At 56.0% G+C, this 238103-nt stretch overlaps 5 protein-coding genes across 11 annotated transcripts; 4 read left to right on the top strand and 1 right to left on the bottom strand.

Moving 5' to 3' along the window:
* The first annotated feature begins 23611 nt into the window (after positions 1-23611).
* On the top strand, positions 23612-59865 carry MTMR11 (myotubularin related protein 11). 5 transcript variants are annotated; one of them, XM_075906986.1, is made up of 18 exons: positions 27882-28226; positions 30119-30206; positions 34417-34489; positions 39248-39390; positions 40670-40742; positions 41194-41336; positions 42407-42479; positions 42606-42741; positions 44369-44456; positions 44940-45028; positions 46378-46502; positions 48622-48694; positions 48851-48921; positions 50407-50579; positions 52846-53016; positions 53559-53798; positions 54227-54505; positions 56810-59865. In XM_075906986.1, exons 2-18 carry the CDS (start codon positions 30201-30203, stop codon positions 56882-56884), a joined length of 2031 nt encoding a protein of 676 aa, XP_075763101.1. In that variant the 5' UTR covers positions 27882-28226; positions 30119-30200; the 3' UTR covers positions 56885-59865. The 5 variants fall into 5 exon arrangements, with proteins under 5 accessions (XP_075763099.1, XP_075763101.1, XP_075763103.1 ...); XM_075906984.1 differs by lacking the exons at positions 27882-28226; positions 30119-30206 and adding an exon at positions 23612-23755; XM_075906988.1 differs by lacking the exon at positions 40670-40742.
* Positions 59866-62859: 2994 nt separating this feature from the next.
* Positions 62860-72538, top strand: SF3B4 (splicing factor 3b subunit 4). The gene is made up of 6 exons (XM_075907129.1): positions 62860-63019; positions 64309-64437; positions 66091-66633; positions 68706-68900; positions 70391-70564; positions 72057-72538. Exons 1-6 carry the CDS (start codon positions 62986-62988, stop codon positions 72236-72238), a joined length of 1257 nt encoding a protein of 418 aa, XP_075763244.1. The 5' UTR covers positions 62860-62985; the 3' UTR covers positions 72239-72538.
* A 14571-nt stretch (positions 72539-87109) lies between these two features.
* On the top strand, positions 87110-146786 carry SV2A (synaptic vesicle glycoprotein 2A). Its single transcript, XM_075907579.1, has 13 exons — positions 87110-88149; positions 103360-104289; positions 117192-117372; positions 119803-119954; positions 124600-124733; positions 125581-125670; positions 127855-127965; positions 128295-128383; positions 133247-133411; positions 134286-134419; positions 137255-137458; positions 138440-138599; positions 142022-146786. The coding sequence occupies exons 2-13, from the start codon at positions 103701-103703 to the stop codon at positions 142203-142205; spliced, it is 2193 nt and encodes a 730-aa protein (XP_075763694.1). The 5' UTR covers positions 87110-88149; positions 103360-103700; the 3' UTR covers positions 142206-146786.
* Positions 146787-153229: 6443 nt separating this feature from the next.
* Positions 153230-155638, bottom strand: BOLA1 (bolA family member 1). Its single transcript, XM_075907035.1, has 2 exons — positions 155509-155638; positions 153230-154448 (listed from the first exon to the last, which is right to left on the bottom strand). Exons 1-2 carry the CDS (start codon positions 155575-155577, stop codon positions 153990-153992), a joined length of 528 nt encoding a protein of 175 aa, XP_075763150.1. The 5' UTR covers positions 155578-155638; the 3' UTR covers positions 153230-153989.
* Positions 155639-193504: 37866 nt separating this feature from the next.
* On the top strand, positions 193505-237710 carry LOC102455595 (nuclear receptor subfamily 2 group F member 5). 3 transcript variants are annotated; one of them, XM_075907032.1, is made up of 4 exons: positions 193507-193851; positions 194706-195688; positions 224228-224752; positions 237304-237710. In XM_075907032.1, exons 2-4 carry the CDS (start codon positions 195316-195318, stop codon positions 237576-237578), a joined length of 1173 nt encoding a protein of 390 aa, XP_075763147.1. In that variant the 5' UTR covers positions 193507-193851; positions 194706-195315; the 3' UTR covers positions 237579-237710. The 3 variants fall into 3 exon arrangements, with proteins under 3 accessions (XP_075763148.1, XP_075763149.1, XP_075763147.1); XM_075907033.1 differs by lacking the exon at positions 194706-195688 and having other exon boundaries at positions 193505-193851; XM_075907034.1 differs by lacking the exon at positions 194706-195688 and having other exon boundaries at positions 193505-193856.
* The last annotated feature ends 393 nt before the right edge of the window (positions 237711-238103 follow it).

The following is a 238103-nucleotide window of genomic DNA, read 5'->3' as shown; positions in this document are numbered from 1 at the left end:
CCAACAGTGGCCGCTGCCAGATGTCAGAGGGAATGAACAGGGCAGTGATCGAGGATCCCGCTACTATCTTCTGGCAGTCGGAAGTTTAGGGACGCCAAAGAATGGGATTAAAACTCTGGCTGTCTTGGCTAATAGCTATTTCTGGATCTAGCCTCAATCAATGCTTGGGGGCTTTACAACATCTACCAGCAACAAATGCCACTGGCTGGCTGGCGTGTGTGTGTGTGAAACCTGCTGCCTATTAATTTCAGTGGGTGATCCGTTGTTCTTGCGTTATAGGAAGGGGTAAATACCATTTCCCTATTCACTTTGCCCATCATTTGTTTGCTAGACCTCTGTCATCTCCCATGGTAGTTGTCTCTAGTCCAAATTGAACAGTCCATCTTTTTAATGCCTCCCCTGGAAGCTGTTCTAAACCCATAATCATTTCTGTGGAAATTCACTGGGCCTGTTGCAATCCGATCTCTATTGAAATAGGGCGAGCAGAATTGGAACGAGGATTCAAGGGGAATGTACCACGGACCGGGTGAACCTTCCACCTCTGGGACTTTCTGGCGCAGCAGGGCCACAGATGTTACCGGACCAGGGAGCCCCAGAGGCCAGGAGCAGGAGCCAGCAGGGGAGACCCACGGGAGCAGGGAAGCCCCCGCATAAGTGGGACCAGACGGTGGCCAAGGCACCCCCACTCTGGCCAGGAAACTACTAAATGGGGCTTACGGCAGCAGAATGGCTTAGGCCGGGGAATGCCAAGACCCCTGCCAGCTGGGGATTCCTATGGCAGCACCGTGCTGATGGCGGCTAGGTAGCCCTGGCTGCGGCGTTTCAGGGAACCCCCCAGGACAGCAGGGCAAAAGTGGCAAGGAGCCCCAGCCCTGGCCGGGCATAGGGGAACCAGCAGCAGCAGCAGAGCAGGGCTGAGGGTGGTTTCAGCTGAGGAACCCCAGCAGCAATGGGGCCAGCAGCTGCCAGAAGGAATTGGCGGCAGCTTGGGCTGGAACTCCTGGCTGCAGCAGGGTGGGGAGCCCCAGCCTTGGGAGTTCGGGAGCCAGAGAGGCACCCAGGAGCGAGGCAGCAGCCCAAGAGAACATTGACTTCCCCTGGTCTGGCAAACTCCTCGGTTCGGGATTGCTCAAGTCCCGAGGTGCCGGACCAAGGAGGTCCAACCTGTAGTGGCATTCTGGTTCCGGTCTGATCATTGATCCTTTTCCTAATGGCTCCAAACATTGTTAGCTTCTTTTGGCTGCTGCCGCGCACGGAGCAGATGTGTTCAGAGAACGACCCACGGTGACTCCAGCCAAGGTCTTTCATTCTGCAATCGTAGGGAATTCTCTTATTAGACACTTGGACCATAGAAATGTAGGGCAGGAAGGGCCCTTGCAAGTCCAGCTCCCCCTGTAGTGAGGCAGGGACAAGTCCAAGTGATGCTTAATCTCCAGTGATGGAGAGAAACCCCGTCTCTCTTGGAGCTGAACTACCCTTAATTAGAAAGCTTTTCCCAACATCGAACTTGAATCAGCCCTGCTTTAGATTAAGCCCCGTTACTGCTTGTCCTGCCTTCGGTGGACAGGAAGAGCAAGCGATCACTCCTCTTTATAACCAGCCCTGAATGTATTTGAAGACTGTTTTCAGGTCTCCCCTCAGTCGTCTTTCTCCGAGATTAAACATGTCCAGTTTCATTTCGCTTCCAAGGTTTCTCAACCTCCTGTCACTTCTGTTCCTCTGTTTTGGACTCTCTCCAGTTTGTCCATCTTTCCTAAAGCATAGTGCCCAGTGGACAAAGCGCATGGAATTTTCTCCGGAACATGTGTTTGGGGCACTCATTTCTGTGAACGGAAGACATGGTGGATTTAGAAGTGCATCAGGATCCTTGCACTTCCCCCTGGCATTTTCAGACTTGCATCTTAACCTGTACTGCTGTCTCCATTTCCTTCACTTGACTTTTTGGCTTTCTTTACGTATGTAACACGGCTTCCTATTTCGCACTAGCAGACAGTGCTACTGCAGTATTATTACACACCGTTTCCCTTTATTTGGGTAACACATTTTGCTTTTTTTCCTACTTAAAAACAAAAAGGGGGAAGGCTTCCGATTGCCCATCTCCTATCTATTTGAGAGTTTGTGCGTCCGTGTGTCCAACCGTCTGAGTCCATTTGTCCAAGAACTCCTAAACAGTAAGAGCTGGGACCACCCAATTCGTTGTGCAGGTTCCTCTTATCGTAACTTAAAGCCAGGTCAGGGTTTGGTTGTGCCAGGACAATGTGCTTGGAATGGGATTGGTTTTAATCAGATGGAAAAGGAGGGGTGTGAGGGCAGGGATGGTTATACTCACACATCACCCCAGTTGGGCAGCCAGCCCTGGGGAACAGCCGGCAACCAAGCCACGCAGACCCCCACTGCTCCCAGCCCAAAAACCAGCCGCAGGGTCTCTGCCGCTCCAGGGAGAAGCTGTCCTCCTGCGCTGCCCCCGAAGAGAAGCACCTCCACCCAGGGTGTGTGCAGCCCCCAGTCCCCCCCTCCTGTGCCAAAGCTACCCTGGGCAGAAGCCAGCAGGCTGGCTTCATGGCACCTGCCATCCCAGGGCATAGCTGCTGGCCACCTAAACCCCCTATCCTGTGCACCCCTGCCCTGAACCTCTCCTTACCCCCATCCTGACTCCCGGCCCTGAGCCCCTCCTCATCACCTAACCTGTACTCCTGCCCCCTGCTCTGAAATGCCCATTTCCAAGTCCCTGTCCTGATTCCTGCATGTGCCACACTTCCATCCCTCTGTCCTGAGGACCAGAGCAACACCAGGTAAGTCTGCTAGAACAGAAACGTTTTTGTGTCGTGGTTTGAACGAAAGGGGTTTTGTGACTGTAAACTCTCGCTTGAAGTGTAGGTAACCACACCAGCGCTGGCCCAACACACAAGCACAAGTAGGAGAAACAGACTTCTCCGCCCAAGCAGAGACGGATACAGAAAGGAAACCATAGAAATCTGGGAAAGGAGTGGATTGGTTTGAAGATCCCGCATTGACGATCCCAGAATGGCGTCGGTCACAAGAGAAAGATTTAAGGCGTCAAAAACGCCCTTAAGCACAGGCTTGATGTTATGTGCTTTGAATTGGGCACAACAGTAATTCCTTGAAGCTCTGCCCGGTGTGTTCCAAAGCCCACTAAAACAAATGGATTTGAACCGGCTTTGAGTCAGGCCTTGGGTTTTCGATGAGTTCCTTTTGCAAATGCTTTCAGATAACTGTCTGAAAAGTACACCCGTGATCCTATTTTAGCTTTATTATTCACTGCAGAGGATTGTCGACAATTGGGCTGGAATCGGCTACCAAGCTGGAATGGTACCTGCTCTTCTTAGCTGTATTAAATTAGAAACCCAGAGCATGGGTAATGGAATGTCCTCAAGGAATGCCAAGAGGGCCTGCCCAAATCCTCCCGACGTTTTTGGATGCTGATGTTGCTTGCACAGAGCATGCTGAGATGCATTTGCTTAGCAGCACCTCTTGCTCTTCGCCTGGGTCTCCAAATTGCCTCCCTACCTGCCATTGCTTTTATGTTGTTCGAATGAGCCATTTAGCAAATCAATGGAGTAGATTGGCTTTCCAGTTGGTGCATCAAAGGAGTCCTGGCTTTCCAGCATGCGTTTAATCGCTCACCCAGCATTAGCACCTTGGGATTATCCCTTGAGGTGTATCTCTAGATCAGTGGTCCCCAATGCGGTGCCCGTGGGCGCCATGGCGCCTGCCAGGGCACTTATGTGCACCCGCTGAGTGACCAGGGCCGGCCCAAGCCACTCAAAAGGTTGGGGACTGCTGCTCTAGATGCTCACTTTCTCGCCTGCCTCTCAGAAAGGAGAGGGACTGGTCTTACCTGTGGCCACCATGAGAGCAAACTTCCTAAGCGCGCCACAGGGTACGCGATGCTGCAAATCAAACCCTGTGGAAGCAAGTCTCAGGGCCCAGCTCAGCTGGTTTGGGCTTGCGCTGCTAAAAACTGAAGGGAAGTTCGGAGATCTGAGGGAGGGAAGTGTCTCAGACTGTGGTCTCCACGTGGGAATGTCGACATTGCTATTTTGTTGACCTGGTCTCTGAGGCTACGTCTAGACTGCAGGCCTCTTTCGGAAGAGATCTTCCGGGAAAACTGCTTCTGAAAGAGCATCCACCCACAAGTGCATAGAAAAAGCCATCTGCTTTTTCAAAAGATGGTGTCCACACTGGATGGCATGTCAGCTGTGATTACTATGGGCGGAATGGCCACCAGGGCACCTGTGCTTTTTCCTCTTCTTCCGAAAACTCCCTCTTCCCAGCCCACACACGCCTTTTTGCAAAAGAATTCTTTCCCAAAAAGGCTTCTTCCTCGTAGAATGAGGGTTACCAATGCTGGGAAAGCCCCCTGTGTTCTTTTGATTTACTTTTGGAAAAACGCAATTGCCATGTGGACATAACTCAGCTCCACGTGACGGCTCCACCCAACTCTTGGCACTCCTCTCTGTACTGCATAGTGTGGATATTCCTGCTGGCATAACAGCTTTCGGCTAAATCTTTCCCCAACTGAACACCCTCTGCTCAGAGTCTGCTTGTTAGCCTCCAAAAGCAGCAGAGTCTGTTTTTTTCCAACAGAACTCTCTAGTGTAGACAAACCCTGAGACTCTCCAAAAACCAGTTGTGTGGGGTTTTTTCCTCTCCGTTCCGTTCAGTTCGTCCCCGCAACCTGCCGTGCATCAAAGCAGCATCCTCTCTGCCGTGTACTGTCAATTGCTCTGTCCTGATTGGCTGCTGCTTCAGAAGACCTTATGTACACGTGTGGTTGTCAGGCGGCCGGAGAGGAGTCTGGCCCGAACAGAGCCTGGTGTGATCATCAATAACTCCTGGCTGTTGTATACTTTTGACTCCATTGCTCAAGGCCCACAATGTTTTTTCCACCCAGCCTGTCCCCTGGACTGCTCCACCCAGCTCTTGGCACTCTTCTCTGCGCTGCTTAGCGTGGATATTTCTGATGGCATAACAGCTTTCAGCTAAATCTTGCTGCCACTAAATACCCTCGGCTCTGCCTGTTAACCTCCAAAAGCAGGAAATCCTGCAGACCGAGGATCTGGATTCTCTCTAGTCCTTGCTTCCCAGGGAGGTTGTGGAATCCCCATCTCTGGAGATATTTAAGAGTAGGTTAGATAAATGTCTATCAGGGATGGTCTAGACAGTATTGGGTCCTGCTATGGGGACAGGGGACTGGACTCAATGACCTCTCAAGGTCCCTTCCAGTCCTAGTATTCTATCATTCTATGACTCAGGGGGCTACCTTCCTGCTGTCTTGACAGGCAAAAGTTCTAGCCTGTGCGGAGTCATCCTCCCCGATTCGCTGCACCCGTGTATCGTGGCTGCTAGTGACTGGGAGAGACCAGAGTTTTCCGAGCCTGAAAGCAAAGAGGCTGAAACAGTCTTCTGCATCTCGATGCTGAAACGCAGCATTTCAACAGCTTCCAAGAGCCACATGAAGACATCTTACAGCCACTTCTCTTCCTCCGCCCTGTGATGGAAAAATAACCTTCTGAACTGATCCTTTTTCCTGAGGATTGGACAGGGTTTAATTTTCTGGAATGCAGCGTGGGTTTCTTTCCATAGCTGGGAATGGCGTATGCCTAAAAAAAACCACCCCCACACAATCATACCGTTATAGTTACAGAAATTCAGAGTCTGTAAAAGTCTTGTGGGGGGAGGCGGGTGTATAAATACAACCTTGCTTTTTCATTACACGTTGCACTGTGCTGATCTGGGTGTAAAATACACTTAAACTTCAGCAGCGGAACTTAGGATACAATTAAGTCCCAATCGTGAGATTCCAGTTTTTTACTCAGTGGGCAATTCATGGGAACAGTGGAACTCTTTCCCACAAGATGCTACTGAAGCCAAGAACTTAGCTGGATTTAAAAGAAGCCTGGATATTAATATGGCTAACAAGAATATTCAGATTTGACACAGGTAAATATACTAGTAAGGGTATATTTGGAAGGGATAATAAACTCTTTTGTTAGACCGTATGCCCCTGGCTAACTATTGGGGGGCAAGGAAAAAGCTTTCCTTGGGGGTAGGTCCTCCTATAATTGCAGGCTGCAGCTGTTTTCCCTGTTCCTCGGAGGCAGCTACTGTTGGACTGTGCCACTGCACTAGAGGAGGCAGTGTGGTCTAATGGTTAGGGCACTGGATTTGACAAGCAGGACACAGGTTCTGTTCATGGTCCTACCATTCTGCAGCTGAGACACCATGGATGGGGCATCCCTTTTCTCTGCCTTCGTCTCCTCCCACCCTTTATTGACCCACTCCTTGGCTAGCTTGTCTAGTTCAACTCTGCTGGGGGCAGAAATGGTGGATCTGGGCACAATGGGGCCCTGATCTCCTATGGGGCCTGTAGGTGCTACTATGAAACATGTGATGCAGCAGAACGGTGGCTCTTGAGTCTCAACCATTCCAGACAGCTGTCCCCCTGGAAGGAGTCTGATTTACCTTGTGTACCCCCCCCCCCCCCGCGCAGTTTCACGTCTCTTAAATACGGCTTGCTTACAAAATCAGAGGTTACCCATACAGAAGTGCCCCACCCGTGTCATTACTGAGGAATTGCCATGTAATCGTAAAATGAATCAGTTACAGTATAAATACTGTCCAGGGTCAACCCCTCCACTCTGGGACGCCTTAGTCTGACAATGGATCTCGCCGGGCCAAAGAGCCCGGTCTGGGGATCCCGGCCAGGCCAGCCGCAGAGGAGCACAAAGGCCTCCACGAGTCGGCTCCAGCCCTCCACGTGAATCGATCCGGCCTGCGGAGACCCTGCCGGTCCCCCACCCCCAGGCCAATCAGGACTTAGGGGCTGGGAAGCGTGCAACATCTTTTCCCACCCTGCAAGGAACACATGGCGCTTAGAAGCACTGTGCACTCCTTGCAGGGCGGGAGGAGATTTTGCACACTCCCCCCCCCCCCCCCCCCCCCCAGCCCTGATTGGCCTGGGGGAAGTAGGGAGACACACAGGAAGCCGCCTCCTACCGCCAGGGGCAAGGGTACCTAGCGGGAACTGCCCACTATTCAGAACTGGCAGTTCTCATGGGGGGGGGACACTTTGAACCCTCCCCCATCCCCAGGCCAATCAGGGGCTGTGGGTGGGGATGCACAGAGGGGTCCTGGCCCCGCCCTTTCCAGGGCAGCCTTGTCAAAGTTATTGCCCACCTGTGGGCTGGCGGGTGGGGACCTGCTCAGAGGACCCTGGCTAGCTGGCGCTGGTGACCAGTGGTGGTAGGGGTCCAGTGGCAGCTGGGGAGCCCTGTACTGGGTACCCCCATCCAGCTGGCAGCAGCAGCTGCAGAGCCCCAGCTCCAGGGATCTTCATCTGCGCTGGCAGCAGCCTCGGGATTGGTCAGAGTAATAGGATCTAAGGCTGGAAGGGAGTCACTGAGTGAATCATTTCGTCTGACCGGCCACTAACCCGAACTCCATTAGCCGGACGTTGGGCGGCATTCGTGGCCGTGAACCTTTGCCGGGAAGAGGGGCTGGATTTCTCCGGCTAGCGTTGCAGAGAGCGCGATTGTGTAAAACCCTGCAGGGGACATTTCTCTGCTGCGAGGTGTCGATGCAGAGCTGGGCTCAGCCAGCGGCCAAGTTCTCCCGTAGCAAAAACTGGAACGGAGCGAAGATTTCATAGTTGGCTGCAGTAATTGGACTGTCAGTTTCCTTTTTTTTAAGCGGGACTATGCTTCAGTCCCGTGCCTTGACTTAATGATCTACTGCTTGGATGCAATTCAAAGCAAGGCAGCTGGGAGCACAAGCCGAAATAAAGCCAATATGTGGAATGGACAAGCCATTTGTGAACTAACCTTCAATCCCAAAGAAAGCTGGGGAAAGGGGGCAAAGATCTCCAATCGTCCCCCCCTTAGGAGCTTTTCCCTTGCCCCAGATCAGTCTCCTCCTGCCCTAGTTTACAATCCTTGCACCACCTCCCTGCCCTACGTCACAATCCACCCCCCTGCAACCTGGTCCAGTGCCCCAGGTCACAACCACCTCCTTCATAAGAACGGCCACACTGGGTCAGACCAACCGTCCACCCAGCCCAGTATCCCGTCTGCTGACAGTGGCCAATGCCAGATGCCCCAGAGGAAGGGAACCCAACAGGGAATCCTCACGTGCTCCCTCCCCCTATCTCCCATCTCCAGAGAAAGAGGCGAGGGACACCATTCCTACCCATCCTGGTGTGATGACGCGTTGGGGTTCCCCCGTCTCCTGCACCCCCGCTGTGGCACGAACAGACTCCACCAGCCAGTAGAAGAGAGGGAGTTTATTGCTTCTCCAGGATACAGCACAGATGTTATCTGGTTACAGGAACTGGGGCTAAGAGGCCTCGGTGCCCCCCCTTGAGGTGGGGGGTGACTGGCCCCTACAATCCCAGCCCCCCTCCCCAGCTCCTTCCCCCCTGCTTTCCAGACAGAAACTAACTCACTCCCTTCCAGCCCTGCCCCCCCAGCCAGGGGCCACATTCCACCTTCCTTTGTTTCTCTCCATGGGGGGTAGCTGGTCAGACACCTTGAGAGATCCCTTTGCATAATGACTCATCCCCTGCCCTACTGGGTCGTGGTACTGACAGCAGCCAATGGGGGTTACCACACAGCCAGCATAGAACCAGCCAGATACCCCCACTACCTCACACCTGGCTAATAGCCATCGATGGACCCAACCTCCATGAATCTATCTAGCTCTTTTTTGAACTGTTCTACCCTTCACCACATCCTCTGGCAAGGAGTTCCGGAAGTTGACTGTGGGCTGAGTGAAGAAAAACTTCCTTTTGTTTCTTTTAAACCTGCTGCCTATTAATTTCATTTAGTGACCCCTAGTTCTTATGGGAAGAAGTAAATAACTTATTCGCCTTATTCACTTTTTCCACACCAGTCATGATTGTATGGACCTCTCTCCTATCCCCCCTTAGTCTCCTCTTTTCTAAACTGAAAAGTCCAAGTCTTTTTAATCTCTCTTCATATGAGACCCATTGCAAACCTCTAATAATTTTGTTGCCCTTTTCCAATGCCAAGATATCTTTTTTTTAAGATGAGGTGACCACATCTGTACGCCGTATTCAAGATATGGGAGTACCATGGTTTTATATAGAGGCAATACGATATTCTCTGTCTTATTCTCTATCCCTTTTTAAATGATTCCCAACATTATTTGATTTTTTGACTGCCGCTGCCCAGTGAGTGGATGTTTTCAGAGAACTGTCCATAATGACTCCAAGATCTCTCTTGAGTAGTTGTAGACAAATTAGTCCCCATCGTATTGTATGTATTGCTGGGATTATTTTTTCCCATGTGCATGACTTTACATTTATCCTCATTAAATTTCATTTGCCATTTTGTTGCCCAATCACTTAGTTTGGTGAGATCTTATTGAAGCTCTTTACAGTCTGCTTTGGTCTTAACTGTCTTGAGCAGTTTGGTATCATCTGTAAAATTTGCCACCTCACTGTTTACCCCTTTCTTTATATCATTTATAAATAAGTTGAATAGCATTGGTCCCAGGACAGACCCTTGAGGGACCCCACCAGTTACCTCTCTTTCCGTGTGTTGGAAAATAAAATGATGGGGGTGGGGGGGTTCAGGACTGAGGCTGCCTTCATTTTCCTTCTTGCTGAAAACGCATTGCTGTGGACAGCGGCGTTGTCTGACTGGAGCCAGCCCAGACCCCTGTCCAAATACGGGCGTGCCTGAGGGGACATTTCGGAAATAAAGCTCGAATTTTCAGCAGGGAATTCCAGGGGCAAGACCCAATCCACGTTGGTTCAGGCAGCTTTCACCGTCTGAAATAGAACTCTTCCTCCCCACAGTGAGCGAAGTTTTTAAAGCTTGCTCATCATTGACTGAAAAGGGGGAGGGAAAAGAATAGGATTGTTAACATTAAAACAATACAGGTCCAACCTCCCTGGGCTGGCACCCTGGAGACTGGGCCAGTCCTGGCTGAGGGACGTTCTAGGACCAGGGGAGGTCATTTCTGTCTCTCCTGCAGCCGGCCCCCAATCTCCCCTGATTTCCCCCCCCCCCCCCCTCCCATCCCCGACAGCCCAGCTGGACAGCATGCTGGGCTCTCCCCCCCCGCCCTCCCATCCCCTGTGCTGGGACTTTCCGATCCTGGAACATCCGTGGTCCAGAGCATCCTGATTTATGGAGGTGCAACCTGTAGTTCTGGAAGTACCTGGTTCTCCCTAGAACTCTGGGCACTGTCTGGGCTGAAGTGACACATCTCAACCTCAAGCTGGCTTGGTGTCGTTATTCAGGGAGTGGCTGGGATTTACTGCGGAGGTGTCCGACGGAGCCAGAGAGCTGTGAGATGAGGATAACCGCCAGGCTGCTTGCGTGTGAGTGTTCAGTGATGTGGGCCGTGTCGACTTGTGCACTTGGTCTCCACAGCAGACCTGAGAGAGCCCCCAAAGACCACACACCAGATAAGGCTCGAAGGTGGCAGGCCAGGTTTATTGCTAAGCGAAGTACAGTCATAGTTGCCAATAGACTGAGTCATTGTGCTCATGTATGTGCCACAGTGGAATGACTCAATCAGTGACAAATTTCCTCCGCCCCCTAGGTCATCCCGAGACTGACCCCCAAGACACCACCTTATGTACAAGTCACACCTCGCTGCTGAGGTATCGGGTTACCACTAACACTACGTATATATCCCCTATATCTCCCGGTTTGATTAGAGCAGTGATCCCCAACCTTTTGGGGCTGCCGTGTGCCCGGGGGCGAGGCTGTGCCTGTGCCACGTGCCTGGGGCAGGTGCCACGCATGCGCCGCCCAAGAATAGCTTGGGCCAGCCCTGGTCATGCGGTGGCCGCGGCCACCATGGCACCCGTGGCCACCGCGTTGGGGACCACTGGATTAGATCATCTCGATCCATCGTGCTGCCATTCTAGACCCTTTTCTGAACCTGACTCTCTGTGGGGAGTGTATAACGAGGTCTTTTTTTTAATTAGCTAGTGCTATCATGTGCTTTCCACTGACGACCGGAACCAATTATTGTTCTGCAGTCGGTACCTAGCACCAATTAGTGTTTTGCACGCTCAGCCCTGTTCATGCCAAGTTCTGTGGGCGGGGGCCTGCCTCTTGCTCACAATTTAGCTTTGCTTTGTGGTCGCCATGTTTTGTCCATTGTTAGCTAGGCCTCAGACCAGGCCTGTGCTGCATGGGCTTCTGTTTTAGGCCTTCATCTTACTACACCTGCCCTCCTCCCACCCCAGCTGAGTTACTACCCTCTCACTAGCACGGCGCTTTCCCCATGTGTGTCACTGGGCTGCAGCTCTTAGTGCTCAACTGAATGAGACGCTCTGAGTCTCTCCCAGAGAATTGGAGGAGAATTTCTGTCGTCCTGGGCCTAGCAGAGGGGGGAACTGGGAAGTTGATGGGGGACTGACCCGTAGCCCCACCGGCTCCAGCTGGCCTGGGCTAAAAGCACCATCCACAGTGGCGGAGAAGGTTTGAGGTGGGGGGAGGAGGAACCCCTAGCATGAGGCCACCCCTGCCCTGTGGCGTTCCCAGTCTAAACAGACACGCCAAAGGGCGCAGCGCGAGGAAGGGCTATTCCCATGTTTTACGTGGGCGTCTCAGGTCAAGGGTTTCCATAGCGACCAGTACTCCCAGGTGTCCTGCCTGTGGCACGGCACCTGGTCTCAGACTTTGAGGGCCCCGGATAGCGTGTCAAATGGAGTATCCAAAAATTCAGGGGCTCAAAATCGCTCTTGAAAAATCTTGGGCTGAAGCTTGATGGGATGTGACCAAGGTCCCAAGGAGAGTGTGTGGCAGAGAAACCAGATCACACTTCCCCTCTGGGCCAATACTTCAATTTCCAGTTCAGGGTCACAGAACCTCGCAATCTGAGCACCCGAGGGAAGGGTTCTTGTGTAAACCGGAACGTAGCTCTTGTCCCCGGCCCCTGCAGGCAGCTGGGGAAGGGGAACGCGGCCAGAGCAAATCCTTTGCCCTCACCCTGCTGAAGAGTCCAGTCTCTTGCTGGCCACTGTAGTCTCCCCTTGACGCTCAGCCCTGCCGCATTGTGGGCTGCAGTTGCAATCCAGTGATGGTCTAACTGGCTACGTGGGTCGTGACTGAACAGGGCACAGTCTGGACTGTCCTGCCAGCAAGGCCCATCGGAGCCAGAGGTGCAGAGAGATGCCAGCTGCCATTCCCTCTGCGGGCTGTAATGTGCATGCCTGCGCCTCACGGTCCTTTTTTGCAAAAAGAGGACAGCTTTCCAGGCAGTGCGGTCTAGTGGTTAGAGCAGCTTCAAGGCCATCTGGACGTCTGGGTTCTCTTTCTGTCTTGGGGAGGAGTGTGAGCTATGTACTGGTTAGGGCAAGGGCTGCCAGGAATTTGGGGTTCTAGTCCCCATTTTGGGGGGGGAGTGCATAATCTAGTGCAGCAGTTCCCAACCTGTGGTCTGCGGACAGCACTGCAAGGAGGCCGTAGAAGGTTTAAAAATAAGGATCAGGCCCACCACTTACTCTTTTTTTTTTCTTTTTTCTTTTTTTTCCCCCGTAGGAAGGGGGAGGCTGCATGAAATGTTAATAGATTGAAAAGGGGTCCGTATGCTCGAAAAGGTTGGGACCCACTGGTCTAGTGGTTAGAGCGGGCTGCAAACAAGGCTGGGGGGCTCTATTCCTAACTCAGGGAAGGAAATGGGACAGGTAGACCTGGGGACTGGGGTTGAAACTCCTGGTGATGTTCCCTGGGGGCGAGACGGGTGTTGCTAAGTTTTTGCTTTTATTTTATTTTTTGTTGTATTTGGCCTTGAAAGGGTTAATCCCTTTTGCATTCTTGTAATCACACAGTTGGCTGCGCGGCAAACAGCCCTCCCAGCCTTCCTCCTCTGAAAGGCCCAGCTCTCTTCTACGCTGTCCACAATAGACCCTGCTTTTACCCTTCAGCGCCGGGGGGCGCCCGGCAGAACCGTTCCCGCCGAACGGTATCTTCCTTGTAGTCCAGCTTCTTGAGCCGCGAGGGGCTGCGGGGAGGCCCCAGACAGGACGGGATGGACTCTCCCTCCGGGAGCCGTCCCCCCTCAGCGGAGACGCCCTCGACACTCAGCTTTTCCTTCCACCCTGGCTCTTGGCAGCTGGCTTTGCTGTGGGAGCTGGGCCTCAGAACTGGCTGTACCGACGCTGTCAAACAGATGGCGGCTTGCGTAACGAGCCCCTTCCCGGAAGCCACGTGTGGGATTTCCCTGGGCCCGGCGGGCGCTTGGGTGGGTGCACACTTGGGGAGTCGGGAAGGGAAGCCGCTTCGGACTCCGGCTGAGGTGGAGAGGGGCAAGCCGGGCGGGATTCCGCTAACCCCTCACTCGACTCCCCTCCTTACAACTCTGCACCCAAGGGCGCGTCCGCGATGGTGCGGCTCTGGTTCCATCCCCGCCCTCAGGCTGTAGGCCAGTGAGGGGCAACCGAGGCTAGTGAGTGGGCCACATGAAGGGGGGTGTCAGAAGAAGGAGGGAGAAAAAATTGTTCTCCTTGTCCTCTGAGGATAGAACTAGAAGCAATGGGCTTAAACCGCGGCCAGGGAGGTTTAGGTTGGACAGTAGGAAAAACTTTCTGTCAGGGTGGTTGAACGTTGGAATAAGTTGCCCAGGGAGGTTGTGGAATCTCCGTCTCTGGAGATATTTCAGAGCAGGTTAGATAAATGTCTATCAGGGATGGTCTAGACAGTCCTGGGTCCTGCTGTGAGGGCAGGGGGCTGGACTCGATGACCCCTCGAGGTTCCTTCCCGTTCTCGTGTTCTATGATTCTGTAAGAGCTGCTCTCCAGCTCAGTGGGCCGCAGGATGGTTGTAACAGAGCAGGGGTTTTCGGACTAGGGGTCGCGCCCCCGCACTGGGGGTGGGATGTCGGGCACTGGGTCTCGCTGCAGGTGGGTCAGGTGAGCAGTGGGGGGGGCTAAGGCAGCTCCCTGCCTGTCATGGCACCGCAGACCGCGCCGTGCCCCCTCAGAGATGGCCGAAAGCAGGCCCGGCTCTTAGATGGGGCAGAGGGAGCGTGCAAAGCTCTGCACGCTGCCCCCGCCCTGAGTGCTAGCTGCGCCCTCCCATGGGCGGGGAACCTGCTGCCCATGGTCTGTGGAGCCAAGAGAGGCAGGAAGCTGCCTTAGCCCTAGGGTTGCCTGGTGTCCGGTTTTGACCCTGGGCGGGAAGAGAAAGCGGGAAGCGTGGGGATTTAAAGGTGTAGTGACTCTTTTTTTTTTTTTTTTTTTTTTTTTTTTTTCCCCTGCTCAACCAATTTTTTTCCCTGCCAGGTTTGGTATTTTTTGTGAAAATATCTGGCAACCCTACTTAGCGCCCCTGCCGACCAGGAGCCGCTAAGGGAAGCCCCTCCTGCCCCAGCCCTGCCCCTCCCCCCCCCCCAAGCTGGAGCCCCCTCCTACAGCCCAAAGCTTCTTCTCAGCCCCACCCCAGAGCCCACACTCCAGTCACATTCTGGGTCATGAGAGAGAACGTTTCAAACCCGCTGACCCAGCTGGTCTCCCGGGAGCGGTGGTTTTGCTAACAGCGTTCAGGCACCAAGAGACCCCGGGGGCGCGGCTGGAACGCTCAGATCCCCAGGGGGGCAGGCTGCCCAGCCCGGGCGTAGACGCATCCCCCAAAGACTGTTCCTCTAGGTCCGCGATACTCCAGCCGAGGCTCGCGAGCTGCACGTAGGCCTCTGCATCTCCTGCGGTTCCTTGCAGGGCCTGGTCGTAAACCGGGGTGGGATTTAATTATTAACCCGCTTGCATTTTTAACCCACCAGGGTGCTTTACTAGGTGGCTTAGCCGGCGTAGACAGAGCCACCGTTCTCACTGCTGCCCTACCTGACCGGAGGCAGGGGCGGCCCGGCCACGTAGGCAAACTAAGCGGTCGCCGAAGGCGCCAAGTTAAACGGGGCGCCAAACGGTGGCGCAATATCATTGAGGGGGTTGGAGGTGGGGGCCCCAATTGCATGGCTTGCCCAGGGTGCCAGTTGCTGGCAGCTAGTCTAGGGCCACCCCTGACCGGAGGCCACCTGAGATGGCCTTGTTTGCTAGGAAAAGAAACCTCGCTGGGTCCCTAAAACAGAAGGACCAAAATGGCACATGAGGACCTGCTGCTTGGAGGTGTTGGAGGGGCTTAGAATGAGAGCTAGTGCAGCTGGCCGGGGGCACCTTGGGTAGGTTACGGCCTAACTTGGTGCCTCAGTTTCCCCTCTCTCTTCCCTTGTTTACATTGTAAGTTCATCGCGAGAACGGTTGATCCCGCTGTCTGCACAGCCCCTGGCACCAGTCTCCACTGGAGCCGCTAGGCACTACTGTTCTCGTTCTTTAACTTCCCTCGCCCTGGCTGCATCTCCCCGAACACACCAGCTCCCATCTCTTTCCCAGGGCAGAGCTGCCGCAAGAGAAAACTCCAGGCCTCTTGTTGGCCTGTCTCCTCTGGCCCTCCTTCCACGCCCCCCAGGCTTGTGTCTGGGCACTGGAGGTGTCCCACCAGCTAATGCAATGGCGAGAGGCTGAGGGAATGGCCGAGGTGCGGGTGAATCTCCCTGGGCCCTGGATTGCTGGTGTTAAAGACTGTGGGGCAGGAGGTGTGGGGCTGGGGTGTGACGGGCACCCAAGGGAGTGGGTGAATCCCACAGTTCTTGTGCTTTGGGCAGTGCAGTAGCTAGTGCTGGCTTCAGCGAGACGTGCAGCCCGGGGCCTGCTAGCCATAAATAGCTCTCGTGGGGCGCTCAGCATCAGACACGGCCGGGCTTAATTATTAACCCATCCGGCTGCTTTCACTGCGTGGGAGCCAAGTGTCGCTGATTAAAAACAATCCGCGGCCCGTCCCTGCGCAGTGAGAATTCTCCATGTGGCAGTGGGTTTGGCTGCGAGCAAGCCAGCCTGCCTGTCCTTCCGCCTGTTTGTTCTCCAAAAAACTGGGTGCTCGGGTCACCACATTTGCGTGGGGTGTTCGGGGAACGGGGATGACGCCGTCCACCTGGCTGCCTCTACGCTTAAAACGTAGGCGGCGGCGCTCGGGCATGGCTTTTCCAGACCCTGGCGCGACATCGTCCTGCAGCCTTTGCTTTTTTAAATGCAGACCGGCCCGGAATAGCTCCGCATCTCTAATGCATTTTGTCCCACGGCGGGGAGTACGATTATGCCCATTTCATAGATGGGCCGTGGAGATACTGACTTCCCCTCTAGCCTGGAGGGGCTTGGCTCCCTCCCCGCCCCACTGGTCCTCAGCTCTGCTCCTAGTCCACCCTTTCCCCCAAGCCTCCCCACTGCCTCTTCCCCTGAGTGTGCTCTGTGCCTGCCGGGGCTCCTCTCCCTCCCTCCCGGAGCTTCTGCAACACCCCGAATCAGCTGTTCGCAGTGCTCTAGAGGTGCTGGGAGCGTAGGAAGTGGTCACGAATGTGCTGACCACAGTGCTCCAGAAATGCAGTGAGGGTGGGTGGAAGGGTCTGCCAGCAAGTGCTCCACCCCCACCTATTTTGCCCTGGGAATGCACCAGCCCCAGAGCATCCAGTGAGCTAATATCCCCCCCGCCCCAGCCCAGTCGCAGCCCCTCCCCCGCCCGAACGATGACCGGTGAAATTGCAGATGCTCTTGAAAACGGGCTCTAGGTCCCGTCCGTGCTCGGTTTTCCGTTCGTGCTGCGCTCGCACCACGAGCAAGGAGTCAGGCTGGCTGCGTAACGTACCGAGAGACAGGCCGGGTGCCAAGAAACTTCCCACTTAGACAGACTACAGGACGGAGGGGAAACCGCCCTGCCCTCAGGCCAGTGGCAGGACTAGAAGGCAGGTCTCCGGCCGGCCGTCTGGTGCCATGCCCCCTCCTAAGCAGGCAGGAGTGCAGGGACGAGCAGAGAACCCTGAAGTTCGGGGTTGGTTCTGAGATGTCCCTGTGCCATGGAGAGAGCCCTGCAAATCCGCTTTGTATCCCCGGGGATCTGCGGCCACAGGGGTCTACGTGGAGATTGGTTTTGCGGCTACAGATGCGGATACAAACGTTGGCTCTTGTTTTACAAGGAAGCCTGGACTGAAACCCCCTCCCCAGCGTTCGCGACACAGTGAAACGTGTGTCGGGGGCCGGAGCCGAGGGAACTTTTTCTGCTTGGACTGTCTTGGTTCTAACCCATGTTCCCTGACAGCAGAGCGCTTGAGTGGGTGCCCAAGAGAGATTTAAATGCCTCCCAGCTGATTAGCACAGCACCCACAGTGCCCAGAGCCAGAAGCATGTGTTCCTCCTGATGGTACACATCTGCACATGCCTTGGTGCACGTGACAAAATTGATTCCACACATGGATGGAAAGGCTTAGCGGGAACGTTGGTTTTAACTTATCTTTCAGGCAGCGATGGGCCACCGAGGCTAGGGAGTGGCCTCTTTCATCGCAGCGGGCCGCACGGCTCTCAGTCAGCGCTGCATGTGCCCTAGCTTTACGTGTGTGTTACATTAGTAACACGGGTGGGGGAAAAGCTACGTGGCCGGAAACCAGCAGAATCCGGCACCCCTGCCCGTTAGCTACAGCAAACGAAATGTCGCGTGGGCGATACAGCAAGCCCCGGGTGCCCACCGCTGCTGTAAGAGCTGGGCCTAACTCACTCCTCGAGATACTTCGGTTAGTCTCGAACTGGAAACCGTGTGATTCTTAAAGCGTCAGACTAACCCGGCCCCTGCCCTTCTGCGTTGCTCCGGGAGCGCAGTCCTGCCCTTGCCCGGTCTGTGGGTGTCCCGCCCCAGCGAGTTAAAGGCCCTTCTCTGATGGCAGCTCAGGGGACAAGCAGCCTCCTGTACCTCCCGTCACACCTGCACGTGGCCTTGATTCCCGTGGCTTCCGGGAAGTGGAGCCAGGCCTCTAGGACTCCTGGATTTTGTTCCCTGCTGGAGCGAGGGAGGAACAGAGTGGGCTGGGATTCAGCACAACCCCTGCCTCCCACTGTGACCTCAGGGGAGTCCTTGGTGCCCGTGCCTCAGTTTCCCCGTCTCTATTCTCAGCATAATACCACTTTGCTCCACGTGCCTGGCCGAGGAACGCTGCAGCCGTGCCCCATTAGAGCAAAAGGTAAATAGCGCCGGTGTCTCGCTAAGGCTTGTACCGCCCTGCAGCCCCTTCCTTCTCCAGGGCCCCCTCTCTCCTTGGGGAAACGCACCTGCCTCTCTCCTTGGGGAAACGCGCTGCTACTTGTAGCTCTGTGCTCGCTGCAGAAAGCCCTGCAAACCCCTTTGCCCGCAGGCCAGGATTTTCATGCCCTGGGCGTGGGGGGGAAGGGAGGGGATCTACACTAGCACCCCAGGTCTGGCCTGGGTCACCTGACATGGGTGCAGGGCTAAAAATTGCTAGTTAGAGGTTGGGGGGCTGGGCTGAAGCTTGGGGTCTGAAGCCCTCCTCCCTCCAGGGGTCCCAGAGCGTGGGGGCTCCAGCTTGAACCTCCTCCCCACGGCTCCTTTGCAGCCCCACTCCTGCCAGCCTGAGTCAGCTGCCCGGGGCCAGCAGGGGGCGCTTAACGCCCTTCCCCTGGGGCCCCACAGAGGGGTTGAGCGCCCCAGGTGAGCTCCTGCAGTCAGCTGTGCCCAGCCAGCAGCAGGAACAGGCTGGTATGAAAATCAGGCTCATTGATTCTTTGAAACCCCATCCATCCCGCAGCCTGTGCCTCCGTCCTACCGGCTCCCCCAGGGCTGCCACCGTTCCTGCTACAGGGGGCTGGTGAAGGGCCTAGTTTCACTGGCTCCCTCCCCCCACCCTTCTCTCTTGGCGGCCAATTGAAACCTGCCGCCACCCGTCCCAGGGCTGCCCTGGCGCAAGGGACGTTGCAACGGCCGGGCAAAAATAAGGTCTAAGCCGCCGCCTGAGCCCAGGCCTCGCCGTTCTTTCCTCCACCTCGCAGCCAGCAGCACTGCTTTGCTGCCAGCGTAGGTTAGGAACCCTGCCCCGAAGGACAGGCTCCGAGTCGGTGGATGTGCAGCGCCTAGATCTCCGGTGGAGCCGCGACGCGCGACCGTAACGCACAAGAGGGGCTGCGGCTGGAGAGTTGGGACGCTAGGAGCTGGTTTTAACCCGCTGGCTGCTCTTCTGTGGTCTGGAATGCATGGGGCCGGAAGGGTGACTGCCCCCCATTGTGTGAGACTCCCACCCTGCCCCTGATGCAGCCTGCCTCTCCCCTACCCGCAGTGCAGCCTGCGAAGCGTCGTCGGTCTCACCCACGGCCCCGCGGCTGTAATAACCGGTTTCACACCATAACTGAGCAGCGTCTAAAATTTCCCTGCTGGGGCTGGCACAACAGGGGAACACGAAAGAGCAGCAGCTCCTGGCGCAGGGTTTTGTTTGGCGCCAAGTTTGTCTTTCAGGCGAACGCAGGACACCGCCGGGGGCGTGTCTCCCTCTGGCCACAGATGGAAACAAGCCCCTCTGAGCCGTTCGAATTTACGGTCGCACGCTGATTGGTAGCAGATGCTGCATATTGCAAGCGCCTGCCTGGCTTTTTCACAGCAGCGGCTCTGTCTGGAATTGGAGCGCGCCATATTTGTGTAAGCTGGGAAAACAATGTGGGTACGTTCCTCTCCAAAATGCAGAGCTAAATAAACGCGCTGTCTGAAACTTGTTTTACCCTTTACTCTGCCCCGCCCTGACCTCACCCTCAGGGACATTTTTGTGGCTGGAAATGTTCTCTATTTCCCTTTTTAACCATGGTGGGTTGTTTTTTAAATAGCCAAGACAGAGCAAAGAGGAAGAAGGCATCTAGTAAGGAACTAATACTCTGACAGGCAGGGTAGGCAGTAAGTTTGAAAGACTCAGAGTTGGGCAGGGTTGGCTAAACCCTTTTTTATGCTAACTTTAGTAGCTGCCGTTGAAAGTCTCCCGAGCTGGAAGGGAATGGAGTGCTAGCGTCCTCACGAGATAGTTACATCTTTTCCAGAACAGGAATATTTGCCTTTCCTGCATTATTACCAATAATTCCACCAGTTCCATTTAGTAATGGACCGATACCATTGTCAGAATTCTCTTTGCTTCCCTCTGCTGCCCTGCACTAGCAGCAGGGTTTCTTGTGAGCTGAGCACGTGTGCGGCCTCCCAGGCAGTCCAAGTGCTCAGCTGGTAGCCTGTGTTTCTATAGACAAGGGCTGAGACGGCCCTTCGCAGAGGTGTTGACTTGAGTCCCATGACTTGAACTCGAGTCCGACTTACGTCGCCTATGGGACTCGACTTGGGATTTCACTCAGGTTCATTGTTTGTGACTTGAGACTCAACCTGAGACGTGCTCATTTTGTTAAATCGGCTTGGTGAAAAAATTGTCCGAAAATGCCGAGATTGATGGCTTGTACAAAAGTGACTTCACATTTTTTTAAATGAAGACTTGAGACTCGACTTGGGATTTGCCTCAAAAATGTCTTTAGGGACTCGAGATTCGACTTGAGACTTGAACTGTAGTGACTTGAGACTCGACTTGGACTTGACAATGATGACTTGAAGACAATACTGGCCCTTTGGAGAAAAAAAGTGAAATCCATCTAGGCACAGCGGCTAGGGATGGTAACAGCCACGTTGTGCTACGTAAAGGGAGCTCGCATGCTACGTGCTCTGGTGCGTGAGTGGCAGGGCTGGGCAGCGGGAGCTGTGGGGTCTAGTCTTGGCCATGCCACTGCCTTGTTCTTTGGACATGGGCAAGTCCCTTGAATGCTCTAGCTGTAAAATGAGGGTACAAACGCTCTATACCTTGTGGTGCCTTCTGCTTGGGTCCCTGCTAGCCGTGCAGTACGCTCTGTGCGAGTCTGACTGCCAAACAAAATCTTTACCATTTTGCTTGCTCCCCTTGGCTAATGAACTAAGCTTTAGAACTTCTCTATTTACAGAAACCATGGCCCTCGCCCCTTAGCAGGGGTGTGTGTGTGAGAATTGGCATAGTCCATGGCTCACAATGTTCTCTCTCATCTTTTCCATATGGGGTAGATTTTTTTTCCCCATCCACGTGTGGAATAATTTTATGTGCACCCGGGCATGTGTGAATGGGCACCATCCATAGAAACACAAAACCTAGCCATGGGTGCTCTGATAATCTGCTGGGCAGCACTGGAAGCTCTCCTGAGCGGGCGCACAAGCACCCAGTTTATAGGGAACACTGCATGGCCATGGATCCACACTGGCTTACAAGAGCCTTGGACGACCTCTCTGGGCATTAACCAGCCCAGTGAGCCTGGAGGAGGTGGATGCTGCCTTTGCCAGGGGATGGAAAGTGCATGAGCCCTACTGGGCTAAAGCCAGCCAGACGTGGTACGAAATAGCCCCGTTCCATTGCAGGGGGAAATGTGGTGCCCAGAACTGGACACAATCCCCCGGCTGGGGCCTAATCAGCTCAGCGGAGCGGAAGAGTGACTTCTCGTGTCTTGCTCGCAACGCCCCTGTGAATGCAGCCCAGAATCGTGCTTGCTTTTTTTTTTTTGCAGCAGTATCACACTGTTGACTCATGCACTGGAGCTTTGAACCACAGCTACTCCGTGATTCGAGGACTAACCTCTAGGCTGATTCCCTCCCTGCAGCCTGCGCAAATGAACTTGACAAGGATGCTGCTGCTTCCGTGCAAGCAGTCTCCTCCGTCAGCCTTTCTGGGGGGTGGCCTTCGTGCGCGGGCTGGTTTCTGGGCAGTAGCTCCTGAAACGAGCAAGAGGCGTTGCTGGAATTGACTCCTTTGGGGGCAAGAGTGGACTGGAGCATGAAATAGCTACTGGGGACGTGGGAAGGGTTCAGCCTCCCAGTGAGAAGAAAGGGAATGGTTCTCACGGGAGCTATTGCGCGAAGGTCTCTGCAGCGGCTGTACTGTGCTGCTCTGGCCGCGCTGGAGCTGCTGTCAGGCCGTAACACGGTACCCAGCTGGAGCAGAACTGGGCCCCAAGCAATGGCGAAAGGCAGGCCCTGACTGCAGAGCGAATTGCTAGGGTTGCCAGATGGTTTAACAAAAAATACCGAGTCCCCCGCCCCCTCCAAAAAACAAAAACACCGGGAAAAAATTCTGTTGAGCAAAAAAAAGGGGGAGGGGAGACCAAAGTTGTTGAGGGAAAAAAAAAGGGAGACCAAAGTTCTTAAAGAAAAAAAAAAGGGGTGCTGTGCCTTTAAATAGCCCTTCACTCCTCTCTCCCCTACCCCGGCCAGATGCACTGGGGGAAAATTGTCCCCTAGTGAAACAGGAAATACTGGACATTTCACATGTCCGGTATCTTCTGTTTTTTTTTACCGGACGGGGGACCCCAATAATGGACAGTCTAGGCCGAAACCGGACACCTGGCAACCCTATGAATTGCCCGGGCCAGTCATGCCCTGGTTGTATTGCTCCTTTCCAGAGGAGCATCCCAGAGCGACCTGCTTAGCCAGCTGCAATGCCAGCTCCTGTCTCGCCCAGCCCTGGAATGCAGTCCCCCTGGGACCAGGCCTAGAGGGTGATGCCCCTTATCAGTCAGGCTCAGTGTGATAGCGCAGGGGGAGCAACCTAACCCAGGGCCCCGTGGCGCTAGGCGCTGCACGCTCACAGAGCAGGGGATCGCGCCTGGGAATGGAACAGACCGGGGACGCCTGCAGCACGTGCGTTTTGCTGCGTGGGCGTTCAGCCTGCACCCCTCCCCTCGCCATGCGTACCAGCGGCCGTTTCATCTTCATGGGCCGTCAGGCCCTTTGGCTTTCCGGCTCAGCGGGGCAGCAGCGTCTCCTAAGGGACCATAAAGGAGGGGCCAGGGGCCATGGACCTACATAAAAATCAGTCAGGGGGGCGCACACAAGTGAGGAGTCAAACAAACCCTCACTGATGTGGCCCCCGCGTGAGGAGAAAAACTCTCCCCACCTCCCCCTCGCACACCAGAGCCTGGGGGGGGGGGCAGATTTTTGTGTGCTCCGGCCCCACAGGGAGGAATGGGGGCTGGAGCACCAGAGCGGGAACCCCAATGTTAGGGGGGCAGAGCCCTGAGCCTCAGGCAAGCCAGGGGCCGCATCCAGCCCCCAGGCCTTAAGTTTCCCACTCCTGCCATAAGGGACGGTTGGGAACAGACGGGGAGAGCACACGAGGCGGGGAACCTGCCTTTTGCTTTACAATGGAATGGGCGCCATGCTCTGCTTCCCCTGGAGCCGGTTGATCTATATTGCATGAGCACGGACAAGCACCCGGCCGCATTATTTGATACGGCCACTCGGCTCCTGCCAGCCTGCATTTCTCCCTGCCCTCAAGCTTCCTGCTTGGCTGAGTTCTGATGCCAGCCCCGCCCGGCGGCAGCAGCCAATTCATTTATTTTTTGGCCGCTGCACCTGTCGCTACTGGTTCTGCTGTGCGAGGGCAGGCCCAGGTCTTCCCCGGACCCAGTCCCGCCATGGGGGTAGCTGCTAGCCGGCTGGAGGGGCTTCGGAGTGGGAGCTGGACCACTGAGCTAAAGCCGCAGCGGCTTTGGGGCCCAGGCGGGAGGGAACCCGAGGGCCGTGGGTTCGCATCCCTGCTCTGTCACCGACGTGACGGAAAATCGATACTCTTCTAAAAGGAGAGGCGTCCGTCACGCTGTCTGTCAGAGAACATTTGAGAAGTTTCTAGGGGGAGGCAGGTCTTTAGCCCCGCCTCCTCTGTTGAGGCCCCGCCCCCCCCTCAGGGCAGCAGGGAAGGGAAGAGGATGCATGGCCCGGAGCCTCTCCGGCCTGGGAGCAGCAGGAAGGGAGGAGGCCACCTGTCCCTCTGCTGTCACAACGGGACGGGTAATGCTCGTGTGTATGCAACGGACAACGTCCTGCAAATCCAGGTTAGCACCAGGCCAAGCCATGTGGGAGCCCAAGATCCTGCCCCCCCCCCCCCCACATGCCCAGGAACTGGCGGGTGTCTGCATGAGGCCTCTGCTGCTCCCTGTGCCCTGCCCGACGGCTGTTCAGTCCTTACAGCCTGTTTTCTTCCTTGGCATCTCTGCTGGGTGCTCACTGAGATGGCGGGGAGCGCTGAGTGGTGGAGCCATTGGACCACCCCCTCTGGCACCCCCCCAACCCAGGAGATGGTTTCATCCATCCGTTCTGCCCCCCTCAACCCTACAAGGGGCTGCAAAGATGCTCTGATTTCGGGCAGCCGCAATAGCCTCAGCTCGTTCCATTTTGCTCGCCCGGCCGGTGCCTTCCCCTCGCAGCTCTCTCTGCAGCTGGCGGCTGCCCCACAGTGCCCTGCCCTGCCCCGCCATCAGCTGCCCTGCCCTGCCCTGCCCCGCCCCGCCCCGCCATCAGCTGCCCTGCCCCGCCATCGGCTGCCCCGCCCCGCCATCAGCTGCCCTGCCCCGCCCCGCCATCGGCTGCCCTGCCCTGCCCCGCCATCGGCTGCCCTGCCCTGCCCCGCCATCGGCTGCCCTGCCCCGCCATCGGCTGCCCTGCCCTGCCCCGCCATCAGCTGCCCTGCCCCGCCCCGCCATCGGCTGCCCTGCCCCGCCCCACCATCGGCTGCCCTGCCCTGCCCCGCCCCGCCATCAGCTTCCCTGCCCCGCCATCGGCTGCCCTGCCCCGCCATCGGCTGCCCTGCCCTGCCCCGCCATCAGCTTCCCTGCCCCGCCATCGGCTGCCCTGCCCTGCCCCACCATCGGCTGCCCTGCCCTGCCCCGCCATCGGCTGCCCTGCCCTGCCCCGCCATCAGCTGCCCTGCCCCACCGTTGGCTGCCCTGCCCTGCCCCACCATTGGCTGCCCTGCCCCGCCATCGGCACTGACAGCCCAGCCCAAGCCCCCTCCCCCCGTACGCCCCGGAGCTGCAAAGAGGCGGCCAGTTTCACGGGCGTGAAGGGCTCTCCTCTGGGGCTGGGGGCCGGCCCCTGCCATGCCACATTGGGCATTGGTGCAGGAAGGGAACGCAGCCAGGAGCAGGTGCAGCTTTATTGCCACAATCCACCCTCCAGTGGGAGGCGGGGCAGGGAGGTGGCTGGGATAGCCCCTTGCTCTGGCTGCTTTGAGGCTTCTACAGGGGCGTGGCAGCAGGGATGCCAGTCGAGGGAAGGGGGGGGCAAGCCAGTCTCGGGCTAGGGCAGAGGCCAGCTGCTGCGTTCTCTGCCCCGCCACAGGGGTCAACCTCGCCCCAGGCGACGCAACTGTGCACTTAACCCTGGTGGTCTTGCAGGCAGGGCCCATCCACCATCCCTATCCACCCTGGAGTGGGGTCCAGGCGTTCCCGGGGCCCAGCACATCCTGGCGTCTGCACCCTGTGGCCCTCCGGCCCGGTTTGGGGAGCAGACGCCGGGTTCCAGGTCCTGCCGAGCCGGGCGCCCGGGGGCTCGGCACGTGTGCGCGATTCCCAGCTGCTCCTCCGCCTGTCTCCCGGGGAGCGGCTCGCCTGGGACTTGGTGACTCCACCCCCCCCCCAAGGGAAGCGCTGGATCGGGAAGGCTTGGGAGAACCCCACGAAGCGTCTTCGTGCCCCCGTGCGGTAAGTCGCACCCCACGGCACAGCACCAGCGCCCCACCAGCTCAGGGGTTGTCCCCGGAGCTGCCGCAGCACTAGCGTAGAGCCCCACTGAACGCAGGGGTGGGGAAATTTTCGCAGGGGGGCCACTCAGAAAATTTTGGTACTTGGTCACTGGCTGGTTCCACCCCCCCCAGAAGGGGCGGGGCTGGGGCAGAGGGGGCGGGGCTGGAGACTGGCCTCCGCCCAGAGCTGTCTCGGGCCAAAGGCTTTGAATGAAAAACTCAGCAAAGGGCTCGCGGCTCCCAGCCCCGCCGCTACGGCGTTGCCTGGCAGCCTGGGGCTGCTGCAGCTATTTAAAGGGCTGATGCCTCCAGCCCTTGTCGGGGTAGCGCAGCAACCGGGATCCTGCTGCCTGGAAATTCGGTGGCATGGGCAGCCGGCTATAAATCGAAAGCAGCTGGATGCAGCGCGGGGCAGATCCGGCCCCTGGGCCTCGCATCTTGCCTAGCCCTGACTTAACTCCCGCTAGAGATCTCGGGGGGCAGGGGAGGAGGAAGCAGGTTAGGAGCAACCATGAGCTAATTCCACAGTGAAGACAGGCCCTGAGTCCTTATCCAGCCCCGGGCCCCGCGGGATCTCAGCACCTCGCAATCACAAATGGATTTTGATCCTGGGGCAGATGGCGACACGTCAGCCCCACGGGGCGGGTGTGGAACTGCGGCACCAGCGCGGGGGAGGGCCCTGCCCCAGGGCGTCGGCCACGGAGCTGGGAATTTTGCTCAGGTGGCTTGAGCCCCAGGGCAGAGTCCTCACCTCCAAGCCGCCCTTCCTCTCTGCGAGCCGCCTGGGGGTCAAGAAACAGCAGGAACCCAAGAGACGCCCCAGGGCCTCATGGGCAACGGTTCTGGTTTACTCATGTTCTGCTACTGAGCCCCCAAGCCAGCCCCTCCCTCCCCCCCTTGGCCCGGCCCTTCCCCCCAAGCCAGCCCCTCCCTCCCCCCTCTTGGCCCGGCCCTCCCCCCTCTTGGCCCGGCCCTTCCCCCCAAGCGAGCCCCTCCCTCCCCCCTCTTGGCCCGTCCCTTCCCCCCAAGCCAGCCCCTCCCTCCCCCCTCTTGGCCCGGCCCTTCCCCCCAAGCCAGCCCCTCCTTCCCCATCTTGGCCCGGCCCTTCCCCCCAAGCCAGCCCCTCCCTCCCCCCTCTTGGCCCGGCCCTTCCCCCCAAGCCAGCCCCTCCTTCCCCATCTTGGCCCGGCCCTTCCCCCCAAGCCAGCCCTTCCCTCCCCCCTCTTGGCCCGGCCCTTCCCCCCAAGCCAGCCCCTTCCTTCCCCCTCTTGGCCCGGCCCTTCCCCCAGCCTGCTCCCAACCTCACCCAAACAGCAGCCAAGGTTCAGAGGTGGGGTGCAAGGTGGGGACAAAGGTCCCAGAGGTGGGAGATGAGGAGAGTGGTGCAGAGAGCGCTGAGCGATGCAGGATGCACTTGGCATTGGCAGCGCCCCCCCTCACCCCCCCCCCGCCCCCCCGGCTAACTGCCCTTTGCTGCTGGAGCGCTTGAGACACATTCGCTAAGGGAGCCCCTGCGCTCGGTGAAAAGGAACAGGACGTAGCTAGTGGTTGTGGTGATACAGAAAAGCGTGAAAAACGTGACCCCGAATGCACTGAGCCCAGAAGACAAATGAAAAGAATCAAAACTGTACTTTAAAAAATCCGTCCTGTGTAAGGTGGTTTTGTACTTTAAAAATATTGTAAGTGATTTTGCCTAGAAATATAGGACGGGGGAGGGTTAAGTGACTTGCCAGAGCTAACAGAGTGAGTCTGCTGCCAAGCTACCGATAGAACCCAGGAGCCCTGACCCCCATCCTCTGCTCTAGCCACTAGCCCACACTTCCTTCCAGGAACCCTGAGTCATAGGTCTCATATATAACTTCTAGATCACACTCATTCTCCTGAGCTGGGAACAGACTGGGGACTCCTAAACCCATTCCCCTCCCTCTCTAACCACTAGACTCCACAGGGAAGAGAACCCAGAGTCCTGGCTCCCTCTCCTTTGCACTAACCACTAGACATTGCTCCCTCCCCAGAGCTGGGAAGAGAACCCAGGACTCCTGGTGCCCTCTCCTTTGCTCTAACCACTAGACATTGCTCCCTCCCCAGAGCTGGGAAGAGAACTCAGGACTCCTGGCTCCCTCTCCTTTGCTCTAACCACTAGACATTGCTCCCTCCCCAGAGCTGGGAAGAGAACTCAGGACTCCTGGCTCCCTCTCCTTTGCTCTAACCACTAGACATTGCTCCCTCCCCAGAGCTGGGATGAGAACCCAGGACTCCTGGCTCCCTCTCCTTTGCTCTAACCACTAGACCTCTACCCCGGCCGGGCCTCTAGCCTGCATAGCGCAGCTTGGGCCAGCTGCGGAGCCAGCCCACGAAGACAGGATGAAATTAAACCTGCGGCTGGCGGGGTAGCCAGAAATGGGCCCGGGCTCCTTTAAGGTTGCGGCAGGTTCCGCTTGTCACTTTCCCCGGGGCGCTGGGCCAGGGGGGACCCGCCCCCGGGAAGCACCCAGCTCCCACCTGCCTCCGCCCCCTGCTGCGGCGCGTCCCTCCCATGCCGGCTCGCCGTGCCGGGCCCCCTGCAGCGGGGCTGAGCAGCGGCGGAGACCCGGGCCCCGGGGGGCTGCCCCCTGCCTGCCCATGGACTGAGCCCCCGCCTGCTCCACCCGCGGCCCCCTTTCCCCGGGGGGTTTCCACCGCCCCCTCCCCGCGGTCTGTTTCATGGAGCGCGAAGAGACTTTACCATGTTGCCGGGCTCCAAGCACTCCTTCGCCATCCCGCAGCACCCCGAGGGCCTGGCGGTGAGTGGGGAAGCGGGGGTGGGGGTGCGGAGAGCCCCTGAGCCGACTGGAAACCACTTCAAGCCACGGGGGGGTCCCTGCACCCCAGGTCCTCCCAGCGTCCGTGGCGGCACGGGGGGGGGGGTCCCTGCACCCCAGGTCCTCCCAGCGTCTATGGCGGCACGGGGGGGGGGTCCCTGCACCCCAGGTCCTCCCAGCGTCTGTGGCGGCACGGGGGGGGGGGGGGTCCCTGCACCCCAGGTCCTCCCAGCGTCTATGGCGGCACGGGGGGGGTCCCCTGCACCCCAGGTCCTCCCAGCGTCTATGGCGGCACGGGGGGGGGGGGTCCCTGCACCCCAGGTCCTCCCAGCGTCTATGGCGGCACGGGGGGGGGTCCCTGCACCCCAGGTCCTCCCAGCGTCTATGGCGGCACGGGGGGGGGGTCCCTGCACCTCAGGTCCTCCCAGCGTCTATGGCGGCACGGGGGGGTCCCTGTACCCCAGGTCCTCCCAGCGTCTACGGTGGCACGGGGCGGGGAGGAATAAGTTTGCTGCTGGCTTCCTTGTCCTCTAGAAATGCCCCCCAAGACGTGTGGGGGGGGGAGGATGGGGAGGAGACGGCGCCCCCTCCTGTTCTGTCGGGGGGGGGGGGGAGTGTTCACACTGCAGGGGGAGCCCCGGCTTTGCGCCCCGGGGGGTGTTTGGTGCGCGCTCTGGATGTGCCACCCCGCGCCCTATGCGCCCCCGCCTGGCCGGGCTCGGCGCTTTCGGACGCTTAAAGCTCGCTGGGGGGCCGCGGGGGCGCTATTGGCCGGCGAGCCCAGCCTCCGCCGCGGGAGCACTGAGCTGCGCTGCTCGGTACATTCTGTCCTGGGCTCGGGAGCCGGGGCCGGGCCGCTTTCCCCGCTCATGAGTCACCGCCCGGCCCCCCTTGTGTTTTGGAGCCTGGTTCTCGCTGTCCGCCGCGCTGGTAACCAGGCGACTGGAGCCTGGTGCGCAAAGGGGCTTTGTTCTTGCGCCCTCCCCAGAGACCTGAACCCTCCAGCGGCTCCCCCCTCCCCTGGGCTTGCTTGGGGATTTCCTTGGGGCTAGAAAGGGCCAGCTGGCGGGGCGCGCACGGCAGAGAAAGTTTGCCTTGGACGCCTGCGGCTCCCCGCATTCCTCGCATAATAAGACGATTGTTTTCCACCGCCAAGCGAAAATATGCGCGGAGGAGCCAAGAAAGCGCCCTGGCAGGAGAGCCAGCAGACTCAGGCACTCGAACAGACCTCTCTTGTTGCTTGTAGCCCGGGCGCAGGCCCGGCTCTCCCCATTCCGTGCTCGGCGCTGCACAGACAGCCCCTGCCCGCCAACAGGGGACCCCTTAAGGAGCAGACAAGTGACCACGGGTGGAGACAGACACGTGGGGGAGGCGCAAGGAAATAATGAAGGATGACTTGGAGGAGGAACAAGAAACAGGACTATGTAGCACTTTAAAGACTAACAAGATGGTTTACTAGGTGATGAGCTTTGGTGGGCCAGACCCACCTCCTCAGATCAAATAGTGGAAGAAAATTGTCACAACCATATATCCCAAAGACAAAATACAGGACTATGTAGCACTTTAAAGACTAACAAGATGGTTTATTAGATGTTTTTTTCTAATAAACCATCTTGTTAGTCTTTAAAGTGCTACATAGTCCTGTATTTTGTCTCAGCTACACCAGACTAACACGGCTCCATTTCTATCACTATATATCCCAAAGGATACAATTTTAAAAAATGAACACATATGAAAAGGACAAATCAAATTTCAGAACAGAAGGGGGATGGGGGAGGGAGGTAAATGTCTGTGAGCTAATGATATTAGAGGTGATAATTGGGGAAGCTATCTTTGTAATGGGTAAGATAATTAGAGTCTTTATTCAAACTTAGGTGTAAAGTGTCGAATTTGAGCATGAATGACAGTTCAGAGGATTCTCTTTCAAGTGCAGTCTTAAAAGGCCTTTGAAGCAGGATGCAGGTAATCAAGTCGTTGAGACAGTGTCCTTTCTAGTTGAAATGGCAAGAAACTGTTTTTTCTTTGTGATCCTGTCTAATATCTGTTTTGTGGGCAGAGTCACTCGATGAAAGCAGAGCGCTGGGAGGGGGGCGCACAGATATTGGACAAAATTTTGCTTGGAGAACAGCTGAGTTAAATCAGAGTTCAAAGTGCCAATGGGAAGCAATCTGCTGTATTAGGCAATGCACGGGATTGGGCTGCCAGAGACCCAGGTGCTGATGCTGGCTCTGCTGGGCGACCTTCAAGTCGCTTTCTTGCTCCATGCCTCAGTTTCCCCATAGGTTAAATGGGGATAATGATACTGATGTCCTTCCTAAGGGCTTTGAGATCTACTCCTGGGCAGAGCTAGGGATTATGAAATCTGTATAGGTACCTGTCAGTGAGGACTAAAGCTTTACTATCCATTGTGGCGGTATGGGAATGCTTAACTATATTAGCGTCCCAGCCGCCCTGTAATGCAGGGCAATTATCCCAGTGGTACAACTGGGGACACTGAGGCACAGAGAGGCCAAGTGACTTGCCCAGTGACGGCTGAGCCATGCTTCCTCTGACGCTTGGTGCTTTAAAGGATTTTTTTTTCTGCCCCACCTCTTAGGACTCGCTGCCCTTAGGCCTCGTGGTTAGGATGTTTAGCTCTTTGCTGCCGGCTGTTCTCTCCACCCCCGGGGAAACCTTGCAAGGAATGATCAGCTTGCTGACCCCGAACAGTTAGGTCCATGCTTGGGTGTGTCTCAGCCTGCTGTCCTGGCAAAGCTGAGGGCTGCTCTTACACGCAGGAATTTGAAGCACTTTACATAAGACCTGCCATGCTGGGCAGGCCAAAGTCCATCTAGTCCAGTGTCCTGTATTCCAACAGTGGCCGGTGCCAGGTGCCCCGGAGGGACTGAACAGAACAGGGCAATTACTGAGGGATCCATCTCCTGCTCTTTAGTTCCAGTTTGTGGCCATCAGAGATTTAGGAACACACTGAGTGCCTATCCTGGCTAATAGCTACTGAGGGGCCTGTCTTCCACAAACGTGTCTAATTCTTAGCTTTAGCTGGAGCTATTTTCAGAGGGTATAGTTAACACAGTACAACCCCTATAAGGATGCAGTTCTACTGTAAAAGTGTCGCCTACTGGTATAGTAATAGAGAGGTAGCCGTGTTAGTGTTTGCTAAAACAAAAGGAAAAACTACGGAGCACTTTAAAGGCTAACAAGATGCTTTAACAGGTGATCAAACCATCTTGTTAGTCTTTAGAGTGCTACATAGTTTTTCCTTTTGTTTTACCCTACTGGTACTAGCACTAGCTAATACAAGGACTAGCAGGTTTACCCAGCTTTCCTTGGGTCCTTAATTAAAAACCTTTTTTGGAGGGGCGGGGGGAAATAAAAGGAAAGTGTGCATGCTTTTTTGAAACGATTGTATTTTTCAAAAATAGTGTTCTTCTCATGCAGTTCACTTTTAGTTCAAATGTTTTTTAAAAAAAGGGATTGTTACATTTATCTTTTTTTTTTTTTTTGCGGGGAGAGGGTTTTTTTTAAAAATGGGAATTCCATTGAGTGCATTTTTTCCCCTTCATCCCTATAAACTCTTATCATTCGCTATGTTTTAACCAAAAAGGGCTGTAGTCAATTTGGCTTCCGATAACATTTTCTTCTGCTTTTCAAATCATAAGCTTTAACATAGCTGTGCCAAAACAGAGCACTACTCCACATGTCTCCGTTTTCTCTCTTTTCTGTAAGGCTTATTAAGAAGCCATCCTCTTTGAGATTTTAGCCTGTGTTTCTGGCTCATCTTGATTCAGCCTCTTTCAACATTCGTTCAGTGCTGACCACTTTGAGGACTCTGCCTGCTTTGGTGATTCTGACTCTTTCTGTTTGGTTCTGTGACAAGCAATCCCATTCCAGGCACGTCCCATGTTCCTGGCACAACCAAACCCTTATATTGCTTTCAGTTATAACAGGAAGCTGTATGCTGAATTTGGTGGTTCTAGCTTTTACTGTTTAGGAGAGTTTTTGATCAGACAGACAAACTCTGTGAAATATAACGAGTAGTCTTGTGTCACTTTAGAGACTTAACAAATATAGGATCTTGAGTTTTCTTGGGCTCTTCTCATCTGACGAAGCGGGTTTTGCACACTAATTCTCATGACACTGTGTGTGTGTGTGTGTGTGTGTGTGTGTGTGTGTGTGTGTGTGTGTGTGTATATATATATTTGTTCCTCTCCAAGGTGATACAGGGCTACTCCTTGTTTTTAAAGTTACAGACTAACTCGGCTACCCTCTGAGGTTTCTAAGATATATGCTAGATAACTGACAACAGGTATTTAATGTAAATAATAACACGCTGCATTGGTGAAATGCAGCCACTTCTGGGGTGGAGGATGGTAGCCAACACACAGCAGCGATGAGCGTATGTGGGGACATACACTCTCTCTCTCTCTCTCATATGGCCCCAGGACATTGCAAAAAGGAGTGTTGTTCGGCAAAGTCCCATGCGGGATCTTTTGAGGACAGGGCTGAGATGAAGGGTGTGTGTGTGTGGGGGGGGGGGGGGGGGGGGTGTTTGTGTGCCCACAAAACTTGGCAATCTTTGAGGAAACAAGACGACAAGTTATAGTGTTGCCCTCTTCACCAGCTCTAAATCCCTGGGGCCTGGGCTTATACGTTTCTGGATTATACATTTGCAGTTTGATTTGTACCGTTTGGGGCCCTTCGAGATTGTTTACAGCTTCAAGGAGGTTTCCTGCTTGCTATCTGATGGGGACAGAGGGAGGTATGCTGCCACAGCTCAACTTTGTTTGCTATTTCTCTGCTTAACGAGAATGCTAGATAACCTTTGGTTGCCGTTTAGGCTGTGATCCGGCTAATCTATGTCGTTCACTGGTAGCGTGGCACTCCGATCTTACCCTGTGCTCTTGGCTGGCGTTAGCTCTGTTTGCTCAAGTGGTCAGGAGGCTGGCTTGCGGAGGAGCTGGGGCGTAGCCAAGGCAGCATAGCAGCGTGGTTAGCCAAGAATCACAGATTCCTAGGGACCACTGGAACCATCTAATCCAGCTTCTGGCCAGAGAATTTGCCCCTAGTAATTCCTCGGCTCGCTCTGTTAGAAAAATATCTCGCCCTTGCTGTGGTGGTGTCAGGACTCCTGAGTTCTGTTCCCGGCTCTGGGAGAGAGGTAAATTGGGGGTCTGTTGATCTGTTCCCAGCTCTACCGCGACATTGCTGCGGGGCCGTGGGCAAAATCGTTTTAACTTCATTGTGCCTCAGTTTGCCTCAACTGGTAAACTGAACCAGAAAGACGATGGGAGTCTGGATTGGAGATGGGAACCCAGGTATCCTGGCTCCCAGTCCTGTGCTTTGATCACCTCTCCACCCAAAAGTATCCAGTTTTAAAAATATTATTGCCTTATCCCGTTTAAACAACCGCCACACAACAGCCTTAAGATCTGAGGCACAGGGCAGGCAAGATCGCTACACAGGGCAGGGACTAGAAAACTCAGCTTTCCTGAGCCATCGTTCGCTGCACTCTCCACTAGACCACACTGCCTCTCATGGGGGGGAGTGGTCACCATCCTGCCTTATTAATGTAAATGGAAGGGCTCTCTGGTTCCAGTTAAGAGCCACAGGTGTAGATCCCCCTGTAACTAACCCCAAGCATTGAAAAAAATCACAAGCCCTATCCCGAAATAATCACAAGGTTAGTGTAAAAATCGGGCGCGTCTAAACAACCGTTTGGGTTTCTTGTTCTTCGCCTCCTCATTTCAAATCCACGGTTTGTGGCTTTTTTTTTCTTCTGCAACCACCAGACCCAGGTGCTTCCTTTCAGTTAAAAAAAAAATATGAAAACTGGGATGTTCCTGTCATCTCAGGACTCCAGGAGTTGAGGCTTGAAGGAAACACCCTGCGTAGAATCCCAGAGACCAGCTGCTCTCAGATGGTCAGGACTGGGTGGAGGGGATGGGGGCAGAAGTCAGGAATGCAGGTGGGAATAAATCATTAACTAGAGGATAGGGTTAAATATTATCTGCCTTGCAGTGCACTAGTTAGGATCCCATTATATGGACATAGGGTAAAGAGGCAGCCTCTACCCTAGAGACAGTGAAAGTTGCCAGCTGGTTCTGTGCGTTAGCCCTGGAGTATTAGCAAGGAAAGGGTTAAATCCAGCTTGATCTGTTCTCTTTCTTTGCAGCTGAGAGGTCCGAAGTCCTCTGATGTGAAGGACAGGAGAAACGGAAACTGCCAAGCTTTTCCATGTATCCCAGGTATTGGCTGGTGTTTTGTTTTTTAACCGCCGGTTGGGTTTGCTTGAGGCTTTCGCTCTGGTTCTGAGACTCCCTTGGGCTAATGGAGCACTTTCCAGCCAGAGGCCTCACCGCGCGGTATCACAATTCCTATTCTACCCGTGGGGAAACTGAGGCACGGACTTGCTAAGGTCGCGCAGCAGAGCTGGGTACAGACCCCCAGTGTCCTGAGTTGTCCCGCAGTGTTCTAGCCACTAGACCGCCCTGCCGCCGAGCACCGGAGGGGGCCATTGGTAGGGGTGCCTCTTCCTGGCTGCTTAGCTGGGCAGGGCAAAACTCCCTACTTGCCCATGCACGTGGCACTCGGTGCCCTTGGCCTTGGACAGAGGGGAGGCCTGTGCTAGGGTGTCACCACAGAATCACAGGACTGTCCGGCTGAAGGGATCGAGCGCAGCCCCCTGCTCTGGGGCAGGACCGGCTGGGCCTAGACCGGAGCAAACTCGACCTAGTCTCTGGGATCCGGACTCTAACCCCGCCCTGTTCACAGCCCACGGAGGAACCCTCCCTGGTGCAGCCCTTTGGCAGCTGCTGCTACGGGCCAGGCCCCTGGTTCTGCAGGGTCCAACGGCTGCTGGATCTGCTGTCGCCCTGGGCTCCCCCAACTCCTCTGCAGGGGATCCCCACGCCCTGCCCTCCCCGATCTGTGCAGCGGATTCACGCTGCGTCTCCTGCTCCTTGCGGCCCCGCCGCTCCGTTTCCCAGAGAAGGGCCGGGGCCGGGGGCTGAGGTGGGCATTCAGAGATCGTTGCCGGGAGAGTCACTCTCACTTCTGTGCTGGGCGCTGGAGAGGGCCGGGGGGTCGGCTTCTGGAGCCCAGGGCCCGTACGCGGCAGGCTGGAGGAGGGCTAGAAACCTCCACTCTCCTGATATGGGGCCTTTCCCTCTCTGGAGACGCTTGGAGGGGAGTGGGCTGGCCCCGGCCGTGTGATGGGGAAGGGAGGGTGCGCCACTGGGGTCTCCAGCGTCCTGCCGGCCCAGCCCATGGGACGTTCCCCTCCCCTGCTGCCCTCTGGGGTCAGGTGCACCTGGTGAGCCAGAACCTGGCTTCTTTCCCAGAAGAATCGCTTTCTCAGCGTGGCTCAGCTGGCGGTGGGTTAAGATCTGGGAAGGCCCAGAAGAGTGTCTGGGTACCCGCCCGGCATGTCGGCCGCTGGCCTGCCCCCCTTCTGTTGATTTCTCCTTCCCCCACCCCAAAGGGAGGCTGGTGCAATGTGGGGAAGTCTGAGAGCCCCGAGGACCTCAGGGCTCCGGGGGCGTCATCCTCAGCGGGTGTAAAGCCCGGCCCTAGAAGAGTGTAAAAACAGCAGTGAGTAAAACGACATTGAGGAGAGTCTGCTCAGAGCCAGGACGCTTGCGCTGTATCCCTGGGTCTGGGAGGGAGGCAGGACTCCCGGAATATCGAGACGGATGTTCCAGGGGCTTGGATGCTAACTGAGAAATGGGTTCAAATCACCGCGCTGCCACAGATGCCCTGTGTGACCTTGGGTGAAGCCCTTAACCTTTCCCTGCCTCAGTTTCCCCCTGTGACATTGGGCATAACAACACTGCTCTGTCTCCCGGGGGTGAGGGCAAATGCATTGGAGGCTAAGTGGTCTGATGTTGGGGAGATGGGGCTTGGTGAGTCGTGGACTTGCACGACTCCTTGCCTCAATTCTTGCCTTCTTAGGATGCAAGTTATTTTTTCCCAAGCTTCAGTGACGTAGAGCTAATATACTGCGTGTGCAAAGCCTAGAATCCTAGAACCGGAAGGGACCTCGAGAGGTCACCGAGTCCAGTCCCCTGCCCTCATGGTGGGACCAAGCACTGTCTAGACCATCCCTGACAGGTGTTTGTCCAACCTGCTCTTAAATATCTCCAGAGATGGGGATTCCACAACCCCCCTAGGCAATTGATTCCAGTGTTTAACCACCCTGACAGTTAGGAAGTTTTTCCTAATGTCCAACCTCAACCTCCCTGGCTGCAATTTAAGCCCCTTGCTTCTTGTCCTGTCCTCAGAGGCCAAGAAGAACAATTTTTCTCCCTCCTCCTTGTAACACCCTTTCAGATACTTGAAAACCGCTCTCATGTCCCCTCTCAGTCTTCTCTTGTTCTAAACTAAACAAGCCCAGTTCTTTCAGCCTTCCCTCCTAGCTCATGTTCTCCAGACCTTTCATCATTTTTGTTGCTCTTCTCTGGACTCTCTCCAATTTCTCCACATCTTTCCTGAAATGTGGTGCCCAGAACTGGACACAATACTCCAGCTGAGGCCTAACCAGCGCAGAGTAGAGCGGAAGAACGACTTCTCGTGTCTTGCTCACCACACGCCTGTGAATGCCTCCCAGAATCACTTTTGCTTGTTTTGCAACAGCGTCCTACTGTTGACTCCTATTTAGTTTGTGGTCCACTCTGACCCCTAGCTCCCTTTCTGCAGGATTCCTTCCTTGACCGTCGCTTCCCATTCTGTACGTGTGAAACAGATTGTTCCTTCCAAAGTGGAGCACTTTGCATTTGTCCTTATTAAACTTCATCCTAGTTAATAGATATTTGCAAAGCGCTTTGCGATCCTGCTGAGAACCACCGTCTAGACCAGGCATGTCCCAAAGTCCGGCCCGCGGGCCAATTGTGGCCCATGTTCCGGTTTAATACAGCCCCGCAGGTAATTTGGCAATATCTATCTTTTATGGCCCCCAACGAATCCATATGTATTGAGATGAATACATTGTAAAATCTCAGTTAATGTCAGTTGGTCTAAATCAGTTATAAATATATTTGGACACAACATGTATACTTGGTGTTATGTTCCTGTTCATATTTTTTGAACTTAAAAGTTGACAGACAACCTTTATTACCAATAATATGTAATGTACTTTACAATGTTCCTGACGTATATTTCAGCTTCCTGGATTTTTTTCCATCTGGCCTTCAGATATGAAAGGCAGAGTGATTTAACACCTGTTTAGATTTGTCATCCATGTGACGAAATGAAAAGTATGCCGTTTGCAATAAACTTTGCATAAAATAGTTAATTTGCATTTAATTTTAATGGTTCAAAGAATGTCAGGCAAAATGGTCGGCCCTCACGCATGTTCACTTCATCAAATCTGGCCCTCTTTGAAAAAAGTTTGGACACCCCTGGTCTAGACGCAGAGGGTGGTGGTTCTGATGTGATAAGTTTCATCCTTTGCAGGCTCTATCTGCGGGGATCCCTGCACGTACCCCAATAGGCAGCAGCCATTCGACATTGCATGCAGTACTGTACATAGATTGATCCCTTAGCAGGGAAATGCAGCCACCTCTGGGGTGGGGTACAGCAGCGGTTAACTCCTAGAAACACTACAGCCGTTTGGGACGGGAAGTGAAGAACTTGCCTGGATCTTTCAGTCTAGCTGAGTTTTAATGCTTTAACCCTCCCTTCCTCCCCCCCCCCCCCTCACTAAGTTGAGCCCTGACCCCCTTCCTCCTTAAGAGCCTTTTACTCTCGCTCCCCGTTTAGAGGCATGCAGGGTAAAATCTGGGCTGCGAGCAGCAGCTGTCTGGAGGCATTTTCTGGCGAGGATGATGAGCTGTAGGCAGGGGCGGGAGCAGGCGCTGTGCTGAATTCGTGACTAGCAAAGAACAGCTGGTACAAAGCACCTGCTCCCAGGACGATTCCCTTTGTGGCTAGTGTGGGGGGCAGTCCCCCTTCTGCAGGCCACGCTGCCCAGGCTGGGAAGCTCGGGCTGAGCTGGGTGTTGTTGGGTTTTCCTAGCAAGGCTCCTTTGGGCTGCCCAGCTGCTCCGGGGTGCTCGGCTGTGTCGATGCTGAGGGGGAGGCAGTGTGACTTAGGGGTGTAGCCAAGAACTGGGCGCCGGGACTCCTGGCTTCTGCTCCCAGCTCGGGATGAGAGTGAGACTCAGTGGTTACAGCAGGAAAATGGGAGTCAAGATGCCTGGGTTGTTTCTACTCAAGGGCCACGCCCGTCTCAGCTTCGGCAGGCTGGCCTCATTATGCACACCCAGTGTCACTCCCTCCCCCGCTCCTGGTGTGACCCCTCTCTTCCCCCACTATTTCGGGGACTTACTGCAACCCCCACCCTCCTGTCGGGGGCCATGCATAGGGGAGGTGTTCCCGGCCCCATGCTGGGGGCCATGCATGGAGTCTACCCCCCCCACTACACACACCCCCATTCCTGGCCCCATGGCAGAGCCCTGCGTGCCCACCTTGCCCATACGCCAGGGGCTGTTGAATGATCTGAAAGGACCCTCGTTGGAGAGAAAACAGCCCCCCTCCTCCATTGCGAACCCCCGCCCCCAGAGAGCCAGCTGCTCTCAGCTCCGCCTCCGGTTTCCCCCGGGGCGAGCGCTTGGCGACACAAACCAGCGGCGGCCCCCGAGGATGGGGCCTGTAGATCTAGACACGGAACCGTACCCCGGCTCGTAGCTGTGGGCGCAAAGCCCTGCCAGCCGGGCTACGTCCCGGCTCCCTGCCTAGCCCCGAACACCCCACGGGGGGGGAATCCGCCTGGCTCCTTGGCAGCCCCGGAGCTCTGGCTAATGGTGCCAGGCGAGGATCTGGCCCCGCAGCGTTCTCGTCCCCACCTGGACGGTGTGCTGGCCCCGGTGGTGTTTCCTGCCCCTCGCCCAGGCGTCGCTCCCCAGCCAGCCTGGGGCTCCTCCTTTGCTGGTGGGACGAGGAGCCGGTTCTGCGGGTCGTTGCAGACGCGGCTCACCCAGCTGCCTTCCCCTTGCCGCCCACCTGCAGGGGAGCACGTCCTGGCAGAGGCAGCTCGCGTGAGGAAGATCGTCCCATCCAGGGGTGGCAAAGGATCCATCCTGGGCACCCTGTACTGCACCAACCTGCGGGTCGCCTTCGTACCGGAGCCGGCCCCAGGGGACGCGGCGGGGGTGAGTTGCAGGAGGCCTGGTAGGAGCTGGGTACCGGTGCAGGGAGGCCTGATGGGAGCAGGGAGCCGGTGGTAGCCCAGTGCAGGGGAGGGCCTGGTGGGAGCTGGGAGCCGGTGGCCTGGCAGAGGGGGGGACCTGGCGGGAGCCGGCGGTGGCCCGGTGCTGGGGGGGCCTGGTGGGAGCTGGGTACCGGTGCAGGGAGGCCTGATGGGAGCCGGGAGCCGGTGGTGGCCTGGTGCAGGGGGGACCTGGCGGGAGCCGGCGGTGGCCTGGTGCTGGGAGGGGCCTGGCGGGAGCTGGGAGCCGGTGGCCTGGTGCAGGGGGGACCTGGCGGGAGCTGGTGGTGGTCTGTTGCTGGGAGGGGCCTGATGGGAGCTCGGAGCCGGTGGCCCGGTGCAGGGGGGACCTGGCGGGAGCCGGTGGTGGCCCGGTGCAGGGGGGACCTGGCGGGAGCCGGTGGTGGCCTGGTGCTGGGAGGGGCCTGGCGGGAGCCGGCAGTGGCCCGGTGCTGGGAGGGGCCTGGCGGGAGCTGGAAGCCGGTGGCCCGGTGCTGGGAGGGGCCTGGCGGGAGCTGGGAGCCGGTGGCCTGGTGCAGGGGGGACCTGGCGGGAGCCGGTGGTGGCCTGGTGCTGGGAGGGGCCTGGCGGGAGCTGGGAGCCGGTGGCCTGGTGCAGGGGGGACCTGGCGGGAGCCGGTGGTGGCCTGGTGCTGGGAGGGGCCTGGCGGGAGCCGGCAGTGGTCTGGTGCTGGGAGGGGCCTGATGGGAGCTCGGAGCCGGTGGCCCGGTGCAGGGGGGACCTGGCGGGAGCCGGTGGTGGCCCGGTGCTGGGAGGGGCCTGGCGCGAGCTGGGAGCCGGTGGCCTGGTGCAGGGGGGACCTGGTGGGAGCCAGTGGTGGCCCGGTGCTGGGAGGGGCCTGGCGCGAGCTGGGAGCCGGTGGCCTGGTGCTGGGAGGGGCCTGGCGGGAGCTGGGAGCCGGTGCAGGGAGGCCTGATGGGAGCCGGGAGCCAGCGGTGGCCCGGTGCTGGGAGGGGCCTGGCGGGAGCTGGAAGCCGGTGGCCCGCTGCAGGGGAGGGCCTGCCAGGTGCTGGTGGTGGCCATCTGAGATGCAGCCCTGCCGCTGTTTGGTGGACACCATCCTCCTGGCTTGGCAGAGCCCTGGGTTGTGGTCCCGGGTGGGCCCCTGGCGCCAGCCATGGAGGAAGGGTCTGTGCGTGGGGTGGGTGAGTGGGGATGTTCCTTCCTTGTGCTGGAGCCTGATTGCTCCTTTCCTGCCACAGGCCTCTCGCTGTTCCACGGGCCTGAACAGTGAGCACGACGTGGCCCTGCCCTGCATCGGGAGGCTGGTGGCAGGTAAAGGAGGGGGGGGCAGGTGGGGCACCTAACCAAACTGCATGTGATGAGTTTGGCAGCTCTCAGCCCCTGTGGCTCATCGCCTACGGCCCAGCACCCAACCCCGTGGCAGGTGCCAGGATCCCTTCGCTGGCCTTCCCAGGGGCAGAAGGGCCACGGACGGCAGGAGCCGTGGGGTCCCGACTGCCCCCTGTTCGGGGCTGTGGCAATCGGCGGGAGGCGGCAGGGCCCTTGCTGCAGTTTGCTGGGCTGCTCTCGGGGTGAGCCACAGGTCCTCAGTGTGCCCCGTGGCCAGCTACCCCTCCCCCCACCAGAAATGACCTCGGAGCGTCACCCCCACGCTGTAGGCTGCTCCCTGCCTGCTACCCCCAGGCTCTGCTTGTTGCCTGGTCTCCTGGGTCTAATCCCCTCTCCCGGCCTGGTTTCCACACACCCCCTCCCCCCCCTGCAGTGAGCGGCTTCACCAAGGCCAAGGTGCTGACGGCCAGCTCCACCCTCAAGTTCATCCCGGAGCAGCTGGTCCTCTACTGCCGGGACTTCCGGGTGCTGCGGTTCCGCTTCCCCGACAGCGGCGTGGAGCCTGGGGCCTTTCAGGTGAGCGTCTGCCATGGCAGCCAGGGGCATGTGCCCCGCAGGCCCTCCCCGGCTGGCGGCCCCAGGGCGTGGGGACCCTGGGCTACGGCTGAGCCTAGGCCCCCCCCCAGGGCGGGTGGTTCTGTGTGTCCCCAGCGTGGGAGGGTGGGGTCGTGTTCCCCCTCAGGCAGTGGGGGCTAGCAGAGTAACACGGGGACCGGTTGCTCAATCCCTAGCTCCCGGAGGGGACTGGGGTGAGGGGAGGCGAGGTCCTATCTGGGCTCCGCCCCGGACTCCTGGCAGGGGTGTCCATGCAGCTCCATGCGAGTAGAGACTTGTGCGAGCCATGCTGGAGCGCACGTGCTAAAGATAGCAAGGAAGGCCGGCTGGCCGGGGTGGGGCTCCGAGGGGGGGCTCTGAGCTGGTGGCTGGCTGGCACGGGGGGCTCCGAGCTGCCGGTCAGCCCAGGGGCCTTGGGTTCAGGCAGCTAGCCCGGGCCACGTTGCTCCTGGCCGCACCCTCGAGTTTGTCTCCCTGGGCTGCCCAGACCTGGAGCAAAACGCTTCTTTCTGTGCCTCAGTTTCTTCCCTGTTTGCCGAGGGGCCTCTTGGCAGGAATCTCGGCAGGGAAGAACCCCGGCATGGAAACCCCTGCCCTCCCCTCTGCCCCATCCTGAGCCCCGGCAAGCGATCCTCCGGCGCCCAGGAACACCCAGGATGCCCGGCTGTGCCTCCAGCTGCTCTTCTCAGCTGCTCTTTGGCGGGGCTGAGCGTCTCCAGCTCCCCTGGGCGTCGCCGGGGGTTGTGGGCTCCGCGCCTTTGGAAACCCGGCCCCAGAGGGAAGCCTGGCGCGGTGTCGTTCAGATTCAGGGCTCAGGGGGCGGGTTCCCCTCCAGCGGGGTTGGCCGGGGTCCTGCCCCGACCCTTCCATGGAGCTGTCTGGTTCCAGCCACCCTGCCGCTGCCGTGACTCACGCCGGCCACAGCGCCAAGCCCCCTGCGCTGCCCGGGGGCCATCCCGCGTGTGCGACCTGGGCAGACGGCGGGACGATTCCCCCGGCCCCGGTGCCACCGGTTTGCTGCTGTTTCCTAGGTGACGCAGGCCATCGCGCAGGCTCAGGCGTGCGCGGGGACGTGGGGTGCCAGCGCCGCCGTCAGGAACATGGGTAAGTGGTGCCTCCCTGCGGCACGGGGCCCTGGCTGCTCGGGGGGGTGGGGAGTTGGGGGGGCAGGGGGTTGGACCCACAAGGCCCTGCGGGCCCCTGACTGGCCTCCTTCTTGTGCGGCTGCAGAGAACGCCGGGCTGCGTGCCGAGGAGCCGACGCTGCTCTTCGAGGGGCCACGCGACTGGGAGAAGGAGCTGAGGCGCCTCGGGGCTGCCGGCTGGAGGGTCAGCCCGGTCAACGAGCGCTTCGACATGGCCACCAGGTGACGGGCGGCTCGGCTGCTGGCGCCCACTGGGGTGGGGAGGCGGTGGGTGGGGGAGTTCGGCCGTCTTGGACCGCCCGGCCTATGGCCTGGGAATGGAGGTGCCCTGAAAGTGTGGGGGGAGCACAGGTGCCCGAACCATAACCCTGCCCTCAGCGTTGTCCCACCTGTTTCCCCAATATCCCACCCCTTCTTGCTCCCCTGACAGCCAGGAAAAAGTAGGAGGGTCCTAGCCTCTTACCGCCCCACCTCCCTGCTCCTCAAGGTGCATTCCAGTAATTGGGACTCTGTGCTGCCAATCTCCGTCAGACCCCTTTCCTTGGGGGGCGGGGGGCGGGGCTAGGGATGTCCAGTGTTCATCTGGGACACCTGGCGGAAAAGGGACCCGCCTCCTGAACCTCAAACCCCTCCTCCCCAGCCCCACCCCAGAGCTTCTGCCCCAGCTGGAGCCCTCACCCCGTTCAGTGCCCCAACCCGTCTGCCCCAGCCTGGAACCCCCTCCTGCGCCGTGAACCCCTCGTTTTGGGCCACACGCCGAAGTCTGCAGCCCAGTCCTAGCGGGGTGAAAGTGAGCGAGCGGGAGTGGGAGAGCGAGTGATGGTGGGGGGGGGGGGAGGTGGGGGGAGCAAAGACAAAGCCTTAAGGAAAGGGCGGGGCAGGGGGCGGGGCAAGGGTGTTCGGTGCCGTGTGATTGGCAAGTTGGCAATGCTATGCGGTGCTAGGGGCGCAGTCTCGTTTCTGTACCCCTGGCTCCCCAGCGGGATGGAATGTCACCTCCCTGGTCACACGACTGCCTCTAGTGGCCGGAGAAACGCGGGGACAAATTTCCAGATTTCGAACCGTGTTTCGGTCCCCACGGAGGGCGGGCGGGGAGGAGACGTCGAACTCTCCAGCGCTTCCGTGACCCGGAAAAAGCCACCTTGTTCCGTTTTGACGTTGACCCTTTTAGGTGTTTGTTTTGCGCCTGCGTGAGAGTTTCTAAACCCAAAGGGACTGGGAACCGGAAAACGGGAATTCCTCGGCTTGCGAATGTCAGAACGAAACCTTTCCACAGCTTTGGCGTTTTCCCCCGGAATGATTTTGATTCGTGAAAATGAGCCCAAACCAGCCCCCTTTTGCACCGGAAGCTTTGGGTTTCAACACTCGGCTGCTTTCTGGCGAAAAACCCCCTTAGCTGTCGAATTTCCGAGGGCAAAAAACCCTTTAGCGCCTTTCGGTGGGGATCTGGCAGGGTTCTCGTCTTACACACGTGGGAGGGACGCTGGCAGGGGGGGCTCACAGACTCTGAGTTCTCTGTGTGGGATGGATCCGGGGGCGTCATGTGGGTGGTGGGGGCAGTGGGCATCCTGACTCCCATCCAGGATTTCGGAGTGGCGATCTGCCTCCTTGAAGGGCCAGGGGCCATCAGACCTGGTGGGGAAGAGGAAGATGGTTCCTGTAAAGACCTGGGCATGCTCAGTCAAAAGGGGAGCTGTGGGAAGAGGGCAGGTGCCTCCGGAGAGGCCTCAGGGGTCCCCCACAACGGGGTTGCGAAATGTGTGCGCAGCGTCCGAACCGGCTGGGGGGACTGGCTGCCCTCCAGGCCCGCTCGGAACCAGTTCCCCTCCAACTCCGCTTCCTCCCGCAGCCTCCCCAAGTACCTCTGGGTCCCCAGCAGGCTCCTGGACAACGAGCTCAAACGGGCCTTCGCCCACTTCAACGCCAGGCGTGTCCCGGTGAGTGTCTCCTCATAGACTTTAAGGTCAGAAGGGACCATTATGATCATCTAGTCTGACCCCCTGCACAGTGCAGGCCACAAAATCTCACCCACCCCTCCTAGAATAACATCCCAGGGCTGTGTTGCAGTGGGGGGTGGGGAACACCAGGGGGCGCTGTGAAAGGGTTGTTTTTGACCAAGTCAGGGTGTATTTGGCCTCCAGGTGTGAGACACCCCCCCCCCCCCCCACACACACACACACACAAAGCCGTGCTCCCTGCAGTCGGTGCCTCCTGCACCCTGTAAAGCTGGCCAGCCTCCAGACGGGTGAGCCCAGCACCCCTGAACCAGCCGGGGGGGAAGGCGGAGGCTGAGGAGGGGGTGTCACAGTTAGGGGGAGGCAGGGCTGCGGGGAAGGGGGGAGGCAAGGCCCTGGTGCGCCCAGTGGAGAGCCTGCAGTCCATGGACTCTCATTTTGTTTCGTTCCCCTTTGTCTCCCCAGAGGCTGTGCTGGCATCACCCGGGGGGCAGCGACCTGCTGAGAGCCGCCGGGTTTCACGCCGACTCAGACCCCGAGAAGGAAGACATGAGGTATGGGCCTCGAAGGCCTGGGCGGGCGGCTCTGCTGCGCCAGGCTGAGAGCTCCTGGGATCTGACAGGAGTTACGCAGAGCCGGGCTGGGTGGGAGGTTCTCGAGGAAAACCCGGCGGCTGTAGGGAGTGGGGTGTGGGGCTGAGTGGGGGGGCCGCTCTCCCCTGGCAGTCAGTGCTGGCCCCAATACCCCAGGGGCCGCTGTGCTGCAGGGAGTGGGGGTGATGTGTGAGGGGGGGCTGGCCCCAGTGCCCCCTGGGTGGCACTAGGGGGCGCTGTGCTGCAGGGAGTGGGGGTGATGTGTGAGGGGGGGCTGGCCCCAGTGCCCCCTGGGTGGCACTAGGGGGCGCTGTGCTGCAGGAAGTAGGGGTGATGTGTGAGGGGGTGCTGGTCCCAGTGCCCCCCAGATGGCACTAGGGGGTGCTCTGCTGCAGGGAGTGGGGGTGATGTGTGAGGGGGTGCTGGCCCAATGTGTGAGGGGGCGCTGGCCTCCGTGTCCCCCGGGTGGCACTAGGGGGCGCTGTGCTGCAGGGAGTGGGGGTGATGTGTGAGGGGGCGCTGGCCCCCATGTTCCCTGGGTGGCACTAGGGGGCGCTGTGCTGCAGGGATTAGGGGTGATGTGTGAGGGGGGTGCTGGCCCCCATGTTCCCTGGGTGGCACTAGGGGGCGCTGTGCTGCAGGGATTAGGGGTGATGTGTGAGGGGGCGCTGGCCCCCATGTTCCCTGGGTGGCACTAGGGGGCGCTGTGCTGCAGGGAGTGGGGGTGATGTGTGAGGGGGCGCTGGCCCCCATGTTCCCCGGGTGGCACTAGGGGGCGCTGTGCTGCAGGGATTAGGGGTGATGTGTGAGGGGGGTGCTGGCCCCCATGTTCCCTGGGTGGCACTAGGGGGCGCTGTGCTGCAGGGATTAGGGGTGATGTGTGAGGGGGGCGCTGGCCCCCATGTTCCCCGGGTGGCACTAGGGGGCGCTGTGCTGCAGGGATTAGGGGTGATGTGTGAGGGGGGTGCTGGCCCCCATGTTCCCCGGGTGGCACTAGGGGGCGCTGTGCTGCAGGGATTAGGGGTGATGTGTGAGGGGGGTGCTGGCCCCCATGTTCCCCGGGTGGCACTAGGGGGCGCTGTGCTGCAGGGAGTGGGGGTGATGTGTGAGGGGGTGCTGGCTCCAGTGCCCCCCGGGTGGCACTAGGGGGCGCTGTGCTGCAGGGAGTGGGGGTGATGTATTGGGAGATGCTGGCCCCTCACAGCTGGCGCTGCCCCAGGGTGGCACTAGGGGGCACCATGCTGTGGGGCCCCACGTGCCAGACCGAAGCAGCGATTGCACGTCCCTGGGGCGGCTGCGTCTCTCCGCAGGTCCATGGAAGCGCTGATGCTGGCCGGCCACGCGCAGTGCGTGATCGTGGAGACGGCCGCCGACCTGCCCAGCCCTGCCGAGATCCAGCTCGCTGCCCTCAAGCTCCGGGCCCTCTGCCTTCCTGGTGAGCGCTGGCCTCCCCCCGGAGCAGAGATCCCGCAGGGAGTCGCTCGTCTGCGCCGGGGTCTGGGGATCCCTGAGAGTAACTGCCCAGCCCTGCAGCGGGGGGAGCCTGGGTTATTGGGGATCGGCTCCCATGTGGGATTACTAGTTTGTATCCGGTGCACCCGTGCTGCATTTCCAGTCCCGCCTCTGTCTGTCTTGCTGCTCGTCTAGCCTCAGTATCATGCTGGTGTCTCGGTGCTGTGAGTTGTCTCTTCACAACCCCGGGGTGGGGAGCTATTATTCCCCCTTTTATGGGGGAAACTGAGGCACAAGACCTTTACAGGATTTGCCTGAGGGACTCTGCGTCTCAGCCCAGGCCTGGTCTCCAACCTTTTGGAAAAAACAGCAAACAAATGGTCTGGTAGCACTGTATAGACTAACAAAACGTGTAGCTGGGATCACAAGCTTTCGTGGGCGCAGCCCGCTTCTTCAGATGACCGGAGTTATGACTCGAGGATAAGAAAACTCGAAATAAATAGGAGAAGGGACTTTTCGAAGTGAGAGATGGCTTTTTGAATAGAACATAAGAACGGCCGTATTGGGTCAGACCAAAGGTCCATGTAGCCCAGTATCCTGTCTGCCGACAGCGGCCAGCACAAATCAAGCGATTTGTTTCCTGCCATCCTTCTTCAGCCTCTGACAAACAGGCCAGGGACACCATTTCTATCCCCTGGCTAATAGCCTTGTATGGACCTAACCTCCATGAAATTATCTAGCTTCTCTTTAAACTCTGTTCTAGTCCTAGCCTTCACAGCCTCCTCTGGCAAGGAGTTCCACAGGTTGACAACATGCTGTGTGAAGAACTTTCTTTTATTAGTTTTAAACCTGCTACCCATTAACGTCATTTGCTGTCCTCTAGTTCTTCTATTATGGGAACTAATAAAAAAAATTTCTTTATTCGCCCTCTCCACACCACTTGAATTTAGGTGCAATCCAAGATCTATCTCAAACCCAAACACCCTGGCCCCGCCTCCTTTGTGCCCCTCCTCCGAGGCCCCGCCCCTGCTCACTCCATCCTCCCTCCCTTTCACCAGGCAGGGCAAGAAGGTTGGGGGGCGCAGGCTCTGCTCTTGGGTTAGGGGATATGGAGTGTGAGAGGGGCTCTGAGCTGAGCCTGTGGCAGGGAGTTGGGGTGCCGGAGGGGGTTCTGGGCACAAGTTCTATAAGGGAGTTTGGGTCCAGGGGGCTCGGGTCGAGGACAGGCGCTTGAGGCGCAGCAGGGGGGTTCGTGACTGGGGCAGGGATGCAGCGCTAGCTCTCGCCGGGCACTGCTTATCTCAGGTGGCCCCTGGGTGGCGGGGCAGTGGGGCTCAGGCAGGCTCAGCCCTGCACCACTCCCCAAAGCAGCCAGCAAACTCCATCCCAAGCCCTGCTGTGTCCCCTCTCTGCTCTATGGGGATAGGCTACAAGGTGGGAAGGGGGCACCTTGACATCCGTGTCCCTCTTCTCCCTCCCTGCCCTGCACAGCAAGCAGGCGGCTCCCAGGGGTGGGGGGGAGACAGCTCCAAGGCAGAGGGCAGTAGGGGGAAGGGGCGGCTGACGTGCCGGCACTCGACAACCTCTTGGCCAAATCAGTCAGGATCCCCCGTCAGAGGCTCCAAGATCTCCCAGTAGACCCCGATTGACGGATTGGTGACCACTGGCCTAGCCCTTCTGCGCCCTAGGCTGGGGCCGTAAACCCAGGCCAGCTCTCTCCTCCCGGAAGCAGCTGGCTGTTTGATCCAAGCAAGCCCATGCTGCATGAAACAGGCCTGGCTAAAGCCAGCACCGTTCTGCATTGGCTATGGGACTGCTGGGCCTGGACGGTCTCTTCCTTCCTCGCCCTCTGGGACGCTTCCTGACCTGCCGCAGGAAGGGCAGCCCCGAAGGAAGGACGTTCAGGCTCTTGCTGGGCCTTGGGAGATCTGGGTTCTGGTCGCCTCTCTGCCACAGACTCCCTGTCTGACCTGGGTCAAGCCACTCGGTCTCCCTTGGGCTTCGGGTCCCCCGTCTGGGCGTGACAGTTCGCTTCCTCCCCGGCGGGCGGTGCCGACGGAGGCCAGATTAACCTCACCGCAGCCACTGCGGCTTCCTTCCAGACTCCGCCGTGGCCGTGGCCGACGAGAAGTGGCTCTCTGCCCTGGAGGGGACACGCTGGCTGGACCACGTCAGGTGAGAGCCACCCCCCGGAGACACCGGTGCCTGTGGACGGGGCTGGCCCGCCGCCCTTTCTCGGGGACGAGGGGCGTATCTGGCTGGATGAATTGCATGTCACTTGGGCTGCAGGGGCTTCATCTCCGGTAACGCCCTCCCCCCCCCTCCTTGCAGGGCTTGCGTGAGGAAAGCGAGCGAGGTGGCCGTCCTGCTGGCAGAGAGGTCCTGCTCCGTTGTCCTGCAAGGTAGAGTAAGTGGCACCCTCCCTGGGCCCGGCGCGGGCTGAGCCCAGGAGCTGGGGTGAGCTGGCTCTGGTACCGTCCTGGGGGAATCACTTGTCCCCTGCCAGGGGTCGGGGTCGGCTTCCCCACTCCGCCACCCCCGGGCAACGCAGGCACGTCCCTCCCCTCGCTCAGTGGGCTGCCAAGCACGAGCCACGCCCCAGCACCGAGGGGTGGGATGTCGGGCCCTGAGGCTCTGGCTGCAGGGGGATCAGGTGAGCAGTGGGGGGCTAAGGCAGCTCCCTGCCTGGCCTGGCCCCCAGACTGCGCTGCACCCCAGAAGCAGCCGGCCCGGCTCCGAGGTGTCACAGGGCTCCACACGCTGCCCTCCCGTTGGCTCCGGTGTGGGAGGGGAATGTGGGGCGGGCCTTTCTCCTTCTGTCGGGGGCCACCTCAGTGAGGGTTTAGTTTGGGGGGGGTTGCAGCCCCTGAGCCAAAAGAGGTTCCCCGCCCCCGTTCTAGCGCTCGCCTGACTGACCAGGGGTCTCTCCTGTTTCCTGGTGCCGGGCTCACCCCAGGGTGAGCTCAGCTTGGCGCCCAGGTGAAGGATCCCGCGCTGTTTCTTTGCCCCCCTACCCCTAAATATGCCAGTCGCACCCTTTGTCTTTATTCAAAGCAGGACGCTTCCCCTCCCCCTGCCGTTTGCTTCTCTGGTAGATTTCCTTTCTTGTACGTTTCAGCCGCTCCCTTCTCTGCTAGCTCGATATGCAAATCGCTCTAGAGGGGGAGGCCTAGAACGCACAATAGCCAAACGGCCTGGCAGGGGGTAGGTCTGTTACCTCCTGGTGACCCACCTTTAATCCAAGACTTAGGAGTCTGAAAACGTATGTTCTTCACTCCCTAAATATTCTCCATCCGTTTTGCCACGGCGGCCAAGACCAGCGAGCTGCTGGCTCTTGGTAGACACGTCACCTTGGGTGAATTATTGGGCATATATCTGACCCAGGAGATCCCCGGGAAACCCTATGTACCCCTGGTTCCCGCTGCCTACGGGCACTTTGGGATGCCTGAGTCCCAAGGTCCGTGCTGGCCGGCAGGCTGGCCGGCTGGCTCCGACGTTGGGGACTCCAGGTCCATCCCAAGAGCTATGGTCATTCAGCCTCTTCCCTGGCAGCTGCAGAGGTCTGCGGCCAGCGGAGACCCAGCCCTCCCCTTGCTCTAGTCTGGTGTTTCTTAAACTGTGTTCCACGGCACACCGGTGTGTTGCGGAGAACAACAGTTCAAAATGGCCGCCCTTAAAAGGGCAAGCAACTTTTTTTTTTTTTTTTTCCCCCTCAATAACTTTCCCCCGACCCTTTTTCTCAATAACCTCCCCCCATCCCGACCTTTTTTGGGCTCAGCAAAAAACCCTTGGTGTTCCTCATAAAAACAAATTATTGCTTGGTGTTCCTCGGTCTTAAAAAGTTTACGCAACGCTGCTCTAGTCCCTCAGTGTCTGTATCCTTCCAGAGTCCGAAGACCGGGATCTGAACTGCCTGCTGGCCTCCCTGGTCCAGATCCTGTCGGATCCGCATGCCCGCACCCAGGCTGGCTTCCAGAGCCTGCTGCAGAAGGAGTGGGTGGTGGCAGGACACCCCTTCCTCCAACGCCTCAATCTCTTCCGGGACAGCGACCGCGAGGAGGTGAGGCTCGGTGCACACGTGGCTCCGGCGTGATGCTGGGCTGCGTTGGCCAGAGAGAGGCGCTTGAGTACGAGGGGGGAGTTCCACCAGCCTGGCCTATGTGATGTCAGCTGCCTCTGAGCATGGCTGATTGGAAGCCAAGAGGATTTCCTGAACGGACAGTCGCTTTCCCAAGGCTGCAGTGGGGCTCCAGGCACAGAAAGAGGCTTGGATCCAAGCTGCCCGGGCCCTGCTCCGACCCACACCCTCAGCACCCTGGGCTCCGGACTGCACTTTGCTGCCACTCCTGTGGAAAGCAGTTATGGGGGCAGAGCTGGGATTACGGGGTGAGGCAGGGCCGTCCTTGGGGTTGATGGGACCGTAGGCAGTGCTGTTAAATCACTGCCCCAATGCCCCACAGCAGCCGGGGGAAGGACGATGGTTTTTAGAGCCACGATTGCGTAATCTCCAGCAACCCGCTAGCGAGAGATTTTTGAATGCCAATTGTAAACTGAGGCTCTGGCGACTCTCGCACTCGGTTCCGAAACAGACCCTGCGTTCCGGGGGTTGGGAAAAGGCAGCTGAGTGGCTCTTTCACGTCCCCGGGTTGGCAGGTCGGATGTGCTGCCGTTCACTCTGGCAGGCTTTGTCACTTGTCGGTTAACTCGACCTTCTCCGGCGGAAGCAGAGCCGCAGGCCAGGGATAAAACGTCTCCGAGGGGGAGCCCTGTTAGTCTGTACCTGCAAAAACGAGGAGTCGTCCTTTGGCACCTTAGTCCACCAGATTCATTAGGAAGAGGCAGGAGGGTGGACATTAAGACCCAGCGGTGCCCCAAATTTTCAGGCACCCTACGCAGCAGCATGTTCTGCGTATGGGTAAGGACGGCTCTGGCTGGGTGTGGGGAGAGGCAAAGGGGGAGCAATTAGTGGGCGGCCCAGTAGCTGGGAAGGTTCGCGGGTGGCTCGGTGGGGATCGGAGTCAGAACCAAAGAAGCCCAAACCCAAGCAACCCCTCTGGGCTTTGTGCAATGGGTACGCCCACATCTCGAATACTGTGTACAGATGTGGTCTCCTCACCTCAAAAAAGATCTCGTGGCATTAGAAAAGGTTCAGAAAAGGGCAACTAAAATGATTAGGGGTTTGGAACGGGTCCCTAAAGAGACTTTCCACCTTAGAAAAGAGGAGACTGAGGGAGGGATATGATAGAGGTATTTAAAATCATGAGTGGTGTGGAGAGGGCGAATAAAGAAAAGTTCTGTATTCGTTCTCATAATAGAAGAACTAGAGGGCACCAAATGAAATGAATGGGTAGCAGGTTTACAACTAATAAAAGAAAGTTCTTCTTCACAGAGCGCACAGTCAACCTGTGGAACTCCTTGCCAGAGGGGGGCTGTGAAGGCTAGGACTAGAACAGAGTTTAAAAAGAGCTAGAGAAATTCATGGAGGTTAGGTCCCTAAAAAACTATTAGCCAGGGGGTAAGGAACGGTGCCCCTGGCCTCTGTTTATCAAAAGCTGGAGATGGATGGCAGGAGACAAATCACTTGATCATTGTCTTCGATCCACCCTTTCTAGGGCACCTGGCGCTGGCCACTGTTGGCAGACGGGATACTGGGCTAGATGGACCTTTGGTCTGACCCAGTGTGGCCGTTCTTATGTTCTTATTTGCTGGGAACAGGACCAGTGTTAGAACAGTCCCTGGACTCAGGTTCTATTGCTCGGGGGGGGCCTCTGCTGGACAGTCTGTGCATGACACTGGTCCTGACCTGCCTGGGTTACAGCTGTTGGAGCAGCTGTTTGGAGCCTTTAAATCGGATTGTTTGGCTTCTTGCTGAAAGACGCATTAGATCAGCAGCCAGACAACGGGCTGGGTGGAGGAATCGCTGGGTAACGTTCGGGGGAGATGGGCTCTGGGTAGCTGGGTCCATTTTCCCACTCTGCCATCGGCTCCTCCTCTACCGCGGTTCCTCGTGCGATAAAGGACCTACCCTGCTTCACGGAGATCCCAGAGGAAAAACGCGTTGGAGAGACAAGGTGCCTGGATGCTATAGACATGGGGGGCCCAGATGGTGTCTCCCATGTGGGGGCAGAGCCTGAGCTCAGATCTCCAGGCAGGTTGTTCAAGCTGCCCCGGTCCCTCACAGTGTTGACATTATTTCCTTTCTGGGTAAATCTCGGCAGCGTTACTGTGGGTTGTTTCAGGACCTGCTCTGTCCCACCCCAGAGTTGGCTGCATTTTGCTGTCCCCCAGGGAGGTGTGATTTTTTTTTTCCTCTCTCTCTCTTACAGTCACCAGTGTTTCTGCTTTTTCTGGATTGCACGTGGCAGCTGTTGCAACAGTTCCCAGCAGCCTTTGAGTTCACAGAGACGTACCTGGTGGCCCTTCACGACAGTAGCTACATCCCCTTCTTCAGCACTTTCCTATTTAACTGCCAGTGGGAGAGAGATCGGAGGAATCGGGTGAGTCTAGCATGGAACCTCCCAGCTACAGTGAAATGTGAGACTGCTCCTAGCACTGTCCTGCAGTGGGCGGAGGAGGGGGCAGTCTGGCACAGTGGTTAGTGCAAAGCCTGGGCGTGAGCACTCCTTGGCTCTGTTCCTAGCTGGAAGAGCAAAGCCTGGCCTACAAGAGTAGCTGCGGGGGAAGGACTCCTAGGTTCTGTTCCCAGCTCTGGGAGGAAGCACACCCTAGTGGTTAGAGCAGATGGCTGGGCAAGCAGATTCCTGCCATTCCTGGCTCACTGCCTGACCTCGGGCAAGTCAACGCGTGTGTGTGTGCCTCAGTTTCCCCCCCCATAGGACAGGGCTTACGATTCTCTCCCTCTTCTGTGAAGCACTTTGAGATCCTCCATGCATAAAATTCTCTTTAAGGGGCCTGTCCCTGGCCCAGCCTCGGCAGGGTAGGGGGTGCAGCTTCTCTGCGGGGGACGGGTGAAGGCACATGGATGTGCACTCGTTGCGTCTTTTGGAGACACCCCTCACGCTCTCCGTCTGTCCCCCAGCACCAGGCCTCCAACCAGATCTACGCGCCCGTCAACGGCTGGCGGGAACCCCCATCCCTGGAGATCCTGCAGGAGGGTGACCGCCTGGCGAAGGAGGGTGGGGGCTGCCGCTTGCCCAGCCTCTGGGACTGGGCACTGCGCTACACCCCCCAGCAGAGGGCGCGGTTCAGGAATCCCGCCTATGTCGGGCACAGCACCAGCGTTCCCAACGGCAGCTCTGCCCCACTAGGGGGCGACAAGGTGAGTGCGCCAGGCTGCAAACACCGGGGGGCCCGCTAGGAGTGAGCGGGGAGCGTCGCCTAGTGGTCACGCCATGGTGCCGCAAGAGTCAGCCCAGCTGGGTCATCGCCTTTCAGAGCCTCAGTTGACTCTTTCTGTGTCACTAGTGGAGCTGGTGATAGAACCCAGGAGTCCTGTGCCCTGCCCCGCCCCGCTCTGCCCTGGCTCTGACTGCTAGACTGCGCTCCCCTCCCAGAGCTGGCAGTAGGATCCAGGACTCCGGAAGCCCAGTCCTCCCCTCTAGCCCCCAGTCCACACTCTCCCCTCCTAGGCCGTCCAGTACCCTGCAGTGGCTAAGGCACGTTCTCCATCTCACAGCTGGGTCTTACTGTCCTCGGTCCCTCCCGCCCCCTTGCCGGCCCTCCCATCCCCCTCCTCTCTCTCTCCAGCTGGAACCTGCTTTGTCCAGGAATGGGGCCGTGTACCTGTGGACCAAGGGGGCCCTCTCGCCGCAGACCCACCTCTTCCCCTGGAAGAACGGCTCGCTTTCCAAAAAGGGCTGGCGACGGGCTCAGTCCTCAGAGAGCCTCGGTGAGCAGGAGCGGCCCTTGAGGCGCAAATCCAGCAGCTGCCCCTTTCAGCCTGAAGGGCTCCTACTCCCTGCGTCTGCGGGGCCCCTGATCCGGCTCTGGAGGAGGTGCTACCTGCGCGGGAGCCAGGAAGTGCAGGTAATGCTGGCAGACCGGGGCTGTGGGGTGAAGGCTCTGAGCTGAGTCTTTGTGTGCCTCATAATTCTCTGTAGGGCGGGGGGTAGTCTAATGGCTAGAGCACTGGCCTGCAACTCGGGAAGCCTGGGTTTTGGTCCTAGCTCTGCCACTGACTCTCTGGGTGACCTTGGGCAAGTCATCTAGTTTCTGTGTCTCTTTCGTGGAAATGGAGATCGTTTTGCCTTGCTTCACAGGAGGTTGTGAGGATGAATCCGTTAGTGGTTCTGTGGGGTTAGACACTTCGGTGCTGGTTAAATCTATAGATTCATAGCAAAAGACCTCTCTGTCGATTCTGGGCAGTGGGACGGGCCTAGGATAGTAAGGCAGAGACTGTGTATCCCTTGTAGGTGCCAGTATTAACCCCCCCCCCCCCCCCCCCCCCCCCCGCCGGGTGCAGCGGGGTAAAGTGAGTCAGCGGCAATAGATCCCAGGAGATCACATTCTCATATTTAGTACCTGGTAGGTGCTGTACAAACATAATAGAGAGAGTCCCTGTAGAACAGAGCTAGGCCCGGGGTAAAGGCTGGTGCTTAAGCTCCAGAGAGGATGGGGGCGAAACTACCCAAACATCTCTCCCTGTAAGGAGCCCTGTGTGGAAACCCCTGGCAGGAGGGACCCATTAATGAGCTTCTGCTGATGCCCTGTCACTGAGGGTACGTCTACACTACATGCCTCTGTCGGCAGAGGCATGTAGATTTGTTTATTCAGCAAAGGTAAATGAAGCCGCGATTTAAATGATTGCGGCTTCATTTACATTTACGTGGCTGCCGCGCTGAGCCGACAAACAGCTGATCAGCTGTTTGTCGGCTCGCCGCTAGTCTGGACGTTCCCCCTGTCGACATCAAAGCCCTTTGTCGGCAGCCCCGGTAAACCTCATTCCACATGCTGACAAAGGGCTTTGATGTCGACAGGGGGAACGTCCAGACTAGCGGCGAGCCGACAAACAGCTGATCAGCTGTTTGTCGGCTCAGCGCGGCAGCCATGTAAATGTAAATGAAGCCGCGATCATTTAAATCGCGGCTTCATTTACCTTTGCCTACAACCCTAATCTACATGCCTCTGCCGACAGAGGCATGTAGTGTAGACACAGCCTTAGTTTCCTTCCCCAGACTGTGATTAGAAGCAGACTTCCCCCACTCAGCCTCCGGGAAGCATGCGCTGGCCATTAGCGAACGGCTGAGTTGCTCCCTCTTCCAGCTCGTCCTGCCTCGTTCACTCCGAGCCGCAAAATTTTCCCCAGCCACAGGTGTTAGAGGGTAGCTGTAGGTTTTAGTCTGTTTGGGAAAGGCCTGCAGCTGGAGGGGCATTGGCTGAGCTGGGAGTATGTGGGGATAGTGGGGTGTTGGTGGATCTTCACCAAGTACGGACCAGGCCCCATATGAAGAGAGATTAAAAAGACTTGGACTTTTCAGTTTAGAAAAGAGGAAACTAAGGGGAGGGGGGATTAGAAGGGCAACAAAAATGTGATTAGGGATTTGGAACTGGTCCGATATGAAGAGAGATTAAAGAGACTTGGACTTTTCATCTTAGAAGAGAGGAAACTAAGGGGGGATAGGAGAGAGGTCTATACAATCATGACTGGTGTGGAAACAGTGAATAAGGAAAAGTTATTTACCTGTCCCCATAATGAGCTAGGGATCACCAAATGAAATGAATATGGAGCAGGTTGCAAACAAACAAAAGGAAGTTTTTCTTCATCCAGTGCACAGTCAACCTGTGGAACTCCTCGCCAGAGGATATGGTAAAGCCCAGGACTTGATGGGAGTCCAAAAAAGAATTCGATAACTGTATGGAGGTTTGGTCCATCGATGCTTATTAGCCAGGCTGGGTAGGAATGGGTGATGGGGCGGATCACGATGCCCTGTTCTGTTCACTCCTCCTGGGGTACCTGGCATGGGCCGCTGTCAGCAGACAGGACACTGGGCTAGATGGACTTTGGTCTGAGCCAGTGTGGCCGTTCGTACGTATACACAGGCCAGGGCCGCGAGCAGAGCTGTGTTACCCGCCCGGGTTGTTACAGCCGGGGCTGTTGGGTCAGGACGCAGAGCTGTGGGGGAAGGGAAGTTAGTCGTGTCTCCCACACCCTTGTGCTCGACTTGTGTTTCACTGGGGCGCCGAGTCTCTCCCCCGCCTGGTCGCCGGTGCTAGCGTGCGCCGCTCGTGCACAGAGCCTGCGTGTCGGCTAACGCCAGGCCCCCGGTGAGGACTCGGCCAGACCTTCCCCAGCGCCGAGCCGCCCTGACTGTCTCCGCCTCTCCCCCGCAGCACGGCCTCTTTGCCTCCACGCTCGCTGAACTCACGGAGGAGCTGGGCCGGCTACGCCAGCGGCTGGGCGACTAGCACACCCCCGGGGCGACTCATCGCGGCGACAGACCGGGGCGCTGGTGGACGTGCAGACCCTCCCTTCACTGTCCTGCTGCAGCATCATGCGGAGCTGGGAGGGAACCCCGGGCAGAACGAGATCTGTCCGCCGGGCCAGCGGATGGGCAGCCTGGGACTGGTGCGAACAGCTTCAACGGGACCCTGCTGTCTCCCCTGATACTGAAGCTGCCTCTTCTTCTGCAGCAGCAAGAGAGGGAACCGGGCAGCCCCGTTCACCTCCCGGGCTTGCACCCAGCGTGCTGGATGCTCAGCTCGCTCCCAAGGGCTACCTGTCGCACTGCTCCCGGGCCCAGAGCCCCCACGCAGCCTGCTCATGCTGGGTGTTTGGCCGGGGTGCGGCTCAGCTCTGGGTGGGAACCCAACGATCCAGCGTGCTGCTCGGCAAAGCCAATCACGTCGGGTTTTGCTACGGCCGGGCGGGGGGCGGGCACGTTTGTCTCCAGCCGTAAGGAGGGGGCGGACGTGCCGGGCCGTGGGTGTGCACTGCTGCGCATTTGGAGTCGCGTCTCTGCTCTCTGATCTTCCGCGCCCCTTCACCCGCCTTGCTTCCCTGATGCAACACCGTCCAGTGGTCCTGGCTCCTCTATGCTCTTTCAGCCAAATACTGATGCGGCGGGGACCCCTCCCACCCCCGGAAGCAGATCCTGCCATGTCAGAGGGGCAGCATGTGGGTCGGAGAGGTTCAAGAGACCACTCTCCATGCTCCCGCCCCATCCTCTGGATTATTGCTGGCCTCCCATCTCCAGTCATGCAGTTGCAGCTCTGCAAAGCTATAAACACCCTGCCTGGCTTTTCCAAGCCACCCTTTTAAATGAGGGGGAAAAAACTGGATCTCTTTCAGAAGGGGGGAGGGAAAAGGGGGAGCAGGGGGACCCCCTCCTCAGTGGGTTGCTGGGAGCAGCCAGGGTCCCCCAGCACGAGCTCCTTTCTCCGGGCCGGTCTGTAGTGCTCTCTGACGCTCCGAGCCGACGGGGGAGAGCCGTCCCGTCGGCTTAGCAAGGCCGTTTCCACGGGAGGTGATGGCCGTGCCGCAGGGAGAGGCTCTCCTGCCAGCACAGCGCTGTCTGCCCGGCGGGGTAAGGGCCAGTCCGTCGGCTGCACGTGGAATGGGGCTGGTCTTTGGCGTGGCGAGGCACGTCCCAGCGATGGGGGCGTTCTGTGCACGTGTTTTCTAAGCCTGGGCCTTCCGGTCTCCACTGGAGAGCCCCTGGAGAACGAGAGCGGGGGGGATCTGGAGCCAGGCCCCTCTCCACCAGTCCTCCAGGCAGCGGGGAAGTTGCGGGTGCACGGGCCGGCGGGCGGTAGTTGCACTTCGCTTGTGAACAAGCATTTCCCAAGTGTGGTCCCAGGAGCTTCTGTCCTGCCCCGAGCGAAGGCAAATTTCCTCTCGGCCCTTTGGGCCAAACCACTCCGCGTCTCCCAGTTTGACACAAGCTGAGGGAGTGATGGGTGGAGGGGAGGGAACCTTTAATAGCTGCCATCCTGGCAGACCGAGGTATGGTTGTCCCCCTAAATTGTTACCACCCACTGGCTGCAACTGACCCATCCTTCCCTCAGAGACAAACGCCCGTTACATGAGCATCCGGCTGCCCCAGCTACCATCACCTTTCCTGCTTCGTGGCTCCCCTCTTGGTTGGTGCAGTGAAGGATGAACAGGTCTGGGAGACTGAATTTCATTTCCACCTTTCCCCGTGCTCCTTCTAGCCCAGGGCTGAGACGCTGTGGATGTTTTGGGGGTGTGGAGCAGCTTGCTTGGGTTGCACCCATCTTGGAGACCTTCAGTGTCCATAGCTATCCCGCTAGCATCTCTCTTGAGCTTGGTGGGGAGCGAAAGCTAAAGGCCGGCCGGCCCCGTCCCAGGCTGCTGCTGGCCTTAAACTGGGGCTGCCGTTCCCTTTGTACGTTAAATCTGCATCGCAACTTTAATGCTGCGCCTTTCAGGGACCCGCGCTTGCAAGCGGAACTCCAGGCCTGAATCACAGCTCTGTCATCCGCTACGCCTTCCATATACTGCAGCCTTCTTGAGGGGAGGAGGGGGAAAGCAGGATTCAGAACCCAATCGTCTCCCTCCCCAGGCTGCAGAAGTCGTATCCAATTAGTCAATTTCACCAGCTGGGCACAAGTATTAGCATCAATCGGAGACTTTTCCCCTGGCTCCAGCAGGCATTGCATTCAGGCCCATGCCAAGGGTAGTGAAGGAAACCCTTTGATGGGAGACTTTAATCATCGTTAAGGAACCTACAGATGCCCGACGGCAGTAGCCCGATGGCCTCATGCCGCTTATTAGCGGCGTATCTGGAGATGGGTGGTGTTTACACAGTTCTTGTATGCTACTTCTTTTCTGCCCCGAGAGCCAAGTGCCTGCTTTGTATATCTGTCCAATGTGGCATAACAGATTATTTTTATTGGCGTTTATTATATACTCTCTTGGGGCAATATTGGACTTATGGGTACATATGTATGGTTTTGTTTAAAATTTTTATATATTTTTTTAAAAGCCCTGGCTATCAAATTAGGAACCCACAGGAAATGGGTTTAGTGTCTAAGCTCAAGTGTTTTATGACAAAACCGGCTGATACATCTATGTGGGAGCCTGTGTGTGTTTCTCTCTCACACCCACACCCAGAGGGACTGGAAGCCGCCAAGTTCCTGAGTGGATTAGAACAGGCGTAGGGCTGCGCTGTTATCCAAGATAGCATGGGGAGATGTGCTGGCATGGCTAAAAGTAGCAGTGGACAGGCACACTGGCTTCAGAGCAAGCTGCACAAGATCTGGGTAAGTACTTGCATTGCTAGCTCATGCCACCACATGACCTTGGAAATATTTAGCCATGCAAGTGCAGGTATGTCTAACCCATGGGCTGTGTCTAGACTGCATCCCTTTTCCGGAAAAGGGATGCAAATTAGACACATCGCAATTGCAAATGAAGCAGGGATTTAAATCCCCCCCACTTCATTTGCATAAACATGGCTGCTGCTTTTTTCCAGCTCGGAGCTTTGCTGGAAAAAAGCGCCAGTCTAGACGGGGATCTTTTGGAAAATAAAGCCTTTTCCAAAAGATCCCTTATCCCTCTTAAAATAAGGGATCTTTTGGAAAAGGCTTTATTTTCCGAAAGATCCCCGTCTAGACTGGCGCTTTTTTCCCCGCAAAGCTCCGAGCCAGAAAAAAGCGGCAGCCCTGTTTATGCAAATGAAGTGGGGGGGATTTAAATCCCCGCTTCATTTGCAATTGCGATGTGTCTAATTTTCATCCCCTTTATGGAAAAGGGATGCAGTCTAGACAGAGCCATGCAGTAATCACGCCTAGAATTGCAGTATAGACATCACCCATGCATGCAGAGAGTCCAGTCCAGCTGTGGTAAAGGAAATTGGTACAGTTGTCTGCAAAGTTTGGAATTGTTGGCATGAGAATCCTAGAACTTCAGACCTTTCAAGTGCCTGGGAAAGAACTGTCACCCCTATCTGAGGAGCATAAAGAGAGCACTTCCTTCAGAGCAGGCTCATTTCTTTTTACGCGCAAGATTTCAAGATGATGAGATTTCCTTTGCACACTCCTGTGTGGCTCCTTTTCCTGCTGGTTATTCCTTTCTAAGAATTTGGGGGTTTTGCTCATTTTTTATATGTATATCTTAGCACTAACAGCACATATACATAGTACTATTTTCAGAAGAAAATTAGGATAACTCAGCAGATCACACATTCCCTGTGACATGAGGCATGAGTTAAGTGGAAATCCAAATAAGGGCATTTTTTTTTCTATTTTGTATATTTTTGTAGTGATGTTTCTATTTAAGGATTCATTAAAGTTCAGTATTTTTTAAATGCAGAGTGGCGGTCTGTGCATTGAATTGTATGCTCTAATTAAACTCAGATACCAGAATCATGGGGTGACATTCTCTTCTCTGTCTTCTGAAGGAGGCCAGATTAGATTAAGCTAATGGCCTTTTGTGCTTTTAAAATCTATTAACCTAAGAGTTCAGATCATCTACTGCAAATTAATCAGCCCTTATAAGGTGCTTTGTAGCAGTAGATTGCCAAGCATTTCACAAAGGAGGTGACGATGATCCCTATTTTACAGATGGGGAAACTGAGGTACTATTGAGGCAGGGACTTGCCTACGGTCACCCTGCAAGCCGATTGTTGAGCCAGGAATAGAATCTAATTTTCTCCAATCATTGTTCGAGACTCTCTCACTTTACCCAAAGCAGGGTAGTCCAGCTGGGCTGAGGCAGGAGGGGGGAGGGGGCTATTTGCACCTCTACCAATCACATTGCTGTGTGCCTCGGTTTCCCCATATGCACAATGGGAATAATGATAGTGACCTTCTTAGGTAAAACAGGGGAAGCCATTACATCCCCAAAAGCAGTCAGATCCTTCCTCTAAAAGGCCAGACACCCCACAGGTGTAAGGAATTATGCCATCAAGGTGCAGGAAGTACATAACCGGCTGTGTTGGGCTCTGCAGGACAATAAAGCATCATGGCGTAGCTGACTCCAGCCCACACTCAAAGGCTATGTCTACACTGGTGCGATCTTGCACCAGAGAAATGCAAATGAGGCTAAGCGTAGAATATCACCGAGCTTCATTTGCCTATCTAATGAGCTGCCATTTTGCGGAAGAGGCTCTTGCGCCAGAAGGAGCTGTCTACACTGCCCCTTCTTGCGCAAGAAAAACCCTCTTGCTCAGTGCTTTTTTGCGCAAGAAGGGGCAGTGTAGACAGCTCTTTCTGGCACAAGAGCCTCTTCTGCAAAAATGGCAGCTCATTAGATAGGCAAATGAGGCTCGGCGATAGTCCATGCTTAGCCTCATTTGCATAGCTCTGGCGTAAGATCGTGCCAGTGTAGACATAGCCAAGGAGGCTGGGTCTGTGCGTCTCTCTCCCAGAGCCTGGGCCGAGGGGCCAGAGCCGGACTAAGGGGTGGGCGAGCCGGGCAGCTGCTCGGGCGCCAACTGATGGAGGGCGCTTGACGGCAGTTGTACAGGGCGTGTAGCGTCCCTTATAGCTGCCATCAGGCACCGTGCACCCAGCTCCCCCCCACATCCCAGTGGCGCTGGCCAGCAGCGCCCTTCCCCCCACAGCCACGGGGCCCTGCACGGCCAGGCAGCGCATGCGCCGTGGGCCCCAGGCTGCGCGCCAGTGGCCATGGCCGGACAGCGCATGCACCGTGCGCACTGGGGCGGGCCCACACAGGCGCCATGCGCTCTGGGGCGGTGCCACGCACCCGGGCCTGGGGTGCCGAAATGGCTCGGGCCGGCCCTGCGAGGGGCACAGATCTTCTACCGCTGGGTGTTTAGTTTTTCTCTCATGCGTCTCCAGCTGGGACTAGAGGCCTTGGGAAGTCCAGACAACTGCCCCAGTGCCCACAGGCCCCCAGCGTTGCCAGGTTTTTGCCTGGACTGTCTGCTATTCGGGCCCCCTGTTCAGTAAAAGCAGCAGACAGCACCGGACATGAGAAATGTCTGGTGCTTCCTTTGGATGGACGTGGGGTGGGGGTGGGGGTGGGGGCGGGGGTGGGGGTGCAGTGTGGGGCCATTTAAAGGCGCAGTACCCCCTTTTTTTCTCAACTTTGGTCAAGAGATTTTTTTCCTGGTGTTTTTTTTGGGGGGGGGGGGGGGGTATTTGTTAATTCATCTGGCACCCCTAGGCCCCGCCCCCTGTGCCTGCATTGGGAATAGGGGGCGGGGTCAAGCAGCAGGCGCCCCCCCCCAGCAAGGGGGGGTGCTCTGCGGGGAGGGGGCATCCCCTACAACGGGTGCAGAGGGCCGTGGAGCGGCTAGTGGCACTTTACGTCATGACACGTCACCACAAGGGTCCTAGCCCTGGGGGACCAGGGTGGGGATGAAGAAGAAGGGACCCAGCGAGCCACTTCCGCCCAAAGGGAACATGGCCCCCTAGGGGCCTGCCCGGCCGACTTCCGCCCTTAGCCGTCATGGCTCCCCGGCCACTTCCGGCCTCGTCCAAGATGGCCGCCACGTTCACTGCCCCGTTTCAGCCGCGGTGGCCGGAAGTGGGAGGGTGAAAGGGCGGAAGTCGGCGGGGGAGGCGGGAGCGCGTTCGAGATGGCGGCGGGGCCCATCTCCGAGAGGAACCAGGGTAAATGGCGGCGGCCTCCGACCCCCTCGCCCCCCCCCCCCCGCCACGAGGGGCTGGGCCCGATCCTGCCCCCACAGCCAGAAGGGGGGGGCTGGGTTCCAGCCGGGGGGGCGGGTCCTGCTCCCACAGCCCGGGGGGGGGGCTGATCCTCAGCCTGGGGGGGCCTGATCCTGCCCCTGGTGCTGGCTGGGTTCCAGTGGGGGGGGCCAATCTTCCCCTCCCAGCTGGAGGGGGGGCTGGGACCTCCCCCCAAAAGCGGGGGGAGGGGGCTGGGTCTGAGCCTGCAGGGGAGCCCGATCCGCCCCTCCCCCCCCACCAGAAAAGCTGGGCGGGGTGGGGCTGAGTCCCAGCTCGGGGGGGGGGGGGGTCTCGATCCTCTCCTCAAAAATGAGCGGGGATGGGGCTGTGCCCCAGCTGGGGGGAGGCGACCTCCCCCCCCAAAAGCCAGAGGGAATGGGGCGTGTCCTAGCTTGGGGGGGCCACGCATCCCACTAAAAGTGAGAGGGGTGGGGGCGCTAGATTCGGTTCCTCTGCTTTGCATGTGATTTCTGTCAGTTCGTTTTTTGTGGGGGGTGGCGGGAGCTGTGGGTTCTCACTCTGCAACCCTGGGCAGATCTTCCCTCCTCTCTCTGCCTCAGTTTCCTCCATAAAATAAATACCTTGGGGTGGGGGTGAGATTTTAGTTTGATCTGAAGTATCGACTTTGTGTTGCCTTGGCAATGGGAGGGGATCATGGTCAGCAGCGTCATTAGGTATGGTTTGAGGGTGTTACTGTACAAACGTGATTTAAGGGGAGTTGCTTCCTTGCACGCAACAAGGGGAGGCAGTGTAGCCTACCTGCTAGAGCACTGGCCTGGCCCTTGAGACACCTGAGTTCTATTCTTGGCTCTGTTGGGTGATCTTGAGCTGCTTCTTCTCACTGCCTCAGTCTCCCCATCTGTATTATGGGGCTGATGATGCTGACCTCCTTTGCAAAGTGCTGTGAGAGCTACTGAAGGACTAGCTAAAAGTTAGGGATTAGCACCTCTTTGGTGCATGTCTGCACTTCAAGCACGGGTTTTAATCCTCTGGCTTATTGGGTGTATAATACTCCAGAGGAGTGTGTTTCATTAGGGGTCAAATCTTGTGCTGTTGAAGTGGAGGCAAGTTTTGCTTTTGACTTAGTGGGCTCAAGCTTGATACAGAGCTCCTCTCTTCTGAGGGGGGAGTTCCTAACTCCTCTGAAATAGCAACGAGATTCCTCTTCAGAGCCATGTAACCCAGAACCGTCTCCTCTTCCCCCTCTCAAGATGCTACCGTGTACGTTGGTGGCCTGGACGAGAAGGTCAGCGAGCCGCTGCTATGGGAACTCTTCCTGCAGGCGGGACCAGTGGTCAATACTCACATGCCCAAAGATCGAGTCACAGGTCAACATCAAGGTAAGGCGCTGTCGGGGCCTTTCAAAGATGTGTGTCTGCAAAATAACGCATAGATCCGAATCCTCGTGGTGCCTGGTGCTGTACAAACACTGACCAGCCCGTCCCCAGGCCTGAGCTTATAATTTAAATCATTCTTCTGGGTTTCAGTTTACTCCATGCGTATGTTGCCACTGGTTCTAGGACACAGCACGGACCACATCTCATTTTCATATTGTCTCACTCCAGTTAAAAACATATGAACGGCCATACTGGGTCAGACCCCAAAGGTCCATCTAGCCCAGTGTCCTGTCTGCTGACAGTGGCCACTACCAGATGCCTCAGAGGAAGGGATTACAACAGGTAATCCTCATGTGATACCTCCCCTGTCACCCACCTCCAGAGAAACAGAGGGTAGGGATACCATTTCTACCCTTCCTGGCTAATAGCCATTGATGAACCTAACCTCCATGAATCCATCTAGCTCTTTTTTGAGCCCTGTTAAAGTCCTAGCTTTCACCACATCCTCTGGCAAGGAGTTCCACAGGTTAACTGTGTGCCGAGTGAAGAAAAACTTCCTTTTGTTTGTTTTAAACCTGCTGCCTATTCATTTCATTTGGTGATCCCTAGTTCTTATATTGTGGGAATAAGTAAATAACTTTTCCTTATTCACTTTTTCCATGGCCAGTCATAATTTTATAGAACTCTCTCATATCCCCCCTTAGTCTCCTCTCTTCTAAGATGAAAAGTCCAAGTCTTTTTAATCTCTCTTCATATCGGACCCTTTCCAAATCCCTACTCACATTCTTGTTGCCCTCCTAATCGGTTGCGTTACTTTGAAGAGTAGACGCGTGTTCTGGGCTCCGTTACTTTTTAACCCAGTTTCAGTGGAGACTTGAGGCTTGTCTACAATTGAAAGAGGCTGGAGCAGCTTTGCTGGCAAACTCTCCCAGTGGGAGAGACTGCATATAACAGAATTTTGTAGTTCCCTACATAGAATAAGTTATAGCAACTAAAGGACTTGCTGGTATCATATGTACATGTAGATCTTTGCTGACCCAGCTTTGCCATGTCGGCATGTGATTATTTCACACTCCCAGGCAACATAGCAATGCTAGAAAAACTTCCGAAGTGTAGGCCAGCCAGTAGTGAAACTGGTACAGATCCCTCTTTGGAGACTCAGAGCCGTTTAAATCTTTAGCTTGCAGCTGTGAGCTATGGGTGTTAAACCCGGTTCATCAATTGAACTTGATGAGTGTTCACGCGTGCAGCTGCACTAGTTTAAATAAATCAGTTGCAAAATGGCACCTTTAGATCGGTGCTACTTCATGGCTAGATCAGGCTTCAGAGGCCAAGGGCACGAGAAATCAATAGATGCAGGTGAGGGAGAAAGATGATCTGAATTGCAACGGAGTGGAGACGTAGACCGAGGTGGTTCCGGACACTAGATGACGCAGTGAGAGTTCTGTCTGCAGGGGGACAGTTGGCCTCCTCCGTCATTCCAGCCAGTTGTAGATGATTGAGGAGAGAGATTATTTCAGGGAGAGCTGTAGAGGAGAAGACTCTTGCGTCCACAGTGAAGAAACAAAGGAGGCCTGAGATCAAGCAAGGGGATGGAGTGGGAGGCTGGAGTGTGCCTGGCAGTAAAGGGCTCTGTTGTGGGGGGGTGTGTTTCAGGCTATGGGTTCGTGGAATTCCTCAGCGAGGAAGATGCCGATTACGCCATTAAAATCATGAACATGATCAAGCTGTATGGGAAGCCAATCCGCGTGAACAAAGCCTCCGCCCACAACAAGAACCTGGACGTGGGGGCCAACATCTTCATCGGCAACCTGGACCCGGAGATCGACGAGAAGCTGCTGTACGACACCTTCAGCGCCTTCGGGGTCATCCTGCAGACCCCCAAGATCATGCGGGACCCCGACACGGGCAACTCCAAGGGCTACGCGTTCATCAATTTCGCCAGCTTTGATGCCTCCGACGCAGCCATCGAGGCCATGAACGGACAGTACCTGTGCAACAGGCCCATCACCGTTTCTTACGCCTTCAAGAAGGATTCCAAAGGCGAGCGGCACGGCTCCGCTGCGGAGCGGCTGCTAGCCGCCCAGAACCCCCTCTCGCAGGCAGACCGGCCCCATCAGCTGTTTGCAGATGCCCCTCCTCCTCCGTCGGTGCCGACTCCTGTCGTCACGTCCTTGGGGCCCGGAGTGAACCCTGCAGGTGAGCACCTTCTGGGCAGCGCTCTTGGTGCTTGTAGGGAGCTCTGGCTGCAGGTTTCCAAAGGCAAGAGCAGGGCTGGGGAACCCTTTTTGGGTCGGGGGCCACGGACCCATAGAAAAATCAGTCGAGGGGCAGCACACAAATGAGAAGCAAAAAAACCAAGCAAACCGAGACCTTCAGCGACCTGGCCCCCAAGTGAGAAGGAGAGAAAAGCCTTCTCAGATGTGGCCCTCAACTTAGAAGCGGGGGGGGTGGGTACTCCCCAGCCCCATGGGGGAGTGAGACAAGTGGATTTCGAAGCTCGGGGTTGGGGCCAAAAATGAGGGGTTCAGTGTGGAGGCGGGAGCAGGCTGGGAATGAGGATGCAGAGCCTGGGCAGGAGGAAGAGTGTAGCAGTGGGGTGTAGCGTATGGATGGGAGGAAGGTGCAGAAGGGGGCTGGGGTGAGAGGTAGGGTTAGGGATGTGGAAGGTTAGCCGGTTAGCCAGTAAGGTAGAAGATAGGAAATCGCGCTTGCATTTGCATATCTTCTCCCGGTTCTTTTTGTGGAAGAGGCTTTGCTGATATTTGGCCCCGTGTAGACACGGCCAAATGTCAGAAATCCCCCCCCCCCTTCGCAAGACCCTGTAAACCTTGATTTGTGAGGAACAAGGGGTCTTGCAAAAGAGGGTTTTTTCCAACATTTGGCTCCGTCTACACGGGGCTACATCAGCAAAACCTCTTCCGCGAAAAGAGCTGGAAGAAGATATGCAAATGCGAGTGTGATTTGCGTGTCTTCTTCTGAAAAAACAAACCAACCCAGCAGTGTAGCCGTAGCCTAAGTATCACTCTCAACAGGTGACACTTACTGGTCCTGGTTCCCTGGTGGGGCCTGGAGCAGTTTTCCGCTTCCTACAGGCACGGGATGCTCCTGCCCCAGGGATGAAAATGGGTTTGTTGAGGTAAACGTGTAACCGCTGCAATGTTCAGCAGTTTACCCACAGCGGGGGAAGGGGTTTGCGGGTAACTCTGCAGGTTTCCTGAGGAGCCCAGGCTCAGCCGTTAACCGCCCACACCTTTACGCGGTCCTGTCCCTGGCACCTAATTGGCGCAGCTTCTGGGGGAGGGGCACAGGAGTGTGTGTGCTGTGTGCGCTTTGCAGGGAAGCGCTCCCTGCAGGCACCATCCATCCTCCCCCGGCTGCTCCCATTGGCCGCGATTCCCGGCTGCTCCCATTGGCCGCGATTCCCGGCTGCTCCCATTGGCCGCGATTCCCGGCTGCTCCCATTGGCCGCGATTCCCGCCTGTAGAAGCGACGGGGGCTGGTGCCTGCAGGGAGCATTTTCCTTCAGAGAGCGGAGCCGCTTCCTCCCCTGCCAGGCAGAGCCCAAGGCTTGCTTTGATTGATCCCTGGAGCAGCTTGACACCCACGGCCGCCCTCCGCCCACGTGTCTGGAACACCAGCTCTGGCTCGGAGCGGCTGGAGGAATCCAGCCTCGCGGGCTAGATCAAGGCAAACGGTGGGCCAGCTCCGTAGATTCCCCACCGCTGGACTAGAGGGATCCTTCATCTGACATCTAGGGGGCGCTGTGCTGCAGAGTGTGCGGGCGACTGGCAGGGGGCGCTCTAGTCTGCATTCATGACTGATCTGCACAGCTGCAAACTGCTGCCACCCCGTGAACTGTTTCCGTGGGGCGCCTGCCGGCTGGTGGCAGCTCTCCCCGGCACGGGCGAGAGGAAAGGCGGCCATGAGTCCCGGGGGCTTCCGCTCTCTGACCTACTCAGGCGGTCTGCAGGGAGCAGGCGTGCCAGCTGGAGCGGGGAGGAGCGTGGGGACTCCCTGGTCTTATCTCCCTGACTGGCTGCCTGGCCCCGTCGGGCTGCAGCTTCCCTGTCTGACGTGAGGGGCGTGACTGTCCACGCAGGGTGTGGCCGGGTTATTTAGAGACCTCGGGGCAGAAAGCTCTGGAGAACCTTGGCTTCATGTGCCGGGGGACCGTGTGGCTCCTCGTTAGGGCCGCTAGTGCGTTCTAGTCCCCCCGCCCCCGTGGCTTGTTGGTGCTGACCTCTTCCTCGCTGACTTTTCGTTTTCAGGCCTCCCGCCCCCAGGGTCGTTTCCTCCGCCGGTGCCGCCGCCTGGAGCAATGCCCCCAGGAATGCCGCCTGCCATGCCACCTCCGCCCATGCCACCCGGTGCAGGTGCCCCGGGTCCCCCTACAGGGGGCAGTCCCAGTGGCGGGCACCCTCCTCACCCACATCCTTTCGCACCTGGCGGGATGCATCATCCAGGTAAGCATTGGAGAGTCATGTGGCCTAGTGCCCGGAGCACTGGCCTGGGATTTGGGCAAACGGGGAGGGCTATTCCTGGCTCTCCTGTTGGGTGATCTTGTAATGGCCCTACTCAGTGCCTCAGTTTCTCTCTCCGTAAAATGGGCTGATCTCTGCTGTGAGCTCTAATGCTATGTACCAGGTAAGTACTAAAGATGCTTATGCGCTCTCTGCGGTCTGTTCTTCTGAATGCCGCCCTGCCTTGTTCTAGAGTGGGGACCAGACAGATATCGAAACCCGGGGGAAGCGATTTAAACCAGCGTGATTTATCATAGATCGTTGTTTCTAAATCACTTGAAAGCGACAGAGTGAAATCAGTGACTTAAACCAAGCCGAGGCGTTATCAGTTTATGCAATTGCAACTTTACATTCAAACCTATGGCCTGAATTAGAAATGCTCTTTGTTATGCCATCACCAGCACTGGTAGAAGGGGGTTTACAAAATGACCCGCCCAGATGTTAAAAATGAAGGCTCTGGTTCTGCAAGCGTTTAAGCAGGCGCCTAACTTCCTCCCTGGAATAGTTCTGTTGACTCCATTGGGGCCGCTTTAAACCTACGCGCACGCTCAAGTGTTTGCAGGATTGGGGCTAACATGGAATTTTTAATTAAAAAAAAAACCAAAACACCAAACCTGGCGTAAAATCTTTGTCCCGTCAAAGGAAAACGGCTTCGGTGTTCAGACTGAAAAGCGACCCTGGCCCGTTCCGGCACAGCCGCTAGTGTATAGAGCAGGGATCCGGCCCACGGCTGCCTTGTCGGAACCCTTAGGTAGAAAGCAGCTCACGTTTTAAAAAGCCAGCTGCTCTCTGCTCTGGACGGCTGGGGAGAGTGGCAGGAGTCTTTGCATGCTTCCCTCTGACCCCCGCCAGCAAAATCTCTGAGCTCTCCTTAGCTAGTTTCCAGCCAATAGGACCGGAGAAATTTTGCAGGGGGCAAAGGCAGCGTGGAAAGCCTCCCTCCTCTCCATGACAGAGCCCGGAGCGGAGCCAAAGGTCCATCTAGCCCTGTCTTCCAGCAGTGGCTAGTGCCACATACCCCCAGAGGGAGTGAACAGATCAGGGAATTGAGTGATCCGTCCCCGGTCACCCATTCCCAGCTTGTGGTAGAGGCTCGGGACACCGCCCTTGCCCACCCTGGCTAATAGCCATGGATAGACCTAGCCTCCATGAATAACCCTGTTCTTTTTTGAACCCTGTGAAAGTCCTGGCCTTCGCACCATCCTCTGGCGAGGAGTTCCACAGGTTGACTATGCATTGCATGGAGAAAATCTTCCTTTGGTTTGTTTTAAACCTGCTTCCTCTTCATTTCATTGGGTGAGCCCTAGTTCTGTTGTCCAAGCCCTGGCTGCCCCCAGGTCACTGAGATCCTGCTCGTGTGTCACAACTTGGCTTCTAATCTGTTGCTGTGAAAGTGGGAGCGGGTCTAAAAAACGTCTTGTGCTTTTCCCTAGGGATGTCACCCATGCAGGTGCATCACGGACCGCCCGGGATGGGCCAGCATCATCACCCGGGGCCACCAGGGGCAGGAGGCCCGCCCCCGCCCCGCCCGCCCCATGGCATGCCCCACCCCGGACCACCCCCCTTGGGCATGCCGCCCAGAGGGCCCCATTTTGGGTCCCCCATGGGTAAGTGGAAGCCTGCGAGATGGAGTGTCGTGTGCCAGAGCGGGCACCGTCTGCAGTCAAGGGGCTAATGCCAGCGCAGGCCTGGGGCAGCTTTGAGCTATAGGGGGCGGAGGAAGAGGGTGGTACTGAGGCCTGAAATGGTGCCTGGTGATGTCACAGCCTTGGGGCAGGATCAGAGGCTGGGGGTCAGGACTCCTGGCTCTGCTGCTGCCTCGTGTGTCCTTGGCAGCCGCTCACGTCGTCTGCCTGCCTTCCCTCGCGGTCGGGGGACACGTCGTCTGCCTGCCTTCCCTCGCGGTCGGGGGACGCGTCGTCTGCCTGCCTTCCCTCGCGGTCGGGGGACGCGTCGTCTGCCTGCCTTCCCTCGCGGTCGGGGGACGCGTCTTCTGCCTGCCTTCCCTCGCGGTCGGGGGACGCGTCGTCTGCCTGCCTTCCCTCGCGGTCGGGGGACGCGTCGTCTGCCTGCCTTCCCTCGCGGTCGGGGGACGCGTCGTCTGCCTGCCTTCCCTCGCGGTCGGGGGACGCGTCGTCTGCCTGCCTTCCCTCGCGGTCGGGGGACGCGTCGTCTGCCTGCCTTCCCTCGCGGTCGGGGGACGCGTCGTCCGCCTGCCTTCCCTCGCGGTCGGGGGACGCGTCGTCCGCCTGCCTTCCCTCGCGGTCGGGGGACGCGTCGTCCGCCTGCCTTCCCTCGCGGTCGGGGGACGCGTCGTCCGCCTGCCTTCCCTCGCGGTCGGGGGACGCGTCGTCTGCCTGCCTTCCCTCGCGGTCGGGGGACGCGTCGTCTGCCTGCCTTCCCTCGCGGTCGGGGGACGCGTCGTCTGCCTGCCTTCCCTCGCGGTCGGGGGACGCGTCGTCTGCCTGCCTTCCCTCGCGGTCGGGGGACGCGTCGTCTGCCTGCCTTCCCTCGCGGTCGGGGGACGCGTCGTCCGCCTGCCTTCCCTCGCGGTCGGGGGACGCGTCGTCCGCCTGCCTTCCCTCGCGGTCGGGGGACGCGTCGTCTGCCTGCCTTCCCTCGCGGTCGGGGGACGCGTCGTCTGCCTGCCTTCCCTCGCGGTCGGGGGACGCGTCGTCTGCCTGCCTTCCCTCGCGGTCGGGGGACGCGTCGTCTGCCTGCCTTCCCTCGCGGTCGGGGGACACACGTTTCCTTGGCGATTCTCCCTCAAAACGTTAACTGGTTACAGTCTGTCGGGTTGACCGGCCTGCTGGCTGTCCGGGGGCGGGGGGGGCTGTCCAGTTTGTCCAGGCTGGCACGGCGCCTGCTTTGCCCCTAGCCGCCTCCTTTCCATGACCAGTTGGCTCCCCCGACACCTGCGCCCTGCTCCGGGGGAGGGGAGGGCCCCAGTTGCTGCCCCGCCAGACTCACTGGCCGAGGATCCTGGCTCTGAGCAGCCTCTTGGCTTGAAAATCCCTTTGGGGCCCATGGGGCCTGAAATCTCTCCCGCAAGAGCCCCTCCTCAGCGGGGGCCTCATGTCGCTACGTCTGTCCCTGCAGGTCACCCGGGCCCCATGCCCCACCACGGCATGCGCGGGCCGCCTCCACTGATGCCTCCCCACGGCTACAGCGGCCCGCCCCGCCCGCCGCCCTACGGCTACCAGCGCGTGCCTCTGCCGCCTCGTCCTGCCCAGAGACCCCCGGTGCCGCCTCGTGGCCCCCTGAGGGGACCCCTCCCCTAAATGCAGCCGCACCGGGACCCGGCCAGAAGAAACACCTTCCTGCTGCGCATTCCTCTCTCTCCTACCTTGGATTTTGGTTTCTTTTTGGACTAACATTCCTGACAACAGGAAGCAGATCAGAGCCACCCCCGCCTCGCTGCCCATGTGACCGCCCCCCCGTTCCCTTCGCAGTGTTACTTTTATGTTCCCTCTCCCCACGCTTGTCTCCGTTTCAAGCAGACCAACGTGGTTTTAATGAGATTTATTTTCTATGTGAACCCGACCGAGATTGACCGTTTCCAAATAAACCTCTTGGGCGTCGCTCTCTGCGGCGGGAATGGCTTTTTTCTCCAGACACCGTGCGGCCTGCCAGCCCCTGCCCCACCCCCGGGGGAGTCGACCGGGCTGGCGTTCTTTGGCTCCCGGCAGCTTGTGCCATTGAGCCTCAGGCATGTTGAGAATCCTGCCTCTGCGGCGTCCCTGAAGGGAAGTTAAAGGGCTGGCAGCCGTGGGCCCGCCGGCGTCCTCCGTGCTGCTTGGCCAAGGCAGCTCAAAGCGGTGCCCATGTTTGGCTGTCAGGTGCGGCTCTGCAAGCGTTCCTCAGCCGGCCGGCTGCCTGGGCTGGCCCGGGCTCCTCCCGAGCCGAGCGGGTGATGGCTTCAGTCCCTACCACGGTCTCATTGGACCCTCTGGTGAGCGTAAGAGTTGGGGCAGAGCCCACAAATGCACGAGCCCCCCGTCCCCTCCCAAGGTGGGGCTGGAGTGTGAGCGCCTGCTTCTCCGCTGAGGGGGAGGCCCTGAGCCTCGTTTCCTCAGAGGTGCGTGCTGAGTTAAGTTTGAGTGGTGGCAGGGGCAGGGTTCTTCTCCCCTTGGGAGGAGCGAGGGGTTTGGGTTTTGTTTGTGTGGCTCCTGGCTGATTTTCCTGTGGGTCCGGGGCCTCTGGCTGAAGAGAGTTCTCCACCCTGGGCTAAAGAGTTGAATATTCTCGCAGCTGAGGGGAGCCAAGGTGGCACCAAAGGCAAATGTGGTTGGTGCACGTTCCTGAGAGAACTTTCCCTGCGCCGGGCTGCCTCTTCCCTTGGGGGAGCGAGGCCAACGGTCCGTCTTGCCCAGTGTCTGCTCCTTGCACGGTGGCTGGGCCAGACCTGTCAGAGTTGAACAGAGCACTGCCCTGTATCCGCTGATCCGGCCCGTCGGCCAGGCCCCACTTCTGCCTGGCGGAGGCTCGCACACCCCGAGCGTTTCTTCTCCCTTAAGCGACTCCGGCTTGGTTGAGTACAGGCAAAGGAGGAGAGAAATTGAGGGTGTTCACAAGAGCTGGTTGGGAGCTGGAGTTGCTGTTCCATGGTCGATTCTGACTTTTTGAAACAAATCAATCTGGTTGGGAAGGAAAAGCCCAAATTCCACAGAAATGAAATCCCCCCCCCCCCCCCAAAATATCATTTGGGCCCATGAAAATCTCTTGCTAGGGGGGAAGTGTGCTGGCTTGGTCTGTTATAGTAAAACATTTCAGTATCCTACTCTGAGATAGATTAAAGAGTTTAGGCACCAGAAAACTTCCAACCAGAATTAGGCAAAGTACCGTCCAAAAGAACCCGCTCCCTTTTTCCGCATCAAAAAACCGTGGTCAAAATTAGGGATGTTAGATAGCAGCCCCGTCCCAGGGAGCCCCCTGACTCCCCACGCTGCTGCCTCAGAGAGCGGGGCAGCACAGTGGGCTGGCAGCCGGAAGCCGGTCCACGGAGGGAGCCGGCTTAAAAACTGGCTCACTGTGCAAACTGGCTCCTGCCTGCTGTGTGGCTCTGCTGCCTCTGATACAGAGGCAGCAGCGTGAGGTGGCAGCAGCCCCTGTCCGTGGGGGGTCCTGATAGAGGCAGCAGTGTATGGCGGAGGTGCGGGGAGGAAGTGGCACCTACTCCTACCTCCCCCCTGTGGAGAGGGGAAGGCAGGTCCATGGAGCTGGCTTAAAAAACGCTCCCCTCGTTCTCGGTGCTGCTGCCTCAGGAGGGTGGGGGAAGGCAGGCGGGATCCGGAGCTTGTGGGGAGCCAGCTTAAAGCAGGCTCCTCGCGGACACCAGCTCCTGCTTCCCCTCGCTTACTGCCTCTGATACAGAGGCACCAAGGGGGAGGGGAGAAATGCATCTAGTGGACAGGATGTGCCCAGGCTTATCAGTTAATCGTGTAGTCGTTACACATTGACATCCCTAGTTGAAATCCGTATGTCCCTCCGAGACCATTAGGAAACGCTGGTGTTTTTCCCAAAGGAAAGCTGTTCCTTCCCCATTTTTGGCCCACTCTTGTTCTAACCAGCCAGGAAAATGTAGGCTGAGGGTTAAGATGCTAGCCCTGCTCAACGCTAGCGTGTACATGGTACCTGAGTGATTGTGCTGCGGGGATCGGTTTTCGCTCTATTCATGGGATGGACCCTGAGCCAGCTGGGATGTGCTGTGTGTTTCTGGCATTAGGGGGGCTCAGAGCTCTGCTGAGCAGAGCACTTGGGGGCAGGCCTGCGACTGCGCTCCTTTGTGAACCTCCAGCCTGTAATCTCATACCCCAACTAAGCGTGTGCGTCAATCCAAAACACGCCCAGAGAGCCCCTTCTCCCCGCACAGCTCGTGTCTTAGCAGCCGGCATCGCATTGAGCGCTTGCATGATGATGCTAGCAGTGGGCTAATTGAGGCCTTCCAAACACTGGATTCTCTGATTGGCCTCGCTCAGCTGCATCTGGCTCCTAGACCCTCAGAAATCCCCTTTTTGCTCTTGTCATTTTGCACTTTGCCACAGATGTAGACTTGTCTGCTTCCCTCTTGCTTCTGGTCCGTGTCTGATCGATTTCCCTCTCCGGCTCTCTTGCCTCACACCTGCTCTGCAGCCACGGCAGGTGCTGTTTTGTAAACCAGGGACATTTATCGCAAATGGGTTTAGTACTGCTCGCCATGTAGCGAAACCCCAAACGGAGATCAAGGCTGAGCCGGGCTGGGCCCGCATTGACACAGAGCGAGAGACAGGCCCAGCACCGAGGAACTTGCAATGTAAATGGACAAGCTTGGGGGGAAGGAGGGGGAGAAGGAGGGAGAAGCCAGTGTGGAAAACCAACTCACCAGCAGCTCTCAGTACCACGCTGCGGCAAAATGGACTGAGCTGATCCTTGGATGTATAAGTGGGAGGAGGAAGGCATGTTGCCTATGCATGCGGCACTGGTGAGGTGGATACTGGAATATTGCATCCAGATTGGGTGTCCAGATTTAAAAAAAAAAAAAAGCTGTTGGGAAATTGCCAAGGGGGGCCAGAAAGGGCCCCCCCAAACAATTTCAGGGCTGTAGATCATGCCTAACGGTGAGAAATCTAAAGAGCTCTCATGGTTTCACTAAGGGTGTTACATTTAGATGAATCAATGAATCGAATAGTCGATAAGGGCACCTCCGCCTTGGAAACGTAGCAAGGGCCCTTTCAAAGGCGGAAGCGCTGAGGGAGCATGGAGCCAGCAGGGGGCTCGAGCAGTCCCCCGCCGGCCCCGTGCTCCCTGCGTGCACTTTGCTTTTGAAATGTGTAAGAACCTCTTCTAGGGCTCTTGTACGTTTCAAAAGCAGGGAGCATGGGGCCAGCGGAGGACTGCTCGACTTGCTCGCCCCCTGCTACAGCGCTTCTGAAATGTAGCAAGAGCCCTGCTCTTGCTATATATCAAAGGTGAAAGCACCACCAGTTCCCTGCTGGGCCCCAGCCCCACCCCCCCCAGACATGGTGCTGGTGGGAACCGACTTTTAAGCTAGCTCCCCCCTTGTGGCCTCTCTCAGACAGAAGCAGCAAGGGGGCGGGGAAGCAACTAGTCGAGTCACTAATCGACTATCCAATAAGCATATGCCTATCGGATAGTCGACCTGGCGCTTACATCCCTAGGTTTCGCTGATCACAAAACAGCAGAGCCTTGGTTCTAGTGACTAAGTATCTACCTGGGGAGAAAACACTGGCCACTAAAAGACCCCTGCCTGGTGGAGAAAATCAGAATGAGAACCAAGATCTGGAAGCAGAAACCAGACGTGTTCCTAGCGATTTTCCATCCATGTGCAGAATAAATTGTATGCGCCAAGGCATGTGACTGTGCACCACCACTAGACACACAGGCTGTGGTTGCTCTGCTAATCAGCGGGGTGGTATTTAAATCTCTCCTGGTTGGCCGTCCAAGCGCTCAGCTTACAGGGAACACGATTCCCAGTCAGAATAAGGCACTAGGGGAACGATTTACCACTGAAACGCTCTGCCAGGGGTCGTGGTGGTTTTCCTCTTGCATCATCTTCCACTCCAGCCTGGAGGCCTTCAGGAAGTGACACTTGGGTCCAAGAGAGGGCTGAAATTGAGCAACCTTATGCCCCAGGTCTGACTGAATGATCGAATGGTCCAGGCTGGCTGTAAATGCTCCCACGCTACGAAGTGACTTGCCCAGTGTCTCAGGCGGTCAGTGGCAGAGCCAGGAACAGGATCTGACGCTCTCAATCCCAGAGCGGCGGCACCAGATGACCCTAAACCGGGCCTCTTTTTTAGAAGCACTTTCTGGCAATGCGGTCGTGCTAATCCCCCGCTGGAGACGCAGGGAGGAAGGAAGCCACTCTGCAATCTCTGGACGTCTGTGAGGTTAGGCAGAGACGGGCACGGCTGTATCTTTAGAATCTTCCCCGCTCTTCTGACACATTCACCGCGATCGCATGCGCCAAGCTGTTAATTGGGAAAGTATAAAAGTGGAGTCGCTGGGTGGAAAGTTTCACACCTCCCTTGACAGCTCGAAAGGGGTGGGGGGGGGGGAAGGGTTGATGGCAGCCAGAGCCTTCTCTCTGCTGAAGAAAGACCAAAAAGGCTCGGTTTGAAGATGGGAAGAGAGCTGATGTGCCGGAGGCTTTCAAGTGCCGCTGTCATTTCAAAACCCCCAACTTGAAGCAGGGCTTTGGGGGGGCTTCAGTCTGTCTCACCAATAGAAGTTGGCCCCATAAAAGAGATTCCCTCCTAGCTTGAAATCTAGTCCATTCTAAAAAAAGACCTCTCAAAGTCCTTCCGGATTCCCCTCCTGCCAGCTTTTATGGCTTTATCATCCTGTTTCCCTGTCAATAAGAATATTCCTCTCCTGTTTGCTCAGGAGAGGGGACGTGCACAAAGTGCGGAGACTGGTGGTCGCGGTGACAGCGCACGAGAAGCAGGAAACCAGAGCAGTTTTATCGTGCAGCTGGTTCGTTTATGGGGCTCGCAGGAGTTAATTAGCACGCCAATGCCGCTGCAAATCAAATCCAGATGGAAGTCTTACCAAGTTGACCTCCCCTTGAGGATCCAATTAGAGCCAGAGACGGGAGCTGGTGTTTGCAGCAGGGCGGGTTCTCACCACACGCCCAGCGCCCCCCTGTCACAAAACGAAAGATTCTCGTAACTGCTAGCCTGCCCCTGAGAAAAGGCCCCCACCGGTTCTGCTTCTCCCCTTCTCCGCGTGCCCAGATTCCGCAGGTAGAACCTGATGGTTTTGTTGAGGCACAAAGCAGGAGACAGTCCAGCTGGCTTGGCTGTAACAGCCACGACTGGTCTTTATTATCTGCGGCGCAAGGGCTCAGCACCAGTGAGAGATGGCTGGGACGTGGGGCAGGGAACTGGCCCCAAGGGGCCGTGCAAGGGAAGACCAGATGTTGGGGTCTGAGGGGGCAGAGACGTGGCCAAAGGGCCACGCTGGGACACTCTCCTGCCTGGTAGCTGTCGGGCTAAGTGACCAAGCCCGAGCAAGAACAGGGGTGTCCTGTGCCCGCCCCACAGCAGCTGCAGTGTGTGCTCTGGAAGCAGGGATGTTTCAAAAGGGGGCTAGAGCCGGGGTCGGCAACCTGCGGCTCTGGAGCCAAACGTGGCTCAGGACGGAACCAAGTCTGGCTCTTCGGTCACGCCCCAAACAGGCAACGTTTTCAGTGAAAATGAGCAATTAATTCACAATTTTAAGAAGGCGCCGTTACTCGTGGCGAGGGGCCTTTTTTGGTCTATTTCATCTTTGCCCACAGGTGGAGGGGAGGCGGTGCGCCCGGTACGGACCGGCTGTGCTGCAGCAGGGGCCGGCTGGGGGACTCTGCTTGTTTCCTGGCTGGCTGAGGGCGCGCTGTAGGGGACGGTGTGCCAAGCTGGGGTAGGGAGAGGGGCTGGCAGCAGCAGATGCCTCCACCTGGCTACAGTGGCCCGGCTCCAGCCCCCGTCTGACGGCCTCGGTCTGTCCCAGCCACTGGCTCCTGTGGCCCAGCAACTGCTGCAATAGCCCGGCTTGGCCTCCGGCTGCAGCAGCCTGACCAACAAGGCCCAGTCCCCATCTGGCCGCAGCGTCCTGTCCCTGGTCCCGATCCTGGGGCAGGCCCCATGGTCCGGCCGCAGGAAGGGCTGGTGGTTCCCCCCCCCCCCCCGCCACCTGCTGCAGCATGGGTAGGAGGGGAGGCCACAATCCAGCTGCGGGGATCCTGGCCCGGCCCCTCGTCCAGGCACTGCTGCCTGGGTGCAGCAGCCCAGCCGCAGCCAGGTAAGGTTAATCCAGCCCCAGTTTCCCCTGCCCCCCATACTCTACTTCCCACCCACAGCACCCTGCCCTGCCTCCTGCACCTCCCCCTGCCCTGAGCCCCTCATGCAACCCAACCCTGACTCCTGCACCCCCCATCTGCAAACTGCACCCCCAACAGCAGCAGAAGTCCCATTAAAGAAAGTCGGGGCTGTTAGTAATCATGTCAGTTATCACTGCTCTTAAGTCGTGTGTTTTCTGACGTGCAAATGGGCATTCTGCTACAGCTCCTTGTTGACCCCTTGTTCTGAATTTTGATGGAGTTTGGCTCTGGTTTGAAAAGGTTGCCGACCCCTGGACGAGAGGCTGTTGGTGCTGCCGCATTGATCCACGTTCTTCGCCCTCCCCCAACCTCCAAACCCCCCTTGTGAGCTGGAAGCCCCTAAGAATGGGATGTGCCCTCAGGCAGCCGAAGCTGGTACTACAAAGCCGTTCCCATGCCCCCGGCAGAAGGAGCAGAGCCTGGCAGGAAGGAAACGTGTAAGGGGATGAGGAAAGGGCCAGGGGCTGTAACAGCCCTTTGAGCCCAGGGTTGGGAGCTTGGGGGCTGGGCCCCCTCACCAGGGCTCCCATGCCTCTCTGCTGTGCCAGACCCCCGGGAGAGAGGAAGGGCCCGCGGTAGCAGCGAATGGGCTGAGTTTTGCAGTCTCGGGGGGAGGGGAAGCATTTGGTTTGCCTCCCTAGACACGGAACTCACCAGCAGCAGGACTCGCTCGCCCCTCTGACCACTAGGCATCACTGCCCGCAGTAGAACGCGGCCGAGAAGGTTTGGAGAAGAGGGTGGGAAACAAGGGCCCCGAAACGTCATGTCGGCGCGGGGCCGAGGTGTCAGACCAACACTGCTCCCTCTCGCAGAGCGGCCTTGAGCGCGGGCACGGGGCTAGCCGCCTGGCTCCATGTACCTGGCGCAGGGGCGAAGGGTGCGAGCCCCCCCCCTGCTCCTAGGAGAGTCCCCTGCGCCCTGCCTCAGCAGGACTGTGGCTGTGCTTTGCAATGCTGCGATTTACTGAAAAGGGCAGTGGGGCCTAGTGGTTAGCAGGCTGGCTTGGGCTCTGGGGACCTGGGTTATAATCCTGTCTGTTCCACTGTCCTGCTGGCTTGGCTGTTACAGCAGTTGCAGGGCCGCCATGGCCAGGCAGCAGGGTTTGCCCCAGGAGCATGGCAGCTGGGGACAGACGATGGCCATCAGACGGGGGCTGGAGCCAGGCCACTGTGGCCAGATGGAGGTATCTGCTGCCGACAGCCCCTCTCCCTACCCCAGCTTGGCGCACACGCCGTCCCCTACAGCGCGCCCTCAGCCGGCCCGGAAACGAGCAGAGTCCCCCAGCCGGCTCCTGCCGCAGCGCAGCCCGTCCGTACCGGGCGCACCACCTCCCCTCCACCTGTGGGTGAAATAGACAAAAAAGGCCCCCTCCACGAGTAACGGCGCCTTCTTCAAACAGGGAATCAATTGCTCATTTTCATTGAAAACGTGGCCTGTTTGGGGCGTGACCGAAGAGCCAGACTTGGTCCCGTACTGAGCCACGTTTGGCTCCAGAGCCGCAGGTTGCCGACCCCGGCTCTAGCCTCTGTCTGTCCGGGGCTGGAAATGGGTGACGGGTTGGGATCGCTTGATGATTCCCTGTTCTGCTCACTCCCTCTGGGGCACCTGCAAACGGGCATTGGGCTAGACAGACCTTTGGTCTGACCCAGGCGGGCCGCTCTTGTTGGACTTTGTGCAAGAGTAGCTAGTGAAATTCTCTGGCCTGCAGGTCAGGCTAGATGAATGGTCCCATCTCGATTTAGAATTCAGGACTCTATGGTACAGGTCCCTTTATCGGGTCTGGACTGGCCACCCTTTAATCCTATCTGCCGCATGTCGCTGCCGGTGCACGGGCTTTTCTTCCAAAGGCAGCATGCGCCAGCAATGCAGTCAGCATCCTCCCTGGTGTCAATGCACCGCGGAGCCCAGAAGAGAAGGCTCTCCTCATACCAGCAGATCCAGAGATGTGATTGTTCCCCTTTACTCGGCTCTGGTGAGGCCACGCCGGGAGAGTTGTGCCCAGTTCTGGGGCCCCCACTATAGAAAGGATGTGGACGGATTGGAGAGGGTCCAGTGGAGGACGACTAAAATGATTTGGGGGCTGGAGCACATGACCTGTGAGGGGAGACTGAGGGATTTGGGTTTGTTTAGTCTGCAGAAGCGAAGAGTGAGGGGGGATTTGAGAGCAGCCTTCAGCTCCCTGAAGGGGGTTCCAAAGAGGCTGGAGAGAGGCTGTTCACAGTAGTGGCCGATGGCAGAACAAGGAGCAATGGTCTCAAGTTACAGTGGGGGAGGTCTAGGTTGGATATTAGGAAAAACTATTTCCCTAGGAGGGTGGGGAAGCCCTGGGCTGGGTTCCCTAGGGAGGGGGTGGAATCTCCATCCCTAGAGGTTTTTAGCCCCGGCTTGACAAAGCCCTGGCTGGGTTGATTTAGTTGGGGTTGGTCCTGCCTTGGGCAGGGGGCTGGACTTGACCTCCTGAGGTCTCTTTCGGCCCTGGGATTCTATACAACAGTCTGGTCCCAGCAACTCACCACCTGCCAGCTAGTAAATTTCAGTCACAATAAACATAGGCTAGATGTGCGGCCTATACAGGCTCCATCTCCCTTTGATAGGGCTCCCCTCCATTCCACCCGTCTTTCGTAATTCACAGCACCAAGCTGTGCCGCCTGAATATTTAATCGGCTACTTATTTGAGAGAGTCTGTCTGTCTGTCTAAGAACTCCTCCGGAACAGTCAGAGCTAAGCCCACCCAGTTTGGTAAACAGCTTCCTCTTGTCGTCACTTAAAGCAAGGTCGGGGTTTGGTTGGGCCAGGACAATGGGCCACGCCTGGAATGGGATTGCTTCTCATCAAACCCTACGGAAAAGAGACAGAGTCATCAGGGAGGTGAAAGGGGCTGGCTCCCCTCTGTCTGGAACTGCCCCAGCCCTGAACCTCCTACCCCCAAGATGCCCTTGGGGGGGGGGGGGAGGCTGAAGCTTCCTCCCTTCCCCCTGCTGCTGCTGTTGTCGCTGGCTCTTTCCCTTTGTCAGGGAGCGAGGGGAAAGTGCACAGCTTGCTGCATTCCTCACTCTCACTGGGGAGTGCAAGGGGGATCTACCCAGCTGGGGGACATGCACCCCTCCCCTGGCTGTACCCGCTGGAGCTGCCATGGCCATGGAGAGGGGCTTCTCACCTAGCCCCAAGCTGCTGCGGTGAGAGAGGGCTGGGGTTGTCCTCTCTCCCCAGGGCAGCCTGCATCCTGAACCCCTCCCCCCAAGCCCACCCCAGAGCAACAATTCAAACGACGCCTGGACAGTGTCATTTTATTTTTCAAAACACAAAAATTAAGTGAATTTAGGATGCCGGGTCAAGCGTCTGGTGTCTCTTAGATCTCGCTGCCATGCTGGGCTCTGATCATCCTGCACCCCCCCCCCCAACAGCCCTGCTCCTTGCAGCCGTGTCTGCTGTCAGGTGGCCCATACACACGTCGGCGTCCTCTGTGTTCCTCAGTTCTGAGAAGCCGAAATAGCACACAACAAAATCTCTGAAGGGGCCCTGGCAGGAGGACAATTACAGCCTGTAATTTGGTGCCATTTACTGTACAGTTGGATTTAATTTCACAGCCTGTCACTCAGCGTGGTGGTTGTTAAGGCTACAAACAGGCTTGGCAAAATGGGTGGAAAAGGAGACTTTTCCAACGGAGCCTGGCTGAAAAAAGGTTTATTTCCCCCTTTTATCCCCACCCCGCACACGTCTCTGAAACGGCCATCCATTCCAAGGGGTCGCAGTGGGGTGAGTTGGGGGTGGGGAGCAAGGACCCCTTGAGGTGCCTTTGAAGGATCTGATGCTCTGGAAGCACAGAAGACCCAGCATCTGGAACGTGGGGCTCCTTTAAGGCATCTGGGGTTCAGGCCCACTGCAAGTTACCAGTCCCTTATTGAAACCTTGGGCTAAGTGATTTTCCCTGGGCCATGCAGCAAGCCTGTGGCAGAGCCATGAATTGAACCCAGCTCTTCTTAGAGCACTTGCTCAGGGGGATAGGGACCATTTCTTTGTACAGCCTCTAGCAGCATGGGATCTTCAGTTATGATACGCTCCTAGGCAGTGCTACCGTAATGCTCCTAGTAGAAATAGAAATATACAGTGGCTGGCACAACTGGGACCTGTTCCACAACTGGGGCGTCTAGGCGTTACTGTAATACACCTAATAGCAATACAAATATATAGCACAACTGGGACCTGATCCCTGCCTCACACTTCTAGATGCTACGGCACAACACAACCCTTAATAAACTCCCGAGTCCCATTCCAGCCTCTCCGCATCCTTTAATGGCAACAGACAGTTGCAAACAGCCTGCGATCCTTGTTTAATCTCCTGCAGGGCCGCTGGATGCGGCGGCTTGGTGTTTACACGGCCATAAATAATAACGGCAAGAAGAACAATAAAATGCTCCTTCAGTTTCTGATGATAAAAGCTTCTTAGGGGAATACCAGGATGGGTAATAAACAGCGCCTGGTTCGTGCTGGGGCAATGGTTCTGCATTTAATAGCCGTCTGCGCTGCTTAGGTGCATCTTAACAATGGGTCGTCGGAGAGAGGGCTTGCTGTGTCTTCGCTTGATGTGCTGGAGAGGAGCCCAGACGAAGGGAAGCCAGAGGCAGGGCTAGCGGGGTCTGGCCAGGGTGTTCCTCCCCCACACACTTACAGCCTTTTTCAGGGGTGGCAAAAAGGGATTGTTTGATTGTCTGACACCAGGGGGTGCCGTTTCTGTGGACTTCAAGGGGCAGGGAGCAAGATGGTTGTGTGGGAAGAAGGGGTTCTGATAGCACCACCGTGGAATTAATTCCCCATCACTCAAACCTCACGTTCTTTCAGTCAGGAATAGAACCCAGGAACCCTGTCTCCGCAGATCGAACCATTTGACTGCACCCCCTTTCAGTCAGGAATAGAACCCAGGAACCCTGTCTCCGCAACCGTGGATCGAACCATTCGACTGCACCCCCTTTCAGTCGGGAATAGAACCCAGGAACCCTGTCTCCGCAACCGTGGATCGAACCATTCGACTGCACCCCCTTTCAGTCGGGAATAGAACCCAGGAACCCTGTCTCCGCAACCGTGGATCGAACCATTTGACTGCACCCCCTTTCAGTCGGGAATAGAACCCAGGAACCCTGTCTCCGCAACCGTGGATCGAACCATTCGACTGCACCCCCTTTCAGTCAGGAATAGAACCCAGGAACCCTGTCTCCGCAACCGTGGATCGAACCATTCGACTGCACCCCCTTTCAGTCGGGAATAGAACCCAGGAACCCTGTCTCCGCAGCCGTGGATCGAACCATTCGACTGCACCCCCTTTCAGTCGGGAATAGAACCCAGGAACCCTGTCTCCGCAACCGTGGATCGAACCATTCGACTGCACCCCCTTTCAGTCAGGAATAGAACCCAGGAACCCTGTCTCCGCAGCCGTGGATCGAACCATTCGACTGCACCCCCTTTCAGTCGGGAATAGAACCCAGGAACCCTGTCTCCGCAACCGTGGATCGAACCATTTGACTGCACCCCCTTTCAGTGAGCAGTAGCACGGCGCTGATGTGGCAGGAGAGGGGGGAGCGACTATTCCTTCAAAACTCAGTTTCCTGGGCCTGTCCCTTTCCTCGCCGTCTCTTCCCTGGGCTGCTGTTCCAGAGACCGAGGGCAGCACCAGCCTATGTTCCCTGGGCTGGGAAGTCACCACCAGCTGCGCCGGGTTGCAGGACTGGGGTGCTGCCGAAGGGTCTCCAACTCTTTAAAGGCCTCATGGCCTAATCCGACCCATGGCTGTCTGGCTCTCCGCTCACTTAAACCAGCCCCACCCCACGCAAGGGGATGCTCCTTTATCCCCCGGGGGTAGGCGAGGTCGGATGCGGAGCCCTGTGAACCGAGTGGATTCCGTGCGTTACCCAGGGTTTGACCGGACCAGGGACTATTAATTGCTCGGGTGCGTGCTGCGTCCATTAGGCGGAGCAGGTGCCTCCTGTGGGATGCTGGCCGGACAGATGTACGGACAGAGGCAAGGGGTTGCAGAGGGCGGCCGTGCCTCGTGGGAAAATTCAGCAGATGGCTTGTTTGGTAGATTTAATACACGGACAGATTTTTAAGACCAGGTGTTCTCACCTCCTGCAGGGCTGGCTTTACAGGTGAGCAATCGCCCATGGTCCCAAGGCAAGAAGGGGGGCAGGTCCTGGGAGGGAACTCAGCGGAGGATCCCCAAACCCATGTCACTTGTTGTCAGAGGCTGGATTTGAACCCAGGCCGAGGAAGCCCATTGCATCAGCTGGCTACCTCCGACAGCCCACCTGCTTCACCGCAGGCCACGGCGTGTGCCCAGCTGTCGTGCTGACGGACAGCCGTGGCTCTGCAAAGGCCAGCTCAGAGCTGTCAATCATCCGCCAGGCACTGCAGAGCTGACTTGCTAAGGCTGCAGCCGCCTGCCCGGTCGGGGGTGATGGAGCCTCCCAAACTGGCCTGGGTGGATGGGACTGAGCGGCTGAGGCATTTGCCTTGCTGGTCAGTTTCATCAGCCCCGTTTCCCTGGGTTCCTGGGAAAATCGCTCAGTTCAATAGGAAGTCAGTCAGGGCTCAGCCCTGCAGGAGAACCATGGCTCCCCTGCCTGGGGGAGGGGGATTTTACAGCCTGCCTAGCTCCGCTCCTGATGGCAGCACCGTTCTTATGAATTCTGGTGTCCCACACAGCCCAGGCACCCGCACTACCCATTCCCTGCTGCAGGGGGGGGAAGGGAGAGGGCAACAGCTGTGCATGAGTGGTGCGGGAGGGGCTGTGCTCAGGACGGTGGGGGGCAGGAACAAGGCAGGGAAATTGGTGAGGGAGCAGGTGGAAGGGGGAGGCGCTAGAGGATTGGGGCTAGCGGGGCCGGGGGGAGGTCAGAACAGGGACTGGAGGATCAGGAGCTAGCAACATAGAAAGTTACTCCATGGGGGGCACACGGCGGTGCCCCAGATGTAGTGATGTCCTATGCAGCGGCATATTCTGCATATGCCAAAGGGCGCCCCTGGCTGATGGGGGCCCCCTTTTCCCTGCAGATCAAGCAAACATCTTCCTGCCCACAGGCACCACAAGAGAGTCTGGTGTATGTGCAGCTGGTTCGCCGGTGCTGCGGGCACTACTAGGCTTTGCTGGGGGACCAGACACAAAGTCCCTCCTGGCTTTGTATCCTGGGCCGGGGCCCTGTCTCAGGGAGGCCGTGACGTGTGGGCTAATCTGGAGGCATTTGCTTAAGCGCCGCAGGCTGCAAAGGGACCTGCAGAGCCCGGGGTGCTGTCCAGAATCGAGACGGTTTTGTGAGGGAGGATGGCTCAGTGGTTAGGGCTCGTCTGGGCTTAGGAGACATAGCTCAGTTCCCTGCTTTACTACTATGACTTTGGGCAAGTCACGCTCTGTGCCTCAGTGTCCCCCATCTGCCCACTGGGGATCACAGCACAGCTGTAACTCGCAAGGAGGAAGCCAGGACAAAGCGGGACTGGTACCATGGCAACGGGGGCCGGAGAAGGACCTTAGTTAAACACCCCCCCCCGAAAATGTGAGGGGACCATCCCCCGGCTGCTGCCCTTTGCGCAGAGGTGAGTAACGGCACTGGGCGGGGGCAGTGGAAGACCAGGCCCACTGCGTCGGGGCTATTCAAAGGCCCCGCTCAGCCCTCGGGATGAGGTGTCGAGCTGGGCTGGCGGAGGATCGTGCGGAGGCCGGGGAAAGAGGCGTTTCCTAGTGGAGCAGCGAGTTCATTGTTGCTTGTCTGATTATCTTGGTGGGTGAGGCCCAGTGCCATGCTCCAGGCCAATTGCCCTTGGCCCCGCCCCTTCCAACTGAGGCTCCGCCCTTCTGGTGGCATGGAGTTGGGTGTGTTCCCCCCCACACACACACCTTGCCCCCAGGTCCGTGGTGGCTGTTAGCTCTGCTGGACTAGCCCTTCCCTCCTTGACTGTGTGCTGCACCCGGCACACTGAGACCCCGTTTTTGGAGTGTGGGGGTGGGAGGCACTAGCATCATACAAACCCCAGATGTATTTAAAGGAAACTCGAGGACTGGTTTATAGATCCACCTAAACGAGATGTGTCAGCTTAGAAGCTCCACAGAGAACGCGGCTCTTAAGAGCACTTTGAGAAATGGTTTTGTTTCTTTAAGGCTGTACTAAGGAGCCGGCCTGGCCAGAGGGCTGTCTAACGTTGTATCCACACTGGCTTCTAGTCATCTGCCTCCTACAGCAACAGACATGGTTTTCCCATCGCTGTAGGAACTGCCCCTTCCCCAGGGGTGCTACTAGGGTCACTTGGCCGTGTCTTTGCCAGAGGCTGGGTTGGCCTAGCTCCAGCGCTCGGGTGTAAATTTTGTGCACAACAGAGCAATGGAGCGACCTCAGTCTAAATGGTCTGCATGGACCAGGCCTTAGACTGAGGCTGCATGACACTCATGCAGAGAGGCAGGAAGCTCTTGGGGTTAGGATGCTAATCTAGGCTCGCCAAAAACGTGCTTCCATCCCTCTTCTTCACTATAGACTCTCCGAATGACCTTGGCCAAGTCAATTAGTCTTCCCATGTCTCCCATCCCCATCCTGCCTCGCCGGAGGGTGATTTGGCTAAATACCTCCAAGACGGAGCTGCTCAGCTCTCCCAGGGAGGGGAGGCCAGCTCTTCTAGCTAGTTTAACTTTGCTGTATTGAGCTGTGAAATTCAAAGAGCCCACCTCAAGCATTTGGGGGATTTTTTTCCTCCCAAAAGCCTTGGATTCCGGTTGGAAAAGCTGCATTTAAATGCCGTGTCTCTGCGGTTGTGCTTGAGAAGGGGGGAGAAAAATTGCAATAGATGACTGCGAGTATCTCAGAGCAAAAAAAAAAAAGAGTATCTCTTTTCTGCTGCCATCCCTCCCTGCAAAGCTGTGTAGACTCTCAGCTGAAACTGACTAATAATACACCATTAGTCAGTCTCACCTCCTTCGGTGCATTTCCGTGAAGCAGGTTAACCAGAAATCTCATCCCTGACACAGGCAATCTGATCTTGCAGAAGATTCCCACATGGATGGGTAATCAGCTGGGGAAGGCTTTTTTCATTTTTTTCTGGTTCATTAAAAAAAAAATCCCGCCTCCCTCTCTGTTTTGTTTTCTACAGCAGCCAGTCCTGTCACCACCCTTCCTTTGGCTGTTATAATGGACTCTCCCACACACACGCAGTGTGTGTGTAGAAGGCTGGGATGCTAACGCTCATTCTGGTACCCAGGAGCTGTTTTCTTCCTGTATCCCTGCCGGAGCATCCTTCATAATAGCACGCAAGACAGACACATACAGGAGAACGGTGGGAGATCAGAGCTGAGCCCAGGTAAGGAGGAAAATGAATGTCTTTGTAAAACCAAGATGCTTTAATGAGTGTAATCGGATACATAGTTATTGGCGTGGAAAGGTTTTTGGGGTTTTTCCTCCCCTCTCTCTATGGTGTGGCCATTTTGTCCTGAAAAACCTTGCCTCCAGGTTTTCTCTCTCTTGTTATTTGTGCATGAGTGTTAATAATGTCCGGACTTCTCACTTGCTCTGCTTATCCTGCAGTTTGGATCTATGCAGACAGATCTTTTGTAGATTGGGTGCTGGGAATCTCCTTGGAGGGTTGGTGATTTATATCGAGGAAACCAGTGCATCTTGAAGTGGGGTGGAAATCTTTACTGGATTTGGGAGAAGGTTCTTGTGTGTGTTGGAAAATGACCTTGGAGACTGTAAATTTAAAAACTCTCCTGATCTGTTGTCGCCATGTTTTTATTGCTCTCTGAGGAGGTCTCTAGAAGAACGTGGGTTTCAAAGGAAGCCAAATCGCTTGGTAACCCGAGCCCAAACCCTTTTCAATCAAACCAAACAACTCCTGTCTGGCACATTTGGGACTGATCAGTGCATGTTGAACTAAGCCCCTATTTTAAACGAAGGAGTTAAGTACTGTATTGCTTGGCTGGAAGAACTGGCAAGAAGAAATGGGTTCAAACATAAAGAACCTTGCCTGGAAACGGACGATAGGGTTTCCTTGCTTAGACGCTCAGCCTGAATCTTGGTACGGATTTGAAAGAGCAGCAAGGCATTTATGTGCAGATGAGGGTATTTTCGGGAACACCAACTGGGACAATGAAATCGCTTGGAGACACTCTTAAAATCAAAACTAGCTCTGGGTTTAAACAGTTTTGGTCCTTCCTACAGCTGCTAAGATTCTGGATGAGAAACCATTATTTTTTTTCCCTAGAGAAGAGAACCTATGACCTTGTTCCGATAGATCTAATTACATTATTTCCCCTTCTCCCCTGCTGGGTGGATAGCTACGTCACAGTAAATAGCACTGTCTTGACATGGCTTTATTGACTCGCGAAAGGCAAAAGGACTGGTGAGGAGACCTGAGCAGCTGCCGGCTGGCTAGGAATGACCTTGTCATAAAGAAACAGGTCACATTGTTTTCGGCAAGGGCGCTCGTGTCTGTAAAACTTAACGTGAGGAGGGCCAGTTGATCCTGCATAAAGGAACTTCGGTGGGGTTGTTCAGCGAGGGGAGTGGGCGGAAGAGGCAATTTGCGTTCGTTAAAAGTGCAGTGCGGCGTTCACGCAGCCCTCCGCGGGCCCCGGCGCTGCAATTTTTTTAATTGCTCTTGTGAGGGTGTGTATGTGTGTGTGTGCGCAAATGGGAGCGACATGGGGGGGCGCGTGGCGATCTCTGATGTGCCTGTCGCTCGCATGCCGAGGAGGCAGAGTCAGCGCTAGTGATTTCCGAATCCCCAGTCTGCATTTCAATCAGGCTCCTCTCTCTCTCTCACGCACTCTCGGAAGAGGCACGATCCCACCCTGGCTGGCTGCTTCGTAAATGCCTGGCCCACGGCCGCACTGGCCCCGCGCTGCGAAATGCCACAGGAGGTGACAATTCCGTCCCTGCCCTTGGGGTGAGCGAGTTCCCGTGGGTTCTCCGGCGCCTTGTACGGGCGGGCGAGCTGTCGGCATGGCTGGGCCTGCAGCTCACGTTGCTGGGCCTCACCACCTGCTCCCCCATCGAGGGGTGGCAGGAAGTGCTGCCATTATTGTTTTAGCAGGGCTAATTTTGACTTGAAGTTATGTCCCCTTCCCTCAACACACAGGTCGGTTTCATGTTGCTTGGCTTACAGTTTATTCATGCATTTCTTTCCTCTTGCACCCCATCTCTTTCTCTCTCTCTCTCTCTCTCTCTCTCTCTCACGCACACACTCTTACACTCACATTCGCACAGTCACGTGCACACACACTCATACACACACTTACACACTCACAAGCACATGTATGCACACACATGCACACGCACACTCACACTCATGCATGCACACACACACATTCTCACACTCATACTCCCACACACTCACACATTTGCGCGCACACATTCTCACACACTTGCACACACCATCACGCACGCACACACACATGCACACACACACACTCAAGCACACACACACACACTGACACTCATGTGCGCACTCTCTCACACACGCACATGCTCACACATGCACATGCACACACACACACACACACTTGCACATGCATATGCATGCACACTCACATGCACATGCTCACACATGCATACATATGTACACATGTGTGCACATACTCGTACACACACACACACACACACACACACACACACACACACTGCTCTCAGGCATGTTTGTGCTGCCAGTGATAAAACCAGACTTTCGGAGGGAGTGGCTGGCTGCGGGATGGGCGCCTGAACATATTTTCCTGATTTGTTCCTGCTATCTTGCCCTCGATCGTGTCCCACCTCCCCCACGCCACCCCAGGAGCCTCTGCCTTCGCAGGTGGGGGCTGGAAGGATCTGCCCTGGCCTCACAGCCGGCACTCGGCCCCTCCCGCCCCCCCGGGCCAGGTGGGAAGGGCTGCAGAGCCGTTCCAGCCCACGGAGCTGCACCCGCTCTTGCTGAGCAGCCCCAGGCAGGTTTGACCATCCTGCCTTGGCTCCCGTTGGCATCAGCAAAGAGGGAGCCTGAAGCGCTGAACCGAAGGGTCGCTCAGGCCCCACGGCTCAAGGGGAGTTGGGCAGACCAGAGAGGGCAGGAGTCAGGACTCCTGGGTCCTCTTTCCAGCTTGGCCATGATGCTGGGTGAGCCCTGCCCTGCGATGCCTCAGTTTCCCCTGCTGTAAAATGAGGCCAATGAGGGTTGAATGGACTGCCTCAGTTTCCCCTTCTGTAAAATGAGGCCAATGAGGGTTGAATGGACTGCCTCAGTTTCCTCTTCTGTAAAATGAGGGTTGAATGGACTGCCTCAGTTTCCCCTTCTGTAAAATGAGGGTTGAATGGACTGCCTCAGTTTCCCCTTCTGTAAAATGAGGCCAATGAGGGTTGAATGGACTGGTGATTTGTACCGTCTCGTATGCCCCTCAGAGGGGAGGGACAAAGAACTGCTGTGTCCATTTCTGTCTCATGCCCCCTCCACTGCCCCCGAATCCCGTATTCCCTCCGATCCCTGCTCTTTCGTCACGGCGAGGGCAGAGGGAATCCAAGTGTTTCTTTGGCTGCAAGAGGGATCCTCCATGAAATCCATTTGTCGTCCCCCCTGCCAGATGCATCCCTGCATGGTGCCCCCCCTCGCGTAGGAGTCCTTCTGCACCCCTCTTTTCCCAGTAGCCTCTGCCACAGGCTGTGCTGATCCAGTACCAGCCGGCTCAGCTCCAGACCTTGGGGAGGAAAATGCAGCCTGGGCCTGGCGCTCTTCTCTGCACCCCCCCCCCCCCATCTGACCTGCCAGCACAGCCTCCTTGCCGGCGAACGAGCGGACGTTTTGCGCGGCTCTGGGCATTGGCCTCTCTTCCAGCCGGGCCCTGCCCCCACCGCCTCCTCGCGCCTCGCTCCTCGCCCGCAGCCCAGCTCGCGTCGAAATTCATGGCTCCCGCCTGGAAAGATCTCCCTGAAAGTGGCCACGTTTGCCTGTCCTCCCGGGCGGCTTTTCAGCGCAGCAGGGCGGGCTCGGGTTTCCCCGTCCTGCCGACATTTTTGGAGAGGCCTCGGGATGCAACGCCCATCTCGAAAAGTGACGCACGCTGCCGGCTTGCAACCCTCCCCCCCTACGTCTGGCTTGGGGCGCTTGCAACATTTCGTTTTGATTTTGACCATGTGACCTCCCCCTGGCGTCCTATAATTAGCTTTAATTTCAAACCAACCCCGCCGATTGTCCGGGAAACGAATTGTGCACTTAGAAACCGTTGAAATGCCCCTCCCTGCCCCGTTTTTCCAGCTGAAAATTCATCCAAGCCGGCCCTTCCCAACCCAAAGCTTTTCCGCAGGGGCATTTTCCCGATGACCAGAAACATTTCACGGAACAATTCCCAGCCTGCTGTAGTGTTTTCAGGCCTGGCAAGGCAGAGGGAGCCCTGCTGCATTTCAGATCCCGAGCCGGGGTCCTGGCTGGGCTGCCAGGCAGGCTGCTGGGCTGCAAGAACCAGATGAAGCCGCTACCCCTCTAAGCCTTGCCAAGCCAGCTCCCCCGGCTGCCGCTCTTACCCACCTGGTGAATGGCCTGTCCTTGTGCTTGGCTGGGCGCAAGTCTGATTGCCGCTCAGGGCAAAAGGCCAGGAAGGCCGGTAGCCGGGCTGGGATGCTTTTGGCTGCGTCAGCAGAACCTGGCCTGGTTGCAAAAGTCTCACCTCCTGCCCCCCCTCTGCAAACAGGTCTGCGGAGAGCTGCCGATGTGCAGGGCTCTGGGCAGCAAGGGCCAGCTTTTTAAAGACGTCCCCCCTCCCCCGTTCGTATGCAGTTTGGTTCCTTCTCTGCACCTGGCTCAGAAGCCACTGAGACCGGGTTTCGGCCCACGCCTGAGGGCAGCCTCGCCTTGCCGTGGGCTGCTTGGGAGAAAGCTCCTGGAGCGGCCGCCCCTCTTTTTCCGCCACGTTTGGGGGCAGAGCTGATCCGACCTAGGTGTTACCCCATCACCATGGTGGCGGGGCAGGGGACAGGCCCAGGTACCCCGAGGTGGAGAGGCTGAGAGCTGGGGGGAGGGGTTGCCAGCCCTCCAGGATTGTGTCATGGGGTGAAACCACCAGGAATACACCCAGCCGAACCCGGCAACCCCGGTGGGTGGGGAGCTCTCCGTGGCCCGGCTGCCGACCTGCGAGAACAGGCCCGTCTCCAGTGTCTCTTGGCGGTAGCCAGCCCTTTGTGTGCCTCAGGTACCCGCCAGAAGGTGCCCCCTCCGGCCGGCTGGCTGACCCACGCCGCGGTCACAGAACGGCGCCAGGCCAGGCCGGCTGTCGTGGGGCTGCCGGGCTCGGTGGCTCTGTGGTGGGCTGGTCCCCTGGCGGAGGCGGGCGGAAAGGGCCGTGTCACAACGGCTTGCTCACGTCATCCCGTCTCTGACAGAAAAGGCCTCGCCCTCCTGCCAGCCCAGGGGCTGCTGAGCCCTGTGGGGCAGCCCCTTCCCTAGGCCGGCGGGACTGCCCCGTGGGAGGGGGCTGTGTGAGGAGAGGTGGTTTTCTCTGCCATGAGGGCAGGGAGGTCTGGGGAAGGGCAGGGGGCTGGGCTTGTGGATACAGGGCTCCCAAGACCACGTCTCGTGGGGCTGGTCAGTCTGGTCCCCCGCAGTCTGACCCCACACGGGGATGCTGCAGGGGAGAACCCACCCGCTCCCCCACCCATTGATGGTGCAGGGTAACCGGAGGGCGGCTGCGACCCAGAACCCGTTGGGAGGCCGGGCTCACCCCACCGTGTCGCCAGGGGGGGATGGACGGGTGCCTGGCGAGGAGAAAGCCACCCCGCCTGGAGGGAAGCGCTAGGTTACTAGGTTCTCCCAGCGTGGGGGTGTCGTAGGCCCCCTCCCCCACAGCTCTGCACGCGGCTGCTCTTTCGCACGTGCCTCCACTATGTGCCTCGGAGCCGGGGTTTCCTCCTGCGCCTGAGCCGCGCCGGCTGCGGGCTGGGGGGCACGGATCCCCCATCAGGCCGCAGACTCGCTGGCCAGTCGGGCGAAGCAAGGCGGCCGTGTAGAAAGCCCCCGCCTGGGAAGGGTCGATGCAGCTGCGGGGTTTGGATTAGCTCCGTGACACGGCGCCCGGCTTGGCCCCCCGGGGCTCCCGGTGCCATTCGGCACCTGTACGTGGGTAGCCGACGGCGGGTCCCCGGAGTCCGGGAAATGGGCTTGGTGGTGATGGCAAAACGCCAGGCGTCCTCTGCTCCGACTGGGGCCCTGCTCCAGCCTCTGTCCCGGAGACTCAGGTTTGGAACCAGCCAGCGGCCGATGCCCCTTTCTGGGCACGTCCGTGGACCCTGCTCCCGTGGCACGGTCGGCAGCTTCCTCGAGGAAGCGTCGGAGTGGTGTGGCTGGGCGGGAGGACACAGCTGGGGGTGGGGGCCGGCAGGATGGGATCGAGGGGCAGAGCTGTTTGCAGGGCAGGGTTGGCTGGTGGGAGCCAGGGGCCGGGACCACCGGGCATTAGCGGAGCTGGGCGGGTGGGAGCCCCACGGTTGGGATACCGGGGGGAGGGGGGCGGCAGGTTGGGATTGAGGGGTATGCGCAGAGCTGGGGAGCGGGAGGGGGGGCCCAGAACTGGCCTGGCTGAGGGCTTGTGGGTTGGGATGGAGGGACACAAGGAGATCGGGGCAGGGAGGAGGCCAGGTGCATTAGAGGGGCTGCAGCTTGGCGTTGCAGGGCTTTGCTGCTGGGGAGGGACCCCTAGCTGCTTCCCTTCCCCCCAACCTCCGCCCTCTCTCCCCCGCTAGGCTGCAGCTGGGCCTGCGACCCTGCAGTGCCAGGAGCTGCTGCAAAGCCGGGCCCGGCCGGGTGCGGGCGGGCGGCGCCAACGCCAACCCCCCTCTGGCGTCTCGCCCCCACGTGTGAGATCAGCACCCGATCGGCGTAGCGGAGACGTCCTGGTGCTACCAACTGCCCTGTCAGCGTGGGTCCCGTGGGGCTGATCTCCCGCCGCAGAGCCCCACGCCGGCACCGACCCTGGGTCCCCCTCGCCTGGTGTCCCAGCTCTGGCAGAGGAACGGGCGAGCCACCTCTGCCACGGGGAGGTTAATCATCGCCCCTCCCCACCCTTGGGCCTCACCCCCATCTGGACGAGGCCTCAGTGGGCTCAGCCCTGAAGTGCCTGACCCCCGATGGATCCGTCCAGCACAACAGGGCCCTGGTCCCAGCGTGTGGAGACCCTCTAGGAGTGCCGCTCCTACCTCCAGGGCAGGCTCTGGTTCTGGAGAGGGATGTAACAGTGTAGCCAATGAATCCATTAACCAATAAGCAAGAGCGTATCCGTTAATGCTATAGACCAGTGTTTCCCAAATGGTGTTCGGGGGAACCCCGGGGTTCCGCAAAGTGAAAATACGGGTTCCACGAGAAAATTCCATTACAATAACGTTATTAGTAAAAAAAATAATAATTCATATTAAGCATTTATGAATGTTATTGAAAACAATTTTCATTTGTGTCGATCTCATGACCTTGTTTAGCATTTGTTTATTATTATCCTTACTTATTTGTGGTCTACTTTTTCAGCTCCATATATAATACGGTTATTAGGGGTTCCACAAAACTCTTTTGAGTTTAAATGGGTTCCGTGGCCAAATAAAATTGGGAAACACTGCTATAGACACAAGCGTATCGGTCAATGCTATAGACACAAGCGTATCGGTCAATGCTATAGACAAAAGTGTATCGGTCAATGCTATAGACACAAGCGTATCGGTCAATGCTATAGACACAAGCGTATCGGTCAATGCTATAGACAAAAGTGTATCGGTCAATGCTATAGACACAAGCGTATCGGTCAATGCTATAGACAACACACTTGCCAGTAATTTTTTTAGCAGGCTGGCCAGCAGCCCGGCTCAGTCCTGGCTTGCACCAGGTCTGGGGGCTCAGACCCACCCCCAGACAGGGGCTGCTGCCATCCCGTGCTGCTGCCTCTTAATCAGAGGGAGCAGCGCAGGGCGACAGCCAGCCAGTCCATAAAGGCAGCTGGTTTTTAGACTGGCTCCCCTGATTCAGAGGCAGCAGTGCAGGTGGCAGAGGCTTCTTGGGAGTGAGGCCGGAGCGCACTGGTTGCCGGCACCGCCCCCGGGTGCTATAGAATAGTGGAGTAACCGATAAGAATTCGTGAGGTTAATCGACTATTCAGTGAACCGATATTTAACATCCCTAGTTCTGGACGGCCCAGGGCTCAGACTGGCCCTGTCTCGGCGAGAAAAGCCCTTTCCCTTCCTGGCTAGCTGGCGTTGACATCTATGGGGCAGGCTGTGGGTTGCCTGGCTGGGATGATTGAGTTGGGTTTGTCCTGCCTTGGGCAGGGGGCTGGACTCGATGACTCCTGAGGTCTCTTCCAGCCCTGGGATTCTATGATCTTCCTCCACCAGCCGCGCTGGGGCAGCTTTCTCTGGCCTGGAAACATCCAGTTCTGAGGTGACGGCTTCCCAGTGGCAGTTTACTGGCCTGGACAGCACCCGGACCCCACTCGGCTAGGCCCGGACTGAGGCTGTGAGGGAGCACGGGGAGGGAGCAGGAATCCACAGGCAGGAAGTGGGTCGCTTGGGAGCTCTTCGCTGTTGACAGCTCCGTTATCTCCGAGTATCGAGTATAAATCTCCTGAGACCAGGTCCCCAATGCCGATTGCCTCACTTGTCACAGGTTTCCTCTGCTTTCACCCTGGAAGCGCAGCAGGGAGTGAGGGCAGCTTGGCAGCAAAGGCTTGATAGGAGGGAAATCCGGGTCCAAGATCAGGTTCCGCCACCGATGGCTTGCCTGGCACTGGGCAAGTCTCTTCATCTCCCTGCCTCTTGGTTTCCCCTCTGTACAATTCCTTCCCCACCCCGTGAGGCGGCAGAGCTGTGAGTCGAACCTAGGAGTCTGGCAACTCTTGAGCCAGCCATGGGCAAAGCAGTGACTGGGGCCAGGTCTGCACTACAGGAGAAGGTCAAATTAAGATACGCAACTACAACTACGTTAATTATGTAGCTAGCGTTGATATACCTTAATTTGAGTTTTCGCATGGTCTCCACAGCAGTTTGCTCCCATCGGCTTCCCTTACTCCTCGCAAGGACCAGGAGTACCGGCACTGATGGGGCGCCCTCTGAGTTTGATTTAGTGAGTCTTTACTAGACCCGCTAAATCAAACTCTGGAAGATAGATTGCAGCAGTGTCCTCTTCTGCCTAGTGAAGACATGGCCTGGCTCACTTTCCCCTGTAGGCATTTCAGAATGCTCCAGCAATAGCTTGCTAGAGTTTCTCTACAGGGGCTGGATCAGGGGTGCATATTTGTGGCTGGATTGAGACACACTGAGGCCCTAAAATAGGTCGAGTTTCAGAGGCCCCATAAGATTGCCAAACAATTGTGCATTATTGTAACAGAAAGGACAATGAAAATAGAAATAATAAAGATTTAGATTTGCATATATACCAGTACAGAGGTGAGGATGCAACTAAAAACTAGTCATTGTTTTGTATTTAGAGGCCCCTTATAATCTGAGGCCCTAAACTGTAGTTTACTTGGCTCGTGTGTAAACCCAGCATGTTGGTTGATCCTCACTCACCTGCTGGCCGTTCATGCGCTATCCCAGACACCTTCCCTTACAGCTGCTGGGAAAGAAGGGTCTTCAGGCCAGCCTAGAAACAAGTACGCCTGGATCTCTCTGGTCTGCCCGCTAGATCATTTTGTAATCAGCATATGCAAGTAGAAAGAGCGGCGGGTTTATTTCCCACTGGCTTTGGCTGGCACGGAGTTGCTGGCATCGCTTTATTATGGCCAATTGGCCTGTGATTTGTGTGGAACAGGCTCCTTGCGCCTCGCTGGGATGCTAGTGTCCTTTTGCCTAACTTATTGCAAGGCCCGGAATCTGGTTCAAGAGGCACTTGTCTATGGAGACCGTCCGGAAGTTCCCCCAAATGATTGGCCAAGGTTCTTGCAAACACCTAGGGTGGAACTTGAGTCAAAGGGAATTAGGGGCCTAAATACCATCGAGGCTCTGGACCCTGGAAAACCCACCCGCAAATCCTTATATAAGCTGCTGAATAAGCACCCGGATGGTTTCCACGTATGGCGCCACCTGGCAGCACCCATGGGAGTCCAATAAGGAGCGCGTAGATCCTCAGCACTTCTTACAATCAGGATCCTTATTTAGGGACTGAACTGGAAATCTGAGAGCCCAATGGTTGGCCCCAGCCCTGGTAGGCTGGCCCTCTGGAACAGCTGCTTGGGGGAAATTTCTCTGTAAAACCTTGATCTGAGCCAGGGTATTGTGTGGGGGTAACCTCGTTTATTTCCATGTCCTCAGAGCCTTGGGTCTCTGAACACCGGCACAACGAGCAGCGGGCGGTTTCCTTGCTCAGAGATTCCTTCCCGTGTCTGCCCCTCTAGAGAGCATTACGTCCAAGCGTCCCTCTTGTGGTCACGCTTCCATCTGTGTGCCCAACCCACACGGATTTCAAACCCGGGGATTTCAAAACGGATACCTTAGCCCTTTGCCTGGGCCAGCTGGGAACGCTCTCCCCCACCCTGCTCCCAAGCTCACGCAGCTTAGTTTTGACCTGCCTTGGACGGTCCCACCATTGTTTGTAGCTCTCTCAACTCTGTCTAAGGGCTGCATTGCTTCCTCCATCGATTCCGAAAGAGAGGGCTAGGCACAGCCATTGACTCAACCCATGCCTGTCGTTGCCAAAGAGTCAGCTGATGGCAGCTTTGAGAGGAATTATACATAAAATACAGCGATCTCTCATCCAAATATCGACTTGGATGAATCATGATTGGCCTGGGAGAGTCGGTGGATAGTTTGGGGGTGATGTTACCAGATTTGCCCAATACTCTGGGGTTGTGTCTACAATGGCCACTTATTCCGGAAAATCAGCCGCTTTTCCGGAATAACTTGCCAGCTGTCTACACTGGCTCCTTGAATTTCCGGAAAAGCACTGACAGTCTACTTTAAGAAATCAGCCGCTTTTCCAGAAATACTACGCTGCTCCCGTTCGGGCAAAAGTCCTTTTTCCGGAAAACTGTTCCGGAAAAGGGCCAGTGTAGACAGCCCAGTAGTGTTTTCCGCAAAAAAGCCCCGATCACAAAAATGACGATCGGGGCTTTTTTGCGGAAAAGCGCGTCTAGATTGGCCACGGATGCTTTTCTGGAAAAAGTGCTTTTCCAGAAAAGCATCCTGCCAATGTAGACGTGCTTTTTCCGGAAATACTTATAACAGAAAACTGTTCGGTTTTAAGCATTTCCGGAAAAGGGTGCCAGTGTAGACATAGCCTGGGGTATGCTCATTTATGAGGGTTATTCTTATGAGAGTGGGGGGAGGTTAACAATTCTATCCGTGTGCTGCTTTTGCTTCCTTGTGCTCTCATATGGAGCTGAATTCTTTCTGCTGCCAATTCCCCCTCCCACTGGAGCTCTCCTGCAGGAACTAGGGTCCTCAGGATGGGGTGCTTCCCACCTTAGCAACACACACAGACACTCACCCACTAACAGAGCACGTCTGAGAGGCCTGAGTATTCAGCACCCCCAAGCTGACCTTTCGTATGTCCCTGGACTCAGCAGGCTGGGTTTCACAGCAATGCCACACTGCACCCTCATGTGCCTTTCCATGGGCTGGGTTAAACAGCACTTTCAACTGACATCCTCATAAACTCCCAGGCTACCTCTATACTGGCACCCTTTTCCGGAACTGCTTAAAACGGACCAGTTTTCCGTTATAAGTATTTCTGGAAAAAGCGCGTCTACATTGACAGGATGCTTTTCCGGAAAAGCACTTTCATTGCTTTGGCTTTGATTCTAGCAGAGGCCTGGGAGAGGGGGATGGTTTTCCATGAGTGTCTCTCCCTGGCTCCCCCAGAGCACGGGGCTGGTAGGTAACAGTGACCTGAGCCAGGTTTGGGGATTCCTCTCTCTAATTACTAATAATCGATTTCCATGCTGCTCGAGGGTCATCTCCTGCTATGGCTCAGCTCTCCCACAGTTGGGCTCTGTCATGGCGTGGGGGAGAGTCACCGTAGCCCTGCCCCCCCCACCCGTAGTCAGGCAGCAGGTAGAACAGAAGGTTTATTGGTTCCCAGGGACACAGCGTAGCACAGACTTGTTAACACAGGAACCAGGAGCCGTCAGCACAGTCCAACTTGGGGATAGGGGGACCCCCAAACCAGCTAGACTCCTTTCTCCCCAAGCTAGCTGAAAACTAACCCCCCCCCCCAGCCTGGGGCAGCTCTGCCCCCTCTTTTGTTCAGATTCCTGGGTAAGGCATCCCCTGGTTGCTTCCCCCACCCAGGCTCAGGGTACAAAACAGCCAAACAAAATACAGGACTATGTAGCACTTTCAAGACTAACAAAGATGGTTTATTAGGTGATGAGCTTTCGTGAGACATCACCTAATAAACCATCTTGTTAGTCTTTAAAGTGCTACATAGTCCTGTATTTTGTTTCAGCTAGATCAGACTAACACGGCCACATCTCTATTACTGAGTTATTGTTGGTATATGCCAAGATGGAACAGCCTGGGGCAGCCTCCCTTCTGTGAGAGCCACCCGCACATTCCCATCCCCAGTTGGGTTCCTGTGCAGTGCCCAGGGAAACTGAGGCACGTGCACACACCCACACAGGGTTCCAACAGGGCAGTAGGAATTCCATCCAGCACAGCAAACAGCGAACACAATCCCCACTCCATCACCAGCTCCATCGGACTTTGGATGGGAGATCTCCAAGCAGGAGCTTGGCAGCGCAGGAAGTGACCGGGGGATTCGGTGGGAGACGCGCTTTCCCGTGAGTCAGCGGCCCAGCGTGGTGCCAGGGCAGGGGTTCACGTGACACATTTTTGGGAGCGGCCTTCAAGCGTGACCGCTAATTCTTGCTGGTGGCCACTTGGACGGGTTTGCCTTCAATACTAAACTCACCGTAGGCAAAACAGGCTCATACCCACATTCCAACTCATGGTAATTTATTTATGTACAGTGCCTCCCCCCCCCCCCGCCCCGGACTGAATAATCAAAATAACGTGCAGTTGTCTCTGTTCTTTACTGGGACCTAACCAGAATCGAATCAAGAACAAGGCCCTTTGCAAGTTTTTGTTGTTATTGTTTCTTTTGCTTTTTTTCAATGAATCCTAGAACGGGAAGGGACCTCGAGAGGTCATCGAGTCCAGTCCCCTGCCCTCACGGCAGGACCAAGCACCGTCTAGACCATCCCTGACAGATGTCTCTCCAACCTGCTCTTAAAAGCTCCCAGAATAGAGATTCCACAAGCTCCCTAGGCAATTTATTCGAATGTATTTGTTTTTCATTTTAGACTTGCTTGTGAGTCCGTCTGCTGCTGTGAAAAGTGGTATTTCCAGGTGGGTTGATATCCTTGTGCACAGAAGCAGACGAGCTAGCAAGCTGGGAGGCAGGGAACAGTGATATGAGCCAACACACCAAGGCTGTGTCTTTTCCGGAATAACTTGCCAGCTGTCTACACTGGCCGCTTGCTTTTCCGGAAAAGTAATGACGATCTACTGTAAAATTGTCAGTGCTTTTCTGGAAAAACTATGCTGCTCCCGTTCGGGCAAAAGTCCTTTTCTGGAAAAACTGTTCCGGAAAAGGGCCAGTGTAGACAGCCCAGTAGTCTTTTCCGGAAAAAAGCCCCGATCGCGAAAATGACGATCGGGGCTTTTTTGCGGAAAAGCGCGTCTACATTGGCCACGGACGCTTTTCCGGGAAAAGTGCTTTTCCGGAAAAGCATCCTGCCAATGTAGACGCGCTTTTTCCGGAAATACTTATAACGGAAAACTGTTCCGTTTTAAGCATTTCCGGAAAAGGGTGCCAGTGTAGACACAGCCCAATAGCACTTCTCCCTGCAAATTTACTCAGGCCTGGCAAGTGGGACGGGAAATTAAGCCCTGGGTAGGGTGGTAGATAGGGACGCAGCAGGGATGGGGGAGAGAGGCCAGGGGGAGGCAGTGGGAGCCAGAAAGGATGGGGCGTGGCCTCCCCCAGGGAGGGGCTGCTGTGACCCGCCCCCTCTCATCACTGCCCAGGAGGCTGTGGCCACAAGAAAAGGCCCTGGTAGTGGCCGCATGGCTAGGGTGCTGCGGGGCTGGAGGTGCCACCTGTCAGACGCAGGAGACAAAGATCCTGAAGGCTTGTGGGTGGTTAAAGACCTTGTGGGACGTTAGTGTTTGTGGCCGGGATGCAGGGCCTTTTGCCTTTGGCTGTGCAATCGCGTTCCTCAAGTCCCGTCTCAAACGTGCGCTACGCGGCTGTTACACAGCTCCGGTGTTCCACCCCAGAGGTGGCTGCATTTCTGAGGCAGACAGTTCATAGCGAAGCAACAGGGCGGAGTTACGATTGCCCAAGCTCCTCCTGTTTTGTAGGAAGACGGTGCTGGGTGAGGGCAAAATGCCAACCCTGGGCTTCTCCAAAGCACCCAAACACACTTGAAACACCTACGAGGGGCCCTTGTTTTCAGAGGGAAAAGCTCAGCGCTGTCTGAAAATCAGTGTCTCCCATGGCGTCCCAAATCGGACCTCCAGATTGACTGATGACTTGGAATCCTGGCGTGGAGGCCTGGGGGTCTCTTTAACATGGCCGAGCTATAGCAGGAGTCGGAGCCGTGGGCCAGGCGGCATGGTGCTAGGCGCTGTACACGGTCATTGCTCCTAGGTGTGTTATGGCAGAACTTAGAAGCCCCAGGCCTGGGGGAGGTCCCTGATATGTTCAGGCATGAACCCCACAACGTTAGATAAAAGCCACGAATTCTCTTGCGGGAAGGTGGTCACGGAGCACATCAACTCCAGAGCGGTGACACCCGAGGGCTCCAAACCCAAGCGAGACGAAACAGGCTGCTGCCTAAGTCACAGAGACACAACGCACCCGCCTTAGGATCGGTGGGGGAAGGGGAGCAAGGGGAGCACGTCGCTTGGGGGAGGGGCGGGACCGCCTCGCACTCCCCAGGGGGAAGCAGAGTGGTGTGGCCGGGGGGGGGGAGGCAGAGTGAGCTGGGGCTGTGTTGCTCTGCTTCCCCCACCACGGCCAGGGAGTGTGGGGGGGAGCCCCCTGCTGCCGATGCCAGCCCCCCGACTTCGCTAGTCCCCCCCGGGCTGCAGCAGTTGGGGGAAGAGGAGGGATAGGGGCAGAGCAAGGGGGGAAGAGGAGGGGAGGGGCAGAGCAGAGGGGGAAGAGGAGGGAGGGGGCAATGCAAGGGGGGAAGAGGCGGGAGGGGTGGGGGCAGAGCAAGGGGGAAGTTTTGCTTTGACAGTCCCCCTGGCGCTCAGGGTGCGACTCGCCCACCCCTGCCGTGTGGCCAGCCCCGCGTGTCTGCACCTCTCGTGAAGGTGGAGTAACCGAGGCGCCGGGAGGGCTCGGTGTCTGTGGGGAGCCGCGCCGTGGGAGCCAGGGTGGTTTTCTCTTTCCCAAATGTGGGTTTGTGGGGGGCCTTTGCGTGCCATCGAGCGCCCTGTGTGGCAAAGCACGAAGCCGGCTCTGCAATTCGGAGGTACTTCACTGGGTTCCAGGGCCTAGTGGCTCCTGAGAGAGAGAGGCCCTTTCCTACCTGATAACGCCCCCTCTGTGTTTGCTTCCCCCCCCCAGGACCGTCTCCGTCTACCGCCACCCACGGGAGACTCGCCCCATCAACCTGCCTGGCCTCTCCGGCTTCCCAAGCCTGGATTAAGCGAATGGGTCACGCCTCCGCGCCGTCGGTCAGCCGCCGTTGGAAAACCGCATCCTCCTCGCCCGCCGAAGACGCCCACCGCTGCCCCCAGGCCTGAGGAGACGGGGAGGGGCCCTGTGTGCTCACCCAACCGCCCGCCTCGCCGGGTGCTGACGCGGGAAGACCACCCCCTCCTCGCCGCTCAGCCCCAGGCGAGTCCAAGCCTCTCCTGCCTCCCGCCAGCGAGCTCTGAAGGCCGGGCGCCGGCGCGGGCGGAGCCATGGATGAGGGGTTCCGGGACCGGACGGCCTTCATCCGGGGGGCGAAGGACATCGCCAAGGAGGTGAAGAAGCATGCCACGAAGAGGGTGGGCAAGGGCGTGGACCGCGTGCAGGACGAATACACCAAGCGCGCCTACACCCGCTTCGAGGAGGACGAGGACGATGACGACTATCAGCCCCCGGACGGCTACTACCGCGGCGAGCCGGCCAACGACGAGGACGGGGCCTCCAGCGACGCCACCGAGGGGCACGACGAGGACGACGAGATCTACGAGGGCGAGTACCAGGGCATCCCCCGCAACGACTCCCTCAAGGCCGGCGACTCCCTGGCCGACAGCCAGCAGGTGGTGAGCGAGTTCAGGGACTTCGAGGCGCTGGAAGGGGACAAGAGGAAGGACAAGGAGGAGCTGGCCCAGCAGTACGAGCTGATCCTGCAGGAGTGCGGCCACGGGCGCTTCCAGTGGACGCTCTACTTCGTGCTGGGGCTGGCCCTCATGGCCGACGGCGTGGAGATCTTCGTGGTGGGCTTTGTCCTCCCCAGCGCCGAGAAGGACATGTGCCTGTCGGACTCCAACAAAGGCATGCTGGGTAAGTCCGGGGGGACACCGCGGGGGAGGGCAGGCTGGGTGCCTCTCCGACTGGGGCCCGCTGGGAGGGAAAGAGGCGTTTTCGGGGGGTGTGGTCCCCAGCGGGAGGGGTAGGCTCAAAGCGATGCATGCTGGGACGGCGGCAGGGGGGCCTGGAGCTCAGGGCGGCGTAGGGTCCTCGGGCGCGGATCGTTAATCTGACGTTCCCGGTGAGCCAACAGGCCGTGTGGGGCTCTGCAAGGGCTCAGGGCTCTGGCCGTCACCGCGGCTGGGAGCCACGGGCCCCGCTGGATCGCTGGGCCCTGGAACAGCTGCCCCCTTTGCTCCCCCCATCAGTGGACCTAGACGTCCCCGTCTGCCTCCCGTGCACCTGGAATTGCTCTGCTGTGGGCCCGGGCGCTAGGCTTGTATCATTTTGGGCGGGCACCCACAGACGTCCTGGCCATGGACAGAGCAGGGCAACTGGCCCAGCCTCGCTCGTCCGGGGGAGCAGGGTGAAGGGGGGGTGCCCTCTGCCCTCTCCCCGCCTGTCCAATGGGGATTTTCGGTTTTGGCTCGTGTTTCCCGAAGTTGCTGTGTGTATTGCCCGAGGCCTGCTGCTGCGCTCTGGCGGACGGCTCCCCATCTCCGTGTCATAGCTCCTGTACTGCTAATGGCTGATGGGGATTCCCAAGCGGCCTGGACTTGGGTTTTCAGGGCAGGAGTCCGAGTTCTGTCTGCGCTGCAATGTGGCGCGTGCACCCGGTTGAAATCCTTGGCAGAGCTGGCTTTGGCTTGTCGCAGTTCTTCAGCAGCTCTTGGTGTCTTGCGGGTTCAGTCCCCTCAGGCTGGTCGATATCCTCCCCGGGGGCAGCAGAGGCGTGACATGGCCTGGGTCATTAACAGTTCAGTTAATGAATTAAAGAGCTGGGAATAGAATCCAGGGCTCCTGATTCCCACAGGTGGCTGCTGTAACCACTAGGCCCCACATCCCTCTCAGGACTGGGATGGGAACCCAGGCGTCCCAACTCTCAGCCCCGCCCCTTGCTCTAACCACTAGACCCCACCCCCTGCTTTGAGAACGCCCAAGGGCTCTTTAACGTGTGCTCTTCGTCTCCCTGACTGTCTGGCCCAGCGGCTAGAGGCCGGCAGCCCTGGGGCTCTCTGGAGCTGGTGCCCGGCTCCATCCTGTGGCTCTGATTCCTGCCGAATCAATGCCCAGCGCCCGGCGGGACTGGCTGTCGCAGCCGGGAGACACAGGGAGCTCCCCTTAGCGCCTCAGGCCGCCTGAGTCAAGGATGAATATCGGGGGCTTGAGGATTTGATCCCGCTTGGGAGGAACCGAAACCGGCCCTTCTCCAGCTACAGGATTTGCTGGGTGAACTCGTCCCTTTCCTCCGCGCCAGGCGGGTCTGGCTTGGCCTTGCTCCCCAGGCAGGGAGGCGTGAGCAGCCCCGCCCAGACAGCGCAAACTGGGGATGTTACAGTTCAGTTAATGAACGAATCACACAGTCGATGGGGTTTCCGTGGACCATTCGCGTCGGCGAGAAGGACCGGCGCCGTGCTCCGCCTTGGGGACGGACAAGAGCCCCGGCTCGTGCCCAATTCAAAGACTGAAACGCCGCTGAGAGCCCGGGAGCAGCACGGGACTCAGAGTTCCCCGCTGGTCCCAGGCTCCGTGCGGCGCTCCCACTTTGAAACGGACAAGAGCCCCAGCAGGGACTCTTGTACATTTCAGCGGTGGAACGCCCCCGCTGCACCCCTGCCCCCTCCCCCGGAGCTGGGGGGAACCGGCTTTTAAGGGGGTGGGGGAAGCGACTAGATGACTAGTCGTTTACATCCCAGAGCAAACAGCCCACCCTGGCTAACGAGAACAGCAGCATCTGGAGGGGCTTTTGGTCCAGAGAGGGACCCACTGCAAGATCCTTGACTAGCAGCCCCCAGCTCCAAGAGCAAAGGGCACAGGCATTGGCCTGCCTTAGAGGCAGTGTCTCCTAGTGGGTAGAGATAGATTGCTCCACAAGGTGGAGGGCAGCTACTGATGCCCCTCCCTCTGAGCTGGTCGTGCAGGCGGCCTGCCTGGACTTCACTCCGAGTTGAGTCCCCTCTGCATCCGTTCCTCTGTGGGGTGAGGAGCCTGTCCCCAGTTAGCCGAGCCACCCTTGGGGCAGTCAGAGCTGCACCTGGATCACCTTCCCGGCTCAGGCAGGCAGGCTCCCGCAACAGACAAGGCTGCTGTATCCAAGGATGGAGAGGGGAAACACCGCACGCCCACGGGATGGGTTCTGGGTAGGTCCCTGGGGGACCAAACGGCACAGTGCCCGGGGCTGCTGTCCCTCCAGAGCTTCAAATGCCGAGTCAATGAACTGAGCCTCCCCGGGAGGGGGATCCATATTGTTAGCCCTGCTGCACATGGGGGGAAACTGAGGCAGAGACTGGGCTGGTGCCTTGTCCTCACATCGCCCCGCAAATTGGTACGGAGTTGGGAGTCCAAGCCAGGAGTCCTGATGCCCAGGCCTCGGTGGCAAGCCCTCACCTCTACTCCCCTTCCAGAGCTTGGAGCAGGACCCCCAAGAATCGAAGGAGCAGCGAGAACTGTGTGGGCAGGGTTCATTCTGACCCCCGTCACCACCACAGTATCACAGAACCCCTGCCAGGAAAGGACTGCTCCTCTCCGCCCCCCTGTGAGCTCAGGCAGGGCTGTTAGCCCCACATTTGCAGGTGGGGAAACTGAGGCACGGAGCAGCAAGTGACTTGCCCAAGGTGACACCAGGGGTTGCTGGCACATCAGGGACTTCAATGCGAGCCTCCAGCTGGTGCCCTAACCAGTAGGCAAGCAGTTCTGCCGTGCTGTCATCTGTGACTCGCTCTCCTTTGCTGTGTCCCCCACCCCAGCTCCTTTGCCCTGGCCCTGGCGGTAAGGAAGGCTCCGGGCTGGCTCGGGAGGTGGGGGAAGTCGGTAGCCGCTTCTCCCTAGCGAGTGGCAGAGCGCCCGCCGAAGGAGGAAACGCTGGGGGCGGGTGTGATGGCCGGGGAGTAGCCAGACAGCACAGCTTTAAATAAAGTGCTGCTTCTCCCCGGTGGTTACAGCCGGCGCTGGAGAGCGTGGGCCGCATCCCAGGGAGCGCCGGGCGCGGGCGTGCTCCTTCCTTGAAGTCTAGGTTCAATACCGGGGGAAGGATTCATTCCCCTTGTTTCCTTCGAGGGCGGGCTGCGAGAGGCAGCGCTGTCTAGTGCTGAGAGCAGGAATCCCAGGACTTCTGGGTTCTAGTCTGAGCTTTCGGGGAGCAGTGGGGTCTAGTGGGTAGCGTCAGGAGGCAGCCATCAATCCCAGCTCTGCTATTTCCAGCGTGGGGTCCCGCCCCCCATAGCTCTGCCAATGGCCCTCAGTCCCAGCCTGCAATGCCCTGCTATTCTAGCCCTGGGATCCTCCCAGGGGTGAAATTGCTATTGAAGGGCCTGGTTTTATTCTTTCCTGATGCCCTTAACTAGGATTCCTACCCAGGCCGCTGGAGGTTGCCTGACCCACGGCCCCTGTGGGCTGCTGCCCCCGGTTTACTTTTTTTTTTAATTCTGTGCTCCGCCCATGGGGTCAGCTGCCGGGGGAGGCGTGGGGGCTGTGCGACGATATTGAAAGAGCAAACCTTACATGTGATGCAGGGCTGTGTCTGGAAGCGAGGCCTGCAGGGTTGTATTCTGGGAGGGCTAGTCGGGCGAGCAGGATTCGGGGATCGGGGCTCCCGTTCCTGGCTGTGCTACGGTTTTCTTTGCACGATCTGCTCTTGGAACGACTGGCAGGCGGTTCCCTGGCCTGTGATATTCAGGCACTCAGCCGCAATGGGGGAAACTGAGGCACAAGAGCAGCAATGTCAGAGGTTGATTTCCCTGTGGGATTCGGCTGGGACAGAGACCAGCTGTCTCCTGTCACCCCACGGGCCTGTAGCCTAGGCGGGATCAGCACCCGGCTCGCTTGGCAGGCGCTCACCACTAGGCCATGCTGCTTTCCTAACCCAGCTCTGCCCCCCGGCTGGGTAATTGTGAGGCGAAGGAGAGCGAGGGGCCCAGGTGAGACGGTAGAAGGGCGCCGGAAGCGCGGGGCGGCTTTGTAGCGCGTGCGCTGCCATCTCGTTAGATGCTGCATCGGGCGAGCGTGCCCAGCCGGTCCGTGACTCACCGCCTGGGGCGCCTTCCCCCCCCCGCCGTCCTCCAATACCGGCCTAATTTAGCCAATCTGAATGGGTCCCCGGCTTATCTCCCTGCGCCACTGACAGCCCCTCCGGCCGCCGCACTGCTGCAAAGGGCTTAGCTGGAATTACATCCAAATGAAAGGAAGCAGGAAGAAATCCACCCCCCCCCCAGCCCACAGCTGCTGGGGAGTGAAGGGGTGGGGGTGGGGCTGCTATAATTGGGGGAGAGGGGGTGGGGCAGGAGTGCGGGAAGCCGGGGAAGGCCCCGGCGCATCCTGGCTTTCCAGCGAGATTTGCGCGGGAGGAAGACACCGGATTGACACCCCCGGCGCACGGCGATTTGAGCAGGTGCAGGCCGCACTGCGGCAGCGCTCGCTCCCCCTCCCACCCTGAGCGCTGCCCGCCACAGCCCCTTTGAAAGAGCCATGGAGATGGGGGAGGAGCCTGGAGTGGGAGGAACCCCCCCATTTCCCCCCCCATTTCGGTCTCCATGGGCTGTGAGCGGGGGACCCCCTGCCTGGCTACGAACGAGGCTGAGTCCCGGCAAACTCGCTGCATAGAGGCTGCACCGTCTCACAGCAGGGCTGACACTCGCCCATGCCTGTCCCAGGCCGGCGTGTGCAAGGCGCCTTCACCCCCCTTCGCCTGGCCTAGCCCCTGGGGGCTGCTGGGTCGTCGCGCGGCCTGCCACTGCCCTTGGGGGGGATCCGGGCTGCGAGAGCCGTCTGCTGCCTGGTCAGGGCTTGGATTGGCCTGGGCCTCTCTCCCTGACCCCCCCTCCCCTCCCATAGCTGGGAGGAGAACCCAGGAGTCCTGACGCCCGGCCCCTGGCTCTAGCCCCTAGGCACCGCTCCTGTAGCCGGGAGTAGAACCCGGGAGTCCAATCTCCCAGCTCTACCCCCGTCTCTCGGTGCAGCTCACCCGAGGGCTCACAACTCCAGCTCCCTCCCTGCCCGGACACGTCTGAACTGGCTGATTGTGGCCCCCGCCTGGCTGCCTGCGGCTCTGGAGGGATAATGCCTCTTAGACTTCAGGGCTCTTCCGCCCCGAACCGGAGCCTGCCCAGCTCCGGCATTTCCCCTCATTGGCTCCTGTTCTCTCCAGCCTCCTGAGCAGCAGCCTCTCCTCTGAGCACCTCCTTCCCGAGCTTTGCACAGCTGATAGCGGGGGAGGCCGGCTTCCTCCTCAGCCTGACTCTGCAGGCTTCCTGGAACAGGCCTCTGCTTGTCCTGCCGCCTCTCGGAAGCTGGGGGGGAACGTGGCGGCGGCCCGCTCAGGGTGCTCCCTGTCTTCTGAGCATGGGCGCGGGGGTTTGGGGAGAGACGGGGGGTCAGATCCCTGAGCCTGGCTCTCGGGGCGCTGGCTGACAGCTCAGCAGAGAGTAGGGGGCTGCCGACACCGTGGGAACCGCTCTGTGTCTAACGCCCGTTGGCCAGGCTTGTCCCCTGGCTGAGGTGGCTGGGGGCCGTGCAGATGAAAAAAGCAGCTAGCGGTTGGTTCTCCCGCCCAGCCGAGCCCTCCCAATTTCGGGGGGACACCTCTGAAAATGAGGCCGGTGTGGGTACCGAAGAGCGCTGCAGCGCCGTGGCCACGTGCCCGAGAAGGCCCAGGGGGCTCGCCCCGGTCTGGGCCACCCCCTCTGTGTGTGTGTGGGGGAGGGGGAGGCTGCGCTTAAGGGCTGCAGAGCCGTGGAGGGGGGAGCTGTGTGGGGGCAGGCAGACCAGAGCCTCTCTGCTCCGTCGCTGGGGGGCTGGGGGCACGGGAAGGCACAGCCTCGCCAAATCTGCCCAGCCGCCGGGGAGGGAGAGGGCCCCAACCCCAGCTGGCCAGAAAGATCTTTTTGAGGGCTGAGGTTGGGTGGGCAGTCGTTGAAGGGGTGTGGCTTCAGATGGAAGGGGCGGGGCTTGGACTCGCCTCCCTCAGTTGGGCCTTCCCCTGCCGCCCGTGGGGAGGGAGGCGCTCGAGGGAGGGGGGTGGAATATTTCCGGCCCCACTCGGGATGGCCCTGCTGGGTGCAGCCCAAAGCAGGGGGCCACCACGGGATGGAGCAGGCAGCTGCTTAGGGCACCAGGAAGGCAAGCCCGAGTCCCGCCCGTTCTGTCTGAAGCCACACCCCTTTCCTTGAGACCACACCCCTTTCCTTGAGACCACACCCCTTTCCCCGACACCACACCCCTGCAACAACCTCTGAGAAGCTGTGATAAGGCAGCTGGCAACCCTAGTGACACAGTTGGCCAGTGGCGGGGCGGGCCACACATTCGGTTCCCCAGAGGAAGCCAATGGCTACCCATAGTGCGGCGCCCTGTGGCCACGCCCCTAATCCACTGCCACGCCGGGGGGGGGGGGGTACAGGGCCCGTAGGGCAGCGCGGGAGGGCTCTGCATGGGGGGAGGCGTCTCAGAGGTGCGTTTGCAGCTGCTTTGTGCTGCCGGACTGTGACCCGGGCGACGTCTCCACTGCCGAGGCGCGAGCTTTGATGTGACCGAGGCCTGCACAGCCCCAGAGGACAGGGCCACGTGTGTGCAATGGGGGCTTACGAGCGCTCTCCACCTGCTGCCCCAAGCACGGGAAGGGAGGGACCCTCCCCCGGGCGCCCCACTTCCAAAACCGCGGCCGCCCGAGGGACACGGCCCCGAATCTCCCCGGAGTGTCCGGAAGAGCAGCGCTGGGGCGCGCCGCTCTTCCGTGCGGCCTGTCACCTTGCATCACGCTGACGCGCGGCCCTGTGACTGCAGCTCCCATCGCAAGGAAAGGCAGGATAAAAATAGCCGTGTCTCCTCCGCCCGCGCTCTGCCTCCCGGCTCTCCATGGCTTCGCTGGGGCGGCAGGCTGCCCACCCCGCCAGCCAGCCGGTGCTTCCAGGCCGGACCCCGTCTGCATGTTGTCTCTTCGCTTTGCCAGTCACGGCTGGGTTAGGATTTCTCGCCAGGCAATTTCTCCCGAGTGTGGGAGGTGGATCCAGCGCAGGCAAAAGGGCAGGATTGGCCGCCCCACAGACCAGGGCCTCCTGTGCACCCAGCTAGCACAGGCCTCGGGGTGCGGCCCACCATGCCCCAACCCTGGCCTGCTGATCAAAGCCCCTTGGGGAACAGGATTCCGGCTGGAGCCCCCAGCTGCCGCGTGGGCTAGAGAAGGGTCAAGCAACGCAGGGCTCTGTTTTAAGGCACGATCGCTAGCGCTGGGCAGGGCTGAGGAGCCTTTTTTGGGTCGGGGGCCGCTGAGCCACAGAAAAAAATCAGTCGGGGGCTGCACACAAGTGAGAAACTAAAACAGACCCCCCACATCTCCCTCACACGTCAGAGCCTGGGGAGGTGCCCAGGCTAGTAGATTTCTGTGGGCCTCCCCTACGTTCTGGGATGGGGCCAAAAAAGGAGGAGTTTAGTGTGTGGGGGGGCTTCCGGGAAGCGGGATTGGGGTCTGAGAGGATGCAGGAATGGGTTGGGGGTCTGGGAGGGTGCTGGAGCGGAGTAGGAGTTTGGGGTCTGGGTGGGGGCGGGGGAAGCCACAGGGAAGATGCTGGAGGGAGCTCTTATCCTAGGGGGCTGCATGCAGGTAAGCCAGGGGCCAGATCCGGCCCACGGGCCGTAGGTTCCCCACTCCTGGCGTAGGGCATGGAATTGCCGGGCTTTGCAAGGCGCTCTGCTCAGGTTTCCCCGGTGATTCTCGGGAGCAGGATTAGCGCGGAGGGCGCTGCGGCACAGACGGCGCGAGCGAGTGCTTATCGAGAGCGCCCGCCCCGCATCCCGGCAGCCGCTCGGTGCGAAGAGCAGCAACCCCTGAATGCACAGGGGTAAAACAGGGACCGGGGGGTCGCAGTCTTTCAGGGGTCTTCCCATCGCTGCTCTATGGCGAGAGTGATCGGTCCTGCAAGCCAATCCATGCACATGGGCACTGCGCCTGCACAGCCCCATGCCCTGCATGGATCGATTGCCGTGTCGGGGTCACAGCCTGCGTTGGCTTCCCTTCCCAGGCCAGTCTGGACCGATGTGGGTAGCTCGGAGGAGGTTCAGAGAAGAGTCCCAAAGGTGAGTTAGAAAACCTGCCTTGGCGCGTGAGAGACGCAAGGAGCTGATGCTATTTAGCTTAACAAGGAGCAGGTTAAGGGTGACTTGATCAGTCAGTAAATACTGACACGGGGAACAAATACTTGATAGCGGGCTCTTCATACCCACAGAGGAAGACTGGCCAGCAGCCAGTGGCTGGAAGGGGGATGCTAGACAAGTTCAGACAGGGAATAGAGGGTCTCTTTTTCTCAGGAAGAGCAATCGGCCCTTGGAACAACTTGTCGAGGGTCCTAGTGGCGTCTCCATCGCTGGCATTTTTTCAATCCTGACGGGATGGTTTTTGACCAGCTCTGCTCTGGGAATTCCTTGGAGGAAGTTCTCGGGCCTTCTGCTCGCCAGGGCAGACTCGGGGATCACGGTGGTCCCGTCTAGCCTTGTAACCGAGGAACAGGAAACGGAAAGCAGTTTTGAAAAAATGGGGGAAAGGGAAGTAACGTCCGGTTGCCCCCGAACGCACGTTTTTCGGGTGGGCTTGGGTTTTGGAACACAAAGGTCCGTGTGACTCGTTTTGGGCTGGGTCTCAGTTGTGGCGCGCTCTTTTAAAAAAGCCAGTTGCAGTAAAACGTGCAACGGAAAATTGTCTGGAATGGAAAAATCGAAAGGTTTGGCCTCCAAAAAGGAGACGTGAAACATTTCCAAATAGGGGAGGGATTTTCCAGGGCAGGGTTCAGTGGAAACAATGCAATGAATTTGATACACATTTGCAAAATATTTTGGGTGGCAGCAACTCTGCATTTTTCATCCGGACGCTATCTCAGATGGAAAACGTCACCCCGGGCTAGTATTTGCTGATGCTCTCACTGGTCCACCAGGGGGGTAACACGTCTCTGCGTCTGCAGGACCTTGTCCAGTGTGTCTGTCCCGGGTTTTCATTTGCTTTCATAACTGTTCTCCACTATGGTTCCTATGTTACTGACTGAGTCCTTCCTACCACCGCCTGATCCTGGGGAGCTCCGAGCGCCGCCGACACTGGGGGTGCTCTCTGGGCGTGTTGCGTGTGGTTTTGTTACAGCCGCCTGGAATCTAGATACTGAGCGATTTACTGCTAACCGTAGTCAGCTGCTGACCCATGTTCCCTTCTTGTGTTGCGTCCTCCATCTGGTGCCTTGTGCCTTCTACTTAGATTGCCAGCTCTTTGGGGCAGGGACTGCCTTTTTTCTCGGTCTGTGCAGCACCTAGCACCGTAGGGGCGTAGCCCAGGATGGAGGCTCCCGGGGCAGCCCCAGTAAAAACCCGTTAAAGCCAATCACCTGCGGGGCTTGGCGAGTGAATTCGGCAGCTGGGAAATTGGGTTTGCACTTGGAACTGTTTGGCGAGGAATCGACTTGGGGAAAGGGGCCCAGCAGGTCCGCAGCAGAGCTGGGAATAGGACACGGGCCGGAGCCCTCCCCAGGCGCCCATGCAAGTTCGTAGGTCGCCTTCGGCCACCTATCTGGGGAGCGGGCTTGCTGCACAAGAGCAGCTAGTGCATAATTTGTGTCAGGGCTTGCAACTCAGAGCCCGGCACCTCTGGGCCCGGCACGTCTGGGCCCGGCAGCTCAGAGCCCGGCACCTCTGGGCCCGGCAGCTCAGAGCCCGGCACCTCTGGGCCCGGCAGCTCAGAGCCCGGCACCTCTGGGCCCAGCAGCTCAGAGCCCGGTACCTCTGGGCCCGGCAGCTCAGAGCCCGGCACCTCTGGGCCCGGTAGCTCAGAGCCCGGCACCTCTGGGCCCGGCAGCTCAGAGCTCGGCACCTCTGGGCCCGGCAGTTCAGATCCCGGCACCTCTGGGCCCGGCACCTCTGGGCCCAGCAGCTCAGAGCCCGGCACCTCTGGGCCTGGCAGCTCAGAACCCGGCACCTCTGGGCCTGGCAGCTCAGAGCCCGGCACCTCTGGGCCCGGCAGCTCAGAGCCCCGCACCTCTGGGCCCGGCAGCTCAGAGCCCGGCACCTCTGGGCCCGGCAGCTCAGAGCCCCGCACCTCTGGGCCCGGCAGTTCAGAGCCCGGCACCTCTGGGCCCGGCAGCTCAGAGCCCGGCACCTCTGGGCCCGGCAGCTCAGAGCCCGGCACCTCTGGGCCCGGCAACTCAGAACCTGGCACCTCTGGGCCCGGCAGCTCAGAGCCCGGCACCTCTGGGCCCGGCAACTCAGAGCCCGGCACCTCTGGGCCCGGCAGCTCAGAGCCCGGCACCTCTGGGCCCGGCAGCTCAGAGCCCGGCACCTCTGGGCCCGGCAGCTCAGAGCCCGGCACCTCTGGGCCCGGCACCTCTGGGCCCGGCAGTTCAGAGCCCGGCAGCTCAGAACCCGGCACCTCTGGGCCCGGTAGCTCAGAGCCCGGCACCTCTGGGCCCGGCAGCTCAGAGCCCGGCACCTCTGGGCCCGGCAGCTCAGAGCCCGGCACCTCTGGGCCCGGCAGCTCAGAGCCCGGCACCTCTGGGCCCGGCAGCTCAGAGCCCGGCACCTCTGGGCCCGGCAGCTCAGAGCCCGGCAGCTCAGAACCCGGCACCTCTGGGCCCGGTAGCTCAGAGCCCGGCACCTCTGGGCCCGGCAGCTCAGAGCCCGGCACCTCTGGGCCCGGCAGCTCAGAGCCCGGCACCTCTGGGCCCGGCAGCTCAGAGCCCGGCACCTCTGGGCCCGGCAGCTCAGAGCCCGGCACCTCTGGGCCCGGCAGCTCAGAGCCCGGCACCTCTGGGCCCGGCAGCTCAGAGCCCGGCACCTCTGGGCCCAGTAGCTCATAGTCTGGCACCTCTGGGCCCGGCAGCTCAGAGCCCGGCACCTCTGGGCCCGGCAGCTCAGAACCCGGCACCTCTGGGCCCGGCAGCTCAGAGCCCGGCACCTCTGGGCCCGGCAGCTCAGAGCCCGGCACCTCTGGGCCCGGCAGCTCAGAGCCCGGCACCTCTCGGCCCGGCAGTTCAGAGCCCGGCACCTCTGGGCCCAGTAGCTCATAGTCTGGCACCTCTGGGCCCGGCAGCTCAGAGCCCGGCACCTCTGGGCCCGGCAGCTCAGAGCCCGGCACCTCTGGGCCCGGCAGCTCAGAGCCCGGCACCTCTGGGCCCGGCAGCTCAGATCCCGACACCTCTGGGGTGGCTGCCTCTGTTCGGAACATAAGAGAATTGCTTGAGCTCCGGCCCCTCTTCCTTTACAAGTTAGAAACTGGCGCCGCTGCCCGGAGCCGGTGGGGCTGTGAATGGTTCCAAGCCGTGAGGATTTGGGCACGTTCAGGGAGGACGATCTGGGCTCTGGCGCGCCCCGGGCAGCGGCCTGGCCAAAAGCAGCCTTGGGCTCCGGCCCAGCGTCCGCCTGGACGAACGCTGAGGACTCCGGCGGGAGCTTTCTACCCAGCTGCCCTGCCGGGGCGCAGCCGCGGCACCTCCTGAGAGTGGCGTGAAGGGCCCGGCGGCGGGCGCCTGGCCCGGGAGAGCCCGCCAGCCTGCGGGGAGGGGTGACTCATGGAGGGAGGGGGCTCCGCCCTCGTGGCAGGCTGCTCGCGGGGCCGCGGAGGAGGATCTGGCCCTGCGTGGGTGGCAGGACGGTTCTCTCCCCGGGCTAGGCTGGGCTGGGCTGCGTGAGCCCTGCCCAACGGGCCGTGTAATCTTCAGGCTCCTGCTAATCACGCAGGGCGACAGCTGGGGTGTGAACGGCCCGATTTGGAGTCTCCCCCTCCCTTGGCCGCCACGTCAAGAGCAGAGGCTCGGGGTGAAGGGATTAGTCATTTCCTCTCCCTGCCGCAGCCAGCTGATCCGCTGCTCAGAGCTGCACTGCGGCATGATTGGCCCCCGGTGCCCCCATCTCCTCTGTTCCCCCATCCCCCCCGCTCAACCCTCCCCCAGAGCATCACAGGGACACCTCCTGTTCCCCCGCCTCCCTGCACCCCCATTCCCCCTGAATCCCCATCCCCCTGCGCCCCATCCCTCCATGCCCCCTCATCCTTCCTGCTCCCTTATCCTTCCTGCTCCCCCATCCCCTCTGCGCCCCATCTCCCCTGCGTCCCCATCTCTCCCACTCACCCCACTCCTGCAGCATCACTGGGACACCCCCTGTAGCTCCATTTCCTCTGCTCACACCCCTCCTCCTGCCATATCACAGAGACACTCCTCACACCTCTGCCTCCTCCATGCCCTGCCCCCCAACTCAGCCCTGCAGGGTGACACTGTCCCTGCTGGCAGAGCAGGCTAGGGGTGGGGCAAGCCGCCCAGAGCCACCAGCTGGCAGAGGGCTGGGCTGTTATAGGAGGGAGGGATTTTCATCTCCTGCGAGCGCCTAATTTGGGGTTCAGAGACGCAGCACGACTGTTGGGTTCTAGCCCCAGCTCTGAGAGGTGCGTAGGGTCTAGTGGTTAGAGCAGCGGGGAGACGCTAGGTGTCAGGACTGCTGGGTTCCCACCCTACCTCAGGGCTGGGAGCAGTCTCTAGTGGGAGGAGTGTGTGGCCTAGTGCTTAGAGCACGGGGCAGCGTGTGGAAGCCAGGAGCCGTGGCTTTTCTTCCCCTTGGTCTAACTTCCTGCCTTCTAGACACTTGTGCTGTCTGTCTGCCATGCTCCACCCCAGCACCAGCTGCCTGGCTTTGGCATCCTCATGGTCCCCGCCCAGATGTGCTCTGCCAAGCCCCGAGGGACTGCTGCAGCCATGGGGAGTGATGTACTCCAGGGCCGGGCGCTACTGCTGAGGGGTGCAGCTCTGTTTCCTGTGTCCTTCCAGGCCTCATCGTCTACCTGGGCATGATGGTGGGAGCGTTCCTGTGGGGCGGCCTGGCGGATCGGATCGGCCGGAGACAGTGCCTCCTCATCTCCCTCTCGGTCAACAGCGTCTTCGCCTTCTTCTCCTCCTTCGTGCAAGGCTACGGCACCTTCCTCTTCTGCAGGCTGCTCTCCGGCGTGGGGTAAGAGAAGCCCCCCGGGAGCCAGCCCGCTCCTCTCCAACGCTCTGCCAGCAGGGTGGCGCGTTCGTCCCCTTGCAGGGGTCCCAGTTCCCCAGGGGCAAGGGGCCCCATGGGAAGGTCCACCTGTGGCCGCCCCATGGCTGGGGGACTGAGACTGACCCTCAGCCTTTTCCGGGCTCCGTGCACCATATTTAGAGGTGGGATGTTACCTGGAGCTATTAGAACCACTGAGGTCTCATCTGGGCCAGGCCGGAACTCAGCTGGTCAGCTGGTCAGGTTGGACCGGCGATGGGGTGCTGGGTGAGTGGGTGTCCAAAGAGATGGAGCTAGGGAGACCGGTGGCCAGAGCTGTTGCACTAGAGGAGGTCGGGAGGCCATAGCAGATGGGCCAGCGGCTGCATACATTATGGCAGAGGGTGGGAAACTGGCAAAGATGGCAGCTGGCAGGATGCCAGTGAGGTTGATCAGGAATGGCAGGAAGGTGTGGATACCAGCTTAGATGGAATAACAGTCAGATCCAGCATGGCAGGAGGTGGAGATACCAGCTTAGATGGAATAACAGTCGGATTCAGGATGGCGGGAAGTGTGGATACCAGCTTAGATGGAATAACAGTCAGATCCAGGATGGCGGGAAGTGTGGATACCAGCTTAGATGGAATAACAGTCGGATCCAGCATGGCAGGAGGTGGAGATACCAACTTAGATGGAATAACAGTCGGATCCAGGATGGTGGGAGGTGGAGATACCAGCTTAGATGGAATAACAGTCAGATCCAGGATGTTGGGAGGTGGAGATACCAGCTTAGATGGAATAACAGTCGGATCCAGGATGGTGGGAGGTGGAGATACCAGCTTAGATGGAATAACAGTCGGATCCAGGATGGCGGGAGGTGGAGATACCAGCTTAGATGGAATAACAGTCGGATCCAGGATGGTGGGAGGTGGAGATACCAGCTTAGATGGAATAACAGTCAGATCCAGGATGGTGGGAGGTGGAGATACCAGCTTAGATGGAATAACAGTCGGATCCAGGATGGTGGGAGGTGGAGATACCAGCTTAGATGGAATAACAGTCGGATCCAGGATGGTGGGAGGTGGAGATACCAGCTTAGATGGAATAACAGTCGGATCCAGGATGGTGGGAGGTGGAGATACCAGCTTAGATGGAATAACAGTCGGATCCAGGATGGCGGGAGGTGGAGATACCAGCTTAGATGGAATAACAGTCGGATCCAGGATGGCGGGAGGTGGAGATACCAGCTTAGATGGAATAACAGTCAGATCCAGGATGTTGGGAGGTGGAGATACCAGCTTAGATGGAATAACAGTCGGATCCAGGATGGCGGGAGGTGGAGATACCAGCTTAGATGGAATAACAGTCAGATCCAGGATGGCGGGAGGTGGAGATACCTGCTTAGATGGAATAACAGTCGGATCCAGGATGGCGGGAGGTGGAGATACCTGCTTAGATGGACCAGTGGTTTGATTTGGAATGGAAATGTCCTGGGAAATCCTGTACCACGTCTCCATCTGCCCCCTTCTGCCTTGGACACCCTGGCCAGATTCCCACCCCCTTCTCTTTGCCTGACAAACTTGGTACAGCTCAACTGGGGACTCCATCCCCAGTTCGGATCCCTCTACATCCCCACTGCTCATGCTGCTGGAGATGAAACGCGGCTGCGAATATGGAAGCTGTGCCTGGGCTGAGGTCACCCAGCAAAGCAGACGCAGATCCAGAAACAGGACGTTTGTCTCCCTCCTCTAGCCCCTCGTGGGTTCTCCCAGTGGGTTTATTAGCTAAGTTGCCGCTTTGCCTGGTCAAACTGGCTCCCACATCTGGGCAGGAAAGCAGGTGCCGTAATGAACTGGGATGTGCAGGCAACATGCACCTCTGACTTCCCCTTCTCTGGGAGCCCTGCCCGGCAGCTGCCCGCGGAAACCTGCTGGTGCTTCGGAGCAGGCTTCACTGTGGCTGAGAAAACGAGCGCTGGTGGGAAGGAACAGTGCCGACCCAACGCCGGCATCAGGCCGGGGGGAGCCCCCAGGAAAAGCTGGTGTCTGTGCAATGGAAGCGCCTGCAACAGAGACTCCCTCCAGTCTGGGATCTCTTCCCCCGTCCCTCTTCCCCAGCAAACACCCGATTCATCTAGCCCAGGTATCTGACCCGCTCCACCTGCCGTTCATTTCTCTTGGTCTCCACCGCCACCTGCTGCTGCATTGGCTCGGGGGTGTGTGTGTGTTTCAGGTCTGCCTTCCTGGCTTCCGAGGAAGGTGTAAAACCTCAGCATCATGGGGCGGGGTGGGGAGACGGCCTTCCTGACCCCCTAACCCGCAGCTGGCCAGGAGCTCACGTCCTGAAGCGTGAGGATCACCTGCCTTTGCAGGCTTTCGCCTACTGTTCTGATCTATGGTTTCTTCCTCCCTTTCCCAGCATCGGGGGCTCGATCCCCATTGTCTTTTCCTACTTCTCGGAGTTCCTCGCCCAGGAGAAGCGCGGTGAGCACCTCAGCTGGCTCTGCATGTTCTGGATGATCGGGGGCATTTACGCGTCCGCCATGGCCTGGGCCATCATCCCTCACTACGGTAAGAGAAAAGGCAGCCCGCTGGGGCTCCTGTTCCTCTCCCCCGGGATCTCTCCCTGCTTGCTCTGGGAAAACGGTGTCAAAGAACGGGTGGCGGGGGGAGGAGAGGGGCTGTGACATGGGATGGTGGAAAATTTCCATCCAAACTTTTTTTTAAATAATAATTAATTGTTATTGTTCTTGTTATTATGATGCAAACAAGTCTGCTTCCCTCCGAAAATCCCGTAGCACCTCCAAGCTGAACTATTTTGATTTGCAAATGCAACTGTTGCATGGGAGTTTAAGTTGGGGGGGGGGGGGGGGTCTCCTGTCTGCCATTTTCTTCTGTGGTTTGGGCTCCCTGGCTGGACTCCATCTCCCATGATGCACCAGGGCTGGGGCTTCTGAGGATGCACTGCCTCCCCTTTCCAAGCTGGGTGGGGGAGGCTGTGATGCATCATGGGACATGTAGTCCAGCCAGGCAGCCTGGCCTATAGAGAATGACAACCCCTTCCTCCTCCCCCAACTACAGCTTCTATGACCACAGCGGCATTTCCGAATAGAAACCTTTCGGTGGTCAAATTTCTGCTCAAAAGTAAAAAAAAAATTGCGAGGGTGGGGGGGGGAGAACCTCGTGTTTTTTGACCAGCTCTTCGCTCTGTAGCCCGTCACTCCAATTTACACCAGTCTGGCAGGCTGTGGGGACTGGATTTGGTGGGTCCCCGTCCAATCGGTGGAGGATACCAAACCGTCTTTGCCATTTGGACCCCGGGCTGGCAGCCTCAGAAGAGACAGTCGGTCGGGCCGCCCTTCCTGCTTGTGCCTGTCCCGGGCCATGCCGCTCAGCTTGTACAGGAGCAGAGGACGTGTGTGTAGGGGAACGCTGGCCCTGAAGCCGGCTCGGAGTCGGGCCCTCGCTAGGATGTGGATGCTCCCCGCATCTAGGGCTCCTGAGCGTGGGGCCAGGTCATGTGCACGAGGCTGAACTGACATCAAGATCTGGAGATGGGAGAGAAACACCCTTGCCGATGAGGTGTGGGCGGGTGGGGACGCATCGGGACGAGCTGGAGTGGGGAGGACGCTGTGCAGGAAGGGGGGGGCTGATGCTGCATGGGGGCAGTCAGGGAAGCCCGAAGGAGGTAGGAGAGGGTAGCAGGGGGCATGAATGGAGAGGAAGATGCAGTAGCTGCTGATGGGGTAGAAATCTCCCCCCACGCAAGAATCAAAGAAACTAAGACCGGCCCTGCTGGGCTAGACCAGTGGTCGGTCCAGCCTGGGGTCCTGTCTCTGGTCATGGCTAGCACCAGTGCTTCTGGCAACTAGCCGTTTAGGGACACCCACCCGCAGCATACGATTGTGTCCCTGACCACCCTGGCTCACCCTGCCTCTAGGAACTTTTCTCGTTCTTCTATGAACCCAGTTTGGGCTTCACAGCATCCCCGGCAACAGGTCCCACCGCTTGCCTGTGTGTGGGGTGACGTCCCTCCTTGGGTTGGTGTGCAACCCGCTGCCTGTTCATTTCCCCTGGGGACCCCTCGTTCTTGTGTCCCGCGAAGGGGTAAATAACTCTTCTCCGGTCCCTTTCTCCCGTGTCTCTCTCTAGATATAAAAAACGTTTTTCCTGCAGGACAACAGAGTGACACCATCACATCTCTCTGCGCCCACAGGCGCCAAGCCCCACCCACTCCCAGCCTGGCCCTTCCTAGGGCCCACACGGAGAGTGGGGGCTGCCTGAGGCCTCGGTCCTCCCCACCCCATTCCCAGTGGCCAAGGGCAGAGCCGTAGCTGCCCCGGCCTCGGCCCAGCTCTCCCTGGTGGCGGGATAGTGGGGGAGAAGAGACCGGGGCTGGTGTGGCCTTTGCTCTGGCGTGGCCCTGGCCCAGCCCTTCCCAGCCACTGGGGGGAGAGCTGGGTACGGCGTGGCCTCAGCCCAGCCCCACCCCCCCCGGAGCCTGGGGGCAAGGGACTGGGGGCCCAAGAACTTGGGCATCCAGGATGGCCTTGGACCCTCTCCAGTGGCTGGAGAGGGAGAGAAGAGCCGGGGCTGCCTCAGGCCCTCCCTGGTGGCCAGGGGAAGGAGGAAGAGGCAGGGCTGGGCCTGCCTCAGACTCTCCCCGGTGACCAGGGCAAGGGGGTGAAGAGCCAGGGCTGCTCCGGCCTTCCCTGGCAGCTGGGGGGGAGCCCTGGCCCTCCCTGGCCAAGAGGGGAGTAGGCAAGCGTAGTGAGAAACAACCCCAGGCTTTTCAATCTCTCCTCTTATGGAAAATCTTCCTTCCCCCTCATCCATTTTGTTGCCCTTCTCTGCCCCTTTTCCAATTCCAACACGCTCCAGCCTCCGGGCATCCGGGAACACCCCGGGCTCGGCCCCTGGCCGAGGAGGAAGCGGCTGTGGGCGTTCCTGCTCCTTCTCTCCCTCAGCGGGGGGACCAGCCAGACCGCAAAGCGCTTCGCCAGAGGCTTTTCCCTGCTGCTCCCATAGCTGTGTGTCCCAGGGGTGCCCTCCCTCCCAGACCCGCCCCCTCCATAGTCCACAAAACTTCCTTAATCCGGCATCCCCTGGTTCCCCGGCTTGCTGGATTCCCGAGGTTGAAGTGCATGTCTTTTTGAGATGGGGTGACTAGAACGGCCCCGCATCTACAAGGTGTGGGCATCCTATGGCTGTCCAGAGCGGCAGGAGGATGTTGTCTGTCCTGTTCCCTATTCCTCTTGTGAGCGGGCTTAACCCTTCACCGTCTCACTTCCCCGTCTCACTTAACCCTTCACCCCTTCACCTCCCTGGTCCTTCTCGTGAACAGAACAGAACAGCCGTGCCCCGAACCCGGAGAGGCAACAATTGGGGCTAGCTCCCAGCAAGCAGGAATCCAAGTTCCTTTCTTCCCCCGTCCTTCCTTTTCCCCACCCCCTTCGTAGAGCAGTATTTCCAGGTATTCCTTCACCCAGCGTTTCTCAAACTGTGGGTCCCGGCCCCCCAGGGGATCACGAACCACTTAGAGGGGGGCCGCAAACAAATTTGAGGGGGGTGGCGAGCCACTGAGAAGGGGGTCGCAGTATCGCAAGTTTGAGAACCCCTGCCTTAGCCAACCATCCTACTGAAAATGTCACGCACCAATCCTCACGCACTGGACCGTGATTCTCCAACCAAGCATCTCCCACCTTCTTAATTGGTTGGCACCCAGGGACAATTATTATACAGGAGACAGAAACAATCAAAGAACCAGACACAGACAATAGCGAGACGGGGCGTTGGCCCCTGCCAGACAGGACGCTATGGGCATGTTTCTCCGTTCTTCCCTTTATCTGGAGGCCAGCGGTTCCCAACCGCGGACCTCTGGCTGCCGGGCTGTGGCGGTTCTGGGGGCTGGGGTACGCCGCTGCCGCCGCGGCTGCTGGGAGAGGCGTGTCCTGCCCCGCCTCTCAGCCAACCAGCGCCGGGCAGGGGCGGGGCCTCCTCCGGAAGAGCGGTGCGCTGCGCGGCGGGAGGGCCGCGCAGAGCCTGGCACGGCAGCCTTAGAGCAGCCGCGACCTGGGCAGCAGCGCTCAGCTGGGAGGCAGCGCAGGGCTAGGTGAGGGGGGCGGGGCAGGCACTGGGGCTCCAGGGGGGGTCTGGGGGAGAAGCTGATACTGGGGGGCTCTGGGGTCGGGGCTAGTACTAGGGAGCTCTAGGAGGCAGGGGCTGACACTGGGAGGCACTGGGGCTCCAGGGGTGGGCTAGTGCTGGGGGGTTCTGGGGGAGAAGCTGATACTGGGGGGCTCTGGGGTGACCCGGGTCGGGAGCTGGCACTGGGGGTAGGGGAACCATGGGGGCAGTGCTGGCATTGGGAGGTTCTGGGGATGGGGCTAATATTGGGGGCTGGCACTGGGGAAGACTCTGGGGAGGCTCTGAGGAGGCTGGGTGCAGTGGGGCTCTGGAACAGGAGGCTGGCACTGGGGGTCTGGTGGGGGGGGGGCCTTAAGGGGCAGGGGGTTGGCCCTGAGGTATTTGAGATGTGGGGCTGGCACTTGGCTGGCATGGGGGGTTGGGTGCAGGGGACTCGGGTCAGTGGCTGGCGCTGGAGGGTAGTGGAGGGGTGGGGGGCTCTATGGGTTAGAGCTAGTACTGGGGGGCTCTGGCGGCTGGGGCTTTTGGTGGACTGGTAACATCTCATTTGCATACTTGCCTATTTATTATTTGCATAATGAATATGCAAATATGCAGATAAAATGTTACCCGGCCGCCAAATGGTTGGGAAGGGGTTTGCCAGTCCCCGGTAGACACAAGGTTGGGAACCCCTGGAGAACAGCCCCAAATTGTCAGGCTGTGCCGTCCGCAGTGCGCACGAATGTGCCCAAAGCCTTCGCGCAAGAACAGGCCTCAGACGGACGGACGGACGGATGTTGTTCTGAATTAGACCTTTTCTGACACTGCCCTGCAGGGAGCGGGTGTTTCCAGTGAACTCGGCCCCGTCCCCCCCCGCTCTCAACCCCGTCATATGGTCTGTGCCCTTGGGATGTGTTTCCCCACGGGCCTTGCAGTGTCCGCGGGGCGTTTCGCCCGCCCTGCCGTGGCCCCGCCCCCCCGGTTCAAGGCGATCCCGCGGCAGGCAGCTTTGGTGGCGCTAGGGCCGGGTGCCGCCACGTCTCACCCCTCCCCCTTCCCCTGTTTCTCGCGCCTCCTCTCTGTGCCGCAGGCTGGAGTTTCCAGATGGGCTCCGCGTACCAGTTCCACAGCTGGAGGGTCTTCGTCTTGGTCTGCGCCTTCCCCTCCGTCTTTGCCATCGGCGCGCTCACCACCATGCCTGAGAGCCCCCGCTTCTTCCTGGAGGTACCGGCTGTGCGGCTCGGGGCGGGAGGGCACCAGGCAGGAGGGGGCCATGCGCGCCCAGGGCCCTGCGCTGGGCTGCAGCAGGCCCCACGGCATGAAGGGGGCACTGGTTGGCTCTGGAGTAGGGAGCCCAAACATGGCGCTGGCTCCCAACTCCGCGCCAGCCCCGTGGGGGCAGAAACGAGAGCTGGGCCTTGGGACTATCTGCGACGGGGCTTTGGGGGTCCCAGCCCTGGGCCTAGCCACGAACCCCACAGGGGGCGCCAGGACTGAATCGTCCCCTCCCCCACTCCGCCCCACTGCTGGCCCTGAATGGGGGAGGTCCAAAAGGCCAGGGCACAGCCTCGGGGGATGGAGAGACACCTCCCGCATCTGGGACCTATCCGTCCGGCAGCACCTGTCGCCAATTCTCAGCCCGCAGCCCGGAGCCCCCTGGTGGCATGAGGTGCCCCGTGGCTCTGCCGTTTGCTGGAAGTGGGCCGTGGGTGACGCGTGGCGATGCCCCCGTGCACAGGCGGGGATGCCGGGGGTGGGAGGGGGAGGGGCACTCTGGCCATGATAATCCAGAGGGCGGCGACCCCTGGCTCAGGGCCTGGTCTAAGAGGTAGAGCAGTGGGCATAAGGCCAGGGGTGGCGGGTATAATAGGTAGGGGCGAGGCCTGGGCAGAAGGGGCTGGGCTTGGGGCGGGGTTGGGGGCTTGCTTCCCTCAGCCGTCCCTTCACCCACCACCCATGCATGGGGCGCAGGGTGCCGGGGTGGGTCTCTCGTTCTTGGCTGAGCGCCCCTCAAGCTGGGAAGCAGCGGCTGGGGCGCAGTCCGTAGCAGCCTGGGATGTTTGTCTTGCAGAACGGGAAGCACGACGAGGCCTGGATGGTGCTGAAGCAGGTTCACGACACCAACATGAGAGCCAAGGGCCACCCCGAGAGGGTCTTCTCGGTAAGCGTCGCGCGGCCGCCCAGGGCAGGGGGAGACCAGACCACGAGGCTAGAGGGGCGGGCAAAGGCTAAGTGCTGGGGGTCAGGAGACCGGGCTTTATTCCTGCTTGTGCCTCAGTTCCCCACCTGTCCCTCATGCCAGTGATCCCTAGCTCGTTCCCGCCATATCACTATCCCCATTTTACAGCTGGGGAAACTGAGGCACGGCGCAAGGGAGCGACTTGCCCCAGGTCACCCAGCAGGAAGAGAACGTGAGCCTCCTGCATCCCAGCCTGGTGCTGTCTGTGCTAGGCCGCTGCCCTTCCCCTGGGGCGGGGAGTGGTCGAGAGTCTAACATCCACTCATGGCTGCCGAGGGTGGCAGCTACCCTTGGTGGGATAGTTTTGTTTGCAATAATTGCTGTCGCCCCATGCGTATAACGAGCCCAGCACCATAGTCCAGCTGTAGGAAGAGAACCTGGCGTCCTCCACACCAAAGCACAGCCCCAGCCCCCTGTCCCCTGAGCTAAAGGGGTAACTCCCTTACTGGGTCGCAGTAATAGGCTATTATCCTCTATATGGGACAGTTGCTAGAGGGCGACATGGCACACTCGGCCAGTGCTCAACATCTAGGATGGGATTGGCTTGAATGGAGAGCGTCTAAGCCGTAGGACGGGGTGCGCTCCCTGCTCTCCACTCACAGGGCCATGGACAAATGGGATTGTGGATTCACTTCGACACAGAGTCGATTGGGGATAGTTTGGTTTATTAGTCTCACTACGTTACTACAGAGTTAATGGTGCTGAATGGTGGCTATACAGCCATTACAGCGTGCACACCAGCACGCGCTACAGAGCAATGTGTATAAGAGTAAAAGGCACTTGGAACGCTTACGTCCCTTCTACCACGGAGAGTCCCGTCCCTGATCCTCGCTTTAAGGGCTACGGCCGACATGGCTCCAGCTGGGGGAATCCAGGGCACCCTCCCAGGTCTAGGTCCCTAGTGAAACTCACCCGGGACGGGACTCCCCACACGAGTTATATCACAGTTGTTTACCGTGTGCGCGTACTGCCCCACGCCACCCTTAGCATTCTCGTGAAGCTGAAATTGAGGTTGACGTGATTCATTCCTCACTACATTCCCAGTGGCTGATAAGGGCCATCTGGGGTTTGTGTTTGCAGGGTTCAAGGCTGTATTAGGCTGTGTACGCCAAGGATGGAAACTTCCATCCCAGCCCTCTGGCCTGCAGGCCCAGCGAATGGGTTCTTATATGACACCCACTGCTAGAGTTGCCCGGCTGCAGTGGACGGGGCAAAGCAGGGGACAGCAGCTCAGGCCAGGGCAGCCCTGGGCTGTGAAGGGGAGGCTGGGAGAGCCTGCAGTGTTAGAGTTGAGGAGGGTGGGGAGAGGGAATTGAGGGGGGAATTCATTCCCAATGCAAGGCACAAAGCAGAGCATAGTCAAGGCAGAGCACAGTCAACCTGTGGAACTCCTTGCCGGAGGAGGTTGTGAAGACCAGAACTTACACAGGGTTCAAAAAAGAACTAGATGCATTCATGGAGGTTAGTTCCATCAATGGCTATTAGCCAGGATGGGTAGAAATGGTGTCCCTAGCCTGTCAGAGGCTGGGAATGGATGACGGGTTGAGGGATTGCTGGAAGATTCCCTGTTCTGTTCCCTCCCTCGGGGGCATCTGATATTGGCCCAATAGGATACGGAGCGAGATGGACCTCTGGTCCGACCCAGGCTGGCTGTTCCTGTGTTCTTATGTGGTGGGGAAGAGGAGCGGATCTGGGGAGGCAAAGACCCAAGGCATGATGTTCAGATTGGTGTGATTAGTTTCTCTAATGAGCCAGCCCGGGATGGGGGGTGGGCAACGGGAGAGGGGGCGGGGGCTGAGGGCAGATATTTGGGGACAGGAGAAGTACTGCCCGAACCCAGGAGAGGTCACCTCCCAGCAACAGTGGGGCCCTGGCTCTCTGGTCAGCACTGCTGGGGCAACCTGCCCTCGGGGGCAGAGAGGAGGGTGTTCCCGGGCCCTGAGGCCCCCGACGAGGGGACTTTGGTGGGTCTGAGGCTGCAGGCTGGAGGGGCTGCCCCGCTGACATCTGTGTCCGCTGAGTCTCCTACTCCCTGTGCCCATGCGTGATCCCCTCCCCCTTCTGCCCCACGCTGCCCGTAACCGCGCCGCCTCTCCCGCCTCCCAGGTGACCCACATCAAAACCATCAAGCAGGAGGACGAGCTGATTGAGATCCAGTCGGACACCGGCACCTGGTACCGACGCTGGATGGTTCGGATCCTGAACCTCTCGCAGCAGGTAGGGGGCGGCCGCTGGGTGACCGGGGCCGTGCCACAAACCCAGGAGCACAGGGGCCGACCCCACCCTGGCCTGAGCTGGCCTGGGAGCTGCATGAGCTTATGTCGGGCTGGGTTCTGGCCAGAGAATGGCTCCTCCCAAACAGAATCTTTCCCTGGCCTGGCCGGGAGCTGGCACGACACCCCAGTGAAGGACCGACGTGTCTCTCTTGGCTCTTTCCCCCCATGCCCACCTTGTCCCCGGCTGCCTCTGCGTCTGTGCCCGTCCCCCGGCAGAGCTGGCGTGGCACACAGAGGGGCCCTTCATGCTTCCATCTTTCCCTCTTTCAGGTCCGGAACAACTTCGTGCAGTGCTTTGCCCCCGAGTACCGGCGCGTCACTCTCATGATGATGGCCGTGTGGTTCACCATGTCTTTCAGGTGGGATGGGCGCAGGGACCCCAGGGGCAGCGGTGGGGAGGGGCTGGAGAGGTGATTTCAGCCTGTGGCATTGCCCGCTCGGTGTGGCTTGCTGGGTCCGTTCCTTCCTGGCCCTGCTCCCTGGCTCCTAGTCCAGGAGGGGGATGGGCAAGGGTCCTCTGAGCCGGTAAGTAGCCCAGGCTCGGCGATACGTTGTCTTGGCAAAACACAAAGGCCTCAGGGTGCTTTGCAAAAGGTGGAGGAATCCTGTTATTCCCACTCTACAGGCAGGGAAACTGAGGCACAGAGGGGGAAATGATGTGCCAAAGGCCAAGTCGGTGTCAGTGGCAGAGACATGAGTGCACCTCAGGAGTCCCTGGCTCCCAACTTCAATCATGCTCTAACCCATAGGCCCCACTCTCCGGCTGTGTCTACATTGGCATTCCTTTCCGGAAAAGGGATGCTAATGAGACGCGTCGGAATTGCAAATCCGCGGGGGATTTAAATATCCCCCGCGGCATTTGCATTTACATGGCTGCCGCTTTTTTCCGGCTTGGGGATAAGCCGGAGAAAAGCGCCAGTCTAGACGCGATTCTTCGGAAAATAAGCCCTTTTCCGGAGGATTTCTTATTCCTACTTTCAAGTACTTGATATTTAAATCCCCCGCGGACTTGCAATTCCGACTCGTCTCATTAGCATCCCTTTTCCGGAAAGGGATGCCAATGTAGACGTAGCCTCCATGTATAACTGGGAAGAGAACCCAGTAATCCTGAGTCTCTGTCCCAACCACTACCCATGCTGCCTGCTTTTGCTGTTATATATATATCTTGGATTCTGTAATTTCCACTCCTACTCATCTGATGAAGTGAGTTTTGCCCACGAAAGCTCGTGATCTAATGTATTGGTTAGTCTCCAAGGACATATCTACAGTGCAGGAGATACTGGAGGTATCCTGAAATAGTTTTCCTGTGTCTTCACAAGCCGCTTGTTCTTTCAAAATATTTTTTGAAATAACGGGCACGCTATTTCGGTAACCCTCGTTCCACGAGGGTTAAGGGATGTCTCGAAATAGCGCATTATTTCCAAATTTGGAAAAACTCTGCCGCATCCAGGGAATGCGTCTCTCTTCCGAAATTTTTTTCCGAAGAGCAGACGCGCTTTTTCTGCATCCCTGTAAACCTCGATTTATGAGGAAGACGGGCTGTTCTGAAAAAGGGTTTTTTCCCGACATTCGGCCCAGTGTAGACGGGCCAAATTGCGGAAAAACCTCTTCCGAAAAAAGAATTTGTGTAGCTTTTTCTGGAAGAGCAGGGAAGTGTAGCCACACCCTCTGTCTCCTCTTTTCTTTCAGGCCTGGTCTATTTTGAAATAACCCCCCGTTAGGTCAAATTTATAAATGGAGTGTCTACACTACCATGCCCGTTATTTCAAAATAACGGGCTGGTTATTTTGAAATCTGTACTCCTGCTTTCCTTGGGGAATAACGCTAATTTCGAAATAGTTATTTCAAAATAGTGGGAGGGTGGACGGGCTGGTGCCGCAATTTTGAAATTACTACTCCCCAGAGTAAGTTGAACGATTTACTCCCCAGGCCTTCCTGCGGCTCTGAGTCGAGGTAGCGCATCCACATTAAGGGAGCCTGCCTCGGACTCTTCTTGAGGCTTCCCCGTCGTGGGGACACGCTAGTTCGATTTTGTAAAATGGGGAGTTATTAAGTCGAATTTAGTTATTTTGAGAGTTTCCTAGTGTGGCCCTGCCCTCGGGCTTCCCTCCTAGCTCATGTTTTCTAGACCGTTAATCATTTGTGTGGCTCTTCTCTGGATCTTCTCCAAAGCATCTGGCACTCTGGCTTTGACTACCCCAGAAAAATTTGGTGGGGCAGAGAGAGAGGGCAGGAATCTGAGAGTCCCCACCACGACCCTCCAGCCTCCTTGTTTTCGGAAGATCCGATCCACCAGGCGGCCCCCAATCCAACTTTTCCCTGGCCTATTGCTGCCCACAAAGGCCCTGCTGGCCCTGTTTCTCTGGGCAGCTTTGCTTGGCGGTAGCTCCCCCTCTCCACCACGGCACACAGCACGCTCCGGCACCGCATGTCCCTTGTTCCGGCTGACTTCAAACCAATGAGCTGACCCCCTCCCCACGAGCCAGGATCCCCCCCAGGCTGTGACTCTTGTGTTCCCCAGTCCCCCGCTAAAAAATCCAGACTCCCACCGTGTTCCCCTGCCCCCCACCCAGTCTGCCACTCCCCCCGCTCAGTGCAGCACTGAGCCCTGCCCCCCAGCCCCCAGCTCGGGGCTAATCAATACCGCGCTTCCTTGCCAGATGCTATTCACGCAGTGTGAGATCTGTCTCGTTCATAGACTCCGCCCCCCTCCCCTGCGACAGCTGCGATTTCCCGAGCTGGGTTTCACGCTGGGTTTAGCTGCAGTCAGAGAGGCTGGGCGGAGGTGTGGGGGGGAGGAAGGGGGGGCAGGGCTGTTTGCTGCACTCCTTGACTTTCTGGGTGTCCCCGCGCCCGGCCGCTCCGCCCACCGCCGGGCATGGCTCTGCTAGGAAGGACCCATGCAAAGGGAAGCCTGGGCAGACAACGCAAAACCTTTTGTGCTGGACTGTGGCACCGTCGCCAGCAGAGAGGCGGGGGCTTGCCCATCACGTGAGGGATCGCCATCCGCGCCCGAGAAGCCTCCCAGAGTTTAGCACCCAGAATTGGGCTCCAGGGCAGCTCGGTTCCACCGGGTTCTCTTGGGTCAGAGGGCGCTGGGAACCCAGCCCAAAGCAGACAGGGGCGGGTCACAGCACGTCAAACCCCACCCCCGTCAGCCGGGTTGGCCAGGATGCCCAGCCTCATGTGTCTGTCTGTGACAGCGAAGAGGAGAGCATGCGGACTGCTCACACGTCGGCCGAGGGAGGGACCGGCTGTCAGGGACTCCGTTTGGAGACTGGGGGAGGAGCAGGACTCCTGGGTTCTGGGAAACAGCTCCAGGGACTAGAGTGCAGGGCTAGGAGCCAGGAATCAATAGCTACTAGCCAGGACGGGCAGGGATGGTGTCCCTGGCCGCTGTTTGGGAATGGGCGACAGGAGGGATCACTCAACGATTCCCTGCTCTGTTCATTCCCCCTGGGGTGCCTGGTGCTGGCCGCCATCGGCAGACAGGACACTGGGCTAGATGGGCCTTTGGTCTGACCCAGCCTGGCCGCTCCTGGGTTGTATTCCTGGCATTTTTATTGACCTGCATCCTTGGGAAGGACATCAAGGAAGATGCTGGCTCCTAGTCATGAGAACATAAAAATGGGCACAGGGGCAGACGAAAAGTCCATCTGACCCAGTGTCCTGTCTGCCAACAATGGCCAATGCCAGATGCCCCAGAGGGAGGGAAGACAACAGGTAATCCTCACGTGATCCCTCTCCTGTCTCCCACTTCCAGAGAAACAGAGGCCAGGGGCACCATTCCTACCCATCCTGGCTAATAGCCATTGAGGGACCTCTCCTCCGTGAATCTATCTAGCTCTTTTTTGAACCCTGTTCAAGTCCTAGTCTTCACCACATCCTCTGGCGAGGAGTTCCACAGGTTGCCTGTGCACTGAGTGAAGAAAAACTTGCATTTATTTGTTTTAAACCTGCTGCCTATTCATTTCATTTGGTGACTCTAGTTCTTATATTATAAGTAAGTCACTTTTCCTTATTCACTTTCTCCGCACCAGTCATGATTGGATAGACCTCTCTCCTATCCCCCCTTAGTCGCCTCTTTTCTAAGCTGAAAAGTCCAAGTCTTTTTAATCTCTCTTCATATGGGACCCGTTCCAAACCCCTCCTCATTTCTGTTGCTGTTTTCTGAACCTAGTCGCTGTCCTTGGTCCTGAAACCGTGGCTCGCCGTCTGAGAGGGGTGCCCGTGTTTGTTTGTTATTTTAAAAACGAGGAGGCACGACCCACTTCCGCAGATGATGAGCTGTGGGCTGTGCCCACGAAAGCTCCTGGCACTCTATCTACATTTGTGTTAGTCTCTAAGTTGCCACAGGACGGCTGTTGGTTTCAGGGATCTCAGGGCAGAGACTCTGCCTTTCCCGATAGCAGAGAATAATCCCTGCAGGAGAGACCATTTCTTTCTCCCCTTCCTTCCCCTCTTTTTCTCTGACCACCCAATATCCATCTTCCTGCAGTGGTTTAGCCAATACTACCATCAGCTGGAGGCTTATCTCAATGGCTCAGGAGCTGGTGTGTGGAGGCCCGGCATGCCACGGGGGGCCCATGCTCTGGATACTCAACGGAGCCCAACTTCCTGGACACGGAGCCAGGCGCATCCCATGCTAGGGGATGACTATGGAGCTTCTGGGTGGCTGGTTTGCATTCAGCCTTGGATGGCAGACAACCGCCAGTGTTTGGGGAAAAGGCTTGCTGGGCCTGAGCCTAGATTTAGGGGGGGATTCCCCAGTCCCAGGCAGCCCCTTGCACCTAATAGGAAGAACTACATACAGCTCCTAGCATAATGGGATCCCGTCCCATGACTTAGGGTCCTAGTGCTACCATAATGCCCCTAGTAGCAATAACTATGTACAGCTCCAAGCACAATGGGCTCCTGCCTCATGATTTAGGGTCCTAGTGCTACCGTAATGCACCTAATAGCAATTATTATGTAAAGCTCCAAGCACAATGGGCTCTTGCCCCATCACTTAGTGTCCTAGTGCTACCGTAATGCACCTAGTAGCAATAACTATGTTCAGCTCCTAGCACAATGGGCTCCTGCCTCATGATTTAAGGTCCTAGTGCTACCGTAATACACCTAATAGCTAGACAATGAACAGCTCCTAGTTCAAGGGGGGTCCTGGTTCGTGACTTGGCACTACAGACAGTCAGTACTGATCTCTCGCTTGCTGTCTCTGATAGTTACTACGGCTTGACCGTCTGGTTCCCAGACATGATCAAGCATTTGCAGAACATCGAATACGCCTCCCGCACCAAGCTCTTCACCCGGGAGAAGGTGGAGCACTTCACCTTCAACTTCACCCTGGAGAACCAGATCCACCGCGATGGGCAATACTTCAATGACAAGTGAGTGGCGGGCCGTCCCTCCCCACCCGGGGGCACTCAGCACGCGCCCTCCTTGAGCTTTGGGAGATGGGCCGAGCTGCTGCGGGGCTGTGCTCGTGGAAAGCAACCGGGCATCCCTGTACTGAGCAGGGGAAAGACACCGGGGTGGGGCTGCTCTTACATGGCCCCATGGGTGCAAAGAAAGGGGGGAAGGGTGTTGCCATTTTCTGTGCTGGGGAATGGCTGGCCTGGCCAGAGTGAGAGGAGGTCTGTCAGCTTGTGGGGTGCGTGTGCACGTGTGTGTGCCTGCATGCATGTGTGTGCGCACGTGTGTGCATGAATATGTGTGTTCATGTGTGTGTACGCATGTGCCTGCATGCACGTGCACGTGTGTTTGTGTGCACGCATGTGTGCATTCATGCATGTGTGTGCACACATGCACTTGTGTGTGCATGCACGTGTGCATGTGTGCACACATGTGTCCGTGCACATGTGTGTGCATGCGTCTGCATAAATAAATAGGTGCTGGGGGAAGGGCAGCCAGAACCTCATCAGGAATGTGGCCTTGAGGTTGGGATCCATGGTGCATCCAGAGCACAATGTCAACAGGGCAAGCGTGACCTTCACCCCGTCACACACTGATGCCCTAGGACCTCCATCCTCCACGTAAGCCTTGAGTTCCCTGCTGGGCCAATTGCAGGGCCTTATTTAACTCCCCGCCATGGCACCTCATCCGACAGGGACTGACCCGAGACCCACCCAACTCCGGGCACTGAGGGGTCTCCGAACACCCCGTGTCTGGCTTAGCAGGTCCAGCAACCATCTGTTTCCCCCTGGGATGGAGGGCCACCCAGTCCCTGTTGGGTCACTCAGTCCCAGTCTCCATAACCGGCAGGTTCATCGGCCTCAAGCTGAAATCGGTCTCCTTTGAGGACTCCCTCTTTGAGGAGTGCTACTTTGAAGACATCACTTCCAGCAACACCTTCTTCCGGAACTGCTCCTTCATCTCCACCGTCTTCTACAACACAGGTACCGTCCTGCTGCCCCGGCCACAGGTCAGTCTGGACCCGTAAGGCCTGTGTAGTCTGTCTACAGCCGAGAGCGAATAAGTGGCCCCAGCACCTTGCCACACATTAGGCAATCCTGTCTCATCTCCGCTGGCGGTGTAGTTGTTGTAACACCATTACCGTAGCAGCCAACCCCGGTCGGGGCCCCGGTGCTGGGTGTATATGTCACGAGAGACTCTCCCTGCTCTGAAGAGATGAACTAGACAATGGATAAGCGCAGCAACGTAGAACAGAATCCTGTGCTCATTGGTCCTAAGCCAGTACCCTGGCCATTGGGCCACACTGCCTCTCCGGCTTTCGGGTATGTCTGCACTGCAAAGGTGCGTTCCAAACCCAGGTAGGCTGCGTCAGGCTGGCCGTTTGGGCCAGCAGCTCATATTCAAACGTCTAGGCTTGCTAAGCCCAGTGTGGAGCCAAATTGCCATGTCTTCACTGCAGTTGGAACCCAGGCGAGCTCACCCGTGTGAAGGAGACCCCATGTTTGCGGTGTGGACACACGCCCTTCAGGACAGGCTGAATTCCCCAGCACTAGCGCTTCCTCCCTAATAGTTCACAGGGGAGGTTCCTTCCTGACCATTCTGCTGGTGGTCCGCTTGGGCCATGGAGCATGAGGATGATTAATTGTGTTCACTAGCCTAACCAGTGCAGCTACACATGCTGCATTGGGGGTCCCTTGAAGGGAGCACAAGTGGCATGAAGTTGATCTTCTGGTGGAGGGAAGCATCTCGACCAGAGAGTCGGGGGAACAAACAGGCTCCGGTTTGCCGGTGCCCTGCAGGATTGAGCCAGGGCTGTTTTAGGGCCTTCTTTCCCTCACCCTGCCCTCAAAATTGCTGCTCTAGCGGCGAGGCAGCTGCTAAAGATCCTCTGCGCCGTGCTAATTAGCTGCCTCATGGTGACTCAGCACTGAATAGATGCGGATGGGCAATGGGAGGGGAGCCGCAGACAATGAGAGATGAGGCAGCTGGTGCTGCCAACCCACATATTTTCGGAAAAGCATCCACAAATGCTGTGGAAGGGGAAACAAACAGCCGATCAATTTACCCCACCCCACCCCCCTCAAAAGCCATCTTCAGCTGGGACAGATGCCGCTCCAGCGCTGGCCTGGTATGCGATCTCGCATAGGACCCCTGGGGACCTCTGCCCTGCCCGCCCTTTGGTGGAGTTGGACCTAGAGACCCAAGGGGCTCATCTGTCCACGTGGATTCAGAATCCCTGGGCTGCCTGCAAGATGCAAAGGGGCTAGTCCTCATCGAGTTCCCCCTTGGTTAATTACCTCCACTGCATGCTGTTACACAGCGGCTGTGTTCCACTTCAGAGGTGGCTGCATTTCGGGGGGAGGCGGGGGGAAGTGAGCAAACACATTGGTGTATAGCCACTAGACAGCTGCCGCGCTTTGGCCCAGAGGTGGCTGCTTTTCAGTGGTGGGTGACAGCGGTGGGGCAGTGAGAGACAGCAGCCATGTCCCACAGAAGAAGGGGTTTGCTTTTGGCTGCTGGGAGAGCACAGCCCACGCCGTGGGGCTGTCCATCCACTGAGCGGCAGCTGCGCCCCACCCTAGAGGTGGCTGCATGGCAGAGCTGGGAGAGCAGCCCTGCGCAGTGCTGCGGTGTGGTCGTTAAACTGCAGCCACGTTCCACTTCAGAGGTAGCCGCATCTGCCTATTTAGGGGTGCTGAGTGCCATGGTGCCCGTGCTCTGACTGTATTCAGGGCCTGGAGGGCTAGCTGCCCCCTAGTACAGAGCTGGGTCTCTCCCCCATATGCCTCCCACCCTGCAGCATCTCTGTCTATGACAGGCAAGCCGCTGTCTTGTTGCTGCCGGGGGGCTGTCTTGTTGCTCCTCTGTCCCCAGCCCCAGGGTATGCTGGCATGCCAAACTCCTCATCCCCAGCCTCACCCCACCCCAGAGCCCACCCCTCTTAACCCAGGCCTGAACCCCTCCCACAGCCCGAACCCCTCGGCCCCGCCCCATTCATGTTGCAATGTGCACCAGTGCAGAGGCGATGGGCCACACCTCACCTCCGTATCGGTGCGCATAACAAGGTTCATTCCACACAGGTTAAGAACATAAACATGTCCAGACTGGGTGAGACCAAAGGTCCAGCTATCCCAGTGCCCTGTCTGCCGACAGCAGCCAATGCCAGGTGCCCCAGAGGGAGTGAACAGAAACAGGGAATCATCAAGTGATCTGTCCCGTCACCCATTCCCAGCTTCTGACAAACAGAGACTCGGGTCACCATCCCTGCCCATCCTGGCTAATAGCCATTGATGGACCTAACCTCCATGAATTTTTCCAGCTCTTGTTTGAACTCTGTTAAAGTTCTGGCCTTCCCAGCATCCTCTGGCAAGGAGTTCCACAGGTTGACTGTGCACTGCAAGAAGAAACTTCCTTTTGTTTATTTTAAACCTGCTACCTATTAATTTCATTTGGGGACCCCCTCGTTCTCATGTTATGGGAACAAGTAAATAACTTCTCCTTATTCACTTTTGATATTCCAAGTTGATATTCGTAGGTAAATTATTTTTTTCTTGTGATAGTGACGTTGTACAATATAGGGAAACTGTAAAATGTTTACTGTTTCTAATCCATGTGTACATTATTTAAAAAAATATGTATCGGCTTACAAGGCAGGTGTGGGGGGGGGATGAGTTGGACCCATTCTGGGCACCACCAAAAAATATACAAAACTGTCCCACCTGCCCTCCGAATCGCATAGCGGGAAGGGCAAAGGGCCTGCAAATCGCTCTGTAGCTCAATGCAAGGCCACGCCTGGCGTCTCTTCTCCCTCTCCACAGACCTGTTCGAGTACAAATTCATCAACAGCAAAATCATCAACAGCACTTTCCTGCACAACAAAGAAGGCTGCCAGCTGGACTTCAGCGATGACAACAATGCCTACATGATCTACTTCGTCAGCTTCCTGGGCACCCTCGCCGTGCTGCCGGGGAACATCGTCTCGGCCCTGCTCATGGACAAGATCGGGCGCCTCCGGATGCTGGGTGAGGGGCGCGGATGTTGCCTGTAGGCTGCTGGGGGTTAGTGATGGTGGCAGCGTGGGGATAGTCTGTTCCTTTGGCACATAGACCCTGCAGGAGCAAAAACTGACACACTCCCTCCCCTCTTAAATCCAGCTCCCCTATGGCTTGAAGCTCTCCCCTGCTGGCCAGAAAGGGTCTCACCCCTCTTTGGTAGAGCTGGGAAGGAAAGATTTCTCCAGCCTGTGAAAATTTTTGAGATGTCAAAGTTTTCCCTCATCCAGCATCAGGATGAAAATTTGAAATCTCAAAACTTGTCCTGACCTGCGCATCTGAATATTTTCTTTCCATATCCATTGTGTCTCCATTATTTCGAAGCGTTTCATTTCAATTTCTACCTCTTTGGAGAATAGCGGGGTTCTTTTGATCCTAAATCACCAACCTTTCGAAAGGGAAAAAAAGTTGTTTTAAATGGAAAAACTGAACCCCCGCCCCACCCGCAATGGCTCAAAATGGGCCGTGCACCAGACTTGATCCTTTCCCACAAGCAGGTTCAATGAATCCATTTTCCAACCTCCCTCCCCCCCAAAATGTTGAGTTGAAACTCCCAACCGGCTCTGTCGTTCCTTGGCTGATGCTTGAATAGATCCTCTTGGTCCAGGGGGAGCAGTTGTATCCAGCCTTCTCCGCCCCAGCCAGCACATAGGGGAAACCTCCATAGCCCCGTGCCCCTGCTGCCTTTTGTAGCTGGGAACCCTGCTGAAGTCAGGACCTGGCAGAATTGTGGAGGAGCAAAGAGGAAGCCAGCGAGCGATGGTGGGGAGGGCAGGGAGGTGGCAGGGGGTTGGGCATGGTTAGGAGGCGATGGAGGTTGATGCAGGGGAGATATTCTCACGCCGGGGAGGAGGCGGAGGATGCTGGCTCTGCTCAGGTTTTTGGGAGGCCAATACACCCTCCCCGCCCCCCCATCCCCATCCTAACTCACCTCTCCTCGTCTTGGCACAGCCGGCTCCAGCGTGATGTCGTGCATCAGCTGCTTCTTCTTGTCGTTCGGGAACAGCGAGTCGGCCATGATCGCCCTGCTCTGCCTTTTCGGGGGGGTGAGCATCGCCTCCTGGAACGCCCTGGACGTGCTGACGGTGGAGCTGTACCCTTCGGACAAAAGGTACACGCCCCTGCCCCCTTTATCCACCCAAGGCAGGGCGAGTCCGGACCCTGGATGCCCCGTGGCCGGGTTCCGTGAAGCCCCCTCCAAGTGGCTGAAAAGGAGGAATCCTGCATTAACCGTCAAAATCTGGGATCTTTGGGGCCCTGATGGATTAGTGATCAATATCTGGTGAGGCCCAGAGGGCTTGCTGGGCCAGCCTGTTGCGGGAGGGCAGGTGGCTTAGTGACTAGCCCTTAAGGCTCCCAGGTTCTAGGCCTAGCCAGCCCCAAAAGCAATGCCTAGTGGTTAGAGCAGGAGGCAGGCCCCCTGGGCAGAGTGCATCAGAAACTTTCCATGGAAAGCCGAGTGTTACTATCCCAGCTTGGTTTAGCAGAAGGAAAACTTGAGCTGAACCAGGCACAGACTTGACCAAATGTCGGCTGGAGAAGCAAAGAGCAGGGCTCCCTAGCTCCGTGGGACAAGTAGCACCTCCCTGATGCCAGGGGTCACAATTTTACAGCGACAGCCTGGATACTGGGGCCTTTGTCTTAAGGCACCTATTACCCCCATGCCCGCTCCTGACTCGTCGCACTGGCTGGCGGGTCCCCTGGAGCTGGGGAAGCCCTGCTGTGGGGCTTCTGGGCCTCTCCAGCAGCAGAGCAAGAAGGCACTTGTCAGTTTCATATGAAATTAACAAGAACCTGCCCTGGCCGGTGCTGGAAAGCCAAAAAGTTCCATCTCCGTTCTCCCCGATGTTGCCTGAAACCCGCTTTCCATCACCCCGCTCCGGGAGGGCGCTTTTCTCAAAACGGCTCCACTTTTCACAGAACGGGAGTCCCTCCTCCTCCCCCCCCAGCCAGTTCCAGTCCCTACTCTGGGCATGGAGCTGCCTCCGCTGGGCTGAGCACTGGGGCGCCTGGTCGTCCTCTTCCCACCTCTGCCGCTGACTGGCTGCCTCTTCCTCTCCCTGCACCCTGTGAATCTATTGGCTGTAGAGCAGCGATGGGCGACCACCAATTAAAGGGGTGGGGGGCGCATGTCTGGCCCTCCTTCACCTCAGTGGGCTGCAGCAGCTGGTGGCTCACAGGGGTTCCACCTATGGCCCTGGCCTCCCCCCCCCGTCTGCCCTTCCCACGCGCCTCTCGTGCACGGGGACACCAGAGCCCCACACTCACCGGCTCCTCCCTCCCACATTCGGAGCACGTGACTCGCCTGAGCCGCGCTCCCTCCCTGCGCCTCCCCCTCCCACCCAGCTGGAATGTGGCGGACAGCTGTTTCGTGGCATTTCAGCTCTGGGAGGGAGGGGGGGAGCCGCACAGGCACAGTGCGATTCGGGCGATTTGCAGCAGGTCCGAAAGGACTGGAAGGGAAGGCGGAGGGAATGCAGGGCTCTGGCGCCACAGTGCACGAGAGGCGCGGGAGGAAAGGGGGGCAGCCAGGGGCCCAGCGGGCTGCAGGTGGAGCCCCGATGAGCCGCACGTTGCCCACCCCTGCTGCAGAGTGAGCCCTGGCCTGGGAGAATTCGACTGTGAGAGCGGAGCCATTGAGATCTTACGCCACAGCCCCAAGCACCGGCGCCCACCGTGGAGCTGGACCATGCCTGTGCCAGTGCCCTGAGCAATCAGCTCCTAACCCTGTTCCTGAGGTGCCAGGGGCACCATGTAAATCTTTTGTGCATGAGGGAGGCCCGCAAAGGATTCTGGGAGCGCAGCGACTTTTGCACCAGTGAGGGAGGCTGCGGGTTTGAGGGCCATGTCCAGGACAAGGAATTGTCACTGAAATCAGTGGCTGCAGCTCAAGGGCGCCACCTCCAGGCCAAGCTGCGAATCACACTCCTTTCGCCTAGGCCTGGGAGTCCCTGCAGCTGCCCCCTGTGGATACTGGCACAACTGAGGCTCTGCTCAGTGTCTTGTGATCTCTGCTGCCCTGCAGGCAGATGCCTCCTCCCCTTTCAAAGCTCTGGGAAGTGTCTGACAGCTGAGGGAGCTGCTTCTTTTGGGGAACAAATGAAAAAAGCTAAGCGTGAAGGGCCCTGATACACCGGCACCCGGTGGCAGCCTGGGCTGCCCTTCTGGATGGTGCATTTGTGCTCTGCTCTCTGCAGTCTCCCCCCCCCCCAGCAAAAGGGTGCAGGATGGGATTCAATGGACCAGCCTTGGATTTAGCAGGGGATTTGGGGGACCCTGGAAGGAGGAGCCCCCATCTGAAAGCAGGTGGGTGGGAAGCAGGGCACCGGAAGTGGGGCCCTTGTGCTGACTGTAGGAGGGGTGGGGAAGCTGCAGCCCTCATTCCACATTAGAACACAGGCACTGTCTCGGGAGAGTTTCTTGGGTGCTGAGGCCTTGTCTACATTGGCACATTTTGTCGCCAACCCCGACCTTTTGGGGACAAAGCAGCGTGAGCGTTTACACTGCAATGCAACTTTTGTTGGGAAAAACACCTGGTTTTGGCGACAAAAAACTTCCAGTCCTGCCAGAGACTTTTGTCTTTTCCCCTCCCTTTATTGTCTGCAAAGAGCCAGGGTGGACTCTTTTTTTTTTTGTCACGAGAACAAGCTTCCACCAGTATCTCACAATGCCTGGCCTGATGGCTCTGCTCAGTGACTTGTGATCTCTGCTGCCCTGAAGGCACATGCCGCCACCCCCCCCTTTCAAAGCTCCAGGAAGTGTCTGACAGCGGAGGGAGCTGCTCCCTAGGGGGAACATACAAAAAGCAAATCATTGGTGTGCTCCTGTTCTGCCCTACTAGGAGCACAGCGGCAGGCAGGCTGGAGAGACGGCGGTGCTGCTTTCCTCAGCACAGAGAGCTCCCAGGGAATCCCAAGAAGCACAGGGTTCAGCTCTGCCTTCCCTTCACACTGCACTATGGGATGCTTACCCACAATGCTTTGCTCTGTCCACGGGAGACCTAGCAACACGGCCATGAAATGTCAACAATGGGAGGCAGAAAAACGGGTTTGAGCAGTTTTCACTTTTGGCGCCATTTGCATTCTAACAACACTTTCATTGCCAAACCTTCCCAGTGTAGACAAAGCTTTAGACCAGCCAGCGTAGCTTTGCCGAAATCGGTGTTAAATGCAGCGGAGTTACTGATTTCCTGCTGAAAAAAATATCTGCAAAACAGCAGAGCGTTAAACAGCCCTAGTGTGTGGCTTTCTCTCTCTCTCTCTCTCTCTCTCAAATAAAAATCCTTTCCTCTCTCCAGCATTGGGGGTTATGAGCACACCCGAGCTTGGGGCCCCATTGTGCCAGGCACTGTGCGTATAGCGAAAGAGAAGCAGGCCCTGCGACAAAGAGCTCACACTAGAACCGGAGCAAGGAAAAGTGACTTGACCGAGGCCATGCAGTAGATCAGTGGCAGAGCCAGGAACAGCCTGTCCAGTTTCTTCATCCCCTTCCTCCCTTCCCCCATATCTTCATCCCCTCTCTCCTCTTTGCTAGGACGACAGCCTTCGGCTTCCTCAATGCCCTCTGCAAATTGGCGGCCGTCCTGGGCATCAGCATCTTCACCTCCTTCGTCGGCATCACGAAAGCCGTGCCCATTTTGCTGGCCTCAACGGCACTGGCGGTGGGCAGCTCGCTAGCGTTGAAGCTGCCGGAGACGCGCGGGCAGGTGTTGCAGTGAGTGGGGGGTGCGCCCCCAGGTTTCCCCCACCCCCCCCAGGGAGATTAGAATTGTTAGACACTGTGAAATGTCTTATTTTCTCATATTGATGATTTTATTTTTTTGCTCCCCTCCCCCATCTCCTTCTTTCCCCTCCGCTCCCCCCCTTTTTCCGGTGTCATAACATGTGTGAGGATCAGCTCATTCGTTGCGGGAGTTGGGGAGGTTTGAAAACTTCACTGAGAAGGAGAGGGGGGAAAAAACCCCTCTGTGCACTAAATTCAGCCTGGGAATAGCCCGGCCCTGGCAGCGTGAATCGATTCACTGGGCCGGCGGCCGATTGGCCTGGCTCCTGATCAGAGCCGGACATCGCGAGGGGTTAGGGCCAGATCCTCAAAGGTGGTTTCTAACGTCTAGGCGCCCTGCCATGGAGCAGCAACCCAGAATCCCTTTGCGGAGCTTGCCCTAGGGTGTGCGCGGGAGACCACGTGCTCCATTTAATTTTACACGTGTGGGTGTGAACTAGTGGTATGTGCAACGTGTGCTCACGGCTCTTGGCTGTATAATATTCTCCGACGCCTCATTGATTTGTTTCATCGGGCACCTGCGGTGTGTCGAGAGCAACGCAACCCCCGTCGCCCTCCCCCCCTGCCATTGCTTTCGTGGCCCACTGAGTCGTGCGTGAACCAAGCCAGGTTTGCAGCAGCAAATCGGCCCGAGCGACGGCGTGTCTCTGTGTCACGTGAGCCGAGTTTGAAATCCTGGGCGGCGCGTGTCCTTGCATCGTGTCTCGTCGGTCTCGCACATCGCTGGTAAATCCGTGCATTCGCCCTGTAGAGTCTAGTGATATCAGACATTCATACACTTGGCAGGCAGCAGGTCCAGGATCTCGTTGGCACAGGCAGTGTCTGCGTCAGAGCAGCAGTTCCCTTCTTTGCGCTGGTAGGAGGATCATCCTGAGGCTCCATGCCTCAGTTTCCCCATCTGTAATACAGGGGTCCTGATACGTGCCCCCTTCTGTGGAGTGCGTTAGGGGAAAGGGGCTGTCTGTAAGGCCAAAGCAGAAGTCATTTTTTTCCCTCCTTTGGCCCAGTGGTCCCTGGAAGCCGTGCGTTTGGGTAGCCACTCAGGAGAGATTCTGGTGCCGCCCTGCCCCACCAATCAGCAGAGCGCCCACAGCTGGGTTTGTGTCTCTACTGGCGGTGCACATTCGCACAGGCCTGGGTGCACAAAATTATTCCGCACACGGGTGGGGAAAAAAATCTGCACATGAGCAGAAAGATTAGCGGGCACATTGCTTGGGATCCACAGCAGCTCTGACATCCCGCTGTACGCGGACAGAGCTTAGCCCACTTCCCCGGGCAGTCTCCTCCCATCCCAGTGTGCGTTTCAGATGAACAGCACCGTGCCGCTCAGGTCCTCGATGATCGTTTTTGTCAGGATTTTAAACGCTGTTTCTTCCATTTGAAGGGGGGAGAAAATTGGACTTTGAGGCCGAGGGGTTGGGTTTTGCGGGTTTTTTAATTCTCCCCAAGAACAGCTGTTTGGGGGAGGGGTGATGGTAGCACCTACAAGACCCAAACGGAGCTCATGGCTCCAGCACAGTCATCCGGCAGCCCAGCTGGCTAACCTCTGTCTTGTCCCTAGTGGCGGTGCACAGTCGCACATGCCTGGGTGCACAAAAATTATTCCGCACACGGGTGGGAAAAAATCTGCACACAAGCAGAAAGATTAGCGGGCACGTTGCTTGGGATCCACATTGCTTGCTGCTCGTTCTGACTAGGCATGGCGCCTCTTCGACTCTGTAGCAGTCTGTCTCTCTGCCCTCCCCTAGCTCCTCGGCTGGCACAAAGGTCGGGTCCAGGCTTATAAACCCGCCTGCATCCAGAAGCGGACTGGCAATCAAAACAGGCCTGAGAAATGGGTTGAGACCAGCCCGCCCTGTGACGTCACCCCTGTGTGCCCCTCAAGCCCTGCCCCCTGCGTCATGTCCGGCACGGGGCGCAGGCGGCGGGTTAGAATCATAGAATCATAGAATAATAGGACTGGAAGGGACCTCGAGAGGTCATCGAGTCCAGCCCCCCACCCTCAAGGCAGGACCAAGCTCCGTCTACACCATCCCTGACAGATGTCTATCCAACCTGTTCTTAAATATCTCCAGAGAGGGAGATTCCACCACCTCCCTTGGCAATTTATTCCAATATTTGACCACCCTGACAGTTAGGAATTTTTTCCTAATGTCTAATCTAAACCTCCCCTGCTGCACTTTAAGCCCATTACTCCTTGTCCTGTCCTCAGAAACCAAGAGGAACAAATTTTCTCCTTCCTCCTTGTGACACCCTTTTAGATATTTGAAAACCGCTATCATGTCCCCCCTTAATCTTCTTTTTTCCAAACTCAACAAGCCCAGTTCATGAAGCCTGGCTTCATAGGTCATGTTCTCTAGACCTTTAATCATTCTTGTCGCTCTTCTCTGTACCCTTTCCAATTTCTCCACATCTTTCTTGAAATGTGGGGCCCAGAACTGGACACAGTACTCCAGCTGAGGCCTAACTAGTGCAGAGTAGAGCGGCAGAATGACTTCACGAGTTTTGCTTACAACACACCTGTTGATACAACCTAGAATCATATTTGCTTTTTTTGCAACAGCATCACACTGTTGACGCATATTCAACTTGTGGTCCACTATGACCCCTAGATCCCTTTCCGCCATGCTCCTTCCTAGACAGTTGCTTCCCATCTTGTATGTATGGAACTGATTGTTCCTTCCTCACTGGTATCGACACTCCACTTAGCTAGATTAGAGCCAGCCTGGCTCTGGCTACACATGCTGCCGTCACACCACGGCATGGAATGGAGACACCTTTAAGTGACTTGACCATGGTCATACAGAGAATCTGTGGCAGAGCCGGCACTCAAACCTGGCTCCGGCTCCCTCCTCACTAACCACTGAGCCATCCTCCCTGGACATCACTGGCAGAAAGAAAGGGCCTAGTGCTTTTGCCATAACAAAGCTTCATTACACAAAAGCGTCGTCACATATTACAAGCCAGCGATGTGCCCCGACGATCCACCAATGTGCGGTGGTTTTTAATCTTGTGCAGTGGGGCGTGTGGACCTGGTTCCATTTAAACCAGACTTACTGTGGTTTGGCTGACCCGAGCCTGAGAACGGGGGCGGGAGGAGGGTTGGTAAACTGAGCTAGCAGCAACCACACAAGGGTTTGCAGCCCTTCAAGCCTGGCTCTGCATTAACCCAGTCTAGCTGCGCTGGAAGCGCTAGGTCTTGTTCATCTCCTGTGTGCAGACAAAAGCCAGGAGCCGCCGGGCCCAATTTGTCGGCGCCGTGCGTCATTTACAGCGAGGTGACGCGCCCGCACAGCGCCATTGATGTACCAGGGTGGCCTTGCACACCCGTTCGGTCACTTGCACGGCAGGTGTGCACCGTTTTCAGAACGGTGGTGACTTGCACTGAGATGTGGCCGTGCAAGGTGCAAGACAAGGAGCGAATCAGCCCCGGGCTTCCCATGGCAGCTGGTAGCTGGGGCAGGGGGAGCAGGGGGAATCAGCAAAAGGCCACGTCGCAAGCACCGGCGTGTGACACGACAGAGAGTGGAAGTCCTGAAGCATGACAGCTGCTAGACGCTATTTTAGCAGCCAACCCCACAGGCTATTCCTGGGTAGCCTGGCCCGTCAAGAAGGGCCCCAAAAGACCATGGTAGGACAACGGTCCCACCTCGCAGGCGGCGCACCTCGAGAAGCTGTACTGGCCCCAGCTACGCTGGTTTGGCTGCCCCACTGTGCATGGGGCTAGACTGGATGAAGGCCACATTGTGACGGGCACCAGAACGGAACCTGGGGTTGCCCATAAAAGCTGGTTTTAAAAGGCCGCTGTAGCGGGGGTGAGCAAACCTGCGCCGGATGCCAGCCTAGCTGATACCAGGACAATCGGCATCCGCGAGCCAAGGCTGTTAGTGTTTCCCTATTTTAACCCGGCTGTCTGTGCCGCTGTCCCATCGGCCTGGCTGGCCTGCAGGCTTCGTGGCTGCCTTGGTGACGAAGGGGGCTGATTTTTTAGAACGCTTTAACTCAAGCCCCTGGGTGGAGCTCGTGCCTCTTGTGGGCCACGCACGTCTCGCTGTAGAGCCCCACCCCTCAGCGCCAAACGCGCGCGCGGCTCTCAGACAGGATGGCACAGCTGGCGTGGATGGTCTTGCACAGTCATTTACAACAGACTCCTTGGAATCTTCCAAGGCACCTAAATCACTTGGGCACAGATGTCTCAGTTTTGACTGTACCTTGAGAGCCTGCATTTTATAGACATTGGGCTCTTCCATCACTCAGTTGCTTTGGAAAATGTTACACCCCCCCCCCAGGCTCCAAAGTCCCCTTGTCAAAAGGGCCTCATGAGTCGGACCAGTTGAGTTTTGTGCACATAGCTTGGTGTGCATAAGAGATCTGATTTGCAGGCAGTGTTGCGAGCCGGGCTAAGATGTCGCAATTTGGGTGTATACACACACACACACACACACACACACACACTCTCTCTCTCTCTCTCTGGGTGTGTCTAGACTACATGCCTCCTTCGACGGAGGCATGTAGATTAGCCAGATCGGAAGAGGGAAATGAAGCCGCGATTAAAATAATCGCGGCTTCATTTAAATTTAAATGGCTGCCCCGATCTGCCGATCAGCTGTTTGTCGGCAGATCGGGGCAGTCTGGACGCGATGCCCGGACAAAGAAGCCTTTCTTGATCGACACAGGTATGCCTCGTGAAACCAGGTTTACCTGTGTCGATCAAGAAAGGCTTCTTTGTCGGCGCATCGCGTCCAGACTGCCCCGATCTGCCGACAAACAGCTGATCGGCAGATCGGGGCAGCCATTTAAATTTAAATGAAGCCGCGATTATTTTAATCGCGGCTTCATTTCCCTCTTCCGATCTGGCTAATCTACATGCCTCCGTCGACGGAGGCATGTAGTCTAGACACACCCTCTCTCTCTCTCTCTCTGCCAAAATCATTAGTCCCTTTTACCAATGTCTCCTAAATCTTGTTGAAAGCCAAGAGGATGTAGGCGCCTAAGGGTTTATGTCACTTTTGGAAAGCGGACGTAGGTGCTTATGAAAATATTCCCCCGCGTTTCCTTTTAAAAAAACGTCAGGGCTTGTTGGATCAGGCTTTTAGTGTAAAAATCTTGTTGCCAACTTGAGCCAAAGACAGGGGGTCAGGAGGTGCAAACGTCCTAGGCAAGAAGGCTTTTTCTTATTGGAGCAAACTGATCAGAGGAGGGTGGGGGGGGTGTCTGCTTTGAAATGGATTTTAGAATGTAAAAGAGTTTAACTACGGGGGGGCTTTGGAAAATGTTAACCTGCTGCTTGAAAAGGGAGGGGAGAAATTGTGTCTCACCGTTTGAAAGTTGTCACTTTTTTCCCCTCCAATGTGTGCTCTTCCCCCTCCAAAAAAACAGGACCAAATTTAGGCCCCGCTGCAGCTTGGCCCCCATCTTCTGCAGGGCCAGCCTACTAGGCCTGGGCCCCCTAGAAGTAACCAGCACCCCGGCCTTACGCTCTCCCGCCCCCCCACGCCGTGTTGCCAGGGCTCACACGCAGCCACGCCCGGCAGGCGCCTCATGGGCCTTTGGGAGCAGGAGCGTTGGCCACTCTGCATGAGCCGGAAAAAGCACAAGGCCGGGCAGAGTCTCCCCGGCACCCCGCTGCCACTCAGATCTCACCTGCCCCCCAGGATCCCTCATCCCCAGCTAAACCCCGGAACCGAGGCACCGCCGAGTGTGGGGCTAGGCCTGGCCTGCTCCCTGAAGGGTCAGGATGCCGCAGGGCCAAGCGCCTCGACAGGTCTCTTCTCCATCGCGCCCGCATCGATCCCAGGGACCCCGCGGGCATCGCCACCCCCGCACCAGGGTGACGCTGCAGTCACCAAGCACAGGACAGGGCCCCCAGCAGCCTAATTCTCCTCTCCACGGAGCCTGCGCTCCATGCGCATTAAACCGGCAGCAGGCCCGGCAGCTCCACCCCAGGCCTGGATCCTCATCCCGCCAGGGGAAAGGAGCCACGACTCCAGGAGACGTTGCCACGGCGATCGGCTACCAGAGCCCCTTCTCCATCACAGAGCAGCCCGGAGGGGAGGCTGGCGGGGGGGGGCTACGATCCAGCCGCCCCGCGACAGCCCCAGTGCTGTGTTTGCAAAGGCGGAGGGCAGGGGCGGGCAGAGGGAGGTTTTCTCAGACCCCCTGGAGGGCCGGCTCTGCACAGTTGGGTTTCCCCCATGGGGCGGAGCGCAGCGCATTTTAAACAAGCAGCTAAAACCTTCCCGCCAGCAACGGTCAGGAAAGCACAACGGTACCTGCGGCAACCTGAGACGCGCCCAACCCGCCGGGCTCCCTCTGACACAGGCGCCCAAATCCCCACTCTCCTCCCCCGCACATGGGCCACAAGGCCCTCCAACGCCTGGAAAGAACGGGCGGCGGGGTCCCCGCCACGAGGCTCCTGCTGCCTTTGACAAGACTGATGCACCTTGGTGAAGAGACCAATCATCAGGACCACGGGAGGGTGGCTCTGTATAAGAGGCGAGCGAGACTAAAAGCACAATCATAGACTCGTAGGCCTGGAAGGGACCTCGCGAGGTCCTCGAGTCCAGTCCCCTGCCCTCACGGTAGGACCAAGCCCCATCTAGACCATCCCTGTCCCGTATCTGTCCATCCTGCTCTTAAATATCTCCAGGGATGGAGGTTCCACAACCTCTAGGCCATTTACTCGGGTGCGTCACCGCACGGCATGTAACCGGTTCACCAATGAAGCGGGATTTTACATCCTTAGTTTGGGGGCTCTCCTGCCGCACTCCCCCCCCCCCCCCCGAGTCAGACGTATCGCTGCGCTGAGAACGCTCTTCCCACCCTGCAGATGATGTCGAGAGTTTAGTTTTGGCCTCTTCCCTCTCGCGTGGGAACGAGAAGCCAAACTTGCAGAGGTTTGCAAAGCAGAAGCCTGGGGCCGTTTGCCTTTGGGGCCAACCGAAATGGTTGCGTCTCGCCTCCCAAATCCTGTTTTCAACGCGATGAACCGACCAACCCCCGAGAGGCGTGGCAAATGGGACTGTTTTGTTGACAAAGCGTCGAGTGACGTGTTTTGGTGGGGGTTAAATGCTTCCCTCCCCCCTTTCTGAGTTGGCAGACTGGCCAACCCCAATCTCCTTTCGGCTCCGCCAGATCGGTGTGCGGAGGCAAAAAAAGGATTGCAAATTCCACGCACAAGCCCAGCTCTCTGAGACATAAGCCATAACGTGCACCGAGGGGTGCTGCGGACCCCGGCGGTCTCATGTCTGGATGCACAGGACTGCCCCCAGGAACAGGCCAGGTTATCTTCGCCACAGTCGGCTTAATCATCCTCCCCCAGCCCATGCAGTAAAACACGCCCCCCGCCACCTGCGAGGCTCTGACTCTCTCAGCGCCAGGTGGTGGGGAGCGAGAGATGAGCACAATCTTCAGAAATGCCGTCGCATGGACGGCTCAGCACAGAAAACCCCTTCCAGTGCCAACGCCCAGATGACCCTCGATGGCCGAGGCCAGAAGGAACCAGGTCGCTCGTATTGTCTCACTTCCTGCATAGCACAAGGCAAAAAATCCGCCAGGGATTCTCAAGGACATGAAGAATAGTGATAGAAATGTAGCCGTCTTAGTCTGGTGTAGCTGAAACAAAATACAGGACTATGTAGCACTTTCAAGTCTTTAAAGTGCTACATCGTCCTGTATTTTGTTCAAGGACATGAGGCTGAGCTGGGCAGATCTTTGGATGAAACAGCCAGCGCCGAGCCACTCTGCCCGAGCTGTAAGGCTGCTCAGCCTTGTGCCATCTGGATTTGCCTGCCCAGGGCATGCAGGAAGGCGGGAGAGACTTACAGACCTTGCATTGCACCTTGTGGAACACCGGCAGGTGGAACCGAAGCGAGGACCGCTGGAGATTAGCATGTGAGCCTCTCCCCCTGGAGTGAAAAGCCAGCTGGCTGGCAGCTACGGCTGTCAGGCAAGCTCCTTCTCTCTGTAAGTGGTCTCAATGACACTAGATGGGACAGCAGGTGGGTTACATTTGCACAAGGGCATTGGGCGGGGATCGCGTGGGGACAGCCAATCTGCCTTGTTGGAGAAGCTGTAAAAACAGGTGTGGTTTTACATCTCCGGGGGAAGTCCTGGGGGTAGAAGGCCCGGGTTTGCTGGCTTGACCCTGATTTAGCAAATCCAGGTCACCCCTGTGACCTTCACCTGGGCGATTTCCCTAGAGTAGCTGCTAAAAATGACAGTGCCTCATCTCTGCGTGGGTTTGGCATCGTGATGCAATAAATACATAAATAAAACCACACCTGTTTTGGGCAGTGAAGAGCGTGCGAGCCGGTGCTATTGGCCCCTCCAATGTACATCTGCATCCCCGACCCCCAAAATCCAACACCCCACAAGAGAACCCCCAAGCCCATGCAGAAGGGATCCTTCCTCACAGATCCAAAACTGGTTCCCCACGACCTGCACCAGCCCTAAGCAATCAAACAGCACAACCCATCCTGTTTTTTCTAAGTAACCGTCGCGCGCTCTCGCTCTTCCCATTCTTCGGTGTAGCTGGTCTTTTAAAGAAAACATTCGTAGTACTGTCCGTATGCAAACCTGTGCCGTGGAGTAGTTTTTAGATGTTTGTAAAGAACAACAACAATGTACAAAACCCCCTCTCCAGCCCCCCAAAATATCAAGCAAACGAATACGTCAGCTGTGGTCTTTGAGTTATCCATTTTGTATAAAACAGAGTGATTAGATATGACAATGATTTTAAATGTCATGCTGGGGAAAAAAAATCAAATAAAAAAAATAAGGTGCTGTGAATTTAAAAAAAAGAAAGGCGGTGTGTGAGTCGGTGTGACTGGAGAAGGCATTACGCCCCCTGCTGGCTCAGTGACTATTTTTGCCAGCGCTATGAACTATATTCCATAAAAATCAATGTAAAAAGAAAAAAATATTAAAAGATTCAAAAATTTAAAAAAAATTCCACAGCCGTCCTGAAGTCTGTGATGCCCGGTGGAGGTGGAGGTGGAGGGAGGGTTTTGGGGTGCTGGGAAATAAAGAGATGTGTGACCTCTTTATGTTTGCACACCCGATGTGTATGGAAGTGGGGAGAGGAGGACAGAGCAGGTAAAAATGGCCAGCATCAAAATATAAAGCCAGATGTTGGAGAAACTTCTCCCCACCTGTGCTTCAGAGAGCAGACTCTTCAGAGTTGCACAATTCCGGGCAAATCGTTTTTATTTCCTAATCGGATTCAGCTTCCGACCCGGCCAGGAAAAACAGCTCCGGCAGTCCCAAAGGAGAAAGCTCGTGGGAGTTTCCCTGGCCCTGTAAGATTCGGGGGCCTTCCAGCTATGCCTCTGATACAATCGACGAGGTCTGCCCATTCCAAACCCCACACCCACGGGCCGGGCCTCAATCATTCCGTCGTCATACGTGCCTGCTTACGCTCACCCTTGCCCTGACAGCCATCGGGAAATCCAAATCAGGCTGCAGCCGCGCTCTGTATTCCCTCTGGAGTTTAAAGCTCCACATTTAGTTTGTATTGGGGAAAGTGTAAACTCAACAAAGACCCAAGATTAGAACAACCCTGAGACAAACTGAACAAACAAACAAGAAATTGGGAGTGGGGGCCAAAAGGCTCTGCCCTAAGAGTGTTTTGAATGGTTCCCTGTGTTGTTTTCTACTAATAAAAGAAAGTTCTTCACACAGCGTGTAGTCAACCTGTGGAACTCCTTGCCAGAGGAGGCTGTGAAGGCTAGGACTAGAACAGAGTTTAAAGAGAAGCTAGATAATTTCATGAAGGTTAGGTCCATAAAAGGCTATTAGCCAGGGGATAAAATGGTGTCCTTGGCCTCTGTCTGTCAGAGGCTGGAGAGGGATGGCAGGAGACAAATCGCTTGATCATTGTCTTCGGTCCACCCTCTCTGGGGCACCTGGTGCTGGCCACTGTCAGTAGACAGGATACTGGGCTAGATGGACCTTTGGTCTGACCCAGTACGGCCGTTCTTATGTTCTTACCCCTCCGGGCCAGCGTGCAGAAGTGACACCCTCCAGCATAGGGGGTGGACGGACAGACAGACAGAATATTGACCGGTTGTTTTTCCATTGCCCCAAACTGAACGCCTTGCAAAACAAAGCGGCTACGTCTACACTGGCAGCTTCTTGTGCAAAAACTCTTCCAGAAGAGAGCGTCTATACTGGTATGTGCTTTTGCACAAGAGCATCCATGCCAGTGTAGACACCCTCTTCTGCAAGAAAGCTCTGATGGCCATTTTAAGCATAGGGTTTTCTTGCGCAAGAAATTCACGTTGCCTGTCTACACTGGCCTCTTGCGCAAGAACAGTCGCGCAAAAGGGCTTATTCCAGAGCGGGAGCATCATAGTTCTTGCGCAAGAAGCCCTGATTTCATACAGCAGAACGTCAGCGTTCTTGTGCAAGAACTTGCAGCCAGTGTAGACAGGCAGCACGTTTTTGCGCCAGAGCGGCCGCTTTGGCGCAAGACTGCACCAGTGTAGACACAGCCAGCAGAAATAAGGAACAGTCCTGCTGAAATGAAGTGGAAATGAGGGCCTGCGAACGGCTGATCTTCCGTCAGCGAACAGGTAAAAGTCCTGCTGTATCTGTTGCCCGTTTGGCTGCGGGGCTCACAGCTGAAATGACGTGCCTCTCGTTGGCCTGACCTCCATGGGAGAAGGCATCAGAGCCTCCCTCTGCAAAGCCAGACCCCAAGGGGGTTTTCCGTTTGCCTTGCAGGGCCAGCCCACACACAGCAGGGGGAAGGGGGAGTTTATTCTGGGTTGAGCATCCTCCACCGAATTATGAACTCGGAAAGGCCCAAACGGCACTCCCAGCCACCCTGGCGGAATCTCCTCGCTGCGGATGGTGCACCAAGGGAAACACCAAACCAGCGTGACTCAGTTTCCCCAGTGAAATAAAGGCGATTTTGCCCACCCCAGAGCTGCACACACAACCACAACCAGAGGCATGTCACTGTGAACCCATTCTTTGTTTGGCTTTATTAACAACACACGTTTCCCCCACCCAACTGTAAATGCACAACACCAAGAATTTTTTTTTGGGGGGGGGGGGGAGGGAAGAGTATCCACTGTCCATTAGAAACCGGGCCTTGCAAATCTCCCCCAGCTCTGCAGAAACAATCACCGCAAAGGCAAGTTTCGGCAGCTGTCCAGAGCCTAGTCTGCCAACCCGACCCTCCTGCTGCCTCGGCAGCAAAGGAAACAGCACGGGCAGCGGATAACAGACAAGGGAAGACACTGCCATCCCCAAACTGCCTACACTGCCCAGCCACATGGGAAAGGCTGGGGCCACGCCGCGTGGCAGGCAAGATCCCTGGAGGCCAGGGAAGGTTGGGGTCCCACTGTGCAGCTGGGGCTGGGCGGGGCTTGGCTGGTGGGGAGATTGTGAAGGGGCATGTCTCTGGGAAGGGGCGGGGCTTTGGGCAGAAGGGGCGGGGCTTCAGCTGCCTTTCCCAGCTGGACCTCTGCCCATGGGAACCAGGAATATTTCACACAAGCAACCAAAAAACCAGTAACTGGCGGCCAAGTGCAGAGTCCAGAGCTGACCCTGGTGGACTCCTGGCGTCCCCAGACTGCAAAGGGTCCCTCTTGCAGCGCTAGGCAGCGATGCACCACACCAGGGCTCCGGATGGGGTCACAATGTCACCTCAGAGCGTGAGCTAATGTAACCCGATCCGCCGCCCTGCCCTTTCCATGGCTGCCCCTCCGCGTCACCCCTGGCTGCCCAGTTTGGTGACCATGTGAGGGTCGTGCTTGGATCCCCCGAGGCACGCCGGACTCCGGCTCACGCTTGGGTTCTCTTCCCACTGCTGGGGGGTCTTGGCTTGGATGGAGAGGGCATGCACGGGTCCGGCCAGCTCGGCCTGGAGGATCTCGTTCACCAGCCGGTGGCGCTGCAGCAGGGGCAGGCCGGCGAAGCGCTGGCTGGCGATCACCACCTTGAAGTGGGTCTCGGCGCCGGGAGGCACGGCGTGCATGGAACTCTCGTTGTGCACCTCCAGGTGCACCGGCTGCAGGGCCTGCCGGAGCTTGGCGCGGATGGACGACTCCACCGGCTTCTCCTCCATGGCGGGGCCCGATGCCGCGGACCCAAAGCTGGCGGCCGGCCGAGGGAGGGCTTGGCGAAGGAGGCGAGCAGGGAGCATCCGGAGGGGGACAGGGTCCCAAGGCTGCATCACAGAGAGTGGGGAAAGACAGGCTGAGACGACATCCCCTGTACAGCATCATCTGCCTGCTGCTTTGGACGCGAAGGAGCAGGAGGGGAGAGCCTGCTAGCAGGAGGAGGAGCACTGGGGCACGGAAATGTGGCGGGGGAGAGAAGGGTGAGCATGGAGACAGCCTGGGCTTTGCATGGCGGGGGGGGGGGGGTCTATGCAGGGCAGGGACAGCTGGGGTTTGCATGGCGGGGGGGGGGGTCTATGCAGGGCAGGCACAGCCTGGGGTTTGCATGGCGGGGAGGGGGGGTCTATGCAGGGCAGACACAGCCTGGGGTTTGCATGGCGGGGGGGGGGTCTATGCAGGGCAGGGACAGCCTGGGGTTCGCATGGCGGGAGGGGGGGTCCATGCTGGGCAGGCACAGCCTGGGGTTTGCATGGCCGGGGATGGGGGGGGGGGTCCATGCAGGGCAGGGACAGCCTGGGGTTTGCATGGGGGGGGCATGCAGGGCAGGGACAGCCTGGGGTTTGCATGGCGGCGGGGGGGGGGGTCTATGCAGGGCAGGGACAGCCTGGGGTTTGCATGGCGGGGGGGAGGGGTCTATGCAGGGCAGGGACAGCCTGGGCTTTGCATGGCGGGGGGGGGGGGGTCTATGCAGGGCAGGGACAGCCTGGGGTTTGCATGGGGGGGGCATGCAGGGCAGGGACAGCTTGGGGTTTGCATGGGGGGGGCATGCAGGGCAGGGACAGCCTGGGGTTTGCATGGCGGGGGGGGGTCTATGCAGGGCAGGGACAGCCTGGGGTTTGCATGGCGGGGGGGGGGGGTCTATGCAGGGCAGGGACAGCTTGGGGTTTGCATGGGGGGGGGCATGCAGGGCAGGGACAGCCTGGGGTTTGCATGGGGGGGGCATGCAGGGCAGGGACAGCCTGGGGTTTGCATGGCGGGGGGGGGGTCTATGCAGGGCAGGGACAGCCTGGGCTTTGCATGGCGGTTAGCTTGGCTAACCCTTAACACTTTTGCTTTGGATCCAATCCCCCTCCCAAGCAACCTCTCCTGCAAACAGCCGGCCCCTACCTGTGCCTCCCCTCGGTCTGTTTCACCAGCCTCCGTGCAACGCACTTCCAGGCAGAGCTTGCATTGCATCCTGGGAAACGTAGTTCCCTCCCCGCCAAAACCTGGGCCAGCGAGAGAACTACAAGTCCCAGGAGGCCTTTCGCCAGCCCGCGTGTACGTCTCCCCCACCTATTCCCCTGGTGCACTCTGGGAATTGTAGTTCTGTCAGCAACCTGCTCAGTGCACACCCACACCCGCACCCACACCATAGCTGGAGCAATCCACCCCTGCCCAGTACTCTGGCTCACCCCCTGCACCATGGTGTATCCCCTGGGGAATAGATGGAGTGCCTGGTGGCTGACCCCATCAGAACGGCCAGACGGGGGGAGACCAAAGGTCCGTCTAGCCCAGTATCCTGTCTGCCGACAGCGGCCAATGCCAGATACCCCAGGGGGAGCGAACAGAACGGGGAATCAACGTGATTCATGGCATCCGCCTCCTTGAGGGCACCGTGTGAGGATGAGCTGGATCCTTTGTCTGAACTCGGGTTCAATTTGTTCCTGTATTGGAGTGGGAGTGGGGGAATGTGGTTCCAGCAACACCAGAACATTTCATACCTCGGGGCCAGCTTCGCCGAATTCTTTATGATGGGGAGGACCCCCCAAAATCCAGGAACAAAACAAAATGTTTCATTTTGGTGTTTTCTGAACAAAGTGTCAGGTGTTTTGCGGAGGGTGTTGAACTTTTGGCCTGGAAATTTCCTTGAATTGTATTTCTCAAGCAGAGACTTTTAAAAATGCTTGAAATCTAAGCTTCACATCTCGGCTGTGTCTACACTGGTGTGATCTTGTGCAAAAGCGGCCGCTCTTGCGCAAAAACTTGCTGCCTGTTTACACTAGCCACGTGTTCTTGCGCAAGAACACGCAAAACTGACGGTCTAATGTATGAAATCAGGGCTTCTTGTGCCAGAACTCTGACGCTTCCGCTCAGGTATAAGCCCTTTTGCGTAACTGTTCTTGCGCAAGAGGCCAGTGTAGACAGGCAACATGATTTTCTTGCACAAGAAAGCCCGATGGTTAAAATGGCCATCAGAGCTTTCTTGCGCAAGAGAGCATCTACACTGGCACGGATGCTCTTGCGCAAAGGCACATGCCAGTGTAGATGCTCTCTTCTGGAAGAGTTTTTGCACAAGAACTCTTCCGCAAAAGAGGTCTTGGGCAAGAAACTGCCAGTGTAGACGTAGCCCTCATGTCAAAGGAATCTCACAGGACTTTTTTAGACTTTTTGATTCACTGAAAATTGTCCCCCAAAAAATCAGTTTTCTTTCTTTCTTTCTTTCTTTCTTTCTTTCTTTCTTTCTTTCTTTCTTTCTTTCTGATTTTTCAGAAATTACCAGTGACCTAAAAATGAGTGGTAGCCAGTCTGAGCTGTAGTCTAACCTCTCTCCACTGGGAGGAGCCATAGCCCAGCGGTTCTGTCACAAGCCAGGACTGAAGAGTGAGGGAGGGTAAAGCCAAATGGATCAGAACCAGGCCATGCGCTGCTGCTTTGCAGCCCTGCTCCCGGGACACACCGAGCAAGGCATCTGGCTGAAATTAAAGGCTATTTGATTTTTGCTGCTAAAGAATCTGCCAGATTTCTGCCAAGTTCAGACTAGCTCCGTTGAGGGCATCAAAGCCAATAGGACTGATTCTGATTTACCATCCAGTCAAAGACATTTCGGTGCCTCGCTCCCGCTGAAAGCCATGGGCCCCAGGCCGCTTTAAAGCTCCCTGTGTGTAACCGAGGGTGAAGCTGTGTCTGTTTACACCCGCTCAGGATCTGGCCCAGGTAATCCAGACCCACAAATTCGAAGGAACTTCCAGTTCGGCTGACAGTTCTGCAGCTCGACCCTGATCTCCTACCGCGGTAAGAGGGTGACTCAAACAGCTCCATCCCCCCGAATCCTGGATCCTAGCTCTGGATCTCAGGCCCATTTCAGAGCCGGGCAAGCCAATCCAACCCTGCATTGAACGGCCTGTCAGCGCTGGGCAGGTGACGGGAGGCAGATCTGGGGAGACTGCCCATCGCCTGTGAGCGTTCCCTGCGCCCATCGACTCCCTTCACCCAGCTACCACCCACCAGCCCTTGACACTCCCAGGCCGGGTGGCAAGGGACGAGAACCGTGTGCCTCCTGGATCAGGCCCCTTTGGGCTCAGTCGTGGGGGAATTGACCAATGGGAAGCAAAGACCAGGAATGCAACACCCTCTCCCCATCCCCCACCTCTCACTCGAATCACCTTTAATTATGAGCTAGCTCAGATCCTGGGCAGCCAGCCTCTTCCCATCTCACTGGGCCCCGTGGGCAGGTCCATGCCCTGACCCAGGGGCCGGAGGGATAAGTAAGGTGAGCCCCATCCCAGGTGTGTGCCAGAGGGGTGAGAACTTTTCCACCCCAGCTCCCTCCCCCTTGTTCTTCATTCCTTGTGATGAATTCATCAGTTCTCCCTCCTCCGCCCGCCGGGGAGTGCGTGTTACAGGGCCCCCTCTGGGCCTCACTTGCAGCTGGCGTGAGCCCTGTCGCTGCCTGTGCCCTCCAGCCCCTAGTGCTGGGGGGAGTCCCCGGTCAGTCCCTGCCGCAGGAAGAGAGCCGAGACAGGACACGGACCAGAAGGGAACGGCAGCCTGGATGCAGAGCTGGCCTCTTTCACTGCCTGCTGCTTGCTGCCCTTTGCCTCTTGACCCCTCCACCCCCAATTCGCTGTGTGCTGGCTACAGCTGTGATTCCCCCCTCCCCCCCAATAAAGGGGCCTTGTCCAGCAAGGCGGAAATAGGCAGCTGTCACTCACACAGCATTCCAGATAGCACAGTGGAAAATCAGGCGTGCTCCGGGGATCATCCGGGTTAGGGACGGCTGTGCGGTGAGATCCGATCTACCTCCCTCCCTCCCCCCGCAATCAGGTATCAGCCCAGGTGCCTTCCCTATGGTCTGTCCCACTAATGCCTTTGTCAGGCTTTCTGATTTTAATTCCTTCCTACCCCCTCTCCCGCTCTGTGGGGACCGCCCCATGACTCTGCTCATCCAAGGAGGTGGGTTTTGCCCACGAAAGCTCACGATACTATAGCTAGAGAGATTTGTTAGTCCCTACGATGCTACGGGACGATTCATTTTGGTTTTGTTTCCTCAATAGCACCTAGCTCTTTCATGGCGCTTTTCATCTGGAGAACGCGGAGAGCCATGTCGTGATCCCTGTTTTACAAGTAGGGAAACTGAGGCGCGGGGGTGGTGACGTGACTTGCCCGAGGTCAAGCAGCAAGTCAGTGTCAGAGCTGGGAAGGGCACCCCGGTCTCCTGGACTGCGGGCCAGTGCGCTGTTCCCTAAGCCAGGGATGGGAAGGTGGCAGGGTGCAGTCTTCTGTCCTTCCTGCACAGCGTGAGCCCTGTTGGGTGTCATGAGCAGCCTCGTTCAGTGAGCTGCTAACGAGGCCCAGGCGGGCTGGCTGAGGGCGTTTGGCTGGCGGGCTGATCAGTGGTCCCCTGTCCCTGCAGCAGGGTCCAGAGAGTGTTCGCGGCTCCCTGGCTGGAAGCTCCTGCGGGAAGGACTGTGGCCGCAGGACCGCCAGAGCTCAGCCGCGGCCGGGCATTTTCTGGTCAAGCGAGTCAAGACAAACTGGTGAGGGAAGGAGAGAAAAGGAAGAGGGAAGGGAGGATGGGAGTGCAAGGGGATGGCAGCGTTTGTGCATGCGTGTCACTCCGCGGCTCCTGGCACAAAGGGGTTTAGGCGCATTTACACACACGTATGTGCCCAGCTCCACCCTCCGGGCACTTTTGCACACCGGTGAGGGTTGTGTACGGGGAAGCGTGTGCACGTGGGTGCCAGAGTACATACGCCTGTGCACGAGTGTGCATGAGCGTTCAGCCTGGCCATCCTGGAGCACGTGAGTGTGCGAATGTGCCCTTCGCACACGCTTGTGCACCGGCACGGGTCTGGGCACGGCGCATGCTGGTCTGCATGCACACATCAGCCCTCTGCTTGCAGGGGCGTGGTTTTCGGGCTGTGTGTGTGCCAGCGGCTGGGTGCACATGTATGTCTGGGGGTGGGAGAGGCTGAGTGTGTGTCAGGCCCCACTTCCCCCCGGAACTCCATTGCCTCTGAAACCCCCCTGGCCTCTGATAGGAGCGAGGCCTTTTCATCCGAGCCCCTAAATGGAGAGGCCTTTTCCACACTCCCATTGTGGCGACCTGGGCTCCCTCCATTCAATGCCCCTGGCAGGGTCCCGGCAGCCTCAAACAGGCCCATTCTTCCCCTGGATTAAGGGCCAGTATTAGCAGGCAGCGGCGTGCGATCCCGTTCGGCGCAGGGGCCCGGGCGGCTCTTGTCTGGGCTGCGTGGCCACCAGCCGGGAGCACAAAGCCCCAGCAGGACAGGGGCCGGGTCTTTTGCCAAGCGACTTTGGGATTAAGGGGGGAGTTAAAGCACCCCGTGGGGAGAGAGCAGCCCAGGCTGCCCTGTGGGCAAACAACGGGCTCTGGGGAGCGTCTGGCGGGGCAGGCGGCTTCCCGCGCTGGATCAGGCACGGACCAGGCCAGTCAGCTCGCTGCTCTCCCTGCTCGGGCGGCTGCAGCCACTGGGCCTCCCCGCCCCCTCCCTCGACCCTGCGCCCTGTATTGGATCCCTGAGCCCTCCCCAACCTGATGCATCAGATGGAACCAGCTGGCCAACCCCCCACCCTTCCACTCCCACTGCACTGCACTGGACTAATGTACCCCCTCCCAATCTAATGCATTGGATCAGTCCAGTGCGCCCTGCCCTTCCACTGCAGTGGGTCGGACCAACAAGCCCCTGTAACGCACTGCACTGGATTAATGTACCCCCTCCCAATCTAATGCATTGGATCAGTCCAGTGCGCCCTGCCCTTCCACTGCAGTGGGTCGGACCAACAAGCCCCTGTAACGCACTGCACTGGACTAATGTACCCCCTCCCAGTCTAATGCATTGGATCAGTCCAGTGCGCCCTGCCCTTCTCCTGCAGTGGGTCGGACAAACAAGCACCTGTAACGCACAGCACTGGACTAATGTACCCCCTCCCAGTCTAATGCATTGGATCATTCCAGTGAGCCCTGCCCTTCCACTGCAGTGGGTCAGACCAACAAGCCCCTGTAACGTACTGCCCTGGATTAATGTACCCCCTCCCAGTCTAATGAATTGGATCATTCCGGTGAGCCCTGCCCTTCCACTGCAGTGGGTCGGACCAACAAGCCCCTGTAACCCACTGCACTGGACTGGACTAATGTACCCCCCCACCCTGTCTAATGCATTGGATCATTCCAGTGAGCCCCGCCCTTCCACTGCAGTGGTGGGGGCCAACAATCCCCTGCCAGCCAGTGAGTTAGATTGGACCAAAGAGCCCCTTCGCTAGTGCACTGCACTGGATCATAGCAATGAGCCCTCCCCCCAACGCAGTGCACTGGACAGGACCAGTGAGTCCCCACGACCCAGTGAACTGCCCATCCCTTGGGCCAGCATCCCTGCTCCCCAGCCTTCTCTGCAGGGAAAGTTCATTCTTGGTTCATTTTCTCGCTCTTCTGTTTCCCTTCCCGTTTCAGGTCCTGCCAAGGAAGGAGGAAAGAAGCCAGGACGTGAGTTGTCTCTCTGTTCTGTGTGTGTCCAGCCCCTAGCACCACAGGCTCCTGGCCCAGGGCCTGGGCTCCCCAGCACGAACATCACGCGGCTACGAAATAATGTCGTCCCTCTCGTCACACGAGGGCCTTTTCACTCCACTCTGGCCTCCACCTTGCGGTAAGTGTGTGTCACTTATGTGCACCCAGGCCCATGTCGATTACAGCTGGCACTAGGGGACGGGCACACGCATGGGGCGCAGGGGACCTGGGTGCCATTCCTGACTCTGCTACCGCGTTACCCTTCGCGGCCTTGGTCAAGTCACTTGGCCTTTCTGTGGCTCACGCCCTCAGAGCCTATGACGGCGCGAGCCATGCCACGGAGTGGATGGGGGCCACAATATCATCTACTCTAGTCTGACCTCCTGTAGGTCACCGGCCACCAGCACCTTCCCGCTTAATCCAGCCACTGAAATCAGACCCGCAGCCCACAGGGGACTTGCGTGGCAGGCAGAGAATGTGTGGGACCGAGGCCGCACTAGGCATGAGCTTGCCATAGCGGTGGGGAAATGATTAAGTGAGGTGCACGCCAATAATCCTGACAAGGAACTTGCACCCTGTGCTGTAAAAGAGGTGAAAACGCCCCCTAAAGTCCCTGGGGAGAATTCCTTCCTGACCCCAGACATGGTGATTACTTATACCCTGAGCAAGACTAGGAGCAGAGAATCTGCCGCCGAGCCCCGGCCTTCCACCTCCAGCCACAGCCGTTCTGGGGGGAAGAAGAGGGTCTGGAGGAGGCAGACGCCTGCTTTAACGCCCCTTTTACCCAGCTGGAGCGGTGCTCCGCTGCACACGAGACTCCGGCCCAGAAAATGTCCCGTTAGCTCGCCGCTGTGGTAAACAGAGCACTGCCTGGACGGGTTATTAGCCCTGGGAATTTCCTGAGCTTCCTGCCCAGGGTTCCCTTGCTGGGGCTGTAATCCACCCGTACCACGTGAGCCGACACACCCAGTCACACGGGGGTTGCCACGCAAGGGGCGCCACAGAACAGCAATGACCACGGTGGGGGTGACTGTCCTGGGGCTGGTGCAGGGGATTCCTCTCAGCTCCTTCTCCTAGCTGTAAATCCGTCTCCACTGGCCGCCAGAAACCGCTGGTGAGGGGGAAAGTGGCTCGGGAGTTGGGTTGCTTCCTTCGTGGATGCGTGTCCCGAAACAGGCTCCAGAGTGGGGAACAGCAAATATTTCCCCCTTCTTCCGTCAGCCTCTCGCCCCCCCTTTCTGCTGAGACGGTGGCCTCGCACAGTCGACCTGTATCCTGGGGGAGTGACAAGCCGCACCGCCAAAGGGCTGGAAACGAAATCCAAACAAATGCAGCCGGAGTCCAGGAAGCTCCTTACCCCGGTGGGACATGTGTGGTCTCGGCAGGGTACGTGCGCAGTGGGGCTGGGTTGCTGTATATGTGCACGTGCTCGTGCGAGTGCACAAGTGTGGGCATGGATGCAGCGCACGGGTAGGCATACGTGTACTGCAGGTTTGGGCATAGGCGGGTGCACGCACAGCTCTGTGAATGTGTGTTTGCAGAGCTGGGTGTGCAGTTGCATGTGTGACCCACACCCCTAGTGTGAGTCAGTGTCCCATGGCGTGGCACTTAGACCACTTACAGCCTGGGATAAGAACACGGGAGCTCTGCAGCCTAAGCCGAGCGCCAGCTGGCTGCATCACTCAAGCTGTACAGGCCCCTTCACAAAGCCCCAGAGGTTCAAATCTGCCTGGTGGTGACACATGCACGGAGGTGTGTGCACGTGTGCAGGAGTGTGTCGGTGGGTGCACATGCCTGTGTGCGGACATGTATCCCGAGGAGCCTGCTGGCTGGTCTGACTATAAAACTGCTCAGCCCGTTTAATCCCCTCATCCAAGTTCCAGCCCTGAAACCGTTCCTCACTGAGGACTAGCGCCCCCACCAGCCGCCCAGAGCAGGGTGTGCGTGTTGTGGGGGAGGCAGGCTTCTGCTGACCCTGCAGCCTGACCTCATAGACCCCCCCAGCTCTGGAAAGTGTGTGAACTTTTCCCGGGCTGTACCGCCAGGTGTTCGCAGGGCAGGGGGCACTGTGTGCGTGTGTGCGTGCGTGTGTGTGCGCGCGTGTGTGTGCGTGTGCGTGTGTGTGTGCGTGTGCGTGTGTGTGTGTGCGTGTGCGTGTGTGTGCGCGCGTGTGTGTGCGTGTGCGTGCGTGTGTGTGCGCGCGCCTTGTAAGAGCCAGTGTCAGGCTGGCCTGTGACCTTGCTGGGGATGGAGGTGGGAGCCAAGCCCCCAGGTACGCAAGTGGGTGCTAATTCTCCCAGTGCCTTGGGATGGAGCTACTGGGGCTTTTCGTGTGTGTGTGTGTGTGTGTGTGTGATGCAATTATTGCAGAATCGCACCCTCAGTTAATTGTTCCCCCATCCCAGCTGATCCCCAACGCTGAGCTACACCCATCCCCTGCTTGTGCTTTCAAGTTCCCTTCCAGCACCTCCTCCATCCCGCTGCCCCCCCAATCCTGCTGCCCCCCCCAATCCTGCTGCCCCTCCCCCAATCCTGCTGCCCCCACTCTTCCAGGGCCCAGCTCCCCACCTGGTTTTCAGGCTCCCTCTGACCACTTGCTGACCCCTTCTTTTGAAACCCCTCCCGCCCGCGGAGGAGAAACCAGCGAGGGGTCAGCGGGGTCACGCGGCTGCTAAAACCGGCCTCCGAAATCATTCCGCCTGCCCGAAAGTATCAAAGCGACAGGGCCCGGCGACCCCAGGAGCGAGGCCGGGGTGGGGGGGGTGCCGGGCGGCTGAATAGCTGCAGTGTTTGCTCTCCTGAGGCGGGGGCGGGCGGCGCGGGGTTAATATAGTCTTGCCATATGGGCTACAAATGTTCATTAAGTACTTAACCAACTGGAAGAGAAGCAGGGTGGGTTGTTGTTTTTTTCCCCCTCGAGCCGGCCGCCTCAGATGAGACAGCTGCTCCGCCGGGGAAAGGGGGCATCCAGAGGAGAGGGGGGCAAATGGGGAGGGTTAGAGGGACCCCCTCTTTTGTGTCCCCACCAAAAAGCCACTGCAGGGCCGTTAGCAGATGCCCCGAGTCCTGTCCCTGCCTCCAGAGCGTGGCCGGGGGGGTTGGATCCACCAGATCCTTCAAGGCTCAATTTTTCCAAAGAGGCATCTGATTTTTGCAAGATGTCTCCATTATTGGGGAGAGAGCCAACGTGAGACACCCAGGCTCAGCTTGGCAGAGGGGCTGGGTGCCCGTGGGTGGGTCCCCTTGACTCGGGGGTGCTGCTGTGAAACTGGGGGAGGGATCTTTTGCCATCCCACAAATTGTCAGGATTTGAGGGGGGGGTTGGCGGGGGGGGGGGTGACTCTGAGGGCAAAGTGCCCCCTACTGGGCCATCCACTCTGCTCCCTGTAATCCAGCACCGGCTCAGAGGGATGAGCGCCCCCTATTGACTCAGCCACACTGCGTTCTGCAGATCTGGCGTTATTTATTATTGTAGGACTCCCACCCCCCCCGTGCTAGGCGCTGCACACACAGTGACAGTCCGTGCCCGAATGAGCAGACAGCCGTGGGCAGCGGAGACAGACGGGGAAGGGAGATTATATTGACAGGCAGCACCCCACGGCTCACCCACCGCCCAACCCCCGGCAGTGTGTTTGCAGGCATCATGGCAAAAGCCCAGCTGTTTGGTGGCGGTTTTGGGGGGCTCCTCCCAAGCAGGAGGGGAGTTCAGGGGAAAGCACAGAGGGGCTTCCTTTGGAAATGCAACAATCGGGCGTTGGGGGCTGGCGTTGCGGGCTCGCTAGTGAATGGGAGATGACAGGCCAGGCCGGGGAGGGTCTTGAAAGTGGAGACAATAATAATCCCTAGTTCTTAGCTACTGTTGTTTATAAGCAAATCTCAAAGCACTTTTCCCAGCAGAGTAACGGCATTATCCCCATTGTACAGATGGGGAAACCGAGGCACACAGTCACCCAGAAGGCCAGGAGCAAAGCTAGGGCTAGACCCATGGTCTCCCGCAGTCCCAGGCAGGGCCCTGCTCCTTGATGTGGCAGAGACGGGCCCGACCCTGCAGGTCTCCCCTCCTGCCACGGCCCCACCCAGGTTCACGTCTGCAGGTTTAAGCCCCATGTGGTGCTGCAGCAGGGTGGAGGATGGGAGGTTTGCTGTCCATGCAAAGTTAGCAGGGCCAGGAGCCCACGGGCCCGAAGGCGGTGAGCAACGCAAGCGCTGCTCCGGGTGGAGAGGTCAAGCAAACACGTCCTGTCCGCTCCCGCCTTGCAAAGCACCTCCAGGCGATTAGCCAGGGCCCCGCCTAGCCGGCCCCTAACGCTTGACCTGCTTGACTGGATTTTTTTAGTGCTGCCTGACCAGAATGATTGATAATTGGCCGGCTCCCCCGGTGCCCGGACTGCAGGGGAGACATCTGGGAGATCACTTGTGGACACACATCCACGTACACCTATTACACACTCATGTGAACACACACTCCCATGCGTGCACACACGTACACCCCGCCTCTCGTCAGCACACACAGAGATGTACATAGGCGCATGCACATACTTACCCACAGAATAAGCAAAGACATTCATTCCCACATGCATGTGTGTACACACATACATGCATGGGTGTGTACACGCACGTATTGGCACATAAATCTATAGACGTGTATACACACATGTATGTGCAGACACCATACATAACCACATGCAAGCACAAATGCACACAAGCATGTATGTAGCACATGTATACACCCCCCATGTTTGCAACCACACCCCCCCCCTGTACGCACACACAGTCATACGCATACACTCACACGTGCCCACCTTCCCGTTGCAACTGGCTGGCTTCCACTGCCTCCCTGCCCCAGGCAGCCGGACAAACTTTCCCTACCAAAAAATCATAAAAAGCCTGGGCCAGGTTATCAGTCACACTTGCACCCCGCCAGCACCGACAGGCCTTCGAGGGGTCAGAAACGGCTTCCCCACACAGACCCATCCCCGCTGGAGTGGAGCTGGCACAAGGGTCTTTTTTCCACCTGCATGGGGGGCAGGCCTGGGGCATCAGGTGGGCTACAGTATACATACGGCCTTTCCTCTCTGCTTCCTATGGCCCATCCGGCACCATGGGCTCTGAGGGTAAAACAGAGCAGCCCTAAGGCATAGATTAGATAGATAGATAGATAGATAGATAGATAGATAGATAGATAGTGGGTGTGTATGGAGATAGATAGATAGATAGTGGGTGTGTATGGAGATAGATAGATAGATAGATAGATAGATAGATAGTGGGTGTGTATGGAGATAGATAGATAGATAGATAGATAGGAAGGGTACCTTGTTATTCATAAATATTTCTGAGTAAGCTGACCCAATCATACTTAGTCTATGCTCCCAAAGCTAGTCATTATTTGCTCAATTGGTCACCAAAATCCCATGGTGCTGTTTCTACTCCCTCGTTGGATGACTGAACCCTTTTAAAATTGGGCAACTCCGAGCAGCAATTAAACTGGCCCTTTCTGTACTACGCTATGTCTACACTACAGAGTTTTTCCGGGCGACCGGAGGTATCCCGGAAAAACTCTGTCGCATCCAGGGAAAGCGTCTGCTCTTCCAAAAAAAATTTCAGAAGAGCAGATGTGCTTTTTTGGCATCCCTGTAGACTTCGTTTTACGAGGAAGACGGGATGTTCCGAAAAAGGGTTTTTCCCCGACATTTGGCCCAGTGGAGACGGGGCAAATGTCGGAAAAGCCTCGTCTGAAAAAAGAAGCAGACAAATCTACGCAAATTGTGGTTTGCAATTTGCGTAGCTTTTTCCGGAAGAACAGTAGGTGGCTAAGATTAATGAACGCTTTGGGAGCCCTCAGTATTCTCCCCGCTGCCTGCCAGCTGCCTGAATACGACCCGGTGACTCCCAACAAGAGGAACTCAGCGCATTGATCTGCCAACCCCGCAAGTTCCCAAATGATGAATCCAGGGGACTCTTAATTCAAGATCTAATTTAATTCTCCGAGGTTTGTCCAGGGTATGGCAGGATGTTTTCATAACTATCACAAGCAGCCCCCAAACGCACAAACATTAAGCAAATAAAGAGTCCTTTATATTTGTCCTCAGCTCCTGGAGGTTTTATGAGTCATGTTTTCAAGCTTCTCTGCAGCCCCAGGAGGCAGAACTAGACTTTTTTTTAAAGATGAGACGGCGGAAATGCCCACATAATAACAAGACTCCAGCCAGCAGACGGGGCCTTCAAAATCTCAGGCCCTGTGATAAAATCATGCCAGGTGGCAACATCGGGTAATAGTCACACCACACGCACGCAGACGTTAGATAAAACCCTTTTTCGACTGCGGGAATGAGTAACTCAGTGGCTACGTCTAGACTGGCATGATTTTCCGCAAATGCTTTTAACGGAAAAGTTTTTCTATTAAAAGTGTTTGCGGAAAAGAGCGTCTAGATTGGCACGGACGCTTTTCCGCAAAAGGACTTTTTGAGGAAAAGCGTCCGTGCCAATCTAGACGCGGTTTTGCGCAAGAAAGCCCCGATCGCCATTTTCGCCATCAGGGCTTTTTTGTGCAAAACAGTTTTCAGCTGTCTACACTGGCCCTCGTGCGCAAAAACATTTCTGGAAAAGGGCTTTTGCCCGAACGGGAATGTCAAAGCATTTGCGCAAGAAGCACTGATTTCGGGCAGTAGAACATCAGCGCTTTTGTGCAAAATCAAGCGGCCAGTGTAGACAGCTGGCAAGTTTTTGCGCAAAAGTGGCCGCTTCTGCGGAAAAGCTTGCCAGTCTAGATGCAGCCAGTGTGTACCTGGGAATTCAGAATGATAATACACAAGAGCCTCACAGCAGAGAGAAAAAAACAGGCTGCTTCCTCTCAAACACTGAGTCACCTCGTCCCACACTTGTTCGAAGGCTGGCTCTTTCCACCACGGACGCCGCTTGCCTGCTTTGCTACAGAGCACCCATAACCTACAACCAGTGGCTTCCTCCTTGCCTCTCTCTGCCGTTTCTTCCCTTTTTCTCCAAAGTATACCCATTTTCACTGCCCTGATCTTTGTGCCGTCTAAGGCTCTACTCCTTCTCTTTCCTGATTCCTAGTTTTCAGCAGGTGCCCGTTCTGTCTGCAGTAAGAATCGGCCTTGGCAGGGGATGGGGAGGGCGCGTTGCTAGCACCATGCGGATTCACGGCAATTCATTCGTATTGGTCTGTATTCCTCTTGTTCCTAAGCCCTCACCGCGCTCGGCGCTGCACGTGCATAGTCAGAGTTAGTGCCTCCGGATCAAATGCCCGGCTTGTTAAAGGAATCAAAGGGCGTTCGGCCACCAGTTCCGTAGGTTTCCCTTGGACCTTGCCAGCCTAAACCAGACCAGGCTTGCCTCGTGCCCTTTATGCAACCAAAGCAGGACAAAGAAACTCACGCGACGGGTTGCAAAGAGCTGGGCTTACCAAGCGCATGTGGACAGCGCAAGGCATAGGGCCACGGAGAGCGCAAGGTGTAGGTCCACGGACAGCAGGGCGTAGGTCCACGGACAGCGCAAGGCGTAGGTCCACGGACAGCAGGGCATAGGTCCACGGACAGCGCAAGGTGTAGGTCCACAGACAGAGCAGGGCGTAGGTCCACGGACAGCGCAAGGCGTAGGTCCACGGACAGTGCAAGGCGTAGGTCCATGGACAGCGCAAGGTGTAGGTCCACGGACAGCAGGGCGTAGGTCCATGGACAGCGCAAGGTGTAGGTCCACGGACAGCAGGGCGTAGGTCCATGGACAGCGCAAGGTGTAGGTCCACGGACAGCAGGGTGTAGGTCCACGGACAGCGCAAGGCGTAGGTCCACGGACAGCAGGGCGTAGGTCCACAGACAGCAGGGCGTAGGTCCACGGACAGCGCAAGGTGTAGGTCCACGGACAGCAGGGTGTAGGTCCACGGACAGCGCAAGGTGTAGGTCCACGGACAGCGCAAGGTGTAGGTCCACAGACAGCAGGGCGTAGGTCCATGGACAGCACAAGGTGTAGGTCCACAGACAGCGCAAGGCGTAGGTCCACAGACAGAGCAGGGCATGGGTCCACGTGACTTTCTGGCCACTTCTCAAAGGACACAGCACAGCAAGCATCATGCCCGACAGATGCCACTCCGTGGGATGGCACCCCCGCCCAGCAGGTGCACAGGTTACAGAAGCCCCCCTAGACGGCTCACAAGCGATGCGACCAGACACCATCTGGCTCCTGCGCACCATGGATGGGGCGAAGAAACAGACACGCCCAGAGGCAGAGCCGCAGAGAGGACAGTCTGAAACCCAACTTCCTGGTTCCCAAGCGCATGCACTACTCACTAGACCGCGCTGCCTCGCAACTCAGTTCCGTTGCAGGGTTTCAACTTTTAAATACAGGTTGATCCTCTCTAGTCCGGCCCCCTCTGGTGCCAAACCAGAGGAGTTGCCGGATCATGCGTGATCCATATTGTCTTGCCCAGTGCTTCTCAACCAGTGGAACTAGTACCCATAGGGGTACTCGAGAGAAGTCCGGGAGGTTAGTCAACACAACTGAAATTTGGAGAAAACCGAATTTTTCTTTTAAGTTTTACAGCGCTATATTATTTTTGTACTTTCTACACCCAAAAATTTCATCGCCCGCCCGGCTGTGATTAAATTGTTTAAACCAATGTGTTGCAAAAAAAAAAAAAAAGTGTGTCTGAAAATTGTAAGTCCAGTAAAACTCCAATACTCCAGCATCCAATAATCCGGCAATTCTGATAGTCCAGCATCAAAATGGCAAGAGCCTAGTGAGTGAACTTCAGCAAAAAATGAGTCACAAGGTAACAGCGGCAGCAGCTGGACTGAACAAAAAGGGTAAAAAAGTCTTAAAAAAACTAAAACATTACAGTATACTGTATGCAGTATGTACAATAAAAAGGGTTAAGAACACTTTATATACAGTATCTAATGTATACAGTATATATATAAAACCATCTTATAGTACCTCCTGATAGTCCGGCGTATCTGATAATCCGGCACCACCTAGGTCCCATAGATTCCGGATTATCGGAAGTCTACTGTACTGGGAGTTCTTATATTTTTTTTAAAGGGGTACTTTATAAAAAAAGGTTGAGAAACACTGGTGTAGTAACATGACCAACACGTCCACTGCTTGCTGGGCTCTGAGAAGACACGGAGGGGTACATCAGAGCTAAAACACAACACAGAACCCTGCGAGCCAGAACTGGCGGCTGGAAACAAACTTTGTGGGACTGCAGGAAACTTGGCCACATCCATGACAAGCGGACAGCCGGTGAACTCCCATCATGCCGGACTACGGGTGTTGCCGGACCAGGGAGGTTCGAGCTGTACAGACTTTGCAGCTGTCCGGCTAGGGCGACCGGAGCGTGTTGGTAGGCAGCTCAGCGCTCCTCAGGGCTGGACAAGGACGCTGGCATGCGCTGCCATGTGGGAGGCAGGGCGGGTGTTTCTCTTCCTCGGGTTTCACCAGGTGTGGCTGAGCTCAGGGAAAACAAAAAATCCCAGCCAAGGGGGCTCGGCTTCCCTGGGGCCGCTGGAATGCAGAGCTGAGGAATGCGCACAAGGCATGACCGAGCATGTCAAGCAAAGGGCACTGGAGGTTGTGACCTTTGCGGGGGGGCGGAGGGAGGCGCGCGGGAAAGACAAGGGAGCCCCTTGTCTCGCGTCTGACAACAAGGAGGGTGATGCTGCCGGGGGACGGGATCATGCGTTGGGCGGGGTGGGGGAGGTGGCAGAGCCACCAGGAACCCCCCGGCACGCACGGCTCCCGGGGGGAGCCCGGGAAACTGCCGAGTTCTGTGAGGCCCGGGGGGCATCGGGAGGCAGAAGGGCTGGAAGGCAAAAGCCCTGGGAATTGTGGGACAGCCTGGGAGGACTAGCCAGCCAGGAGCGGCAGCAACGTCCCCGCTGCCAAGTGAGCAGCCTGGGCTCGTATCTGTGCCACGGGGACCAGCCAGCCCGCCCACGGGAGGCCACGTCGCCGAGGGCTTTTGTGTGTGTGCGTGGGAGGGGACTCGGGTTTGGACACGGGTCAGAGCCCGAATCCACACTGCAGAGGAGCCCGACGTTTGCAGCACAGGCCTAGGTCAGGACCCGTGGCTAGCACCGGCGCTCGTCCATCTACTCGGGCTGGGAGGCGCCCCCCTCTGCAGGGCAGACAGACGGACGCTTGCCGGGCCGAGAAATCGAATTCAAGAGAAGCAGGGAGCTGGAGCGACTCGGAGCCAGGACTCAAGCCTGCTGCATCCAGGCGGGGCCCCGTTTGGGGGTGGCTAGCAGGGAGGCAGATGGGAGCACCCGTTCCCCACGGACAGGCATCCCATCTGGAACTAGGGTTACCAGGTGTCCGGTTTTCACCCGGACAGACCAATAATTGCAGCTTCTGTCCGGTAAAAAAACCCCAGAAAATACCGGACGTGTAAAATGTCCAGTATTTTCTGTTTTTCTTGGCTGGAAGGTCGGTGGGGACATTTTCCCCCTTCTGCATCCGGCAGGGGTGGGGGGAGCAGGGAGTGCGACTTTTTTTTTTTGCTCAACAAGTTTGGTTCCTCCCTCCTCCCCCCCACACACTTTTTTTTTTTTTTTTGCTCAATCAATTTTTTCCCCTGCCATGTTTGGGATTTTTTGTGACGGTACCTGGCAGCCCAATCTGGAACACAGGAGAGAGGGGTCTCTTGTGACTCCAACGGAGTGACACCGATTTATGCCGGATGGGGTCAGGCCCCACTGAGTTTAAAGGGAAACAGCATCTCAGACTGAGCCCTGTCTAGTCTGTTTCCGTAGAGCCCAGTTCTCGGGGATCTGTTTTAAAAGTCCTACCCCTGCCTGTGTGGGTCTGTGACGTAGTGGGGGTACCTGGCTGGTTTCTATGCTGCTGGCTCTGGGGTAACCCCCACTGGCTGCCGTGGGTACCATGACCCAGCAAAACAGGATGAGTCACTATGCAAAGGGACCTCTCAACCGGTATGGCCAGACACCCCCCATGGAGAGGAACAAAGGAAGGTGGAATGCTGCCCTGGCTGGGGGGCAGGGCTGGAAGAGGGTTAGTGAGTTGCTGTCTGGGAGCATGGAGGAGACAGCCTAGGGAAAGGGGCTGGAGTTTAGGGGTCCAGTCTCCCCCCATCTCAAGGGGGCCTGAGGCATCCTAGCCCAGCTCTGTGACCAGATTCCATCTGTGCTGTGCTGTATCCTGGAGGAGCAATAAACTTCCTCTATTCCACCGTCTGGTGCAGTCTGTTTGTGCCATTTCGGGGTGCAGGAGACGGGGGACCCCCAATGCACCGTCACAGGGTCTCTCATCCCCAGCCATTTCTGCCCAAAATTCAGGGTCTCTTTTTCTTTCAGTCACCCCCTTAAGCCTTTGTTATCTTCTTGGGCCTCACCAGACACACTCTCCTGGTCCCTTGGGTGCAGAAATCAAAGCAACAGGGCAGGGGTGGGAGGAGGGGGAGGCCCTGGGAATTTTCCCAAGCTCTGCAAATTACCAAACCACCTGGTAGTGAATAACTCAACTCTGAAATCCAGCCGCTCAGTATGGGTCTGGCTTCACCTGTTCTGGGAGGGGGAATCAAGAGACCCCCCCCCCCCCCAATGGTTTCCAGTGGCATGGAAGGGCAGGGAGGTGAGGTGAATAATTTGATCAGACGATGTTTCCCCTTCTTTTCCAGTGTATCTGATCAGATGTTTTCCGCCGGGACATTTTTTTCCAAAGTCCACACCGTTGCTGAACCCCAAACCTTTGGGAAAAGCATCCGTGGCGGCAAAGATTCATCTTGAACTCCCTCCCTCCCCCGCCCAAATCAAACCTTGTGATCGTATCGACACCTCGCGATTTTCCCTGGGAAATGAAACTCATTGATTCTTATTAAAAAACAAGAAAAATGCAGCCCATTTAAAAAAAAAAAAACGTTTTAAGAGGCCGGAATTGGAACCTACCCCGCAGTTTCTCTTGGCATGGCGTCTCCTGGGTAATTTCAATTTTTTTTTTTTAATTTTCAGGGCAGAAAGGAACCTCAACGGGGTGTTTGCTCTACCCCTTGGGCTGAGGTCAGACCAACAACACCTAGATTACCCCAACAGGTGTTTGCCAGACTCCGGGGTGGAACTTTTCTTGGGTCGGGGGCCGCTGACCCACAGAAAAATCACAAGTGAGAAGCAAAGAAAGAAAAGAGACAGAAAAGACAAGCAAACCCTCCCTGACATGGCCCCCAACGGAGAAGACAGACACTCCCCACATCCTCTTCGCACACCAGAGCCTAGGGGGGCCCAGCCTTGTAGATTTTGTGTGCCCCAGAGGGGCGGGGAGGGGGATGGTGCACCAGTCTAGGCAATACCGGGGGCTGGATCCAGGCAAGTCAGGGGCTGCATCCGGCCTCCAGGCCTTCGGTTCCCCATCCCTGGACTAACTTGTTCTTGAAAACCTCCAATGGCACAAACTCACTGGTAAACCTATTCCGGGACTTAACCTCCCCCTAGCAACTCCTTCCTGTGATCTCCCTGAGAGCGTCCCCATGCCTGAACCGCGCCATTTCTAAAGAGCCAGCTCGACATTGCAGTGTTGGCTGTGAAATGACAATCGCTTGCAGCGCTAGGGGTAGCCAACAGCTTTTTCCATGATGGGGGTAGCCAGGCTGGGCATCAGAGAGACTCCCAAGGCGACGGCAGAGAGAGGCTAGATGGCCGGGGCTAGCCACACAGGTGGGAGGTGTGGCTGCAGCTCACCCAATGGCAGTTCAAGGCTGCAGCGAAGCCACGGCACCACGGCGTGGCCACTGCGGCGTGGTACCCAGGACTTTGGTACTCACTGCAGCAGCTGCCGGCGGCCACTCTGCTGCCAGCTAGTTCGGGGAGCTGTGCTGCGCGTTGCCATCACACCGCCTGCCTGCCGTGCAGGAACACCGGGAGAGACAGAGATGGGGGAAAGGCTGGGGCCAGCCAGCAGGTGATGATGGGCTTTGGGTCCTAAGCCAACGGGGTTCAGACTAGGGGTTGCGCCCCAGCACTGGCTGGGGGGGTGTCGGGCACTGGGTCTCATGGCTGCAGGGGGATCAGGTGAGCAGTGGGGGGCTAAGGCAGCTCCCTGTCTGTCCTGGCACCGCAGACTGCGCTGCACCCCAGAAGTGGTTGCAAAAGGCCCGGCTCCTAGGTGGGGAGCGCCCAGGGCTCCGTGCATTGTCCCCGCCCCGAGCACTAGCTCTGCACTCCCACTGGCTGGGAACCTGTTGCCGTCTGCTTCTGGGGGCAGCCTGGTCTGCAGTGCCAGGAGAGGCAGGAAGCCGCCTTCGCCCCCCCCCCCGCTGCACCACTAACCAGGGGCCTCTCCAGGGAAGCCCCTCCTGCCCCGGCCTTGCCCCCCCACAAAGCCAGACCCCCCTTTCCTACAGCCCCACCCCGGGGCCCGCACTCCAGTCACATTCTGCCGGGTCGCAGCACCAACGATTTTCTTCCACTGGGTCACGAGAAAACAAAGTTTGAAACTCCCGGGCCTAAGCAGAGGGTGGAGCAGAGCTGCAGGGCTGATGCGGCCTTGGTCTGGGGGATGCAGAGAGGCGAGCAGCAAGCCGGGACCTAGCGCGGCGGCAAGGAAGGGAAGCTCGGGGCTGGAGGATGCTCTCGGCCCAGTGTCCCGAGCCGCTTCGCCGGTAACGCCGGCCTCTCCGCTCGCTGAGCCGAGCTCCCTTTCCCGCAGCGCGGCCGGCCTGGCGCACGGCTTGCGGCTCAGGCCAGGCCCGAGGCGGGAGGCAGGCGAGTTTCTCTTGGCCGTCGCCGTGGCAGCAGCGAGGCCGGGGGAAGGCCGCTCGCGACGCTGGAGCTGACACACGACCCTCCTGTTTCCTTCTCAGCCGGGGTCTGAACGGCGAGGTTAAAAATAGCGCCCGGGCCGGCGTCACTGGGTGGGATTGATCGCTTCCTGGGCTGACCTTGTGTCCTCGCGGCCCTGCCCCTCCCGGCCCCTCTCCGCCTCCTGTTTGTTTTGGCGCTTTTCTGGGATCCACAACCCCTCCCTCCCGCTGCCCCCACGGAGAGGGGCCTGGAAAGGTTAGGCCAGCGGGACTCCGAGCCCTGGGAAGTCTGAGTCACTGCCCTGCGCCGGGCGCCATCCAGAGCGGGAGAGGCCACCGGGCTGGGGGTGAAGTGAAGGCTAAACGGGGCTTGACTCTCCCGAAACATCAGGGTCCCAGGACTAACATTCCCCTTGGCGGGAGAGAGCGGAGCGCGGGGCCCTTGTGTGCCGGGGGCTGCATTTCCACAGAGCGGGAGACAACACCCCCTCACGGCCCGGGGCTGCCTGTTCCGCCAGGGACGGTGATTGTTGCATGGGACGGTATCCCCGGCAGCGTTCCCTGCAAGCTGAGCGCTTGGGCGGCCGCCCCGGACAGAGTCAAAGGCCGCCCAGCTGATTAGCAGAGTGCCCCCAGCGCATGTGCAAGTGGTGCACATCTGGGCTTGATTTGGTGCACAGAACAAAACTTATTCCACACAGGGATAGCAACATTTGAGGGAGCGCAGGGGTCGCTTTCCAAGAGCAGCGTGGACCCCGTGGCATGGGCTAGCCAAGCCGGAGATCCTGGATACACGCTCGGGCTGCTGAGGAGTGCTCCCACGTCTACGCTGCTCCTGGAATCGTGGATTCAAGCCTCCCTGTGCTTCAAGAGCCCCAATGTGTGCCACGTAAATGTGCCCCACGAGGTTCCATTCCCACCCCATTTCACAGGTGAGGATCCAAGACACACAGCCCACGTCGACACTGCGAGCACCCCCCACTCTCCGGGCCAGCGAGGCTTGGAGCCTGGCACCCAAATGGCTCCGCTGCTTTTTTTAGTTCCACCGCACGAGCCGAGTTGACTGGGCACCGTCTCCTCCTCTCCCTCCTGCTTCCCCATGCTTGATCTTCCAGGGCAGCCCAAGGAGTAAGACTCAGGGCAGGCTGTCAAGCAGTTCCCACGGGCGCTTTGATCCATGGATCCCACCCTCTCATTTTCCGTGGGACAGCCCCTCCCATGGGGCAAACTGTGAGCTCAAACTGTCCCTTGGCTCCTGAGCTGTGTACGTGCAGGATGCTGTTCAGCCTCTGCATGTCTCTGTGGGTGGTAGAGGGTTCCAGACAAGGTGCGGTCCCTGGTTAACAACAGAGACCAAAGGTGGGACATGAGCTGTGTGGAAGCCTATTTGCGGTTGGTTTTTTTACTAACCCCCTCCTGTCATGGGCAGACCAGGATTCCAGTGCCCCTCCCTGTCTGACTGTGACCATTCTCGCTCATTAAGACATTGCTACAGGGTGTCTGAAAAGCCTTTAGGTGGTGGAGTGGATAGGGCACAGGACTGGGAGTGAAGCGATCTGGGTTTCCGTCTTAGCTCTGCCGCTGACTCTGACCAGGGCATGCTGCTTTTCCCTGTGCCTCAGTTTCCTCCATCAAACCCTTGCAGCTTCCTATAACAGGCTGCCTTGCCAATCCCAGATCCCAACCATCCTGAACTCCTGGGGGATGGGAGGGTTGGATCTGAGCTTTGGGGAAGAAGGGTGGGCTCATTAAACAGGCGCAATTGAAGACGCTCCTGTCTCTTTAACGCCTCTCCCTGTGCCTGCGCAGGCTGTGCTAGGTCTGTCCCCTGGGCTCAGCTGGCTCCTTGGGATTCCTGAAAACTTTCCTTCCCTCCCACAGCTCCGGCCAAGTGTGAACTCGAGGTGTCAGCCCGGGTTGTAAATTACAGCTGGATCCCATTCTTCTGCCTGGGCCTGACCCAGCCGTGACACCGACCCCGTCTCCCATTGCTCAGGGCTGCGGCAGTTGCTGCTGTCACGCACGGGCCCCCTTTATCAGGAGAGAGCCAAGGGATTGTTTTCATTCCATGGGGGCTGGGTCCTTCTGCAGGTCAGCCCCCCCCCCCCCCCCCCCCGATCGCCCACCAACGCTCTTCCGGCCTTTAACAACGCAGCATGAAATCCACCATCCATCACCCGCCCTGTCCAGCAGCCAGCTCAGGTGGGGATATGGGGGGGGGGGGCGTTATTGATAGCTGGTTCCGGCGGAGGATAGGTTCCATCCCTAGAGAGGCTGGGAAACGTTCGACGGCATCGTGGTCAGGTGGCGATGGAGGAGGTGGAGGAATTGTAATGGGGAGGAGAAAGGAAGGGACGGGCTCGGGGCATGCAGACACTCAGGACTAGCACCAGGGGCCTGCGTTGGTCTGGGACTGTCATAGAAGAGACCTCAGGAGGTCACCGAGTCCAGCCCCCTGCCCAAAGCAGGATCAATCCCAACTCAATCAACCCGGCCAGGGCTTGGTCAAGCCGGGACCTCACACCTCTAAGGATGGAGATTCCACCCCCTCCCTAGGAAACCCATCCCAGGGCTTCCCCACCCTCCTAGGGAAATAGTTTGTCCTAACATCCAACCTAGACCTCCCCCACTGCAACGTCCTCGTTCTGCCATCTGCCACCACTGAGACCAGCCTCTCTCCATCCTCTGTGGCTCCTCCCTTCAGGGTGTTGAAGGCTGCTACCAAATCTCCCCTCACTCTTCCGCAGACGAAATAAGCCCAAATCCCTCCGCCTCTCCACGTAAATCTGTGAGCTGCTCCTATCAGGATGCCTTGGGTGAGAGGAGTTTGGGAAGTCCCAAGCCAGCTCCTACGGGGACAGGCCTCTGGGTCTCCTATTGCCACTGAAACTGACCGGGCATCTGGGGGCATTTATGGAGTTGCAGGTTATGTACAATTACCGGAGGCTGTGGCTGAAATGCTCACTGCTGCAGCGGTTGTTGACATCAGTAGGTTTCAGAGTGAACAGTGCAACTAAAGACAAACCTGGCGGTTCATCCCTCTCTTCGAGTTTATTGTTCTGGGTGATCTGAAGACTCAATGTCCCTCAGCTCCATTAAGAGGATTGGGGCTCGGCTTCACCTTTGCCAGCTGTAGCCCCCCTCCCCAGGTGACAGGAATGAGTTTGGGGGTCATGTGAGGACAGTATATGACTCAGCCCCAGGCCTGCCGAGAGGTACAACAGGCAGCCTGCATTCAGGTAGCAGGAGGGAGGTAGAGCTATTGATCAGCCAACCCCACCGCCAGTCACAGAGTCTCCATACCTCTCTAGCCGTCCGATTTAGCGAACTAAAACTCAGCCCTGAAGAAAAGGGGCTGACATTCTGTTTCTTTGGGGGGGCGGTATTTTTAATGCCTTGGCCTCCCAGCACGCGCTCAGCCACCATCCTGTGAGCCAGGCAGCCACCTCTGAATTCAAATGTGGCAGGGAACGTCTACTCTGCCACAAGAGGCGTGACTGGAGCCTGACCAGGCAGGGCCCCGGCTGAAAACCGCAGCAGAGTGGCGGCCGCGCGGACATCCCTGAACCCGGGGCGTATCGTCACACTTGCTAGCGCGTGCTGGGCTCCGGGCTGCCAGACCTTGGCTGCTATTGTCTGCCGTGCCAACTAGATGACAGGTAGCCTAGGAATGCCTCGCCGACCTGCCATCACCCCTCCAAGAGCAGACATACCTGCCTGGGCAGGCAAGAGTTTAGGACAGGAAGTGGAGCAGAATGCTGTATCTGCGGATTGAGCCCCGCCCACATCCGAAGGCTCCGCCTCCTGCCTAAGGGGAGGGGCTACTGAACCCTGGGGCCCATCTGTGTGCCAGGGTTGCCTGGTTGGCAGGATGGAAGAAAGGGCACGGCGCCAGCCCAGCACCGACGACAGGGGGCATTTTATAGGAGGCCTGGGCAGAAAACCACGGAGCCAGGCTAAGGCCATAAAGAACAAGGCGCTCGGCAGCTTTGAACCTTTGGCTCTGGAGGGTCCCTCATTTCAGAGCAGGGTGGGGAATTTGGCAAAGCTCGGTGATATTTTTCACAGGCCTCATCAGCCTGCATCCAACCCAAGGGTCAACCAGTGCAGTAGCCTCTCGCAGTGACTTTCAGCGGCACTGAGAGGCAGGGTGGTCCAATGGTTACAGGTGCTCCTCTTGGCTGTGGGGACCTGGGTTTGCTGCCTGCTGCATTGCGAGTGTCGTGCCTCAGTTTCCCCATCTACAATAACATTTTCCTTTCCATCTTGTCTGCGCCCACCGTGAGCTCTTCCAGGCAGGGACTCTGTCTTGCTAGGCAGCAGGGGAATTCCTGGTACGACATGCCCCCGATCTGAGCTGCAGCCCCTACGTGGGTGAGGATAATACCAAGAGCCATTCACATTTCATGCAACTCAGGGTCACAAAGAGCCCTCCTGCAGGGGGCAAGACCACCAGGGGACTTGTAGCCAATGGGTCTGCCTGAGCTCTAGGACCACTGCGCTACCAGCCGCACAGTGACACGCAGCTCCCTCTACACCGGGTCTAACCTAGGGGGCGACCCAGTGACCCCATGTCCTGTTTTAATAGGGCTTTGTCTTACAGAGACATCAATCAGCCCCGAACCCCGCCTCCCGAGTTTTCACGCTTGCTGTCCAATCACCCCCAAATCTGGCCCCAGACTTCAGAGGGCCAAGCGGGGGGAAGCCAGGACGGCCTTTTGTCCGGGGCCTCAAATGTAGACACTTGTGAATGGAAAAATTCCAATTAGGCCCTACTCCTTTTGGTGCCTTGTTTTGTTTTCATGTGTCGTCTCTTTTCAATTTTTGGTGTGGCCTCGAAAGCTGGAAGAGCCGGGGGCCACGGCCGTGCAAATCTGCATTGGAACCAGCCGGTGATGCTTGCACTCCGGAGCCTACGCCGGTAGAGACCACCCGTGTCTCCGCTAAGATTTTCCAACCGGGAGCAGAGTGAGGTTTGGCTTGTGCGCCACTATTGAGGTCACGGGTGCTGGTTCAGATGTGTGTCCCCGTGGCACCTAATTGATTAACACACATGTTCCCAGCCACCAGATCAGACCGTTCCCCCTCACTCACGAGGAAGGTCCCGTTCCCGGCCCCAGCTGCCAGAATAGGCCCCCGGCTGCTCCTGCCACGTGGCAGCCCTGGCCACCAGAGCAGGCCTTCCCCCACCCATCAAGTGGCTGTGGCAGGTCCAGGCCCCTCCCTCCTCCCAGGCCACCCCCTCCATCATGCTGTGTCAGCCAGCCCCGCACACCGGAACCGCCACCTGCCACGCGGCTCTCCAGGGGAGGTGGGCGGGGGAAGAATTTTTTGTGTGCGGCTGCGCAGGCACACCCCTTTGCAGGAACACTGGAGCCCGTGAGCGTAGACACAGCCTCCACCGACAGCCTGCTGGCACAGAACCACCCCCTCCCCAAGCAGCTAGGCCGCTAGATTCTTCTGTGGTCCTAGCCGCATCGCCCTCGGGTGGGAATGGGTTTTGTCAGCTGTATCATTGGGGAGGGGGGTGTTTTTTCCACACCCCTGACTGACCCAGCTATACCAGTATATGTTTTAAGCACAGCCCAGACCTCATGGAGCAGCCCCCGGCGAGGCGGTCTGCAGGGATCCAACCTGGGACGCTGGGCTAGAAAAGCACATGCAAGTGATGGTCAGAGAATGGGCTCACACTGGAACCGGCGCGTAGGAAACGCTGTGAGGCAGTGGCACAGCCAACCTGTGGAACTCCTTGCCGGAGGATGTCATGAAGGCCAAGACTTTAACAGGGTTAACAAAAAAGCTAGATAAATTCCTGGAGGATAGGGCTATCAAGGGGTATTAGCCAGGGTGAGCAGAGAGGCCTCTGTTTGTCAGGGCTGGGAATGGGCAACAGGGGAGCGATCACTTGGTGAGTCCCTGTTCATTCCCTCTGGGGCACTTGGTGCTGGCCACTGTTGGAAGACAGGACACTGGGCTAGATGGACCTTTGGTCTGACACAGCTTGGCCGTTCCTATGTTCTCATAGCCGTGGCGGGGCCTGAGTTGGGCCATGTGCACTTGCCCTGCTCTGCCCACCTGGTGCTCCTGCCGAGATCCAGGGTCAGGGTGCAGGGCTTGCCTTGCTCTGCCCATCCAGCGCTCCACCTGCGGAGCCTGGTTGGGGACTTGTTCTGCTCCTCCCCCGGGAGCTCTTGACCGGGAGCAGGTTTGCAGTATGGGAGTTTGTAACCAATGTTCCCTCAAAATTTGTTCCCATCCATGTGAGGAATAAATTTTGTTCTGTGCACCAAGACATGGCAGATGTGCACCACCCATGTAAACACAGGCTGCTGGCTGCTGTGGGCACCCTGCTAATCAGCGGGGAGGCATTTGAATCTCTCCTGGGTGGCCGCCCAAATGCACAGCTGGCAGAGAACTTTAACCCGTTCCGCAGGTGGAGCACCGGAGCACTGCAGGCCCCCGTGGCCCGACCCTGCTCCCCAGAGGGAGTGCCCGGCAGATTGGGGCAAGCCCCCAATCCCACTCCCCGGCTGTAGGCTGGGTGGGGGGACAGTGCAGGTAGGAGGACATCCCCCCTTCACCCTCCAAGGCGCTGGAGGTGGGGAGAGGTGGCCATGATGGTTCCTGCCCTGCTCTCTTATCCCTGCCCATCCACCCAAGTGCCCCATTCTGCCCATGCCCCTACTGCAATGAACGTGCCTCTGACAGACGGCTCCCGTTCCCACTAGCAGCACCCGCCGGCGCCACCTCCCTGAGACAGGTCCACGGGTCTAGCAGCCTCCAGTCCCACATACCTGCTGCTCCGTCCGTCTGCCCTCCCGGCAGTGTTTATCCCCCACCCCCTTGACAAACAGATGTATAATCCATGAGCATGGCAGCTCTCATGAGTCCCTTTTAAATACTGGGCGGGGGGAACCCAGTTTGCATCGCTAATCTCATAGGCACCTAGGGATCCCTGTGCCTGTTATGGAAATGCAGCGGAGTAGCCGCCGAACTGCACACAGCAACGAGGCATGGTGAGCCCTTTGCTTGCTGCAGAGATGCAGCCAGCTCTGGTGTGGGACGCCGCAGTTGCGTATTAGCACACCGCCATGCTGAGCCGGGCTCCTTCTGCCTGCGGCCGAAACGGGGGGAATGTGGCCATTGCGTAGGGGGCCTACGACAACACAGCCATGGGATCTTTTCCGCTGCTGCTGAAAATGCAGCTAGCTCTGGGGTGGGGCGCTGAAGATTTCTAACAGCGCACAGCAACATCTTAGGGTAAAGGGGTGAAACCTACTAGGGCCATTTGAAACGTCAATGGGAGGAAATTCAGGAAGGCAGAACATAAAATCCTCTTTTCTTCGGGAAGATGCAGAGACGCTTGGCACCTAAAACCATAGTGCCAGATGCCTTAGGAGTGAAAAGAGAAAATAACAGATTTCCACCTGCCAGGAGGAGCCATTTCCTTCTGATTAAAATTTTCAGGAGACCAACTGGGGCTGAAGTGTCCATAATACACCAGAGTGAGAATCAACAGTCTAGTCATAAGAACATAAGAATGGCCACACTGGGTCAGACCAAAGGTCCGCCCAGCCCAGTATCCTGTCTGCCGACAGTGGCCAATACTAGGTACCCCAGAGGAAGCGAACCGAACAGGTAATGATCAAGCGATCTCTCTCCTACCATCCATCTCCACCCTCTGACAAACAGAGGCTACGGACACCTTCCTTACCCATCCTGGCTAACAGCCATTAATGGACTCAACCTCCATGAATGTATCTAGTTCTCTTTTAAACCCTGTTCTAGTCCTAGCCTTCACAGCCTCCTGAGGCAAGGAGTTCCACAGGTTGACTGTGCGCAGTGTGAAGAAGAACTTCCTTTATTTTGTTTTAAACCTGCTACCCATTCATTTCATTTGGTGCCCCTAGTTCTTATATTATGGGAACAAGTAAATAACTTTTCCTTATTCACTTTCCCCTCACCACTCATGATTTTATAGACCTCTATCTTATCCCCCCTTAGTCTCCTCTTTGCCAAGCTGAAAAGTCCTCGTCTCTTTAATCTCTCCTCATATGGGACCTGTTCTTTTCCACTGATGTGGGGAAGTCACGTGAACTTGCTACGGGCAATGGGGAGAATTCCTTTGTCTTGGCTGTTTACTCTTTAGGACAGGGACAGCTTTGAAATCGACTTAGGGCCAGCACTGGATAAGAACTAGATATTGAGTCATTATGATTATTTTATGCCTGTACATCCCCTAGCACAATGGAGCCCACAGGCTCAGCTGGAACCTCTAGGCCACGGCTACTCCACTTTGGAAGCCCCGGAGGCCACCATGCTACTCACAGCACATGCCGAGGGCCGCAACTTAAGTGTGGTTGTATAGACATGCAAATATATATGCAAATATATGCAAATAGCATCTTTCACACTGATGGGCATGAATACAAAGATTAAGGCAAGACGACACAACACACAGCCCCCATTTAACTCAGTCTTGCTGATATTAATGAAATGCAACATTCACCCAATTTCCACCCATATGTCAGCGCTTTTAATGAGCAATGGCAGTCCAGGAATTTAACTACTAAACTGCATAGCAGCAGGAGATCATTATATTGACGATTTTTTGGTTTTAGCTCCCACCCACGGGCTGCGTGTTGAGTAGCCCGGATCTAGGCATTGCCACGTAAATAACAGGGCAACTGTTTATTGCAAATTCACCAAACCAGGATTCTGGGTATTTTCCATGTGTCTCGTAGGCAGAGTTCCCTGTAAGCTGAGGGCTTGGGCGGCCACCCAGGAGAGATTTAATTGCTGCTCAGGTGAAGTGCAGAGCGCCCACAGCCGGCAGCCTGTGCTTCTAGTGGTGGTGCACATCCACCCATGCCTCAGGGCACAGAACAAAATTTACTCCACTCATGGCTGGAGCACAATTAGAAGGAACACTACTCGTGGGCTCAGATCTCACAAGCATGTGTTGAACTTCGCACCCAGTGGCTTCCATGTGTGTAAAGCATGCCCCAAAAGCATGAGCAAGCAAGCAAAGGGGTGTGTGTATGTGTGTGTAAAAATCAGGCCAATTTTTCTTACAACTAGACCCAAGCGTTTCAAGACCCAGCTCCCTTTTTGGCACCTAAATAGGCAGGGAGGTTTTCCAAAGAGCGTTCTTGAGAAATCCTGCCCAGTAGCTGCCGACGGGGTGACCAAAGGGGGCAGTGCAGTGGTGGTGGCCAGTGCCGCGGCCGTTTAAATCGCCGCCAGAGCCCTGCATGGCATGCTCCCTGCAGCACTCAGGGCTGGGAGGGGTGTGGCGGTGCTCTCCAGGCAGCTCTGAGAACTCACCAACCTGGCCCCGCCTCTTCTGCCTGAGGCTCCGCCCCTTTCAGAAGCACAGAGCTGTCCCCCCACACGCACACACACACCTGGCCCGGGGCCCACAGAAGCTGTCGGTGCCCATGACTGCTGGAACTTTGAAAACACAGGGCCCCAGTTCTGGAGAGCATCCCTCTTTGGGACATTTCAGCGGCTTTCAGCACCTTCCGAAACCCCTCTGAAGTCCCGTGCGTAACTGCAAGCCGGCCAGCCTGCCCAGCAGGCAAATGCGCCTCAGAGCGAGACGTCTGCCTTTGGAAACAACAGCTTCACAAAGGTCTCCAGCGTTTGGAGAGGAAGCCAGAGAGTCCGACACATTTGCCAGGCCCCTGGGCAACGCAGGGGGCCAAGGCTGGCTCCACGGAAGGGGTGGGGCCTCAGAGGGAAGGGGTGGGGCGAAGGCAGCTCCGACCATACCACGCCATCCCCCCTCCTCCCAACCAGCTCTCAGAGCTGCCCGGAGCGTACTGCATGGGGCTCCGGCGGAGATTTAAAGGACCCAAGTCTCTGACTGCCAGAGTTGCCCTAGTACCGGTGGCAGCCACAGCCTGGAGCCCTGAGCCCTTTTGGATTGCAAGACCCTGGGGGAGTTCCCCTCCCCCCCGGGTCCTCCCCATTCATGGGCCAGGAGGAAGCAGTCCAGCTTAGCAGAGAACAGAGCTTGCAGAAGGCAGAGCCCCGGGGGATGAAAACAGCAGCTTGTAACCGATGCTGATGAGATTGTCTCTCTAATGGGTCCCTTCATCCATTGCTACCATAAAACCAAGTCAGTACATTCTTCGGGGGTGCATAGCCATGGTCTCTCCAGCCTGCAGGGTGCCTATTAACTACTGACCTAAACTGGGATAGGCTTAAGCACATGGTTAGGAGCTGTCCTAGGTCAGGACAATAGGGGTACGTCTAAACTACATGCCTCTGTCGGCAGAGGCATGCAGATTTGTTTTTTTGGCAAAGGCAAATGAAGCCGCGATTTAAATGATCGCGGCTTCATTTAAATTTACATGGCTGCTGCGCTGAGCCGACAAACAGCTGATCAGCTGTTTGTCGGCTCGCGCGCTAGTCTGGACGTTCCCCCTGTCGACATCAAAGCCCTTTGTCGGCAGCCCCAGTAAACCTCATTCCACGAGGAATAACGGGGCTGCCGACAAAGGGCTTTGATGTCGGCAGGGGAGCGTCCAGACTAGCGCGCGAGCCGACAAACAGCTGATCAGCTGTTTGTCGGCTCAGCGCGGCAGCCATGTAAATGTAAATGAAGCTGCGATCATTTAAATCGCGGCTTCATTTGCCTTTGCCTATGTGTCTAATCTACATGCCTCTGCTGACAGAGGCATGTAGTCTAGACACAGCCTAGGAGGCCAAATTCGCAAACAGGAGCCGCACTGAAAATCGGGGCTAGGTTTTCTATAGAGCTCAGGCCTGAGACTAAGTGATTTTCAGCCCCTTGGGTGCTTAGTTTTTTGGACTGTCTGGTGGCTGCCTCATCTCAAAAAAGATACATTGGCACGGGAAAAAGTTCCGAAAAGGGCAATAAAAATGATGAGGTGTTTGGAACAGGTCCCATACAAACAGAGATTAAAAAGACTGGGACTTTTTGGTTTAGAGAAGAGGAGTCAAAGGTTGGATTCGACAGAGGTCTATAAAATCATGACCGGCGTGGAGAAAGTGAGTAAGGAAAAGTCATTTATTTGTTCCCATAACATAAGGACTAGGGGTCACTAAATGAAAATTAATAGGTAGCAGGTTTCAAACAAACAAAAGGAAGTTTTTCTTCATGCAGCACAAAGTCAACCTGTGGAACTCCTTGCCAAAGGATGTTGTTTAGACCAGGACTTTAAATGAGTTCAAAAAATTATTAGATAAATTCATGGAAGTTAGGTCCATCAATATTTATTAGCCAGACTGGGTAGGAATGAAGTTCCTAGCCTCTGTTTGTCAGGAGCAGCATCACTAGCTGATCCCCCGCTCTGTTCATTCCTTCTGGGGCACCTGGCATTGGCCACTGTCAGAAGACAGGACACTGGGCTAAATGGGCCTTTGGTCTGACCCAGTTTGGCCATTCTTATGACTTATGCTTGAAAAAGCTCTGGGCTTTTTAGAAAACTCTAGTTTTTAGACAGGCGGGATGGAGGAAAACACAAATAACCAAGAGAAGTTAAAAGGCTGGCTGGAAAAAAAATCAGATTTGCAAATCTTGAAGTAAGTTCCTCCTTGCTGCAACTTAATTCAAAGCTGAAGTCACACCTGGGGGAGTGGAACATCCTGAAAGCTAAGACCACCCTCCCCCCTCCACTTTATAAATCACCCAGCGGCTCTAGGACTCACTAACCTCAGTACAAGAATTTCACTCCATCTTGAGGTAAAAGGTAATGAATTTTTCCTAAACGGGAACCCAAAGCAAATTTATGGAGCGGATGGCCCCCTGGCCCTGCTGGGAATGAATAATGAAATTTCAAGTCAACGGTTTTATGAGCAATTATAGGAAACAGCTTATTTACAGTCTCCTTTGACCAACCGCAGAGCTTAAAAGGATCCTGGAGTTGTGTGTGTCGCTTAGAGACAACTGACTACTGAGTTCGAAAGAGGCCCTTCCATTCTTCAAAGCACACTCCGGGGCCAGCTTCTCCGCTGGTGTAAATTAGTTTAACGCCAGTGGAGAGCTTTGCTGATTTACAGCACATAAGGATCTGGCCCAAGAAAATTAAGCCTCTGAAGTTGAATATGTTTGTGTTTAAGTTTTGAAAGAAACAAATGGGAATAAAAATGCTTTCCTGACATTTTTTCGGAAACGAGGGGAAAAAAGGAATCAGAAACGGTTCAGGACCCGACACTGCAATCAGATTCACGCGGAAAGTGCCTCTTAAGTGTAGGAAGACATGGATCCAAACACAGAATTGGGACCATCACTTAGATTTGTGCCTTCCTGAGAATCCAAACTCATCAGGAGCCTGGGAGCATGCGAGGCACGCCAGAAAGGGAAACTGACCAGAAGCAAAGGGGAGAAAGACAGAGAGAAAAGAAAGAAACTGGCCAGTTTGCAAATTTAATCCTTCTAACCTCATGTCATGAGGAAACCCGCCTCTTAATTTCAAACCAAACCTTTGAAATGATCCCCACATAGTGCCCTCTAATCTTTTCCATCCATGTGCGGATTTTTTCATCGGTGTGCAGAATAAATTTTGGTATGTGCACCAATGCATTTGCAAATGTGCACCACCAGGAACACAAAAACCTAGCGGTGGGCACTCTGCTAAACAGCAGGTGGCATCTGAATTTCTCCTGAGCGGCCGCACGAGTACCCAGCTTACACAGAACACTGATACCCACAGAATCCATCGGTTCCGTTTTTATTCTGCACTGCAGCAGACTTTGCAACGTCATCAGCGTAGATGCTGGCACCGTGCAGACAAAGCTAAGAATTACGCCTCTCATTCCTGGGTCGCTTGAGCCCAATCCTCCAGTGCCTGCCCTTTGCCCGCTTATTTACACCAGTGCCAGGCCACTAGTTTAAAATGCTGCCTTTCTTATTTGCCCTCGCTTCCTACGGCTGTTGCCTGGTGCGAGGTGCCAGGCAATGATGAATCAAGCGCTCAGTGCCTTGATTGAAAGGGTTTCTGGTAACTATGGACACAACAAGTATAATTATCGGCCACTTGACGACGCAATCAAGACATTTAAGCAATCGTGAGCAAAGCTAAATATATCTAGTTAGACACATGTGGGTATGATATATAGATCTGTTTGCTGGACTGCAAAAGCAGAGTTCCTTTTCCCGCTGCATGGAATGTGGCTAGTTTAATAGGTGAGCCCTTTGGCTTTCCTGTGACCTAGGATACAGCCGCATTGCATCCTGGTGCTTACAAAATTAGAGCCCCAGAGGGTGATTTACAGGCGAAAAACATAAGGTGAGAAGCGAGCGCTCGAGAAAGCTCCAGTCCAGCTCTCCGTTATAGTGAGAGCATTTCCAGTTCAGTAAGGCCAGACTAGTCCAAAGCGCGGATGCTGGCAGATGCTCTTGGGAATCTAGCCTGCTGCTGCCAGCTCTCCAGATCTTTTCACAAGCCTGGCAAGATTCAGTCCTTTTTGTAAAGCCCCAGCTCCTGGAGTCATGTGATTACACAGGACTCATGTTTTAAAGGGAGTGTCTAGCACTTGCCTGAAAATGTGCAGCGGGTGCGATTCAAATTGTGTGTTTTTTCTAAAGGGCCACCGCTTCCCCGCACAATATGGATTATTATTTCATAAAACTCTCGTGATTTTTCACGCCCATCTCTGGATTTTTATACACTGATTTCTGGAGCCCGACGGGTGGGGTTTTGAATGGTTGAGATCAGCGCCGATTCCATTGGCTCCCCGGTTCATTCTGACTCTCCAGTGTAGCCATTGGCCTCACTGCATTCTGGGAGGATAATCGTTTGCACCCATGCGGCACGAGTGTAAATGGCAGCAGAAGGTGGGGAACCAGGCCCGTTCGTCGTTTGCTTTTCCTCCCGCTTTTTCCCACAGACACTCCAAAGCAGGGCCTCTCTTCATTGCTGTAGGAATCACACTCATCTCCTCCCCCCCCCCCCCCCCGGCCCCGATACATCACTCGGTTGCCATGAAGACAGAAATGATGTCAGAGGATTATGACTTCACATGGAATAGGCAAGGGGAAGTGGAATCTCCCTATTTTCAGGGGGTGTGTGAAAAATACAAAAACCAAACTATGCAGAATGGGTCAGAGAGTGTGGACTGGTGATTGGAGCCGTGGGGGGAGGGGGACAAAGAGTCAGGACTCTGGGGGGGGGGGTCTCTTCTTGCATGTGGCACAGAGCATGGATCTACTGCCTGGCCTCCTCTGGCTTCCATGCCTGCTTCTAGTGAGGGCAGGTGGTCTAGCGCCGAAAGCAAAGGGCTGGCAGTGGAAATTCCTAGGGCATATTCCCAGGCTTGTGCATGCTGCACAGCCTTAGGGAAGACACTTTATTTCCGTGCCTCAGTTTCCCAGTCTGCAAAACTCCAAAGGGCATTGGGGATGTTGGCTGCTCAACACCAGTGCTTTGAGATCCTCGGACGAAAGGCTCCCTGTAGGGCCAAGAACGGCTCCAGCAGGGATTTCCAGCCCATTTCTGAACTGCATAATATAATCTGTCTTATATGTAGCACAGGCTCCGGGGTGCGTTCTCCAAGCCCCCAGTGTCACAGGCTATGCCGGTTTGACTAGTTTATCCTACCTGCGCTGTGAGGAGCCTGCAGCTACCTTTGCTGACAGGCAGGAAAGGGAAGAGGTGTCTAGGGTCAGCCTGGAATTGGAAGACTCCGGTGCACAGGAGAGTCCGAGAGCAGATACATCTTCACAAGATGGGTCAATTGTTTGCAGCTTCTTCCGCTGACTTAACAGCAATCTCCTAAGAAAGCCAGCCTGAGCCGGGGGATGTATGTAAACGTGCTACAAGGTGGCACGGTTACACTGTAGCCACACCAGAACTGCCGTCTGCTTCCATTTAAAAAACCCCAGTCCTCTAATGTGCCCATCACCACGGCATCTGGGATCAGCATTATAAACATGAAACTGCATCAGGCCATCTAGCCCAGTAGCCTGTCTCTGACAGCAGCCAGCACCCATGGCAAAGCAAGGTGCAGGAAATGGCTTGTCCGCAAGTTAGATCAGTGATACTCAGACAGAGTCATAGGAGCCACAAGTGGCTCTTTAAGGCATCTCTCGTGGAACTTTGCCCCATGGGATATTGTGTGATTTAATTATTAACCAATCAGAATGTGCTTAGTGCCCCAATGAAGTCAGCAGGAGTTTTGCCATGCGTGCTATGATCTAAAATAATGTCCCTCTTCTATCCAAGGGAAGCAGATGTCAGGGCTGGTAGGTTGGTTTCTCACTGGAGAAGAAATTAGTGATGCAAAGTCTAGTCTCTAGGTGTTGTCTTGGTGTGATTTGTTTTATTTGAAACAGTCCTGGAACAGAGGTGGTCACAACGGCATGCAGACCACTCCCTTATAGGAATCTCAGCCTAAATAGCAGGCTCAGAATTCTGTCCCTAGAATTTATGCCGGTTAAATACATTAGAAGAGAAAGTAAGAGAGAGAGACACAAAGAGCAAACTCTTGTTGCTTGCTGAAGCTCCCCTACCAAGAACCTACATCACAACTCTAAGAAGGATGCAGCATTTCTTGTATGATAGTAGGCTGTTTGCATAAAGACTCTGTGTAACAGCACCACCTGGTGATGCCTGTCGTAACAATGCAAACCAAGTGACAAAAAGCAGATCCAAAAAGCGAGGCGCAAGATAAAGGACGAGGGTGAGCCATGCTGTATACTGTATTCACAGTCTAGCTATAGGTGCCCCAGTTCAATTCACCATTCATGACAGTCTCTTTTCTTCTGGGTGGGAAGGGAAATCCATCGAATGTGCGGCCTCACACAGCACGGAGAATGGGACCAATTCAGCACCAGTGGCAAAGGGAACAGGATGCTACCACGTTTGTCCATTCCTTTGTGGTGGGGTGATCTGGAATGTCGGAACTCTGTAAGGAGAGGCACCGTGGCAGACGGAGCGTGTAGGAAGGAGGTTCTCGGCTCTGGCAGACAAAGAGTTGTGCGGGTTTACGTCGTCACCAGGCCTTCGCCATTCTCCCAGCTTTGGTTGAGAATTAGTCTGTTTCTTTCCCTCTCTTCTTTTATCTTCCTTTGAGTCTCTTGTTTCAGCAGAGTTTTAATTTTGCAACCTCCCCCCTCCCCACGCTGTTCTACCTTTCATGGCACAGTGCTGGAGCTGCATGCTGATGAGACTAATACTTGGTCGACTTGCAGTCAATCATTCGGCCCGGCAATCTTTCTTTTTAAGCCCTGCTCATTTTCTGGGTGAGAGATAGGCCAAGTTAGGCGGCGCGAAAATGTGATTTTGGCAGTGGTATCTGAGATAGCTCTATTAACGAAGTCTCATTTTTTTCTGTCCAAGTAACCCTGATTTTTTTCTCCCCACAGCCCATTTAGGAACAGAGACCTCCCCCCCCCAGACTTCACTTTTAAAACACATTTTTTAAGGCTCATCCAAGAAAGAAGGTTGTGCGTGCGTGCACGTACTGTGTAGCTTCAATTAGACACTGAAAAATCTCACTTGGATTTTTTTTTCACTCATTCAAGTTGTCACTTCTTGACAGCCCTGTGCAGATGTATTCCCATCACCTTAACAATAGGTTATATTATTTTATTATATTTTTTCAGGATGTGGTCAGCCTTTTTCGGAACTTTATGATTAATTAATGTGAGTCCGTTTCCTTACTTAAAAATATTTTTCACTTACATAGCTTGTTACCTTTTCAGAATGTGGCGCAGACATTAGATGTTTTTCATTCAGCTGTTTAATCTTGCCAATTATTCTCTTTTTCAAGTGTCAAATCTTTGTTTTAAATCGAGATAACAAATGGTGCCGGTATGTGCCATTACCTACTATGAGTACAATTGTGAAAATGCATTTTCCCTCCAATTGATCTGCTTTTTTAAGCTCATCCTGACTTTGAATTTTTGGTCCTTTTCAGATCTCTCTTTTAATTTAATTTGTCAGAAATCTAAAAGTATAAACACAATTATCAGGCATAATTGAAATTTCTATTATATATTATAAATCAAATCTGCAAGAGCAGGAGTTTTATGATGACCCTATCTAAACTATTTTTGTATTAGATTAAAAATATTAAAATAATTTCTAATACGTTACATATTTAGGCTGATCTTTCTAAACATAGATACATGCTTGCTAGAAATATTAATGTAAGCAATTCCATCAGAAGTTTTTTCTTTTAAAGCTTTGAAACAATCCCGTTCTAACTCAGGGTAAACTGGTATTACTTGTAGAATAATCAGTATTGTGCTAGATTAGTGTTTCTCAATCTTTTTTTATAAAGTACCCCTTTTTCAAAAAACAAAACAACAACAACAAGTACCCCCAGTACCTACAGTTTTCAGACACAAAATTTTTTTTTCTACCATTGCAACAGATTTGTTTAAACAACTTAATCGTAGCCGGGTGGGCGATGAAATTTTTTGGTGTCAAAAGTACAATAATAATAAAGCGCAGTAAAACTTAAAACAAAAATTCAATTTTCTCCCAATGTCAGTTGTGTTAATGTATGCCCCAGACTTCTCTCAAGTATCCCTAAGGGTATTCCTACCACTGGTTGAGAAACTGTGCTAGAACATGGACCACAGGTTGAAAACCATGGGACAACTGTCATCCACTAAGATTTCCAAAGGGATCTGCACCTCTGTTCAAAATTTGTAAGTGGTCAGCAAATGAAAAAAAGATTAAAAAGCACCATGCTAGATTGTATACTCAGTGAAAGGATGGTGTTTATTTTATGTGGCCTTAAAAAAAAAGTAGCGCCATTTATGCTGCACCCATATTAAAATAAATCCTCATAATACCTGCACTAAGCTATATATTTTCAGGACTATCTAGAGCAGGCTGATATCGATGGAAGCAGCATAATAAAATCCAGTGCTTTCCCTCTTCAGACACTCCACTATTTGATCTGAGGAAGTGGGTCTGACCCACGAAAGCTCATCATCTAATAAACCATCTTGTTAGTCTTTAAAGTGCTACATTGTCCTGCATTTTGCTTCAACTACCCCAGACTAACACGGCTCCATTTCTATCACTCGCTCTAGAAACCGATCTGTGCTACAGACCTGGCATTTGCATTCCCCTACAGCTCTCTCTCGCCTCTCACTTCTTCCCCTGCCACATTCAAAGCAGAGCTTTCTGCCTTCACCGGGAGCAAAGCCAGCCCCGTGCTCAGTCATCCCAGTGGCCCGGGAGAGACAGGAGCGCTCCACGGTGGCATTTCCTCCAGGGGCATGTCTGAAGTCACCACTTTGTCACTTTCTCCCCCACCATGTGCCAGACCTCCCAGCCCCCTTCACAAGCCGGAGCAAGTGACAGCAGGGGGAGTGGTCCAAGCCAATGAGCCCCTTTGTACGGCCGTCTCCACCCCTTTTCAATCGCTCCCTCGGTGGCTTTCCACCCATTGACCAGGGCGAGCCACGCCCTCCCACCTCCCGCACCAATCAGCGCCCTAGAGGAGGGGGGCTCCCAGCGTGGCTCCAGCGCCAGCCCCCGCCCCTATTTGGAATGTTGGGCCTTATAAGGGAAGTGTCTCCATGGCCACATTGTCAATGAATTCCACTGTCAGAGTTCAGCCGCCTTCCACGTGATCCTCCCCAGGAACATCTTCGGGGGGGGGGAGGGGCCGGGGGGAGAAATTGACAAGCCAAAGAGCCATTCTTCCACTTTAAAAGTTTGTGTGTGTTGCGATCCCCCCCCCTCTCCTCTCCAGCCCCACCTCTTCTCCCCCCCCCCTCCACCCCAGTTACTCCATCCAAGGAGGGGGAAGAGGCGACTGGAAAATTCAAAAGGTGGAATCTGTCTCCATCTCATTTCAGATCTTGACTTTTATGAGCCTGCAAGTCATAGGCAGACACACACAAAAAGGAAGGGAGGGGGGGGAATCTTGTGAAATGTGCGTGTGATTAATAATCTGAGCTCCGCCGGAGCATCACTCCCCAAGGCTGAGACAGAAGAGAAAAGAAATTGCCTTTCACAAGGTACGGTACGTTTCTTTTAAACGATATCTCTTATCTACTTAGCGGTGCGCCTATTGTTTTCCCTTCCCTCTCCCCTCCTTTTTGCCTCTTTGGGTCGCGTTTATTTTCCAAAGGACCTTTTTGGCACCCCTAACGTAAAATCCATTTTTTAAAATATTTTTGTTAGAGGAAGGCACAGAAAAAAAAGAACATCTCCCTCTCCGCTCCCGTCTGCGAGCAAACCGAAGCGAGCAGAGCAAACGAAGGGAAAAAAATCCGAATCTCACACCCCCAAAGACTTCATAGAAAAGTATTGGCAGATAATCGCCCGTGAGAGAGAGACGCGGCGATGGTTTCTTCTCTAAAGGCAGGCGGCTAAACTCCGCAAAACCCTGGAGGATTTAAACGCTGCCTTGCTTTGATTGTATTTTTTTTAAATCCCCCCCTTACCTTTTTATGCTCAACTTTTCCGCCGGATCAGCCGCAGGGAAATTGACGAAAGAAACAGAGCGCGGACCCGAGTGGGTCTCTGCCTTTAAAAGCGAATTGGATAGGCGATCGGGATTCAGAGTTGCATGTGAGCGACCCGGGTGTGTTTGCAATTAGTGCTCTCTGGGGTGGGTTAGGAATGAATCTCTTTTAAATGTGGGTGCACGTGAGGGGAGACTAATATTTGAAAAGATTTGTTGCCAACCTGCGCGGTGTGTTTGGCGTCGGGTGTTTTATTCAATGGGGTGAGAAGAGAAGCCCCGGTTCAAATCGGCCGAGAGTTTATTGTGGACACTTAACGCTTGGTAGCATTTTGATGGATTTTTCTCTCTTTTTTCCCTCTCTTTCTCTGTCTCCTTCTCCCTCCTCCCTCTGCCCCGTACCAGATCCGTAAGGAATTGGATGTCCCTTGAGAAGTACTGCGTCCAGCCAAGTTTTGTTGGGGTTCTTTGAATGGGGTGGGGAAGAGGAGAGCGATGGATTTTTGCGGGGGGAGCTGAAATGACACTCAAAACCTCCAGGAATCTGGCTTCGTCATTTTAGCTCCTTTCTCTCCCCCATTATCATTCCGATCTTTGCCAAGACCCAATCGACACGGCACCTCTTAATTATTTGTGTTATACGCCCGGGGAGAGAACTGCATCTAAACCAAAACTTATTTCTGCTCTCCTCCCTCCCCCCGAGCCGCGCCAGCAGGGGCAAAGAGGAATGTTTTAAGGACGTGTCTCTATCTCTCGGTTGCTGGAGGATCTGGAAGAAAGTGAACGAAATCCATTTCGATCCTAGGGGAGAGATCTCCCCCCGTTTCTTATGTATTCCTTTCCTTGCTGGGCGGATTAACTTTTTTCTCTCCTCCTCCCTCGAGCTATCGATTTCCCCCCTTCTCTTCTTCCTACCCTCTCCCTGCTCTCCCCCTCCTATTCCGAGCCCCCTGCCCCCCACCCTGACTCCTCTCCTCCCCGCCTCCTCCTGCCCCCTCCCCTCCCCCCCGGGATTATGGCCATGGTGGTGAACCCCTGGCAGGAGGAGATCCCCGGGGGCCCGCCCCCGCCGGGCTTGCCGTGCGCCCCGGAGCCGGGGCTCGCCCCCCCGCCGCCGGGCCCCCCGAAGGGCGCGGGGGCGCCGGAGGCGGCGGAGAAGGGGGGCGCGCCGAGCGTGGACTGCATGGTGTGCGGGGACAAGTCGAGCGGGAAGCACTACGGCCAGTTCACCTGCGAGGGCTGCAAGAGCTTCTTCAAGCGCTCGGTGCGCCGCAACCTGAGCTACACCTGCCGCAGCAACCGCGAGTGTCCCATCGACCAGCACCACCGCAACCAGTGCCAGTACTGCCGCCTCAAGAAGTGCCTCAAGGTCGGCATGCGCCGGGAAGGTGAGCGCCCCCCGCGCGTCCCGCCCGCGGCCCCCGCTCCTGTTCCTCCTCGCAGGCCCTGGGCGCTCCCTGCCCCGGCTGGAGTCCCTCCCGCTGCTCTTCCCCCTTTTCGCTTTCCCTCTCTCTTCCTATCTGTGCCCTCCTGGGGTCCCTCTCCTCTCCTGTGCCCTCCTGGGGTCCCTCTCCTCTCCTGTGCCCTCCTGGGGTCCCTCTCCTCTCCTGTGCCCTCCTGGGGTCCCTCTCCTCTCCTGTCCCCTCTCTTCTCCCCTCCTCCTGTGCCCTCCTGGGGTCCCTCTCCTCTCCTGTGCCCTCCTGGGGTCCCTCTCCTCTCCTGTCCCCTCTCTTCTCCCCTCCTCCTGTGCCCTCCTGGGGTCCCTCTCCTCTCCTGTGCCCTCCTGGGGTCCCTCTCCTCTCCTGTGCCCTCCTGGGGTCCCTCTCCTCTCCTCCTGTCCCCTCTCTTCTCCCCTCCTCCTGTGCCCTCCTGGGGTCCCTCTCCTCTCCTGTGCCCTCCTGGGGTCCCTATCCTCTCCTGTCCCCTCCTGGGGTCCCTCTCCTCTCCTCCTGTCCCCTCTCTTCTCCCCTCCTCCTGTGCCCTCCTGGGGTCCCTCTCCTCTCCTCCTGTCCCCTCTCTTCTCCCCTCCTCCTGTGCCCTCCTGGGGTCCCTCTCCTCTCCTCCTGTCCCCTCTCTTCTCCCCTCCTCCTGTGCCCTCCTGGGGTCCCTCTCCTCTCCTCCTGTCCCCTCTCTTCTCCCCTCCTCCTGTCCCCTCCTGGGGTCCCTCTCCTCTCCTCCTGTCCCCTCTCTTCTCCCCTCCTCCTGTCCCCTCCTGGGGTCCCTCTCCTCTCCTCCTGTCCCCTCTCTTCTCCCCTCCTTCTGTGCCCTCCTGGGGTCCCTCTCCTCTCCTCCTGTCCCCTCTCCCTCCTCCCCTATCCTCTCCTGTGCCCTCCTGGGGTCCCTCTCCTCTCCTCCTGTCGCCTCTCCTCTCCTCTTCCCTCCTCCTGTCCCCTCCTCTTGTCCCCTCTCCTCTCCTCTCCTGTCCCCTCTCCCTCCTCCCCTATCCTCTCCTGTCCCTTCTCCTCTCCCTCCTCCTGTCCCCTCCCGGGGTCCCTCTCCTCTCCTGTACCCTCCTCTTGTCCCCTCTCCTCTCCTGTCCCTTCTCCCTCCTCCCCTCTCCTCTGCTGTCCCCTCTCCCCTCTCCTCTCCTCTCTTCTCCTCTCCTCTCCTCCTGTCCCTTCTCCTCTCCTGTCCCCTCCTGGGGTCCCTCTCCTCTCCTCTCCTGTCCCCTCTCTCCTCTCCCTCCTCATGTCCCCTCCTCTCCTCTCCTCCTGGGCTCTGTCTCCTCTCCTCTCCTCCTGTCCCTTCCTGGGCTCCCTCTCCTCTCCCTTCTTTTTCCCTTTTCTGTTCTTTTTTTCTCTCTTCACTCTGTTTTTTTTCTTTTCTTTTCTTTCTATGGGGGTTCTTTCTCTAATCTGCCTGTCTTTTTCCTTTCTGGTTATAGCTTTCTGTCTTCTCAGGGTGATCCCCCTTCTCTCTCTCTTGTTTTTCTTTCTGTTTTTTCTTCCTTTTCCCAAAAGAGAGAGGAAGAGAGAGGCATGAGGGAGGAAAAAGCAATGTGAGGAGGAGGCGGGGGATGAAAAAACTGACATGCCTCTGTCTCATTCCAAAACCACAGAGAAAAGGAAAAGGAAATCTTGGTATAATTCTCTCTCTCTGGAATTTCTTCTTTCTTTTCTACATAATTTCCATTTCCTCATTCACCCACTTTCTCTTTTCCCAGTACTTTTCTTCTCTACGTCTTTTTCTCCTTCTGTCCATCCCCTTCTCTTTTTTTCCCTTCCCAAGTTCTCCCTCCTTTTTCTTGCCCTCTGCTTTCTCACTCTCTCCTTTCCCATCCAGAGTCTCTGCTCTCTAGACTGCATGCTCACCTCTGCGCTGCTCAGCTCCCTCTCTTACTGAAGGCAATAGGGTCATGTGTACCAGGCATCACCCTGCATCTTCCCTGGGGTCCCTTTTAATGTATTCTTTTCCTACACTGCTTGCTACCTGCTGTCTCCCAAAGTCCAAGCCAGGGTCTCGCCCTCTCGAACTGAGTTTGCACTTGCTACGCTGCTGTCTTAGAGCTCTTTATCTCTGTTGGCTCTTTATCATTCCCACACCATATACTCCCTGGCACCTGGAAGTTTCGGATTCTTTTTCTTAACGGGGTAAACTGGAAGTCCGCCAGCTAGAAATGTGTCCGGGTGTGGTTTTGCGGCATGGTTTTGACCCATCTCTGTTTCTTTACTGATCCGCTTCCTTTAGGGCTGGTTTTCCTTTCCCGTTCCGTGTAGGTATCTTGTGTTTTAAATGAAAGGCAAACTTCACTACATGATGTAGGGCAACGATCAGGATCCACTGAATCCTAGACTGAAATTTCTGCGCTACACCAAATCAGATGGTTTGTCCTTTTAGCCAGTCCCAAATTCACCAGCATTTCCCCTTTAACAGTCCTGCATCCTGATTTCCCAGTGTTGTCTACTGGTTTTCCCATTTGGGCCTAAGAAAGTAAAACCTGCCAATACTGTGGTTGTTTTTTTAGCAAGAGATGGGCAGGATCCTTAAAAGACTAAATTTCCCCCAAGTCCCTGTACTTGTATATTACTACAAAAAGGATCATGGGAAAGAACCCTTATTCATATTTCACTTGACTATCTGATCAGTAAAATTAATCCTTTGAACTAGCAAACCTTTAGTTTCTCTTGGGCTTTTAAACAGGGCTTGATTTAGAGGTAATTTCTCTGCAGAGGTAGGAATTTTCACTGTGCCTATATGCATTTTATTTAGAACAAAGTAGGCACTGAAAATCAGTAGAAATATAAATATTATTTTTTTTAAAATTCATCGGCATGCCTATGATAGCAATACAAAAGAAAGGCCACAGTTGATTACGCTGACTTCGCCATCCTAAAGTTAGCCACTGCTGGGATTTAAAATTAAGCTAGAATTTAAGAAGTGATGTAATATGTGCAGTTTTCTTACATGAATCTATTGAGTGGAAACAACAACTCACCTGGCATTTAGATAACACCTTTCATCAGATCTCAAAGCCCCGGAGACATTTTTTTATTGTTACATTTGTGCAAATGTGGGACCGCAATATGCACACAATATCATGGGTATCTCTTAGGATACTATGCACATAACGTGTACAATTAATAATAATACTCGGTGGGTATGGTACTTCGTAATGCAAAATACTGTCTTTAGTAACAATCAGGAAGAATCCATCCTCGGAATTGCATTCTCTTTGAGCCTTTTCACAGATGACCAGCATGTCAACTAGACTGTTCAAAACTTCTCTTGTACATCTGATTTTTCTCAGTTCAGGAGTGGGCTGGAAAAAGTGGCAAAGTTTCTCTGCCAGGATTTCTCTTTTGGGGACATATTTAAGAAAACATTAAGGCAAATCCTTCCCTACTCCCCAGAGAAGAGATTTTTTTTAAACGCTTTCCTCCTCCCTTTATATGAATATGCCCAGTAATTCGGCTGTAATAATGAATTCATGGCATTTAATCTTTTGGTGAGATGATTCCTGCAAATCTCCAGTGAATATGAACAGCAGATCTTAGCAACTCTTGTTACTCTAGTTTATTTAGATATACTTATACATATATGAGACTGCTGCTAATAAATGTATTCTTCACAAATGATCATGTGAATCAGCAGCATAAAACCCTTCTGATGTGTACCTGATCAACCAGCAGGCTGGGATACCTCAATTTATTTCCTTCACTCCTTATTTTCTTGTCAGTTACTTCTGTGAATTTCTGTATTAAGCCCTGTGTCAAATCAGGTGATTAGTCCTTCTCAGATCATGGGCATGGCTTTGAGAAAAGGAAGTGAGAAAGTTGTTCTGTTATCCTCTTTACGGAGCCTCCTATAGCTCATTTCAATGCCAGGGTGAAGGGGATCTGGCAAAATGCTACGTTAGGAAGCTTCACAGGGCAAAAGTTTTTGTAGTCTGGAGCCATAGTCACACCTGCAAATCTCTGCCCTAAAAGTCAACGCTTTAAAATAAAATTGAGGTTCAAGCTGTGGGTAGGTAGGGAACCCCAGGCAAATGCAAAAACTATCTGCAGTCTAAATGCATGGCGCATGCGGTGGCCGGAATCTTAGCTGAAGTAAACTCAATAGGAGCCGATGTATTTTTTTCTTTTGTAAATAGAGAGAGGGAGAAGCCAGGTCAGGAAACCCCCTGTAAATACCTTATTGAACTGCTGAGCTAACATGATGTCCTAGCTACAAAGTCATATCTATCATATGCCTATGCAGCACTGGGTAGTATAATCAAGAAAATTGTTGGCCTCTATTCATTGACAAACACATGTCTTCATTGCCCAAGGTGAGCTTAGATCACTGTAATTCTGGTTGAGTGGATGCTACATTTTTTAGCGGTTACTCAACATCTGAAACATCTATGCTGAGAGATTCAAGAGCAGTTTTAAACAGCTCATTTCCTTGTATTGCTTTTGATTTTTTTTTAATATTCATTTGACTTGGAATTTTATTCCAGGTCAATATTTACATTGGTAAGTAAGCTTCAACTAGTAGGTGAAAAAAAGCAAAAGACATTATCTGGTAAGATATAGCTATCTACCTTTTTCTGATTATGTAATGACACATTATATTTTTTCTTCCATACCAGTTTATACGTGGGATACTTTTTTTGATTCAAAGGATTTCAAGAGTTGCTTGAATGGTTCCCTTGCTTCTGTGCAGAGCTCACACACACACATTGAAATTATTGAGTGTAAGTTCAGATATGATATTTTAATTCTTTGCCACTTATTACAGGCTGGGAATGATAGCTGGAGAAATCCCACAAAAATCCACTAAAAAATAAAATTTCTGTGCAAATCCCCTTATGCAATTTACAAAAATTGGACTCTAAGGAGAAATTCTAGAGTGTCTCAATGAGTTACAAATGTAAAATTCAAATTGTATCTTACAAGGGGTGTTTCTAGTTGCTGCCCATTTCCTCAGATCAAGAATATTTAAAGGAAGTTTAATTACAAAGGGACTTGCATTAAGGTTTGGTTATGAGTGATTACTTCATCTGGAGAGTAATTTAGCTATTTAAAAGGGACATGGAAACAAATAGATTGAACAAAAGCATGGGAATGGTCCATTATATGAGCTGATTTATAGACTGTTACAACAGTGGGGTTGGGTTTTTTTTAGTTTCATCAATATTATTTTATTTGGGTGAATTCACTCCGAGTCTTAATGGCACTGAGTGAATTTTCAATAGCTCTATTCCCCAACCCATTTTCCACTAATAGATTAGTCTGAATTTTTGCTTTCTGCACCTCGCACTTGGCATTGGAAATGGGTCACGTTTCATTCCCTGCAGATGAGGTCTTTTGTTAATTCTTATAATGATTAGGAGAAATCCCCATTCACCACTGAAACACCTTTGTCGCTTTCGGTGGGCAGACGGCTAGCAATCTACAAGCCATCTCACTGAAGTTTAACTGCCCAATTTGCCCCTGGGGTCATAACGAAGGTTCATTCTCAGTCCACATTGTTGTTATTAAACGTATTTCTAAAGCATCTGCCCTCACAGTTTCTGGCTGATTTTACATATTCACTAGTTACGCCGCATTTATCTACTGCAGTGCTAATCTGCCAAATCTGGCCCCAAATTTAGGTTTTGCACGGAAAAAACAGGGAGTTGCAAGAAGCAGCTTTTTACAAAACCCAAGACCAATGGAAATATTTCTGTGATTTATTTGTTGATTTGATTCCAAGAGAGAATAGGATTTTTTTTCTTTTTAACCAAGCGAACTTTCCCTTGGCTTGCTGGCTTCCCCTCTGCCGCATGGTGCATCAGGGTCTGAAAGTGAAATTGACTAGAACCAAGGGACGGGGCAGGTCTGGATATTGTCACTACCCCTACCCCCTCCAAAGTTAATTAGATGATCACAATTCTCTCTGCTTTACAAATAACCAAGAAATGAGAATTTTGAAAAGTGCTGGCATCTATTGAAAAGCACTGGTGGAAATCTGGATGGCTCCATGGGAAATAAGCTATGAAAAGTTGTTCCCTACAGCATAGTTAGTAATATTGGGTAGAAAAAAGAGAGAGAGAGGCATTAATTTTTAAAAAAAAGTTTGATTTTTTTTATTTGACAGTGTCCATTTAGCCCTTTGATTTTTTTCAAAGCTATTTGACTTTTTTTTTTAATAACAAAGGAATTCTTTTACACATACAAAAACCACTGGTTTTTTTTAAAGGTGGTAGCTAGCATTTTGTTATCAATCACCAGAGATTAGAAACAATTCCCCTAAATACATGGTAGAGTTTTTATTGAAATTACTTTTTTTTTCAGTTCTTAGATGTTTCTTCGTTGTATTATTACTATTGCTAAGGCCTATATCCCCCTACATTTATGTGGCATTTCATGACAAAGAGAAAGGTGCCTTCCTTGTTTTAAAGAGTTTCTGATTAATAGACCCAGAGCAATGTTTTGTTTTCTGCACAGTCTTCCCCCTCAATCTACTTATGTAGAGATTCTGCTTAGAGTCTAATGTTCCACCTGATGTAAATCCATTGAACTCAAACAGAATTACTTCTGGTGTCATTTGGAGCAGAATCTGCCCTTTTTGGTGTGGAAGACGCTGTCCGCAAAACATTGCTCTCGGTGTTGATTTTAAAGACCTGTATTTTCTCAGCCAGGCTACGTCTAAACTGGCACCCTTTTCCAGAAATGCTTAAAACGGAACAGTTTTCCGTTATAAGTATTTCCGGAAAAAGCGCGTCTACACTGGCAGGATGCTTTTCCGGAAAAGCAGTTTTCAAGGGAAAAGCGTCCGTGGCCAATGTAGACGTGCTTTTCTGCAAAAAAGCCCCGATCGTGAAAATTACGATCGGGGCTATTTTGCGGAAAAGACTACTGTGCTGTCTACACTGGCCCTTTTCCGGAACAGTTTTTCCGGAAAAGGACTCTTGCCCGAACGGGAGCAGCATAGTTTTTCCGGAAAAACACTGACAATTTTACAGTAGATTGTCATTGCTTTTCCGGAAAAGCAAGCGGCCAGTGTAGACAGCTGGCAAGTTATTCCGGAAAAGCGGCTGCTTTTCCGGAATAAGTGGCCTACTGTAGACACAGCCCCAGCGTGCTGCTCACGGGACTTACCCTCACTATCGAGACCTGGGTGGGTTTTTAAAGTGTGACTACCAAAGCTGCAAACAAATGAATGATGAGACTCTTCCAGACTCGTGGAAGGTAGACGGTTAATCGACTGTAACAAGAACTCTTATGGGACTGCACGGCATGTCCCCTACCTCCCAGGAATGTTGTTAGGCTTAATATGCTCATATCGGTGAGGTCCTCCTTTTAGAGGCAAGGTTTTATAGTAATTTTAGACAGCTCTTCAGCTGCCTAAGATGTCATTGCTCCATTAAGCTCTGACAACTGATATTGGGCGACGTGTATTAATTATCATTATTATTACGTATTATTATTTATTATTATTATTTTATTATTATTATTGGAAGTCCCCAGAGAGTCAGACTTTGGGAAGGGAAAGCAGCCTTCTAAACGGAGGGGCAGCTTTTCAGCCGGTGTATATCGTCATGGCTCCGTTGCCTCTCTTTCGGATGTTCTCTATTGACAATGTACACCAGCTGAGGATCGGGCCGCTCCCGTTGTACCTCACCGTCCCTCGTCGCCTGTTAGCTGGTTGGAAAAACCCCGCGCTGGAGTCCTTTCACTAGGCAAAGGCAGCGAATGCCTAAGGGCATTGTGCTTCCCCCCCCCCCCCCCACCAAGGCCATGCGTAATCCCGTCATTCGTCTCCATGCGAGCAACTAGGGCTGCTCGTGGACGTGAGGGTGGGGAGATCAGGCTCCTGGTGTTTGAGGTTGCAGGGCAGTGGGGGAAAGCCATGCAACAAAGCCCTCCCCGCCTCGACCCTCTTGCATGACTCTCCTGGCTTTCCAGGGAACATGCCTGGTGCAACCCAACTGGACCGCATGTGGCTAAAGCAAAAATCTCTTTACCGGGCAGCTGGTGGTTTGAAGTCAGTTCCAATTCCATGTTATCGCCCCATCCCCACATTTGGCTCTTGTCTGGCTTGTGAAACCCGCATCCGGCCCAATGTCTAAGATAGCCCTGGTCTTGGGAACGAGTAGCTACCGAGCTGTAGTTGTTCCCAGCAGGAATCTCAACTACAGAAGAGTTTTCTGGTGGGTATACAGACATTTTTGGTACGTAAAAAAGGAGTAAGGCCTTTCTAATTTTTTCTAGCTAACTTCACCGCGTGATGTGCGACAGCTAACAGGCACCATGGCTTGGGCTGGTCACTGAAGGGCGCTTTCGGCTTTGACCTGAAAAGGGTTCAAATGCAGAGTCAGTCAAGTTAGTTTGTTCACTTGCCATCCCGAGGATTGAGCTAGGGAAAAGGTTTTGATTCCTGTGAATGCAGATGGGTCACTACCCCTCTCCAGGCTTCGGTTTTTATCCATCCCAGCCGCAGGGGGTTTAGTGTTTGTAAGGGGCGTTGAGCTCCTCACATGGAAGGCGGTCACTTGGAGAAAAGTTGTTATGCCGTGTGTTATGGTAGGACCTACTGTCCTGAAGGCAGATGAGGGCCCCATGGCGCTGGGTGCTGTTACATGCATGCAACGGAGAAGAATCCTTGATGCAAAGGATCTGAAGTCTAAGTAGACCAGACAGGCAAAGACTTGGCAGGGAAAACGGGACACAGAGCAAGGACGTGTCTTGATTCCCATCAGGCAGCATGTTGGCGCTAGAGCTGGGATTCGAGCCCTTGCTGGGTCACTCTGGACCATGCGGGCTCTAGCATAGGCCAGATAGCATGTCTTTCTGTGATGATTCCCTCTCGCCGTCTGAAGGAACGAGCTGCGGTTTAAAACTCACACATGCTCAGAGAGGCCCAGCCTCGACAGAGCGAAGGCCTGCCCCTGCCTTCCGTAGGAGGACATAGTGCCAGTGGCTTGTCAGGAGAGACTTGGCTGAATCAGGCCTGTGAGGCCGTATATACCAATATAACACTCTGTGTGGTCTATGCCCCATCTCCTCTGCCCCATCTCCCGGTATGACGTGTCCATGCTACGGGGTTAGCTATACCGTGCACAGATAATCCCATGATCTGGTATGAGAGTGGGATGTTTTTCCTTTCGCAAGTGACGAGAGCTAAACCAACACAAAGCCTTCAGACCAGTGGTCCCTGTAAGCTGGGCACTTCTGCAGCCACTCAGAAGAGATTTAAGGTCACCCAGGTGATTAGCAGATCACCCACTGCTAGGCTTTGACTCTGCTGGTGGTGCACATCTACACACGTTTCGGTGCACATAACAAAATTTATTCCGCACAGGGCTGGAAAAGATTAAAGAAAACCTTGCTTCAGGCATAGTTAGGCCAGGGCTACTCTGGGAACACTGCGTATATGAGAGCAGCAATGCCCACCTAGTGTGGATGTAGTTATGCCAGCGAAACAGTTTCTTTTAGTCTGAGCAAAACGAGCGATTCTGGTGAAAACACAGAGTTGCTGGTGCCCTGGTGTTGGAGTTTGTGCCAGCTCCAATCTGTTGGTCAGGGATCACATCTCTTTGGCAGACAGAAGTCTGTAGCTTACATCTGACCCGGTCTTAGGCTACAACTTGCCCAGGTAAACATGGCTTTAGAGGAACTGAAAGCTGAGTCCACCCATTCTTCCCCGGGTGAGTTTTCTACCCATTTAACAGACAAGCAAGCACCTACTTTCTTGTGTTTCTCACCAGTATCAAAGCAGCTTCCAGCTTTTCCTGCCTTTCCTGGTTTTTGGGATGCTGAGCCGGCTGGCGTAGAAAAAGAAAAATCCCTATCTCTTCTCCTTGTCATAGAGATGCATGACAAAATTGATTTATTTTGAATGCAGAAATCTAAGCAACAGCCACTAAAGTTAGAGGGCTCTCTCCAAACTCCTCCGTAGTTCTAAACGTCACCTCTCCCATCCCGGGTTATGGAAGCAAATTCCCTTCCCCCACCCACTTTTTTTCGGATGGTTTGCACGATCATTTGCTAAATACATCACAATCGGAGGTGTTCCTCGGTGAGCAGCACCATAGGCTTTGTCCCATATTCCCCCCCTCCCCGCTCACACATAGATAAACACCTCCCTCTCCGAATTTCACACATGATTACCCCCAATCCAACTCCCAGTCCCACGGAGACTCATTTTGCCGCACCTTGTGCAGCTGTACGCCTCCAAAGCAAAGGGGGCGTGAGAATCAACCTGTGAGAGATGACTGTACCACCAACATTTTTCCATGATCCATGCGCTTGAATCTTGGCTGATTCCTCCCCGCTACCCCCCAAAAAATACAGATGCAGGTTCACAAAACCTTTTGTGAATTTGTCTCCGTTTTCTCAACTTGTTTTGGCCAAAAAAACAACAAAGAAAAAATGGAAAAGCTTGGCTTTGATGCTTTTGAAATGAAATATTTCAAGGTTTTGATCTGAAATGGGATGTCTGATTGGAAGTTTACTGCTGCTTTATTTAAAAAAAAAATCAAAAGGACGCAAAGAAATGTTCCATTTAACCCTGAATTATTTTTCTCCCCCTTTTTCAATTTGCCCAACATTTCCTTGCAGAGTAGCCAATGAACTAAACACTCAGGCTATGTCTAGACTGCAAGCCTCTTTCGAAAGAGAGCGTCTAGACTGCACGCGGAATTTCGAAAAAGCAAGCCGCTTTTTCGAAAGAAAGCACCCAGTGAGTCTGGATGCTCTCTTTCTAAAAAGCCTGTTTGCTTTCCAGAACGCCTTCTTTCGAAAGAGCACTTTCGAAAGAAGGCGTTCTTCCTCGTGGAATTAGGTTTACCACCGTCGAAAGAAAAGCCACATTCTTTTGATTTAATTTCGAAAGAACGCGGCTGCAGTCTAGACGCAGGTGAAGTTTTTTCGAAAAAAGGCTACTTTTTTCGAAAAAACCCCTGAGTCTGGACACAGCCTCAGTTATTCTCATCCCTCTAATTAGTGCACTAAAAAATGGAAGGCTCCGTTAAACCCACCGTTAAAATATTTCTAGTGATGGAGTTAAAAACAGAGCAGGGCTTGGCTTTCAGACCTCATTCCAAACAAGACATGAGCAAAATTAATCAATTTGGTCCAGGACCAGAGGACAAAAGTGACCGGGTCTCTGCTAGTTTAATGGAGATCCTTTAAGCCAGGCATGTCCAAAGTCCGGCCCGCGGGCCAATTGCGGCCCGTGTTCCGGTTTAATACGGCCCCACAGGTAATTTGGCAATATCTATGTTTTATGGCCCCCAACGAATCCATATGTATTGAGATGAATACATTGTAAAATCTCAGTTAATGTCAGTTGGTCTAAATCAGTTATAAATATATTTGGACACAACGTGTATACTTGGTGTTATGTTCCTGTTCATATTTTTTGAACTTAAAAGTTGACAGACAACCTTTATTACCAATAATATGTAATGTACTTTACAATGTTCCTGACATATATTTCAGCTTCCTGGATTTTTTTTTTCATCTGGCCTTCAGATATGAAAGGCAGAGTGATTTAACACCTGTTTAGATTTGTCGTCCATGTGATGAAATGAAAAGTATGCCGTGTGCAATAAACTTTGCATAAAATAGTTAATTTGCATTTAATTTTAATGGTTCAAAGAATGTCAGGCAAAATGGTCGGCCCTACACGCATGTTCACTTCATCAAATCTGGCCCTCTTTGAAAAAAGTTTGGACACCCCTGCTTTAAGCTATGCCAGGATCTGGTCCTTGTCCTTCAAACTGGGGCTATTTGACGCTCGGAGGAAGCACACAAATTTGTTTCGTGATGACGAGACTGCAGTGTGGCTAAGTGAGAGGGAAAGCGCCTGGCTGTTCCCAAAGGCATGACACGGCTGGGCATCCCCAGTCTGTGCGACTGGGCTGCAGCAGCCCCGCTCGTTATGATGGGCCGTGACATTGGCGATGCTTCCGGAGGGAGCTCCGTGGTTGTCCTGTGCTGCCTAAGGACCAGCTGTTCATAAATGCTTAGCTCCCAAGTAGCCACCGTAACAATCCATCGAGCCCAGCATGTCAAATGCTGCATCCTGGGGAAAATCGGGCCCTTACTGAGTTGCCTAAATAGGCGGGGAGGCCTTTTGTAAAGATGTGCGAAATGGAAAGCTGAGGGTGCCCGTGGTCGGCGCTCGTATTCCTGGCAGCCACCAGGAGTGAGGGAAGTTGACGGGAGTGTCTCCTCCCGTTGGCCTCCCGTGGTGGCTTAAGGTATGTCAACCCCAGCTACGTTATTTACGTGGCGAGAGTTGCGTAGCTTAAGCCGAGCTTCCAGCTCTAGCATAAACCTGGCCTGAGCTACGGGCCTTCGGGAAAATGCATGGGCTTAGGGTTACTGCAAGGGAGGGACAAGCCACCGAGCATCTCTGAGAGTGCGGGCTAGTGGTTAGTGTCAAGACTCCTGGGTTCTATTCCCAGTACTGCCACAGATGTGTTATGCAACCGGCGGTGAGTTATTGCCTCTCTCTGTGCCTCAGTTGACCTGTTTGTGCAACGGGCGGACAGCTCTCTGGCATGGGGCAGGAAGGCTGCATTTGGATATTGGGGCCGTCGGAGGCCTGTGAATCACAGCACAAGCTGCGATTGTTCAGTGCAAGAGGGAAGGATAAAATCTCAGGGTAGGCGACACATACTCATTGTTTAGGGGGGGACTTTCCAAATCCCAGCTGTATGCGCTCTCAGCTCCCCTGAGTCCCTTCTGGCAGGCTAGATTAGCTAACCCAGGTTGGCACAATACTCTCTGCGCCTACTCACCTAGAGTCACTCTAATTTTTCCACCACTGGTAGGAAGGTGGATGCGTAGATCCTAGGCTGGTATGTGGATTTTGTTTGTTTGTTTTGGGGGTTGTTTTTTTTTTTTTTTGCAAACTTGAGCTCTTTAACAGGAGTGTGGTGAGCAAGACACGAGGAGTCATTCTTCCGCTCTACGCTGCGCTGATTAGGCCTCAGTTGGGCTGCGTCTAGACTGGCCTGATTTTGCGAAAATACTTTTAATGGAAATGTTTTTCCGTTAAAAGTATTTTCGCAAAAGAGCATCCGTGCCCAGTATAGACGCGCTTTTGCGCAAGAAAGCTCCGATTGTCATTTTAGCCATCGGGCTTTCTTGCGCAAAAAATTAAGGTGCCTGTCTACACTGGCCCTCTTGCGCAAGTATTCTTGAGCAAGAGGGCTTATCCCTGAGCGGGAGCGTGAAAGTATTTGCGCAAGAAGCACTGATTTTGTATATTACAAAGTCAGTGCTCTTGCGCAAATTCAAGCGGCCAGTGTAGGAAGCTGGCAAGTTTTTGGGCAAAATCTTGCCAGTCTAGACATACCCTTGGAGTATTGTGTCCAGTTCTGGGCACCACATTTCAAGAAAAATGTGCAGAAACTGGAGAAGGTCCAGAGAAGAGCAACAAGAATGATTAAAGGTCTAGAGAACATGACCTGGAGATATTTAAGAGCAGGTTGGACAGACATCTATCAAGGATGGTCTAGTGTTTCTCAACCAGTGGTAGGGACTGGAGAGAAGTCTGGGGGGTACGTCAACACAACTGAAATTTGGAGAAAACTGAATATTTGTTTTAAGTTTTACAGTGCTTTATTATTATTGTACTTTTTACATCCAAAAATTTCATCACCCACCCATCTACGAGTAAGTTGTTCAAACAAATGTGTTGCAATGGTAGAAAAAATGTTGTGTGTCTGAAAACTGTAGGTACTGGGGGTACTTTTTTTTTAAAAAGGGGTACTTTATAAAAAGAAGATTGAGAACCATTGGTCAAGACAGTACTGGGTCCTGCTGTGATGGCAGGGGGCTGGACTCGACGACCACTCAAGGTTCCTTCCAGTTCTAGTGTTCTAGGATTCTGTTATTCTTTGAATCTGTCACTCTGCCCCCACCTGTGAATAAGAAGGGAGGATGCACACATCAGCCATGCAGGCACTGTGGTAGCCACCTGCCCTGCTATCCATTGCGTGAGGGTCATTGGACAGTCAGGCATGTGGGACAGCTGCCCTCCTGGCCAATCCAGAGGGGATCAAAGTGGGAGCCTCCCCCACCGTGAAAACCAGGAGCCACTCGGCAGGCAGTGACAACAGCTCCGATCCCCAGTAGATCAGCTTCTGTCACGAGAGCCGGGTCACATTTTTCAGTCAAACAGGTGATTCACCGCAAAAATGCAACTGAAGTGATTGCAAATCTGGGTCAAATTCAGCGACTAGTGTCAGGCAAGGACCAAACAAAAAAACAAAACACAGAAAACGGCCTTTTCATTTCAAAATGACGTTTCGGCTACACATTCAGCGAGGTCTATTTTAAACAGGCAAGCAAACGAGAATTACAAAGACCTCCCCAGAAAACAAAACAGGTTTTTTTCTTTCTGGGCAAACAAAATCTAACGATATGTTTGTGAGTTTGTCTGTCTGTCTGCCTGTGTGTTTGTGCAAGAACGCCTCCTAAACGGAAAGAGCCAAGACCACCCAATTCAGCATGCAGCTTCCTCTTACCCTAACTTACAGCAAGCTCGGGGTTTGGTTGGGCAGGACAATGGGATGTACTTGGAATGGGATTGCTTCTCAGAAAACCCTACAGAAAAGAGACGGACTCACCAGGCAGGGGGAAGGGACTGGCTGGTGGCACCCTGCCCCACCTCCCCCCCGTACAGGACTGCCCCAGCCCTGCGCCTCCTCCCACAACAGATGCCCTTTTAGAGAGGGTGGCGGTGGTGGGCAGCTGAAACTCCCGCCTGCCAGCCGATTGAGAAGGCCGTGAAATCATGCCTTAGATGATCACATAGCCTTGGAATCTATGACTCTTGGATCCGCTGGGGTACGTCGGCCCACCCAGCTAGCTACCGGGTGAGACAATGAGACACGACTGCAGCGTTTGCCGTCACGGGCTGTTTTAGCCCCTGTGTGGCTGCTGGACTCACGGGGCACCATCTATAGGCAAGAGAAACCACAAGGCACAGAGCATCCTGAATCCAAAACGCCCTTCAGCTTTGGATCGACGGCCAAAAATCTAGGGCTTGTCGTTGCTCTGCGAAGATTCTGTGGCCACTGTTTCCTGGTAGCACTTAGGAGCCCGAGTCAGGGAACCAAAAATTCATTGTACCAGGAGATTTACATTTTTATTGCTATTAGGTGAATTACTGTACTGCCTAGGTGCCCTACGCCACTGTTTCTCAACCTTTTTTTCTATAAAATACCCCTTTAAAAAAATGATATATACCCCCAGTACCTACAGTTTTCAGACACACACCATTTTTGTTTCTACCATTGCAACACATTTGTTTAAACAACTTAATTGTCGCCGGGTGAGTGATGAAATTTGTGGGTGTAAAAAGTACAAAAATAATAAAACGCTGTAACGCTTACCACAAAAATTCAGTTTTCTCCAAATTTCAGTTGTGTTGACGTACTTCCCGGACGTCTCTCGAGTACCCCTAAGGGTACGCGTACCACTGGTTAAGAAACACTACCCTACGCCATGGACCAGGACTGCATTGTGCTATGGGCAGTAGATTCTTATTGCTACTAGGTGTATTACGGTATCTTGGACTGCACAAACCGCTCGCTAATTTAGCATCGCTGAAATCAGGGCCCAACTGAAAACGAGGTGATGATTTGATCAAATGTCGTGATTTTTAAGCCAATCCGCCTTGAGGTTCTTTTCGTTTGCCTACTGGTTTTGGAGCCATCAGAGGTCAGTTTTCCAGCTCTTTCTCTGCAGTCACTGGAGTCAGATAGTTGGGGGTGGGAGGGCTGGCTTGTTTACACTGAAAGCTGAGATCACACTCCCCCATGATTGCCGGCGCGGGGGCTCGGCAAATAAAGAGCATGCACCTTCCGTTTCCGTCGCGAGAGGCTGTTCGCCACCCTCCCTCCACTGACTCAACCAAAGCCCGTCACTAACAAAGCGAGGACGGTTTGTGCGTGTTATGTACCTCGGCCCTTTGGCACCACCTGCTCCGTCTTTTAGACAGTACCTAGGAGGTAGGAAAGGAAGCTTTGTGGATTCGCCACTGGACTAGGTTGTGAATGACCCTGCTGAGCTTTGCCATTGGCCTACTAGATGGCCATGGTCAAGCTCTGCTCCCGCTCTTTGCCTCAGTTTCCCCATCTGTATAATGGGGACAATGCTCCTGACCTCCTTTATAAAGTGCTTTGAGATCCACGGACGATGTTCTCTAGGCTTTCCTGAAAGACATGCTCTACTTCGAGCACAGTGATTGGACTTGAAGCAGGAATTAATTCGGGGAAGGCCTATGAGCCATGCTACTATGCGGGAGGCCAGACTAGGGGATCACCGTGGTCCCTTCTGGCCTTCATCTCTGTGGATCTGTGTTTATACAGCACCCAGCAAAATAAGGCCCCAAATCCGCATTACAGCCTCTGAGCAAAGACTTTATTCTTCTCTTGCTTTACAGCCTGTCTGTGGAGCTTCCCTGGGCTCTGTTTTCATCATAGCTGAGCATTTTGCATTTGCCCTAACAACCCTGTGTGAGGCAGGGAAGAGCTATTATCCCTGATAGGAAGATTAAGTGACCCTCCCAAGGTCACACAGGAATACCTGTAGCAGAGACAGGACCTAAAGGCAGCTTTCCTAGTTAGCACTGGTCCACTGTTCCACTCTAAAGTCCAGACTCAGCTGCCTTTGGGCCTAGCTACAGCTTTTCCTTTAGCCCACGGGAGACGTGCCATCACCCTGTGACTCATGCACCAACCCGGCTGATGCTGGGTTGTTGCGTGGCAATTCAGAGTTCATTTGAACCCAGATTTCATAGTGAGGAACAGTGTTCCCTGAAAAGCTGAGCACTTGGGTGGCCACCCGGGAGCGATTCAGATGCCACCCTGCTGATGAACAGAATGGCAGCAAGTGTTTCCACTGGAGGTGCACAGCCACACATGCCTTCGTGCACATAACAAAATTTATTTTGCACATGGATGGAAAAGGTTAGAGGGAACATCGGTGGGCGTGCAGGGAGAACTTATCTGAGTAGGAGGCAGGGAAAATCTCTTTGTGAACACCTGTGCAGCGAGAGAGATCAGGGCAGCGCTGGTTCTCATTCGACCTGCCTCTTAAAAACCAGGAGGCAGGATGAAGGAGAGTCATTCAAAATCAATCAAATCTCCTCTCCTATGAGGCCAGAATTCCAACGGCTCACACACCGACAACTGCAGACTGGTTTTTTTAATAAGCTCCATCCATTGAGTCTAATCCTGCCTTCCTCACCAGATGGGCCCAATCGCCTTCCAGCCGGACAGTTAGGGAGGTGACCTGGCTAACATCTTTGCTCCCCGTAGGCACCCACACCAAGCAGCCAGATAAGATTTCCAAGAGCGATCGGCCCAGAGGCCGCGAACAATGGGGGTGTCGGGCGGGGAGATCTTTTGAAAATCGGCCCCTTTCCCCATCTCGTGTCGTGTCGGCTTGGCTGATTTGCTTCCGACTCGCTACGTGAACGCTCTCTTGCAACGTGTGTTAACTCCTTATGCTTAAATACCGGTCCCACGTCACATGGCGCTGGGCCCCTCTTTGGGTACCTTTCGCTGACCTGAAGAAGAGCTCTGTGTAAGCTAGAAAGCTCAAATCTCTCACCCATCAGAGCCTTCCCCGCCATGGCTAGCTAAATTACATCACTCCAAGCAGACCTGCTGGGGGAGGGAAGGCAAAGGGCAACAATTTAACAATTTAAAAGGGCCCAGGGCAAACAGCCGCTGCTGTCAGTACTGTGATGGTGGCTGGAGCCGTACCCACTTTAAATCGCCACCGGAGCCCTGGGTGGCACTGAAGGGCTGGCAAGACAGGCTGCCTCCAGCCCCGCCCCATCTGCCTGAGGCCCTGCCCCTTCCAAGGGCATGGAGCTGGCCCCTCCCAACTTGCCCAGGGGTCCATCGGCTGCTCTGACTCCCAGATCGTTCAGAACACGTTTCTGGCCAACCGAAAGGGAGAGTTTATCGGAGGAACGGGGCAGGGATTAGGCCCAACAGGCCCTAGAGCTAGCAGGGAATTTTTCGAGGCCGTGTTTATTGTTGGGGAAAAGCTGGAATTTTTTTGCAACAAAAGGTGGGTTTGGATCAGGATTTTGACTTGATTTTTTTTTGGTCAAAATGAGACCTTTTGATATTTTCCAAAGGAAACTGTTTTTTCTGGTTTGAAATTGAAACCAACTATACCGCAGTGAAAAAGAAATTAAAGACGGGTGAAATCAAAAGGAAACGTGTCTAACGGATCAAACCAACATGTTTCTCCTGCCCTGAACTGACAGTTTTGTTGGCGGAGTTTGGCTTTCCAGTCGTCCATTTTCATTTCTTTTTTTCAATTTTAACTTTTCCTCCTGATTTGGGGTGGGAAAAATTTCCAAAAATCTCAGTAATTTTTCCAAGAGGGAAAAGTAATTTGCCAGAAACTGGGAATGAGCCTCGTTTGCTGATGCCCAGTTCTGTTCATTCCCTCTGAAACACCTGATTTCAGCCAGGTTCGGACGACAGGCTCCTGGGCTACATGGATCACTGGCCGTTCTTACTTCCCACCCATCTCCACTTAACCATTAAATGCTAATAACAATAGTAACAATGCCTAATGAGAGCAGCCATTTATAAACAGCTTGTCAGCCCTGGATCTCTCTAGCAAACCGCTCCTACAGCAATAGTCTGCAGCTGCAGGTTTGTGACCTGTGCCCATATGGTCTCCTTAGTCAAAGCATAATCGGTGATTTGCAGAGCTTCGAGGTGGCAGGAGAGATTTTCTTCAGCGCCAACAGGATGGACAGGCTGATGTCTAGGGCGACGTCTAGACTGCAAGCCTCTTTCGAAAGAGGCTTTTTGGAAAGCTACTTTCCAAAAAGCCTCTTTCGAAAAAGAGCATCTAGACTGCAAACAGTACTTTCGAAAAAGCAAGCCGCTTTTTCGAAAGAGAGCACCCAGGCAGTCCGGATGCCCTCTTTCGAAAAAGCCCTGTTTGCATTCAAGAACTCGTTTCGTCGAAAGAGCACTTTCGAAACAAGGCGTTCTTCCTCGTGAAATGAGGAGTACCACCGTCGAAAGAAAAGCCACGTTCTTTCGATTTAATTTCGATAGAACGTAGCTGCAGTCTAGACGCAGGTGAAGTTTTTTCGAAAACACCCTGCTGTCTAGACACAGCCTAGGAAGCTGAGCAGGAGCCAGGACACTTCGCATCGAGTCCCGTTTCGGGGGGGGGGGGGGGGGAGGAGGTAAAAGCGAGCAGCTAAGCTGAGCTTCCCTCCCCCGTCCCTCCGATCAGAACCTTTTTTGCCTCGGGGGCTGCTGACCCACAAACAATCAGTTGGGGCTGCACAGAAGCGAGACGCGCACCCCCCCCCACCAGTCTCACTGGTGTGAGGGGTTCAGTGTTTGGGATATGGCTGCCAGGGAGCAGGTGTGGGGTCCGGATGGGAGGGAGGGTGCAGGCCAATCGGAGCGGTGGGGGAAAAGCCGTTTCTCCAGCCTGGGGAAGAGAGAGAAGGTGAGGGGCCGCTTCTTCCTTCTGCCAGGCAGAGCCCATGGGTCGCATCCGGCCCTGGTACGCCTGACTCTGGCTTATGAGACTCAGGGCATTGGGGAGCCAGTGCTGGTGCTCCAGTCCTGCGGGGGGTTCTGAGGGCTCCCCGATGCTGAGGGGTGAGAGGGGGGAGCTCTGTGCCTCACGGGCTGCAGTCAGGCAAACAGGGGCCGGATCCGGCCCACGGGCCGTAGCTTCCCCTCCCCCAGATTAGAACATGCGGCTGCTGCGCCTTGGGGTCGCTGGCCGGCATACCCACCCTGCGGATGGAGGCCGTGGTGCGGGTTCATACTGGCACGTTACGTAGGCTGGGTCCCACACCCACTGACGTCGGGGGCCTCAGGCCCTTGGATCGAAAGGCCGAGGATTCTCCCAAATATTGTCACTGTCCTAGGATCAAGGAACCCTCGTGCAGGAGGAACCGTTTTCAGTCACAAGCCTCTTTGCTGCAGTCCCCCCCCCCCCCCCCCCCCCCGAGGCCCTTAACCCCAAACTCCGAACATTCATGCCTCTCTTAGGAGGAAACCATCCGCCCCACGTGGGATCATGGCCTCCTTGCCCCCTCCCTTCCTTTTAGTGCTGCAAATGGTCAGATTCCTGCAGGGGAGGGGGAGGTTGGCTGAAGTGGTTCCTGCGGGCCCTGAGATCAGGGGCCCCAGCAGGCCAGGTGCGGCGCAGACCCGGTGATGGCACTAGGCAAAGGATGGAAGGAGAATCAGAAGCAAACCTGGATTTCATGAGCCCCCCCGCCGCCCCCACCTGTGCCTGACCTGCTGCCCCACACCCTGCCTCCTTTAAACCCTGCGCCATGTGCTGCCCCGCACCCTGCCTCCTTTAAACCCTGCGCCGTGTGCTGCCCCGCACCCTGCCTCCTTTAAACCCTGCGCCATGTGCTGCCCCACACACCCTGCCTCCTTTAAACCCTGCGCCGTGTGCTGCCCCGCACCCTGCCTCCTTTAAACCCTGCGCCGTGTGCTGCCCCGCACACCCTGCCTCCTTTAAACCCTGCGCCGTGTGCTGCCCCACACCCTGCCTCCTTTAAACCCTGCGCCGTGTGCTGCCCCGCACCCTGCCTCCTTTAAACCCTGCGCCGTGTGCTGCCCCGCACCCTGCCTCCTTTAAACCCTGCGCCGTGTGCTGCCCCACACCCTGCCTCCTTTAAACCCTGCGCCGTGTGCTGCCCCGCACACCCTGCCTCCTTTAAACCCTGCGCCGTGTGCTGCCCCACACCCTACCTCCTTTAAACCCTGCGCCGTGTGCTGCCCCGCACCCTGCCTCCTTTAAACCCTGCGCTATGTGCTGCCCCACACCCTGCCTCCTTTAAACCCTGCGCCGTGTGCTGCCCCACACCCTGCCTCCTTTAAACCCTGCGCCGTGTGCTGCCCCACACCCTGCCTCCTTTAAACCCTGTGCCGTGTGCTGCCCCGCACACCCTGCCTCCTTTAACCCTGCGCCGTGTGCTGCCCCACACCCTGCCTCCTTTAAACCCTGCGCCGTGTGCTGCCCCACACCCTACCTCCTTTAAACCCTGCGCCGTGTGCTGCCCCGCACCCTGCCTCCTTTAAACCCTGCGCTGTGTGCTGCCCCACACCCTGCCTCCTTTAAACCCTGCGCCGTGTGCTGCCCCACACCCTGCCTCCTTTAAACCCTGCGCCGTGTGCTGCCCCACACCCTGTCTCCTTTAAACCCTGTGCCGTGTGCTGCCCCGCACACCCTGCCTCCTTTAACCCTGCGCCGTGTGCTGCCCCACACCCTGCCTCCTTTAAACCCTGCGCCATGTGCTGCCCCGCACCCTGCCTCCTTTAAACCCTGCGCCGTGTGCTGCCCCGCACCCTGCCTCCTTTAAACCCTGCGCCGTGTGCTGCCCCACACCCTGCCTCCTTTAAACCCTGCGCCGTGTGCTGCCCCGCACACCCTGCCTCCTTTAAACCCTGCGCCGTGTGCTGCCCCACACCCTACCTCCTTTAAACCCTGCGCCGTGTGCTGCCCCGCACCCTGCCTCCTTTAAACCCTGCGCTATGTGCTGCCCCACACCCTGCCTCCTTTAAACCCTGCGCCGTGTGCTGCCCCACACCCTGCCTCCTTTAAACCCTGCGCCGTGTGCTGCCCCACACCCTGCCTCCTTTAAACCCTGCGCCGTGTGCTGCCCCGCACCCTGCCTCCTTTAAACCCTGCGCCGTGTGCTGCCCCGCACCCACATAAACCACTTTCGCTCGCCCCCTCCCCCATGCCACCGCCCTTACTTTGGCGGCGCCGCTCCTGATTCGAGCCGGTGTAAATGAGAATGGACTTGGGCCCGTTTTCTTCCTCCCCCTCGGCCTGGTCCTTTTTCACCTCTTCCAGGGAAACAATCAAGCCCACGGCTTCCTTCTTCCTTTCTAGTCCCCTCCTCGCCCTGCGCTGCTCATCGACAAAGGAATCGCATACGCACAGCACACCGGGAAAGAGGGCAGCCCCATTCAGAGCGTGGCTTGCCTAGCAGGGACTTAATATGAGATGCCCAAGGAGGGTTCACTTAAGATCACCTCCCGGCCAACCTCCTGCCTTCCACTGAGTTACAGGGATGGGGGGGTGGGGAAGCAGAGGAGCCCTGGCATTACAACTGTGCCATCCAGCTAGGGCAGTGGCTGAGGCCCCATGTGAAATACTCTCCATCAATGTTCCCTCTAATCTTTTCCATCCATGTGCGGATTTTTCCCCACCCTGTGCGGAATAAATTTTATGTGCCTGGCAGCACGTGCGGATGTGCACCACCTGTGTAAACAAACAAACAAACAAACAAAAAAGCCCTCGCTGTGGGTGCTCTGCAAGTCCGGTGAGCAGCCTCTGGATCTCTCTTGAGCAGTCGCCCAACCGCCCAGCTTACAGGGAACACTGTTTTGCAAACACTGGTGTACACCTCTGCACAGGGCGCCAGGCACTGGAGAATCAGGGCTTCCCAACTCAGATCCTAGCCAGCAACTCCCAATTGTGAGGATGAAAATCGCAAGCAAATAACAGCCCCCTCCCACCCGCAACTTCCTGAAATGAGCGGAATCCTGAATTAGGCATAAATCCAAGGATGCAATCCATTTAACGTCACCAGCTCTGGCCTTGGGTTCTTGTGTCTCATTTCTTAACAGTGCCAACGCCTCCTTTCCCCACCAAAGCTGTGATTCAGAAGGGGCTCTGGACAGGGAATCAGGCCCGGTGCGTAGGAGAAGAGGGGAACGATTTTACAAAACCTGATCTGCTTACGCAATTAGTGCATTGGCTGTGTTTTCATTTCAGTCCAAACAGGTTTAATTTAGACCCTTCCCCTGCAGTGCTGGGAATAGAACTGGGTGAGACAATTCAGCTGAAACATTTTCTTTTTTTTTTGACTGCACAAAGCAGCTTTTGGTCCACCGATCCTGCTCACGAATTGGTGTTGATCTGGTCGAATTGTTTCAGATAAAAACAAAATTGTGAAAATGTGGAAATGTTTCCCTTGGACATTTTGCTAATGAAACGTTTTCCCTTTTTCAGATCCAAACAACTTTCTCTGAGATTGTCCTTTGAGATTGATTTACAAATGCAATTTTTTTTAAAGGTAGAAAATGAAACGGGTCAAACTAAACATTTTGTTTGATCTGAAAAGAATTTTTTTTTTTTGGACATTTCGATTTGCTGAAGATGCTGAAAATTTTCCTCCTCGCGTCAACCCAAAACAATTCTCCTCTCCCACCTTTTCAGAATTGTCAGCAAAACAAACAACCTTTTACACACAGCTCTAGTTGAAATCTCAAAGCCGAGACCCTTTCTCCACTGCAGAGTGTAGCTGGGAGTGAAACTGACTGGTAACAAGGTCCGTCTACACTACAAAATTATTTTGGAATAGTTGACGTTATTTCGAAATAACGAAGAGTGTGTTTACACAACAAGCCATTATTTTGAAATAACAAAGAGCGCGTCAACACAGCACGCCGTTATTTCAAAATAATGTTGAACGGGAGGACTTCTTACTCCCATTCCTGTAACCCTCGTTTCACGAGGAGTAAGGGAAGTCGGAGGAAGAGCGTTTTTCCTTCGACTTCCTCCTGGGCAGACAGCACCAAAAGTCGCGTTAAACTATTTCGACTTCAGCTACACGACTGACGTAGCTGAAGTTGCGTAGCTAAATTTGACTTTTGCCCTGCTGTATAGACATACACAAAGAAAGATAAATTGACCAGGGTCACTCTATCTTGCTTAGGGTTTTATACTGTGCCATCCATCACTGCAGTTTTTGGGAATCTTCCGTTTAAAATCTAGAGAAACAGCAAAATCCCCTACTGGATTCCATGGAGTTTCTGGTGCTTTTTGGGGGCGGGTAGTTAAAACTGTTTAAGACAGGTTGCTTTTAGAATGTTGGGGGGTTTTTAGATGTAATAACATGAATAAATGTCCTCTTTTTGTTTTGGTTTGCAGGTGTCTGAGTGTAGACAGGGTTCAGGCTGGTCTGCATTGGGATTCAGGGACAGACTAGGTGTCTGTATTAGGGGGTAGATGGGTGTCTGCAGGGGGGTTCTGGAACAGAGCAGGTATTTGTGTTAGAAGTGTGAAGAGGCAGTGCTAAGACAGTCTCTGGATTTGATTGATCTCCCCAGGAAATTTGTTCCATTAGCCAGATTTCTGTCTCTGTCTGTCTCTGTCTCCCCCCACCCCGCTGCCTCCCATCATGGTATAGGGAGCTGGGAGACATGCCAGAGAATAAAACAGGATCAATGGTGAAAATTTAATTGCAAAAGTTCTTTCAGTCTGAATCAGCTTAGTTCTTAGATTTTTTCCTCCGCCTGGAGAAGGAGCCTGATTCGTCATTTGCCCTACCCTTTGTGCATTCATTTACACTAGCGCAATGCCAGTGTGAAACCACCCACGGTGCACGGCAGTGGAGAACCCGAGGTTGAAATGTGTATGGGGAGACAGGGCCCTCCACAAGACCGGGCTCTGTTCCTAGCCCTGAAACCGGCCTGGTGGCTGACCTTGGGCAAGTCACTGCCTTGCTCTGTGCCTCTGTTTCCCCAGCTGTCAAATGGGAATAATGCTATAGGCCCTCCTTTGTAACGCGTTTTGAGACCCATGCATGAAAAAGTGCTTTCTAAACAGCTTCCTAGAGATGATAATGACTAAACCCCAGGCTTTAAACCAAGCTCTAGTAAGAATCCGGATGAGAACTTCATGGGGAGAAATATTTCCACTTCTCCATGGTCCCATATCTTCCTCGAAAGGAGCTGGTGCTGGGCACGGCGGCTCCAGGTTAGATGGACCTCGGGTCTGATGCAGTCTGGCAGCACCCATGTCCCTAATCAGACAAGTTTTGCTTTTCTAATTCACATCCAGTCTGGCCCCGGCTCTCCCCATAGGCTGAGGCCGGTCTAGAGCGACTCCATGGAAGTCCATGCAGGTCACACTGCTGTGAGTAGACTCGGCCCTTTCTATTTTCCTCAGGGCAGCTGCAGGGAATGCTAGATTACGGGGGGGCCCGAAACTCAGATCAATGGCCACATTTATGACAACGGCACCTGCAGATCCCCGCAGCGGGGGCGGCGCATGCTCCATAGTCTTGAAAAACTCCGAATTCCAGGGTCCCTCTGGTCTGGTGTCCTGTCTGGAAAGTCTAGGGCCAGACGCCTCCGAGGACACCCCCTAGTGGATATCAGTGGAATAACCTACTCCTGGAGGAAATTCCTTCCTGACCCCATCAGGGAGTAGCTAGCTCATGCCCTGAAGCAGGAGAGGTTACAGCCCTTATCAATTTAACACCATCTAAACCAGATATAAATCCATCCACCTCCTCCGTCTTTCCTCCCCTCCCCCCCACAGTGGTTCTCACCATCTCTGTGACCTTCCTTTCTTTGTTCCCTCCAGACTCATACAATTGATTCGTTGCTTTTAATGGGCCGATTCCTCCTCCTCTCTGTTCTCTTTTGATTGGAGGCCTGGCCTGGTGAAATCTTCTCCCTTCCAGGGCACCAGGGTTTTAGAAGTAGCAGAAATCTCACGCCACGTACGCCAGAGGCATTGCGAAGCTTGTAGGACCCGGAGTCAGAGTTTACAGGGTTTCAGCCATCTGGGTACTGCCTGCCCTGCAAGCTACAGGCTGCCCGCCCGAACCGAACTCCCAGCTTGGCCTCCGACCCGACTCCTAAACTAAAGCGAGTTGGTGGGAACGATTTGCACCGGGAATCACCAAGGGAGGAGGGACGGAAACTCGGCACAGTGCCTTGACCAACCCAACAGCTACAAAGCAGGGAACGTTTTGGAGAACAGAGACCCTGGATGCATCTGAGATGATTTAGTTTCACTTTTTAGGAAGCTTTAGTTGGTCCGTAGTAGATGGAAACCGAAATATCATTCTCCTTCATAAGAACATAAGAACGGCCGCACTGGGTCAGACCAAAGGTCCATCTAGCCCAGTATCCTGTCTGCCGACAGTGGCCAGCACCAGGTGCCCCACGGGGATGGACCGAAGACAATGATCAAGCGATTTGTCTCGTGCCATCCATCTCCAGCCTCTGACAAACAGAGGCCAGGGACACCATTTCTATCCCCTGGCAAATAGCCTTTTATGGACCTAACCTCCATGAAATTATCTAGCTTCTCTTTAAACTCTGTTAGGCTATGTCTACACTGGCATGATCTTGCGCCAGACCTATGCAAATGAGGCTAAGCGTGGAATATCGCCGAGCCTCATTTGCGTATCTAATGAGCCGCCATTTTGCGGAAGAGGCTCTTGCGCAAGAAGGAGCTGTCTACTCTGCCCCTTCTTGCGCAAGAAAAGCCCTCTTGCGCAGTGCTGTTATGCCTGAAAATACTCAGCGTAACAGCACTGTGCAAGAGGGGTTTTTTTGCGCAAGAAGGGGCAGTGTAGACAGCTCCTTCTTGCCGAAGAGCCTCTTCTGCAAAAATGGCGGCTCATTAGATATGCAAATGAGGCTCGGCGATATTCCACGCTTAGACTCATTTGCATAGGTCTGGCACAAGATCGTGCCAGTGTAGACATAGCCTTATAGCCCTAGCCTTCACAGTCTCCTCTGGCAAGGAGTTCCACAGGTTGACTATTCGCTGTGTGAAGAAGAACTTTCTTATATTAGTTTTAAACCTGCTACCCATTAACTTCATTTGGTGTCCTCTAGTTCTTCTATTATGGGAACTAATAAATAACTTTTCTTGATTCACCCTCTCCACACCACTCATGATTTTATAGACTTCTCTCATATCCCCTCTCAGTCTCCTCTTTTCTAAACTGAAAAGTCCCAGTCGCATTAGCCTCTCTTCATATGGGACCCGTTCCAAACCCCTAATCATGTTAGTTGCCCTTTTCTGAACCCTTTCCAAGGCCAAAATATCTTTTTTGAGGTGAGCAGACCACATCTGTACACAGTGGAAAAGATGTGGGCGTACCATAGTTTTATACAGGGGCAGTAAGATACTCTGTGTCTTATTTTCTATCCCTTTCCTAATAATTCCTAACATCCTATTTGCCTTTTTGACCACCGCTGCACACTGTGTGGAAGTTTTCCTTCTCCCTGCCACCACTGCACACTGTGTGGAAGTCTTCCTTCTCCCTGCCCCCTTCTCTGCCCAGCCTGTTCCTTTACTTTGCTCTTTTTTGGCCTTTCCCCTGTGTTCTTATGTTGGTGGACAGGGAGGGGAAACAGACGGAAAATTCCGTAGTTGGCCTGGTGAGAAGTACGCTCATCGGAGATGTGGGAGACCAAGGTCCGAGTCCCTGGCCTTGTTTTCCAGCCAGCTCTGGTCTAAATGTCATTGGTTTCTCATCTCCCTCCCCTAGTCGCTGTTATCATTCAAGCCCACTTAATTCCCCCGCAACCGCGTGATTCTTCTTTATTTATTCGTATTAGAGTAGAGGCCTCAGCCAGGATGGGAGTCCCCACTAGACGCCTGTACCCGAAAGAGATAATAATCTAAATAGGCAAGAGGGTCAAAGGGTGAGCAAGGAAAACAGCGGCAGAGTGCGGAGAAGCAATTTGCCCCCTCTCCTAGGGCAGCCCCATTTTGATTGTTATTGATGCGGAGACACTGCATTGCAAGTCTCCGTGTCTCCCAAGGTGTGGGCAGGGCCGGATTAAGGCATGGGCTAGCCGGGCAGCTGCCCTGGGCGCCAACCTATGGGGAGCGCCCGGCTCCCGGATCGCGGGCTGCAGCAGCTCCCAGCTGCCACTCTGCAGCGGCCGCCCGGGGCGGGGGCCGCGTTAACCCCCGCAGCACCGGCCAGCGACGTCCTGCTGCCACCAGCACCACGTGCCCTCCTCCAACCCGGGGTGCAATTAAACTGTCTGCCCAGGACGCCAGAATGGCTCGGTCCGGCCCTGGGTGTGGGGGAGTTACCGGGCGCAGCACCCTCCACCTGCAGCCAGATCCAACTCCCAGACAGCAGCTAGAGCAGAAGGTTTATTGGTCCGCAGAGATACAGCGTAGCACAGACTTGTGAGCACAGCACCCGGGAGCAGCCAGTACCAGAGGGGGCCCAGAGCCAAGGGCCCCACCCAACCCCCCTCTCTACACCCCAAGCCAGCCCTGCAACCAGCCCCTCCCTGACTCTGGCCTTTGTCCAGCATCCTGGGCAAAAGGTGTCACTTAGTCCTATCCCCTCCCAGGCTCAGGTTTACAGAAAGCAACAGCCATAGTTGTGTGTGTGAGGGAGACTCCCACGTCACGGATGGGAAACTGAGGCACGCCCGCCCCCCGCCCCCCCCCCCCCCGGGGTTACTGCAGGACAGTAGGAATCATGTGCAAAGCGAACAGAGCCAATCCGGGTCCCCACTTTGTCGCCCTCCCCCCGGCAAAGGGAAGTGATTGGGCTCGGATCAGAACCAGGAATAGAAGGAGGGATTCCAGAGGCCAGGCGGCTACCCACAACCTCTCCGCTAACCCCCTGCTTTCCCGGCAGCAGTTCCTCTAGTCACCCCGTCTCTTCTCTCCCCTCCCCCCCTGCAGCCGTGCAACGGGGCCGCATGGCCCACACGCAGACCAGCCCAGGCCAGTACCTGCTGAACAACGGGGACCCGTACAACGGCCACTCCTACCTGACCGGCTTCATCTCCCTGCTGCTGCGGGCGGAGCCGTATCCGACCTCCCGCTACGGGGCCCAGTGCCTGCAGTCCAACATCATGGGCATCGAGAACATCTGCGAGCTGGCGGCCCGCCTGCTCTTCAGTGCCATCGAGTGGGCCAAGAACATCCCCTTCTTCCCCGACTTCCAGCTCTCGGACCAGGTGTCCCTGCTGCGCATGACCTGGAGCGAGCTCTTTGTCCTCAACGCCGCCCAGTGCTCCATGCCGCTGCACGTGGCCCCACTGCTGGCGGCCGCCGGGCTTCACGCCTCGCCCATGTCGGCCGACCGGGTGGTGGCCTTCATGGACCACATCCGGGTCTTCCAGGAGCAGGTGGAGAAGCTCAAGGCCCTGCACGTCGACTCGGCGGAGTACTCCTGCCTCAAGGCCATCGCGCTCTTCACGCCAGGTGGGTTGGGCCGAGGGGGCGGGGCTAAGGCAGGTCCTCTCCTCCCATTGGTGATGCCTGTCCCCTTCCCCTTGTTCACACCTGATGAGTTGCGCCAAGGGGTGTGGCAGGGGTATGGCAGGAGGAGGTGACTGGTGTCTTTAAAGCCGTTGCCTTGGGCATGCCCAGTGAATTGTTCTGGCTCCTGCCTCCTCTCCATCCTTAGGGCTGGTTTTGTTGGGCTTTCGGCCCACGTTTTCCACCTCGTTTGATGTTTTGCTCAATGGGATCCAAAGCTTTTTAGCCTTGAGCGGTGCCCCACCCCCAATCCCTTTGCCTCCAGGGAGAGAAAGAGGGCCGGGGAGGTGGAAAAAGCGTCACTTTCGGTTTTATTTGCCAGTTTTTTTACTTGGCTGATGACCAATGCACCCTCTAATTTTTTTGCCCCGTCCATGTGCAGAATAATTTTTTAGTGTGCACCAAAGCATGTGCACCACCCAGTGGAAACAAAACATTGCTGTGGGTGCTCTGTTAATCAACTGGGCAGCATTTGAATCTCTCCTGAGCGGCCGCAAACACAGTTTCCAGGGAACTCGGCTGGTGACATTTACCTCATTTGTTTCACGTTCTGCTTTTTTTCTTATTGCCATTTTCACAGTCAAATGACTGTGATTGGTAGGGTTTTCAGCCTCATAAGAGAATTGCATAAAAAGTTATGAAATGTTTCCATTAATATCAGGCTTTGTTAAATGGCCTCCTTTTTAAAACAAAATCCTAATTTTGGGAAGTCGGAACTACATTGATCGCATGGTGTTGCCAATATTTTATCCTGGGTCTCACAATGTTTCTATTTTTCTTAAAGTCGCAGCTCCCAGAATCATGTAACTATGAAAGACTCTCTGCTTCCATTCTTTCTCAGTCTTTCTTTTGTCGTAGCAGAAAAAAAAATCTTGTAAACATGATCCCTCGTGGGTAAAAAGCCCCAAAACCCAAAATCCAAAGCACTGATAGTAAATGCAAGGAAACCCCAATTAATTTCTCTTTAAAAAATTCCTATAATTCTTAAGCCCATTTCATAATTTTGGGGGACGGATCCAACTCTGAATTTTTGGACACTTGGGCTGCGTCTACACAGCAGCGTTATTTCGGAATAACAATGCAAATGTCAACACGGCAATTCCATTATTTTGAAATAAATTTGAAATAACGGACAGCTTATTCCGACTTCTGTAAACCTCATTCCATGAGGAATAATGCCTCTTCCAAAATAGCTATTTTGGAATAGTAGTCGTGTGGATGTTCCACTTTTGCTATTTTGAAATAGCTCTTCCCCAGGGCCATTCAAAGTAATTCCTCCCTAGTGCCGCCTTGGTCTCTAAATCGAGATAGCACGTCTACATTGAGGAAGCCTTCCTTGGATTAATTTTGAGGCTTCCCTGTAGTCTAGGGCTGTGTCTACACTGGCCATTTATTCCAGAAAATCAGCCGCTTTTCCGGAATAACTAGCCAGCTGTCTACACTGGCCCCTTGAATTTCTGGAAAAGCACTGACGATCTAATGTAAGAAATCAGCCGCTTTTCCGGAAATACTATGCTGCTCCCATTCGGGCAAAAGTCCTTTTTCCGGAAAACTGTTCTGGAAAAGGGCCAGTGTAGACAGCACAGTAGTGTTTTCCGCAAAAAAGCCCAGATCGCGAAAATGACGATCGGGGCTTTTTTGCGGAAAAGTGCATCTACATTGGCACAGACGCTTTTCTGGAAAAAGTGCTTTTCCGGAAAAGCATCCTGCCAATGTAGACGCGCTTTTTCTGGAAATACTTATAACGGAAAACTGTTCTGTTTTAAGCATTTCCGGAAAATCATGCCAGTGTAGACGTAGAGGATGTGTTATTTTGAAATAACCTATTTTGGAATTTTTTTTCAGAATAGTTTATTGTGAAATAAGCGTGCAGCGTAGACGTACCCATAGGGTCCTAAAGGTCTTTGTAACAGTGAACTTCACAGCACAAAAGAGTTAAATTCTGATTTCAATGTCCAATCTCCACCGATTACGCCATGAGCGTCAATCAGCAGTGAAATCAGATTTAGTTCATTTTTCTCAACCCTTCCTCCAGATTTTCAGAAGAATGTAACCTCTAGCAGCTCTCATTTAGAGAACTAAACACTCATAAATTGGCCAGATTTCCAAGACGGATATGCACCCAGTAGCTTGCATTGTTCTTTAAGGAAACTTCTGGGAGATTCTCAGTAGTAGGTTGCTGAGTCTGTTTGAAAAGCTGTCTGTCAGAAGTTCCTGGCTTAATTAACTTACACCAGGTGGAGTGGGTTGAGAATGTTCCAACACTTTTTTGGCTGAAAAAATGGCAAAATCCAAATTGTTCACAAAACGGGATCCTGCCAACTCGAACAATTATTGCAGAAGAAAAGTTCTGAGATTGTCAACATTTCGGACGTTTTCCATCACAAAACGCTTGTTGATTTTGAAATGTTGGTCAATGTAGACTAAACCCCGAGGTGGGGAGGAGGGTTCATGAAATGATTGACGTTGAAATAACCCATTTTCAAAAGGATCCAAGCACATTTTTCCATCCACCAAACCCAATTTGGTTTTTTGAACCAGAGGTTTGGTTTGCCAAAAATTGCTGAGATGTTCCTCTCGCTTCGGGGCAGGGGCATTTTTTGATATTTCAAAAATGTCGCTGGGTCAGAAAAATGCCTCCTGGCTTGGCAGGGAGAAGAGGACGCTTTAGAGATAATAAAAACGGAGACTTTGGGGGCCGGATTCTCCACTCCCCTGCAAATTGTGCCGTTACTTATGCGGATGTACAGTGAATGCAGCCCACAGCGGTTCTGATCTGGGAGCCTTTGATGCTCCCTTTGCACTGCTGAATGTTATCTCAGGTGCCTCAGTCCACCCCGACATCCTGGGCTTCGCTCTGCTTTCACCTTGGCAACGCGGGTCTTCTTGAAATCAGAGCTTTGCTGCAGAGAAGTCGTTGTGCTGCACGTGTGATGTCAGCCGTTGCCAGGGCAGTAGGCTGTGATGTCACAAGGGCTGGAGGGTCTGACTTCACTGTAGCTCCGCATGGGAGACGCAAGAGTGCACCGTGAGGTGGAAAGAGGAGACACCGTTAAAAAAAGCCTCTACCCACAGCAGCACAAGAGGTCGCACCCCAGCACTGGGTGGGGGGGATGTCGGGCGATGGGTCTTGTGGCTGCAGGGGGATCAGGTGAGCATGGCTGGGGGGTAAGGCAGCTTCCTGCCTGGCCGGCACCACAGACTGTGCTGCGCCCCAGAAGTGGCTGCAACAGGCCCAGCTCCTGGGGGGGGAGTGCACAGAGATCTGCGCACTGCCCCTGCCCCAAACACTGGCTCTGCACTCCCACTGGCTGGGAACCTGTTGCCGGCAGCTTCTGGGGGCAGCCTGGTCTGCGGTGCCAGGAGAGGCAGGAAGCTGCCTTAGATCCACCGCTGCCCGGGAGCTGCTCAAGCTAAGCCCTTCCTCCCCCAGCCCTGAAACCGTCCTCTCCCCCCAAAGCCGGAGCCCCCTCCTACAGCCCAAAGCTCCCATCCTCTGCCCCACCCCGGAGCCCACGCTCCAGTCACATTCTATTGGGTGGCAGCACCAACGATTTCCTTCAACAGGGGCATGAGAAAAAAAGCTTGAAAACCGCTGGTCTATTCCCCCAGAACAGGGCAGGACCAGACGTCTACAGGGACGCGACAGGCGGGATGGCCCAGACATTTGTTCTGGTCTGGCAAGACGCAGGATCGATGAATCAATAGTCTATTCTCCTGGCACGTCTGGGCTTCCTAACCCCTCCGGGGACGTCCTCTGAGAGCAGATGTCCCTAAAGAGGTCCGGACATCTGCACTCGGGGCGGGCCTGCATTGCCAAGAGTTACACAGATCACTTACTGAGGGGGTTTGGAGTGGAAAGCAGGTGAAGAACCAGCCCTTCTCAATCAAGGTTCAAAGCCCGCATCTGATCCTAGTCAGGAAGGATGCTATTTGACTGGCCAGGGATGCCTGGATGGTACTGACCTGTCTGGCACTCACAGGAAGGTGTCTTTGAAAATCTTGAATCCAGCCGTCTCTGCCTAAATGACAAGAGTGGCTAAAAGACATAGGGATGTTAAATATCTTTTAATCAACTCACCGATGGATTTTCCATCGACTAGCCGATTAGTCGATAAGTGGGGAGGCGCAGTGGAGTTAACTCCCTGCCCCAGGAGCAGGGGCGGCCCGTGAGCCTAGGCAGACGAGGCAGTCGCCTAAGGCGCCACCAGCCCAGGGTGCCCGATGATGAAGTTACGGGGTGCCCCGGGCACCCGATGATGACGTCACAGCCATTGACGGCCGTGCAGGCGGGGGCGCCGATCGCGCCTTCCGCCTGGGGCGCCAGCTGCCGCAGCCATCCTAGAGCCGCTCCTGCCCAGGAGCTAACCCCGCTGCGGCTGTCTTTTAAATGTATTAAGAGCCACCGGGTTCTTAATACATTTAAAAAGCAGAGGTGAAGCATCTGGGATTTGGGGCGAGACGGGAATGGCTCACGCCTGGTCCCGCTACCCCCTGCGGAGATGGTGCTGGCTTTTAAACAGGCTCCCCCCGGCACCGGCTCCTGCTCCCGCCCCACGGTGCCTCTGATAGAGGCAGCAATGGGGGGAAGCGACTAGTCGAGGGACTAGTCGATTATTCCATAAGCTTTTGCTTGTCGGCTAGTCAACTAGTTGCTTACGTTCCTAAAAAGACCCGTGGGGCTTTCATACAGCTCTCTGGCAGCGCTGGGACCCCTAAAGAGCGTCAGCGTTTTGCTAGTGCAGGGGACAGCCAAGCTGGTACAAAACAGACCGTGCCACTAAGGAGGTTAATTTCATCAGCGAAGTAAAAACCGCGGCAAAGAAAAACAGAAATGAATCTTTCCTCCCTCCCCGCCCCCCCGACTTTTCTCCCTCCCAGAGGCAATTTCGTTCTCAACAGCAAATTAGGGCTTGTCTGGGGAGGTCACGTTTTCGAGCTTCTCGCCGCAACCGGCGGGGAGAGAATGGTACTAAAAACCAAATTAAAAAGCCTGAAAGACTTAAAGCTGCACTTCTCCCATCACGCCCTGGCTCCAGGAGCCGGAGCTTTGAGGAAAATCTGCCGCAACCACTAGAGGCCGTGGCAAAGCCACGAGAGACACTGGTGGGCTGCAGCTCGGGGCTGGCGGGGTGGCTCCTCCATACGGGACTAGCCCTCTGTGCTCGCGGGCGAACCTTGCCCGCCAGGCCCCCAGGCGGAGCGCCCGGGAAGCCAGCTGGGGAGGAGCACCTGCCTCCAATGTCCTAGATCAGGCTGAGCTCAGTGTGAAGTAGGGGCAGGTTCAATCGGTAGGGGCCCTGCCATCCTTTGATGCCAACTTCCCAGGGGCACAGGAGGGGCCCGAGGGGCTCTCATAGGCCAGCGGGTTGCAAACTTCTCACGACTCAGTTGATGCCGCGACCCAACTTCCTGCCTCTCCTGGCATCGCAGACCAGGCTGCCCCCAGCAGCAGGTTCCCAGCGAATGGAAGTGCGGAGCTAGTGCTGGGGGCAGGGGCAGTGCGCAGAGCCCTGTGCGCTCCCCCCCACACCTAGGAGCCGGGCCTGTTGCAGCCACTTCTGGGGCACAGCGCAGTCTGCAGTGCCAGGACAGGCAGGAAGCTGCCTTAGCCCCCTCACTGCTCACTTGATCCCCCTGCAGCCACGAGCCCCAGTACCTGACACGCCCCCCCCAGAACTGGGTAGTGATCCATCCTTTGAAAACCTCTGGCCTAGGCTACGTGTCGTCCTGTCCCTCGGAACAGGTCCTGCCCCAAAGAGCTTATAACCCCAGTAGGCCCAGGGCAGGATGGAGAAATGATTTGCTCAAGGTCACCCAGCTATAGAACCTAGGTCTGCAAGAGCACCTCCCTTCCCACTAGCCCACGCTGCCCTTACTACTCTCTGCCTGCCAGCCTGAGTGGCTGTTTTGCTGCTGTAGCATCTGCTGAGGCAGCCCCAGAACCCAGCCCGGGGACACAGAACCCGGTCCGATTCGCCATTTGTCCTGCGCCAGGCACAGTCAATCACACCAGGGCCTCCCAGGGTGCACGGAGAATCAACCCGTTTTCAGGGCAAGCTGCCGCAGCACCCGTGCGCTGCTCTCTGACCGGCAGGCGCGCCGAGGAAACAGATCCGTTTCCAGGCCATTGGCCAGGGACATTCTGTCTCGACCCGGCCGCGGCAGGGCCCGATTAGAATTGGAATTCCCCAGCGTTCCTTCCTCCCCACGTTCCCCTCCAAGAAACGTCACTGCCAAGCAATTCCAAGCGTGGGATTCATCTTGTGGCACGCTACCCTCCGCCCCCACACAGTGAGGCCTTGCCGGTGCTGCCAGGTTTTGGCCTTTTAGGGCCCGTCTACACAGCAGGGCTAACCTCGAAATAAGCCGTGCAACGTGAGCGACGCTAATTGTGCAGCCAGGGCGGGCCCAAGGTATTCTGGCACCCCGGGCACAGGCGTGCGGCACCGCCCCCAGGCGCACAGCACATGCGCGGGCCTGCCCCCCTACGGTGCACAGGCCTGCCCCCGGGGAGCACAGCGCATGCGCGGCCTGGCTACAGCCGCTGGCGCGCAGCCTGGGGCCCGCCCCTAGGGCGCACGGTGCAAGAGCGGCCCAATCCAGCCCAGCTGTCGCTGCTGGCACGCGCACCGGGCCGTGTAGGGCCCCGCAGCCGTGGGGGGAAGGGCGTTGCTGGCCGGCACCACAGGGATGGGTGGGGGGCCGGCGCTGCGGGAGCCGGGCGCGCGGTGCCTGATGGCAGCTATAAGGGACGCCGCACGCCCCTGACAGCTGCCATCAGGCACCCTCCATCGGTTGGCGCCCTGGGCAGCTGCCTGGCTCGCCTATGCCTCCGTCCGGCCCTGTGTGCAGCTGACATCGAAATAGCTTAACTCAACTTTTGGCGCTGTCCACGCAGCAGTTATTTCAAGGCAGAGCACGACCTCCTTTCCTCCTCGTACAGCGAGGGGTTGCAGGATTCGGAGTAAGGAGCCCGTTAGTTTCGAGTTTGTTTCGGAACAGCGGGCTTGCAGTGTAGACACGCGCTATGTTATTCCGTAGACATCGCCTTACTGCGCATCTCCTCTATTTCATCAGGGGGTGAAAGCCCCAGCTCCCGCAGTCACGGGACCAGGTGTGACTCTCGGCTTTTGATTCCCCAAATCCAAAATTGTCTAGCCCTTATGGGGGCCATTTTCAAGGGGCCGCTGACCGATCCAGTCTCAGGGGTGGGCTGCGACTGATTTTCAGCTCAGCCTCCCAAATCCTCCCCCAAGATCTCCTCGGGTTTTGTTTTGGGGTTTTTTTTTGCTTGACAAATTCCTCCCCTCCCCCCCTTTTTTTTTTGCCTTGACTGGAGCCACCAATTGCTTAGGACCGGCCCTGGTGGGAGCCCAGAAAAAACTTGAAAACAGGATCTCTGCCTCCTTCTGCCCCAGGAGGGAAAGCAGAAGGGAAATTAAAAAAAACAACCCCTCTGATTTACTTTGTTTTACACATCCTGATGGGCAAGGCAAGCGCGAGACTTTGGTTCAATGCTTTAGTGACACAGCGTCAGAGAGAAGCCAGGTGGAAAGTCCGCTGGTGCGGAGAGCAGGAAGGCTGATGCTGTGGCCGTCAGCGATTCTGGAAGGTGGCAGGAGCCCGGGAAGGAATGATTAGGGAAGTGGTTTGAACACATCTTGTCACCTCGGAAGACAATGATCACAGCTGAGTTCTTGCTCCCCTCCCCTTTATAAAATCCCTGCTGCTGCAGCCCTACCAGGCTAGCAGTGTCTGTGCTGGACAGGCCCAGTCTAGAACAGCGTTTCTCAACCAGCGGTACGAGTACCCTCAGGGGGACTGGAGAGAAGTCGGGGGGTACGTCCACACAACTAAACTTTGGAGAAAACTGAATTTTTGTTTGAAGTTTTTCAGCGCTTTATTATTTGTGTACTTTTTACACCCAAGAATTTCATCACCCGCCCGGCTACGATTAAGTTGTTTAAACAAACGTGTTGCGATGGTAGAAAAACATTGTGTGTGTCTGAAAACTGTAGGTACTGGGGGGACTTAAACATTTTTTTAAAAGGGGGTACTTATCATTCTTTTTAAGGGATACTTTATAAAAAAAGATGGAGAAACACTGGTCTGGAATAGCAGTGCAAGCAGATCAGGATTGAGGGACATTGACAGAACTGGCAGGGACAGAGGCGGGGGGGTGAGGGGGTGATCTGCCATCCTTTGACACCAGGGCTGGAATAGCAGGGGGGCTGCTACAGCAAAATGGGGTGTGGATTAGGAGGGAGACGCATGGGCAGAACTGGGGAGGGGGGGCTGGAATATCAGGTTGCTAGTCTGGACTGTCAAAACAATTCCTCTTCCCGTTAACTCCGATCCCAACAGCCCCCACCAGAAGGGAAACGGAACAGGCATTTCCCACCCCGGCTAACATCAGCTCCAGCCAGTCACTGGGAACTCTAGTGTCAACATGGCACCCCCCACACCTTAAATTCTAATATAGACGTGGTACCCCCCACAACAGTAGCGTCAACATGGTACCCCCCACTCCTTAAACTCTAGTATAGACGTTGTACCCCCCAACTCTAGTGTCGACATGGTACCCCCCACACCTTAAATTCTAGTATAGACGTGGTACCTCCCACAACTCTAGTGTCGACATGGTAACCCCAACACCTTAAACTCTAGTGTAGACGTGGTACCTCCCACAACTCTAGTGTAGACCTGGTACCCCCCCCACCTTAAATTCTAGTATAGACGTGGTACCCCCCCCATGCTAGTGTAGACCTGGTACCCCCCACACCTTAAACTCTAGTATAGACATGGTACACCCCCCCACGCTAGTGTAGACCTGGTATCCCCCACACCTTAAACTCTAGTATAGATGTGGTACACCCCCCCACGCTAGTGTAGACTTGGCACCCTCCACACCTTAAACTCTAGTATAGACGTGGTATCCCCCACAACTGTAGTGTCAACATGGTACCCCCCACTCCTTAAACTCTAGTATAGACGTGGTACACCCACCCACGCTAGTGTAGACTTGGTACCCTCCACACCTTAAACTTTAGTGTCGACATGGTACCCCCCACACCTTAAACTAGGGCTCAGCAACCTAAGGCTCACGAGCCAAATATGGCTTGCGAGGGGAGCACATCCGGCTCTGCCGGCAGCCGCTGGGTGCTCCCTCCAGGGTGTGCGCCTGCATGGGCGCGCCCACAGAATTGTAACCCTTGGATGTGGAAGGTAAGATGCTGCTGCTGCTGGCGGGGAGGCGGGGCCCGCCCCAGGAGGAGCTGGGCAGCTATCACGCAGCCCTGGTCCCAGCTCCAGCCCTGGGGAGAGGCCGGATGGCTCCGACCTCTCAGCTCCTGCCTCCTCGGGGTACCGCGGGGAGTCGCTTCCCACCCCCCCTCACCCCGGACTGCAGGGAGCCCCTGGCCGGTGAATGCTCGGGCTTCTTGGTGGGATGTCCTCGTATTTTGCTTCAACATCTATTGTGATTCTGAATGCCTTCCCGGGTTGGAGGTACCCGACAGACACAGGTGGAGACAGAACAAGGTTCACAAAGGGAGTGAAGCGCCACAGGCCACACTGAATGGCTCATTTGTGCTGTTATTAAGCAGCGTGTCGATTATCACGACTATTAAGCGGTGCGTTTTCAGCCATGCAAATGGGCATTCTGCTGCAGCGCTTTGTTGACCCCTTGTTCTGAATGCTGATGTCATTTGGCTCTTTGGTGGGAAAAGGTTGCCGGCCCCTGCCTCAAATTGGCTCAGAGGGTGGCTCCTCTAGGCTAGGTCCTACACCTAAGAGGGCAGCAGGTCAGACTAGTGCAGGGCTTCTTAAACTTTTTAAGACAGAGGAACACCAAACAATAATTTTTTTTATGGGGAACACCAAGGATTTTTTTTGTTGCGGGAAAAAAAAGCCCCCAGAGAAAAATTGTTGAGCAAAAGAAAGAAAAAGGAGGCTTGTCCCTTTAAGGGCAGCATTCTGTTCTCTCTGCGGCATACCTCCGACTGCCTCAAAGAAATGCTGGACTAGTGGCTAAGGTCTGGTGGGGCACTTGCACACCTGGTTTCATTCCTGGCTCTGCCACTGACTTGCAGTGTGATCTTGGGCAAATCCCTTCACTCGCTCTCTGCCTCAGTTTCCCCACCCGTTCTTTGTCCGGTCTCTTTTGATTCCAAGTGCTTGGAGGCAGGATCTGTCTCCTATTGTGTGTCTATACAGCACCTGACGAAATGGGGCCCTGAGCTCAGCCGGAGAGGGGGGCAGGGCTGCGCTCTGGGCCTCAGCCCCATTCCCACCGTGAGTCAGTCTTGTCTCCTGGGAGGAAGCTCCGCAGAGCAGAGGCTGCATGAGCAGCGCCTGGCACCACAGGGCCCCGGTCTCAGCTGGGCTTTCTAGGAGCGGCTGGAATAATAACAAAGCCACAACGCCGGGGAGGTTTTGGCAAGACGCCCCTCGGGCAGCCTAAGGCCCGAGGCACAAACAGGGCCTCCCAGGCACCCCGCCCTCCCAGCCGCTCGATGGCCTGTGGAGGAAGGTGGGCAGGAGGAGAGCTGTTCGGAGCCAGCTATTGTCGGCCGCGGGGGAGGCATTCTTTCCGCCGGGGCGAAATGTCTGTGGAATAGCCGGGCCGCCTTTGAAAGGCTGCAGGGGTGAATGTATTAGCGCCGAGCCCCCTTTCAGAGCTGTCAGTGGTGATGACTGCTCTGTCTGAATGGCCAGAGCTCATTCAGGGCTGTGAAAGGAACCCCTTCTCCTTTGCCTCAATTCAGGCCGTGAATTGAGCAAACTTGGCCAGGCCGGGGGGCGTCCTTTATTGCACGCTGGGAAACCCGGGGCCCAAAGAGAACCCCTCCTCGGATGAATGGCTGGGGCTTGGGAGATGTGTTTGGAAGGAGCCCGGGGGTGAGCGTTGCTCTGAGAATAGGCCGCTGGGAGACAGAGAGGGCAAGGTAGGGTCGAGCCTCTTGGGGAGTGGGAGGTGAGGCCGCACTAGGCGAAAGGGGCTCGGAAGGGCTCGGAACGGAGCTCTCCGTTCTCTTTGATCACGGAGATGTTAATCGGCACCGTCCATCCCAAAGGATCTCTAGAAGGCCCTGGGAAATTGCCGTTCTTGTGCCTGCAGTGCGACCGCTGCTGGGGTGGGACACGCCAGCCTTGTAACAGCGCCCAAAACCACTGCGCAAATTTAGGGCAGGAAGGGAAAAGGAGCATAGGTAGCTTGTTGAAAACTTCTGGGCGAAGTTCCCTGTTTTCCTTTCGGCCCGTTTCGAAGCGGACCTGTGCCTCTCCTGGAAAGCGATTTTTTCCCACGACAGTTTAACAGTTGAAATGGGGACTGAAGATTTTTGATGATGGGGGAAAAAATCCGGCTTTTGAGAATGAGTTTGGTAAAACTGTGCCATGGAAAAAGAAAAGCTAAGACTCTCTGGCCCCGGATTTCCTTCTTGCAAAAATGGCCACTGTTACGCCCAAAAGAGTATTCACCAAGAATTTAGTGCTGGCACCCAGCCGATGCTGGAGGGTGAGACTGGTGGCAGAGTGCAGTGGTGCATATTGCAATTTAAGCAGGACTCCAAAGTGAACTGCCTTCTCAGCCAAAGGTCACGGGACTCTAACGAGCCCCAGTGATTAGCGGTTTGGTTCAGGAATTATACAAATTATGCATCATGTAAAGCCTACTCATTTACCTAAGCAAGCATGCAGCTAAAATTGGGGAGTCCAGGAAGGACTCTTAGTTTCTGTGCTTGGCTCTGGGAGGGAGGCCTGCCAAGTGGTTAGAGCAAGTGAGAGTCTGGGTTCTAGTCCCATCTTGGATTAATCAATTGACTTATTGGTACCTCCGTTTCCCTAGGCGCTCCCATCTTTTCACAGCTAGTACCTCTCTCTTGTTTGCTATGCCCGTGTTCTGTTACAGTGTTTCGTAAACGTTTTAAGACAGAGAAACACCAAAAAAACAAACAAAAAAAGAGGATGAGGAAAAGTTATTGAGCAAAAAGAAAAATAGGGTCGGAGGGAAGTTATTGAGGAGAGGGGGGCGGGAAAAGGGTGGCTATTTTGAACTCTGTTGTTCTCCACGACTGCCTTGCGGCACACTGGTGTGCCAGGGAACACAGTTTAAGAAACACTGCTCTATCACATGCATAACAGGGTTGGGAACTGCTTGGAGACAGGCACTGTAATGGGCCTAACAAGCGTATGGTCATCACTTTGATCCCCACTACCAGGGAGTCCCACAGGTTAACCATGACTATGCCAAGGAGGCCCACAGGTTAAACTTTCCTGTGCCAAAAAGTCCTACGAGTTAGCCCCAATTCTGACCTGCACCCAGGAGTTCCACAGATGAATCCCCCACTGTGACCTGCACCAGGGAGTGCCACAGATTAACTCCAAACATGGCTTGTGCCAGAGACTCCCATAGGTTAACCTTGATTGTGCCCTGCAGAACTCCCCTGTTCAGGTCATTACTAATATTCCCTCCCTCACTCTCCTTGCAGACGCAGTGGGCCTCTCGGACCTGGGCCACGTGGAGAGCGTCCAGGAGAAATCGCAGTGTGCCCTGGAGGAGTACGTCCGGAATCAGTACCCCAACCAGCCCAGCCGCTTTGGCCGGCTGCTGCTCCGCATGCCCTCCCTGCGCATCGTCTCGGCGCCCGTCATCGAGCAGCTCTTCTTTGTCCGCCTGGTGGGCAAGACGCCCATCGAGACCTTAATCCGGGATATGCTGCTGTCGGGCTCCAGCTTCAACTGGCCCTACATCCCCATGCAGTGAGGAGGGAGGCAGGAGGAGCTGGGGTTTGTGGGGTGGCAGAGACGCACCCCTGGATTCTGTCCGGAGCAGGCAGGGTCACGGCGACTCCTCCCTGCTTTGGAGGAATGGGCAGGGCTTCCCGCCGGAGGGCGGGCGTTGACGGTTCCATGGCACGGGGGTGCCAGGCCTAGCGCCTGGACTCTGGAGAACAAAGGGGCACGGAGCTGACTCTGGAGGGGTTCAATTCTCCACGGGCCCTTCTTGTTCCGCTTCCATGGGGGCAGGAATTCCCCCCTCCCGGCCCCGAGCTGCCCGTCCTTCCACCAGCCTGACAGACAAAACCACCTGTAACCTTGCAAGCCACCTGTACCCGTTTGCTTCTGTTTGACCTGTATGCACGGAAAACTCTGTACCTGCCCCGGCCTGTGCGTGGACTCTGCCACACAGGGACCACACGTACGCACCCTACTCGGGGGGGGGTTGAGCTCGGCTTCCAAGTGCCCAGCAAGCTGCCGCTTCCCGGCAGCCCCTGTATGGACTGAACTC

This window comes from Pelodiscus sinensis, chromosome 24 (assembly GCF_049634645.1).
Source record: "Pelodiscus sinensis isolate JC-2024 chromosome 24, ASM4963464v1, whole genome shotgun sequence".
Classification (NCBI taxonomy): domain Eukaryota; kingdom Metazoa; phylum Chordata; order Testudines; family Trionychidae; genus Pelodiscus; species Pelodiscus sinensis.
The sequence above is the reverse complement of the archived record's forward strand: the minus strand, read 5'-3'. Positions and strand labels throughout refer to the sequence as shown.

Excerpts from the sequence above, each read along its gene's own strand:
- LOC102455595 (XM_075907032.1), top strand. The coding sequence starts at position 195,316 with ATGGCCATGGTGGTGAACCCCTGGCAGGAGGAGATCCCCGGGGGCCCG. Across the intron at positions 195,689-224,227 it reads GGTCGGCATGCGCCGGGAAG|CCGTGCAACGGGGCCGCATG; the intron begins GTGAGCGCCCCC and ends CCCCCCCTGCAG. Across the intron at positions 224,753-237,303 it reads CATCGCGCTCTTCACGCCAG|ACGCAGTGGGCCTCTCGGAC; the intron begins GTGGGTTGGGCC and ends CTCTCCTTGCAG.
- BOLA1 (XM_075907035.1), bottom strand. The coding sequence starts at position 155,577 with ATGCAATGCAAGCTCTGCCTGGAAGTGCGTTGCACGGAGGCTGGTGAA. Across the intron at positions 154,449-155,508 it reads CAGACCGAGGGGAGGCACAG|CCTTGGGACCCTGTCCCCCT; the intron begins GTAGGGGCCGGC and ends TCTGTGATGCAG.
- SV2A (XM_075907579.1), top strand. The coding sequence starts at position 103,701 with ATGGATGAGGGGTTCCGGGACCGGACGGCCTTCATCCGGGGGGCGAAG. Across the intron at positions 124,734-125,580 it reads GCCCCCGCTTCTTCCTGGAG|AACGGGAAGCACGACGAGGC; the intron begins GTACCGGCTGTG and ends TTTGTCTTGCAG. Across the intron at positions 138,600-142,021 it reads CTGTACCCTTCGGACAAAAG|GACGACAGCCTTCGGCTTCC; the intron begins GTACACGCCCCT and ends CCTCTTTGCTAG.
- SF3B4 (XM_075907129.1), top strand. The coding sequence starts at position 62,986 with ATGGCGGCGGGGCCCATCTCCGAGAGGAACCAGG. Across the intron at positions 63,020-64,308 it reads CATCTCCGAGAGGAACCAGG|ATGCTACCGTGTACGTTGGT; the intron begins GTAAATGGCGGC and ends CCCCCTCTCAAG. Across the intron at positions 70,565-72,056 it reads CCATTTTGGGTCCCCCATGG|GTCACCCGGGCCCCATGCCC; the intron begins GTAAGTGGAAGC and ends CTGTCCCTGCAG.
- MTMR11 (XM_075906984.1), top strand. The coding sequence starts at position 23,630 with ATGCATGGCCCGGAGCCTCTCCGGCCTGGGAGCAGCAGGAAGGGAGGA. Across the intron at positions 34,490-39,247 it reads AGCTTTTCCATGTATCCCAG|GGGAGCACGTCCTGGCAGAG; the intron begins GTATTGGCTGGT and ends GCCCACCTGCAG. Across the intron at positions 39,391-40,669 it reads CCCCAGGGGACGCGGCGGGG|GCCTCTCGCTGTTCCACGGG; the intron begins GTGAGTTGCAGG and ends TTCCTGCCACAG.